Source organism: Esox lucius, chromosome 2, assembly GCF_011004845.1.
Source record: "Esox lucius isolate fEsoLuc1 chromosome 2, fEsoLuc1.pri, whole genome shotgun sequence".
NCBI classification, from domain to species: Eukaryota; Metazoa; Chordata; class Actinopteri; order Esociformes; family Esocidae; genus Esox; species Esox lucius.
The window spans coordinates 11,802,501-12,081,124 of record NC_047570.1 but is presented as its reverse complement, the minus strand read 5'-3'; the positions used below and the strand labels follow the sequence as shown (position 1 = coordinate 12,081,124).

The 278,624-nt window shown below is 44.1% G+C and overlaps 12 protein-coding genes across 29 annotated transcripts; 7 read left to right on the top strand and 5 right to left on the bottom strand.

Moving 5' to 3' along the window:
* The first annotated feature begins 65,886 nt into the window (after window positions 1–65,886).
* On the top strand, window positions 65,887–112,819 carry cbfa2t3 (CBFA2/RUNX1 partner transcriptional co-repressor 3). 10 transcript variants are annotated; one of them, XM_020052911.3, is made up of 12 exons: window positions 65,887–66,962; window positions 92,510–92,665; window positions 94,504–94,754; window positions 94,942–95,031; window positions 97,024–97,205; window positions 98,877–99,154; window positions 99,456–99,556; window positions 101,079–101,214; window positions 101,720–101,788; window positions 103,795–103,848; window positions 105,665–105,855; window positions 107,007–112,819. In XM_020052911.3, exons 1-12 carry the CDS (start codon window positions 66,758–66,760, stop codon window positions 107,364–107,366), a joined length of 2,073 nt encoding a protein of 690 aa, XP_019908470.2. In that variant the 5' UTR covers window positions 65,887–66,757; the 3' UTR covers window positions 107,367–112,819. The 10 variants fall into 10 exon arrangements, with proteins under 10 accessions (XP_019908470.2, XP_010879747.2, XP_010879763.2 ...); XM_010881445.4 differs by having other exon boundaries at window positions 65,888–66,962; window positions 92,510–92,656; window positions 101,079–101,313; XM_010881461.4 differs by having other exon boundaries at window positions 65,897–66,962; window positions 92,510–92,656; window positions 99,456–99,541; window positions 101,079–101,313.
* Window positions 112,820–113,219: 400 nt separating this feature from the next.
* On the top strand, window positions 113,220–116,193 carry pabpn1l (PABPN1 like, cytoplasmic). 2 transcript variants are annotated; one of them, XM_010881415.3, is made up of 7 exons: window positions 113,220–113,295; window positions 113,460–113,607; window positions 114,095–114,206; window positions 114,535–114,605; window positions 114,716–114,822; window positions 114,970–115,057; window positions 115,193–116,193. In XM_010881415.3, the coding sequence occupies exons 2-7, from the start codon at window positions 113,539–113,541 to the stop codon at window positions 115,514–115,516; spliced, it is 771 nt and encodes a 256-aa protein (XP_010879717.1). In that variant the 5' UTR covers window positions 113,220–113,295; window positions 113,460–113,538; the 3' UTR covers window positions 115,517–116,193. The 2 variants fall into 2 exon arrangements, with proteins under 2 accessions (XP_010879717.1, XP_019908520.1); XM_020052961.2 differs by lacking the exon at window positions 113,220–113,295 and having other exon boundaries at window positions 113,302–113,607.
* Window position 116,194: 1 nt separating this feature from the next.
* trappc2l (trafficking protein particle complex 2-like) lies at window positions 116,195–117,927 on the bottom strand. 2 transcript variants are annotated; one of them, XM_010881394.3, is made up of 5 exons: window positions 117,844–117,927; window positions 117,251–117,423; window positions 117,114–117,138; window positions 116,813–116,892; window positions 116,195–116,727 (listed from the first exon to the last, which is right to left on the bottom strand). In XM_010881394.3, the coding sequence occupies exons 1-5, from the start codon at window positions 117,874–117,876 to the stop codon at window positions 116,682–116,684; spliced, it is 357 nt and encodes a 118-aa protein (XP_010879696.1). In that variant the 5' UTR covers window positions 117,877–117,927; the 3' UTR covers window positions 116,195–116,681.
* Window positions 117,928–118,148: 221 nt separating this feature from the next.
* galns (galactosamine (N-acetyl)-6-sulfatase) lies at window positions 118,149–135,394 on the top strand. The gene is made up of 14 exons (XM_010881350.3): window positions 118,149–118,294; window positions 118,789–118,912; window positions 119,866–119,940; window positions 120,014–120,116; window positions 120,213–120,356; window positions 121,033–121,099; window positions 121,235–121,362; window positions 122,470–122,609; window positions 122,867–122,970; window positions 126,040–126,176; window positions 127,133–127,235; window positions 129,850–129,971; window positions 134,494–134,611; window positions 135,177–135,394. The coding sequence occupies exons 1-14, from the start codon at window positions 118,178–118,180 to the stop codon at window positions 135,261–135,263; spliced, it is 1,569 nt and encodes a 522-aa protein (XP_010879652.2). The 5' UTR covers window positions 118,149–118,177; the 3' UTR covers window positions 135,264–135,394.
* A 356-nt stretch (window positions 135,395–135,750) lies between these two features.
* aprt (adenine phosphoribosyltransferase) lies at window positions 135,751–138,248 on the top strand. The gene is given in 5 exon segments (NM_001304190.1): window positions 135,751–135,937; window positions 136,106–136,209; window positions 136,355–136,488; window positions 136,765–136,843; window positions 137,978–138,248. Coding segments are annotated over 5 exon segments (549 nt in total). The 5' UTR covers window positions 135,751–135,845; the 3' UTR covers window positions 138,118–138,248.
* A 316-nt stretch (window positions 138,249–138,564) lies between these two features.
* Window positions 138,565–142,079, bottom strand: cdt1 (chromatin licensing and DNA replication factor 1). The gene is made up of 10 exons (XM_010881340.4): window positions 141,396–142,079; window positions 140,950–141,093; window positions 140,570–140,805; window positions 140,278–140,472; window positions 139,953–140,098; window positions 139,770–139,870; window positions 139,495–139,686; window positions 139,277–139,420; window positions 138,974–139,175; window positions 138,565–138,880 (listed from the first exon to the last, which is right to left on the bottom strand). Exons 1-10 carry the CDS (start codon window positions 141,945–141,947, stop codon window positions 138,717–138,719), a joined length of 2,076 nt encoding a protein of 691 aa, XP_010879642.2. The 5' UTR covers window positions 141,948–142,079; the 3' UTR covers window positions 138,565–138,716.
* Window positions 142,080–145,665: 3,586 nt separating this feature from the next.
* piezo1 (piezo-type mechanosensitive ion channel component 1) lies at window positions 145,666–202,184 on the top strand. 2 transcript variants are annotated; one of them, XM_020052878.3, is made up of 50 exons: window positions 145,666–146,581; window positions 166,371–166,466; window positions 174,965–175,087; window positions 176,988–177,030; window positions 177,324–177,471; window positions 181,886–182,081; window positions 182,297–182,510; window positions 183,192–183,366; window positions 183,470–183,577; window positions 183,689–183,868; window positions 184,019–184,279; window positions 184,685–184,790; window positions 184,950–185,128; window positions 185,453–185,601; window positions 185,763–185,921; window positions 186,181–186,284; window positions 187,320–187,483; window positions 187,594–187,770; window positions 189,033–189,158; window positions 189,358–189,558; window positions 189,671–189,875; window positions 189,957–190,061; window positions 190,679–190,835; window positions 191,026–191,269; window positions 191,380–191,476; window positions 191,596–191,761; window positions 191,878–191,967; window positions 192,222–192,301; window positions 192,508–192,579; window positions 193,432–193,532; window positions 193,678–193,807; window positions 193,884–193,961; window positions 194,066–194,238; window positions 194,468–194,586; window positions 194,746–194,895; window positions 195,051–195,309; window positions 195,845–196,033; window positions 196,443–196,764; window positions 196,864–197,041; window positions 197,246–197,393; window positions 197,906–198,120; window positions 198,251–198,409; window positions 198,733–198,880; window positions 198,979–199,167; window positions 199,320–199,412; window positions 199,567–199,739; window positions 199,862–199,984; window positions 200,075–200,154; window positions 200,260–200,458; window positions 200,676–202,184. In XM_020052878.3, exons 1-50 carry the CDS (start codon window positions 146,518–146,520, stop codon window positions 200,938–200,940), a joined length of 7,680 nt encoding a protein of 2,559 aa, XP_019908437.2. In that variant the 5' UTR covers window positions 145,666–146,517; the 3' UTR covers window positions 200,941–202,184. The 2 variants fall into 2 exon arrangements, with proteins under 2 accessions (XP_019908437.2, XP_010879600.2); XM_010881298.5 differs by having other exon boundaries at window positions 184,947–185,128.
* On the bottom strand, window positions 202,069–208,494 carry ctu2 (cytosolic thiouridylase subunit 2 homolog (S. pombe)). 3 transcript variants are annotated; one of them, XM_010881312.4, is made up of 16 exons: window positions 208,321–208,494; window positions 208,180–208,226; window positions 207,911–207,985; window positions 207,629–207,707; window positions 207,494–207,553; window positions 207,237–207,297; window positions 207,024–207,133; window positions 206,544–206,833; window positions 206,261–206,396; window positions 205,962–206,093; window positions 205,775–205,866; window positions 205,526–205,626; window positions 205,173–205,377; window positions 204,938–205,004; window positions 204,804–204,862; window positions 202,069–202,552 (listed from the first exon to the last, which is right to left on the bottom strand). In XM_010881312.4, the coding sequence occupies exons 1-16, from the start codon at window positions 208,354–208,356 to the stop codon at window positions 202,486–202,488; spliced, it is 1,617 nt and encodes a 538-aa protein (XP_010879614.1). In that variant the 5' UTR covers window positions 208,357–208,494; the 3' UTR covers window positions 202,069–202,485. The 3 variants fall into 3 exon arrangements, with proteins under 3 accessions (XP_010879614.1, XP_010879623.1, XP_010879630.1); XM_010881321.5 differs by having other exon boundaries at window positions 208,180–208,481; XM_010881328.5 differs by lacking the exon at window positions 208,321–208,494 and having other exon boundaries at window positions 208,153–208,202.
* A 263-nt stretch (window positions 208,495–208,757) lies between these two features.
* LOC105017005 (E3 ubiquitin-protein ligase RNF166) lies at window positions 208,758–232,076 on the top strand. 3 transcript variants are annotated; one of them, XM_010881285.5, is made up of 6 exons: window positions 208,758–209,390; window positions 222,249–222,405; window positions 222,559–222,671; window positions 226,604–226,718; window positions 226,871–226,978; window positions 228,189–232,076. In XM_010881285.5, exons 1-6 carry the CDS (start codon window positions 209,221–209,223, stop codon window positions 228,252–228,254), a joined length of 729 nt encoding a protein of 242 aa, XP_010879587.1. In that variant the 5' UTR covers window positions 208,758–209,220; the 3' UTR covers window positions 228,255–232,076. The 3 variants fall into 3 exon arrangements, with proteins under 3 accessions (XP_010879587.1, XP_010879580.1, XP_012993652.1); XM_010881278.4 differs by having other exon boundaries at window positions 208,764–209,390; window positions 228,089–232,076; XM_013138198.4 differs by lacking the exon at window positions 208,758–209,390 and adding an exon at window positions 220,252–221,906 and having other exon boundaries at window positions 228,089–232,076.
* Window positions 232,077–242,639: 10,563 nt separating this feature from the next.
* snai3 (snail family zinc finger 3) lies at window positions 242,640–246,491 on the bottom strand. Its single transcript, XM_010881265.3, has 3 exons — window positions 246,223–246,491; window positions 243,220–243,795; window positions 242,640–243,097 (listed from the first exon to the last, which is right to left on the bottom strand). Exons 1-3 carry the CDS (start codon window positions 246,299–246,301, stop codon window positions 242,916–242,918), a joined length of 837 nt encoding a protein of 278 aa, XP_010879567.1. The 5' UTR covers window positions 246,302–246,491; the 3' UTR covers window positions 242,640–242,915.
* A 784-nt stretch (window positions 246,492–247,275) lies between these two features.
* cdh31 (cadherin 31) lies at window positions 247,276–259,054 on the bottom strand. The gene is made up of 16 exons (XM_010881254.4): window positions 258,870–259,054; window positions 258,268–258,376; window positions 255,894–256,126; window positions 253,037–253,177; window positions 251,513–251,665; window positions 251,283–251,430; window positions 250,801–250,973; window positions 250,556–250,684; window positions 250,274–250,459; window positions 249,737–249,981; window positions 249,444–249,586; window positions 249,119–249,343; window positions 248,812–249,030; window positions 248,551–248,681; window positions 248,212–248,352; window positions 247,276–248,071 (listed from the first exon to the last, which is right to left on the bottom strand). The coding sequence occupies exons 1-16, from the start codon at window positions 258,918–258,920 to the stop codon at window positions 247,865–247,867; spliced, it is 2,634 nt and encodes an 877-aa protein (XP_010879556.2). The 5' UTR covers window positions 258,921–259,054; the 3' UTR covers window positions 247,276–247,864.
* Window positions 259,055–269,771: 10,717 nt separating this feature from the next.
* On the top strand, window positions 269,772–278,085 carry ciao2b (cytosolic iron-sulfur assembly component 2B). Of its 2 annotated transcripts, XM_034295270.1 has the most exons (6): window positions 269,772–270,001; window positions 270,186–270,265; window positions 272,509–272,565; window positions 274,608–274,733; window positions 274,845–274,890; window positions 276,536–278,085. In XM_034295270.1, exons 1-6 carry the CDS (start codon window positions 269,875–269,877, stop codon window positions 276,640–276,642), a joined length of 543 nt encoding a protein of 180 aa, XP_034151161.1. In that variant the 5' UTR covers window positions 269,772–269,874; the 3' UTR covers window positions 276,643–278,085. The 2 variants fall into 2 exon arrangements, with proteins under 2 accessions (XP_034151161.1, XP_010879543.1); XM_010881241.4 differs by lacking the exon at window positions 272,509–272,565 and having other exon boundaries at window positions 269,773–270,001; window positions 276,536–278,082.
* Window positions 278,086–278,624: the final 539 nt, after the last annotated feature.

Sequence of the window (278,624 nt, the reverse complement as noted above, 5' to 3'; positions counted from 1 at the left end):
TTCTAAAAACAATGCGACTGGTGTCAAGTAAATTAGCCAAGCTTTCATGCTGAGATGTACAGTATATGTTTATAATATGTGGTTCTTAGTATTTGTGCCTTCCTCTCCATAGTAGGTACAATGCGTTCTGTGGTGATTGATAGCTGACCTTTTTACATATTACTTATGATGCGGAGTGACAGTTATATGGATATCTCTTAATACTGTCTATCACTGTGGTTCAGCTATTATTTATTTATACTCTCCAAAAGCACTGGGATGGTAAACAACAAGAAAACCTTTCGTTTTTATGTGACATGCTTTTGTCAGCCAGACATTGTTACACAACACAAAAAGACAGACACAAACCAATACACACACCGAAAGATATATGCTTCTTAGAATAAACATGACATTCCTAGGCCCAGTTCAAACACCACTCTCTATCACCTAATTAAAAAAGATGTCACTTTCTCTTTGGAAGAGCGGAGACAGAGTGCTGTCCAAAACCATTAAGTTCACCTCATCATCATTTTCACCAAGATTCATCAGGCTGTAGCGCTCTGTGAGAGCAGTTCGGGTGAATACATTTATTCTCATATATAAACATTACTGGTCAAAAGTTTAGACACACCTACTTATTGATGGGTATTTCATCAGTTGACCTGGCCTCTACAATCACCTGACCTTAAAGAAAAGCAGCCAACAATTACTCAGCATACTGTATGTGAAAACATCTTCAAGTTGGATAAGCATTCAAGGCGACAACTTCATGAAACTGTTTAAGCGAATGCTAAAAGTGTACAAAGCTGTCATCCACACAAAGGGTGGATATCTTTTATGGCTTCTACATGATTGAACGTGTGTTATTTCATAGCTTTGATGCATTCACTATTTATTCTGCAATGTGAAAAATAGTAGAACTAAATACCCTTGAATTAGTTGTTGCAACCAAACTTAAGACTTGTACTTTACGTATATATATATAACTGCTTATGTTGATTCTTTATTTGGTCATTCTCATCTCTCCATTGGTCTCAATTGGGCCCCCTATAATAAAGAAAAAGCATGCCTCTGCTTCTTGCAGAATGCCAGTTCAGTCCTTATACTGTTGGGGTAATGCATATTAATGTATGTCAATCAAATAAATGTTACTTTGCAATCCTACCACACTGGAAGACCAATCAAGGCCTGGGATTACTGGTAGGGGACTCCAGTGACTGGAGTATAACATACAGTGGCTATCTAAATCTATGGCAGTCTGTCTGGTTTTGGGAAGATATGTTTGGGGCGGTGAGGTGTTTGAAAGAGCCTAATGAAATTAATTGAACTTTGATGTGCTGGGTTAATGAGGCCACTGGCTTCATCTCGGCATCCGGCAGGCATCAGGGTCCTGTGGTAACAGCCTTGGTCACAGCACCGTGACAGCACCATGACACAGGCAGCAAATGGGGGTCAGAGGTCACTAATGTAGTCCTACTAGTCCTACTGAGCTCATAGGTGCCCATATACAGATTCATATTTTAACCTAATTATCCTCTTGTTTTCAGGTAATATCCAGCACAGCAGGAAATGCAAACTTGCATGCAGTAGTGTACTGTATTCCATGTTCCAAAGGACTTCTAAAGTTTCACATTATAATGTCAGAGTTGATTTTCACTAGAAATACATTAATCCAAACGCAGCAAAAAATATGTATTTTCAATTATATTCATCTTGTTTTCAAGTAAAAAATCTAACCGTCCCTAAAATAAGGTTCCTTTTTCTTAACAAGATAAATTTGTATTTGATAATACCGTTTAGTTTAAGAAAATATGCCTTGAATATCAATTAATTTGTCTTATTCCACTGGCAGATTATTTCACTTATTTCAAGCAAATATCTCCTCAAATATAGTTACATGTTCTTATTTTTTTAAAGATTGTTTTTCCCAGTGAACCAAAAGGCCCAGTATTAATTATCTGTTCTTGTTTTTCTGCTGTGTGAAACCGGCTCAAATTAGGATACAGGACCTGTAGGTGTACATAATGACACTGCAATTCAGTCTTGTAGCATGTAGCATCTAATATTGCCTGTGAGTTTGTAATCAATGTGTGCTGGATTGTGTGTTTTATTGAGTATATATTGTATGCATGTGTGGTGGTCTCTTAGTGGATAGGTTGCCTACCATATGATTCCTCTTTAAGAAGATTGGTTCCAGCACACTGCCTGGCTTTCATTATGCAATCACCGCTCTGTATTTCCTGCATATGTCTCCTACCCACAGACTGACTAACTGCCCTTTCGGGAATTCTACTTCCAGCCTCAGGATGCCTGCTGGACCCTGAGATGGACTGGCCACAGTCTGAACAACAATGATCTTTTCTGGGATACAAACTTGTTGGCCAAGGCCTGATAATGGATTATGCTCCAGACAAGCCCTCCCTCTATGAGGATGTAGAATGTCAAACACAAGAGGGTGTCGTTTCCATCTTTCTGTCTCCGTTCATTTGAAGTACTCGTGAGACAAGTACTTTCTATAGGAACGTGTGCCATTTATGTATTGGTAGTAATTTGACAACCCTTTACCGTTACAGACCCGTCAAAGTGTTGAACATGTCTGAGACAGGTGCTGCGATGAAGATTGGCCCAAAACAATCGCATGGCTACAGAACGCACATCTGCCTAATGGAGCTGTGTTTGTGTGTCAGGGTGCAGAACAATGGGTCATGGCAGGCACTGAACAATACCAGCTGAAGGACAATAGAGACTCAGTAAAGAGAAGGGAGTTGGTGGTAAATTAAGACATCATATGCAACCCAACAGGAGGAGATCCAACAGCACAGGAATGAAATGTCATTTTTAGACATCAACGACTGCCTCGTTTCCAGTCATGGCCCAAAAAAGCTAATCGACCAAATAGTACTGTCCATGCATCTCCATAAAGCATTGTGAAGATACTGCTATTCCGACGGTAGTTTCTGCCTGGTTCAAGGAACACCGTTCTGCTTGGGTACTAGCCGACTACAGGGGTTCGGGTTAGGGTACATGTTTTGTACTATCTGACCCCATTGCTGAAAGGTTATCTCCGCGGTGGAGCGATGAACTATAAGCACTTTGTTAGAACTCCACTCCCCGAGGTCAGCACTTACATCCCCCACGCCAACCTATTTTTTTCCCCCTAGCACGATATTGATTTGTGTGTATTTTAATGTTAGTCGTTATGGCGATTTGCGGTAAGGCAGGCTTCTGAAGGACTACTTACTTAGTCAAGTGCACTGCCATAACAACTGGATCAATCCATTACTTTACGGATGATGACTGAAACTGTGGTCTCTTGCCCCTAATGGTTATATATGACTGCAAATTGAACAATTTAATTTACATTGTAGTAAAAACCAGATAGTGATGAATGTCTTCTCCCCAAGTCGTAATACAATGCATCCATATGTTAACTTCAAAACGGGACCTGTGACATTGGTCTACGAGGCTCTGAAAGGCTGACACAAACAGCAAGGTGGGGGGTGTGTGTGTCCTCACACAGCGAGCTCAGAGCCTGGGAAAGAGTGGTGGTGTTTGGTTTGGCCGGCTGTCTTCAGTTCTGAGGGACTGTGAAATCTGAAATTAAACGCTTTGCCATCATGAAGCAATTCAGCATGATAAGTCATCCTCTCTGGTAATTGTTTGTTTATTGGAGCTTGTTCAAAAGCAATATTGTTGAGGGAGCCAGTGTGTCAGTGTGCTGGAGGGAGGTCACAGTGTTTCAGTACAAAAAGAAAAGGGTGGGATTGAGAGCATTGTAGAAGGGAGAGAGAGAGAGGATGTGATGTGTGGTCATGCATGAAGCAGGGGCTGATGGGAGATGGGGCATTGCCTGGTGGGGCTTAGAGGTCCAGGGTCAGCTGTGTGGTCAGACCTGACATTAGAGAGAGGAACAGAAAGAAGGTGCCTACACTGGGGGGCACATGACCTCACTGACCCTATGACCTCTCTCTATTATTCCTGGTCTGTCTTTTCATTCTGACCAATGCACCCTGGGAGACACAAAAAGCCCAGAACATGGACAGACTTAACGCCATGATAAATTAGTTGAAACGTTTTGTCTATTTCAATCAATAGATATTATTGCTGCCTACATGGACATCACAAAATGATTGCAAATTAAAATGCTAATATGAGCAGTAGTAACATGATATTATAGTTGCATTTAGCAATTTGTCCACTGCTTTCTTTACTTTTAATTATTTTAATGATTTAAAATAGGACATAAATTCCCCAGAGGCTGGACAAGGACACAGAGACCGATAGTGGTATGAAGATAGAGACAGGCGGTGGTATGAGGACACAGAGACAGATGGTGGTATGAGGACAGAGACAGGTGGTGATATGAGGACAGAGACAGGTGGTGGTAGGAGGACAGAGACAGGTGGTGGTGTGAGGACAGAGACAGGTGGTGATATGAGGACAGAGACAGGTGGTGATATGAGGACACAGAGACAGATGGTGGTATGAGGACAGAGACAGGTAGTGGTGTGAGGACAGAGACAGGTGGTGGTGTGAGGACAGAGACAGGTGGTGGTGTGAGGACAGAGACAGGTGGTGATATGAGGACAGAGTCAGGTGGTGATATGAGGACACAGAGACAGATGGTGGTATGAGGACAGAGACAGGTAGTGGTGTGAGGACAGAGACAGGTGGTGGTGTGAGGACAGAGACAGTTAGTGGGTATGAAGCTGGACAAGGACACAGAGACTGGTGGAGGTATGAAGCTGGACAAGGACACAGAGACAGGTGGTGGTACAAGGCTGGAGGGCTATTTATTCACACATAGCACATGAAAAATTAAGAAAAGAAACACAAAACCGTCACCAGCAGAACTCTGGATTGTTGTTCCTCTCGGGTTCGTCAGACTTCCAGAGCCTAGGTGTCATCGTCGTTGCAGTCTATGAGCGGAACCCACACAATAGGCCGTTAGTGTGTTCATAACTAAGCTTACCCTCTATGAGCTCCTGTCCCCTTATGTCCACCCAGACTGTCACTAATGGGAGGCAGGTGTGTAGAGGTGAGACTGGCCCTACTGACTGCCTCCAGAACGTTCCAGCATCTGCCAGAACCCTCTAGGTACCTGCTCTCCATGTCCCTAAGTCTCCGCTGGAGGTTGGCAGAGGCGCAATGCTGATAGGGCTGGCTTAAGGACGCCACAGTGGCCTTTAGTACTATGTGCCATGTAAGTGTGCTGTATTCTGAATGCTGGGAGGGTAATGTGGTAGAAGGAGCTGTAGGGGGCAGTAGTGGGAACCACAGCAGCTGAGGCATTGATATGGTTAATGTAATCTCAGTCAGTCAGACTGGCCAGGCCCGGCCCAGCTAGGGGTATGGTCTATTTAAAAGCATCCCTGTCTCTCTCTGAACTGACAGAACACCCTCCATATGCCATCTGTCAATCCCCCCCTCCTCCCCCTCAATCCCCCCCCCCCCCACCCCCCTCTTCACTACGCAGCTTGTGAAGCTCAGTAATAAGGGGATTAACCGTTTGTGTGCTCGAGGAGGAAACGGAGCAGCCCTGGTCGCAGTACAGCAGGTCAGGCTCTCGGAGAGACGGTGGATTGTGAGGAGCAGTGCTGGAGGCACAGAGCAGAGTGCTTCGGATGGAGTGGATCTTCTGTGCTGGAGCTCCATCGTCTTGCCGTGCCTGGCAGAGAGAGCGTGCACGTTGCCTGGGATGACTGACAGCTGCTGGGTTGGAGAGCAGGTGTGACAGCGGCACGGAGCAGAGTGAGGGCGACAACTATGCCCAATTTAGCCCCACACTTCTGGTGCTAACGAGGACGTGCCTGCTCCTTCTGGCCCTGCCCGCCCACCACTATCTCCTGGTTATCTGTGACCAAACCTCTGACCCCAGCCTGCGCTGTTAAACAAGGACACACCTAGAGAAGTACCAGCCAATGACATGGGAGGATGTCCTATGGACTGGCAACTGAAGAGTATTAAGAAAAACGTCACGAAACGACAGCGTCAATGCATCACGGAATAGAAACAATTATCACAATAAATTGAAAAGAATACCGGTTCAAACACGGACGTGGCAGCAATTAAACAGTCATACGCAACAATCTAGTTTGAATTGGTGTGTGTTAAGTCTAAATAAATGTTGTTTGCTCTTTAAAGGACTCTGTCTTTCATGATTAGAGAGGCATCGTGGAGAAATATGCACTGTTTAGAGAGACCAGCGGGCAATTTTCTTCTAATATTGCTTCATGCAGACATAAGGAAAACAATCTCTGTCCAACTACTTTAAGTTACCAATCAATGCTCAACGTAATTGGCAATAACATGACGAATTTGCTGTAATAGAAATAGGAAACCACTCGGCTTCATGATCGTTTCTTTTTCAATGAAGGTTTTCTCCTCAACAGCTCACTTGAATGTGCAATTAAGCAAGCGAACGGTGAACTAAAAAACAGAATGCACATTAACATAATACATAGTCCAAAATGAAACAATGCCTTCTAATTATCGTGCCGTTTTTAAAACCTGTGCCATGCATATTAAATCAGTGTCATTCATTACATCCAAGGCCACACGCGCGTTTATTTCTCGTTATGATCTAATGCTGCCGGAGCCCGTTGAGTGAAAACACACGGTGCCTCCGCTTCACGCCGGGTCCTACTGTAGAGCGCAGAGGAGACGGACACCTCCGTCTCCTCTTGCCCAACCTCGGGGCAATGATCTCGTAGAATATAAACAGCAACCAATGAGCAGGAAAGGTGTTACACAGTGAACGCCCGGGTGTGTGTCAGCGTGTGAAAATAGACTTGGGCCATATGCTTTCACCATAAGGCATCTGCTGGGTTTATTTATGTGTTGTTGTTGTTTTTGACAGTTGTGTGTGTTTGCTTGAATTCATTCAACGTGGGTTTGGGTGAATGTGTGCATGTGTCCAGAGGTCATATGAATGTGGAATGTGGATGGATGAAAATAGGCTGTCAGAATCAGAAACGGCTTTATTCACTGAGAACATTATTACATACCCAGATCGTACTTGGTGTGATGGTACTTCCAGTGACAGACAACATAGAGAGACATTGCACACAAAATCTATAGTGTCTCCCTGAGACACACTGCAGGTCACTGGCCCGTCCACCTCTCCCTGAGACACACTGCAGGTCACTGGCCCGTCCACCTCTCCCTGAGACACACTGCAGGTCACTGGCCCGTCCACCTCTCCCTGAGACACACTGCAGGTCACTGGCCCGTCCACCTCTCCCTGAGACACACTGCAGGTCACTGGCCTGTCCACCTCTCCCTGAGACACACTGCAGGTCACAGGCCTGTCCAGCTCTCCCTGAGATACAATGCAGGTCACTGGCCCGTCCACCTCTCCCTGAGACACACTGCAGGTCACTGGCCCGTCCACCTCTCCCTGAGACACACTGCAAGTCACTGGCCCGTCCACCTCTCCCTGAGATACAATGCAGGTCACTGGCCCGTCCACCTCTCCCTCAGACACACTGCAGGTCACTGGCCCGTCCACCTCTCCCTGAGATACAATGCAGGTCACTGGCCCGTCCACCTCTCCCTGAGACACACTGCAGGTCACTGGCTCGTCCACCTCTCCCTGAGACACACTGCAGGTCACTGGCCCGTCCACCTCTCCCTGAGATACAATGCAGGTCACTGGCCCGTCCACCTCTCCCTGAGACACACTGCAGGTCACTGGCTCATCCACCTCTCCCTGAGACACACTGCAGGTCACTGGCCCGTCCACCTCTCCCTGAGATACAATGCAGGTCACTGGCCCGTCCACCTCTCCCTCAGACACACTGCAGGAAAACCACTTGAGTTTGCTTGGCAGGGCTGGTTTCACAGCCACAGAGGGGGACCAAGGTTCATAGTGGGTATGGTATTCTGTTCACTATAGGCTTTGTTGACCCCTCTCCAAACCTAGCGCTTATGGTTGTGACCATAAAGCTCAATTCTGGTCTCACCACTCCAAATTACAGTGTGCCAGAAGCTGTGAGGCGTGTCAAGGAGTTGTCGGGCATATTGTAACCAAGCTTGCTTTGGCATTGGCGCTGTAAAGGCTTAAAGGATTTAAAAAGGTGCCAAACAACTATGTGAAAAATAAATGGCTTCATATGATCACTATCATTAAATAAGTTATCCTTAAATAAAATTTCACAATTTCTGCCAGGGTATGTAAACTTATCAACTGTACCTTGATGTAGAATGTGACCCTGTCAGTGTAGTTGTATATGTTGACATTGTTTTCTTTGAGTATCTGTAGTGTCAAGGCGGTACCTTATCTCCCTAATGGCCTTATCATCCATTTCTGCTATATGTTTTAAAGGCTTTGTAGTTTTACATCACTGTCTGTCTGCAGGGATGAGTTGGAGCATCACATGGAATGAGTTCCCCAGGGGGGTGTGGGTGGCACTATGGTAGGCCCCTTAAATAGAGCTGTAAACATTGTTCAAGATTTTATCATGTAGTGCAACAAGAGTATAATATTAACCTGGTGGTTCTAATCATGAATGCTGATTGGCTGAAAGTCATGATCTATAAGACCAGGGTTATTATATCACATCACTTCCCATGTTCTAATTATGTTTGTAAGGGTTTTATTGCAATTGGGAATCTTGGAGGTTTGTGAAATATTGTCAATATACCACGGCTAAGAGATGTTACCAGACTCTGCAATGCATCATGCCTATGAATAATAATTAGCTGGGGTATATTGGCCATATAGCGCACCCCATTGTGCGATATTGTGTACTATAATGTTGTATAGTACAGGATAGTATTGTGTAGTAAAAAGTGGCATAGTAGAGAGTAGTAGAGTGTAGCAAAATGTAGTGGTATTGTGCGGTATAATTTAATAAAGTATAATGTAGTGTAGAATAGTGTAGTATTGTGTAGTATAGTATATTGTAGTACAATGTAGTGTGGTATAGTACGGTGTAGTATAATGTGGTGTATTATTGTGTAGTGCAGTACAATATAGTTTAGTATCATCCAGTATTATCTAATAAAGAATAATGTACTGTAGCATAGTGTAGTATTGTATAGTGTGATATAATGTAGTGTACAGCAAATGTGGTCAATAGGAAGAAAATGGATAATCATGTTTGTAGTGACTGCAAAAAGTAATAGTAAAATCAATGAAAAAAGCAGTAACTGCCATCACTCAGCTCATTGACATTTTCCTTTTTACTGATGTTTGGGCAGCGGTCCTTACAGTTTACCTTAGTATTATTGACTCTTCATTGCTTAGATACTGATCAGCACATATAGATCTAATTGCAACATTGGAAAACATTTGTAAAAAAAAAGATGTACCAAGCAAGAAGGCAGTAATTGTTGTGCAGGGTAAAATGTCATGTCAAGTTCAATAGTTACATGAAATAACCTAATGGCAAGATAACATATGACCACATTTGCTGGATAGGACAATATAGTCTATTATTAGTGTATTAGTATGGTCTGGTGTAGTATAGTGTGGTGTAGTGTGGTCTGGTGTTGTGTAGTGTAGTTTAGCATAGTGGGGTTTAGTGTAGGGTGGTCTGAAGTAGTTTAGTGTTGTTTCGTATAGTGTGGTTGGGTGTAGTATAGTATAGTTTAGTTTAGTGTAGGGTGGCCTGGTATAATATAGTGTCGTATAATTTAGTTTAGTGTAGGGTGGTCTGGTGTAGTATAGTGTAGTGTGGTCGGATTTAGTATAGTTTAGTTTAGTGTAGTGTGGTCTGGTACAAAATAGTATAGTATAGTTTAGTGTAGGATGGTCTGGTGTAGTTTAGTGTTGTCTGTTATAAAATAGTGTTGTTTAGTGTAGGGTGGTCTGTTGTAGTATAGTGTAGTTTAGTTTAGGGTGGTCTAGTGTAGTATAGTACAGTTTAGTGTAGGGTTTTCTGGTGTAGTGTAGTGTGGTCTGGCATAGTATAGTGTAGTTTAGTGTAGGGTGGTCTAGTGTAGTATAGTACAGTTTAGTGTAGGGTGATCTGGTGCAGTATAGTGTAGGGTGGTCTGGTGTAGTATAGTGTAGTGTGGTCTGGTATAGTATAGTGTAGTTTAGCGATGGGTGGTCTGGTGTCGGATAATGTAGTTTAGTGTAGGGTGGTGTAGTTTAGTGTAGGGTGGTCTGGTGTAGTATAGTGTAGTATAGTGTAGTGTGTTCTAAAATAGTATTGTGTAGGGTGGTCTGGTGTACTATAGTGTAGTATAGTTTAGTGTGTTCTAATGTAATATAGTGTAGTTTAGTGTAGGGTGGTCTGGTCTGGTGTAGTATAGTGTAGTATAGTGTAGGGTGGTCTGGTGTAGTATAGTGTAGTATAGTGTAGGGTGGTCTGGTGTAGTATAGTGTAGTATAGTGTAGTGTGTTCTAAAATAGTATTGTGTAGTATAGTGTAAGGTGGTCTGGTGTACTATAGTGTAGTATAGTTTAGTGTGTTCTAATGTAGTATAGTGTAGTTTAGTGTAGGGTGGTCTGGTCTGGTCTGGTGTAGTATAGTGTAGTATAGTGTAGGGTGGTCTGGTGTAGTATAGTGTAGTGTGTTCTAATATAGTATAGTGTAGTTTAGTGTAGGGTGGTCTGGTCTGGTCTAGTAGAGGATAACAGAGTGTAGTGTAATATATTTAGTGTGAGCAGCAGATGTCAGGCCTCTCAGTCCTTCCTCGCCCAGGGAGCACCTGTTGGGCCAGACCATCTGGACAGTGAGAAACATTACTGTCTGTGCACGCATGCAAATGGGGGTGGGGCATTTTGTCCAGCCGGGCCAAACCTACACCACAACGATATACTGATCTGACTTGCATGACAATGCACTTATCAAGACCTTCACATCTGTTTCTTAATAACTCTTTCTATATCTATGCTCTTCTTTCTATCTCTATGTTTTAATACAATAGACATTTTTGGGATTGCCAAAGCAAGTGGAAAATAAAAAAGTTGTAATAAATAACAAAAGCAGAAACAAACAGAAAATCTCAAGTTGTGAGTAAACGCTACACAGAATTTCCAAAAGGATAAAGGCATTTCGATTTACATGAGCTATGTACTGTGTTTTAAACATGCAAATAGTAAAAATGACAAGAGGAAATAAATCATCATGCTGTTGTAATTGCACATTGGGGTATTTCGTGTAGCAGATACAGAATTTTTATTGTTTGCTTTGATTAAAAGAAATATCTAGGTCTGTACAATCTGAGTGAAATATGTGTCTCCAACATGGTCATACATTTGTCAGAAAAGTCTATTTCTCTTTCTCTCTCTTTATCGAATTTCCATCAACCCCACGCCGTGTCATTTTAAGTCAATCTTCCATTACATCCGGTCCAATCAGAAAGCTTGTGATGCTCCGATGTTCATAAACATCTCTGTATCCCTCTAACTGCCTGATGGGGAACAGAGGAAGATATACAGTCGAGATCAGGAATAGCATCAGTGCCCCCCCCCCCCCAGGTAGAGTGCAGCTGTATCTCTGCCACACCTTGGAGAGTGAGACTTCGTTGTGTGTCACGGCTGCATGTATCTACACTGTGTAGCGATTCTGCTGCTCCAAACCGTCTCCTCCCCTGCTCACAGCAGATGTGGATCCCCATGGTGACGGGCGAAAAACACCAGGGAGCAGTGCGGATGGATGACTTACACTTCGCAAAGAGGACGAGACAGAATGACGGAGTGTGTGTGCAAGCGTTGCCGTGCGTGTGGTGTGAATGCAAATGTGCGTTTGTATAGGCAGGTGTTGGAGAGCCCATACAGGCTGAATTTTTCCACGTATATAAGGGTGTGGATCTGGGTCTGTTTTCTGCTAATGACTTTTGTAGTGAGAGGCAGAGAGAGAAATCACTAAATTCAACTTATCTAAATTTTTGTGTTTTTGTGAGATAACTTAATGTGAATAACCTTTCTGAGTATTGCTACTAATGGAAACCAAAGGGTCAAAACTGAGTATATGTGAAGGGTGAGGTATGAGTTAGGGAGAGGGTGAGGTATGAGTTAGGGAGAGGGTGAGGTATGAGTTAGGGAGAGGGTGAGGTATGAGTTAGGGAGAGGGTGAGGTATGAGTTAGGGAGAGGGTGAGGAATGAGCTACAGAGACATTGTGGGTTGAGGTAAACTATGAGATGTGGAGACATTGTGAGTTGAGGAAAATCATGAGATGTGGAGACAAAGAGAGGTGAGCTGAACTATGAAATGTGGAGACAAAGAGAGGTAAGCTGAACTATGAAATGTGGAGACATAGAGAGGTGAGGTGAACTATGAAATGTGGAGACATAGAGAGGTGAGCTGAACTATGAAATGTGGAGACATAGAGAGGTGAGCTGAACTATGAAATGTGGAGACATAGAGAGGTGAGCTGAACTATGAAATGTGGAGACAAAAAGAGGTGAGATGAACTATGAAATGTGGAGACATAGAGAGGTGAGGTGAACTATGAAATGTGGAGACATAGAGAGGTGAGGTGAACTGTGAAATGTGGAGACATAGAGAGGTGAGGTGAACTGTGAAATGTGGAGACATAGAAAGGTGAGCTGAACTATGAAATGTGGAGACAAAGAGAGGTGAGCTGAACTATGAAATGTGGAGACATAGAGAGGTGAGGTGAACTATGAAATGTGGAGACATAGAGAGGTGAGGTGAACTATGAAATGTGGAGACATAGAGAGGTGAGGTGAACTGTGAGACAAAGGCAGTAACATGTTTATCCCTGAAGGGGGCGAAGTATTGTACGGTGGATTCACTACCAAGCAGATTACTGTCATATGTAGCCATTACGCATAAGCCCACAAAACACATTTCACAAATACACCTCTCCTTGCTTTACTTTCTCTATTTACCTCTTTCGTCTTGTTATCCGTACACAGCATGTGCAGATATCATAATGTCTGTAAACCATATGGTTTGAAAACACAACAATAGAAGATTATCATCATCGCTTTCGAGCCAGCGTGAGTGGTACAGAAATTAGACAGGCATGCCATTATGTGAGTGTTATCTAAGCGTGCACAGTAAAATGGAGAGTGAAGGGGCCTCATTCTCACTGGGGCTAATGCGTTTGGACTCTTGGCCCTGCGGAGTGATTCACAGAGCTCAGCGTAATGACAGCTCAGCGAGACAACACGGTCCTCCCGCCGCGCCACGCCTTCTAACACGACCCCGTCACGTGGCATCCCGGCAGCGCCCAGGGCCTGCGGACACCAGAGTCACAGGAGGCAGTCCTACCCAACCCGTGTCTGCAAACACCTCCTCAGAACCGGGGAGGGGGCTGCGAGGGCCAGGCGAGGGCAGGAGCCTGTCTATTTCGAGGTCATGTTTGATAAGCTCTCCTGTGATCTGTCTAGATGAAGTGACAGTTTGTCAAAAGCGGGTCACAGGTCAAAGGGCGTAGGCAGCCTAGCATGATTGTCTGAGGACATAATTAGGCATTCATCAGTTAATTACTGGACCACTGGGCGCTTTCTCTCAGGAAAGATCCCTTCTGGACACCAGCTCAATATATAGGGAACCCATCTCTGCTTCGTGCATGTTTTTTTTTTTGTCCATTTTCTCTAAGTGTAATGGTTGTGGTAGTAAAACAATGGCTTCTTTTAGCTGCAGGCACCATCTGGGGAGAGACAAGCAGCACAACAGCCTCCATATGGTCAGGGCATCGTGACATGGCTCATATCCCGTCAGCATTTCTTCTGCTGAGGTCCTCTCTCAAACCATCCGCGACGCACATTACTAACTGAAGGAGAAAGAAAACAAACTCCATGTGCATATGTGTTTTCGCAGAGATTGTGGATGTTTACGCATCAGTTGGTCTTGGATGAAGATGTATTCTCTCACGAGATTAGCCCGGTGTTTGCATTTGGAATGGAGGGACGCTACGTGTTTGGGAGTGTACTGTATATTGGTGCCGTTGGTTTTCCAGTTGTTTTTTCGTAGAGGATAGTTTTTCCATGTTTTTTTTTTCGTATGAAGTGTCTTCATCAGTCATAGGAGAAGTGTCTTAACACTATCTGATTCTAATGCATTTCCCCCTCCCTCGTCAATATTATTTGCCACCTAAAAAATCCTCCCCCACCCGGGTCGCTGTTCAGTGTCGGGGGCATGGTGGTGGAAGGGGGGTGGGGTGGGGTTTTAGACATCTGCCGTCTCGCACCTTCTAGTCTGCATCCTCTCCCCCAGAACCTTGATCACTGTGGTGAACCTCCCATTCTACTCAGTCATCACTCTCTGCATGATGTATCCTCCCGCTAACCAAACACCACAGCTCACATTGTGTCAAGCCACATTGCATATGCTTTTAACACACCGACACGCGGCCATGTTTACAGACCTGTCATCTCCAGTGTACTGTAGGCTACATGGAAGACAAGAGGCTCTATGGTTAGGGGAAAAAAAATGTGTTGATGTTACTAAATCCATTTGAACCTCTCATTTGTTAACTGATTATGAAAACCACATCACTTTGAATTCTACTCAAAAAACCTATTTGTCACCAGTGCTGTTGTTCCCATCTGCTGTTTTTTTTTTCTGTTTGCGAATGGAAAGCAGTCCAGTTGTACTTTTTCCTATGTATTTTTACTGAGGTGGGTTTATTTATTTCTGTTATTTCTAACAGCACTGATCAAATTAGTCAAACACTTCATAAAGAATCAGATTAATCCTTTTTTCCTCTTTTTGATGGATCAAGGCTAGGCATACTTACAGGAACTATAGTATGTGTTGATGTGGAGATGTAAAATGTAAAATGGTAATGAAATGCTAAGACAAAGAGACAGAGAGAAAGAGAATAATAGAGAGATACAATCAGATACATAGAAATATACATAGTGATATACGAAGAGAGACTGAGACATACAAAGCAATTCAAAGACACAAAAGACATCCAGAAAGATAGAGAGAGAGAGAGAGAGATACAATGAGAGATACAATGAGAGATACAATGAGTGATACAATGAGAGATACAATGAGAGATACAATGAGTGATACAATGAGTGATACAATGAGAGATACAATGAGAGATACAATGAGAGAAAGAGAGATATAGAAAGAGAGATACTTAGACACAGCACATTTTAGATTTGTTCATCATTTGTTTTCTTTATTGTTTACACTAGTTGTTTTCCTTTCATTTAAATATATATATTTTTTTGCTTTAATGTTATTGCTGCCTAAATATATTTGCTGTAACAATAATTGCAAACATTCATTCATGCCAATAAGGAACCTATTGAATTTAATTGATACAGAGAGAGAGAGACACAGACAGTGAGCTACAAAGTGAGATAAGGGATACAGTGAAAGATACAGAGAGAGATACAAAGAGAGACAGAAAGAGAGTTACAAAAGGATAAAGATACAAAGAGACACAAAAAGAGGTACAGAGAGATACTGTAAGATAGAAAGAGAGAGACGCAGAGACAGATATAAGCATATACAGAGAAAGATACAAAAAGATACAGAAATTCATCGAGATGTGAAGTAAAATACAAAAGACTCAGAGACACCAAGAGATACACGGCTAAGAAAAGGCAAAGAGCAACGAAACTGAGATGCCGTCCAGCACTGAAACTCCACCATGACTTTATAAATCAGACATTGAATCAGGCAATGTCCTCTTCCTGAGGCAGGAGGCGTTGAACAAAATAAAGAGGAGAGAGAGGACAAAAGAGAGGACGAAGTAAAGGAGACGATGATGGAAAGGAGAGTGTGAGATAGGGAGAGACAAGGGAGGGAAAGATGAAAGAAGGAGTGCAAAGATTCGGGGAGGAAGGTGCGATAAGGAGATTCAGGGTAGATGCAGAAACAGAGAAATACAAATATAGAAAGAGGATGCGAGGACAGCAAGAAGAAACTCTGATGGCTTGTGGGAGATAGAGAGCGAGGGGAAGAGCACAAAGCTGAAGGCTGTGTGAGATAGGCTGGTTATCCATCCATCTCCATCTCTCCTAATCTCCCTCTGCCTTCTCCATATCTCTCTCCATCTCTCCATCTTGCACAATAATGTTGGGAAATTCACCGCCAGTGTGATTGCGTTTTAATTGGCTTTCAGTATTCCTAATTAAAACAATGCCTGGACGTGCAGCTCCTACACTCTCATTCCTTAAATCCATTTCAGACTGGGCTTGTCGTTCACACGTTTACCCCATGCAAGAGCAAATTAGAGTGTTGCATTTTCTCCCCTTCATATTCAACGTGATCCTCATCAGCTCTCTCTGATTAGACTGCTATTTTCCAGACCGCTATCCCACAATTCCAGAGCAAATAAAGCATCCGCGGAGTAGGACCCAGGGGTTGCTGGGAATAAAGAAAACAAAGGACACTGGGATGTTCTGGGCAGTTAATGACACTTTCATGAGGAAATCAAAACAGCTCTTTAAATGTGGATGCTATTTATCCTGGCAGTGGATCCTATTGGCTGGTTGTTGATGGAACAGAACAGGAAAGAACAGAGTGGTCCCGGTCCATATGGGTAGACAAGTGCTCAGCAGGCCAAGAGGGACTCTGATTGTTTACAGGATCAGCTGAACAAAAGAGAGGGAATCATTCCCTTCCAGCCCCAGGCTGTTTGGAGGACCTTGGCCTCCTCCCTCCCCTCTCTTCAGTTCCCTCTCTACCTCCCCCCACCTCCTCTCCTTGGCCGGGTACAGTTTCAGTGAAGGCTGTCCTTGTTCCTTCCCCTAATGCCCTGCCCAATTAACCCTCTGGCTCCCAGCCTCCTGCCCCCCCCCCCCCCCCTCGCCGCCAGGGCTGAGGAGAGCAGAGGGGATTCTGGACTGACAGTACCCCCCAGGGCCGCTCCGTCCCAATCACAGAGTGACAGCTGGGTACTCTCTCACCTCCTGATCTGGTCGGGTCCTGCTTCATGGGTCAGCCTCAGCCAGGACCACAGGCCGGGAGGCTGGAGGACACCGCTGTCCTGTCTCAGCTGGGAGGTGGGGCCCTCCACTGATCCAGCTCCCCACACCGGAATGGAACAATTACCCTTTCCTCTGCTGGCTTTCTGATAGAGTTGACTTAAGAGTTCCAGCGGTGGCTGTACATCTTGTGCAGTTCCTGTTTTATCATACTAGCTGAAAGGTGTAATTATTTGCCCCCTAAATATCCCAGCGTGTTCACTAGGCCTGCCGCTCAGTATAATTTAATTTGAATTCATTACTCCTGTCAGTTAATATATTCATGACTTCCAATTCCCTGCACTGTCCTGCCACCTGGAGTGTCCTCTCTTATCTGTGTCACGCTCCCCCCTCCACCGCCCGCTGCCTCCCTGGGGGGCCATGAAGGAGTGTTAGGGCCAGGGTCAGAGAGGCCCCCGGTCCCCCCCGGTCCCCACCGGTCCCCACCGTCATTAGGCTGCAGCGGAATGTGTTAGAGCAACCAGCTGGGACCAGGCCGGCCCTCTCTGGGGGGAGTGTTGGAGCCAGAGGGGGCACCTGCACCGGAGCCTGACAGGATGGGCTGGCAGTGTGGAGGGGGGGGGGTATAAAACTGGCAGTGTGGAGGGGGGGGAGATATAAACCTGGCAGTGTTGGGAGAGAGCATGAAGAGTACAGGTTACAGTGATCAGACAGGCTGTGTTCTGAACCACAGTGTTTGGTTTTCGTCTCATGATGTTTAGCCATCGGTCCAGCCTCCACAGAGAGAACCAGGGCACATTCCTGACTGACTGATTGGCTGCTGGCTGACTGTCCAACTGTCTGGCTGACTGGCTGATTGCTGGTTGATTAGTTCTCTTTTTAATACAACTTCCATATTACCTTAAGCATCTAAGATACTCCCTGTGTAATATTGCTCTTTGACAGCTCTAAGTTTTTAAACCACATTATTTCTTAGTGCTTCATACCTTCATTAATAGGAACACTATTCCAACTTTTGAATCTCTTTTTCTTATTGATTACCATACAGAGTCATTTAACCAGACAGGAGTATTTTCCCACTTCAGATTGACAGTTTACCCTATATGTGTTATTATATGGTGGGCCCATGAAACATCTGACAGAGATCTAGATGTGTCCTTTTACTCTTTTTGCCAGGTTTGTCCATCCAGTTGATAACAAAGTTACCAAACATTTACAAAACATTTAAGTTGTTATTCTAAATGTGTATAATATGTAGGGGATAACATGCAGGGGGATTGTATATGTTTGTGAGATATTAGTTATTTTGTAATGACAAACCCATCTACACATATATATCATGGACATATCACTTCCCAGTTGTATTTATTATCCTTTAAATCCTTTATATACAGCAAAATGCTACCAACTTTCTTAGTGATTCCTCGTCTTCTAAATTGTATGTATGCAAGAACATCCATTAAATGTGTTAAAATATCACCATGGAGTTAGGATTCTGGAAAACATTTAAAGAAATCTGCATTCACCACAAAACAAACTGAGGTCCGTTGAGGTCACGTCGAGGAACGTAATTGACAATATCATTTTATGTAATCCTCATAACGTTACTTACAGTACCAATAGGGAACGTAATCATTTGCACATTCAGGCAACTTTTATAACGTTACTAAATAACGTCATTAGGCCTTTCAGAGGCCCCCACATTTCTACATCCTGAATAGACTTGGGACGTAACTTTCGTCAGCTAACACCACAGGTACGTACAGACGACGTTTCACAAGTACGTAACCGTGACTTTGTGGAGACTAAAATAACTTTGAGGTCACGTCCTGGAACGTAATTTTGTTAGCTGGAACGTCATTACACCTAGGTTTTGGTTTTATTCTGTGATCCCAGACCATAGAGCATGACTGATCATTTGGAGTAACTGAACTTTGTTTTAATACAGCAGTGTTCCGGAAGACTCATGGATGTTCTCCCTCATGAACATGAAAAATTAGCTTGCAGAACATTCATGTTTTCCTGTTATTTAGATGAGTGGAGTGTTACATGTTAGACTCTTCCTGTTTCCAATTGGTTATTACTTAAATCGTGTATCAATCCTGTCGTTTTCCGTTTATTGCACAATCACAATAAGTGGGGTAGAAAGGCACATATTTCATGTCTAAAACAAATGGCTGTATTATATTCTTTCAGCCATGTGGAAATCTGAAAGAAACTGTGAAGTTGTACAAGGACTAGGAATCCCCAAATCACTCACACTGGGTTCACTAACAGGGTCTCACACCCACAATTCCCTCTCACCCTTTCAGTACCGCCCTCTGTCTCTCTGACTACCACTCTCTTTCCCTCCCCATCTCTGTCTCTCCCTCTCTGACTACCACTCTCTTTCCCTCCCCATCTCTGTCTCTCCCTCTCTGACTACCACTCTCTTTCCCTCTCCATCTCTGTCTCTCCCTCTCTGACTACCACTCTCTTTCCCTCTCCATCTCTGTCTCTCCCTCTCTGACTACCACTCTCTTTCCCTCCCCATCTCTGTCTCTCCCTCTCTGACTACCACTCTCTTTCCCTCCCCATCTCTGTCTCTCCATCTCTGTTTCTCTTTACTTCACCGGCTTCTTCTTTTGTTTAGGGGCTGACTCCTGGCCGACACAGACTGCTGGAATAAGTCCCTTCTGTCTTTTTTTAATATTTCATATGAGGATCAGCTCCAACCTTGATCATTGCGGGGTGCCAGTGGAGGAGTTCAAAGGCAACGGAGGTCCCCTGACGACCGGCAGGAGCAAGAGTTGGGGGGTGGAGGAGGACCTGGGGAGGATGGAGGGTGATAGGGGGGTGTCTGTCATCAAACAGCCCAAGTCTGACAGAAGCTCAGCCCAGGCCAGCCCCACAATGCACCTGCTCTGGAACAGCAAGAAACAACTGGCTTATCATACACGGATGGATGAATGGATGGATTAGAGGACGGATGGATGACTGGATGGAATGATGAATGGGTGAAGAATAATAATAATAATACATTATATTTATATAGCGCTTTTCAGGGACCCAAAGACACAAAAATAATCAACTAATAGGAACAGAAACTAACATAAACAACACATTCAGTGAGAAAACAAAGAGTGAGAGAATGGAATTGGGCATGGCTAGGGATAGGCGATTTTGAACAGATGAGTCTTGAGGCATTGCTGGAAGATGGGGATAGTCTCAAAGTCACGGATGGTTTTCGGGAGAGAGTTCCAGATGAGTGGATGCGTATATAGAATGATGAATGGATGGATGGATGAGCGGATGGGTGGATGAGTGGATTAAATGATGGATGGGTGCGGGAAAGGAACGTCAACTCGCCTCAGAGGTGTGACTAGATCACACAAGGGAATCCTATTGAGAAAGGAACTTGGTCAAAATAAGGAAGACAAATAACTCTTGATAATGAATCATTTTGTGTTCAGTGTTCCTCCCTATCACTGATTGGATGAAATCAGGCAACTAAACAGGAAGTGGAAGACAAAGGATCCATTCCCCTAATTAGTCTGTAGGTCCTTATATCTGGTATCCCTGGACTTAAGAGTTGACTAGTTTGAATGTCAATGTGTTTTTGATATATTTTTGAGTATGTCTGCTCATGTGTGTTTATAGGGTGTGTGTGAGTGTGTGCGCGTGCCTATGTGTGTGTGTTGGACAGGAGGGGGCTTCATTATTAATCAGGGCCCTTCCCTGTGTGACTGCTGCTCACTCTCCATGGCTTAATGACTGAAAATGAGCCATAATTATGGGCTGTCAGTCCCATGCACGACTCCCCTCCGTTCTTCCATTTCAGGGGTCCATGTCATCTCCTCGGCTGGCTGTCTGCTCCACCACGCCCAGACCCCCCTACCAGCTCGGCTACACACCCTCTACTCATCAGCCATCACCTTGACTGTCCACCTCCACCGTGCCATTCTGTCACCGTCACCCTGTCTCCTCTTCGCCAACACACCGGAGTGAGTTCACCTGACAGTTCCCCCGTGTCGCAGTGTGGAGAGGGGCCGGGGCGGTGGGCGTGCTTAAAAATAACATAAAACAATCATACGCCAGTTTTACCATGGAAACCTGAATATCCCACTAATTATACTGCATGCAGGCCTTCTGCTATCAGAACAATCCGCACACCTTTCAGGGTTTCCTTTTCTTCTCCACCTTACATCCAACTCTCATTTTCTCTCTGTCTCCTGTTTCCTCAACCTCCCCCTCTTCCCGCCCTCCCCCTCTCTCTCTCTCTCTCTCTCGCTCTCTGTCTCTCCCTCCTTCTGCCCGCCCCCCCTCGCCTCCCTCCAACCTCTTTCAGTACTTTAGCTGGTCTTTATGCGGCGTGTGGCTTGTCGGGCCTGATGATGAATCTGTTTATGAGTGGAGAGGGCTGATTTCCCCTGAGTGGTCCCTCGCTCTTTGCTTCAGTTTTAACCCCAAGGAGGAGCAGCACTCTAGATCCGCAGCACGCTAGCTCCGCAGTCCGGGGTTGGCTGGCCGTGTGACCCTGCACGGGAGACCCCATGAATGCCACGCCATCGCCGTTGAAAACCAATCACAGTCTTAAGAGGTCAGCATCGACACATGGAGTGGCCGACCACTGACGTTGGCGGCGGGCTGGAGAAAACTCCGCCCCCGGAAAAAGCATTTGTTTATACCTCACCGACTACGCTGAGGTGGACTCCTTTACACCTCCACAACAGCCGGTCTGTAGTGACGTAGACCAAACACATACAGCACACATACATACAGCACACATACATACAGCACACATACATACAGCACACATACATACAGCACACATACATACAGCACACATACATACAGCACACATACATACAGCACACATACATACACCACACATACATACATACATCCCACATACATACATCCCACATACATACACCACACATACATACATCCCACATACATACATCCCACATACATACATCCCACATACATACAGCACACATACATACATCCCACATACATACAGCACACATACATGCAGCACACATACATACAGCACACATACAATACACCACACATACATACAGCACACATACATACAGCATACATACATACATCCCACATACATACAGCACACATACATACATCCCACATACATACAGCACACATACATACAGCACACATACATACAGCACACATACATACAGCACACATACATACATCCCACATACATACAGCACACATACAATACACCACACATACATACAGCACACATACATACAGCACACATACAATACAGCACACATACATACAGCATACATACATACACCACACATACATATACCACACATACATACAGCACACATACATACACCACACATACATATACCACACATACATATACCACACATACATACAGCACACATACATACACCACACATACATATTGCACACATACATACAGCACACATACATACAGCACACATACATACAGCACACATACATACAGCACACATACATACAGCACACATACATACAGCACACATACATACAGCACACATACATATTGCACACATACATACAGCACACATACATACAGCACACATACATACAGCACACATACATACACCACACATACATATACCACACATACATACAGCACACATACATACACCACACATACATACAGCACACATACATACAGCACACATACATACAGCACACATACATATTGCACACATACATACAGCACACATACATACACCACACATACATACAGCACACATACATACAGCACACATACATACACCACACATACATACAGCACACATACATACACCACACATACATATTGCACACATACATACAGCACACATACATACAGCACACATACATACAGCACACATACATACAGCACACATACATACAGCACACATACATACAGCACACATACATACAGCACACATACATATTGCACACATACATACAGCACACATACATACAGCACACATACATACAGCACACATACATACACCACACATACATATACCACACATACATACAGCACACATACATACACCACACATACATACAGCACACATACATACAGCACACATACATACAGCACACATACATACAGCACACATACATACAGCACACATACATACAGCACACATACATACAGCACACATACATACAGCACACATACATACAGCACACATACATACAGCACACATACATACACCACACATACATATACCACACATACATACAGCACACATACATACAGCACACATACATACACCACACATACATATACCACACATACATACAGCACACATACATACAGCACACATACATACACCACACATACATATACCACACATACATACAGCACACATACATACAGCACACATACATACAGCACACATACATACACCACACATACATACAGCACACATACATACAGCACACATACATACACCACACATACATACAGCACACATACATACACCACACATACATATTGCACACATACATACAGCACACATACATACAGCACACATACATACAGCACACATACATACAGCACACATACATACAGCACACATACATACAGCACACATACATACAGCACACATACATATTGCACACATACATACAGCACACATACATACAGCACACATACATACAGCACACATACATACACCACACATACATATACCACACATACATACAGCACACATACATACACCACACATACATACAGCACACATACATACAGCACACATACATACAGCACACATACATACAGCACACATACATACAGCACACATACATACAGCACACATACATACAGCACACATACATACAGCACACATACATACAGCACACATACATACAGCACACATACATACACCACACATACATATACCACACATACATACAGCACACATACATACAGCACACATACATACACCACACATACATATACCACACATACATACAGCACACATACATACAGCACACATACATACACCACACATACATATACCACACATACATACAGCACACATACATACAGCACACATACATACAGCACACATACATACAGCATGTGTTGACATTACCTGTCCTCCACTATGATGAATGCTGCAACATTGGCATTCACTGGAACGACATACATGTTGACAACAGATGTACTTCCCCTCTATTCTTTTCTGATCCCATCTATGAGTAATACTGTAGTTGTCTGTAGGTGTGGTGAAGTCTTTAGGCACAGATAAAGACATGTCTCACTGCACTCTGAGCATTCTCTCTCATATCTCTCTCATATATCTCTCTCTCTTTATCTATCTCTCTCACACACGAGGGATTTGCTGCTTGTTTTAGTCTTCAGCGTCACTTTCAATATGAGGGGCTTAAAAAATATAAGAATGCAACATTACCAACCTATCAACCATCTTGTCTGGGACTCACTGTTCCCTCCTGGGTTTTTGAATATGAGCTTGCTGTTAAAATTCTGCCAGCGTCTACAGCCCTCTGTTGGAGGTGGTGAAGGAGCCAGCTATTATCAATTAATCTTTGCTTTTTCCCCCTCTTGCAGAGACTTGTACCATATGGTTCTCTGTCAGCTCCTGCTTTTAATTTACTCGTTGTGTCTGCTGCGAAAACAGACCAACAATTTATCTGGATTGCTGATTTAATCAGAAGAGAGAGGAGTGGTGGAGGAGAGAGCTACACTCTAGCGAACACACACATATAACACACACACACACATATAACACTCTCACACACACACACACACACACACACACACACACACATATAACACTCTCACACACACACACACACACACACACATAACAATCACACACACACACATAAATACGGTCACACAGTAACACACAGCCCCCCATTCACAGGCAGATATACAGACAGACAAATAGATAGACAGACAGATTGCCAGACAGACTGACTGGTAGATAGACAGACAGATTGCCAGATAGACTGATAGGTGGAAAGACAGACAGACAGACAGACTGATGGATGGATAGACTGACAGACAGACAGACAGACAGATAGGTAGACAGACAGACAGACAGACGGATGGATAGACAGACAGACAGACAGACTGACGGATAGACAGACAGACAGACAGATATGTAGACGGGCACACAAGCATACCAATGCGTGCTGCAGACTAACACACACATCAACACAACAGAAAGCACTTTAGATTTGACATTGAAACTAGACTATAGTAAACACTCTGTGTTCACAGATTCCATAAAGGACATGTTATATACTAAGACACAGTCATGTCTTCTGAGCACAATATCCACTCTAATACTAAGACACACTGCCCAGAGGACAGTTCTATATGCACTGCCTTTAGTTGTGAATCTGAGCGGTACATTAACTACTCCCCAATAGGAGCTTACATATGCCTGTGTAACCTTCAGACAATGAATGTGATCAGTACAAGTCCACCATCCGGAGAACCTAGACGTTCCACCCACTCATACTTCCTCATTGTTCAGGCTTTTCTGGAAACAAAAAGGCAAGGTGCATATAACTCAAGCTTACTAAACGACTGTAGCGGACGAACATATGCTCCTTACATGGGTGTGAATCACCTTAGATTAACACGTCGTCAACAGAAGATGGAAGGGAAACACTGCACGGTATTTTTGTGGAGGCTTGCTACTCACTATTGTGCTCAAACAGAATGTTTACAACACAGCTCAGTGTGGAGTGGTTAAACGTGCACTGTGTATTTTGTATTATTTCAGCCAACAGTCATTAAAGGGGTTCACAAAACTCTAAACGGCCCCCGTTTTTTTGTGCTCTGTCATCTAATTCCACATTACAACCAAAAAAATAATAAAACATTTAAAATAGATTTTTATTACATACTTTTTTTTACGAATCCTATCATGCAATATCATACACAGTTGTTGTGCTTAAAATCCCAGAATGCATCTTTACTGGGCAAAGGTTGAGAAAGAGGGTCATGTACATAGTGTAGAAGGAGGGGTTATATGTGTATGGGTGGGGAGTGGAGGGAGATACGGGTGGTTTGGTTTGTCTGCTGTATCTGAAGGTCTCATGTAGAGAGAGAAGTGTGTGTGTTTTGGGGGATGGCGGGGAGGGGGGAAGTTGGATGATGGATGGAGTCAGCTCATGTGGTCTCTCGCCACAGATTCTCAAATACATTATCTATGTCTGCATTTACTGCAGGGGATTCTTACACGCCGATCAATTCTCCGTAAAGTACAACATTACACCAATCTGCATGCTGTACAGAGTGCTCTTACATAGACCCAATATCGAATCTACATCGAAATAACCAAATCACAGCTAATGCATTCAAACACCCGGCCATAAATTGTTTTCAGTGCTCACGAGCAGCTGTTTCTAGGGGACCCTGGGATGCTTGCTGCCGCCTGTATGATAAGGAGCTCTTAAAACATACACAGGTGTGAGCTCCTTATAGATGCTTGCCAATAAATTCACGCTGAGTCCCTGAAAAACCCTGACAATATTGTGACACTGGGAGAGATACCCGCACATTACATATCTTGTGTTGCAGCTGCGTCTGCTGAATTAGGTCTCCGCAGAGTCACATCCGTACACATCAACCAGCCCTGTGTTATCAGAGGGCCTGGTAACGTCCTTGTGACACAGACTGCAGAAAGGAGTGTTTGCGTTGGTGGGATGGGATTTGACATGAAAGTGAAATGGAAAAAGAAACGCTGTCCTAATACCAAACAGTGTGTTTGTCCATGTGTGTGTGTGTCGCTATATGATGTGCAGATTTAGAATCAGTATCGCCTATAGGGACCCATCCTACCTCCACACGTCCTGTTGGGTAGGTGCATGTGTTATGCTTTCAACTGGCTGTGTGTTTGTGTGATTTTATGTTTGTGCTTCTGTGTGTGTGTGTGTGTTTTTGTGTTCACGTTGCCTACACTGGAGCTGGGTGATGTGTTTCTGTGTACGAGGACTGGGCAGCAGCTGTTGAGAGAACAGGGAAAGGAGGAGAGGAGAGGAGAAGGGAGGTGAGGGGAGAAAAGGACAGGACAGGAGAGGAGATGAGAAGAGAGGAAAGGAGAAGGGAGGAGAAGAGAGGAGATAAGAATAGAAGAAAGGAGAAGAATGGAGAAGAGAAGAGAGCTCAGGTGGCGGGTAGTGCAGTCTCATCATCACACTGTTGGGTCTTCCTAATGAGGGGTCCTCCTTGAGCACACAACTAGGACAGGCTGCCCCAAGCCCCCATCCTCAGTGCACTCCCACCCCCAGGCTTTCAGCAGCAGCAAGGCCCTTCCAGCACAGGCACATGAATCCAGTCACTGATTGGCAATATCCCTCATGGATGTAGATGATCCCACTCAAAAGTATCCTCCAATACAGTTTTCCCAATATCCTTCATTGTCACTACGATATAATTACAAACAGGGGTCTGACACTAGATATGATTGTACTGAAAAATTTTATGTAAACAAATCTAAGTAAAAGCGTATTCCACTTTATTAAAGCATTCCATCAGGGAGCGAGGATTCCAACCTTGTTTGAACATGAATCATGACAGTGTTGTTGGATTTCTACGTTTCCAAGCTCTCTGACACCAGCGCCTCAGATATAACATCCATAATGATAGAACATTTTCAGAGTACTGAAATGGGATGAGACAAAGAAAGATAGGTCTTTGAAGAACAGAAGATTTCTTAATGACAGGGTGGGAAAAAAAACTCCTGCTAAAGCAAATCCAGCTTTTTAATGACAGCTATACAAAATATAAATAAATAGCCCCACAGCAATCCATTCTCCAATCCTCTAGCGGAAAACATTTCAAATAAACATTTCACCAAGTCAAACTAATTGCACATGCCCGCTGGCTTTATCTCAGTGTTGCACAGTAACCCAATGCAAAGCAGATCTCTCTCCTGCTCCTATGAACACTCTCTAAACTAACAAGCATCCCAACAACACAACACGTTGGCATAGGCTGTCCCAAGTCAATCACAGCGAAACAAAGAGAAACCTAATGAGGCCACAACTCCTCGAACTTAAGCCTTTATTGCCTCCCGTAAGTAATATTCTATTCACACTATAGGCCCAGCGTCTCAATCTATCAGAAATCTTTTGAGAGAGCGAGACGGGGAGATAGTGGGAGAGAAAAGAGCGAGGGAGAGGCAGGCACCGGCAGCTGTGTGATTCTCATCCCATGGCTTTGCAAACAGAAGGTCATAGATTGAGAAGTGGCCAGGGATTCCCACCACACGCCGTCTACGCACAAACAGGTATATGACAATATCCCACGCTCCACATCTGCGCTGCCACTGGTCAACCTCACGGGGGGGGGGGACGGACGGACCGGGGATCGGGGGTGGGGGCAGTGGTGCTGGAGGGAAGGCAATAGATGTGGACAGAAATAGACCAAACAGTCTGATTGATCGGAGCACAGTATGGGAGACTGAGAGACAGGGAGAATACACAATGCAGAGCTGTGGCGTCCTTCTACGCCGTTGACAGGGAACCTGAACTTAATCCTAACGCTGATGGAAGAACGGCTGCCTTTTTCTAATCATTACAGCTCCATCCATTTGCGTAACACACCAGTCACACCGGCTCTCATTGATCAAATCAAATGGAAATCAATGGCTTCAAAGACTGTGGTGCCCGGCGACTGAAGCCCTGTGTGCGACTGAAGCCCTGTGTACGACTGAAGCCCTGTGTACGACTGAAGCCCTGTGTACGACTGAAGCCCTGTGTACGACTGAAGCCCTGTGTACGACTGAAGCATCGGAAGACACTGTTCCCACATTCAACCTCGTCTTCTCCTCATATCCCTTCTCTTATCTTTCCAGAGACGAAAAATCCGGGAATCATGGGAACTTTGCATCTACCGATGGATGACCTTTCACTTCTGTCACCAATTGGCTGAGTTGCACTCTGCTCTGACCAGAACGCGTCCTCTGAAACAATAACCGAACCCCACACAATAGCCCGAACACGGGATCGTTGAGATGATTCTTAATGACCTACTGCCAATGAATATCCAGCCACCCTCAGATCCCAGTCTGACTGCACTCCCTACGATCAGTGATGGAAAGTTGTATTGACGGAAACAGAATTGACTGACATTGGAAAATGCAGAAATTTACTTTTCCCTTCCTGCATAAGACGTAAGTGCCTGAAATTGGAAAATAATAGCACCTTTTCATATAGCAACGCCTCAGCCCACTCAAGTATTTTGCCTCAAGTCATAAAAACGGGAAAGTTATTTCAGCTTTCCGTACAGGGTGCTGAAAGCAGTGTTGACTGATTGTAAAAATGAAGCAGGACAAGGACACATTTTCTTCACATGCACTCTGTCACACTGATGGATAGTCAGCTGAAAGATAAAAATGACCTAGAGAACCCCCGTTCAGCATTAGTCCGCGGATGAATGTGTCACTGTAGTGTTTTGTGTCTTTTGGTTCAATGAGCCCTGTGCTTTAAAGTGGCAGTGTTTGTATCTGGCCAGTTACAAAGGGACAGGTCCATCTTCACACAGGAGCCAAGCCGTTAGGCCACTGTTACTGTACAACGTTGAGCGTAGCCACATTCTGCTAGCAGCATGCAGCTGACAGTCCCTTTCTTCTGCTTGTCTGTATTTCTACCAATTCCTCTTCCCTTTCCATTTTTCTCTCTGTTCCTCTCCCTTTCTATCTATTTCTCTCTCTCTTCCTTTCTTTCTCTTTTCTCTCTCTTTTTTTGGTAACGTCGCTCTTCACACCTTAGTCAAGGCTATTGAGCTGCCTCATCACAGCTCCCCAGAGCGATATGTCTCTCCCACACACACTCTGTGGAGGTGGACAATAACCCATTCAATCGTGGACTCCCGTGACACACACACACACTCATTAAGCCTATTCAATATGGCCTCGAGAGAAAAGTGGCAAAAACTCAATAAACCTTTCAATACATCAGGACTCACTTAAAATATAAACAAAAACCTAATTCTCAAAAAACAACAAATACTATTACTATAATGAAAATAATGATAGTCACACTAAGAACAAAACATTAGTCACACTAAGAGGAAAATCTGTGTTATACTGCATTTAGCCAACAGCTAACATCCCTGTTAACATATAAGACTAGTCAAATAATAATTGTAGCATTATTACACCAACAGACATTAAGGGGTAAAATGTAGGCTTGCAGTTGGTAAGAGCATCTGACCAGTAACTGAAAGGTTGCTAGATTGAATCCCTGAGCCAGCAAGGTGAAAACATGTTCTCTTCCTGAGTAAGGCCGTTAACCTTAATTGCTCCCTTGTCGTTACTGTAAATGATGTATTCTCAGTCAACTTGTTATAATAATTAATGGAGAAAAAAATTATAAAAAAGATAATTACAAATATACTACAGTTCAAAAGCTTGGGGTCACTTAGAATTTTTTTCCTTGTGTTTGAAAGATAATATTTTTCAAGTTGTCTTTGAAAGAGAATATTTTTTTCCTTGTGTTTGAAAGAGAATATTTTTTCAAGTTGACCATAAATGCAATTAATGGAATATATACTATTATTAGCAACCACCACCACTGTGTTCCAATGGTGGGTCCGTTTCCAGCTCCTATAGTCTCCAACATTAACATTTTTACACTGTCTTTCAGATCAATTTGATATTATTTTTATGGACCAAAAATGTGTTATTCTTTCAAAAATAAGGAAATTCATATTGACCCCAAACTTTGAGAAATTAGTTTGAATAGGAAATATAGCATAATGAATAGGAAATATAATCATTGACAAGGTTAGAAATAATAATTTGTAATTGAAATAATAATTGTGTCCATCAAACTTTGATTTTGTCAAAGAATCTTCCATTTGCAGCAATTACAGCCTTGCAGACCTTTCTAGACCATTCTAGTTGTCAATTTGTTGAGGTAATCTGAAGAGATTTCCCCCATGCTTCCTGAAGCTCCTCCCACAAGTTGGATTGGCTTGATGGTCACTTCTTACGTATCATATGGTCAAGCTCCTCCCACAAGTTGGATTGGCTTGATGGTCACTTCTTACATATCATATGGTCAAGCTGCTCCCACAACAGCTAAATCGGTACGAGATCCGATGACCGTGCTGGCCATTCCATTATGGACAGAATATCAGCTGACTGCTTCTTCCCTAAATAATTCTTGCATAGTTTGGAGCTGTGCTTTGGGTCATTGTCCTGTTGTAGGAGGAAATTGGCTCCAATCAAGCATCGCCCACAGTATCAGCATAATAACCATTTTATTCTCTACGTAGTGCTTCTGTATGCCTATGTAGATATTCCATTGAAAATCAGCCGTTTCCAGCTATAATAGTCATTTACCACATTAACAATGTCCATACTGTATTTCTGATGAAATTGATGTTATTTTAATGGAAAACATAGACATTTTCTAAGTGACCCAAAACCTTTGAACAGTAGTGTACTTTCCCACAAAAAAGTCCAAAATGACACATAAAAATAAAAACTTTTTTCTAGATACGATGAAGCCCGTGCGGAACATAGGAATCTCATCCAGAATTTACTGACACAAGCCTAAAATAAAGAAGCTTCAGTTGCCTTGTATCGTTTTTATCAGCTTGCGTCGTGGCCACTGGTGTTAAAATCAAATTAGCAAAACAAATCAGCCATATGATGCGAAGGCCTGCTCATAGTTCTTTTTATTGGCATTTTTTTTCTCCCGAAGTTGCAGCTTTCTCGCCACAAGGGTCCCTGTGGACCGGACCAGATGTTCCAGGCAGCAAACTTCCCCACTCGGCTCCTAATGTAATATTCATGGGCAACCAGGCGCTGACTTATTTATTTATTTCGTCATCCTGCACAACAACAGGCCACGTACAAAGCCTCTTCTCTCCCTCCTCTCACTTCCTCATCTCTTGCTCCCTCTTTGCGTCTCCATTTATTTTTTTCCCTAGCCATTGTTCTTGCTTTTCTTTCTTCTGCATTACTATTTAATATTTTGTAGCCTTCTCTCTCTCTCTCTCTCTCTCTCTCCTCCTTTCTCGCTTGTCTGTCTGTTTTCCTCTCTGTGTGTTTTATTAGGCAGATGGGTGGGGTGTGAATGGGAGTGTTGACTAACTGATGTGTCTTTGTGAACCTTAATGGTGGCTCTTAAATACATCGAGGCATCATTTACTACCTCCTCTAATGCATTGGAACACTTCACATTCTTTGGTCTTGATAATAGGGCTGGATGTTGTAATGCATTTCTAGAAACATCCTGTTTGGGTTCCAGTGTTTCTGTGATCGATTAGTTTACTGTTTTATTTAGGCTTGAAGCCACTCAGAACCACATTCCCTGTTCCCTCTTCTGACCTGAACATCGGATCAAAGGAAAACAGGGCACCAGACCTTCCCGTTGGGTTCCAACTAGGTTACGGAGCCTCGAGACGAAAAGTGGTATGAAAATTGTCCTTTCTAAATGTAAACCTCATCAATGACAATCTACCCTGACAGCTCGGTGGGAAAATGTATAGCTTGTATGAGGTGCTGTATTTGCTGGCTGTATGTGTGGCCACGTCAGGCTGTGCAGACCCAAACCCTGCCTAGTCTCTTCTCCACAGCGAGGAAAAAAAGATGAGAGGGGAGATCAACACCCCGAACCACTCCCCCTCACACGCACACACACACACAAACACACACACACACGCTGCAGGGAGCTGGAACAAACAGTGTGGGCACTGAGGGGAGAACACAGGGAAACACTGAGACACGGAGCGGCGCTGCTCTCATGCTCCACTTGACTGCGGTCCAAGCCGACAGCTGATGGCGGTGGCACTGAGCTGACATCACGGAGGAGCAGATGTGGAGGCAGCTTTCCAAGTGTAGCAGCACAGCCATCCGCCACCACGCGCTTCCTCCCTCCCCTGTAAACCATCTCACCGCCACCTCCGCGCACCCTGTTCTCCCCCGTAATCTGACCAGGTTCTGTCCCGTTGTATTCTCCTCCCTCCAGCTCCGTTCGAGGGTTGGCGCTGACCTGCTCCCGACTTACCTCACGACCTCACACCTATTTCTTGACTTCCTCCTTTGCACTGCGCCTGTGTTACTTCCTGAACTCGATATGGCCCAGATAATTCTCCGTCCCCCCAGCTCCCTCTCCTCCACCTGCTGAAGTACAGCACCTCCTCTCATCTCTCCTCATCCAGCATTCCCCTGTCGTCCCACCTGAGAAGCACCTGATTACACTCTAGTCCACCTCCCAGCTTAATCCCCTCTAATCACATTTACTTTAAATTACCAGCTAATTAGAAACTAATAAGTAATTACTCCTCAGAAGGATTGGGAATTGTGGGGTCCTGGTTGTCTCATTTTTAATCTTGGCACCAACCTCATAACTGGATAGTTTATGGGTGTGACTGTATGTTAGGTCTATATACCTGAGGAAAATATATGTACGTTTCAAAATTATGCACACAATTTACAGTGTGCGTGTGTGTGCGTGTTTGTGTGTGTTTGTGTCCTTTGCTGTAACCAGTGTTTGTCCTTAGCGGTTACCCTGGAGACAGTAATCTCCATCCAGTGACAGGCAGGGAGGAGGGACTCTCAGTGGAACCAGTTTATCAGGTGTCAAGGTCAACTGGGCCAGTTAATACGGCTGTTATCTGAGCAGGAGGAAGGGGACATCAGCTGCCTGTACAAAAGGAGCTTAGCCCAGAGAAAGTGAGTCCAGTTGGGCCTGTGGGGGGGGGGGGGGGGGGGGGGGGGGTCAGGCAGGTGGTGCTGCCTCTGGAACACTCACTGGTGGAGGCGGGGGGTGGAGTGGATGGGGTGGTGGTATTTCTCCACAAACACCCACCTGCCCTAAAGAACAACACAGAGCTACGCCAGGCCTGGCATCTTTTACATTCCAGTCTGCCAACTGCCTGAATACAAAAACAACCTGTCTGGTTGCACATGCTCCATCCTGCCTTCTCACAGCGTTAAATCTCTCTCCTCTAGATGGAGGCTCCAGTGACTTTACTCCTATCCATTCCATCCCAAGACAAAACCAAAGATGAATGTGAATGGTTTGTAAAATATTGAGGCGGGAGGTTATGTTTTCATGCATGGTGCTCTGGTCATTGTGTGCTGTGGTTGAATAATCTGAGCACAGTCTTTAGTTCAATGCAAATTCAAGGATAATTTGAATCAGGTTTTTTAATGTAATTGAAAGGGGTTCAGTATAATAGCTTCAGCATTTGATTGTTCATAGGGGCATTGAGTAGGGAGATATGCATCATGATCCATATATACAGCAGCTAGCTACTGGCACAACCTTCACAAACAAAGGAAATAGGCACTGCACTGTTTAAAAAGGGAAGGTATTTAATTGCCAGACTCAGTTTGAAATATATTTTAATCTAGGGCTCAGATCTTGTGTTTAGCTTATAGGCTGTGGATAGAGCTCATGTCTTTTCATTTTCTGTGTTTTTTTCTTCCCTTTCTCACATTTAGACAAACATCAAGTCATAAGATATGCGTGTAGTGTTGAGAAGAAGGCATGCTCCGCAGAACAAATGGTGTTAATTTGCCGCGCGTCTCTGAAGCTGCACATTAGAGAGAGGCCTTCAGGGAGAGAGGGGGGAGGGGGGGGGAGAGTGATGGGGGACAGAGATGCAGGAAGGGAGAGTGATGGGGAGGCAGGGGGAGAATGGAGGGGAGAGAGAGGAGGTAGCAGCTGTGCTGGAATTAATGTCTGCATGCCAAATTAGAAACACCATGCGTCCCTGTCAGAACCACCAGGGGAAAAGATGGAGGAACAGGGGAAGGAGGGAGAGGCACAGACAGACAGACAGAGAGACAGACAGATGGAGAGACAGACAGGGAGGCATCCAGAGAGACAGACAGGCATGTAGACAGACAGAGGAAGACAGAGATAAGGTCAGAATGACAGATACATCGCTACATTCTATAGATACAGGGAGGTGGATAGAGATGAATGGTGTGTTGAACAATTTCTCTCTCATCTCTCTATCTCTTCTCTCTCTCCCTCTTTTTTCCTTCTCTCTCTTCCCCCTGCGCATTCGCTCTTCTTCCTCTCCCCCATTCTCCCCCTTCTCTCTCTTCCCTCCTACCCTTCCCCTTCCTTAACTCCCCTCTCCCTCTCTCTTTCTCTCTCTCTCCAAAACCCCAGGGAAAGGATGAGTGGGTTAAATCCGCTGTGTTCATCACCACGTCCCAGCATCACCACACTTGACCCCTAAACCCTGAGCACGCGCTGTTCCTTTAAGTGGTGAACATTCTGATAGACTCTGTCAACAAGCCGTGCCTCCCTGTCACCACCGTTCCACTGTTCATCCTAATTTGACTTTGGGAGGGGGGCTCCTCTGCCTGGTGGCTTCGGGTCTCAGTATGTGGGGCGGGGGCCCGGCTGTAATGGCCCATAGGGAGGCGTGGCCTGACACTTTGATGGAACACCCTTGGTGCAGAGGTGCATGGGCCACCAGCCTCAGCCCCGCCCCCTGGGGATGGCCACGCATAACATTATCAGGCAGGGGATCAATAATGACTTTACAGGCCCACTAATGATACCTGCAGGGCAGGAGGCCAGGGCCTGAGGGCATGGAGCCGGGAGTACTGCACTCATGAATACACCATAAGACACTGTAGTGTGCAGGGTGTGTGTAATTCAGTGTGTGTGTGTGTGTGTGTACGTGCAGGCGGTTCTGGCTGCATAAGTCTGTGTGTGTGTGTAACTTTGTATATAGGTATATGTGAGCATGTGTGGGTTTGTGTGGGTTTCTTTCTGTGTGAGTATGTGTGTGTGTGTGTGTGTGTGTGTATGTGTGTGCTGGGAGGACAGAGCCGAGCAGCGAGGAGGATGTCAGATGAAGGACACTCAGAACAGATGGTTGAGCAGGTTCATCTGAATGCCTTGCAGTGTTTCACATTCTCCAGACCTTCCAGTGCAGCAGGACCAGCCGGCCAGCCAGGCTCCCTGGACCCCATACAGCCCACAGGGGCAGACCTCCACGGGACTGCCAGCCTCAGACGGACCCTGTCGGGCATCGCCGTTGTGCCAGAAGTCTCTTTTAGTTAAGTTTATTCCTACAAATTACCTCCATGTTTTCACACGGAGATAAAAGCTATGAAGAAATCAAGGTGGCCACCATCGTGAGATCTGTAGCTGCAATCATTTATGCGGTGTAAACAGCTGTATATGAGCCATCATCGTTTATAACACTCATATAATAAGCATGCGTAAATCCACGGACGATCGAAAACCAATAGCGCACGTATACACCCACACACTCCTTGTGCACAAACGAGTGGCATTCTCTCTTGTGGTGCACTACGTCCATGAAGACATGAACAGCAGGCGTCTCCATGGCTGGTGTCTCCGGGTGGAGGGTGTTGCTCCTCTGGATGACTGGGGGCAGGTCACCGAGGTAGAATACCCATTGATTTCATCCAACAACAACAACAACAACAACAACAGAAATGTTCTGTTCATTAGCTGTTTCGTTTCTCTCTCTTTTCCCCCTGCAAAGCTAAATTAGGCGTGCCATTCTTTGTGTCCTCTGCAGAGACAAAGCCCTGTACCCCCCCCCCCCACACTCCTTTACCTCCCCCTCCTCCACCGGTCCTCCTTCCTGTCACTGCGAGGTGTACGTCTCCTATCTGACCAACGGACACCCTCCCTCGGCGTTCAACCACCACCGCCACCCCCTACTGGCCCGTCGCCGTGCCCCCTCCCCTACACCCCCCCCCCAGGAGGTGACATCTGCCGGGACGCGCTCGGCTAGTTCCAGATGCACTGCCGCCAACACCGGAGCGCTCATTTCAATTCCATCATCCTCTCCCAATCATCTCTACTCTCCCCTGTGCAACATTAACGAGCCTCTTTCATTTGAATACATAATTAGCCGCCCGAGCACTCTGCTTCACTAATTTTGAGACAAAAGGATCGAGGAGACGAGAGAGAGAGAGTGGGTGAAGGGGGGTGAGAGGAGGGTGAGGCAAAAAACAAAAAGCATTTTGCATTCTAATTTGGAAGAAAGGATGGAGGAAGAGGGGATGGAGGGAGGAAGAGGGGATGGAGGGAGGAAGAGAGGATGGAGGGAGGAAGAGGGGATGGAGGGAAGGATGGAGGGAGGGATGGAGGGAGGAAGAGGGGATGGAGGGAAGGATGGAGGGAGGGATGGAGGGAGGAAGAGGGGATGGAGGGGAAGGATGGAGGGAGGGATGGAGGGAGGAAGAGGGGATGGAGGGGAAGGATGGAGGGAGGGATGGAGGGAGGAAGAGGGGATGGAGGGAGTCTTTTTTTATATGTGCTGTTTGGTGTCTCCTGCTCTCTTCTTTGTCTGCTCTCCTCTGTTCTAATCACTGTGTGTTTGTCTGTCTTTATGTTTTTCTGTCTATCTGTCTCTCTGTCTGTCTGTCTGTGTCTGTTTCCAATTAAATACTGAAGCTAACTGTTAATCTGTTTTCAAATAAATACTGGAGCTAACTGTCTGTCTGTATCCAAATACCTACTGATGCTAACTGTCTGTTTCTCGATACGCACCAGAACTAACTGTCTGTCTGTCTGTCGGTTTTCTAATATTTATTTTATCTACCTGTCTGTATGTCTGTCTTTCTGTCTAACTATTTCTCTCACTGTCTCAGCATCTCACTGTCTGTCTGTCTTTTTGTCTGTCTGTCTGTTTGTGTGTGAGTGTGTCAGGAAGAGATGTGAGTGGGGTTGTATCCAGAACATTCTGGTCAGTCCACTGGGCCTCTCATCTCAAAGTGTTCCTTTAGTGGATCTCTGCAGCCCTTGGGGGCATTTGTGCACCCCAGCCAAAATAAAACACACTTACTCCAGGACAATAAATCACTGCTCTCAATGAGCTACAGCCAGCTGAGACACTGCACTTACTGCACACACAATGACATACACACACACACCAACACATGCACAGAAACACACACACCAACAGACGCACACTCTCACTCACACACATGGACACACACAGACAAAGCCATCCATTCTGTAATATCTACATATCAATTCTTCAATGTGACTTTGCCATTTCATATTGAAAAATGTCATATATCTGCATGATTTTGAATGATTATATGGTTGCAAATCACTTTAAATGTAATCATATTTTCTTTATTGTGTCCCTTTGGGGAAAAGTGTTTTGCATCTTAACAAACCCCCAGCAAAGCATTACCACATAAGTTTAAATATACTGTACATAAATTACAAGCGATACTGAATGCAGTTCCCAGTTCATAATTCAGTTGTTAGTGTTGGTTTGGGGGGACTGTATGTTCTGTAGTCATACAGGTGTGGACCAATGATTTGTGGGCTCTATCATTTTACTTTGGGGAAGGTTGAGAGGCTCTTTTTATTTCTAGAACATGAAAACAGGTCGTCATCATTGTGTTTATTTTTGTTCCACTGAATTTAAAATGAGTTGCAGGGATGACTGAGGCCAATCGCCATCACACAAAACTGTCACACAATGAATTATGTTCATATTTACAACCATCTATGGCTCTTTGATATGATACGATTTTCACGACTCTCATAGATGGACAAACATGTTAACAAAAAAAAAAGAATCCAGTAGTCTCATGTGTATTCATATTTCTGTGTCCTGAAACATACCGCACACGGCATGAAGGGCTTCCATGTGTAGTTTGACCAAACTGGGAACCTCTGCTGTCCCCAAACTGTGATTAAATCAGGATGAATTCACCAATAACAACATTTGTCCTGTCCCAGTTACAGCTGGGGTAAAAGCATACGTGCATGTATGTACAAATGTCTGTACATTTGTATGTGTGTGTGTGTGTGTGTGTGCATGTGTGTGTGTGTATGTGCGTGCTCCAGGAACATGGTGCGTCTCACTTCCTCCCTGGTCTCCTGCCAGCCCTACACCACTGTCAGTCAGCCGGGAGCCAAATAGGCGCTTTGATCCTATTAGGGCGCGTGCCAAATCAACACTTTCCTCATTAAGGACCGGCACGCGCCAGCTAACCACCCTCCCGCTCGCCCGCCTAGCTCAGAACTGTGCCAGTCAAGCTCCGCCGGTGCCCCCCACACCTGCCCCCCCCCCCCCCTCCCCCCGGAGGGCCACCTCTGGCCTCTGTGTGATCAGGGCAGCTCCAGGCCCAGCTCCTGGTCCTGCAGGGCCTCTGTGATAACAACAACACAACAACAACATAAGAACTAATCCCCCACCCCTGTGAAACGCGATTACACGTTCTAACGCAGCCCCCCACCCGCCCCCCAACTCAGGCCTTATCCCAGTTCGACTAACGGCTGCGACGGCAGCGTTGGGCACTCTGGCAACCTACGCCTGACCCCAATCACAGTGACACATGTTGATGGGCTGGCAACTGGAGCCTGCCGGAGGCCTTGTTCGGTGACCAGTCCAACATCAGAAGTGATACCATTGCTCAGTGGTACCTAACTTTTTGAAACCTTGGTGGAAGAGGATTCTGGGAAGACGGTGCTGCAGTGTTCCAGCTCCTGAATCGAATGGAGGGTCTCTTGAGGATTGTATTACTGTGACCGTTCTGACTGCGTTGTGCACCAACGTAACTGACCTGTTTTTTAACCCCGCCCCACTGCGTGTGCACAGCTCCAGGGGACTACAGTATTGACGCGGGCTATCGAGTACGTGGAGGTCGAGGGGGTCAGCAAGGGTCATGGGTCATGCAGGGCCCAGGTGTAAGGTTCTCTAGGGATTGGTCAACACAGAGAGGAGATAAAAGCTCAGCTCCATCTTATTTACTGCAACTACACACCACCTATGACCTCTGACCCCCACCTACTCGATGGCTATGGATCTACGGCTTGCCCACAGGAAGGCAGTTTGACTGTCTGGCTTATTGAGCTGTGGACATCACAGCCAACCAAGGAATCCTCTACACCAGAGTTTAGGTTAAACTATCCTGGAATCTCAACGCTTGAACCAGCATCCATTTTATTAGGTAATAATGCTACTTCATTTTATTAAGATAATTGCTACTAAGGTGTATTTACTATAACCAGGTTGTGTGGCGGTCCTGCCAGGCTGTCTTAAGATGAATACACTAACTGTGAGTGGATAAGAGGGTCTGCTGAATCACTACAATGTTTTTGCAAACACCCATCCGGACACCCATATTTTGAGTTATGTTTTAAAAGCTGCTAACTGGTTGATTGCATTCAATCAGTCTTAATCAGTATAGCATAAACTAATATGTTCTGCTCACTGGTTTGTTAGATTGGATCAGTCTGAATCAGTGTAGCATAAACTAATAAGTTATACTAACTGGTTGGTTAGATTGGATCAGTCTGAGTCGGTATAGCATAAACTAATAAGTTCTGCTAACTGGTTAGTTATTTTTAAACAGTCTGAGTCAGTATGGCATAAACTAATAAGTTCTGCTAACTGGTTAATTAGATTGGATCAGTCTGAATCAGTATAGCATAACGTATTAAGTTCTTCTAACCAGTTGGTTAGATTTCATCAGTCTGAATCAGTATTGCATAGACTAATAAGTTCTGTTGCCTGGTTGGTTACGTTGGATCAGTACAAATCTGTACAGTATAATAAGTGGCAAATACCAGTAAAATAATGTGGTGTGCTTCTCCAATTCAAAACAAAAGTGTGTTCTTCAAACGGTAAAGTAACAAACAAATTTCAGTCAGGTAAATTTCCACAGAGTTTCCAATGCATCATCTATTTTGGCAGTAGACGCAACCCTCTTAACAACAAACACGTACTCCATGTAGATTTGGCTTTCTTGTTCTGTCTAAATGATGACAGGCTTTGAGGTGTCAAGGTTCCTCCTAAGGCAGACACAACACAAAGTCACAGAGGTGGAAATTGATTTAGAATTTGACGCCAAATCAGCAGAGAGGCCTAGTGTTGGCATATCTGTTCCATCTCGCTGACTATATCCAAGCATGAACAGAGCAATGTGATTATATGAATTTATTGCTTATTTCTTTACCAAGCCACAAGGACACATGGACCATCAGTCAGACCTGTTCATTTACGCGGTTTGTTTTCCAGTCAGTCAGGATAGGGTTAAGTCCTCTTCCAATGTGTTGTCTCTGCATCAATGTACATTATGTACTCCTCATTTGCATACTGCAGCGCGAGCTCAATTAAAATGAACTTTTAATTTCTTACAAGTAAATTAGTTTTGCATGTGATGCGTGCAAATGTCGGGATAATGGGTGCTTTTTAATGAGCTCCGAAGCTGAGCGCATCCGATAAACTCCCGGGGAAGAGGAGGGCATGCTACATCACAGAGCGACCAGGGACAAAAGCACCCAGCCTCTCGCCTTCACTCTCCACCTCCCACCCTCCCTCCCTCCCTCCGCCTCTCTCTCCCTCTACCTCCATGGCTCCCTCCACCTCACCCCTTTTTTAAACTCTCCAGGTCTCTCTCCCCTAGATCTCTTTCTCACCTCTCTCGCCCACATCACCCCCTGTCTCTCCACCTCCCTCCTCCTGTCCTCCTGGCCCTCCGCCACCGGGGTCAGAGGTGATCTTTGTGTGGCGTGTCTGTCTGTATGTGCTGGTGATGTCAGGACTGGGAACAGGTGTGCTGACAGAAAGAGGTCCGTTGTTGTAAGGTAGCGGCTGTGTAAACAAACAAACCTGTGGATGGCCGCCCGCGCTACCATTGTCACCCCGACAAACATGGGTTACAGATGCTCAGCACTACATAGGCCAGATCACACACACGGGGGGGGGGCTTAGACTGAAAACACACACAGCTCGCTAATGTCTCCATCCTGAGTGTGCAGGGCAGAGAAGTGTGTTAGGTGGTAGGGGACATGGCATGCTGGACCCCTGTGACAAGCATGAAGTCAGACACACCCACGCACACACCACTGGAGCAGAAACCCACCGTGTAACGGTCACTGATGCAGGTGTTCCCAGCATGAGTCGCCATGGGCCAGGGAGCCAGTGGAGGATAATCTGAGGGAGAGCTGAGGCCACTGCTTCGACACACACACACACACACAAACACACACATACACACACACACACACACACACACTCTCACCCACATCCTTCCTGACAAACTATCTGCCAAAAAAAGCAAGAACATACAATACTCATTCTTCAGTTGTTTTTTCCTTCATGTTTTGCTCTCTTAGAGTACTGTGTGTGATTATATCACTTAAAGGGATAGTTCAGGATTTTGTTAATTAACTACTTCCCTTGAGTCAGATGAACTCATGAATACTAGTTGTATGTCTTTGTGTACAGTATGAACAAAAATATGAGCAGTTTTGTAAGCCTGTGCAAACTAGCATAAATGTGATGAATTTAAGTGTATGGTATCTGCTAGCTTGCTAGTACTAGTTAGCAACCTCCTTCAAAATGTACATTGTCTCCACAAGTTCACCTGACTGTGGGGAATTAGATAAAGTGCCTCCTTGCCAACATGCAGAAGTATCCCTTTAATGTAGTGCCATATGTTAGTGTTGTTATGGATATGTTTGCACAGGCACAGTTCTTGTTGTGTTGTGCTGCGCTGTGTGTGTGTGTGTGTGTGTGTGTGTGTGTGTACAGGAGTGGGGGGGGGGGGCATGGTGAAGGCCCTGTTTTTTCCCCATTTCTTACTCTCTCTCCAACATACACACATCAACTGTCACTTTACCTTCCTCTCCTCCCATCACTCTCTCATTCTCTCTCGCTCTCTTTAACCTCTCTTTTTCTGTCTCTCTGCCTCTCCTCCCACTATCGCTTTCTCTCTCTCTCCACCTCTCCCTCCATTCCTCTCCTAACACAGCTGCAGAGCTCCAGATTAGCGTGGCTGTACCTGAGAGGCAGAGAGAGCCATGCTGCATGCTAAAACCCAATCAGCTAATGTTGATAAAGGAGGCGGGGTGCGGACATCTGTTCACACAACACAAAACTCATTTGAATCACAAGATGAAATGACTCGCATCTGGTGAATTAGAAAATATATTTTTGCCCTCCTCATTTTAATTTGGGTGGTGGAGGTGGGCCGGCAGACTCCAGATGCAGGCCTCCTGAGTGGTGGGGGTCTTAACGGGGGTGGGGGGGGGGGAGCGGCAGGGTTGGCGGAGGTGGATGTGAAGGCTGATGTTAACCTGAAACGCTGTCTGGCTGCAGTCCTCCGTCATTAGTTAAACAGACGGAAGCAGGATCAACTGGGTTTAGCCCGAGCCATACCTGCTGTGGTTGAAATGAAACAGTCCTGGTTGTAACCCCTGGAGACACCTGCGTCCCCTCCCATGAACCCAAGCCCAGGGAATGATAGCAGCTGCTGGAAGCAGGGAAGCAGACAGACAGGCAGGCAGGCAGGCACTCTGATAAAGGTACCGGTGACTGCCGTGGCCAGGTTATAGTCCCATTAACACTAACACCACCATCCCCCACAGACTGACTGGACACTTAACCCACGACCTGAAAACCACTAGGACACATTTAACAGCAGTGATGTGCAGTTGAACATAAAGACATGGACAAAGAGAACCAGGAAGTGATGGAACGAATGACTACAGCTTGAACGAAATCGTAAAATGTCAATAAATAGGCTGGTAAAAATCTAATGAAACTCCATGGAGTGTCTTCAGTTGAAGACGTGATGGCGTACGTCATGTTCCGTCGAACTAAAAGAAAAGATACAACTGCAGAATAGAGGTGAGAAACTGGGCAGGAGGGGTCAAGGCGCTCGAGGCAAGAAGCTGACAAATTCTATTGTGCTGCCATTCTTTCCACGCACATACACACACGCCAAGCCCTCTGCTCTCTTTTGCTTGACTGAATTTGTGTCATTGTTGCTGGGTGGACTGTGGGAGACGAGGCAGCCGTGGCCAGGGCAGCAGAGGGCTTCGGCCACACTGAAGTAATCAACCGCTACACAGTTACTAGGCTACAGCAAGTACTACTATCAGGACTACTGTAGGACAGAAGATAATCACTGAACCGGACGCGCAACCAGGCTGCCCCAATGACCTCCCTCAGCAACACTCGTTCTACTCAGCGTAAACAAAGAGTGGTTCTTTAATTATCCTCTTTCTCCTTATGGCTATTTCTTTGTATAGGTTTAGCAGATAAACAGTGATCGTGAAGTGCCTTCCTCTCCTCTCGTATGGGAACATACATATAGGATGGTCTCCCGGGACTCCATATGTGCTGAGCCAGTGAAGTGGAAAGGAAATCAGGTAAGAGGACGGGTGTGTAGTGAGGTAGTGATGGGATGTTTCTACCTATTCCCAGGCTGTCTCAGTCTTCATCTCAGGGTGGACTTTCACTACTACTGGTGGCTATGTCTTTCCCCGTCTCCAGGTGGACTACTTCACAACTACTGCTCCTGTGAAGATCAGAGCTTCTGTGTGGAAGGATGCTGTATGAATTATGAATGGGCCAGGCAGTTTTATCCATACCCCCTCTTCTCTCATCTTCTCCACCTCCTCCTCCCCCCCCCCCCCCCCCCCCCCCCTTTCCTCCTCCACCTCTACTCCTTCTCTCCTCAGGCAGCAGTGCTGGGCGGCCTAGTATAATTGCATCCTGGACAGCTGGTGTGTGGAGCGGAGGGAGGGGCTTTGTCTCCATCTGTGACTATGGGACAACTGGATACGTGTGTGTGGATTCTCTGCTGAGAAGAGAGAAGATACACAGATACACAAACATGCACGTTGGCACAATATTATATGAACACGACCAGTGCATAATACCACCGCGTCAGGAAACAGCTCGTGGAAACTAGTTATTACAAGTTTGTCTGACTGGGATGGAAAAAAAAAACGAATCGGAAAAGAACACATAAATGGGTTCTTCACGACATAAATGATGTGAAAGCAACCTACTCTGCCGGCCGGTTTAAATAAGTGGAGTACTTACTCATGTTATCTAAAAATGGGCTTCATACTGGGTCTGTATGTTTTGTGCTGGTGTTAAAATAGCACTGTTTTACAAGTAGGTGTTTGTGGATGCGGCTATCAATGTCAGTGTTTCTGCTGTGTTTTTTATTTGACTGTGTATGTGTGTGCCTGGTGACTGTGTGTGTGTCACTGTGCGCCAGTGTATGTGTGTCATTGCGTGTGCGTCAGTGTGTGTTTGTGAGTGTGTGTGAGACAAAGTGTGTGTCTGCGTCAATGTGAGTGCATGTGGGGGAGTGCATTGGTGTGCATCAGTACACATGTGTGTGTGTGTCTGTGTGTGTGAGTGTCTGTGTGTTAGTGTGTACGAGGCTGTGTGTGTGTGTGTTTGTGTGTGTGTGTGTGCGTAAGGCAATGTGTGTGGGTGTGTTAGTGTGTGTATGCTCGGGGCGTGCATATTTTCTTTGTACATGAGTAGTGATTAGCACAGCTCTGCCAATCACTGAAATTTACATTAAACCTGAAATTAATTTCATACTTTTTTTCTCTCTTTAATTATGCCAACATCTGCTGCGAAGCCGAGCTGCACACATGAATTTTAATAACTCTGTTTTTTTTCTAATTCCCTCTGAACTTTAGGGGGAAAAAATGGCTTTGTGGAGATTTTTTTTCTTCCATGAACCACAAATAATTGTTGGTGGAAAGAATAGACTTGATCAATTAGTGTCCTCTAGCTCTATTTCACACTGCTGTTGTCGCAGCCCCTCAAAAATGAATGCATTAATGAATACATAACCCAGAAACACCGTGCCCTTCCTCTTTGTCAGAGAGCAGGCAGACATTCAGTTACTCTTATGTCTGGGAGGCCTTTACTTTATGATTATAAATTTGACATAAATCCCCAACAAAGCTAATAAAGCTAATAATGACTAAAGTACATGTGCCCAGAACACCCAGTTCAATAACAACCATTAGCATTGTTGAAGCAACTATCCCATTTAACATCACTGGAATTATAAGAACAGACTTTCCCATCTTTAGTTCTATTGTGAGTGCTCTTACATCGTTCCAAAGAGGCCGTGTTATCTAACTCATCATCACAGGGCATCAAGCAGAGAGCAGATGCTCTGCTGTCTGTAATGCTTTCCTCTTTATATCCATGTCATCTCCTAACAAGTGTTTAAAACGGGCACCTGCCAGTTCAGCCGCTGTAGTGTTTTAACCAACCTCCTCCAAACAGCCGTGGGCCTCCATGAGTCCTCCTCCCCCGCTGGGTAGTTAGTCATTCATCAAAGACCCAGGAAGGGGAGCAGGGCCCGGGGTCAGGGCCGGAGGACAGCACCCAGCAGGACACTGGGGGCCATCAGCCTTCACACACTGGAGCCCTGCTGTGACACACCCTTTACCACCATGCAATCCCACAGTCCCACAGACCCAACCCCGCTGTCATTACAGCCCACCAAATAGCAGACACTGCAGCTCGACAATGACAAACGATTCTTCCTATTCCATTTGAATATATACTGTTGTGTCACGCTCCGGACATTCCAGATGAATGGTACAATACAACGCAGGGCTGGTTTTGGAGAGACTCAAAGATAACTGCTGGGTGTAGTTCCAGCATGCTGCCTGAGGTGGCGCTGTGGGCTGAGGCGTGATGAGGGATGGGGACAGCCATGAAACAGCATTATGTCTCAAAACACAAGTTGCTGTCAAAAATTTGATTTCCCTATGTTATTGAGGATATTTATATGCTGTGAAGTCAAAGTAAAACACTGAAAGTGTAGAAATTATTATATTACCGTTAATATTAAACAGAAAAGGCTGTAAAATGGTTTGAATTTCAGGCTCTTCAGGTGGGAAGGAACTTTTGAACTTTTGGTCCACACCTGCGGATTACCTGGTTTGGGGGGACCGTTGCTGTTCCTGTCCTTGTCCACCTGGTCATACTTCTGACCTAGTCTAAAATCAAATATACTCTGGATTTAGCCAAGAGAAATTTATTTATTATTCCAATTGGACTCTTAATATCTCACCCGGCACAGCCAGAAGAGGACTGGTCACCCCTCTGAGCCTGGGTCCTCTCTAGGTTTCTTCCTAAAATTCGACCTTCTTAGGGAGTTTTTCCTAGCCACTGAAATTCAACACTACTGTTGTTTGCTCCTTGGGGTTTAAGGCCGGGTGTCTCTGTAAAGCACTTTGTGACAACTGCTGTTGTAAAAAGCGCTTTATAAATAAATTTTGATTGATTGATTGATTGATTTGACCAACTTCATAAAGTTGAACAGTTGCTCTGACAGTCGATCAATTACTGTTCAGCTGGCTCATAGACCATCCTGTCAGGCAATTAGTGCTGTGTTTATGAAGATCTTCAAAACGGTTTCCTAATGATCAAAATCAGACAGAGCAGGTTTTAGAGCTACAGGAACTCTTTAATATTTATTTTCATTCCAAAAAACGCAAACACAGTGATTTATTAGACATACTTTGATGGTTGCATGAAGAACATGACAAAACCTGCATGGGGGCTTTGAGAGGAGAGAAAAGGCTGCCCCCCCCCCCCCCCCAACACACTGGTCCTGCTATGTGAAGTCTTTGGGCTCTTCTGGATGTGTGTCCTGGGATGTAATGGGGGGGGTTGGGAAAATGGAGGGGAGAGAGGAGGAGGGAGGGGAGGCAGCAGTAATTGGGAGATGGGAGAGATGCAGTGGGAGTGTGTGTGTGTGTGTTGGGGGGGCTTGTGAGGTTGCTTGTCAGTGGGGGTCCTGTAAATACGTTTCTGTTCACGGTGGGGGGCTCTGGATGCGCTACCCCCCCCCCCCCCGTTCTCTGCTCCCCACCTCCAAACCCCGCCCCCCACCCCACCCAACCGACACCCCAAACCCTCCCGCCTCGCCACCAGTCAAACAACGCTGTCATTAATCCCCCTGAAGATGGATGAAAGGATCGACCGCGCGGAAGGAGAAGACAGCGGCACACGGCCCAAACAATGCCCTCCCACCTCGGGCGGGGCGGACGGAGAGGCACTAACTCCTCCCTCAGATCTCCTCTTTGCAGTGGGGGGCCCTGCGAGGAGGAGGATTCAGGGAGTTGGGGAGCAACCTGTCCTCGAAACAGAGGTGTGTGGTGCAAGCAGGTGATGGCGGGGGGGGGGGGGGGGGGGGGGGGTTGACAGCTCAATCGTATCCAGTCTCACAAAGGATCTATTGATTAGCTGGGTAAGAAGATGAGCCCTCCCCTGTGCAGGAACGGGCGCGGCAGGGGGCCTTGTGTGGACTAAGCCCAGGTGATAATGCACTCTCACTTTATTTAAATTTCATGGTGCATTTTGCCCCCCCTACCCCTCCACCCCTCCCAAACACAGCGGGCTCCCCGCCCCCCCCCTCCAAACCCCCATTAGTCACACTTATTTGCGCAGAAATAATGCATCAAGAACAATGATGCACTCCCTCTTATAGCAGGGGTGCTTGTTTTCTGACAATAGACAAATTGTGTTGGCAAGCCAGAGCAGGAGCAAGCTGGACTCTGAATAGCTGATCTCCGGGTGTGATTGATGCCTTATAAAGTGTGTCATTGAGGAGGGCAAGGGAAGTGAAAGGAACAGAGCCACAGGGATGATTCAATTCAAAGATGTTTATGGCGTGTCTAAAAGCACCTCTTAGTTAATTCTCCAAGGTTGATGTGCATTTGAATCAGACACTGTATATAAATACAAGGGCAATCTGACCAAAACCTTACCGACTCCATCAAGCAGAGACCTCTAACACGCTTTGCCCCTCCTAAGAAAAGGACCATGAAATTCTGCATCATAAAGACTGGTTAGACCTCATCAAAACAATACTGTGTAGCAAGAATACCATTTATTCAAAAACAATTAATCTAACCATCTAATCAAATAAACACCATCATTTATAGACTTTGTTATAGATTAAGAACAAAAATATGGATTTCATGGATTTCTGCTAATCTAAGCAGTATTATCACTGTAGATAAAGTATAACTGCAGACAGCAGTACTGTAGAGATGTTCACAGACAGGACACTGTCATTGTTCACACATTCAGTACAGCGGGTTTCCTTGGAGATGGGTTTCTTTAGCACTGTCATTGTGCATGACCTTATGTGCAACAAAAGCTTTTCCATGTAACTTCAAGTCCCTCCAAGATGTGAGCTTTTACATGGCTGGAAGTCATTATACCAGGTTAAAGGGGTTACTGGAGAGCTTTTTGAGATCCTTTTGGAGAGAGGTCAGGATATGGGTCTGGGTAGTGTTGGTTAAAAGCTCTTTGATGTAGGCAAGCACCTCACTCTCTGTGTGCTGCTCCGGATTAAATTATTTGGAAGAAAAAAACAACAACATAAATTCACACCTTGGACTGGGTATAAAAAGATTAATAGACACGTGGACTGACACCCACAGAGGGAGAGAGAAAGGGAGAGTTGGGGAGCGAGGGGGAGAGGGGGAGAGAATGAGGGAGCAATATGGAGAGAGAGAGGCATGATCTCCATTCTCTCATTAGCTCATTCAGGCGATATCCCTGGCTGCTCGCTGGCCTTTTAACATCCACCTGTCTCCATTGTGTCTCCCCCTCCTCCTCTTACCCAGAAGCCCCCAGACGCTCTGCAGGCCACCTGATCCTAAAAGTGTCAGCATTCCGCCACACACAATTAAACCCATTCCTGCTCTCCACACGCCGTCCCTACTCCCTATACACACAACGCACCCAGATGCAGCTCTTTCTCTCTCTCTCTCTCACACACACACACACAGACACACACACCTGCACAGACACACACACACACACACACAGACACACACACCTGCACAGACACACACACACACACATAGACAGCGTTTAGGCGGTGGGTGAGAAGTCATCTCTGCAGGTAGCCACATGAGGGGCATTCAAATACCACTCAACCTCACAGGGGAGCCTAATGACCTTTAGCATCACCGCTCCGCTCCCTCTTCACCTCCCTCTCGCCAGTCGGGCTGTCACACAAAGACAGCCTTTATCTGCCCATCAGTCCGTGTCTCTCCTTCAGATCATCAGGAGATTACGGGGTCTTGTCAGCAGGCCTGACGGCCTTCTCCAGCCCACAGCAGGGACCAGGTCTGTCCGTCTGTGGACAAGCGCAACCCCTCCTCACCCACACCAAACACATCATCACGGGCCGTTCAAGAGAGGCTTTTGTCTCCGACACTGCCGAACCAAAACACTGCAACCGAACAGCCCTGACATTATTAGGATTTATTCATAAAGATGACACAATGGAATCTTTTTCCCAAAGACCCACGGAGACCTGAAAGGAACAGAGGGATGAAGGACATACGGCAGTGCCTCACTGTGAGCTTCAGTCAGACAAAGGCTGAAACAGACACATGCAGACACACACACTCACACACACACACATATTAAGACACATTATTCATGAGCTGAAGAGGGGTAAAGCCAGGGGAGGTGAGAGAGGCAGAGTTCCACCTGGTGTACTTTACAACGAAGTAAGGGGGGGAAAAAATCCAAAATAATCCTAAAACCGGGAGTAGTCGCTCTGCCTTCTGTTGCTGACAGGAACTGTGTCTGCACCCTGCGTGTGCATGTGTCTGATGAATAATGCATGAATGTTCATTAAGCAGAGTGTGTGTGTGTGTGTGTGTGTACGCTGCGCCGTGTCGCCTGCCTTGCGGATGCCATCTGGATTCGCGCCATCGACTGCCAGCCTACAGAGTCCCTGCTCCAGAAAACATGGAGGAGAGCAGGAAAAGGAGGAAGGGAGAGAGAGAGAGACAAGAGTGAGACAGTTAGAGAGGAGGCGAGTATGAGCAGAGAGGGAGTCAATGAAGGGGGAAATGGCGTTAACTTAACCATGGACACGTGACGTGTTTCCGAGGCGTCCCTGGAGTTGTCTGGAGTTAAGAGGTGAAATGAGGAGACACTAAACCGGGTGCACAGAATAGTCCTCCAATAAAGCACATTTGGAATATTGCTGATATACCAGAGGAGTTGCCAGCCATCCCATATGTCAGGCGGAGCTTAGTTCTGAAGTACAAACTCCTCTTCAAATGAAGGAGTGATGTGACTGAGAACATCTGCTGTGTGTGTCCTTGTCAGTAGACGCTGTGATCTGTGTGAGTGCAGTGTGAACTCTTAGCCTGTGGTCCAGAGCGGAACGCACAGCCAATAGTAAAGCACAGCAACGAAATGGAGTTTACACTGTGGAGTGCAGAGCAAAAACCGTATGCCGGGCCGAGATCTATCAGGGTGGTTTTAGGTTTATGGCTTTAGCCTGAAGGCCTTTTACCACGCAACGTTGTGCGTTCTAAACCACGATGACACTATAAATGGACACAAACACCCATGCCCATACAGGGAAACACATTACAGCAAGTTACACAGACTTAAAACACAAGGTGGATGATGGACACACCAGCACATCTCACGTCAGCTCCACGGGGTCTACCGTGTCTCCACTGTAAACCGCATTGCTGTCCTGGTCCACTACTGTCAGAGCGCCACGGCGACCGCGCAGCCATCCCACAGCCATGCCGTCTACAACTAATCACGGTGGGGTACGGCTAGATATGGACACGCCATGGAACGCTGGGAAACAGATTTTATTCATTTTTTCGGACAAAAACATTCTAACTTAGGACACTCAGGATTTCACTTTCGCCACCGATTTGGGTTTCACCGAACCTTATTCGAGGCATTGATGTGTGTGTGTCGCTCTTCATTTTGAGTTTCCACACGTCGGGTTTAACCTTCTGAACAACAAAAACATGGCCGCTTGGTTCTGATTATGGAGCCCTTTGTATGAATCAACCATTGTTGTTGCTTCTTGACAGTGTGCTTGCCAGAGGGCACGTTCAGCCATTAAAACGAATCTGGCTGGAGCTCATAGCAGGGAGTGAGTCAGAGGGCCGCTGCTGCTTGGCAGGGTGGGGAAGGCAGTGGGTGGGTGGGTGGGTGGATGTGGGCTGCCACATTAACACTCCTGCTGTTGTAGGTGCAGCTTCACACACACACACATTCCTCTGGTGAAATGTTCACCTCCTGATCTTCCCTCCAGCTGTCGGCTGCTGCTGCATCTCCACACCCCCAGTCACAGTTCCACTTCTCCTCCTCTCCCTATTGCCTCCTCTGCGATGGCAAGGAGGTGGCCACAAAGAACAATACATGCCTGCCTGCCTCTGTGTGTGTATGTGCTTTAAAAAAGTCAGATGTGGCCTGCATTTCTTTTGTCCTGTTCCACACACATGCAATTGTCGTGAAAGTGTGTTGACGTAAGAAAGGAAGAATACCCCCTCCCCCGAGAGATGACTGTCAGTCAAGGCTCTGGGGGAATAAGGGCAAGTGCCTTGATCAAGGACAGCAGGAACGGATCACCTTGTCGGCTCCGGGATTCGAACCAGCAACCTTCCGATTACTGGCCCAATGCTCCAACTGCTGGGCATGTGTGCGTGTGTTCTGAGCTGTGTACATGCCTGTGTGTGTGTGTGTGTTTGTATGTGTTTGTGTGTGCGAATGTGTGTTTGTGCATGTGTGTGTTTGTGTGTGTGTGTCTTTGCATCGCTGCGTGTATGAACCGCCGCATGGTAATAATGGAGCACCTTAAAAGGAGTTTGCCATCTGGGATAGTGTGTCCATCTGGAAGGGGGGCGCAGGTCACTGTAATCTGGCACAGAACACTCCCACCATGACGATGGCAGCGTCAAGCAGGTGGGCTGCAGGGAGAAAAGTTTCCATACAGTTTTAGTTCAACTTGGCAGAAGACTACTGACCCCCCCCCAGAGTTGTACGAACAGTGTTGCCATGTTGATGGGAGAATTGATTCACGTTTCTCCACATTCGTACCACCTGGTCGACCCTCGTGCCTCAAACCGCTTTTACACACGACACAAATAACGGACTGAGCTCCTTTTGAAGAAGAAAAGAAACTTGGAAAAAGCAAAAATCACACCACAATGTCTTTTTGATTTGATTTTAAGATCATTAGAAACGCTGTTGATGTTAAATGATTAAATCAAACATATTCAACAAAGGGCAGTTACATTTGTATATTCAGCCAAATTAACATTTCTATCTGGTACATTTCTTATTGGCACTATAAGACAGATTTTTCCATACTTTGATTGTGGTATCATTTCTCTAAACAAATATTTTACAAAGTAAATATCATTAAATGTTGAAACTGACTCCAGTTGAAATGGGCCATGCACCAACATTTGAAATTTACTGGAATATAATTTACTGCCAAAAAGAGATTAATCCATTAAGCCTTTAAGAGACAGTGACCAAAAATATAACTGGCTTCTCTTTATTAACTCCTCCTACTGGTTGAGTGTTGCAGTTAGTAAAACTGTGGGAGTTGTTGAGCATGTGTTGGTCTGCTCAGAACACTTCAGACCAAATGGAATAGCAAACATAAAACTGTAAGATGCATATATGGAAGATTGAAGGGCACTAAAGGAATTCAAGTGTTTCTACAGTATAACATTTTCTTCTGAGAATGCAAAATTATGACAATTATTGTCTACATTCAGGTGGCAGCCGATTTCCGTTCAACATTTCTTCCAAATATTTGTATTATTGACAAACCTTTGTAAGTTATTTTGACTACAAACAAGCAAATATCTAAGTTAGTTGTTATATGTTATATACAATGGTGTCTAGTTATAACCGGTTAGCTGTCCATCAGGTCAAAGTCAATTCTATACTCTGAGGATGTATAACTTCATATTACGTATCTACTGATGCCTGGATTCAAATGCTTCTAGATTGTGGGTGGATCTGAGTTCTGATTTAAAATTCTATGAAGTTGTTATATCAATAGAACAATTTGTCATTTGTATGTTACATGGTATAGACAAATACAATCTTGATCTCTTCTGATGATCACAATGGTCAAAATCACTGATACAAAAATATCATATTATATCTCTAGATAAACGCCTGTGGAGTCAAAATGACCCAAGTTGACAGCTTGAGGGCTAAGGTTTGGTAAATAAACATGGCAGAGGTTATTTGACAGTGAATATAGGCATCAACCCCTAGGCAGGTAGTCAAAATGTACTCATGTCACTTCAGTCAGTGTTAGTACACAGAAGGCTTCAGAGTCGACATCTGGTTTAACTGAACGTATCATGAAGACTGACTGTAACAGTAACCTGTTCAGACCAGCACCAAAGACGGCCCTAAAATGTCTTGGTCCAGGTTTCTTTTTCTACAGGAAAGTTCTATCGAGAGCTCAGCGGCACGGCTATTTTAAGCGATCCTGCTCTTATCATTCCTCTGAAGGATAATTAACTTGTACACTGTGTGTGTGTGTGTGTGTGTGTGTGTGTGTGCGTGCGTGTGTGAGAGAGAGAGAGAGAGAATTCCTGTTTTTACTCAAGAGGACAGGCTGTATTTGGTGTCATAGTGATGAAGGGTGCTTGGTTATCTATACCTGGCATCCTTATCACATCAGCACATGTGACACCTTTCAGTAGCCCCCTCTCTCCTCCTCTACCCCCCCCCACCCCTCCCCCCACATTCTCCTCTGTTCCTCACCAGGGTTCACAGGTTCTGTGTGTGTTTTGTGCGTCTGACAGTGAAATAAGAGAACTGACAGAGAGCATTTTGACACTTTTACAGTACAATAGACGAACAAGACTTGTTGAATCGTTTGTGTTGGAGATCCATTTTTCCGCCATGACAGATGAACAAGACGTGCTGACTAAATTTGTGTCGAAGATGCACTTGTTTGTAGTGCAAACAGGAACGTGGGACACTTATTCAAGCGATATCCCCCGCAGCTACTGAGGTCTAAAGACAATGCCTCACCCAGTGTGCATTTAGAGTGCAATGAGAGATGATGTAGGAGGTGTGGTTCTTTGGGTTCTTCCAGCTCCATTAATAGAATTGGGGGGAAAAACACTGAGTTCTCTCACACAGGCACCTGAAAGGTTCTAACATCACCAGTAACAGCTGGTGTTCATTCCATGCTAGTAAGCAGGTAAACAACATTGTCAGTGAGTTTAAATGCCTTCAAGGTCAGGGGTATGGCCGTAGCGCTGCGCACGCTTGTGTTGCACTTTACGGCAGCTAGATGTTCACGTTGCTAGGGTGAATAGAACATTTTATTTACATATTATGTAAATTATATTTAAATTAAACTGTTGTCAAGACAATTGGTGTAGTCTGAATAGGCTCAGAGAAATGTAGAAAGACAAGTCTGAAGAGGAGAGAGAAGACACAGAAAAGCCTTAGATCATACAGACCCACAACATTTTTTAAAACAATTCACTGATAAATGATTACATCTGTTTGATGGAATACTACAGCAAAATTCACAGCAGCAAGATGTTTTACAACCAGTGGAGCAGAAACTATGCTGTGAAAATATCAATATGTATCTCTTTATTTTCCCACATTATTAATAGTTTTTTTTACCAGGTAAAAAATGAATTCTCCTCTACAGTTAAGATCTGGGAGTAATTCTGGTTAATTTCCCTGCTCAGGGAAAGAATGACAGATATGTCAACTTATTGGCTCAGGTTTTCGAACTGGCAATCTGTTGGAAAATGGTTACATGCTTTAACCCCTAAGATACTGACACTGTACATAGCTAATAATGTAACATTTCAAACGTCTTCATACTTTTAAACATTCATGTCTGCAACGTTGGCTTAGAATTGAACAATAACTTTTGTAATTCATTATGGTCTTTTTTTTCCCAATTGCTTGGCAATGTAAACAAATGTTTCTCGTGCCAACAAAGCCTTTGAATTGAATTGGAGGGAGAAAGAAAGAGAAAACGAGAGACAGAGAAAGACGGAGAGAGAGGTGTTATTCAGGTGGGAGCGACAGAGCATGAGAGAGAGGGAAACAGAAGTGTGAATGGGCACCAGGTCAGTCAGGCCTCCTGGCCAAGAGCCAGTGGGGGATTGTGGGTGTCCCTGTGCCAGCTGGCAGGCCCTTCCTCCCATCTGTGGAGGTGCGGAGAGTGTTCGGTAATCTCAGTAAGAACTCAGCTCAGCCTGGGCCAGATTTAAAGGGATACAGCCAGCTGGCCTGGGCCAGATTTAAAGGGATACGGCCAGCTGGCCTGGCAGGTCTGAGGCAGCAGAGCAGGACAGGGCCGGGCAGAGTGTGGTCAGGCTGCCAGCCGTGGTCTATCACCACCACTACCAACACAGAACCTCTCTCAGCCTCTGCCTACTGCTGCCTAACGAGATGCCAGCTACAGCTGGAGGCAGCTAATGCTGTGTCAACACTCTTATGGATCATGGTGAAATGAAAGCAGAGCTTGGGAGATTATGTGTTCAAGGTAAGGGGGAGAAGCAGAGCGGTTTGTAGTAGGCGCACAGCGTTCTATGATATTAAAATGATCCTGAACCATTTCAGATTTCTATCCTCTTCTCTCTCTATCTCTGTTTTTCTGTCAGTGTCTCCATCTCTCTCGGAGTGAGCCTGGGATTGGCAGAATCAGCACAACGAAAGGTCACTTCAGCTGGAGAGATGATCTGGCCTTTAGGCAGAGGTTAGGGATCTATCTGTCTGTCTGGCTGTCAATCTGTCTGTCTATCTGTCTGTCTGCCTGTCTCTCTGTCTCTCCGCCTGCCTGCCTGTCTGTCTGCCTGTCTATCAGTCTGTTTGCTTTTCTGTCTGTCCGTCTGTCTGTCTGTCTGTCTGCCTGTCCGCAGGGTGGCTCCTGCAGATGGCCAGTAATCAGAGGCCAGGCTGGCCCAGGCAGGCCACACACAGCTGGGCAGCAACACCATCATCAGTAGCCTGGAGACCCAGGGAGCCAGGTGAGAGGAGAGGATGTTGGAGTGGGAGAAAGACAGGGATTCAGGTTAACAGCTGCGGCCTGCCCCTGGCACATACACACACACGCACACACACAAACACACACACACGAAAACACACAAACACATATATTGAGACATACATAGATCCACACAGGCATCCCTCCCCTTGCCCCCAGCAGAGAGGAACCAGGAGTGATTTAAATCCACAGATGTGGAGGGGGGACAGGGGAAGAGGGGGACTGAAAGCTGGGGTGTATTAGGCTGAGGGGAGTGGGGGGGGGGCGCAGGAGGCAGGGAGACGGGGGAGGAGGAGGAGGAAGAAGAGGGAGTGTTTATCGCTGTTTAAAAGGCAGCGGATGCTGGGAGATTAATAAACAGGAGGTAATAGCAGAAGGACTCTATATTTATTTTTTTATCTTAAATGGTGCTTGTTTGTCAGGCTGGATGAATATTGAGTGTGAAATTGGGATCAGGGGCGACACATGCCAGTGCTCTGCGTTATCTGTGGGATGCAGGCGGCCAGAGGGGCGTTATCGCAGAGCCACAGGAGCGTGCCAGCACTCCAGCACTCTCAAAGCCCCAACATTCCCTTTGTATCAGCTTGGAGAACCCTGTTTACCTTTCAGTGGCTTGATATTCCTATTAGAGCTGCTTCTATTTACTTGTTTCCTCTCTGCCATGTGCAGTCTCTCATCTCTCCCTCTGTCATCTCTCTCTCGCCTTCTCTCTCATCTCTCTCTTTCTTTCTCTCTGTCTCTCTGTCTCTCTTGTCCTTCTCTTTCTCTATCTCTCCTTTCCTACCTCTCTTTTTGACCTTCTTTCGTACCTCAGGGTGGCGTATTTGGTTCTGGCTTTCAGGGGACAAATATAATTTTTCTCTCTCTCTCTGTGTTCCTTTGATGGTTGACAGATCAAACAGCGATGTGACTTTTAAAACTCACGGTCATAGCTGACCATCAACCTTGGCTGTGACCTCCTCCCTTTGTCAAAGACAAAACAACACAATTCACCACCTCTCTCTTTTGTAACGGTTGACAATGAGCTGTGGAGGACAGAGCAGCGCGTCCAGACCAAACCAACAAAAATCAGAGGTGACATTTTAAAGGGAAGCTTCCCTTCACAACAGATATGCAGATTTCAGCCCTATCAAAGGGATCTCAGGAGACTGGTGTGCAGGACATAATGAAGTGCCCTCTCTCAGGAGAACAGGCCGGGACCTAGAACCACTGTTCTCCCTCCCGAGGAGGAGGCTCTAATAAGGCCAAACCTGGACACCGGGACCCCAGACCCCCCCAGGACAGGCTCACCGGGTGACTTTAAACATCTCCCTCTATGTCTTACAAACACTAAATTCCTCTCTCCTTTCAACCAAAAGAGAGAGGAAGAGAGAAGGACACAGTGGCGAAGGGAAAAGCTAAGTGATTAATTCAAAGCCAGATAGACACAAGTATGAGAAAAATGAAATGAGTGAAAAACTAAATAAGTAGCTCTGGGTGAGATTTCCTGCTAAACTGTACATGTAAAAGGTGCAGGGAGGGTGAAAGAAGCCACATTAGAGTGTTTATTTTTTTTTGGGGGGGGGTGGCTGTAATTGAATAACTGTGTAATTGGGACTGTGACTGTGGTAAATGTGCTGCAAACAGTAGTGCGTTGCACTCTACCTCACCACACACTTCCACTTCAACTCCCCAGTGGCAAGGGCACTCAGATTCCTCCGGCGCGGTTTTCCTCTCCTCTCGCTGCCAAGCTGTAACCGTTGTTTTATCAGGCTGCCTCACGCGGGGTTTGGCTCAGGGCTCGCCGCGCACGGATAAGGCAAACAAACACATGGGCAGCGCTTAGCAACCCAGATCAGAGTGCCTGTGAGGGACCTGATAACAGGCGTCGGGGCGCCTTGCCCGCGGGCTCCGGAGGGGTAGAGAGGAGAGCCAGTACTGCAGGACGGAGCCCTGGAGGAACCGTGGAGACCTTATGTGACTGACAGGAAACACGCTGACCCAAAAAAACACACCACATCCGGGGTCACAGTCAATTCCGTTTAAACCCAGTTGGGTCAGGAACTGAAGTGGAGTTGACTAACGGCCTGCGTCTTAACACGCAGCAAACATCCTCAGTCCACATACGATCCTCCCCACACCCATCCGCACCTCAGTAGGTGGCAGCCAGACAGTCTGCAGCAGGACCCAACATTATCTGTTGAGGCTGCATTGTTGCTATGCAAAGTGTTCAGTAGAGACGGGCCATCTGATAGGCTTGTCCAGGGAACAGTGGAGGAGTGTTCCCCTGGAGAGGGGAACAGAAACACAATGAACAGATAAACCTTGAGAAGATAATAAAGGTCTATTAACCTTATTATGCCGTTATCCTCCTGTTGTTGACCATTCTGTATCACACTGAACAGTGTGATCTCAGCCTGTTTATGAAACCCATGCACTGCTGAAGAGAAATAAACCAGTCAGACTAAAGACTAGTAAAGAGAAATAAACCAGTCAGACTAAAGAATAGTGAGGAGAAATAAACCAGTCAGACTGAAGACTAGTAAAGAGAAATAAACCAGTCAGACTAAAGAATAGTGAGGAGAAATAAACCAGTCAGACTGAAGACTAGTAAAGAGAAATAAACCAGTCAGACTAAAGAATAGTGAGGAGAAATAAACCAGTCAGACTGAAGACTAGTGAGGAGAAATAAACCAGTCAGACTGAAGACTAGTGAAGAGAAATAAACCAGTCAGACTGAAGACTAGTGAGGAGAAATAATCCAGTCAGACTGAAGACTAGTGAAGAGAAATAAACCAGTCAGACTGAAGACTAGTGAGGAGAAATAAACCAGTCAGACTGAAGACTAGTGAAGAGAAATAAACCAGTCAGACTGAAGACTAGTGAGGAGAAATAATCCAGTCAGACTGAAGACTAGTGAAGAGAAATAAACCAGTCAGACTGAAGACTAGTGAGGAGAAATAAACCAGTCAGACTGAAGACTAGTGAAGAGAAATAAACCAGTCAGACTGAAGACTAGTGAAGAGAACTAAACCGGCTAGATCAAAACCCATTAGAATTGAACCACTAGAAGACACAACTTTGTCATCACTCACCATAGATAACATGTCTGAGGAGTCTGTCTGTGTTTGTGTCTGTTTGTCTGTCTGTGTCGGTTTCTGTGTGTGTGTATGTGTGTGCGTACTTGTGTGTGTGTATGTTTGTGTGTCTGATTGCCTCTGCCAGGCGTAGGGGGCATGTTGCCCCAGCTTGTGTCCTCTGCTGGGTAGGCAGAGCGGGGCGCGTGTTCCTGTCACAGCTGGTCCGGGCCAGGGGGATAGGGAGAGAGAGAGAGAGAGAGAGGAGGGAGAGGAGGGAGAGAAGACAGAGAGAAGGGAGAGCCCCCTGAACAGGTGGCCATCTCTATAAGAGAGGGCCTGGGAGAGGAGAGCAGCGTTACTTCCTGCATGGCGGCTCGCCTGGCCGTGGGGCTTCAGCAGACGGCCCTGTCTGAGGGCCAGAACCTCCACAGACCTCACGCCCTTCGAGTCCGTTTCCCTCTGTCTCTCCCAGTCTCACACAGTGTCTCTCGCCCTTCGAGTCCGTTTCTCTCTGTCTCTCCCAGTCTCACACAGTGTCTCTCGCCCTTCGAGTCCGTTTCTCTCTGTCTCTCCCAGTCTCACACAGTGTCTCTCGCCCTTCGAGTCCGTTTCTCTCTGTCTCTCCCAGTCTCACACAGTGTCTCTCGCCATTCGAGTCCGTTTCTCTCTGTCTCTCCCAGTCTCACACAGTGTCTCTCGCCCTTCCAGTCCGTTTCTCTCTGTCTCTCCCAGTCTCACACAGTGTCTCTCGCCCTTTCAGTCCGTTTCTCTCTGTCTCTCCCAGTCTCACACAGGGTCTCTCGCCCTTCCAGTCCGTTTCTCTCTGTCTCTCCCAGTCTCACACAGTGTCTCTCGCCCTTCCAGTCCGTTTCTCTCTGTCTCTCCCAGTCTCACACAGTGTCTCTCGCCCTTCCAGTCCGTTTCTCTCTGTCTCTCCCAGTCTCACACAGTGTCTCTCGCCCTTCAAGTCCGTTTCTCTCTGTCTCTCCCAGTCTCACACAGTGTCTCTCGCCCTTCGAGTCCGTTTCCCTCTGTCTCTCCCAGTCTCACACAGTGTCTCTCGCCCTTCAAGTCCGTTTCTCTCTGTCTCTCCCAGTCTCACACAGTGTCTCTCGCCCTTCGAGTCCGTTTCTCTCTGTCTCTCCCAGTCTCACACAGTGTCTCTCGCCCTGACAGCACACGTAACACGGGCACAGACAGAGGAAACCGTGGAAGACAAAGGAGGAGGGGTTCTCTTGACCCCACAGAACAGAAAACAAGAGGAGGTTAACTGGTATACCTTTGTGCAATGCCTTTCAGAAACAAAGACATTTGCAATAATTAATTTGCTCAGTGTTTCACCTAAAGCACTTTAACCCCTTCTTTATCTGAGCGTGGTTAATAAGATCAAGGTCTCAGCTTCCAGTCTTATAGTGTCTTTGTTTTCAGATACCTTCATTCTAATTGCCCTTGTCGGTTCAGTTTCAAGGCTCTCAGTGAAAGGAGATACAGTACGCACATTATGGACCTCATATTCCTACGCTGCAATATTTAGACCTCCTCTCCAAAAATCAATGGAATGAGATGGCCTTTGGCTCCATGTTCTCTCTACTTATTGATTAGGGTTACAGTTATGTGCACAATGTCAGGCCAATTAAGGAGAGTTAATAGATTTTTTTCACACACAGGATGGATTGAATTGGTTTATGCAAAGCGAATCAAATAAAAGGACTCCCTAGCCTCGCCTTGATGTCTAAAATACTATATTTAATGAGGAGGATTACAAAGTACTACAAAGAAAATATTATGCATCAGCTCTTGCTACTGTGGACTTGTTGCCTGTGGACTGAGGCCACGGTGTTCCTGGCCCTGTCAATGTCCTAATGTATTGGAACAACTGGCTTCCATGTGCAGTTACAATGTGAAGCCAAAAACACTAATTAATAAAGCATGTTGTAATAGAAATAGCAGCCTTAAGGTTATTTTTAATTTGAATGAAGCCGAGTAACTAGCTGGTGAATGTAATTTGTAAAAAAACAAATTTTAACACTTTAAGAGCCAAAGAAGCCTTTAAAGAAAGACTTTTATCGCAGTAACCTTAGTTTGAAAAGGATCACAAAAGGGTTATGAAAGAGAAGATAATTCATTCATCCTGTCTATAAAATAATATAAAAAACAGGTGTCTCTATGTTTGAAAATTCTACGATGACCTTTGTGGAGAGTCTCCTCTGATGAAATATTCATGGGGCGGCTACACAATCTGCCACAGAGGCTGGCCGTCTAATTGGTTGCAGTTACAGTATGACTGGAGGTGTCTCTGTTCTGAGTCTTTGTGTGCAGTCAGCTCTGAGCTGGGTCCTACTCTCCTGTCTGAGTGCTGGCTGTGAACAGAGCTTACAATTGCGTATGTCCTGCAGACAGACTGGTCCTCTATCTTCATGACCGTACAATATAAAAAGTCAGGAAGCTGGGAGGTATACCTTTAAGGGTCAGGTCATGTCATGGCTGCCAAGCCCAGGGGCTAAACAATGAGAAATGAATGCCCCACTGTAAGTATGCACATTGGTAACCATCATGCATTCACACCAAGTGGTTCATTCGTTTCATTTCTGGCGGCGGGGGAAATGTGTTGCGGCCAAACCTCCGTAACATGTAATGGCTTAAAATGGCTTCATGTGAGGGGTTAACTTCCCTCCATCCCTGCCAGTCAGTCCTGGCAGAGTGAGGGAGCATGATGGCACTCAGGACGTGTGTCTCTGTGCCCCTCGGTGGGCTGTCATCACTCCCTGGCATCGGGAACACAGCACAGCTGCAGGGGAACCGCTCAGCGGGGAACCTTCGTTTCCATCTGTCTCCTATTCAGGGTGGCACCTATTTAGAGCTGCTCAGTGTCGGTGCATGCTACAAGTCATGAGAGAGATAGGGGAGTGAGAGGGAGGGAGGGAAAAGGAGAGAGGGAGATGGGGAGAGATACCAGGCGAGGGAGAAGAGGTAGAATGCAGGAGAAAGGAGGGAGGAGTGTGAAGAATGATAACAGACGGCACCTTTTGCTATTTTCACCCCCACAGCTTGCTAGATATCAGGTTGTGTACAAAAGAAAGACTGGGAAGTTGTTTGCCAACTGAAGTCCTTGATTTACCGTAAACAGAACTAATTAGCTAAATAAGAAAAAAAAATGAATTAGAACGTTTCTTCTGCATGTTGCTCGGGAACAAGTAAATGTTAAAATGTCAGGTAGTCTGCCTTGGCAGAGTGAGAGGTCTATTTGTCTGTTGCTCTAGAACAAGTAAATGATCAAATTATTATTGCTTTGTGTTACTCTAGAAAAAGTCTAGAGTGCTAAAAAAGTGCTAGAATTATAATTTCTGTTTTGTCTTGAAGAAATTTGTATTTCAGAAAAGAGTGTGTTGAATAAACATCTGTTTTCTATAATGCGTTAACACAGACATACTGGCATGTTTGCATAGGATAACACGGTCCCTACAACTTTCTCCGCAAACAAACGCCGATGTCTATGCGCTTGTATGGTGAGTGGATGTGTGTATGAGAACGCGCTTAATTTAGCAGGTGTGCTTTGACAGTTCTTGAATGCTCGCCAAGTCTGCCGTAAAAAAAAACTTGCCTTGCATCTGTGTGGGTCTGCGCTGTGACAGATGGGGACGGTTTAACTTCTAGAGTTGGGTTAAGATCCGGAGGTTTCTGGGGCTCTCTGTGCCAAGCAGGTGCACACAAACAGACCACTGAGAGGATGGAAGAGCCTGGAGCAGCTGTCATATTTCTGAGGGGCTCTTTAGGAGATGTCCACAGACGGCTATACTCTGCAAAGGCCACAGGTCTTCCGCTGCTGTAGCTCTCTGCGTCCTCTACAAACACACTCACCTCATCCCCAGTAGTTACTGTACAGGACGGACAGAGAGGCCGTCACCGCTGTGTACTCACGCCTCCAAACTGACGGCCACTGTCAACAACTGCCATGCGCCATCTGTCAAACCACCAGGGGACGTTTACACTGTAAAACAGGAACGTGGGGAAAAAGTGGATTCGACATATCATTTATGATGACCAGCTGAAATTGGACTGTGGGTTTATTCAATATGTTTGGCGAACTCACGATTGTATCACAGCTGGTTGCCGTACAATTGTATGCGGAATACACCTCAATGCTGGTTGTAATGTGATGTTTCTACTGGAACTAAGGCAGAGGATGAACACTTAAGTACATAGTAGCAGAACGAGAATGGAGTGGTGCCTTCCAAAGTCAAACATGAATTATAAATTAACATTTAGCATTTAGTGTTAATGGCAAATTAAGGAAAGGAAGAGTATAGACTTCTGTATGCAACCCTTTTTCTACCATGAATGCAAATATGAATGTGTATTTGCACTCAAGAAGTTTTAAGTCCTAATTTCACTTTGACCAGTTGGAGTGAAAAAATGTCACGAGGCTCGGTCAGTGTGCGGTGTGAGTTTGGTTGGGCGTTTGCATTCTAAGGAGCGGGGGAAAAGCTTGGTTATCCCTAACATCCTACCAGCAGTGTCGCTGATGTGAGCAGGACGTAAATGAGCGTTGCCCGAGTCAGTGTTTCAAAGAGTCACACGCAGTGATGCGATGAAGGAAGTAGGAGGAGCCAAGATAAGTACTTCAACCGAGGTGAACAGATCAGCCATCAAGAGTCCAGGTGTCTGACAGGAAGATGACTCCACCATATGGTTGCCCCCCTGCCCCGATTCATTCTCCCTCTGTCCTTCTCTCTCCTTCCCCCTCTCTCCCTCCCTCCCTCCCTTCATCTCTCTCTCACAAGCTCATCCTCCCTCCACCTCAGGAGTTGTGAGGCTTGTGAGAATTTCTCACGCTGCAGAAAGGTGAAACCGTTTCTGCTCCTTTTTAAAGCGACCGACCACACGTTTGCGGATGACAGTGCAGTACCAAGGACGGGCCAATACCAATTTCAGACAGCGAGTAGGGAAAAAGTAAGAGACCGTCTTTCCTCACTTTAATGAGACTCATATAGCTCATATAACTTTTTTTTATACAAAGTTTTACTTTTCTGTCTCTTTGCTTGATTCCCGGGTGAAGTGATAATTAGGCCCCTGCTCGTCCTCCTGCAGTATATTTATTTGGCCAGAGAGGCCTGCGTGTGGCTGATAGAAGAATCCTCCTGACACGGGTGGTCTGGCATGGCGCATCTGTGAGCTGCGGAGGAGATAAGGCCGGGCTAGCCGCTCGCTCAGCAGCTCCGCACGCCACCCTCTTCTCCCCTGGCTCCGGTCTTCCGCCCCAGTCCCGTGACCTTATCTGTGAAGAGAAGCACCGCTAGGTCACGATAGTACCTGCCAGGGCCACAGCAGGGAGTCATTATCTCACTACCCCAAAAAACTCATTTTAGACTTGCCAACATCTGAGGGGAAAGGAGGGTTGGTACGGGTGAGAGCAGTCACACATAAACCTAAACACTAATCCAATGGAGCCATCCCCTCTCTGTCTCCACAGGCAATCGCAGGGCTGGATGTGGGAATGAGCTATGTCTCTGTGATCTCCTTTTATCGCCACACGTTATCTCGTCACGCTTATATGTAGATGGTCAACATGATGACCGCTTCATCCTGAACACAGACACCCACACAAACATGAACATTCAAACTGCTCTACATTACACTAAACTTTACATGGAGGTTTATCAGATTGGATGATGCTATTGAGTGTTGCTTGAGGATACTAACACATTTGATTCCTTCAGTCTTAGTGCACAGTCAAGCGAGAGAATGCTCTTTAAAAGCAACTAGAATACATGAAGGAAATGAAACAGAGCGTCAACCTACAGTATAGTCTAACACTGTGTAAAGTCCCAATTGTGTCACGTGTCAACATTGCCCTACCTCAACTGAACACACACACACACACACACACACACACAACCGTTTGTCTCACATCCACAATGTTGTCCGCCATCTGTGTTCTGGTTTCATTCTGACAGACAGAAGGACGCCACATCTGTGTGCTCACATCCCCTCTCACTTCCATCCAACCACACCACACCCCACCATGCCCTGCTCTGTTAGGTCAGAGGTCACAGCTGTGCCCTCACTGCTTTTCCCAGAGGAACCCCTGTTACCTCACCATTGCCTGGCTGGAGAAAACACACAGACGCACAGAGGGGTCACTGGGGCACTAGGGCCGGGGTCGGGGCAGGGTTCAGAGCAGAGGTTGGGGGCAGGGGGGCACATGGCGTCTGGACAGACCCATGGTGGAGACGTACCAAACCAGCGAAAGAAGGGGCAACGTTATCTGTGTAACCAGTGCCATGGGGGGGAGGGTTGGTGGCCGGGGGCGGCTGGCCAGTGGGGTCTTAGGGAGGAAGCGTTAGGAACAGGAGGAGCTCTGTCCGTGTCCGGAGGGAAAGGGAAGACTGGGTTGCCTGGCCCGGCCGCACACACAGCTGGTTCCTGCCAGAGGAAGCCCCGGCAGAGGCTGAAGCCTGCTGTCTGCTGCTATCACTACCCTGCAGCTCTGTTTACCTTCCCCTGGGGAACCACCCCTTTCGCACGGCGGGGACAGGACACACACACACACACACACACACTGTTACAGTCACAGCTCACAAACGCGCCACCGCTCTCCTTCACTGGAGGAGTGGAGGAGGGTTCAGGCCAGTGCACTGCCCCTCAGCCAGAACAGCGATGGAACGAGGAGCCACGAGGCCAGCTGACCTCTCCCTGCCACTCACACTCTGACAACACATGCTGTCAACTCCCACACTCCTGTTGACAGAGTCAGAGAACAGCGCGGCGACAGAGAAAGACCGCCGGTTGGGGAGAAAGAGCATCGTACGCGGGTAAATACCAAAGTCGGTGGTACAACAGGCTACTAAAGAGGCACATCGTGGTCCGGAGGACAGCATGAGGGAAGGAAGAGACCTTTGAAGACCGCGTCCAACGCAGAAAGGAAGTAGAAAAGAAGAGGAACTTTGAAGGCAGTCTTGTTAGAGCGGGAGGTAGAAGTAGAAAAAAGGTCCAGTTGTTTTCCATTTCTCTGTGTCTGGCAGCCATATGCTCTTGTTGTGCTGGGGTCATTTTCTAATCACCAAAGTCATAGGACTACCATTCTGTGATACCCCCAGGCCTGAAGGAGTCAGCCAGGCAACCGGTCAGTCAGTCAATCAGCCAGTAAGTAACCAGAGCGCCCAGCAGACTGACCAAACAGAGAGGAAGCTAGAACAGCCGATGTGTGTAGTCGAGTCTGTCCCTTGACACAGAGCAGAGGGCAATATTTGGACAGTGTTGTGGATTACTGCAGCGTGGGGGGATGCAGAGTGTGGCCGCCAAGGTACACCTGGAGCGCCAGAGGAGGTCTGACCCACGGAGAGCCTCCGCCTCTGCCAATCTGTCCGATCCACCCAGGGTTCCCACCGTGATGCTGACCAGTCACAGGGGGGCGATGGACAGATGGAACCATCACCTCAGCACTATTTCCAACCTGGGATCCAGGAGCCAGAGCAGAAGTAACGAAGGTGAGTGGTGAGCCTGTTCTGCGTTATGGGAGGTAGTTCAGTCTGTTCCTGTGCGAGTGAATATGGGGGAACTCCTGCCGTCATTCTTTTCTCATTACGCTGGATTGATTGATGTGTAATCAGACTGTGTTGAGGGAACACCACATGCTACACGCTAGACATGGAAAAAAAGCTTCCTGTTACTGTGAGAGATATCACTTGACGTCCAAGATCCAACAGACACCAGGTTGTTCCCATTACTGAGGGCATAGTTTGCTGTCAAATGACCATGATAAAGGCATATGAATGCAGAGGCAAGCACGTGTGGACGCGCACCGAAGGGGAAAGAGAAAGCTGTTGAGGCTGGTGAAGATGTGAGGATGAGGACTTCCCCTGGGCTCCCCTGGCAGCTGGAGAGCCCTGTACTGTAGATCTGAGGGGCTGCACACTCAAAACAAAAATGTTCAAATGGGTTTCTTGGCTGTCCCAGTGGGGGACCCCTTTGAATGAACCTTTCAGTTCCATGTCGAACTCCTTTGGTTCAAGGTAGAACCCATTTGTGTTTCACATAGAACCCTATTCAGGCGGGATTCTGACTGAAATAAAATGATTGTTCTAGGATCCCTCTAGAAACCTGGTTTCTTCAGAGTATATGGGGGCCTACGACTGACTACTGTGCCCATCAGGGCCCTCAACAGGCACCCTCCCATCTCATCTCTTCCCATCCCACTCCGCCTCGCCAGCCTGGCACTCAACAGTATCCATGACTAGGGAGAAGCAAGGTGTAACTGAAAAAATGGGAGAGTCTTTGTTATCGGGATCTAATACTTTCTCCCTTCTCAAATCCACTCTTTCAACACTCTAAAAGCAAAGGATCTCTTGACTGTTTTCAAAACGTTGTTCGACAAATTAAAAAAAATAATACAATCTGGTAATTGATTCTTTAAGTGGTGTAAAAAACTGGAGTAGGGCCTTTAGGTAAAAACTTCACAAATCAGTGAGGCCAGTAGCAGTGAAATGCATTAAAAGCAGCAGACATTAAAGCTCTACTTTATAGACTCTAAATAGAGTATGCAGAAGGGGGTGCTGATTTAGAGTAGGACTAATACCCAACATTGTGAATTACCTGCAGCAGCTCCCATTTCTTGGCAGTAATGAGCTTTGTGAACATTTCAGCGATAAGCACTCTATAATTAGGCTTAGTCATAAGCATCCCCTGTAATTCTCTGATAAAAATGCAGCAGAACTGTGGTAAATGCTGGCACCGTCCGTCAGGCTTGCCTCATGTTCCAGGGAGGAACTAATGTCCTTGTAAACAACACTCTTTGTCTCAGGTAGTTTACCTGTTTGTTTCTTTTGGGGGGGAGTGGGGGGGGTTGTTATGTGCCGGTGATATCGTTCAGACAGCATAATGGTAATGGTCTTGTAATATTTCCTATGTAGATGTTTGTGTGTGTGTGTGTGTGTGTGCGTGTGTCTGTGTGTGAGGCGTTATGAGACACGGCGCAGGGTTCCTGTGAGGGAGCAGATGTCGCAGAGCTCAGGCACAGCTGCGGCAGCCGATAACCGCGGTGGCAGGGATATGTCGGCACGCTGGCTCCTCTGCCTGTGTCTTATCACCGCGCACACAGCACACCACAATGAGGAACCGCCACCCGCCAACACCAGCACACCCTCACAGCGGGCCCAAAGAGAGGGGGAGGACAGGGGGGACGGAGGAGCGGGGAGGGTGGGTAGGAGGAGAGGAGGAATGGAGAAGACTGAATCTAGCGGGAGACTTTAAGGGAAAAGGTGGAATGAAATCACAACCAAGCTTTGGATTAGACCTATCACAGGCTTCAGAGAAAGCTCAGCTCTTCCTAATTCTCCATGGTTAAGGAAAGGCAGACACTTTATGCGCAGGAGAGACATGAATGTCTTTACGGTGAACATGCTTCAATGGCCATTCGGGTTTTGGGGACGTCTGGCTGTAAGGTTGACATGACTCCCCTCTACCTCTCTCTTCAACGACAACCTAATCATTCTCCATTACACAACTGGACAGTATTAACAGATACAGTATAAAATGGCTCTCTTAACAGAGATAGGTATAACTCAAGGATGATGGGTGATGAGTCCGTGACGGATATCACCATGAGACAAAGAGAAGGAGAGGGAGGCAGAGAATGGGTGTGTGTGTGTGAGAGAGAGAGAGATAGAGATAGGAGGGGGAGGATAGAGAGAGAGAGAGCAGTTATCCTCTCTATTTCCTCTGCACCAGCTTTGTGGTTTGTGTGAGGAACAGATGTTCACAACGTGATAGTGATTCATCCTCCTCTCCTTGCTATCTTCAGTCCCAGCACTACCAACTGTCTGCTCACACACACACGCACACACGCACACACACGCGCACGCGCACACACACACACACACGCACACACACACACGCACACGCACGCAAACACATGCAATCTCTTCTGCATGCCAATGTGGACACAATCGCTCAGTCTCAGGAACACACAGGAAAGGTAGTATGTGTGCTTCATGCGGATGTATTCAGGTGCAGAACAGAAACACAGCTAATTGGGAACTTTCCACTGCTGCTCACTTGACTTTCTCTGCTGGTCCTGCATCCTGGGCTTCAGTAAAGACACTTTACCGACCAGGTGCTGCTTCCTCATCCCCGAGCAGGACTGGCTACCAGCCCCACTAACTTCAGGGTCACCTCTTTCACACATATTGAGTAAACCAGAATACAATGTGTGAGTGTGTGTGTTTGTGAGTGTGTGTGTGTGTGTGTGTGTCTGCATGTACATGCCTGTGCGTGGCCCTCCCCTTTAAAATGTGTAGTTGATCCTTTAAGAAAATCGTGGTCCAGTCCTTAGGTCTCTGATATAATCCGTTAGAAGATTATTTTGATTGTTACCTATGATTGAGACTACATCAGTGGATGCTGGGGTAAAAGAGTGATCGATGAGGAAAAGATGATGAGGAAATTAGGAAAATCGCAACTGAAATGTCTACTATATTGAGTAGCCTGGTACAGATTTAGTACAGATCATGATTTTTTTTTTTTTTAAAGGGAATTCAGCCCATGTGTCAGCAAAAAATACACTAATTAATCTATTATTAATTGGAAATTCAGGTTACAAAATACAGACTTTGGATATCATTTCAATTATATGTTAGGGAGGAAACCCTGAACGATTCTGAAGATTTTATATACATTTTATAATATAGCGATGTGAAATTTCATCACCAAAGCACTATGTAAATAACAGAGTACAGTTTAGAAAAATAGACAACATCATTTCAGTTGAAATTCCCATCATGCTCTGATGGATTGAACGGCCACTTTACTGCACGATTGCAAATAGAATGTCAGAGGCACTCCGGATGCAATTTGTAAAACCAGCATCAAATATGTGCTTGAGTAAATGGAGCAATGATCCGTCGGTCCATAGTACATTACATCGGAGAGCTCTGTCTCTCTCATCCCCTGTGTTTTAGATTCCAAAGCATCGTCTGATGTCTAAAAGATTACTTTAAAATGTGAAAACTGCTGATATAAAAGCTGTCAGATAACACGACTTCCCCTGTCATATCATCCCCAAATCTCAAAGTTGAAAGTAAGGGTCAAAAACATCTGTGAGAGTACATTTGAATTGCGCAAAATCAAGGCTACTCTCACATTACTGCGCGCGTGTTCTGTCACAAAACGTAGTCACAGGCACCCAGTGTAATCCGGAGCGAGTTACGTTTTTCATTAGGAGAGAAACTTCTTTAGAAACTGTTTGTCCACAAAATAACCTACATATACATTGCTGCCGTTTAATGGTAACTCAATAACGGCATCCGCTGAATGTGGATCCAAGCAGCGGAGTACAATGGAGCGGCATTCCTTTCAGGCCTTATCTCTTGTCGGCACACCAGCCTGACTGTGACTGGAGCTATAGGGAAGGATTTACAATGACTGAGTGGAGGAAACTCTCCAGTCCAGACCTCTGTGAATCCTATCCCTGTAGAGCCGCCGCTGCCTGGCGTCCCCAGTTCCTCATTATCATACCGGGACAATGACCAGGCCCCAATCTACGCCGAGCATCTCGGACCAGTCCTCCACCACCATCAGATACAGTCAGTGGAGCCAGGTGTAGTGTAAAAGAGAACAACGGGGGTGGGGGGGGGGTGGGGGCGACAAAGCGGGGAGTTTGGGTTCATTAACGCCATCCAGAATAAGTCAGGGACTGAGGACCGATGTCAGGGATGGAGGGAGTTCAGTTCATTGAGGGTGATAAATGTAGTTCCCCCTAGTGTTTCTGGGGATGAGTTATCAGACGCACCACATGGAGGGTCATCCCCTCCAACGCATCATCCAACAAAAGAGGAAATTAAGAGAAGAATGAGGGGCTGTCTTTTGGGGAACTGACAAGCCGTCTGCCTGTGTTCCATGAGGAGAATAGCGGGCCGTCAATCATAAAGCTATCATGGTGACAGTAATCCTATTTGGCTGCACCCGTGCCCCACAAACTGTCACTCACCCTCCCCACACATACGCACACACCCCCCCACCCGGCCCATCCGTCAACTCTCCAACGTCCTACATCACTGCCTCAGATAAAACAAAAGGACCCAGGTAAACATAAAACATAAGTATATTCAGTCTAATACCTAGTTTTACTTTCGGTTGTAAACACACACACACACACACATACGTACATATCCACAGGGTGTGTGGTTTACAGTCGGACCTGAGTGGCCTAGACAGGAGAGCTATAACTCCCCAGCAGGAGAGACAGACAGAGAGACAGACAGGGAGAAAAACACTCCATCAAGTCCCCAGATGCTCCACCATCTATCTCCGTGACGTCCCAAATCCCACAATGCCACATGAAACCCCTGATAGGACTCTTTCAGGGTACTTGCATTGGGGAATGTGCGAGGGTGCGTATGCATTTCTGTGTGTGTGTGTGTGTGTGTGTGTGTGTGCACTTGTTTGTGATTATCCCAGATAAAGTGTTGGATAGGTGTGTGGATTCTTAAAACAGCTAGGGTAGATACTGAGAAATTGTTTGTCTTCAGTAATGCATGGATTGGTGGATTTTCAGTTTTGTAAAAATGCATCTCCCTGGAGAAACCCCATATCTTTCCGTGAGACCTGACCTGAATATGTTTCCAAATCTGAATGAGACAGAAAGAGCTGTAGGATCTCTTATTCATCTTAAGGCTGCTCTCTGAACGGATCAGGCTTTGATATGTGAGAGAGAATCACAGAAGTGGTGGTAGAAGGAGAGAAAAGTGCAGCGGCAGACAGGTACGGTACAATATACCTTATCAGTCCTCCCCTCAGCTGAGAGCAATCATGTTAGGGCGCAACACACTCAATTCAGTACCTTATGCTTGGTTGTATTGATGGATTGAAATCGCTTTCCCTACGGGATTGGCCAAGGGTCTTTGACCATACACACATCATATCCTGTTCATCCTTATAAGGATTTATATCATTGTGACGGATGACCGTACATCTATTTAAACAGTTTCATATCAGAAATGGTCAGTAATTCACAGACACCACCCCATTCCCCTGTAGACGTTTCCTTTTCCCTGTATCTAAGTGAGAGACCTCCCACAGTGGGCACCTGACAGACCGGTGAGATAGGACACCCTGGAGAGCAGCTGTCTCTGTGTGCTCTTCACTGACTGTTCTATAGACATAGTGGAGGTAAAGAGGTCTTCGGTGTCCCGCAGGTCAGTTTCAAAGGGAAGGGGAAACGTGGACAGGCAGGCGTAGAATTGTCACATAGCGAGACCAGATGAACCTGTTCCAAAAAACGTCATTGTTTTAGCACTAGGCTAATACACACACTTTTCAAACCCAGAGGAGCATGCGAAGAAGACTTGACAGCTCTGGGTTTTACAAGTCAATGGAATAAGCGTACATCCGTCATTGGTTTTAAATTAATTAGTATTAATTAAAACATTCCTTAATACAAATTGGTAAACAACTTTCCTACCGATGGAGGGAACACGCGGCGGTCGGCGCAACCAGTAGACACAATGGTGTGTTCTGCCCATGAACTGAGCTAGCTAATTTCACAAGGTCATCCTACAAGTGTGATTGAGGGTTTAGATTTACTTCAATATGTTTTCTTTAGAACCAAATACTTCAATTTCCAAATATACTGCGCAATGGCACAATGTCATGTGGGATATCAAAATGCAAAATACTTTATCTGAAATTATATAACGTTATATAACTGTTCAATACACAACTACCACCATTTATTTACTAGTTTTCAAAATGTCTGGCGTCTGAAAGTTAGAACTGGAATACTGTGCTAATCCAGAAACACAGTACGTTCAGGCAACTAAGCATTTCTGGGTAAGTGCAATGTCATCATATGCCGCCTCCATTATACAGTTATTAGTCATCAGATTCTCCATTACCAGCTAAAGGGTAATCTTATATACAATAAAACACAATCACAGAATATGGAATTCACCCCACATTTAGACTATTTACAATAACATACCCAGACTATGTAACCCAAAGAGGCATATTTAAATTTCTGTATCCAATTGCAGGTGTGTGTCTTATTTGGAAAAAGCTTTATAATTACAATAGGCATGTTTTCCATGAACTAATCCTAATGCAACTAAGGCTATGACCCCCATTCTGTCTATTTCAAAAATTATCTCAGTAACTAAGAAAGACGGGTCAAATTCACATGCAGAACTTATAAATTATCAGCAGCCCACCAATCCCTGTCTGTTAACATGACCCCAAAGGGATCTGTTACTGCAATGTGTATTCTATGACGCCTCAGATTCACAGTAGTTTAGAGGTATTGAACTAATTTTCAAAGTAATTTTAGTTCATTGTTATTTTTCCAAATAAGGTAGCTTATAACTTCTTTCAGTGGGATGTAATTGGTAGACTATCTTGTCTGTTGAACAAACTAAAGCAGAAATATTGCATTTGTGAAGTAAGAGAAGTATGTTCAATTGTTCATTGGTTATCAGTTGTCTGAAGAAGCTGCTCATGTCGTGGCCATTGATGGTTAGATGATGTTGAGGGCATTGCTTGAGATTGCCTAGGCGACTAGTGAGGTGGGAAGATCTGCTGTCTGCTGATGTGAGGAAATAGCGGCCCCCATGGGTAGACATGGGGAAAATGGATCTCTCGGTAAAATGTCAGACACAATATAGAATGCGGGGTATTATACTGTATTGACACTTTCGTCCAACCCCTCTGACCATATGACCAGCCCATATCATAAAGTAAAGTATGGGTTTAGGCCAATCTAACACTAGGCTGCAGTATTCATTTAGTTTTTTCTTTGCACAGTGTCTGTGAAAATAAACAGTGTTTAAAAATTCAGTGAGGTTGAATTATAAACCTCACATATGGAATACATTGTATTTCAATAATTTACAAGACAATTATTATGTTTTTTCCGGAGCTCAACCGTTTCAAGTCAATATAAAAAAAACTACACGGTAGGTGCAATGTGTGAGCGTGCTTGCGTGCTTGAGGTCATAGCTTTATTAGTATAATGCGCGAAAAATGTGGAGATATTGGCAATATGGAGATTAGACGCGTGATGTCAATTGTCAATGCTATTGCAGAATCAAGCAGTAAGGAGGCTGTCAACTCGTAGGTCTGATGAGACAGAGAGAGAGAGAGAGAGAGAGAGAGAGAGAGAGAGAGAGAAGGAGAGAGAGAGAGAGAACGAGCGAGAGAAAGAGAGAGGTTAGGAGCTCGGTACGCATCCTGCTCCAGATGGTGATTTAAACGCAGACAGAAGGCTACAGAGGGGATAGAGGAGAGAATCATAAGACTACACACTAGACCCGCGAGCTCAAAATAATCGAAAACTGCAAGACTAACCAAAACACGAAATGAGCGAAAACAAAGAGAAGCATTTATGCACTCGAAATATGGTTAACGCTTTGGACTGACTGGAGTTGACAATAGCATCTAAAGCCAATTGTTTCAGGGGAATGATCGGTCCTCGATGCATGAACAGTTGGAGGATTGGTTGGCAGTGACGGTCTCAGAAGCGTGGTGTACACTGAGCTAAATCAAGTGATTAATTCAACTTTGACATTATCAAACAAAAGGAGACTCATTTTACGGATATATAAAGACTTTACATTATGAACTAATGCCAAACAACGGTTTTAAACTCGTCAACTGAGGAGTAGCATTTGGAACAAGAGGATCCATGCCAAATTTTATTTCATCTTTTTACATTGGAGGTACCGCGCGCATCGGCAAAGGATTTGTTAAGTCTATTCTCTGACAATTTTAACATTTCACAGTATTGATATTTTGTATCCTATCACTTTGCCTGTGGTGAGCACAAATGTTGGTACAATAGCTGAATCAACAATCTTTGAAGGTTTCTTTACCGTGAGCCAATCCATTCTAACAGAAAATGAGATATAAAGTCACAGTTCACATTTAGATAACTGAGAGAAGTTGTGATTTTTTTCCTCTCAAAACTGTTGGTTTTTAGCATCGAAAACGGACAGCAAACCAAAGACTTCTATGTGCTAAAGGATCACAAAGCTATAGCTTTGCGAAATATTTTTCAATTTATAAAAGTGAATTACCTCATCATTTATTGAACCGAAAAGTCAACACCGCTTTGAATCCAAAGGAAACCAATATATTTTTCGGGTTTGACTGTAACTGTCGACCTGATATATTTTTCTCTCTTTCAATACTATCTTTAATTTACAAAGAGAAGGAATAACACCTTTATGAATGGTGTTCAATATCTTCGAAGGCTTTATCCTTTCTTCCAAATAATGAGGATCGGGGCATTATAATCGTGATTTTTTGGTCTGGATTATCTTCGCTGCAATTACCTCAGCCTGACCTCGACCTTTACAAAGTAAGTCATATTATGTATTATGTTTATTATGTATTATACTGATTGTGTGCTTGAAACGAGACAGCCGTTACGCCACGGATGCTTATGGCACGATCGACATAGGCATATCGCATTTTATTTTGTAGTCTATAGGCTATTTGTACGCTTTGGAACTGAACTTCGAAACCTATTTTATGAACGATAATTAGACATATTGGTTAGATGTCTTGGTGAGAATCACTTTTAGATAACATGGAACGATTTTGCATGTCCCACATTTGAATGTAACATAATGAGCGTTGGCCTTTTACCTGAAAGGTTGGTGGTTCGAAAATATGCTAATCTGTTGCTTTGCCCTTGACCAAGGTACTAACCCAAACCCGACTTCTGTAATTCAATCGGGCTTAGGGCCTTTGTTAAAAGACTAAAATGTAATGCTGCACTTCTTAAATTATAACCACTACTCTCCCTATTTTAATTTTTAAGTGTCAAAGTTTATTTGAAATTACTATTATAACCTAACTCTTTATGATATGGCAAAAAGCAGATAAACTCCTTTTAGGCTATTTGCTGTTTAAGTGTTCAATTTAGATTTTTTTTTATACAGGAACTTTCATTCATGGTATTCATGATGCGTATGCTTTTGAGTGTTCAGTTTAGTTTTCAGTGCTTCCTAATGTAAGGGCACTGAATCAAGTGTCTCCATTTGTTAATGATTTCATTTAGACACAAACACAGTTACACGTTCGGGGTTAGTGGATAAAGATGATCATAAAAAAATATGAAGTAAATAAACACTACAAAACATTTTTATTAATATATAATTTTGACGAAGAGGAAAAACACATTCATCCTTGACAGCACTGCAGATTTAATAATGCCTATTATCTTATCCAATTCTTAATAAAACAACTTTTGACTGGCCAATGAATAATGGTACAGACTATATGTGCATTAAAAGTTGCCCATGTTGGAACAATAACAACTATGGGGCCAGATGGTATCTGTCTTCCTCTGCATACAGGTGCACTTTGAATGTATATATTTCCAGAAATCTGACATAAAATTGTTTTCCTGTAGATATTATACATTCATTAAACCAGCCGCGCATTTTTTGGTGTCCCCGCTGGAGAGAAAAGCACGCAAAGGTTCTCTTGTAGTGATTCGTTGCGGTCGCAGTGAGACAGTTGTTGGGTCAGGTGGCGGTTTGTTGGGTTTTGTAGTTCTATTCTGTCATCTGTCATATCTTCTACCTGTGATGATAGACTACCTCACCAGAACTCAGCAGCTACCTTCTCCCACAGCTCCCACATCAAAGTCAGCCCTACCAACCTAAAGAAATATGTCATATCTCTACACGCCCCAGATTGGCTTTGATACATTGTAGCCTTTCTTTCTTGAGTGTCATAAGGTTTGCTTTAAAATGAATGAAGGAAAGACACATGTTCATGGTATTCAGACCGTGCCCTGTGTTGTCAGTTGAAGGTGTGTCAATAATATACAATATACAATAATGTAGAATATTGATATTAGCCGATGATAGATGCTGCTGTATGTCACGGAGGCACAGTACTTCACACACAAACTGAATGGGCCATTCACGAAACCCGGATCCACCTGATGTTCTCTCTTGTTGTGAACTTATGGAATAGGTGGCCTACAGTTGAGGTGCCTTTCATCTATTTTTCCCTTTTATGGCACAGGTTAAAGACACCTGGCCATGCACATACCCCCCTAAGACCTGACACTTACTGCTGTCTTAATGCGTGGGTTGATCACACACAACAGTAGCTACATTTATAGATAATTCACAAAGCTACCCCTCTTGGTTTCAAGGCCAGAAAATACAATATGGAGCTTGTGTGTGTGCCAGCCAGGATAAGGAGGAAGAGGAACTGTAGGCCGTCTGTAGCAGAAGAAGAGCGCTTTGCAGATTGACGCAGCCTACTGTCAATGTTGCCAGACAAAGTTGTTACAGCAATGCTCAAAATCTAGCGAAAGACAGAAGGATTGGAATTAATATTATTTAACAAAACATTCTAACCTAAATATAAATGGAGCTTACTAAAGTCGATAGATGAGAGAGTGATGAATAGAACTAGAAGATAGATGACTGTGGGTATGACTCATCTGGGCCAGAATCAGTGGACTCTTCTCTAAGTGCAACGGAGGACATTTTCTCTGCAGGACATCACATGAATTTACTATTTAATTGGTGCTGGTGGTAAAGATGTAGGCTGAATAATTGACGAGCTGATAATAGTCTGCACAGACAATAGATGGGGAGGTCCAGAGGTGAAACCGCACCACAACAGCTCAGCGTTACCGCACATCCCCAGCAAACAGCCCGGCTGCCCGCCACTGGCCTCCAAAGGCAGATGTCCCCACTTCATCATTAAGTACCTCTCTTATAGAAAACCATTCATTACCCTGGCGGAGTGTTTATACAGTCTCTGCTTCTACCACGGCCGTATGGATATCTCCCTCCCATTTAATGTGCAGATGGAAAAATACCACAAGGGAAAAAAACATCCTTTTAAAGTGATAGGTGCTCCCGTGCCAAAGCTACATGCCCATGGAGATGTTAAAGTACGGTGACGGAGTCTCACCGGCCTTGCCTGTGGAAAGAGGTAGCCGTGCTTTAGCTGTCCGCTCCGTGAGAAAGACCAGTCCTATATGAGCACAACGGCCCCACTAGTTAGCCCACATTGGTGGCAGGAGCATATTGGTGCTGGGGTCGTCCGTCCGACCGGTCAAGGGGAATGGCCAGGTAACTGCGTGCTAGTGATTTGACGTTCAATTAGTTCTACAGGAGAAGTTGCGCTGAGTTGTAGGCCAAGCTGCCTGTTGCCAGGTGATAGCTGCTGTCACCTGACCACCAACCCCCAGAAGTCGATCTGCCAGGTGACTACGTCACAGCGCAGTGACCCGCCGCCAGAGCGGGTGGCATGGCGGCGGGCGCGTGCATATCCGTTGTAATTATTGTAATTTGAGTGCGGCCGGTGCAGGTGAATTCGGTCGTCTTCTAATTAATGAGAGGAGCAGATGGTGGTGGGCGGGAGCTGGGCGCGCACAGCCGGCCGGCAGAGTGTGTGTGTGTGTGTGTGTGAGGGGAGGGGAGGGGCCGGGAGAGAGGGTCAGCTGGTCAACAGGACACACAGGCCAAACGGCTTGGCGGTGTACCGGGCTGTCCTTCCTGAATGCAGAACACTGACGCACCTCAGTGAAACTCACTGCCATGACAACGGGATGACTCCGTTCTCAGCGAGGTAAAGAAGAACACATTATTTCTTGCACGTGACATCAGTGCGAGCTAAAAGCGAGTGGGCTATCGATCAGCGTTAGCAAGGAAGTACGTCTCAGGGTACAGTAGCAAACTAAGATCACAGCGAACCTAGCTCTCGGCTGACTGGTCCAGTCAGTGCAAAGACACTGGTTGGTAAATGCCATCTGTCTGTGATGTGTTACAGTGGGCTTACAGTCAGTGTTCCACTGTCCTGGAATCCTAACCTGTAAGCAGCTAGCAGATTACCCTGTACATCTAATTCCCATAATGCATTAATACCATTGTGCAATGACATGAGCGGAGCATTGCCCGGAGAGGCTGGGCACCTGGAGACTAGACACAGACACCAACTGTCTGGGTTGGTCCATCTGCTGTCAGACACTCAACTACAAGGGTCCGTCCTCTGTCGTCATTTCAAATAGGAACAGCCAAAGAGAGCATTCTTGCGTCAGATGTTCCCAGGGAGAGGAAAATAATCTCAAAGAGGGAAATGCTTTCATTGGAGGAGCTAAATAAGAAGTAAAGGCCCTTTTTTCCCATTTTGTTTATCTGGCAGCGTCGTCTGAAGTGTCGTGATGAAAACCGGCACTGCTGAGGAACCCGTAATCTTAGGTAACGAAAGTGCTGCGTGCGCCCGCATGTGTGTCGGAGGAGATGGGGAGAGGGAGACAGTGAGGCTGGGATGGTGGGTTTTAGCCAGGATGGGGTCTCAGATCACTGGGTTCATAGATTGAGGGGCAGTGAGGTCTTGTTCTCTGGTAACAGGGGGTAATGGATCAGATCCCCACTTACTGGTTTTTCATCTCACGATCATTTTGGTATTTGAGCATTTATAGTCAGGACTTGGTTTATTTCCAGAAGCGATGGTGGCGTCTTAGGGCATGTTTGTGGGTCTCTTTGTGTGTCTGTGGGCATCTGTTATTGCCCATTGAAGTCTCCATCTTTGGGGACCCTAGGTGCCAGCCGAGGGACCAGGCTGCCTATGAGACCATGGAGGTGGGTTGAGGCTCCAGCGGACCAGCAGTCGATCGCTATGGTTTCTTCCCTGTTTATCCGTCCAAACAGTGGGAAAGGCTTTGGCGTTGGCAGCCTCGGTCCGCTCCACATGTGTTTGACATTACTGTGACATAGCGGCCTCCCAGTGGGGAAGGAGAATGTCAGAGAGCAGAGGAGCCGTCCAGCTCCCAAACATCTGGAGTAATGAGAAACACATTGACACCACAGTGTGGGAGCTGAGAGCTAAGTCCCAGCTAAACCGCACACACACACACACACACATACACACACACTATACACACACACACTATACATACACACAATATACACACTTTATAGGCATGCCATGTACACACTCATACGGTACCCAAACACACACACACACACACACACACACACTGCACCTACGCAGAAACACACTTACTTCTTACAGAATAAACATATAGTGTAGCCTACTGTACTTCACTTGAACCAGATCCTCTGTGTCTACACGTTCTTTTATTATTGGACCCATAAAGTGGCCTCTCTTATCTCCCGTGGAACAGAGGGTAGCGTTACAAGATCCATAGAGCCATTGTTGACTTTGAGAGAAGATGTAAATCTAATCTTACACGTATTATTTTAACTTGTCAGTTCTCTGCTGGATAAGTGCTTACAGTAAATTGCCCTCAAATAGTTTTGGTCGGATGTGGTGTGAGAGCTAAGCTTTCCAGTCTAAAGAAGAATCAATCTAACTGATTATTGTTGTGTTTTCTGTGAAATAGGCACTCAACAACACTAGTCAAATATAGACCACATTAGCAAACCGTTGATTTAAACCTTGCATCTCCGACACATTATTTTGTTAAGTGCCGTTGAATAACCGAGAGGTGTATTCACACCGATGCTGTCACATTACAGGCACCGACTTGAGACTTGAGCGAACTGGCGTGAACTGCAGCCAAACACTAACGACAAAGAGAGACCCACTGTTAACCAAGCCCCTTTCCTCTGAGTCCTCCGCCCTTCTCCCTAACTTCCCATAGGATAATGCACAACAGAGACAGAGGAAACAGCTGGAGTAATCTGCTACAACGCTGAGCACTTTTTAATCAATGGTATGGCGGGGAAGTTCATATCGCCGCTCTTCGCTCTGATATAATAACTTGCTTCCTTTTCTCCTGCTTCGCCCTCAGCCAGCCTCTTATCACAGAGAGGGAGAGAGAGAGAGAGAAAAGCACTGACTATAGATGGAGTTAAAGTTATTAAGCGTTCCCACACACTCCTCACCACAATGACTTTAAAGGCGTCCGAAGGGGGGGCTGTGGAGGGCTAGTGCTAAGGCTAGGATTGGGGAAGAGAGACGAACTGAAGGAACGGGGGGAGATGGACTCGCCTCATATTTTTTAAATTAAAAAGCTGTTATCTGGTGGAAACAGAAGCTGTGCCACAGATGGTTCCGTCATTCTACAAATGGGTTTGAGCTGAGTGCCGTTGTGTTCCCATATACTCCTACCAAGCTTAATCTTTGGCCTAGCCTCTCTCACTCACACCCTCAAACCACTCACTGATAACGTATTGTTCGTAAACTGTAACGTCACTGGGAGGACATTTAAGTTTCCACACGCACAATCAGGGGTTTAATTTGAAAAGTGTAAAGACTGGAGAGATGTTATAACGGAAGTAGTTTGAGGAGGGCTTTCATCCCAGGGAAACCGAAAGGTTGAGTCCATGAAGGGGGACGTGAGGAAGCAGAGCGGGGTGAATTTCTCCAGCAGTCTCTGAAATATCAGCGGAGAAAACAAGTTGGTAATATCAGTGAAGGGCTAGAGTGGATACATCGAACTCTGAAGTGATCGTCTAAGCGAGGGAGACATTTATTTCTAAGTTGGATTGAGGTAAATGTAGAAAGACAAACAAAGACATAAAAACTTTCACCAGAATGGAAGGGCAGGGATCTGTGGCAACCGAGGAACCTGGATACAGAGACATCCAGAAAGTCAGTCAGACAGTTAACCCTGGAGTTGTGCTCTGGGAGCTGGTCCTCCATAACCACCGTTTGAATGGCAGCAGATCACTTTAATTAGCCTATTAGCAAACAGTGTTACCCTGACAGTTACTGGGCAACCTAGATGACTGATCCCTCTCACTGTTTTGGGGGATCTGGTTGGGGCTGGGGCTTCCAGGCGGCAGTGCGTCCCAGAGGACTCAACGGTATTTGTTCCAGGAGTTTCTAGTGCTGCTGGCGTCGGGGGATGAATGGATATCTGCGGGGGGGGGGAGCTGTCAGAGCTTCTGTTTAACTCGTCACGTGACCTCCCCGTGGGGAGTCCCTGAGGAACAGAGGATGGTCCCTACCGACGGAGCGGCGTGGACGGAGAATAGCCGAGACACAGATCGCCCACCACGAGCCCGCCTCCTCCCTAATGTCATGAGCCGTTGTGGATGCGCCTGGCTGGGGCAAATGAAGTGGTTTGACACGGAGTCACTGACTGGGGAGCAATTAGAGGGATTCAGAGGGCGTCTGCGGTGACAGGCAGGGACGTTTACCACGGAATGAAGTGCAGACCCCCAGTGGTCACGTTTATCGCTGAATGAAGTGCAGACCCCCAGTGGTCACCCGCATTGACAGGATGTTGTTTATTCAGTACCTTGGGTGTAGGTGTCAGTCTGCTGTTAGCACTTGTTGCAGTCTGACACGGACGAAGAGAGAAGAGCAGCACAACACGTGTCTGCCACGCAAACCTCCATTTTGAAACGAGAAACGAGACTTGGTTGGTAAACGTGGGAGCCATCCGCAAGAGGTCTCTGATGAAAACAAGCGACAGCGGAGGTGTGGCCAACTAGTTGCACTCGCTGAATGTAACGTTGCCTTTCAAATGGGCAGGTGAGGACGTCTGACCAGAAGGCAGACACTGGACTGAGGGTTCCACAATCCACACGCCATGGAGTTTAGGGTGGATAGAACGCCGGTGAAAAGACAGGTTTTTAATCTGATTTTGTCCTTTTTTATGATGCTCATTCAACTCGCTCTTCATCTGTGTTTACCTACTGGGGTTTCACAACACAGCCTCGCTTTCATTTGCAAATGGAGTTAAGGCACATGAGCGTTCACACATCCGCATATTAACACACTGTAAAACAGAGAAACACATAAAAAACACACACACACAATGTAAGACATAGACGGACAGGTCGGGTGTGGTCAGGTGTGTGGGTGGTCAGGTGTGTGTGTGGTCAGGTGTGTGGGTGGTCAGGTGTGTGTGTGTGGTCAGGTGTGTGTGTGTGGTCAGGTGTGTGTGTGGGTGGTCAGGTGTGTATGTGGATGGTCAGGTGTGTGTGTGTGGGTGGTCAGGTGTGTGTGTGTGGATGGTCAGGTGTGTGTCTACGATGACGTTTGTGGCAGAGCAAACATGGCTGTCGCCCACGGGGAGGAGCAAAGCCGGCCAGGGAGACGAGAGAGACACACAAACATAGAGCAGGCAGCAGCTGTCAGACCCCCGTCCCCGACGCACACCTGTCACACAGGAAGTCAGGAACTACCGTCGTTTCCTGGATACGCCTCCTCAGCCAAACACTGATGCCTGCTGCCGCCTCGAACGTCCCAGATACGGGAGAGGAGATAGAGAGAGGAGGAACGAGAGGGAGAGAAAGCGAGGTTTAGACATCTGGTCGCTGGGGGAGGGAGAGACAGAGTGAGGGAGTGAGAGGTGGGGAGAGAGCGGGGACATCTGGGAGCTGAGGAAGAGTGAGAGATATGGAAGTGCTCTGAATGCATCATTCATGGCAGCCAAACAAAGTAAATAAGGCCCAGGGAAAATAAATAATATGTTTCTCAGGCAAATGTTTTCCCATGTTGTCCGACTGACATCACTGAGATCTGTGCACAGATATGACGATGTTTGTGTTAGTGCTCCATGACAGACACAGAGCAGTGTGGACGTCTTCTCTAACTCTCCCACAGCGACGGTGGCCCACATGCCCAAACTTATTACGTTACAGTCCAGTATGTGAGGAATAAAATATTCCCACGCTCGCGCACCCTCTATCTTCCTGTGACCAATGGGAACAGATCCAGATGTAAAGCTCACTACATGCCTGCTCTCTCCCTTTCTCTCTCTCTCTCTCTCTCTCTCTCTCCCCCATCTGCTTTCACAATTTGGTTCATTCAGAGAAGCAGGAAGTGTAAGGGTCCTGTACAGGAAATGATATCACGCAGCCCTTTTGCAGACAGTTTATGGGAGCAGCCTTAGCTTCAATGTTGTGGTTGGCAAAGCCTCTCTTTGTTTTTGTCAGGATTGTCAAGGTGGGTCCTCGGGAGGGCTCCCCGTCCTATTCCCAAGCTGCCCTTCATGCTGCCTGTATGCAATTAACAGAGTAATTAAAAGCCTGATGAGCTAATTGGTGTTCGGTGAAGCTGCAGGTGTTTTGATAGGGGAGCTTGTTTGTGTAAGTGCACAATATAAACATATTCCAAACGAGGGTAATTTTTGGCACAGTTTTCCTCCCATAATTTGAATAATATGGGTGTTTAGGGGAAAGAAAGGCCATTAGACTGTTAAATAAGTCAAAGATAGTCAACGTTAATCAAACAGCCATGCATCTAAATCATAAAGATAAATATACACTTTAATTCAAAGTTGTTTTCAAAAGGCATGGGAAATGGTACTGGGGAGAAACGACATCGGGTCAGTTCTGATGTAATCCTGTTCAACTGTGACATTGGGGTCCGGAGAGGTTGGCAGAGAGAAATTACTTTTATTTGAACTTTTTTTCTCAAACTCCAATTAAACGTTGTTAGACCCGGAGGCAGAGCTCTGAGGAGCAGGAGAGAAGACACCGGTTAAGGCTGACGCCGGAGAAGGAGCTAATAAGCAGAACTTCTCTGAGGAACTGGGCCAACAAGTCCCCCTCTCCCCCCACCACCCCTCCATCTCTCTCTGTCTGTCGCTCTTTCTCTCCCCAGCCGCCACGCTTTGGTGTTTTTCTCTGTTGCGTTCTGCCCCCCACCCCCTGGCAGTGGCAGATGTGCTGGTGACGGCTGTGTGCCCGTGGCACCGGCGGTCCCCAGGTGGCCAAGATGACAGTTACTGATGTTCAGGTGTGAGCTTTTCTACGGCGCCCCTAGCCAGCCTGCTCCGTGCGGTCTGAGCTCCGCCGTCCAACGGGCCTGATAGAACGCCGGCGCTGCCGAGCAACCCAAACAAAACTGCAACAAGTCCACGGGAGACTTAAGGACCAGCCCCTCGCCAGTGCACCCCCGCGGACCCGTCCGCTATGACAGGGCGCCCAGTGTTTCTTCCTTTCGGCTCTGAGCGCAAACTGCAGAGGGTGTGTTTTTTTTCAATCCGACGACGTGCGTGCGTGTTCGTGTGTGTGCGTGTGCGTGCGTGTGCGTGTGCGTGCGTGTGTGTTTTCCTTAGAGCGGGGGCACACTCTCCTCTGCGTCTCTCGCCCGGTGCTGGTGCCCAGTGCTGTCCTAACACGCTCCAGATGGGCCAGGCCGGGCCGGGGAGTTGTTCTTGGCATGGCCCGCCACAGCAGAATGTCACAAATACTTTCCTTTATTTAGGAATGGCTTGGGGTTAGCTGCTAGGGACGGAGAAGGAGGAGGAGAAGGAGTGAGGGGGAAGGGAGGCAGGCGAGGAGAAGCAGAGCTCTGGGAAACATCTGGATTGTATTAGCAGCCATTGGGAAAATGCGAAAAGGACGTTTTTTTTTTTTTTCGGGGAGTAGCGATATGCTTCACGTAACCACTTCACTGCCGAGCGACGCCCTCCCTGAAGAGAACAGATGGCCGCTAGACTTCAATACAATTACATCAATAACAGTCATCACAGCCGTCAGCGCCACATGACAAGCACACTGAAAGTAAAGAGAGGCAGGGAACCGAAACTTGTCTCACAAGAGCTGTTGGGTGTGGGCTGGGGAGGAAGCGCAGTGAGAAACACGGGTCCTTCATCAGGGTGCACTCGTCGCCCTTCCTCTCCCTCACACCCTGAGTCAAGAGCTGGCTCTTCCAACAGGCTGCCGATAACACAACACTACCCAGAAACATCCGACAGGACGAGGAAACTTACACAGTCGATAAATGAATTTAAACACGTAGAGGAATAAACACGAGTGGAGTCTGACTAAAAACAAAGACGTAAAGGAATAGGCACCGATTGACTAAACAGGGCTGAGTAGGGGAGTCCTGCTGAAACATGGACTTGCATAGCCGAGTGGGTTAGTATTAGTGCTTCCCTATGTAGAGGCTGCCTTTCTGGCCAGGCCTCAGTGTTAGTCATCTGATTTCAGTATCCAGGGCGTCTGACTAGGATGGAGGTGATGGATAGCTGCTAGAGTCCCCCTCTCCTGTTCGAGAGAGAGAGTTTTAGACTGACCCCGGTTGTGGTCAGACCCTGGTTGTGGTCAGCTCTTGTCCGCAGCACAGTAACTCAACGGTAACTAGGTCAGCCCAGCGCCCTAGTGTGTCTGGCCTCCTGCGTCCCTCCTCCTACAGCCTCTCCTCCCCCCACACAACTGGGGTCATGGCCGTTACCCAGCCGTTACCTCCCCACCCCCCCACGAGACACCCCCGCACAGTGTGGCCGCCACGCCCCAAATGGTTTCGACATATTTTCAGTGAGTTATAATGTGCTGCGAGGCTCCCGCTGAGCTCAGTCTGACTTTTCCTGTTATTGGCTGTCTGTCATACACACATCTATTATACACACTGAAACACACATACACGTTCTCTCCCTGGGCCTTTCGCTTCTTTATTATTAAACAGACGTGTATTCCCCACTGAATGTTTGTTTTCACTAAACATATTTGTTCAGCCGTGGCTGTATGTGGGATGTTGCTGATTCTCTGTTAAGAGGATGAAGTGGAATCCTGTGCTTGTTGCGTGCTCACTGTGCTCCTCTCTCCCAGCCTGTCATTAGTCCAGCCAAAGCCTCCGAACCCTAAATGAGCTAGAGATGATCAGGAGCCTGGAGTTTGACACACACAGAGAGTGGGGTGGGGGGGGAGTGGGTTGGGGGGGGAGAAAGATGGAGGAGAGCGTCCTACTTTTAGGAACCGAGTCCTTAAAGAGGGCCTTTCCGTCATCACCGTTAGCCATTTTCCTCGATCTTCACCTCCCTCGGCTCCTATTCTGTTCTGCGCGGAGCCTCCGCCCACTGCTGTGTGTTTAGGGTCCGCGCAGGCCCAGAGTCCCTGACGATCCCCCGGGTTAGGAGATGGGCAGTGGGGTGTTGGGTAGTCTCTGGAGAGGGTCCCAGGAGGTGGGTGCGGGGGTCCCGGGGCCGAGGCGCAAGGCTCTAATCCTGCTGTTTTGATGTGAGGCCTGTGTTTGCATGGACTCCTCGGCGGCCTGATGGGGAGCAGATGTGGGAAGGCAGGCGGGCGGGCGCGGAGCCAGAGCAGCTGGGAGAAATTAAAAACAACAGCATTCCTGGAGACTGGGGGAATTACAGAGAGAGGGAGGGAATGAGACGGGGGAGAGAGTTAAAGTTATGCGTTCACGGAGAGTAGCCCGTTTTGGAGAAGGGAGAGGCGGAGGAGGAAGAGGAGATCTCACTGGCCCTTCTGAAAATCTGTCTGAGTTTAGGGTTTGGGACGGGCAGTAGCTCCGTTCACATGGTCATTGTCAACCTAGACACACACATTACCAGCCTACGACTAGGCTTTTAATGGCTTGTCATTATGTGATGGTTTCTCCTGTGTTTGGTGGTTTTAGTGAAAGCATATGTCCCGAAATCTATAAAGAGACCCAGAAATAGCTACGGAATGACAAACTAGAGTGCACAGTGGTGCTTGCGGTGAATTCTTTGTCATCCAGTTTTTGCAGCACACAAAAGAGAAGACTTAACTGAAGATCATTTTTAGAAGCCAGATCACTGATTGTGATCTTTCCTGTTTCTAGGCTTGATTATGTGAAGTATACAGCTGTGTACAGGAGAGACGGACAGCAGTGTAATTATCAAAAGCTTTTGGCGGTCTACCCGTGGGCTGGAGTCAGAGCCGACGGCTGGCTCTTGTATCCTCAGGGAGCCTATGGAGAAGCATTGCACCCTGGGTAAAATCTATTCTCTGGATTGATTACCGTCTCGATCCACTTTAAGTTGGAGATAAAAGCACGGAAGGAAGAAGGGGTTGGACGAGTGGGTCCAGAACGGGTCCAGAATCTCTCCGGGACGCAGCCCAACGACGTGGGTCCAGCCCAAGGTTCTGTGTTCAGACAGAGGACGGACACACCGTGGTTAGATGGACAGGATGCCCTACCCAGGAAGACTGTCTCTCTCTGTCTCTGCACCAGCGTCTTTCCTTCTCTCGTTCTCCCTTGGCCCAAGTCTTCCTGTCCTTCAACACCATGTCGGCACAGATGGGGGGGCGGGGGGGGGGGGTTGTTCAAACGGAGCAAACTTTCTAATGTATTAAAAGTGAAATCCAGAGCTGAGTGTGTGTGTGAGTGTGTCCTTTAGCTGGTCAGATTAAACAGCGGTCTAATCCCGTGGCAGCTGCAGACAGACTGGTAGGACCTCTCGTCCGTGACTCTCCTCCAAGGAGTCTCAGCCCTGAAAGCCAGGTCACTCCCAGAATCCCTCGGGAGCTCTAGAACCGCGTCCCCCCCGAGCAGTGAATGAAAAGCCCTGATTAAGACATGCCGTCTGTCAAAAAACCCCCCAGAGTCAATCAAGTCACAGACGGGGTGGTTCCGGATTTCTTAATCATCTTAGAATTACGGTGCGTTTAAATGATAGGATAAGTGAGTCAGTGATTGACACGGAGTATAAATAAATCCAAGCATCCTTTAAAGCTAAACAAGTGACCAGGGTCTTAACGCTTCCATGTGACGTCCTTTGGCTTGGTTTCCGTGGAAGCCGGTCGGCGTGGTTACGACGGCCCCTGCGAACAGGAACACTGTGGAGAGCAGCGACAGATGGACGTGCCCTGCCTTCTCTTCCCTCTGACAGACAGACGGCGGGGCAGGCGGGAGGTGGCCGGCCAGGCAGCAGGACGGGGATACGGTTTACATTTGGCTCTGAGTTGGAGCGGGACACGGCTGCCACACGGGCAAGGAGCTACCAGCTCCAGAGCGCTGACCGGCGGTGGGGGGGGGCTATTTTTATCAGCACGGCTCTGAGGCTAACACTTTGTTGTGTTTACAGGATGTAGGAAACGGGAGCTATACAGGCGCATTATGGAACAGGACTGAAAAGAAATTAGAGTTATGCCAGGAAAACTCCTCAAGGAGACATCCACGCAAATGTCTCCAGCCAGGTTATTGTTTATCGACGTACGTATAGCGGCAAAAGTAGAGCACTTTGTTTATCCGGAAGAGCCCGAATAAAAGACAGTAGTATACAATATGATTTAAAGCCGTCAGGAACATTGACTTTGACACTGCTGCAATTGCACATATTCTGTTTTTGCTACATAAAGCAAAGGTTGGGTGAAACAGATAACCTAAAAGACCCGAATGACCTAATTGAACTAAATAGCTGTGACTTGGCGTTACAGTGTGACACCAAAGGTCAACCCCAGTGTCTGCAGTGTTGTTTAATGGGTCTTGTCGACTTGTTTGAAACTCAAGCCTGAATGGAGTTGTGAGTCTGTGGTGTGAAACCCAAAGCCTATTCAGTCCTGCAGCCAGCAGCCCCAGGTCAGAGTTTAGTAGCCAGAAGGAGAGGGGGACGAAGAGGGAGAGAGGGGTGTGGGGGAGGGGATGCAGCAAGGAGCAGCGCCAGTCAGTCCTGGCTGCCGAGGTGACCTCTCCCCGCTTGCCCAGAAACACTTAAACCCCACGGACCCGGCACCCGCCCGCAACCCCACCCCCACCCAGCACCCTCTACTGTCCCACAGCTGCTCTCCCTGGAGGTCGAGACCTAATTATCCTCCTGTTGCTCGTTTGGCAGTGACCCGATGTGTTTGGTTATTTTTGCACTTGACAGTGGAGGCGGCTCCAGCTTAGTGAGGAGGTGGGCCGGGTGGGGTGGAGGGGGGGGGTTCTACTCCAAACATGGCCAGGGTGCTGGGACTACATGCTAGCGGGGTGCCTATAGGTCTGTGGGGCGATGTGAGACGCGCCGTCCGCGGACAGTTGACATTGGAGTGAACACAGTGACAGCTGATCGAGTGACAGTACGACGGTCCGAGACGGCCGGCTCTAACCTTCCACTCCTCAGCGCATGCCTCAGTACTGGTCTAATTCAGACACGGGCCGCGGGGCTCTCTGGGTGTGTATACATAGCTTGGTCGGTACACGCGCGAACGCGCACCTGCACGCACGCCATCTGACACACTGTAAAGCTATCTTCTCCAGGGCTGTAAAAGCCATCACACTCGACAGCTCGTGTTTTTGTAGCACAAGGATCTTGTTCCATCGACTTCCCTCAGACGGGCGTTGCCTCCCCCTGTTTCATTCTGTGTTTATCACCGGGTAGACCTACGCTGTCTGGGCCTCAGAAGAGCTCAGTGGACAGGGCGTACGCATCGCTTTGTTCTCGCCAGTAGATATGCCATTTATCAACTGGTTGTGTATTTGACATTGCACTGATCAGACCATTTCATACATTCACAGAGAAAACATTTAAGGACGCCCTCCAGTTGTTGTGTTCATTTTACTGTTTAAATGCGACAAACCACAAAGTTGTGACTGCAATCATCAAGTAATAGAGAATTATCTGCGTTGTGTTGTTGTGTTAGGAGACAGTATCAGTGTGTTGTTTTGGTAGGAGACAGTATCAGTGTGTTTTTATGATAGGAGACAGTATCAGTGTGTTGTTTTGGTAGGAGACAGTATCAGTGTGTTGATTAGTTAGGAGACAGTGTCAGTGTGTTTTGGTGGTAGGAGACAGAATCAGTGTGTTGTTTTTGTAAGAGACAGTATCAGTATTTTGTTTTGATAGGAGACAGTATCAGTGTGTTGATTTGATAGGAGACAGTATCAGTGTGTTGTTTTGGTAGGAGACAGTATCAGTGTGTTGTTTTTGTAAGAGACAGTATCAGTATGTTGTTTTGATAGGAGACAGTATCAGTGTGTTGATTTGATAGGAGACAGTATCAGTGTGTTGTTTTGGTAGGAGACAGTATCAGTGTGTTGTTTTGGTAGGAGACAGTATCAGTGTGTTGTTTTGATAGGAGACAGTATCAGTGTGTTGTTTTGATAGGAGACAGTATTGGTGTGTTGTTTTTGTTGGAGACAGTATTAGTGTGTCGTTTTGGTAGGAGACAGTATCAGTGTGTTGTTTTGATAGGAGACAGTATCAGTGTGTTGTTTTTGTTGGAGACAGTATTAGTGTGTCTTTTTGGTAGGAGACAGTATCAGTGTGTTGTTTTGATAGGAGACAGTATCAGTGTGTTGTTTTTGTTGGAGACAGTATTAGTGTGTCTTTTTGGTAGGAGACAGTATCAGTGTGTTGTTTTGATAGGAGACAGTATCAGTGTGTTGTTTTAGTAGAAGTCAGTATCAGTATGTTGTTTTAGTAGAAGACAGTATCAGTGTGTTGTTTTAGTAGAAGACAGTATCAGTGTGTTGTTTTAGTAGAAGACAGTATCAGTGTGTTGTTTTGGTAGGAGACAGTATCATTGTGTCTTTTTGGTAGGAGACAGTATCAGTGTGTAGTTTTAGTAGAAGTCAGTATCAGTGTGTTGTTTTAGTAGAAGTCAGTATCAGTGTGTTGTTTTAGTAGAAGACAGTATCAGTGTGTTGTTTTGGTAGGAGACAGTATCACTGTGTTGTTTTAGTAGGAGACAATATCAGTGTGTTGTTTTGGTAGCAGACAGGCCAAGGGGAGTGCAGCCCTTGTCCTATCTCCTGGAAAAGGCGATGCCACCTGACCGCTCCCGGCCGTCCCGCTCCTCCTGTCCCCGACCGGAGCAGCCCTGCCTTGCCTTGTTTGGTCCCGGTCGTGGGCTTCGCTGCAGGATGGTGGATGGGGCTCCGTGACGGACGGCGGCAGATCCAGCTGCACTTGTCACTGACTGTCAAGCGCCTGTCAATACGGGGGACAGGAGGGGACAGCCGGGGAGTATCCACGGTGCTTTGGCTGAGGGGTGAGGAGGGGGAGGGATGTCAGGACAACGGCGCTGACGGGGTGTTGTTGGTGGTGGTGGTGGGGGGGGGTCCCGTCAGCCGCAGCGGACGAGCAGGTGTTACTTCATTTCGCCAAGAGTTCCAAGACCCCATCTCTCAGTCTCTCTGCTCATGGTCTCTGCACCAGAATCAGGACCTTACAACCAGGTCTGATGTACATTATCACTCATGTCAACGCTGTGGGTCATGAGTGGGTTCATGGTGGCAACACGTATCACTGAGCACAGACAGCTATCGATAATGTTTTGGGACAAAGAAATGGCTAATTTGTGCGTCTGTGATGCTAAGCCTGAAATGGCTGTTGGTGTGTTTATCTTGTTTTTGTCTTTGTGACCAACCCTCTCTCTCTCTGTTTCTCATGTAGGTAACACAGAACAGAAGGTTGGAACGATGCCCGATTCACCTGCTGATGTCAAAACCCAGCCCAGGTCGACTCCTCCCACCATGCCACCTCCACCCCCGGCCGTCAGCCAGGCAGCCAATCGCAACGCTTCATTTACACCCACCACCAGTAAGTCAAGTAAGTCGTTGTTTTCCTTCTTTTTTTTTTTTTTTTTATGTTTGCACTTTGCACCTCCTAGACGTGCATGCTGTCTTTCAGAGAAACATATAAACTAAGTCACATACTCTCTGCTACTACCACATCTGTGTTGTCCTTTGAATTGCTTTATCATCAGCCGGTGAACCTCTATCTCTGCGTTTCTACGGCTGTGAGCCTGGGTCATCTTTATCACCAGGTCTTAAACGTCTGGCTGGGCGTCTTTGTTTGCTGCCAGGAAGGAAGTCTGTCTAGGCTTGTGTTTGTGTGCCTGTGTGTTTCTGTCTGTGTGTGTTTGTGTGTTTCTGTTCGCGTGTACTGCAATACATGTCAGGTCCAGGTGTCCTCAGTAGAATAGTAAACCAGTGTTAAATCATTTCTAGTGAGGACATTTTGCCTCAGGTTTAAAATGCTTTCAAACTAGGGTTTTAGTGGTTGCGGTTAGGGTTAGGGTCAGAAAGGATAGGGTTAGGGTTAGGGTTAGTTTTGAACAGAAATCACGTTTGATCTTCAAAAAGGTCTCACAAATATAAACAAGCGTGTTTCAGTGTATGTGTGTGTGTGTGTCAGTGTGAGTATCAGTGTGTGCCAGTGTGTTTGTCAGTGTGTGAGCTACTTGTTTACCAGCTATAGTGATACAGGGGTCATCGCTGGGCTCGCCGGCAACACACTACTTTCTTCCCTATATAGCAATGATAGGCCATGTTGTTTCACCTGTTGTGACGGTCGCCAGTGTAGCTCTCACCCCCATCTAAAACCAGAACACAAGTGGCGGGTCACATGTCTAACCCACATATGTGCCGACCCACCAGGCTCCAGCAAAGAGATTAGAGGGCAGGAACGAAACACCCTGCAGACTGAACCGTCGTCAAATATTTCATAGGAAACCCTCTCGCACATGTATTCACTTCTTAACAAACCTCGGTAAGATCGCCAGGCACTCTCAAGACCGAGCGGAGACAAAGTCGGCCGAAGAGCTCGGCGAGAAAGTGCAGAGAGCTGAACGATACCCTGTGACAATAAACACTCTGTTACCGCTCTTGTTTAAAACAAATACAGGGTACTTCACTGTGTAAAGAAAAGTAAAGGCGTGACTTGATTAGGGGGTTAATTGTGAGTGAGACGTAACTGTGACAGAGTAACCGAAGACACAGGGATGGAGTGTGAGGACATGCCAGCAGTACTGGGCAATGTAGCACTCAGTAGGAGGAATGGGGAGAGCAGGACGGATGGACGGGGAGCAGGAACGAGGCGGCCGGGCAGGGTGGTGGAATTGGTGTGTGTGTGTGTGTGGGGGGGGGGGGTGCATAGAACCTGAAAGCTGCAAATCTACTTTCAGCTGGTGGACATGTGCGAGGCCTGATTTAGCAACACACCTGCTATTGGAATAGAAGCAACACAGGCCGCGGACCTATTTTTGGCAACTCTTTAACAAGTTCCTCTTATAGCTGTGTCCTAGTGAGCGAGTGGGTGAGCGTTGGAGAGAAACAGATTGGCCGCGTTGTAGAGGGGTTGTCAGAGAGAGAGAGAGAGAGTTGGGGAGAGTCTTACGGCCCCGCGTGTGACAGGAGCGGAGCCTACTGCACCGTCAGGCTTCGTTTAAACTGGTATGAACCACGTCGGCAGCATGAGCTGCAGTGTTCCGGGTGGCGGTCGAGAGTGGGTTCACCCAGCCTCGGAGTTCTCCGCCGCGCCCTCTGGGATGCGCGCGCCCTCCCCCCGCTCGTCTTCCCTGGCCGCCGGTACCCGGGAGGAGGAGGCTGGAGGAAGGCGGCGGGCTGGTACTGATGGAGGCCCCCTGTCCCTCTCTCCCCCCACAGTGCTGAACGGGAGCAGTCACTCGAGTCACTCGCCCACGTCGCTCAACGGCGCTCCCTCCACGCCCAACGGGTTCAGCAACGGCCCGGCCATGTCATCCACCGCCTCCCTGTCCAACCAGCAGCTGCCGCCGGCCTGCGGCGCCCGTCAGCTCTGCAAGCTCAAGCGCTTCCTCACCACGCTGCAGCAGTTCGGCAACGACATTTCACCCGAGATCGGAGAGCGAGTCCGTAGCCTGGTGCTGGGCCTGGTGGTGAGTTCTCCTCCCTGTCTTTTGTCCATCTCTCTCACTCATCCTCTTACTTGTCTGGAGCTGGTATGCTTTTTTTCATTGTGGTGTCCAGTATCTTTCCCTTTCTGTCTCAGCTGGTCTCCTAGTTTTATTGTAAAGCTCCTTCTACGAGTGTTTCAATCGCTCCTTTCCTCTTGTTGTCTGACAGAATTCAACCCTCACCATAGAGGAGTTCCACTCCAAACTCCAGGAGGCTACAAACTTCCCGCTGCGCCCCTTCGTCATTCCATTCCTCAAGGTAAGAACATCAATACACAGCACGGACACGCCCTCCCCATTTCTAATAGGCTTCCTTGGAATTCCCGAGTTACAACCCTTTGAGTGGCTTCCACTTTTGATATAAACTAGCATATGGTGACGGAAGTGAGATTTAGAACCAAACCAGAACGAACCAATAATATTCTCCGGACGGCTGGCCAGTGTAGAAAGCAACCTGGTTTCTGTGCCTGAGCAGTGTGTGATTTTTCCATTAGTGTGTAAGTGTGGAGTTGATTGAAGCTCACTAGATAAAGAGGGCAGCACTGATTTCCAGCTCAGTCTGCTGCCTGTCTGTCTGTCTGCCGATGGCTGATCTGCTGGTCCATATGGCCATCGTTTGCAATTCATTAAAGCTGGTACACAAGTGTTTACCCTGAGTGATACGACGTGGAGCGGAAGGAGCGAGGGATGTGGACGGGGGACGGGGGCGGGCAAAAAAGACTTCCTGGCAGATGTCGGCTCGGGTCCGGCCACGTCGCAGAGATTTTCACTGGGGCTGATTAATCAATCACATTTATTTTATAAAGCCCTTTTTTACATCAGCAGTTGTCACAAAGCGCTTATACAGATACCCGGGCTAAAACCCAGCGTTTCTTTGGCTTGATCCTATGTGCCGTTCGCAGCGTAGACCCACAGCCGCAGAGAGAGGGAGAGGGGAAAAAGTCCATCCTTCCGAACAACTGTCATTATGCAGAACACATTACTCTGCTGTGGTCCAGCTGTCCAATATGGAACACTGGGAATAAATGGGACAACAGAGAATATACACTGGGGCCTTAAGAGACATCGCCGAACGTTTGGAGAGAGGGAGGGCCAGGCCTGCAGACACCTTGGGTTTGTGTGTATCTGTGCTGTCAGTGCATAGATCGACGTCTGGCGCTCTTCTCTGTAGAGAGACTTATAGTGGACGAAAGGTCATGTCATGGTGATTTCCCTGATGGCTGGTGTTCTAGGGATGGTTTACGGTCATGGATGTTGTGTACACCAAGCAATAGCAACACGACGGATTCTCTATGGACACGACACATTCACTATGGACATAACACATTCACTGTGGACACGGCACATTCACTATGGACATAACACATTCACAATGGACATGACACATTCTCTATGGACACAACACACAAGACATTCACTATGGACACAAGACATTCACTATGGACATGACACATTCCCTATGGACACAACGCATTCACTGTGAGCACAACTCATTCCCTATGGACACGACACATTCACTAGGGACACGATACATTCACTAGGGACACGATACATTCACAATGGATGCAACCCATCCACTATCGACTCAACACATTCACTCTGGACATGACACACTCACTGTCGACTCAACACACTCACTCTGGACATGACACATTCACTCTGGACATGACACATTCACTCTGGACCCAACACACTCACTATCGTCTCAACACATTCACTCTGGACATGACACATTCACTCTGGACATGACACATTCACTCTGGACCCAACACACTCACTATCGTCTCAACACATTCACTCTGGACATGACACATTCACTCTGGACATGACACATTCACTCTGGACATGACACATTCACTATGGATACAATACATTCAACATGTTTCCGATTCTTACCATGGCCAGTTTAGCAGCTTTTGGTGGCTTGTGTTTAGGCGGCATCCAAGTGGTCGCTAAGGGCTTCGTATGGACAGGACTGTTTTCCAGACCGCCTGGTGTGCCGTGAGAGGTTCCACATCTGTGACATGGCAGCCAGCGCTGGGCTTTGTCAAAGTGACGGCCTGACTGAGCTCTCTGACAGCAACCCCCACCCCCCTCCCAGGAGACACAGACTTTGGCGAGGGAGGAATGTGTGATGATGGGTCTGTTTAATCTCACCCTCGCTGTCTCATCCTCTCTCCGCCTCTCTATCTCTCCCTCTTCTCCCACCTCCCACCTTGACACTCCACTCACCACTTGTTCTCTTTCCCAGGCCAACCTCCCCCTGCTGCAGAGGGAGCTGCTCCACTGTGCTCGGATGGCCAAGCAGACACCCGCTCAGTATCTGGCCCAGCACGAGCAGCTGCTGCTGGACGCCAATGCCAGCTCGCCCCTGGACTCCTCTGAGATCATGATGGAGATCAACGAGCATGGCAAGAGGAGAACCCCCGACAGGTACCGACTGACCACCGGTCCCCCCTCTAGGCCGACACATCGTAAAACAACCATCACTCCACTCCCATCATCTGGCTGTAGAAACAGAACAAACGCTCTCACACACACACACACACACACACACACACACACACAAACACACACACGTAATTGAATTATTTGCGGGGATTTGGAAATGCCAAGCCACAAGAGGGGTGTCATGAATCCTCCGTGTGGGAGGCGGATGTCTGGGCAGCCCCGATGCCAGGCGGGCAGGGAGGGAGACCGTGCCAGCTGTCGGAGAGGGGAGGAGAGAGGAGGACAAGTCCAGATGCTGTGGACGTCACGCTGTAACGCGGCAGCTCCAGTCCAAACCCGCGGACAATACCCTCAGTGTCCTGCTGCCCTAGCCGCCCCCCCACACCGGTCCGTACAGAGAGGGGTTGTGGGGGGCGGAACTGGGCTAGAATTTGTGAGAGATAAAAACAAAGCGCTGCCCCCCCCCCGCCCACCCTTCGACCATCTCTGACTATCTTCTCCCCCTGTAGCTGCCCATATGTCAGGGATGTGGCCAGATGGTGACCCCGCTGAACCCCTGCTTCCGCTAATCCGTGGGGCGGGGGGACGGTGGAGGAACGGGCAATCCCCCTGTAATCCGCACACCTCCGCCTCCCAACCCCTGGCTTACAGTGTCACGGCGGGCTAGTCCAGCTGTTGCTTTGATTTGTCAGATATCGGCGGCGGCCGTGGCGGCAACCGAGACGTCCCGCCTCACGGTCCGACCTACGACCCTGTCTGACAGAGAGGGGCTGGGGAGCGAGAGGGGTCGACAGTGAAGGGAGGAAGGGTTCCGCCGCTAATTACAGACAAGCACCAATTAACACACGCACTTACTTAGTCATGTACAGACGCATAGCATAGCATAATAAACAGAAAACATGCGCATCCACACAGCGATGAAATTCCTTTCATTTGCCTTTGATCCCAGGGATGATAGAAAGCGATTTACCTCCCAATGCCTGGCTGTTTCACCAAGCTAAACAGATTAATATCAACACTGGCGTTTAAACTGTCCAGATGGCTCCCAAAACAGGACCGTCACTGAACATCTGCCAAACACAGACACACAGACACACACTACAACCTCTTAGGTCTGTGGGAAGAGGGTGCAGTTGCAATCTAACAGAGTGACTTGAGGGATATTAAGATTAAGAGCTTGGATTGCACCCCGACACTGAATGTACAGCGTGTAGTTTCTTACATTTGGCGTACAGCTGTGCACACACTTTGGAGTGGATTCTGACTGTCTCCCATTGGGGGAGATTCCTGAAACGCCATCTGAGTTACCACTAATGTCCTCCAGGAACAACAGGTTAGCAGCTTTAAAACGTGTTAACGTTTCCCTTTAAGTCATTTAGCAGGCGCTCGTTTCCAGGCGACTCATTGCAGCGTTTTCATCCTTTTTTTGGCGTAAACCCCATGAATTGAGCTCACCACCCAGTGGGAATCGAACTCACGACCCCATGGGAATGGAACCCGTGATACTAATTAGAATCGCCGTACATCTCCTTCACGTTCGTTAGAATCTTCCTCAGTGTGGCGAGAGAGTCGACCCCGGCCTCTCCTTGCATTCTGCGAAGGGAACATTCTAGTAAGGCACAGAGGTGACGTAACCGTGTTGTGTGCCTTCAGGACCAAAGACTCAGACCGAGACGGCCACCACCCGGAGCACCTGGCCAAAAGGCCATGCACCATCAGCCCGAGTCAACGCTTCAGCCCCAGCACCGGCCTGCCGGCCCACCCGCCCCCCAACGGCCTGCCCACGCACCCGCCCAACGGCCTGCCTCACCCCAACCCCCCTGCCCCCCAGCACTACCGCCTGGAGGACATGGCCCTGGCCCACCACTACCGGGACGCCTACCGCCACACCGCGGAGCACCGCGAGGCCAGGGACCGGCATCGGCAGACAGGTGAGAGAGCCAGGGGGGGGAGGACGGAGGGCGAGGGAGGGAGAGAGAGGGCCATCTCTTGGGAACAGTGACAGGTTGTCACCGTGGGGCGTTTGACCCCCACGGCAGGGCTCCTATAAATAACCCCCGGTGACACATGCTTGGGTGTGCCTTCAGAGTCCAGATACAGTCCTCCCTCTGATTGAGCCAGAATGGCTGCTGTATGGAAGTCTCCGAGTGCCTAATGTCCCGTACGCGGGGGCGCCCGGAGCCCGAATGGTGCCTGAGTGACGAACGCGGGACTGTGTTGTTTGTGTTGCAGCTGTCCACGGAGCACGCCAGGAGGAAGTGATCGATCACCGCCTGACGGACCGGGAGTGGGCCGAGGAGTGGAAGCACCTGGATAATGTACGTGTCGCTGGGGTAGGGTTCCCCGGTTTTCTCCTAACCCTTCCGAGATGCGTCTGATGGAAGGCCCTGATCTGAAAGGGGGGAGGGGCAGGAGACAGGGCGCTGACAGATTTACCGACCCAAACTGCAGCTGAGGTTGCATTTGATTGACAGCTGACCTTAGGGGAGCCCGTGGAGGCTTGTGTCCACGTCAGGAATGGTCAGCCAAGGCCTCTCCGGCCAGCGTGTGAGCCTGGAGCGGGGGCACTCTACGCTCCCCTCACTTAAACCAAGACTCAGACACACACACGCGCTCACGTTAGAAATGCTTCATCTGAATCCACAAATCTCATTTAAATTCAAATAGGATTCAGACCCTACAAAGGTTGTTGTGTGCGTCGACACTCAAGGATACAAAAACACACACGTACAAACACACACACACACACAGACAGGCACTAAAAAGGGCCACAGATGGAGCGAGGGACCCAGTGGAGGACAGCTCCAGCTGGGGAGAGCAGCTGAGACAAGAGCTGCAGTCATGGAGGGAACCGGCCTGTGCTGGGCCACTGCCAAATTAGAAACACTCTACTGAAATAAATATAGCCAACGGAGAGAGGGAGGGGAGAGAGGCAGGGAGGGGAGAGAGGGAGGGTGAGTGGAGCGAGAGAGAGAGAGAGAGAGAGAGAGAGAAGCAGGAGGAGAAATAGAGGAACAGCATGAGAGAGAGTACATGGAAGGAGGGTGATTTTCAAAACCTTTTTGGGAAAAGACGCATCGGGCCAGGGGTGTAGAATTAGTGGGGGACGGGGTGGGGGTCATGACCCCCTCAATATTACAGACAGGTCAATTTGATCCCCCTGGAAAAGAGTGAAAATCCTGGGATCCATTCACCCTGACCAACCCTCAATAAACCATCCAAATCTGCACTGTTGCATCGTGCAGAAGGAGGACAGTGTTGGGAGAGTAGAGAAAGTCGAAAGAGTGGGGGGGGGGCAGTCTGGGGTAAAGTATTTCCGCAGACGTAGTCTTGGAAGAGCCCAGAGGTGGAATGAATCGTTTAGGCCTTTTCCATGGGCAGCCCAGCTGTTCCACTGCCATTGTTGCTTTACTGCTCTGTCTAACTCCTCAGCTCCCTCCTGCACACACACACACACACACACTCGCCCAAATACTCAGCGCCAATGGCTCTTGTTACAAAAAGGGTATAGGGTCGTAAGCGCTCCTTAAAAAAATTATTTCATTGCACCTAAACACCAAAAAAAAACGTTTCAAGAGACACTGCAGGCTGAACATGTTTTATACAAATGCTGTGATGAGGGTGGGGTCTGATTTGTATTCATAGACTACATTCAGAATGCATGTACATTCCTCCTTCGCTATGTGACACAGTGTAAAGTCATTTGGAATAAAACCACTTGACCCCGTTTTAACAGCGCAGTTTTGGGGGCAGAAGCTCTGCCACTCTTTAGTTCCAGAGAGCAGCTGGCAGTGCCTCTTGTCGGAGAGTAGAGTCTGATCATGCGACTCCCCCCCCCCCCTTCCCGTCCTGCAGCTGCTCAACTGCATCATGGACATGGTGGAGAAAACCCGACGCTCCCTCACCGTGCTGCGCCGCTGCCAGGAGGCCGACCGCGAGGAGATGAACCACTGGATCCGGCGCTATAGCGATGTGGAGGATATGAAAAAAGGTGGGAGCAACGGTCAGCCACGCCCTCCTCCTCCTCCTCCACCTCCTCACAACTCCTCCTCCAACACTCCCAACAACGTTGAGACACTGCAGTCCATAGGTACTTCCGCCGCTGCAGGGACTAGGCTCTCACCCCAGTACACACTGTCCGCTTGCCCCTCACCGGGCTCTGTCTCCAGGAGATCCGTGAATGCATGGCGGTATTGCATGGCGGCGGTGACATTGGGCTGGAATGAATGCAGGGGGTGGGTGGGGGTTGGGGGGGGGGGGGGTGGAGGAATGGCATGTCACAGAGAAGAAATGTGTGTTTGATGGGCCGAATCCTGACTGGTGACTTTGCTTGTAACTTGGACTTTTGGGTAAATCGTACACAGGCGTTAATGGGGAAAATCTTGGAAGATACAGTATTGAGTTGTTATTGGATTTGGCCTGTGGAGAGTGAGTGTGTGCGTGTGTGTGAGAAGAGCTTGCTAGACTGATGTTCCGCCATGGCGTATGTCTTTCAGAGATCCACAGGGACTTCCTGCACAGGCCTGCATCCGGCTACCTACCTGAGGAGATCTGGAGGAAGGCTGGTGAGTAGCTCCTCTGTCCCGCCCCCCTACTGAACCCCCCACCCCCGCGTGGAGCCCGGCCCGTCGCCGTAGTTACCTAACGACGGGGGCGGGCCTGGGCCTGTGACTGTCCTGTGTGTCATTAGTGCTAAGTGCCCTCCATCTGTCACCGCTATGAAAGGCGACTGCAGTTCAGCTGCAGTGAAAATGCAGTAACCAACCTGGCGCAGATCAGAGCAGCGCACGCAGCACAGGTGGGGTCTGCAGCTTAACTGAGCCCTGCCAGAGAGGGGAGGGGACTACCTTCTGCTTTGGGGGTCGTAAAATGTAGCTTAAATTGTTTGGTTCCTGAAATGCACATTTTTTTCAGTGGGACAGCTTTTAACTGACAGTTATGAGTGTTATGTATTCCTAATTCAACCCTGTTAACAAACAAGTTGGAACGCTGTGTGAAATGTCAATAAAAACAGAATGCAATGATGTGCAAGTAATTTAAACCCTATGTTCTATAGAAAATACAACAAAGACTACATACCAATGTTGAAACTGGGACATTTTATAGTTTTTTGAAAAATAAATGGCCACTTTGAATTTGACAAAAGACTGGAAAAGTTGTGTAATGCTAAAAAACTAAACCTGGTGGAATATCACACAACTAATTAGGTCAATTGGCAACAGGTCAGTAACATGATTGGGTATTAAAAGAGCATCCCAGAGAGGATGGGTCTGTCAGAAGTGAGGATGAGGAGGGGTTCACCACTCTGTGAAAGACTGAGCGGACAAATAGTGCAACAACAACGTTTCTCAACGTAAAATTGCAGAGTTTGGGGATCTCATCATCAACGGTACATAATATCATCAGAAGATTCAGAGAATCTGGAGAAATGTCTGTATGCAAGGGACAAGGCCGAAAACCAAAATTGGATGCCTGTGATCTTCAGGCCCTCAGGTGGCACTACATTATAAACAGACATGATTCTTTAGCAGAAATTACCACATGGGGTCAGGAACACTTCAGAAAACCATTGTCTGTAAACAAAGACCGGTCTCCTGAAGATGACACAGTACGTTTCTGCATCCACAAATGGAAGTTGAAACTCCACCATGCAATAAAGAAACCATACATAAACAAGATCCACAACTGCCGCTGGGCATGAGCTCATTTCAAATGGAATGAGGCAAAGTAGAAAACTGTCCTGTGGTCTGACAAATCAAAATGTGAAAATATTTTTGGGAATCATGGGCGCTGCGTCCTCCGGAATAAAGCGTAGAGGGACCATCCGGCTGCTTATGAGCGTACAGTTCAGAAATCTGCATCCGTGATGGTATGGGTGTGCATTAGTGCACATGGCATGAGTGACGGCACCATTAATGCTAGACAATACAGGTTTTGGAGCAATATATGCTGCAATCCAGACTAAGTCTTTTTCAGGGAAGTCCATGCTTATTTCAGCAACAGCTGAAATCCTATTTAAAGCAAGAATGGGAAAACATTTCCCTTTCAAAACTACAGCAATTGGTCTCCTCAGTTCTGAAATACTTACAGAGTGTTGTTAAAAGAAGAGGGGATGCAACATACATGTGCTGTCCCAACTTTTTTGAAACGTGTTTCTGGCATCAAATGGGCAAGTATTATTCCAAAACCAACAAAATGTCTCAGTTGTCTGTGAACTATTTTCAAATAAATATAGGGATTAAATAATTTGCACATCATTGCACTCTGTTTTCACTTACATTTCCCCCAACTTCTTTGGGGAAACGGGGTCATACAAGTAGTTGCCAAGCTGGTAGTTGATCCGGGCTGTCAGTGAAACTGACGACACGGTCTTGGACTTAGTTCTGTGAATCCGAGGGCCTCGCAGTGCCTGTGCCTTACACGGCCGATCCCAGAGTAATGATGTGGATCCAGCCATGGTTCCACTCAGGGCCTGTCTGGTTTGTATGCTGCCGCTGTCTCTGTCTCCTGATGCTGTGCTGCATTTTCACCCGCAGGATGGCTCCTTTAACTGCAGTTGTTTTTCATACAGGTACTACAAGTATCCCGCTCTCCCCAGCACTAAAACAGCTCCAAAACAAGCAGGGTGAGTAAAACTGCTCCCACCTCCCCTGGTGTGTGTGTGTGTGTGTGGGTGTGTTCGTGAGAGAGACAGAAAGCAAGAGAGATCCCTCCCACCTCTGACTTCAGTGCAGCAGTCCATCTCTGTCATTAAAGAAGTCACATACTCTCCGGTCTAGGGTTGAGAGACTATGAAAAAACAAGATGTGTTGTTTTTTTTTAAAACGAAACCTGCCAAATCCCTCCGGAATTAAAATGTTAATATTGCTGCCCCCGTGTTTTCCAGTAAGTGCTAATTGCTCCAGCATCTGCTCTGCAGTCTCCTTGATAAGAATTAATTAAATTTGCAAACTAATCTTAGTGGTGCATGCATTAAGCCTGATAATTGAGCAGCAGAGGATTGTATAGATAGGGAGGAAAAAGCATGCACCAGTAGGAAAGGAACATTTTTTAGAAATGAAATGAAGGATGAAGGTAGACAGGCAGGATTTTTAGTTATTTTTTAAAGTGGGGGGAGACGTGTGTGGGAGGTTTTGAGAGGACAGACTGAATACTAACTACTTCTGCAGTCTCTGAGCTGAGGAGCCAATGCTCGTCACACACACACACACACACACACATACACTCACACACAATTACCGAACGTACCCGCACACTTCCACGTACAGCCTCAGCTTCGGCACATACACACAGGACCAGCCGCCCAGGTCCTGTTCAGCACAGCAGCCCGAGACAGCTGGACGCGGGGTGGGGGGGGGGGTGGCTTTGCAGAAGGAGAAATGTGACAGTTATTTATGACCACTCTCCTTTACACCAACTGACTGGAAGAATTGGCGGGTGAGAATATCCCACGATGTCACTCTCACCTCCAGTCGGCCCAGAGGAGGCCCTCACACCTGGGGAACCACCTGGTTGTGGTGTGTGCGTGTGTGTGTGTGTGTGTGTGTGTGGGTGTGTATGTGGGAAGGGGACTATCATCTAGCAATACATTTCCCCTCCTGTTGGCTGTTGAAAACAGTTACTTAGCCCATATACACTGCCAGTTGGCAGTTTGATAGGTCTCTCATGTTTTTTTTTTGTGGCCATAAAATATCTTGGTACTGAACATGGAGGTTTTAATTAATCCCATTATTTGGGGTTGCTGTTTTCTCTAGACAGAATTCTGCCAGAGTTAAAACAAAACTGCTCCCTGATCTGTGAGGATCAGGGAGCAGTTCCTCCCTGCTCCTTTTTTTATTCATGCTGTCCTCAGGTTTGTGTCGCGAAATGACAAATAATGAAATAGATGGATTATAATTGCTTCACACACACTTGTCATCTTCAGAAGACCGGCCTTTGCTTCTATTTCGGGCTATTTTAGGTCCTGCTATTTTAGAGTCCACACACCTGCCTGTTCTAAAAACAATGCATATTCACTCACACGTGTTGGCATTTGAAGAACAAATGCCAGAGGATAAGACCTCCACCACTGTTAACCCCTGTTAGCCATTTTCACTCTTCCGTCTTTACGCCCGCTCCTTTCTCCTGTTCAGTCACTCTGAAACATTATGTTCAGAAGGCGTCAGTCACAGAGTACTGGGTTAGTTTCTGAACAAAGGTGAGAGACATCTGCTGTCGTCAGCGCTGGAAATGATTGTTACCAGACGTGTTGGAATGAATTATTAACAGCCTTCTTTTTCTGACAGAATGTTTTAAATCTTGGATGATGTACATCTGTTTGTCGAGATTAAACAAACGGAGAGCTTAGAGCGTCTCAATAAAGGATGACATAGCTGGCTATGGGCTGGCAGGACTGGTCACGGGGAAGACTGAGGTCTCTCTCTGTCCTTGTCTCTCCATAGAGGAGGCAGTGAATGAGGTGAAGAGACAGGCCATGTCGGAGCTGCAGAAGGCTGTGTCGGACGCAGAAAGGAAGGCCCATGAGATGATCTCTGCTGAGAGGTCCAAGATGGAGCGAGCGTTGGCTGAGGCAAGGAAACAGGCCTCCGAGGACGCACTGACTGTCATCAATCAGCAGGAGGACTCCAGCGAAGTGAGCATCACAGCCTTTTCAGCCCACCCCTGAAACAGAACCTGAGCACAGAGGACACAATTACTATGACGGGTTCTCCCCTGAGCCTAGTACTGGTCTCAGAGAAGAACCTTTTGTAAGCCATCGTCTCATCCTGTGCTCAGATCCTGGTTCAGCCCACCCCACACCTCGACACTATCCTGCCTCATGGCCTGGATGCTATACGTCTCAGCAGGGCAGTAGGGATGGGAAGAGATCTGGTCCTTAGGTGTTTACTGTCACTCAACAGAGACCCCAGACTGCCACATGGCGCCACAAAACACACTTTCAAATTCCAAAGCCCAAACTCACCAAACACTCGACCGTGTCACCTCAACCCACAAAAACCTCCTGCTTTTTACAGAACAAAACATCACACATTTAACCCACTTGTTGTAGTCCTCTCTGTGACACTTCCTTAAAATAGCCTTGTCACACAAACACTCACTTCACATGACTGTCGCGCACACGTCATAACATGCCCCCTCACCACCGCCGCCACCAGCTTCAGCTTCAGATCACTCACCAGTCTTATACAAGCGTGTGTGTGTCTGTGTGTCTGTGTGTGTGTGTGTGTGTGTCCAGCCATATACACAGATTCCTCACAGATCAGCAGATCTAACAGTGGTTGGAGAGGTGTAAACCAGTCCAAACCATGTTCTGCACAGTATGTCTTTAATAACCTGTTAATGTGAACCCAGCTGGCTGCACCTGGACTGAGTCAAGAGCATGTTGTCATGTCGTTATTACAGAGTCAAGTCTGAATGACAGCAGCCACAGACAGATGGTTGGAGCACAGTGGCAGGGGCAGGAAAGTGTCATGGCAGTGACAGGACAGGATAATGACAGGACAGGATAACGACAGAACAGAACAGTGACAGGAAAAGACAGTGATAGGACAGGAAAGGATAATGACAGGAAAGGACAGTGACGGGATATGACAGTGACAGGACAGGATAATGACAGGGCAGGAGAGTTACAGGACAGGATAATGACTGGACAGGAAAGTGACAAAGACCAGATAGTCTCAGGACAGGACAGTGGCAGAACAGCGAGCATATAGAGATATAGATGGATAATATAAATGGTGGCCCAGATATTTATTTTATCAACTCTATGCCTTCTTCCCACTGTCTCTCCAGAGCTGCTGGAACTGTGGACGCAAGGCCAGTGAGACGTGCAGCGGCTGCAACACGGCGCGCTACTGTGGCTCCTTCTGCCAGCACAAGGACTGGGAGAAGCACCACCATGTCTGCGGCCAGGGCCTGCAGGGCCTCCCCGGGGGCAGCAGCGTTCCTCTGGGGACCCCCTCCTCCGGCGCGCCCCCAACGCACTCAGAGAGCAGCCCACCCGGTCCCCTGTCCCAGGCTGGAGGCGGCGGCGGGGGAGGCAGTGTCTCAGGCAGTCCCAAGGAGGCTAGCTCCAGCTCCAGCAGTGCCTCGCGATCCACCACCCCGGCCACCCCTGCACTGTTGGACGCTACCTCCCGCTGACGCCGCCCCGCCCGGCCCCGCCCGGCCACGCCCAGTCACTCCCACTGATGCTACAGTACAGCCACCCTGCGTCCTAAACAAACTGAGGAATCTCCATTGATCGCACTGCGCCCCCCTGCTTCATCTGAACTGCACCTGTAGTGCTCCCGCCGTGAATACCGCGCCGTCGACTACTTCTTAGCTACCTGAAGGCCTCGTTTCTCAAACCCCTTCTCAACCCCCTCCCCCCAACCCCCAAAAGATACCGTTCTGACTGTCTCTCAGCCACACAGACTTGCTCGCTGTCATACTCAAAACAACTTAAGGGGTCCACACTAGTGTTTAGCATGGATAGGGCTTACTTTACTCAATGCTCAATTAAAACTGGCGCCGAAGCAGAACTTTCTGGTACAATTTCCTAGTACAAAAAAAGCGCAAGGGTTGATATTTAAACTTCAAGAATGTTGAGTGAAGATAAGCTTTGTTCTATGCCAGAATGTAGCCTCATTATCATCAGACCAGTCAATGCTGTGTATGTAGGGGGCTTTGCATTGCATGAGACCCATTGGGGTACCACACGTATTGGGGTAAAGCAACCGCGAAGAGGACATATCTACATTAAGCACTTGGAGAGGTTTTCCCTTTAACACAGCATTAGTGGGTGAATGCTTACACTTCAGCATGTGCACTAACAGCCCTGACCTCTGACCTGTGTCTGTAGAACAGGCTTCTCTGTGTACTGGGTCTGGACATGTCCTGATGGATGTCCCTGATCCAACAATCCAGACACCAGTTGGGGTGCCCCTCTTTTGATGGAGGAGAGGCAATATGATACACTCATGGTGCGATGTATTCCTCAGAAACTCTTCCACAATACGGCTAATTATTTATCTGACGTTTCATTTTTTGGCTTTAAGAAGACAAAGAAAGTAAAAATATTCTAAATAACTAATAATAATAGTGAGAGAACGAAACCTGTTAACTACCTTGCTAGCGAGCCAAGAAAACCTGCACCGGACTCACCTCTCCGATGTAAACCCAAATGAATTCAAAGAAGAAGAAAACACACATGATCCAAACCTTTTTATTACACTGCCAAAGTTACTAAGAGACAAGGAAGAAGCACTCATCTTGTAACCAAACGCAAGCAACTTCACCTCCTCAGCAGAAAAGCCAGTCCTGGGAGATATAGGCTGTAGAGTGGCAGCACCACTCACCCAGAAACTCAAACTGTAGCTGGCCTCTTTCAGCCTGGGAATACCCACAGTGATTCCACTGGATGACTGAGAGGGAATCCTGAGTGAACATTTGAAACAACTGCTACAAAGACAATGTAAAGGAAAGACGCTGATACTGTGCGTGTATGAATGGCAACAGAATGGACTAAGAAACAGCGACTCGGCCTCAAGAAGAAGATGAACGGCATTGGAACTGCCAAAAAGAACCTCAAAAGAACTGAAAACCCTGTCCAAGCAAGCGTTGTACAGTACGGATAAGACTTTTTGTTAGTAATTGTGCTTTTTAGCTCTAAGAAGAGGAGACGTTTCAGTTAGTCGTACCTTTTCATCCACCCTCCTCCTTTTCCAAAGCATGACAAACAGACTGACGAGCCTCATAAGTGGTGTAGGCTCGGTTCACTTCTCTCTCTTTCTACCTCCCCCCATCATCCTGTATGTTTCTCCCTCAGAAACCCCCCCGCCTCTCAGTCAACCCTGCCCCCATTTGGACACGACCTCTGAGCAGATATCTAGAAAGGGATCAAACCTGCTTGTAGATATTCCTTTGTTTTGTTTCTTGATATGTCTCTGTCTCTGGTGTCCACCTGTGCTGCCCTTGTTCCTTTTCAGAAAGAGTGACTTTGTTTTATCTTCTTTTTATGTTTGGGCTGAACATTGAAGCAGGAGCAAGGACTATAGGAGAGAAAGCCCCATATTGTACTTATTGTTCAATTTGTTGTATCTATATCAATGAAAAGAAAATCCTCTTGTAGAATATTTTATATTGCTCGCATTGTAAGACAGTGAGAGGACGGAGGTGCAATATGAAGAGAATTCAGCTACTGAATGGAACCTCAGCAACTGCCCATAGGGTGTCATATAATATAGATACATATAAATATATTTAAAATAACATCAGTAACTTAATGTGAATGTACATAGTATTTAAAGAGGTCCAAAAATGTGTTTGCCAAATAACAGAAACCTTTAAAGTACAATGTCCAGAATATGATTTCTTTCCAGTTCATTTTTTAATCAAAGGAATTGTCATTGCTCATAAATTCTTCTACCAGATTAGCCGTCTGTCGAGTGTGTAATCTCAGAAAGATGAGGAGGGATCTTGGCAGCGATAGTGGTTTTCTTCTGGAGTTACAGTTCTTATAGTTCCCTCTATGGTTAATACATTAGACTGCTGACTGACGCCCTTCAAGAGGAACCAGCTACGTGTTCAGCAGGGATATGAAAGACATCCGCGCCTTCAGTTCTCATGATCGGCCCAAGGTGGTTTTAAAGCGAAAGAGCGTCTTATCACACATTGATTCTAAACGTGTCCTAGTGTGAGGCCAGGTTACTCTCCCACTCTGGATGCTGGGTCCAGAAATGTCATTTGAATTTGTGTGAAACATTGCCATCCGTTGGGCTGAAGTGCCACTGCAGAGCTCCACCTTCCACACTAAAACCCTGTGGAAGGGTCCCTAAACAGATCCACGAGCCTGCACACGTGTCTGAAAGTCTGGCTTTACCGGGCCATGACAGTTCCAACTCTTTTTACTGGTTAACTGTTCTTATTCCATCCATGAAGTAGTTTCAGAAGGTGCGGTCTCAGTCCGTTCTCTTTATGAAGAGGTCAGGATCCTAATAGGCGAAAGGCACTCAGAATTTGGGAGAGTTGGCACAAAGTCTTCGCCATCACAGACCAATATGGAAGGCCATCTTAAAACACGTTACGTTTACAACCACCCTTCTGTACAGGTGCTGCAGTAATGTCCTAATGATCTCCATTCAAGTTCCAATATCAAGCTCAAAGAGCCTTCATTGCATTAAATAGTCTCTAGCTACCAAGTTCAAGTTAATTAGATAATAATCCCTAACCATTTGGTCACATACCACTAAAAAGGACCAAACTTGAAGGAGCTTTTGTGTTTTGTTTTATTTTTTACTGTTACAAGTGTGGTCTGCCAGGCTCTTTCACATTTAAAACCTAGAGTGGCATACTGACTCAGACACAATTAGATGTCTATTAACATTGAGTGTGTTTAATTTATCACATAATGTACATGATCTATTTTCCTATTATGTCAGTTTAAAAAAGTAATATATTCAACTTTGAAATGTGATAAGCTGCGAGGTACCCCGCATTCTGTGTCCTGAACTATATGTTAGCTGTGTGTTGACTTCAGCCTCTTGGTGTTACTAACCCTCGTCAGCCCTCCGCTCCTCTTCTTCCTCTAACACCCACTACAGTGTCCCTCCTGACCCACCCCACCCACCACTTCAAAAGCTACCTCCTGTTAAGCTCAAGCTACAGCACATGACTGGGAGAGGCCACTGGGCTTTGGAAGCAGGGCTGCTAGCAGACACGCAAACCCACACAAACCACAGAGCAAAATATCATCACCGGTTACTTTAATTCACAACATTATTCTCCAGTGCGCCACCCTAAGATGACTTTGCTGTTTTAGATTTTCATAAAGGTTTCACTGTCCGGCGTTCCGATGTGCAGTAATTTCTTAGTACCCAAGCTGAACGTAAAACCATGACATGCCATTTGTAGTCCAAAACGAATAAAAGCACAGACCAAAGTATTTCTGCATGGCTGTAGATTTTGAAATTGTGTGAAGTAAGAACTGATAAGAGGCTTGAGGCCAACTATACCTGTTAACCAAAGTGTCTGAAATGAACCATCCTCATAGCACAAGACAAAACAAACAACCAATGCATCTGTGAAGGTTGAGATTTGTAGATTATTCATTCAAGCAATCAAAGCGCTTGTTTCTACATATCTAATGCCTCAGGTAAGACTACAGAAACATCTCCTCCAGAATGCATAATGATTGCTTTGAGTGTTCTTACAAAAAAGCCTTGCTAACCGACAGAATAGATGCATGGTGTGTGTTTTTGTGTGCGTGTGTGTGTGTGTGTGTGTGTGCTAGTTCTTCTCATTTCACCGTTTATCTGTACAAACTACTTGAACTTTCAGAGCTTTAATCAAACATCACAGGCAGAATAATGACAGTAGCAGTGTGACCTCTTCACACTGAAAGGGTAAAGACAGATCGAACAGATTCTCCAGGACATTTCAATACACATCCTTTAACGCTCTCTGTGTGCTTTGCTTGTCTGCGACACAACCCCTGAAACACAACAACCCGTGCATTTGTCACAACATGAGGCGGATATAAAGTATATTTTTACTGACCAAAATTCAACCAAAAAAAAAAGTGTTTGTAACATGGATCACGCCATCTCTCATTGTTTGTGTCCTTTCTTTAGCCCAGGATTCAGGGCACTTGTTATCTGGGCTGGCCTGTGCAGGGCTTGACACTACAGGACATGGACATGTAAGCAGACCCTGAAGGACAGCTGAAGCGGGGTTAGCATGCTGAGTACCTGTTCTGTGTGAAAAAGTGTAATTTAAGAAGGTCGACCAGGTTCCTGGTTTGGTCTCCCAGGAAAGGTTTCAGATTCTGGACGTGGAATGATAGGAGATTAACTGTGTGCGCAGTCTTCTATTTCATTCATGCCCTGGGAAGACACATGTCAACATGGGGTATTATGAGCATGAGGACTGTTTCTGTCTCTGATGTGAAATCCACAAACCCTGGAGTTCTCCTAGGTGAAGACTGTCCTTTATCCACACATACAGATGACTTTCTTGTCTCTTTAGGTTTGTAATACGGCAAACGTAAGGAGGGCAAATTCTGTTTTCAAAGGCAAATAATAGCATGTTGGCATCAGCCTTTTTGAAACATTTACCCCCAATTTACCAATGGAGTTTCATGGCTCATCTGATTCAGTGACTGATTGCCCTGTGGAACCACACTGATATGAAGCTGAGGTGGCAAAAGAGGATGCAGCACTTAGTGGCCCCAAAGTCATGGTAGGCAATGGTGTTTTTTTTACATTATTACTTTGAGACAAAGGATTGATTTTATGTGTAGGGAAGCATTACTGTATTGTGCAATACATTATTACAGAAAAAATATATGTTTCTGTAGGAAAGGTTGGCGCTTCGAAGGACATGTTGTTCTTTTCCTCTTTAAGGGTCCTGTTACCATTCTTTAGATGAAGTGAACTGTGCCAGAAGAATTTAATTCTGTTTTTTATTTATTTCTTGCATGCTACCTTCCCTTTTTGCTATTCCCCTTCTTTAACTGTGCGCTATGTTGGACGTGTGAAGCTGTAAACATTCTAATTCAGGTTATTGTCTGTGTTAAGCTATGTAACTGTGTAATTAAAAAGGAAATGAAATATCAATCATTCTCACGTTTGCACATTTTCTTAAAACCTTTTCAGTCCATAATGAAATTGTGTTGCACTGTTGACTGTTAGGGGGCTTATAGACAATTTCCCAAAAACACAGAAATATGAAATTATTATGGTGATTGACCATAGGCCAACTTCTGACATCAATCTCAAAACGAAGATTTAACCCAGCAACAACTCTCAACTGTTATTTTCAATATATTTCGTACAGCCACTAAGGGATAATTCATAACGGGTTAGGGGCAGACAGCACATTATCCTGACCAAACTTTATAATAATAATAATCATTATAGTTCCCATTAAAAGGATTGGTTGACATTTTTTTGTAATAAAATGACACTTAACAGAAAATATTATTTGATAAAATACACATCAAACCAATGATAGGGCGAGCGCAAACCATGTGATGCACACATGCACAGGTGACAATTGATTGACATCCTTCGTCGTCATATTTGATAGACAGGTAAGAAACCCCTATTGACAAGGTGCGTGGGTTAATGCCGTCCGCGGGAACAGAAATTGATATTATATGTTGGCGTTTATTATACTTATTCAACGCGAACTAGTGAAAAAAAAAGAGATTGCAATAATCGATTTCATTGGAGTCTGCTTCACCGGAGTGCCTAGATTGAGCAGAGAGCGACGTCGCGGGGATTGAGGTGGCGTCCGCGGGCATGGGTTTGGTGTCTGCGGCTGAGCACTGAATATGGCGGAGCAAAGGCAAGATATGTACATAGAAGGCGAGCTGGCAGGAGATCATTACATGGAGGACCCGGTATGTAAGAAAACATGCGACATTTTCATTGGGCCTTGCGTGGTACCATTTGCAGGCTAGCATACTGTATGATTTGTCTGTAAATGCGCAAGTTGTTAAAGGCTGAATAACGTTATGCTTGAGGATATTTCAGGAAGGCTATTGTTAATATTGTAGCAAATATGCTGCTTCTACGTTACTCGTTTTAAATGATAGTTTCGTGTCCATATCTATTATCTTCTCTGACATCCATGCACTGAGGCACGTCTCGGCGCCTGCGTAATGTGGCAGCATGAATGTGTGGTTCGCAACTACGAAATTATTGCATCCTCAAACAAAAACTCTAGCAACTGTTCATATAGGCCACTTAGCTATGCAAATGTGGGCCTGCTTCCACTTCACTGTCAAAAACATTGATAGCATATCGTTATCTAGATTATATCAAAGCAATGAATGATCCCTCACCACCTCTGACTGCATATGTTCTGTCATTCGTCTTTCCATACAGGAGCTTGAAGCCATCAAGGCTAGAGTGCAAGAGATGGAGGAGGAGGAGGAGCGGCTGAGAGAGGTCCAGTACGAGGCAGCAGAGAGACAGATTCTCTGTAGCCCCCAGGCAGGTGAGCTCCTGTTCAGCCTAGCCAGCTGTCCCACACCTGAGCCCATCTGCTGGGCTGGCGCCGCCTGATCGCCACGGCACGGCTCACGTGAGCCTCATCACTGGCCAATGAGACGAGAAGTGAGCCACGGCGTTCCAGAAGGGTCCCCTCATTGCCCAAGGCCAGCTTCCAACTCAGGGCTTCCTCTCTTTAGTGTCTTTCAAAGAGCTCTTAAGGAAATACCAAACTAGGCCTGAGTCACTCTAGATGTTGTCATTAGTTGTTTCATGGTTTGTCTTTCTCTGTGTCATGTGTAATTTACTCTAGTGTTCTCTTCCTCTCATAACAGCAGGAATGTTCTACACAATGACTCATGAGGAAAGGATAGATGCTGACAACAGATCAGTCTATGTGGGGAATGTAAGGTTCATTTGATTATTCACAATTTACACATCATCCAAAATCCACAAAGTGATTAAGCATGGTCATGCACGGATTAATGACGTGATATTGTCTGGAAATGGCCACAGGTGGAGTATGGAGCCACAGCAGATGAGCTGGAGATCCATTTCAATGGCTGTGGTCCTGTCAACAGAGTGACCATACTCTGTGATAAATTCTCTGGCCATCCCAAGGGGTGAGGTTAACTATCAATCCCATGTGGAACATCACAATTTCAAAGCAACCATTTTTGTTTTCTTGGACATATTTTACATTCTTGTAAACAGTTTTTAGGAAAGTATTGTGAAAGTTGATAACTTTTTCCTTTCTGTCTCACTGCCAGTTTTGCATATATTGAGTTCCATGACCGGGACTCAGTGCAGACCGCCATGAGCCTGGATGAGACCGTCTTCAGAGGTCGAGTTATAAAGGTGGGTCACAGTGGGGAAACCTGAACGCAAACATTAGAATGAAATGTCCACACACATTGACCAACTGAGCCCATCTAAGCTGTTAATTCTTCTCCCAGGTCTTTTAGCAGCACATTTGTGATCTTCACCTTGCAGGTATTGCCTAAAAGGACCAACATGCCAGGAATCAGCACCACAGACCGAGGAATTCACAGAGGTGGTCGATCCAGGGGACGAGGTTTCCGACCGCCCAGGTACAACAACGGATATCAACAAGGCAGGTTCCGCTACAACACCGGCCCGGCCAGGTCAGTCCCACCGCACCCGTACGGACCCCCAGCTGGGAAGAGACACTGGGGAGTCCCTGAGCACCATGAGCAGGGCCCTAAACGGCACCCGTGTCTTCTCCTCATAACCCCGCCGACTGACAACTCCGGGCCAGGACACAGTGGACACATGCACCCACAACAGCACTACTGAGACCCCTCCGGACGCAGGGGCTTAGGGTTGATATCGACATGGAATGAGAGATTCAGGAAACCGTGACTGGCTCGCATCCGCTCTCAACTCTCCCTTCTGCTAGTTATTTTCTATGCATGTCAAAGGGCAGAACTAGACAGAAGCACAGGTTTCAACCTTGTTGTTTAATTGTTATGTTTTGTTAACAGCCTCCATTTAAAAAAAGATTCTGTTGCACCTTAACCCAGCAAGCTTTGCGATGGCCATTTTGGCTTGTTGTAGGGGAAAGAGGCCAGACTTTGGTTGACACTTCTTAAAAGGTGCCTATGGTGGGGGTTTTATTTTTATTTCTTGAACACTTGAGTTGTACTGTGACATTATTTACTCCAAGAACAAATTAAATGCTCAACTGATTTCCATGTCAAACACTTATCATGTTGCAATGTTTGGACCTGGTCATTGATTATGTTGGTGTTTTATTAAGCTTGTAAATAAATCGGTGTAAATGTAGATCACCAGACACATTTGGGTGCTATTGGCTTGGTTTTTGTATGTCTTTGGTTAATGTTCACATGCAAGTGGCAGTTTGAGTGATTTTGAGTTTTTGTTGCTGTGTACTTGAAGCAATGTTGGTATTGTTGTATATAATTTGTCAAACATCTTTGCTTTAAAAATAAATAATTACTCTTGACACCGTACTTCATTGAAACATTGCTCAAGGTTCTGATGGACACCATAGTTTATTTCACATTTCCATGGAGTGATTACTGAACCAATGTTTTCTGGAGATTCCAATGGCAGGTACTGGAAAATGTTATTACATTAATTCAAAACAACTCCTCAAATTTGAAACAACTGAATGTCAAAATGCTTATGTCCATGAATAGGACATTATTGACAAAATAGTTAGGCTACTATGTATGAAGTTGCATGGATGTCATGGCAGTAAAATGAGAACAAAAAAGCTTTTGTCATGCAGTAAAATTATACAACGCAATTGTTTGGTTCTGTTAGGCTTATGTACAATACTTAATGTTGAAGTATACCAGATCATTGAAATCTTCCAAAAGAACTCGATGGCTTAAAGATCCTGAAAAGGCTGGATCTGCAGCCACAACCTACATTATAAACAAAGGGCGTATGAAGGGTTTCAGGAAATTATGTACACATGTTCAGGATAAGGATATCAGCTAGCTTGCACCATCATTGCAGAAACCATGCCATCAAAGGCCCTGGAGAAGAGGGGAAAAAAATTAAGCCGCTAGTTAATATACTACTTTGAATATACCAAAAGCACATGAGGCAATATCAACTCACTTGGACTGAATGGTGTCTCCTGGATTGTAGAATGGGTTGCACATCACATCGGTAAATGAATTGTGTAGCTTTCTGAACATCTTTGGGGAGGGAACAGAAATGTAATCTGTCAAGTAGCTAAAATAAACTTGACAAAATAAAGCTATATTTTCCTCTAAGAGCCAGTCAGACAAAATACTTCTGAACAGTCTTCTTAACTGAATCAATAAGAGAATCATACAGTCAGGGGTAAACTTACACTTCTTATCTCATTGTCCCGTAGAGACGTGTTGGACGAGTCCACAACAATTACAAACTTTACCTTGGAGTTTGTCACGTAGCCATATCTGAGATTCCAGTAAAGGAGATCAGGCCTATGAGGTACATTTTCTTATAACTATGGATAAAATCAAAGCATGATGCAGATGGGAGAATAATACATATATTTGTGACGGATACACTTTGTAGTCCTCAGTTGGGTACAGTAGACCAAGATACAGCTCTCTCTGGTCGGCCATAGCTTTGCCGACTGCAGAAATCTTCTCTTCTACAACATCTAGCGATGTATGGACTGTATAATGGAATTTCAGCTCATTTTGTGTGGGTACACTTCGGATGTACAGAGGATAATTCTAGATATGGAACATATACTGCCAAAATTAGTGCTAAAATATAGTACACAGAAACAGTGCATACTCGATATTTCGGAGCCAGTGCTAGTAAAGCTAGGTCAAGCTACCTAGCTGGCATTTAGGTACTGATTTGCACATTTCACCTGAGGTCTAATTTAGCTATAGGCTACATATTATTATCATATGCGTTTTACATGAAATTAAATGAATGGTTCTTCAATATAAATCGTACTTCATTAGTTTTCTTCAGCTGTTTAGCTAGCCAGCATCTTTAGCCTCTGTGTTAAACAAGCAATTTTATTAGTTGCTCGATATTACACCAGTCTAAATATCACACAATTTTACTGCAGGACTTCAGATAACATATTTAAAAACTTGATGTAAAATAAAATATTAAATAGCGTCCATTAACCGCTTTACCTCTTTAGCGATGACAGCGATACACACCGCCATGTTGGATTGTGTTTTCAAAGGCGCATCATGTGACTGCGAGATAAAATTATTATTTTTCCAAGGCACCTTTTTAATGAGTTTCTCTTGTGGCTTATGAATTGTTTATACATGGATAAAATAATGGCACTATAATTATTTAAGATGTTTTTTTATTTTTGTATACATCGGGCAGTGAAGTCGGATTCGCCACTTAAAGATGCGTAACTGCAGCGCTAAAAACGCGCGTGAAAGCAAACATGAGAATTCTTTATGCACTTCCTGAATGTCTTATCATGTGACACTTCCTCGTCTGCAATGTGCAATGGATGTTTATCTCATTCAAACGTCTATATTGTTTTGTAGTTTAATATGTGGTTTGGGGGCACCGAATACAGCGGACAAATCGTCTCCGAACATTGTCATCATGCTTATGGATGACGTAAGATTATTTATGTCTGTTTAGTTTGCAAAGAGTAAGGCAACGTATATATAAAGGAAACTTGAACATTAGCTACCTTTGTCTCCATATAAAAACTCATATTACCTTTTTGACAATGATTGACAGTGTCCTCTCAAATTTTATGTCACGTATCTTTCCATGTCTTGACATACAATAGGCTAGCACAGAGCATGTCAATGTATGGTTTGAAATTGTCTCTGATGATTCCCATACGGGACAAGCTACATACACTATACAAAACAGTAAAATATGAGTGAATATTAGTGGAATTTTCGAATTGTAAAACAATTGGTCATAGTATTTATGCAACTGATTATGTCCCATATTTCTAATACATCTATACATCTAAAAATATATATATATATTCAGAATGGCATAACCCGTCCGCTACACTGTATGGGATGTTGTGTTCTGTTGATAAGTCTACTTATATAGTATTGCAATCCACTGACATTAGAGCTTGTTCCTACCAGATGGGCTGGGGAGATTTGGGGAGTTTTGGCCAGCCCTCCAAGGAGACCCCAAACCTTGACTCCATGGCTGCTCAGGGGATGCTGTTTCCCAACTTCTACACAGCCAACCCCCTCTGTTCTCCATGTGAGTGCTGCAGCTATATATCACATTGGATTGTAATCTCAAGTCCTCCTGGAAAAACTACTGATTATAGCGACAGAAGGAGTTCATAGCCTTGATACTCCGTAGAGTTGGAATTGGCTCCATATGCAAAAGAGCCTGACCGTGTGTGATCATCAGAGATGACAATCATCAGAGACGACAATCCAATCATTTGCAATTGTGGTTGTTGAGCAATAGTTGGAATGATGGTAACGTCACTGTGATTAAGTGTGGGACGTGGGTGTGAGATTTGGGCAAGGTACAGCCAGGAATCCTTCAAAAGCCTTTTCAAACAAAGTGATGCATAAATCAGAACCTTACACTGTGTGTGCCTGGGTGATAAAGGGGAGACGCCTAATTATACTAATAGGGATAATACACTATTGAAATATGCTAATTATACCTAATTTGGGAATATGAATAAACTTGTTATGCAAAAGAGATCTACCCTTTCTTTTTTTGTAATTAATATTAAAACTAAAATGAATAATGAATCAATTTCCTATATCATATTTAAACAGTGTGCGTGCGTGCGTGCATGCGTGCATGCATGCGTGCGCACACCTGCCAAGTATGATACCTGTCTCTTTTCATTAACACCATGAAGTGACTAAGTCACGTACCATTTTAGGGTTATGTCAGGGGATGCAGCCTCACCATTAATTAGAAAATCAATCAAATAATGAAATGGTACCTGATTTTTATAAAATACCCTAATGCGAAACACAAATGCAAAGCTCAACTCAATTAATGTATTTGTCTGTTTACATTTTGGTGTTTGCTTTTGTTTAATCTGTGTAATTTGACTAGTCAAACACAGTAGAACTTTGTCTGAAATGAAACACAGCCTCTCCAATATTAAGTACAGATTCAACAGATTATTTACATAGTTTATCAAAATCTGATGTTAAAGTCCTTATCCTATTACTCCTTAGCCAGAGCTTCTCTTCTGACAGGACGTTTACCAGTAAGAAATGGTTTCTATACCACCAACGCCCATGCCAGGAACGGTAAGCTCACTCTCTTGAATTATACATTCCTTGCTGTTTTGAGACACACTCATGTTACCCCTGATCTTTACAGCCTACACACCTCAGGAGATTGTAGGCGGAATCTCGAAGGATGAGATTCTATTACCCCAGGTGTTAAAGAAGAAGGGTTACGTCAACAAGATCATCGGCAAGTGGTGGGCACCATTCATTTGCTAGGGTGGTTTTAAGTGGTCGTAATGATGACTATCTAATCTTTGTTTCTTCCTCTCTGTTATTCCGCCTGACCTAAGGCACCTTGGTCACAGAACTCACCACCTTCCTCTGGAGCATGGTTTTGATGAATGGCTTGGTGCTCCCAACTGCCACTTTGGCCCCTACAACAACAGCGACAGGCCTAATATCCCGGTCTACAACAACTCTCAGATGGTGGGAAGGTATGCCACATATAAACAAACGCAACACGCATACAGTCCCACACTGACTCCAGAACACACACGGAACAGAATGCGTAGAAATCTCCTGACTCCCCGACTGTCTTAGTGTTAGCTTCGTCTGGCTGCTCCTCTGGATGAGTTGAGAGCTTTTTTCCTCTCCTCCTCTTGTATGTACCAGCTGCACTTGTGTATTCGATTTTCCGCCCATTTGTTTTCCCCAAAACAGCCATATGTGTATTCAGGGTCATTGGCGCTAGCAGGCGGGCGCTTTTTGCGCTTAGCAGTGGGTTTAATCAGCCTGGCGTACCTGAGCCTGGACAGACGCACGCGCATACACCCGGGAGGCAGCAGGTTGCGTTGGCGGCGTGTGAGGACACCTGGAACAGCCAGAGCATGAGAGACGGCGGACGCTGTTGCCTCTCCCGCGCCACGCTTCAGTGCTACCTCATAACAGTTCCCTGGCTCTTCAGAGACTCCACAAAGCTGCTTCTCTAAACTCCCCTCTAATCACAGCCTGGGAGGACATGCTTCTCGATTCTGCTGCCGCCGCTGCTAGGTTTTGGGAATAAAAGTCAAAGGGTCTTAAGTTGCAATTCTGTAAAGTGATATTTCTAACTAACTGCTGTTGTAATGATGTAGATTACATAGAAACTGATGGACTGTTTTTATTTTCCAGATACTATGAGGAGTTTGAGATCGATAAGAAAACTGGAGAATCAAACCTGACACAAATCTACTTGAAGGTGAATGACTTTCCAGCCCCAGTTCCATCATGACAAACACTTCTGTTCTCTGTCTGTTTTGTAATGACTCTACTGGAAGCCGTCTGTACTGATAGCAGAATATAATCTAATCCCACCCCCCCCCCCCTCTCAAAGGAAGGCCTTGACTTCATATTTCATCAAGCCAAGGCTCGGCGGCCATTTTTCCTGTACTGGGCAGCAGACGCCACGCATGCTCCGGTTTACGCTTCAAAGCGTTTCCTTGGGAAGAGTCAGAGGGGCCGGTAGGAACCGTTGATGCTACAGTAGTAACATGATAAAGAATGTGTCACCTAGAAACCATCAGTCAGCCACCCTAACATCTTACCAAGACACACATGAAATGTTGCTGACAGAACAGAGAGTTACTTACAGAGTGGAGAGTGGACACAGATCCCCGATTGGTCATAAATCTGTATCAATACCGGCTTAGTTGATCTGGCTGTTAGAGGACCTAATTATTCCAAGTCTCTTGATCATTTTTAACCCCTGTTACCGTATTTCAGTTTTTTGTACAATGTTTTCCAAACTGACTTGTTGTTTTAAAGCTCTGCTTGGATCTCTGGGTTTTGAGCCATTGATTTAGCGGCTTTGTAAGTTTTTGCAGTGGATGAGCAGTGCCTGCAGCATGTTTACTGGGAGGGGAAAGTCATTACATTAGCATGAGCCACTGGGTATACTACTAGGTGATCTATCTCACACCTGGAAACGTGAGCTGAATTAGATGCCATTTTGGAAAAAGAAAACAGGATTACAGTATCAACATGCATAATACAATTCAAAACAACACAAATATTATGTTAACGTATAGTAGTGGGGAAAAAGTATCCTGTTTTAAAGATATTTGCTGATAAAATTGGGATATTTTGCACCCCTTTGCCCATCTGGATGTGTGATGGACAGGGATGTGTTGCTTGTCTAGGCTCAGGTCACTTAGTATTCCTCTCAGTCTCTGTGAATACTCAGGCCTCACTAAGCAGACATTTCTTCAGAATGCCAAATGAGATTTTTGTTGACAGAGAAATGGATCAGAGCTGAGAGTATTAGCCAGGTGTCTGGGATAGGTGGCTCACACTGAGATGGAATACTTCTCCTCTTTCCCAACAGGCTTTTTGTCACTTTTTAGAGCTAAAATACCAAATGTGATTCATTTTTAAATATCTCATTTACCTCCATGTTTTCTTGGATAATGTAATCTTGTCCCTACTGTGAGACATCATGTAAATAAAGAGCTGGGTTGATGGGTTTATCTAATGCCAACACCTGCCTGTCTGGTGAACACCCTGAGTTGTAGTTAGACATTTCAAGTCCCGGGTGTGGTGTAGTTTGACTGGCTTGCACGTGTCCTGCAGATACGGCGATGCTGTGATGGAGCTGGATGATAGTGTTGGACAGATCCTGAACTCGCTGCGTGATCTGGGCATTGACAAGGACACCTTTGTGTTCTTTACCTCAGACAACGGCGCCGCGCTGATGTCCGGCCCGAAGCAAAGTAAGAGCTGCGCGTAATGATTTTGGCATCGCCACTCATCCCCTAATACCGACAAATGCATTCCCACGCTGCATGCTTCCAGTTGGTGTCCAAATGCTTGTATGGATGGAAGTGGGTTCTGTACCCTGTGTCTGAGTTGTATGTGTGGGTGTTATCTTTGTTTTGGGCCCCTCTTAGTCGTGGATGAAGTAAGTTGTTTTAGTAATCTCTTTATCATGGTACTCAGTGTCTGAGTGGTGTGTTTTCTGTCTCCTGAGGTGGAAGTAACGGCCCCTTCCTCTGCGGGAAAGAAACTACGTTTGAGGGGGGAATGAGGGAACCTGCCATTGCCTGGTGGCCCGGACATATCCCAGCAGGCACTGTGAGAACAGAGTTTTTTTTCTGTCTTTCTCTCTCTCACTCCCTCTCTCTCCTAACTGTCCGGACCAGTTAACATCTCCAGGTTCCAGGTGTTCTGGAGATGGCATGTCTTCAGTGTTTTACTTCCCTGAAGTGATGGAACATCTCCTGGTGTTTCCACACAGCGGAGTGACACACTGTGTTCCTGTCTCCCTGTGACCTGGTACCTAACTAGGAAGTAATTACACGTGGTCATTTCACTAATCCTCTCTGTCTTATCATTGAAGTCGTTTGTTCGCATTGGACGTCGATGCCTGTAACGTCGTTGCAACTCAACCTTCCTCAAGTGACGCCACTGCGAAACGCTCAGAAGCTCAATTCGAACGCTGAAGGGACGGAAAGCAAAGGCGCCGTTTTGTGCGGCTGCGCACGTCCGTCTGCAATCTGGGCTTTTTCCCAATAATGTTTAAGGTGGCGAGGTTCATCTCTTTAACACCCCCCCCCACCCCACCCCACCCCCCACTCCTCTGTGAGCCGGTGAGGAAGACTTTCCCCCCGATCCACTAAGCCTGTGCGTTCTGCAAATGACTTTTAATTGTATTAGGGGCAGCTGTGACACGGGGCTGTGGCGCAGAGGGATTTCTGGAGGAGTGAGCGGAGGAAGCAGTCTGTAGGCTGAAGTAAGCCCGGCCCCCGGCTCATATCTGAGGGGTGTGCTGTGGCCTGATAGCGCAGCAGAGTGGCGAGGGAGAGGGGGATTGGGAGCGTCTTAAGCGGCTAATCTGTTTGTGTGTTTGCTGAGGTCGGATTGAGCTGTAATGAGGGCTTCTGTATCTGAATATGCCAGGCGCACAGGATAAAGGACAGGGAAAAAAGAGGAGTAAAGGATTGGTTGGTGAAAGAGAGAGAGAGAGAGAGACGAAGAGAGAGGGGTTCAGTACTGTGGCTCAGTTCTGGAAAAGCCGGCAGTGCCACAGTGTTGTACGCACGGTCTTTGGTGTGTTGGTGCCAACTCAACCACAGTGCCTACGTGTGCCTGTAGTTCCTGTTGGCAGGTTAGCCAGAGAAATGGCTCCAGATGAAACGCCTCTGAGAACAGACCATTGTGAAGGAGGCACCACTGTTAGGCTGAAGACCATCTGTGGCTTTAGTCTGTGGATTGGGCTGGAAAACACGGTACCAGCTCCTCTGTGAGTCGTTGACAAAGCTGGTCTGGTTATATCTCTGTTCCGCTGGGGAGGAGGGCCAAATTGATGATTTCCCTTTCCATTGCTTTGCACGGTGCTGAAATCTCTCTGACGATCTGCACAAAATCCCTTAAAATAGAATGCCGCAGATGCTGAACAGCGACGCCCCAGACCACTTTTGTTAGGAGGTTTGTTGGTCTGCAATCTAAATTGTCTCAGGTAGTTTGAAAGCTGCGGCCATAGTGCCCATATAAGGCTGACACACTGATAAGTATCAAACCACTAGTTGGTCGGAGTAGCCTAGGTGATTATTTGTGGTTTTGCCTTCTGTCTTGTTCTAAATAAAAGTTTGACAAAGGAAGATGTGCCCGAAAAGTGCAAGTTGTCAATGTAGAGGGTGAGAGATTTGGGCGGTGTGTTGGAATTAGGGAGGAAGCGAGAACCAGGCACAGGTCCACATTCCCCCAGTGACTGAGGGGTCGCACTGTGGTGGCTGGGATGGAAGGGCAGAGGCAGGCCTGTGCCCCCCCCCCCCCCCCCCCCCCCAACGCAGCCGCTGCCGCTGTCACAATCCCTTTTGTTGTGTTTATCGTCTGGGAGACAGAGCTTGAGTGCATCGGGCTGGGATAGGTGTGCCACGTCAGATTACCACCACCAAGGTTTAGCCAGGAACCACACAGAGAGAAGGTGGACATACAGAGAAAAGTATAAAGACATTTACAGAGAGGAGAGAAAAAGCGTGAATGTAAATTACGGAGTGAGATATTTACAGAAAGGAGAGAGAAATGGAAACGAACCTGGGATCATGCAATGCTCCCTTAACTCTACGCGGACTTTCTTTATGGGTTATTCTTCCGCGGCGGGAGAATGAGGGTTGTCAGTGCCAGCTGTGGTAGTCAACTTTATTAATTGTCCTCTTTGATTTGTCCATTTATTTTATTTTTCTGCCGTGTGCGTGTGCGTGCGTGCGTGTGTGTTTTAAGCCTGAGAGTGCAGATAATGGAATGTGTTGCAGAGCCCTTTCTAGTTGGTGCAGTGGCTGCTGGAGAAAAAGGAATTAATTTTGGCGGTGCGGCCGGTGTGTGCAGGCGGCCGATAGGAGCATGGCGGCGCATGGCGGCGCAGCTGCTCTGGTGTGATAGCGCTATCTGATTGTGAGTGTGCCGTCTCCCTCAAAGGGCTGCTCAGGAGAGAATGGAATGGAAGATCAAGGATGACAGCGAAAAAATGGCATTTTATCTGAAAATAGTTCAAAGTTTATAAATAAAATAAAGCTTTTCACAGGGACTGTGGAAGGGAGATAAAACGGCGCTAGACTCGGCCTCATCGTCCCTGTTTTTCCTCAGTCCCCCTTTTTCTCCTAATTTACAGAGGCGTTTGTGAGGTTTCTAATAAACCTGCGAGCGCAGATTATGGAGGACACTGAAGAAATGCCTCATCAGGACTCCCTCCCCAGAACTCCCTCCCCGCTCCCTGACGCTCCACTCTCCACCCCACTTGCTGCAAAGGTGGGCTTTTATGAGGGGGGGGGGTGTCGGCCATTGTGCTGTCGTTTGGCTTTCATGCGTGGAGAGGGATCCCCTGGTGTCTGTGCTGCTGGTGTATCTCTACCTCCCACTAGTGAGTCCTGCTCCCCGTACCCTGCTCTGATCACCGCTTCACAACGTTGCCGCGATGCGCTGTCCGCCGCCACTTGGGAGGGTTCTGACAGGGTTCTCATTGCGGAGATCGTTGGAATTTGAGAACAAAGTTTTAGTATTTGTGAGGGTACAGCTACAGTGTCGCTGTGTTGAAAAAATTTACGTTACAACAACAAACTTTCATTTCGACGCACATTTGGAGATTGTGACTGTAGCTGTGTTTGATTTCCAGTTTAATAGCGGGACTCTTTCTCCCCTGTCTAGGTGAGCCAGCAGCTGGGATCAGTGATGGATCTGTTCAGCACCAGTCTGTCTCTGGCTGGCCTTAATGTTCCAGAAGACCGGGCCATCGATGGACTGGACCTCAGCCCTGTCCTTCTCAACAACACACATGTCAACAGGTTAGCCTTCTGCAGTTCTGAAACATCACAAAATGGCTTCTCAGGTGGCGCAGCCATGTAAGGCACACATCAATGAGGCATCCACCACAGTGTAGGTTTAAGACTTGACTTTGCCACTCACTGGTATCTCCTATGGTCAGGTGCATATTGGCCATTATCAACCAGAGTTGGGCTCTACTGACACCCTCAGGCGGGGTTGGGCACCCGCAAGCTAACTGAGGTTATTAGTCATAATTTGAAATGACCTCAGATGTACTGATCCCGGAAAACTTCCTGGTTAGATGAGCAGATGAAAAAAAAATCTCTGAGCACGTTTGGAGAAGTTTAAGACAGTTTTCAAGATTATGGACCACTCAATGAGAGTGTTTTATCACACGCTAGTCTGACATGTAGATTTGCCTAAGAGAGTTGAGAGGTCAGCTTTGCCCCTAGTTGCTGCTCATGTTGGTTTGTGAGTTGGCACCCCTAGTGAAAGACCAGATGTTGGCTTGGGCAGAGCAGCATTGGCGGTGGCCCCCTTATAGACAGGCTGCTTGGCTGGGACCCAGCACCCAATTATCTATCCGGATTTCAGCTATCGGATAGGATTATGTGCAAAGAAATAGAATGAATAGAATAGGAGTCTCCATTCAAGTCAATGATTCATCCCTTCTATTCATTCCATTTCTATACATTAATCCTATCTGATAGGCAAAATCCAGATAGATACGTTTTGGAAGGAAGAAAAAAACAGGCTCCGGGGAAAGGGACCACCCGGGTAGATAAGGTGTTCCACCAAGCACATAATGTGATGAGCCATGGCTGCTCGGTGGTGGTGGTGGTGGTGTGTGAGCCTTTGGGGGAGGCGATGGACGGCCAGTTTGGGGGGTGTGTTGGGTGGGGGGTCTGGAGCAGAGAGAGGGATGCTGCTTATCACCGGAATCCAGCAGCCACCAATCCCATTTCACACCCAACAGGCCCATCTTCTATTACCGGGGCAACGAGATGATGGCAGTCCGGCTTGGACCATACAAGGCCCACTATTGGACATGGAGCAACTCGTGGGAGGAGTTTAACCAGGTGAGTTACTCTCACTGAATGTATTCTCTATCACTGTATCTCACCCTATATCTCTCGTTCTCCTTTTCTCTGTATCTCAGAATGTACTTACTCTTTGTCTCTATTTCTCTATCTCTCTTCTCAACACCCTTGACGAGGCATCCCCTGTGTTTTCCAAAAAAACACATTTAGTAGTCAGTGTTATCTTGAAAACAGCTCATCAAGTGGCTGTTGTGTAAATCAGTGGCTAATGAATATTAATGAGAAGACCCCACTTCACCAAACTACTATCATTCATCAGCACTGCACGTTCTTCCCCTCCTGCAGAGTAACCCCCCTCCCTGGAGGGAGCGTGTTCAACGTGTTCTTCTCCTCTCCTCTTCTCCTCTCATCACCCTTTATGATATGTCCTCCTCCTTGCCCGCAGAAACCTCTGTTTCAAACATGCGAGTTTGTTTTATGCCCCATCGGTCGCTTAAATTGCTCTCTCCTAGAGGGCTGCTGAATCAATACAGCCTCCTTTATCAGCTCATGTGAACTGGAGTGGAACTTCACAAATAATGGCGTCTGATTGCCTGTGAGTTGCCTATCGATTGGCGTGTGGGTGCTGGTGTCTGTGAATGTGTGAGTGTCTGGGAGCAAAGGATGGTTTGATCGAGAGGATCTCTGTCTCCTAGGCTCAAAGAATTTAGTGTGTCAGGGCTTCACCATGATGGGCAACATCTATTCAGAGCTTTACAGTTGCCCCTGACCCTCACATTTCACACTAATAACCAAAACCATCTAGGTCCCTGTCGCTACGAAAGAAGAATTGTGTTCCAGCATTGAAGTTCGCAATTAAATTACCTGTTTTAAATTATTGAGTGTGTTTGTTAAAAATCTTGTTTCCAGTCTTGAAAGGGAATTAAATGTCTCATCTAGAGAACCCCCTGATGAAGGTGTAAAAGTAGATATTACACAAGGCTATGTTGGAATGCAGTGTGAAAGGGGGTGTGAGGTACAGTGTTCTATTGTGTGTGGAAAGAGTCCATTGGAGTGCTGGTATCTGTTTGGTCTGGTCTGTAGTGGTTAACAGACTTCTATCATGACTCATTTTTGCGAGTGCTACTATTTTCTTTGAGGGAGGAGAAAAGAAACACATTCAGCTTTTGCATTCTATTTGATGTCTCTTGATTATTCTTCTCGTCTTATAATGCAAACTTTGCTCGTTCTTTTAAAAGAGCGTTGCTGTGTTCTCAGTTATATTATTAATACAGAGGGAGATGTATGGTCCTGACTTGTCTTATTTTTCTCGGGGATAGATACTTCTCACAGTCCACAGGGATTTGGGCTCTTGTACATTTCTTACACCACAGCGCTGAGACTGCTTCAAAGGACAGAATGTGGGCAAGTGTGGCTCATTGCTGGTGTGCTGAAGAGCGAGCGCCTGTGCTCCTTTGAGCGTGGCTGTATGTGGTCCCAGAGGGGGGTAGGTGGAGTGCCTCGCAGATGACTGGTCTCGTGTTGTAGTGGTGCTGCTCACAAGTGCATCTCCGAGGGGGTCTGGAGAGGGCTGTGGCTCAATCAGCTTCTGAGGAGGTGGGAGTTGTAGGGGGAGATGGGGGGGGGGCTAACCTAACAAAGCAGGCGTTCAAAGGAACAAAGTAAGTTTGATAATCTGGGTGGTTTGTTAATGGAACGGTTGAGAGCTACATCCATCCCACTGGCAGTAGGACAGTAACCAGCACATTTGTTATATAAAAGGTATTATGTTTTTAATCCTCGCATGAATTAATGCAGTTCATCACAGTATTGTCATCCATACTATACAGCTCTACTATACCCATAACACTCCCTAAGACAGGTCCCTATACATCCCATAACACTCTCTAAGACAGGTCCCTATACATCCCATAACACTCTCTAAGACAGGTCCCTATACATCCCATAACACTCCCTAAGACAGGTCCCTATACATCCCATAACACTCCCTAAGACAGGTCCCTATACATCCCATAACACTCCCTAAGACAGGTCCCTATACATCCCATAACACTCTCTAAGACAGGTCCCTATACATCCCATAACGCCCCCTAAGACAGGTCCTTATACATCCCATAACACTCCCTAAGACAGGTCCCTATACATCCCATAACACTCTCTAAGACAGGTCCCTATACATCCCATAACACTCTCTAAGACAGGTCCCTATACATCCCATAACACTCCCTAAGACAGGTCCCTATACATCCCATAACGCCCCCTAAGACAGGTCCCTATACATCCCATAACACTCCCTAAGACAGGTCCCTATACATCCCATAACACTCCCTAAGACAGGTCCCTATACATCCCATAACACTCCCTAAGACAGGTCCCTATACATCCCATAACACTCCCTAAGACAGGTCCTCCAGGTCTTCCAACAGATGCAGCATCGCATGTTCCAATGCAGTGAGTGTTGCTCTGTACATAAAGAGGAACCTCATTGACACCACACCACAAAAATCTAGCCATCCATCTTTGTTTTTAAATTGACATGTATTTTCAAGGGCACTTTCTAACGGTCAGGTTACCACCAGTCTCCAGTGTCTGTGATGTGGATGTTAAAAGCTGAACTGTGTGCACGTGCTTGTCCGTGTGTCCGAACTTCCAGGGCATTGATTTCTGTCCAGGCCAAGAGGTGGCAGGTGTGACCACCCACACCCAACAGGAACACACTATGCAGCCAATCATCTTTCACCTGGGGCGGGACCCTGGGGAGAAATACCCAATCAGGTGAGTGCTCACTAAAAATTAACAAATATTCCCTGATGTACTGTTAGATATTTCAGGACATGAAGTGAAAAGGTGAGCAAATAGACCGGGCTTGGTATTGGTCAGTTAGACTCCACAAATATTCAACCAGCAGCAGACTTCTGGTTAAATAAAAAAGACAAGCGCAGAGGAGAGGAAGGAGGAGGGGGTTATGGGTTGTTGGTGGACAGAATCAATGGCATCAATTCTGATCCAGTTGTGTGAAAGAGGTGCGATGAGGAGTGAAGATTGATCTGTGCAGCCCCAGACCGGCTGATTAAACGCTACTCTTTGTGATTGCAAACAGCTCTCTGAAGATCGCTTCGTCTACTCAAACCCACTGCTGGAAGTTAAAATTGCATGACAAATTGTTCTCAAATAAATCGTTAAGGAGGGGTGTTTTTTTTTTTTTATGTCTGCAAAAATACATTCTTAGTAGAGTTTAAAGTCACTGAAGAATGGCAATGCTGTTTTAAAAAAACAATGTATGTTTTCTGGGATGTTGCGTTTAGATTTTGCTCTACACGTTATGTTAGATTGTGATTGTGTTAAAAAAAAATTGGGACAAAAATGGTAGTAACTGTATTTCACAATAGGGTCTTACAAAATAATAATTCATTTTGTATTATTTGTTTTTCTTTCACTTTTTATTGGCAAAGAACCTCAGATGAACAAAGCGTGACATACATTCATATAATTTTCGTAATGATTTGCTGAGGGAATACAATTTCCTATTATCAGGCGTTCTCTCTGATCGTCTTCATTCTCCTTAATGTTTTCTTCAGTCAGATTAGCTCCTTTCCCCTGGGCTGTTTCATGCCCTCTGGCTGACTCTCTCCGTCTCTTTCTTCCAATGTCTCTCTCTCTTTCTCCCCCTCTTTCTCACTCTCTCTCTCTCACTCTCTCTCTTTCTCCTGCTTTCTTCCTCTCACATTCATCCCTGCTCTCTGTTTCCCCACATCCTTTTTCTCTTATGAAGGAAGAGGCAATAATGAAACATGTTGTTTTTGGTCTGCCCATCTCTGCTGTCCTCCATTCAATCTGCGGAATTAAAAAAAAGATCAATAGTCGTGTTGGGTTGTATGTGCTGGAGTTTATTCGGGCGTGGAGGAGAGGAGATGCTTTGGCATGCCTGGAGAGGGATTATCCCCTCTCCAAGCGGCCGAGGGGGTTCACTAGGGTCGTCTGTGGGGTCACAACATTCCTGACCCATCTCTCCAGTCCGCACTCCCATCTCCTCCGTCTCCCTGCTCCCCTCTCTCCTGTCTGTGTGTCAGGCAGGCTGCTGACCGTGTGCTCCTTGGGCACCCTGCTGGACCGGCTGGCCGTCATTAATCTCTGTCTGCACCTAAAGAGCCACTTAAGATGATGTAGGGCCTGTCTGCAGACATACCTTCAGTTGTGTGGCAGGCTGGGACTACGGGAGCAGACCACACGGCCCGGGCTCTGTCCTTCCATACCTGGACTGTCTCACTGGAAATGCCTTTCTTTTAACAGAAGGAGCGAGCTCATCTGAGATGGGGCACGTTGTCGTTACGTTCGTCTCACTGATCAACAGCGTTTCCGCCACTGCACCGAGGAGTAAACGCGTCGATACGAACCGTCATCCACTTGTCAGAATGCACGTCCTGTTTGAGCACCTTAAATAGTTACTTGTATTGGTGTGGTAGGTGACTGCTCCGAACATCAATGTGGAGGTGTTAACTGTCTGATCCGCTGTGGTAAAACAGCCCAGTTCTCCCTGTGGTCCAGTGGAACCGGACTCAGCCCTGCCTCCTGCTGCTCTGGCTGACCTCCCCTGGGTCCTCGGGCCCCTGTCGCCCCGCGCTGAGCACTTAAGTCCCAACCCGCCTCAGGCTAATGCAGTAGGCAGCCCTGCACATTCTGGTCTCATCTGCTACCGACAAGCACTTCAGCCCCCAATCAATAGTCTTCACTGAATTGCTCAATTTCCACAGGAGGGGGAGAAAGGGCAGAGGTATTTGATTGTCTCTTCAGTTCCCTCTGGTTGTTGTTGACGCGTGTGGGTGGGTGGGTGGGTGTGTGTGAGTGTGTGTGCGCGTGCGCGCGTGCGTGTGTACACTCTGGCAGTGGGGTTATGAATCACTAATCAGAGTGGTGACACACCTGAGCAATGCCCCCTTCCCCGGGGTGTCATGCATTATAAATCAAAAGACTTCATTTGCATGCAGTGTTATTATTATTCCACTTTTTGCTTTTGCACAGTGAGCTAAGGTTATAAAAATGATAATGAGGCTATGCTGACTGTGGATTTTCTTTGTTTATCGAGAGGGGGAGAAAACATTTTTGGTCCCAGTTTTTTAGGGTTTGGGGGCTCAATTCGTACGACTTCTGTGCTTTCTGGAGTTTGTGTGGTAATTCAGAATGCAGAGAAGTATACCTACCGTTCTCTGGTGTGTCTTTGTAATATGTAGTAAGATAAAGCAGCTTCAGAGGTAATCTGAAAATGAATCAGAGCGATCAATACAGGGAAGAGAACAAATCAGATTGTAATGAAATCTTCATCATGTTGATCGAGATATTGTGCTTGGTCCATGAAGCGGAATTTGAGTATGATTTAGTCTGGGTGATTTAGTCGGAAATGGAACACTTGTTTCTATAGAAACCTTTACTCATTGAAGATATTATCAAGGCCGTGATACGTTTGATTGCGGGTCATTGCACGGCATTGCGTCACCTCGCAACCATAAGAAATAACCACGAAGCCAAGCCACGGAGCAGATGGTGGGTTTGGAGCGCCGTGGCCTTGTTAGGGACCTGAAGGAGAACTTGGGGTGTGGAGTGGGGAGGACACGAAGGCAGTGCTGATTATGTGAGACCAGAGGGTGTGAATGTAAAAGCAGTGCATGGCGGAGGGACGGAGGGAGGGAGGGAGGGAGGGAGGGAAGGAGAGAGGGAGAAGAGGAGCAGGTGCTGCCGTCTGGGAGGATCGAAGGTGAAGAGAAGGGGAGGTGTGAGCCGGACAGAGCCCGGGGTTATTAGACTAATTGACACTTCACCTCGCACACGCTCACGCCCTCCCCGGGGGCCAATCAGAACGCTGGCCTTGGGGAGGGGCGGGAGGGACGGAGCTGGCACAGGTGCTACTCGCGACTGTATTATGGGTGTAATTGCACTGGTGATATTTGTCTATCCGTGTGTCACACCACCAGACGCCCACTACAGCCCCCCCCCATCACACAGGGACCATTAACCCTACAGGTCCTATTGAGGGCAGACCTAGCAGCGTGCCTTTGAAACACTTCAGGGCCTCTGCGTTTAACACACTGAATATAATAATGCACAGAGGTGCTCTGCCGTGTCCAACAAGAATAATTGAGAGACAGGGGAGGGGGAACACGGCCAATCCTGCTGAGAGGGAGCCTCAAGGGGGGGGCCTGGGTCGTGTCCGTCTTTTTGCGTGCCCCGTCTTCATGTGTGCATGTGTCAGTGGGTGTGTCCGACTGTTGCTCATAAGAATTAAGCTTGTCAGCTTTAAACTAGTGTTTCAGTCATTAGCGTGCATTCTCTATGGATTATATCGCTCGTTTAAAAGCAGGTGGAAAACAATGGTTGCAGGGTGACATTTTAAGCTTGACGGCACATGCAACACTAACTTGCAGATTTCTTCAGGAGATTTTAAAATGAACGGCATACAGTCTCTGTGCTAAATTGTTTGATTTTATTTGCCAGGATCCTAGTGTGGCTCTGTGGTGCTGGTGCCTTTTTTGGCCTTTGATATCAAAATGATTTTTTGTGACCCATGTTAAAAAGATTTTCCACCAGTAATGTTTGCCCTCTTAAATTCAGCAATGGCAGTCCGTCAAATAGTGTTAGACTGAGGCGTAATATATTAAGCTAAAGGAAGTAAGGTTTAAAATGCATCAAGGAAAATCAGGCAATCATTTTGTCTGATCTTCTTCATAGAAAATGACATTATCAGTGATGTTATTTGACCCCACCTCTGACCTACTGCTTTTGTCCTGTCCACTTTTTTCTAAGGACTTCTGAAGGAAAAAGACATGTTCTTGAGGGCATAACATTTTGTAACTTAAACTGTTAAAAACCTAGAGCTACATTTACAGGGAAGGGAACAGCAGCCTCTCTGTTTAATATAACTGCATTTCCTGGCTCCTGGAGGTTACTCCTGTAACCCCGGTTCTATGTGAAAAGCACATAAAAAAATCTCCACTTTCTCTATGTGCTCGCTTCAAATCATGTGACCCCACATCAAGTTGCAACTCCTAACGCTGCTAGTGTGTGTGTGTCTGTTTGTGTGGAGGCCAAAACCTGAGGGTCTGTCCTTGACCACACTCTTGCGCCTCTGTTTTCCGACAGACACCATGAATCTGTAAGTCTGTGATAGTATGTGAAAACAAGGCGTGGTTGTATGACTTTATGGTGCTGTTGTAATTGCTAGTGCGGTGGCCATATGTCATGTTCTCAAATACATTGTGTGTGTGTGTGTGTGTGTGTGTGTGTGTGTGTGTGTGTGTGCACGCAGTGTTCTGACTAAGGAGTACCAGGATGCACTGAGTCGGATAACGCCAGTGGTGGTAAAGCATAAGAATGGTCTGGTACCAGGTCTGCCCCAGCTCAATATGTGTGACCTGGCTGTCATGGTAAGATCAATGCACTACAGATATTTTCATAGTTTTGTTAGGTAGCTTTTGTTTTTCAGTTTTAACATCTAGTGTGTGTTTTTCTCACTCTAAAAATCTAATAATGAAGCCTCCTGTAATGAGGCCTTTTTCTAATTGTCTCTATCTTTTACAATGACTGACTGCTTTCAGTAAACTATGTGGACACAGTCATTGTTCCACTCCAGCAATTTTTGCCTTTCAGTTTCAGATTTGTTGTCAGAGTAATTTCCCCCCCTTTGTTTGTCAAATAATAGGCTATCTTAGCTTTTGTCCTTGTTTTTGTGGTTTTAGCTGCTTTTGGCAGAATTAGGGAGGGTCTGTCTCATTGGTTTTGGTTTTTACAAAACCGCTAAATAGAAACATGGCTTTGTGTGTTCATTGCTCAAGCCTTGAATATGAAATGAATCCATTAAATCTGAAATCCAAGCATCACTAGTGTAGCAGCGGCTCCCCCATGTGGTGTCTTTGGAAAACAGTGTAAATCCTGTTCAGACTAGGCAAGCTAATTAATAGGGATGCTTTCTATGGCTTCTTTCATTAACAGAACTGGGCACCTCCAGGATGTGAAAAGTTAGGAAAATGCCTTAAAGCCCCCAAGTCCCAGCCCTGGAAATGTGACTGGCCGCACTAACTGTTTGTGTGCCAACCTGGAATGAAGAAAGATAAAAAAAAATTCTTTGGTTTAAATTGATTGTTCAAACTAATTAAGGACATTGTGAAAGCTGTCTGGGTATATATGATTAATAAAAAAGCTGATTTGCATTTGCACTTGTTTTTCATTAATGCTTGTCGTCTCAGTTGATTTAGAAAAATATATATCTGCACTATTCAACTGTAATAATATTATATATAACACTTTGTGTTATCTTTTCTTTCAATAGTGTTAAAGGTCGATGTCTTGAGGTAGGCAACCAAACTGTACACTGTTTGTGTCACATGACACCAACGAATGCATACCATTGGTTTATCTGGACAAGGACCCTCCACGTGCTATAGGATTGGTAAAAGTAATATGGCGGATTTTCTATTCGGGTCTATTACCAGATCGCTTATACCTGTCAAACAATCTGAGATCTCCACAAGTGCGAGGGTGTAACCGTCGATGTGCGATTGGACTTCTCTTTTTACAGTTAGCTTGCGGGAAAGAACTCTGTGGAGGGAGATAATTTAACCGTAACGCAAAGTAATAGCAGTACTGTAGTACAGTATAGACATGGCAGCAAACACTACAGAAGCGAAGTTAGATTTGGTGAAGAAACACATAAAAGCGTTTCCTGATTTTCCAATCAAGGGGATACTTTTCAGGTAGGTGTTGAATATATTATATAGCGAGGCTAGGAAACGTTAACTGCTAGTACAGTAGCCAACTATAGTACATCCCAATGCTGAGTTATCTAAGATATCATTTTCTACTAGCTAGATAGCTATATATTGACAGACTCGTTATCACGTCTCTGTTTGTTTTTCACGCAGAGATATATGTCCAATTCTGAAAGACCCGGGTGCACTGACAGCAGTCATTGATCTTTTTGAGGAACATGTGCGACAGACTCACCATCAAGTAGAACTGATTGCGGGTGAGTTCCCATCTTACCAAGATACAAGGTCAGGAGGAGCAATCAGAATTGTAGCACGTGTAACTGTTTTCCAACTCTGACTTGCTGCCATTTAACCAATATATTATTTAAATGCTGAATGGTCAGTGTGATCTATGTCCTGTAGGTCTAGATGCCCGGGGGTTTCTGTTCGGACCCCTTCTAGCCCAGAGGTTAGGAGTGGGATTTGTGCTGATCCGGAAGAAGGGAAAGCTTCCAGGACGCACAGTGTCGGTGCCGTATACACTTGAGTATGGACAGGTGAGTCTGCGAAGTGAGTCTACACACCCATTCACACCATTGCTCAATCCTCCAAAAGAACGTTCAAAGTTCAAGATCAAAAGGTTTATTTGTCATTTGCAATAACAACTTACTGCACTGAAATGCTTGGTTTTCCTACTCCCGACAGTACAGTTAAAAAGTAACAGTAATAAATAAAATAAAAACACAATCAGTAATAACACTATGCAAGCCTTAGAAGGCAACTTGCAGTGTTGGTTACATTTCTTTCCACTTTAATTCCTTTTCCTTCACCAGGCTGAGGTTGAGATGCAGGAGGATGCTGTGGCTCCAGGACAGAAGGTGCTTCTAATTGATGACCTGCTGGCAACTGGTGGTGAGGCATTTCAAGTTGCATTTGTCACATGAACAGGATACACAAACTATGGACTATTTAACAAAGTGCCTACCTCCTTCAGTATCACCAATACAAATATATGTAAATATACACTGATGAGCCAAAACATGACCACCTGTCTAATATGCTGTTAGTCCTTCACGTGCCGTGAAAACAGCGCTAACCTGCCCAGGCATGGACTCTACAAGGTCCCTGAAGGTGTCCTGTGGTATCTGGCTCCAAGACATTATCAGCAGATCCTTCAAGTCCTGTAAGCTGCGAGGTAGAGACGCTGTGGAGTGGACTTGTTGGTCTAGCACATCCCACAGATGCTCAATCGGAATGAGATCTGGGGAATTTAGAGGCCAGGGACACACCTTGAGCTCTTCATCATGTTCCTCAAATCATTCCTGAATAATGTGTGGCATAGGGCGCATTATCCTGCTGAAAGAGGCCACTGCCATCAGGGGTTCACCTGGTCTGCAACGATGTTTAGGTAGGTGGAACGTGTCAAACTGACATCCACATGAATGCCCAGACCCAGGGTTTCCCAGTAGAACAATGCCCAGAGCATCACACTCCCTCCACCGGCTTGTTGTCTTCCCACAGTGCATCCTGGTGACATCACTTCCCCAGGTTGACAGCAAACAGGTACACAGCCAGCCACGTAATATAAAAGAAAACAGGACTCATCGGACCAGGCGACCTTCTTCCACTGCTCCAAGGTGCTCGCTTGCCCAGTGTAGGCACCTTTGACTGCAGACAGGAGTCGTCAGGGGCTCTCAGACCAGTCTGTGGCTACCCAGCATGGTGCGACATGACACCTTCCACCCATAACATGTTCTGTGACTTGTGCCACAGTTGACCTGTTGGTATGGGCTTTCATGTTCTGATACAGGCTCCATATGTCCAATGGCAAGTGGATGAACCATGCATTGCTGGGTGTCTTTTAGCCTTGCTTTTAGTTAGTTCTGTATGGGTGGGACCTTCACCCCTGCTATGTACTGGGGTGTCCACTACCTGCTGTAGGGCATTGCGATACAAGTCCATGGTTCAGTTTACCTCAATAACTTGAAACCAATATGTACCACATTACTCAGTACGGTCTAATTTGAGATTTCTCCTTTTGGACAGGGACTCTGTCTGCTGCGTGTGAGCTCTTGAGAAAAAACAAGGCGGAGTTGCTAGGCTGCGTGGTGGTCATTGAAATGAAGGATCTCCATGGGTCTGAAAGAATCAAGCCAGCTACAGTCTTCTCTCTAATACAGTACTGAAGTCCAAAATAACTCCTTTCACACTATTGTTTAGCATTTCTGTTGTATACTACTGCAGTGGTTATCCTCATCAGGAATTTCACAGTACTTGTGTGACTGGTTCAATGTCTTTTGAATAAAAGATACCTTTCTATACTGGATGGACTTTGCACAGATGTTGGAGAAAGTGCTGATCTGATTAAACCCAAGTCAGTTTGATGAGAAATGTATTCCAGGCATGCTAGTTTTCCAAACAATAAATAAACATTAAGCAAATGTCAGTGAGAATAATGAGCCTGTCTAAAAACGGGATTAAGCTTTTATTGATGTAAATCTGTGGCTGTAGAATCAGTACATACCAGCCAATCAACCAGAAAGTCTAAGAATGTAAGACCACCCACAACAACCAGTATTGGAATTCACAAAAAAAACATATGCACTAAAAAAATTGAATACAAAAGCGTAATGAACTGGTAGAAGCAGTTTTACTGACTTCAAAATGTAAACCAACCAGTCAGGAATTGCACAATATCAAACTTGAAGCTACAAAAATTGCATTATATACACACAGGCTAACATTCCTATTGAAATCAGAGTTACACAATTAAAAAAATCTAACTTCAAAGCCTTTCTTCCTCCTTCATCTTCTGATTCAGCTTCTCTAATACCACATTCAGGTCCATGGTCTTGCTCAGCTTGAGATAGAAGTCCTTTCTAATTTTGTGAATTGTAAGCCATTCAGGTGTCAGTTCAGCCAGCAGGCGCAGGTGCTTCTCCATTTCACCTAACAATATCAATCACAACATCAAATTGAATGCACGGACTACCAATGAATGTTTGAAGTGTGTGAAATCCATAATTTCTTCAGTTGACCCACCTGTACTGAGGGCAGATCGATAACTAGAAACCATACGGTTACAGGCCACCTCCATTATGAGCGCAGGTTTCTTCTCTGACACAAAGACATTGCGCAGGATCCTAGCCAACTCCCCCAGCCGTGACATCATCACAAGGCGCTCCTCCTGCCGAGGGTTCCGTGTCATGGCAGCCTGGATTTTCTGAGCCTCTTTTACCCGGATCTGCAACAGAAGAGACGGGTCAGTCCCAGTCCTCACCGTGCACAGCGTAAAACAAGCTCACTTTTATCATGTGGTTTAATTTGAATGGCAACATGACCTACCCGCTCCAGCAGAGACTGGGACACCCCTTTGAGGGCAGTGGGAGTTTCAGCAGGAGCTACAGGAGTTGGCGGAACAGGATCTACCTCCTTTAAACAGGCCGTCTCAGCGGTCTTTAGGGCCATGTTTGCCAGCGCTTTCTCCATCTAGAAAAATAACATTGTTGAACACCAAACAGAATTCAACTAAAGCCCAATGCAAAATACATGTCAGAGAGTACCTTAGGGGTCATCATGGATCGGGCTTTGTCCAGAACCTCCTGGGCAGTGGTTAACTTCTCAGATCCCTTTGGTGGCTGGGGAAGCTCAGCAGACATGATGTTTGGCACCTCATCTACATTGAAGCGGGGATGCCAGCGGGTAAGCTTGTCATCTGGGATTGCAATAGGAGGATTCAACGTGGCAAGGAAAACCTAAAGACAACATGTTCAGATTAGTTCAAGTAATAATCTCACAGTACACCGTTACAACATGTCTTCTTGAATATGGTGACTACCTTGTGATGCTCTTTCACAATCTTGACTAGGTTTTGATGGAAGATGCGTCTCCTTTCTAGCAGGCGGGAAGCGGCCAACACTGGACGTGCCTTGCTCTGATCTGAAGAACAGATAGACAATGCACATTGCAAATCATCCAAATACAATCTTGAGTTTAAAAAATACAAAGTTATGAGACTCACCGGCTTCAATGACCGGCTCCACTGTCAGCTGGTGGCTAAACTTCTTCACCGCAGCACTGAAAGTAGGAATGTTCCTTTCCTGGCGGAAATTGTAAGCAGTGGGATAGACGGTCTTAATTTGGCCCACGTGAATCTCCTCAAAACACCTGTGAATTAAACACATTTTGTTTCATGCCACTGCATTTCCAAGTGGATTTCCTGTGTGCTTCAGTTGGTAAGAGCGTGGCAGTTGTAAATGCAGTGTTCAAACTCAAAACCCTAACGTTGAGATTCACTATGGATGACCATTGCTGCTAAATGACCTTAGTATAACATTTCTACATACTTGCGCATCATGTCCTGGACACCCTGCTTCACTTTGGTGAAGGTAACCGTCTCAGAGCGGTTGAAGAGTATTGCCACGATAGTGTCCATGCTACGGAACATCTCAGACAGCAGTTTGTACTTGTAGGGGAGGCTGAGGCCAGGGGGAACATCCTGGGCAAGAGTATGGTACCGCTGGTATCCTGGGAGTTTCTCTCTAAAACATTGAACAAAGGAACTGCTATAAGCCAAGAAAAATTCGCTAATACCACAATTGAGCTTTACAGTCAGTGTGTCTAATGTTTCATCCTCACCCATCTTCTGCTTGTGGTTGATGTTCCTCACTACATCTGGCCTCCTCTGACAACCTTTCCTGTTTCCTTTGTTGTGCTTTAGCAGTGAGCTCCTTGACACGAGCTAGCTTGGCCTTCAGGTCTGGGGAAGTAGCAGGTGAAGCTGGGGCTACCAAGGGCAGTCTCTCATTTTGTTTTTGTGTCTTAATCTTCTGAAGGCGGGACTTCAGCGCTGCGACATCCTCTTTGGAGAAAGTCTAATAAAGCAGAAAGACAACCAGGGTCATGTGTTTAAAAAAACATTCCCATTCTCACATAGATTGCAATTAGTGCCCATGTGTTAAGACAATACAAAAGCAGAGGAAAGAATTTGCCTACAACATTTATGTTACTGTACTAACCTTATTATCTGCTTTTGGCAAAACACACGGTTTGTTTGTTGGAGAACTGGTGGCACTGTGGTTAACCAGCTTCTTTGGTTCTTTATCAAAACCAACTAGTGGACTGGCCACCTGTGTGACATCTTCAGCGAGTGGGTTGGTTGCCTGCGAACACAATCATAAGTATGAGCGTTTCAGTCCCGATCACAAAATGATTTACTGCACTGTAGTTAGCGTTACTCGAGATAAATCTAGCATAACTTAACTAGCCAATAAAATAATAAAACATTAAAAAGCATATACAATGCTTTGTCGTGCACAATTCTGGTTGAGGCTACCTTACTGGCTGGTTCAGAATTAAACTTAAAGGTTGGATATAAATCATACGCTAATAACGCGCTTTGTATTGTACTAGTGCCTGATACGTAAATGAAGGTTAGCTAGCGTCATAACAGATAGACGGTTACCCTTTCGTGGTCTTTGGAGAGGATCAGCTTCTTCCTGGCCGTCTTTTTTACCCCTTTAACTACCATAGGACCTTTCTGAAGAGGAGCTGAAGTCGTTGCATCTTTATTTGTCTCGATCCGAAAACGCTTCTTCGCAGTACTGTGTTCAGCAGTAGTTGAAAACAAAGCGGATCCAAGATCGAACTCCGCGTCTCCAGAAGTCCTCTTGGGAGTTCGAGGGCTTGAGAGAAGTGTTTGTTTTCCCGATTCGAACCTTTCCACCCCGTCGCGCAAGTTCTCCACCTTATCGACCGAAGTCGCCTCGTCAATAACCCTCATAAACTCCTCTTGTACGCTATTTCCATAATCTGTGGATGTTGAAGCACGTATCGTAACATTTGTCTTAAATGTAGCGTTCTTGTTTTTCGACCGTGTTGATATTGTCCGGTGCCTACACGTATCAATCTCCACCCCGTTTCCCACAATTTGCGTTTTAGTTCCCTTTCCATTCGCAACCGCACTAACACTTTTCTTTTTCTGAACGAAAAAGTCGGTCACCCGCGCCTGAGACATAATAATGTCAAATGAACAGTTGCTGTTCTGAACCGGATAGAAGACCAATCAAACTAAATTCAACTCTATTCAAGCCGCACTCGTCTAGAACTACTTCACATGAACATTTTCGCGGGAAATGGTCATGTGACCATGATAAGCCACACCTCTCCCGCACTTCACAAAGAGTTTTGATTAACGATTAGTAGATCAACTTTAAACGAATCAGATGGTAGGGTGAAAAGGCTTGTAATTGGCCCAACATGTTGAAATCTTTATCTATACATAATGCCTTTAGTTTCATAATTTTTTATTATTATTGTTTTATTTTCCTACATTTGTTTAAATTATTTTAGGGTAGGCCTAGTTCAAAGCTGTGTTATATTTGTGTTGGTGGCTATTTACTATATCTGCAAAAAAAATTATAATTGAAGATACGTATTTTTAAAACCTACACGTTTATACGTGCAAAATCTTAAGTAGAACCAATTTCATACCTCAGATAGCCATTCAAATTTTGAATTCAAGTGGTTTTGATTAAATGGAGCACATGCTATACATTACATAGTACACAAATGTGGCATATATGGAATGCATCATTGTTGCATAACAGGAGGGTCAGGGTAAATGTTTCCTGGGATTTTCACTGTTATTTGCAAATGTCAAATTGACCTATCTGTAATATTGGAGTCACAACCCCACTGTCCCCGATCTATGCCCTTGACCCCAAAACAGTACACCTTATTATGGTAGCCCTGGACAAATGATCAGGTCATAAATTATTTTTATTGGTTGTGGTTCTCCAGGGTTAAAATATATATGTATGTTGTTGGGGACACTGGAGGAAATGTGGAAGAAGGATCTATGCATAATCTGATTCAATGCAGTTTTCTATATACTTGAGCTTTTGGTCAATCAACCTAAAAATATCAAAGCAGTACCTTCATATCAACATCATCATTCAATCCTAGTGGATATAATGTGTCAAGATTGAATAGCGAAATCAGTTCCCTTTGGCATAACCTTTTTTCTATGTCACCTCCTTTCTGTGAGAATGTATTGATGAAATGTTATAACAACATTTGTTGAAATTATAGGGGTAATTTACACAGGATACTGGAGGCACAAAAATATATACAATTTGCAGATGGTAACAACCTGTAGACCCCGTTGACTTACAGTAAACAAAGAATCACACTTACATCCATCTAAAAATCAACACCACTCGTAACTTAAATAACGTTGTGAATAATCGGAAACAACGCAACAAGAGCCTTTTGTGCCATAGAAATATATAAGACTTGACATGGCTGTGAGGTATGGGGTTCACTCATTTACAAACCAATGACTCAGAAAAAGTGACAGTATTAGGAAAATGCTGCTAATGATGAAAATCAAGAAAATAGCTGTGGTCCCTTGTAACTCAACACTTGCTTTGCCAGTGTGGGTTCGATTCTCAAAGGGTGCCAGGATCTAAATGTCAAATTTGACATCTACCTAAATGAAAGCGATTCTTCAAGTTTTCATAACAAAGTCCTCATCTAGAGATTAACCTAGAAATTAGCCTCCTAAGCCACCTGGTCTTGGGGCTTTTATCACAAACTGACAATACAGAACCCCAAGATCCAACCAACCACTCTTAGAAACCCTGGAAAGAATAAAACTATATATATTTGGTGAGCATGACATTGTTATCCAAAGCGGCCGCCATTGGCAAACCTTGCTCCCTAGATAGCTTATGCACACATGAAACTGATTTCAATGTGCTGCTATGGACAGTTTATCTTCCTCCGATGACACATTGGTTGAGAACCAATGGTCAATCAAACTTGTTACCCACTCCCCTTGATAACATTCCAACCAACTAAGCTATACAAACACTACTAACTGGACAGCCCCATTGGCAACATTTCAAATAACAATGGAGTGAGCCTATGGGTCGTCTTCACTCCGTTACATTCACCCTCTTTAGACTGGTTACTCACATACTGACATCAATGTGCTGCTGCCAACAGTTAGCTTCATCCACTGCCTGTTCTCCTATCCCAGACTGGACACAAACCACTGGTCATTTGCTTGGCTACACACATGAACACCTTTCATAACAATGTTCCAATGGATAGCCCCATCAACATTATGTCAAGCTAGCTTTAGAGTGAGATAATGGGACACTCTTAACTCCATTACACTCACCCCTTCCAAACTCGCTACACAGGTAACCTGGGCCATTACACTCACTGCTGAATACATTTGATGGAAATAGGGCTACCAGAATTATGAATGCATTAGAGGCACATACAGTCAGGTCCTGAAATAATTGGAAACTGGCACAATAATTGGAAACTGGCACAATATTGGTTGTTTGCCAAAATATATTCAAGGTACAGTTAAATTAGTATGAGCTTAAATTGCTGTCTCTGAGATTTAATTGAACAATTGACTCAAAAGCTGTTTTGACTTCTTCAAGTAATCAGGTGAAAGGTCTGGAGAATTCCAGGTGTGGCATTCACATTTGGAAACTGTTGCTGTGAAACCACAACATGCAGTCAAAGCAGCTCTCAATGCAAGTGAAACAGGCCATCCTTGGGCTGCAAAAATAAATCCATCAGAGAGATAGCAGGAACATTAGGGGTGGCCAAATCAACAGTTTGGTACATTCTGAGAAACAAGGAACACACTGGTGACCTCCGCAACACAAAAAGGCCTGGACGATCATGGAAGACAACAGTGGTGGATGATTGTAGGATCCTTTCCATGGTAAAGAAAAACCCCTTCACAACATCCAGCCAAGTGAAGAGCACACTCCAGGAGGTAGATATATCATTATCCAAGCCCACCATAAAGAGAAGACTTCACAAAAACCTCAAGAATAAAAAGTCCAGATTAGACTTGCCAAAAAATGCCATATATGCCAGTTCTGGAACAGCATTTTTTGTACAGGTGAAACTAAGATAATTAACCTGTACCAGAATTATGGCAAGAAAAAAGTACGGAAAAGGCTTGAAACGGCTAATGATCTGAAGCTAACCACATCATTGTAAAACACGGTGGAGGCAGTGTGAAGGCATGGGCATGCATGGCTTCCAATGGCACTGGGTCACTACTGTTTATTGGTGATGTGACAGAAAACAGAAGCAGCCGGGTGAATTCTGAAGTATATAGGGATATATGGTCTGCTCTGTCAAATTCATTGAAGTTGATTGGATGGTGTTTCACTTTACAGATGGACAATGACCCAAAACATAGTGTGAAAGCAACCCAGGAGTTTTCTAAGGCAAAGAAGTGGAATATTATGCAATGGCTGAGTTAATCACCTGATCTCAACCCGATCGAGCATGCATTTCACTTGCTGAAGACAAAACATAAGGCAGAAAGACCCACGAAGAAACAACAACTGAAGACAGCTGCAGTAAAGGCCTGGAAAAGCATCAGAAAGGAGGAAACCCAACATCTGGTGATGTACATGCGTTCCAGACTTCAAGATGATTTGAAACACCTTTTTACCACTGTATTGCTAAAAAATAGAACACTGGATATTTATATTTGTTATTAAGAATTTTTGATCATATTCGTTTACTTCCTCTTTTTCCTCTTTTTATTGAAATATTTTTTTCAGTTGCTTAGCCTTAGGGGATGACAGAGGGATGGGTTTAACAGGCCGCTAGAGGACGCCAATGACTTATCATTACAATATACTTTCGGAAGACGCAGTGTCAGTATGAAGACAGGTTACAGCAGTGTGAACTTAGGAAACTTTAGAAGCTGAGCACCGATACTTTTTCGTGGTAATATCAAAGTTGTTTTTATTGCGAATAACTTTTTTCTCATTTTGTTGATGCGACCAGGTCTCTTACAGATTCCAGAGTTTTAGTTTGTTAAATGTGTTCCTAAGCAGGGAGAACCGTTTTACATTATTTTATAGGTTCTTTATGTGCTGAGTGCGAGCTCTAAAACATGCGTAATGAATTATATAGAAAGCTGAATAGGCTAATTATTCATTCGTTTCTGTCGACATTAGCCTAAAGTAATTGGGTTGTATATAAAGAGTTTTCCTCGTATACGTGTTCAATTCGAAAAGACACCTTCACATAGCTATGTTAGGAAGAGAGAAAACTTCTGAGGAAGTGCAAACCCTAAGAGAGTGAATTGGATTTCTACAGCGACTGAAAGAACAGTTCATCTGCAGAGCTAGTGAATCACTTTTTCCATGAAGATATTGCTTAACGCGGAATAATCAGTCCAAGGTTCACGAAAGAATTGTTGTTTTAATTGAAGAAATGGTCGTTTGTTTTGTGTAGTTTGACTATCGTGTATTAACTTGGTGCAGGGGTGAATATGTCTCATGGATTTACAGCATTTCAATAGATTTCATTGGTCTGTGGAAACTTGGAAAAAGTTACTTTTGGAAGGCATGTCTGCCTAGTGGAATAACAGCGCCGCGTAATTTTCTCCATTGAAAATATCGTTTTGAAAACCATGAACAAATACTGCGGGGTGCGTTTATTAAAATTGATTCGGTGGAATTTAACGTTCGGTCGAGGAATGTCATCGGGATTGTAGTCTGGACCTGGTGCAATTTGAACGCGCGCTCATGGAACTTCAGGTGGTATGTGGACTGCTCTACTGCTTTCTGTTGCCGACGTTCTTGCTAGCAGGTAAGATTTCAGTGTTTATCACTTCAATCAAACCAGTTGTTTATTTACTTTAAAGGCCAATCGTGTTATTGGGCTACATATTTAATTTCCATTTCATGTAATTGATGTAGGCGATTGTAAATAAGGAATGTGGACAGGGGCACAAAACATTTAGGTGAAATATAAAATGTATACAAATAACAATCAGAATGTGTATACTTCCTGAGCAGGATTGTTATGGATTAGGTATTTAACGTCCCCCTTTTGCTTATATGCCCGAATGAACTACATTTATTAAACATGTTTCTCTGGTTCTTCTGTCCAGTCCTACAGTTAAGACTGAATTATAAATAAAATAGTTATTTTGTAGGCAATGTTTTAAGTCAAGCATTATTTGATAAATCGACTGAGGACATTTCCCCCCACATGTAGCCTCATAATGTAAGTGTAATATATAAAGAATGTTTCCATTTCAGAACGTTCCATTCCATCACCAGCGGCCACATTCAAGGCACTTAAATCCAGATATTCTCATATGGAGATTACTAGAAACTCTGTGGCAGGTAGATAAGGAGCAGCTACAACTGTTAACAGGATACTACTACATGTGGCATCTCCTGTAACATTGTCTGTGGCTCACAGGAAACAGAAAGTCTTATGAGCCTCCTCGCCTTAAACACGTGGTCGACCAATCACAACTCATTTCGACATTGGCTACAGATTGGCTAACCCTAACTATTACAATATAGTAGGGTAACATTTTTGGTGCATTTTTTTAAATAAAATATTGTAGGCTATTTAATGTGGTTTAGAAAATTGCAGGCTTCATCATACATGTGCTTTATTATTTTGTCACCCAAAAAACCTTTGCTCATCAATAAGCGTATATTACTGAGAGGAATGAGAACACTCCCCACAGAGGGTCATGCTGGCCACCAGTTAGCCACATTGGACCTATTTATACCTTACATGACCACATAACAGCCGCTTTGTCGAATATTACCAAAACTTGCAAGGGAGGACACTGCATTTACCCATCTTTGTGTTTCTATTCAGGATACATCACCATGAATACATTACACAGCCATAATTATACCTTCCGTTATAGCACAGGTCAGAGACCCGTGATCATTATATTACTGTCATTATGTTACCAAGTGTTGACCCAGTTAACTAACTATAGTACAATAACAATACCTCTTTGCATATTCATTCATATTGGACATTTAGACTTTAAAAAACGTATTCACAGTAAAAGAGAGGATGATTGTACAGTCTTTTTTTTTAAAACTTTGCATTTGCACTGTTCTTCAAGTACAGTGTTTGATACACTGCCAATTTTGCTGCTTTTCCTACTTACAAAGCATGTAGTAGTCTGTAATTTTTATCATAGGTACACTTCAACTGTGAGTGACGGAATCTAAAACAAAAATCACAAAAATCACATTGTATGATTTTTAAATAATTAATTTTATTGCATGACATAAGTATTTCATCACCTACCAACCAGTAAGAATTCCAGCTCTCACAGATCTGTTAGTTTTTCTTTAAGAAGCCCTCATGTTCTTCAATCATTACCTGTATTAACTGCACCTGTTTGAACTCGTTACCTGCATAAAAGACACCTGTCCACACACTCAATCAAACAGACTCCAAACTCTCCATGATGGCCAAGACCAGAGAGCTGTGTAAGGACATCAGGGATAGAATTGTAGACCTGCCCAAGGCTGGGATGGGCTACAGGACAATAGGCAAGCAGCTTGGTGAGAAGGCAACAACTGTTGGCGCAATTATTAGAAAATGGAAAAAGTTCAAGATCACGGTCAATCTCCCTCGGTCTGGGGCTCCATGCAAGATCTCACCTCGTGGGGCAAAAATGATCATGAAGAAGGTGAGGGATCAGCCCAGAACTACACTGCAGTACCTGGTCAATGACCTGAAAAGAGCTGGGACCACAGTCTCAAAGAAAACCATTAGTAACACACTACGCCGTCATGGATTAAAATCCTGCAGCGCACGCAAAGTCCCCCTGCTCAAGCCAGCGCATGTCCAGGCCCGTCTGAAGTTTGCCAATGACCATCTGAATGATCCAGAGGAGCAATGGGAGAAGGTCGTGTGGTCTGATGAGACAAAAATAGAGCTTTTTGGTCTAAACTCCACTTGTTGTGTTTGGAGGAAGAAGAAGGATGAGTACAACCCCAAGAACACCATCCCAACCGTGAAGCATGGAGGTGGAAACATCATTCTTTGGGGATGCTTTTCTGCAAAGGGGACAGGACGACTGCAACGTATTGAGGGGAGGATGGATGGGGCCATGTATCGTGAGATCTTGGCCAACAACCTCGTTCCCTCAGTAAGAGCTTTGAAGATGGGTCGTGGCTGGGTCTTCCAGCATGATGACGACCCGAAACACACAGCCAGGGCAACTTAGGAGTGGCTCTGTAAGAAGCATCTCAAGGTCCTGGAGTGGCCTAGCCAGTCTCCAGACCTGAACCCAATAGAAAATCTTTGGAGGGAGCTGAAAGTCTGTATTGCCCAGCAACTGCCCCGAAACCTGAAGGATCTGGAGAAGGTCTGTATGGAGGAGTGGGCCAAAATCCCTGCTGCCGTGTGTGCAAACCTGGTCAACAACTACAGGAAACGTATGATCTCTGTAATTGCAAACAAAGGTTTCTGTACCAAATATTAAGTTCTGATTTTCTGATGTATCAAATACTTATGTCATGCAATAAAATGCTTATTAATTACTTAAAAATCATACAATGTGATTTTCTGAAAATCTGCCAAATTGGCAGTGTATCAAATACTTGTTCTCCCCACTGTAAATGCTTTTTTATGTTTCCGTGGAAATTCTTAGTTGGTCCTTTTGGGGTTCAGTGGTTTATTTAACTTTGTGATCCATGGTTTTTATTTAGCACACTTTTTAGATGTGACAATTGTATTGTGTGGAATTGCCCTCCAGCTGTGCTACAGTTAAAACACCTGTAGCCTGTCAAATGCCTCACGCTCCAGCACAGCATTGTGACAGCCATTAACGAGAATGCTGCAAACACTGCTAAGATTACACAGACATGACAGCTAATGTTAGAGCCACAAATAGTGTTTTTCGCTGGATGGATTATCACTTTGTTTATTCAATTCAATTTCTACCATTTGATACAACAGGTGTATGTGTAATTTACACCCTTAAAGCAGCAGTCTCTTAAAGAGCTGTGATGAATGTGAAATAGTTATTTCCTCCAGTGCCAAAGGTAGCCTTGTCTGTTTTAGTTGCTCCACCAATTGCCATAAAGGTGAGGTATGGTCAGTGAAATGTAAACCTTAAGGAGGCCTTCTCTAAAGCAGTGTTTCCTTTTTATCTTCTGTACAACCAACACAATGTTGCTTTGCCATGAGTACCCATGTGTCTCATGCAATTTATTTTTTAATCTCATGTGGTCTTATGAGTCCTATTAAGTACCCCCCTGGATAGGCCAAGTAACCCCCAAGTCCTCGTACCCCTGGTTAGAAACCAGTGGTCTAGATCGTACTCTGTTACATAAGAGACAACATGAGGTACACAAGACTGGCAAAATGGGTGAGGAAAATATTTTCCCCTCAAGTCCTGGCATGCTGCTTATTACCTAATGTTCAAGGTCCTAAACATCATTGTAGACCTACTCACTGAGGTGTGTCCATATTGCCATTAATCACGTTTTTTAAAATATCTATAGAGAATAAAACGTCTATTCCCAAGACTTAATGGTGGTGGGCATACTGGGACGAACCAAATCACAGATGTGTGGTGTGTTTCAGATTAGAGATTCACAGTGGTCTCATAGCAAATTGCCGAATAGGTCTATCTGTGTCTTCGTCTGTCTATCTTTGTGTGTATGTGTCTGTCTGTCTGTCTGTGTGTGTGTCGAGGTGTTGTGGTGGTTGAATCAACTTTCTCAGTTGACTATAAAATGTGACACAGGCTTTGTGATCAAGGCGGGGCTCTATCACCAGTCCTTCTTGCCTCGCTTTAGCAATGGCCCACACATGTTTACATTAACCGACAGGCAGAATCACTCCCCGTAAATTACTTTTACCAGTGACACTGATTGGGTGGCTAATAGCTGGGTGTTTTTATGCCCTGGACATAGCCGTACCTAACCGGGCTGTGTCCGGTCAATGCTACCGCAGCCATTTTGTTCCACAAAAACAGGAAGGAGGCAGAGGTGGAGGTCAAACCGGGTGAGCACATCCACTAGCCCCCAACGTTCTACGGACGGAAATGCTTTGTTTTACATAGTCAGTTAACATGTTAGTGTATGGTTGTTTGGAGGTTTAATCCTAGCTTCTCGTAGTTTTCTATTACTCAGTGAGGTGAATTTTGTCATTGAACTGACAACATTGTTGTCATTTCCACTAGCTGTAGCTACGGCCTGCACTATGTCTTAACCACATGCAGATTAATCTGACTCTGCATATTAGGACTGTCCCAGAACCTAAAAACATTAGTTGACTTAATAGTCAACAATTCTCTTGACCAGTCAATTAGTCAACATTTTCGGATTCTTTTAAAATGCATTCAATTATGAAATATAACAAACGACCTGCAGAGTCGTATTATTATTATTTTAGGAGACAGATCAAAAAAAGACAGGTCTTGATTATTCTCAGGTTCTTCTGTTAAGCTAAATAAATGCGAGGGCAGTTCTCAATGTCATCTGTGTAGGTCTTTTTCAACGTGAATATTGTAAGAGATTATTTAAAATGTACCTTTTAATATTTAAGGCATGTATTAATAAATAAAAAAAATTGGCCATAGACATAGTATCATATTATTGTTCTTGTAAAGAAACCTCTGTAGTAGACTGTTCACGTCCACTGATACAGGTTTCTTGGAAGAACTCTGAAACCCGCTGGGAGTTGCTGTGATGATGTCCCTGATCACAACTTGAGCATCACCAAAACATGGGGATGGGAGAAAGTCAAGTCTGTCTGCTGCTAAGAGGAGGAACTGAAGTACCGTGCAGAAAAATCAAATGGGACCTTTCGAAAAGGCAAATCCTGCCCTCCTCCACTTGCACATGATTCCCAAATGCAGTAATGGGTTCCACACATGGTCAGATGTCTTTTCAATCCCCTGTGCGTTCATCAGGTGAAGAGTCCGCAACCGAGAAGACAATCCCTTCAGTGTGCATTGCACCGTGTCTGTTTGGCGCTGTGACAACAACATCAGATGGGCCTGAGTCACGCTTTAGCCTTGTCACGTGTAGTGCAGTGTTCCCGACAGGCTGTGGGAAAATCCCCGTGATGCATTAAAGAAGCATTGCGGGGAATCTTCAGCACTGTATATCTGGGACCTATAGATTCGTATAGTATCACAGCAATTTTTACGAGACCTGGTTTTGAATACTGCTCGCAGATTAGCCCAGTGGTCCCGCGGAGACAGGTGAAATTGGCCTGCACTGCCTGGGTTTCAAGGTAAATTTGGTACACAAGTCTTCCTGTTTCGGTGAGCAGTGCGACAAGAACCAGAATGGCGTCGGATGTGCTTCAGAGGACACGTATCTCGACTTCGACTGTCACAAGTCCACTCTGAGGTGCGGCAAATATACAGTGTACAAAATGACGCAGTACATCATTTGAGTCCCCTTCTTCTTGATCTTTCTTTTCCTAAGCAGTGTGTCACATCCTGTTTTTCTTTGTATGCTCAAGCTGCGGTTTTAGCATACATCACCTGTGTGTCACCCTGGGCCCAATGGACCTACGGAACTGCAGTGATCTTTAAAAATAAGCATTGGTGCACCACTGATGATCATTCTATTTGGCAGGAACTTCAGTTCTGTTATGCCAATGGGAGCACGATGTTTAGACATTGTATGGTCTCTGGCTAAGTAACGGTGTAGTTCTGATAGGGTCTGGAGACATTCATGGTGCTGCTGAAAGTACTCTTTAAAGGCTGTGACAGGGCCTGGGCAGACAAAGTGTTTATCGGTGCATGCCAGGACTGTGGGGGAGTCTGACAGATTGTCCTCTCAGTGCACATATGTATCTCCGACCATTGATCTCATGAAGGGGGTGGATACAGCTTCCCTCTGACTCAAATCCCGAAGACATATATACACGGGCCAACTCTAACTCTCAAATTCCTAGTCTCTTTACCGGGGACACATTCTTCACACAAACACCCTCACAAACTGACGGGCGAACTAAGAGAATATCACACATCCATTTGCACGTCCTGGCAAGTGCCCTTAACTGCTTGGCATGTTTCTCTGTGTCAGACTTTGACTGACATCCAAGTGCGTCCATAGAAGAAAATCAGGCCACAGCTCTTGTGTTGCCTTTAATTAAGGGCTGAGATGTTTGTGAACCTCTTTCCTTAAACGCATCAGCATTCTGGGAAGTCACCTGACTTTGGTCGCTTTGCTTTATGAAAATTAAATATAGACTAGGAAAATGATGTTTAGATGAAGACAGAACTCAAAAGGAAAGAGAGAGTAACTATGTATTATTTAAGTCTACCCTCCAATTCCATGGAGAAAATGCTGAATGTTGTCACCCCCTCCTGATGAATTGCCCCAGTAAAATAACTAAATCATGAGGGGGCCTGTTAGAATAGAATATCCAATTTATCATCTCTTTGCAGGTGACTGAAAGTCCTTGATCAAATCTTTCCCCAGTCTCAGGGCCATTAACACCTTCAGAACCCATGTGATCTGTAGTGTTGGAAGTCCTAAGGTGCCAATTATTCTGTGTTCCAAAACGTATTCAAACTGCGCCTCAGGTGCGTTAACACATCATTTCCCCAAACCTTTTAGGGAAACATTAGTATTTTTTACCCTGGGCTTTTGTCCTGACCCGGCAGTGATTAACCTGCCCAGTTCTCCTCAGACATCTGCTCTGACCTGAAAGAAGTTGTTGCTGTTGGCTTGGAGAAAGTTGAGATGAGGACCAAAACGTATTATGGGACACACACACAGCTGTGGAGCTGTGTGTATTAGTGTCCTTTGAATGAACTCCCATAATACATACTCTTCCATGTAGGTGCTGTATTTGTCAGTGTAATTGGATTGAGATGAGTGGGAGGAGGTTGAATGTTGAACTTCCACAAGACATACTTTAGCTCCATAATCATAAACGCACTGCTTGGTTGAGCACTCAGTTCAATGTTGACACATTTATCTACAATGCTGTTCTAGCACTGAGAGCAAACAAGCCCCTTTGCTGGGCCTAAATCCACTCTGTTTGCTTGCATGTTTTCCAGAACAGAATCTGAAGCCAGCCAGTACTGTCCAAAGTCATTATTATTGAATTAACAGTGTGCTGACAACCAGGCCAGTTTCAAAGCTTTGTCTCTCAGGCTGCATTAAAACACAGCCCAGATAGAAGACAGTTATTAAATGGGATTTGACTTCCTGCTGATGCCACTCTTTACCGGTAACAAGATAACTGACCGCAGTACTGGCCCTGTGTTGGCCTAGCAACCACATACACTGGAGTGCTTAAGCACTTTCTAATGACAGGCACGGAGGTCCCACCAACACCTGTTGCGGTCACGCAGACGCGTTTTTAGACGTGCTGAACCAGCTGGCTGCTTGTGGCTAAGGCTGTCTGACCGCACACAGAGAGAACCCTCTCGGATGTCATGAGCTCTGAAGCCAGGCCAGATACCCGTAAAGATCCAGCTCCTTTAAGCCAAAAGGATATGGCACTACATGAGTAATTAAGGAAGAGTTATTCTCGTCTAAACCCAGACAAAGAAATATCATGAAAATAGTGTGGTATCAGAAACATTTATATTTGGAAATATTGCATGAGCCAAATCACATCTCTTCCTGTATGCACTATGATACCAACATTAAGTGCGCTATGGCCGTATAGAAGACACTTTCAGAGGGTAATTGCAGTTAACTGGGCCTTCTGTTTCTGCTCCAAAGACATGAGTAATACTTTACGTCTTTACCCCTGTGGGGGTAAGCTCTGTTCGCACTCGCCCATCTTACCTCTACAAGTTGGCATAGTGACAAAAATATGTTGTTCTGTCCTTAAACACGATAGTTAATGTTATCTGCTCCTGTATGTCACTCTTGATAAGAGCGTGTGCTGACTGAAATGTAAAACCCCTTTTCATGCGAGCAAATGATGAGCATTTCAGCAGCTTTAATTGCCATTCACTATAAAGATACTGTAAAGTTCAAAATTCAGGGTTTAGGTTGTGTTGCAGTGGAAATGATCTGTCTCGTTTGCTCTCTGGAAATGCTAATCCCTCAAATCCATATTTATTTTGAAAATAATCCATTGATTTACCTCAGCTCCAAAGTTTAAGTTATGAGGTTACTAGTTCATACAATGTGTACATGCTCCGATGTGCAGGTTGTATGTGTTGTTTCATCATTCATGCTTATTCTGCACTCATGATGTTAAACCTAATGAACCAGTCTGAAATATTATAGTAAAGATTATTTCTTCCAAACTTCAAAAGAAGTACTAGAGTAGTTTAGATCCCATTTAGGTCTTACTGCATTCAAACAAACACCCTTAGAAGAAATAACAGCTGCATGAGCGCTAGAAGCTAAAACTCACACAATGCGACTTGTTAAATGTTGCCTCTGTATAAGCATTCCTCACACTTGCCCTGACAAGCTTTGTGTTTTTACCTTAGATTCCACAGAGTAAGGGAATTATAATGCCTCTAAATGTTTTGACCTTATCTCCCTGTTTGTAAGATTAGGGTCTTAAAACATTTCATAATTCTATTTTTTGGACAATTAAAAACACATTCTCCTCAGAATTTTGTGATGTCCATTGTATATTTTTGGGTATACCTTTTTGAATATCACACGTCCCATATAAACACCCTTGGCAGTAGTGGTGTGTATAAACTACACTGCTCAAAAACATTGAGGGAACACATAATCATCACAGTATAAGTCAATTCAACTTCAGGGATATCAATCTGTCCAGTTAGGAAGCATAAGTGATTGTGAATCAATGTCACCCGTTTTGGTTCAAATGAAAGGTGCAGGTGCACTGGAGAGGCAACAGCAAGACAACCCCCCAAAAAGGGAATGGTTTTGCAGGTGGTGGCCACTGACAATTGCTCTCTTCTTATCCTTCCTGAATGATTCTAGTTTTACATTTTGCTAGTGTTCTTGTCACTACTGGAAGCATGAGGCAGTACCTGCAGCCCATTCAGTTTGCACAGGTAGTCCAGCTCCATTAGGATGTGCAGTCGCAAGAAGGTTTGCTGTGTCTCCCAGCACAGTCCCAGTAGACAGGCTGTTACATGAGGAGAGCTGGACAGGGCAGTAGAACGGCATCAACCCAGCCGCAGGACCGGTATCTACTCCTTTGGGCAAAGAGGAACAGGAGGAGCAATTTAGAATTCACATCCACCAGTCAAACATGTTGAAGGAAATAATCATTGTTGCATTTTACGAAAGTGTCACTACTTCTCGCTTTGTAATTCCCAGCTGGTTGGTGACCTGGTAGTTCTGCTGATGATTTCTCTTTTGGATGGAACTTCCATCTGCAACCAGTGATTGTCCAGGTCTTCATCTTGGCTGTATGTGGGGGTTTCAGAGATTCCATTGACCTTCATGTCAGCAGTTGTCCTTAAATTAAGGGGCTTTATTACAAAGGGATCACAAAATCAGTAGGCCTAATATCTTTCAGTACAACATAGCAGAACATGATGTTACAAACCCATGATGAATTGAAAGCTATAACAAAGCGGAAGCCAAAAGCATAACAATGCATAGCAGGATACTAACTTTAATTGACTTTTTTGTTGTCGTTAGATTTAATTGATATTCCGAAGATATATTTTTTCCCTCTGTACCTTACTTACCAACCCCCCTTCATAATATACGCAATCTCGTTAATTTTCCTTGTTAAATGACCTCCCCCTCACATTCCTGACTGAGATAACTACATTAGATGAAGCGACAAGCACAGCCAAAGTAACAAAACAGGGAACGTTAACTACTTTTGTAAAACAATTTGTTTCTGATCCCTTCAACAAATACCTCTGACTGTATGATACAGCACTGCCTCTGTTCTTATTGCTTAATCAAATGTTGCAATGCAACACAAAATGAAACCATTCATTTCAACGGTAGCTAGAGACAAACAGTCTGCAAATATATATGCATCATCATATATTATACATCTTGAATATAGCTGACACTCAATCCAGCTACAGTACTAGACTTTTAGTTGGACAGCTTTTGGAACTGTTATATTTATCCGCTCATTTGTCTGTTAAAAGTCGACGTTATACTCGCCAAATAGTCCTTGCTTTTATTGTTTTTTGTACAGGTAAGAATGCGAATTGTTGATATCAAGAATATGAATTGCAACTAGTTAAAAATGTGAATATATGTTGAAACGCCTTGCCCATAGAGAGGGATAGTGGTCTGTGAAATGCTAAAGAGCGCATGATGCAGACCTAGAGAGCAGGTTATATTAAATCGCTGTTTGACTTTTCGCGGTCTGTTTTTCACTCTGAATGCTGCTTTTGTTATGGAACGTTTCATGGAAAATTGCTTAATCGAGCTGTTGTCTGACTACATCGCTTGAGTTCTGGGGCTGAACTGAAACCCTGGTGCAATATTCCACCTGCTGGTTCAAAGCCTCGACTGCCTTCACTGTCAAAGAGAGAAAGGAGGGAGTGGAAGGGTCTGTTATGGTTGCTTAACTGGCTCTTATCTGCTCAGGCCAGAAGTCTCCCACCAGTAGATAGACATTGGAGGCTTGCGGGTTTTACCCTTTAGAACAGGGCGTTATAAAGGTTTTTATGAATGCATATACCGTAATACCACCAACCACTCCATTCAAATAGAATTACAATGGGCAGACGTGACTTTTTGTCACAGAAATATTCCTATTGTTTGAAAGGGCTATTACATTTATTAAATACGTATTTTCTGTTTTAAGGGCAGAATATGATATTTTAGAGCTGTTTTGTCTCCCCTGGCATTGCAGTCAAACCAATTCTCACCAGTCATGTAGGGAAGGGGAAATCCAATGGAATGCTACTGTTTGGAGGGTAGAAGAATGACCATTGTTTTATAGAGCTGCAATTTACCCAACAAATTGAGATTGACTTCTTGCCATAATTTCTAAATGGATTACAACATTTTTCAGAAGGTCAGATGATTAATAAGCCTGCTTCATTTTGTATCTTTGTGGTGAGTTGGAGTTCTGCATCTCTCATTCACACACCCACACAAACTCAATGGTCCTTGACGCTTTCATTCCTGTGGAAAGGTGTCTTTCAGAGCACAATTATGTTGTGCAATTCTCCTGCCTTTTGTTCTGATTGGTTTGTTTTTGCTGGGGTGTTTCTGTTTAGGCCTGCTTTTGTACTGTGACTATCACATGAATTACTTTTAAATGACTACTCTTAAGGGCTTGAGGAGTTCTCTCTCGCTCTTGTTGACAGTAATAGCAGGCAGAATGGCAACATTTGAGAAAGGGTAAATCAACCGTCCCTGAAAAGAAATGTTTATTTTTCAGACCAATGAATTGACAGAGAACAGACGTCAGAGTTTCGGGTAGTGAACAGACATTGACAGGAAGGCTTTAGGTGCTTCCAGATTATTGGTTCTCCAAACTTTTTGACACAGCATATGATATGTTTAATGTCTTTCACAGCTGCCAGAATCTCCATATTTGAGCATTTGTGTGCGAAAGAGACTGAAAACATGTCAGGTTGTCGGTGTTACTGCAGAGCTCATGCAGGGCCTGCTAGAAAGAGTAGCAGTTGGCATGGGATTCACCGTCCTGGAAGCACATCACAGGCTTGCAGTCCAGAGAGGGCTTGTCTCTCTCCAGTCACCCCTAAAGCCCTACTCTGTGTCTGGCTAGGAGATCTGCCCTGGCTGGCTCTCCTCTCTCCATCAGTCCTGGAACAACCCCTTGCCCTGGTAGATAAGAATGGATATGATAGTTAGGCTATACCGAAATATTGCTGGAGCTAGAGATGAGCCTCTGATGAAAGACTGTGGACACGCATTCTCTCCATAATTTATGGTAGAGGTGCTGTAAAGCATGTTAAACTGTCAAAACTCTGTCACATCCAGACTGGCCATTTATTAAAATTTTCACTGTAAAGCTGCCTACATTATCCAATTGCCCCATTGTCCACATGGAGATGGGGTCCTATATGAACATGCAGTTAATCACGTAATGACTTCCATGAGCCATTGTTTCTCTCCCTGAGTTCAGCTGACATCATGGAACATGGTGGAACATTGGGAAGTGTGTGGAAAATTGCTCCCTACATTTCCCGTTAAACGTCTCTCCCCAGCCGGGCATACTCCAGCAGAATAATAGGGTCAGTGTGATGGACTGCTCTTGTGGTAATAGACTGCCTAGTTAGAGGGCTTTGTGGTGTGGTACCTGCCTTGCTAGTGTTCCTCTCTCCTAGTTGAATAAAGGGGTGACCAGCTGTGATGCTGACCCTGATATTGTTAGGGCTGGTGGATCTGGTCTAGGTTCAGTGCAAACGCAAGAAGACCTGGAGACTGGAGTCCTGGGTTCAATCTAAGGAATAAGCTCTCGGTGACTCATTCTGACCACATTCATTAAACCCACACAGCAGGGAGAGATGCATAATCCACTCAGATCGACGGTGAGTTACAGGCCAGTTCTGTGAGAAATACACATCTTAATTTGAGAGATCGGTACTTGTCTTGTGTAGCTCCAATTTTTAATGACTGCAATTTGGCCAAATAAGTGCCAGGTCACAGTGCTAATTTTAAAGAATATGATTGTATTCGTATTTAATGCTGTGGAATATCATTCTGCGGAATACAATTTAACATATAGACATGCTGTGTTATATTTTCCTCAGTGTTGCAGTTAGTCAAGTTATAGAACCAATTAGGCTTTCAATGCAGTATTACTCACACCCTCACATATAGCCACAGATGACAAGGACCGTTCCACACATTTACCAGTTTGGAGTTTTCCAGAGGCTTCTCCTGACAGCAGGACCCTTCTGTTTGTGTCACAGATGGAAGATGTTCCAGCACCAGCCCCCCCTTTCATTACCCTTAACCCACTTGGCTCATCCAAGATGCTTACTCACCCACTCTTTTCTCATATGATCTATCTCTTACTTCTCTCTCTTTCACTCTCTATTACACTCTCTATGTGTAGTCTCCTTTCCTCATCCTCCTTCACTCCATGACTTTATATGTATTTTCTGCAACCCTCCCCCAATCTCCCTGTCCAATACGTCTGCCTTCCTGTGTCTGTGACCCTTGCTGGACCGGGCTGCGTTCACAGCCACATAGCTGCGTAGTGAAGTCACTTTGAGGGCCAGCTGCGGGCCCCCCGGATTCCAATAGCTGTTGGCTTCACGGGGCCAGTCAGGCGCGCATGTTCACTCACAGACCCGACCGAGTGTTTACCAGTTGGCCTCGCATCCTTTATTTTCCCTCAAACTCCAGTTTCTGCTGCTAAAGGTTCTTTGTCATTTCCAATGGCCTTTGATGTGTGCTGTGTGTAGTGTTCCTGCGGTTGAGTTAACCCCATATTGACATGAGGGCTGAACATGTAGGTTAAGTCACGCCAGCCTTTCCGTGTACAGCGTCTCACGGTATTACGTGCCTTTGGTCTCTCACGTTTTCCTGCTCTCGTTTTACATTGGTGAAACCCGTAACATAGATTTTGCTGTTACTTAACCGGCTCCACATGGGAAAAAGTTAAGATGCCCATGTCTGACCAGAGCAAACAGTGCCCCTGCCCGTCTTATAAACAAACATTTGGCCTCTCTTTCAAGTGGGCTGCAGTGGAGTGCAGAGATAGGATCCACGCCACTGTCTCCTATTATTTCTCAAAGCACTGCTCTGTCTGGCTGAACGGAGCCTTAAAATGACTGGGTTAGGTTAGCTGCGGCTCTGCTTGTCACAGTCAGCGCCTTGCTGCATGTTCCCAGCCCCATCGCTATATGACGCTAATTCTGGTTTTACCGGGTGAGAAAGTACTGCCTGCCTTTAGCTCTGATGGTAGACAACACTGTTGTGAGTATATCTTTTCTCATGACCTGAGAAAACTGCCCGCATTTGAAACAGCTGTTTACTTTTGAAAGGATAGGGAGGCTATTTCCGTCAATTGATGCAGAAAGAGTCAGACAATGGATTTCTAGAGCAAGATTGTTTACTAATAAAGGTATCCGGGGGCAAATACTGAGAAATGTTGGATTTTTACCTAGGATTTGATACCTAAAATTATATCAGATTTGGCTTCATGCAGATTGGTTTTCACAGTAATATATATTATATATGAGAAGTTCACCTATTAGATATCAGTTTTTGACAACCTTTGGCTACAGGATCTGGGTCACAATTTATTTTTATATTTTTCCCTTGTTAAAAAAGCGCTACACCCTGATCCTTCACTATGTGTGGTTATAGGAAGTATTGAGCCTTTATGTCCTCTTGGTTCTCGTCTCCCAGTTTCCAATAACACTGAACCTGGCAACCAACAGGGACCTTCAGGCTGGGTTCACTGTAGGGGACATGACATATGAATGGAAGAGTCAGTTGTCTGTTACCAGTCTTGTTGGGCCTGGATAACAGTGAAAGAGGCTGTGTGAACAATTGTTAAGCAAAAGGCACTTGTGTATATGAGAATGACCTCCATTTTAAGGTGACCTTTGACCTTAACCCAAACCCATCAGTCTGATTTGGCCCTGGCAGCAACCATTTAATCTAGGATCTGAAGTAGTGATTCACTGCTGATGTGGGATAAACTGGTTATGCAGACCAGCCAATGTAGGGTAAGAGGCTTGAATGTGGATCAGCGTTCGAATAAACACTATTGACAGAAGCCGATGTTCAGAGATGCTGCCACTGAGTTTTTCCATCCAGAATATTTATCTCTGAGAATCTGCTTGGAATGTACCAATAGGCTTCTATTGACATTTAAGTATCATCATCTCCAAAATGATAACCACCTCTGTGTTAAGCTCAAGCTCCTGTGTGATCAGCGTTATTCCATTGCAGATTTCTGTTCTATCATCTTAGCCGTATTACTGCGGCTAAGACATATCTGCTGGCGGTCCAGTAAACAACCTGACATATAGGAAAAAGCTTTGGAAATATTAGGCTGAATATTTCCATACAGGAGTGGAAGTCTCTGTGCCTCCCTCAGTCAACACAAGAGCTGTAAAACAATAGTGTGCCAGATGGGAAACTGGCCATGGGTTGGACTAGGTGGAGTTGGTTTTAAATTTTTTATTAGATGTAAACAAACAAACAAAGAAACAGTCACAAACGTATACAGGCCGGAAGATAAATTAAAAAAAAACTCCCTGCTTCGCTGAAGTCTTCCCAAACACTCCAACGGTTGCATAAAGACTGGTGTATGAGTGTTTTAATTGCAGGCCGCAATCTTCTCTCTGCTTTCCTTTCAGTACATATAAATGTGAACTGTATCTGTTATGTAAATGATTATGTAAAATCAGTCTCTATCTTTCTCTTTCGTAGGGAACAAAGGAACTTAGTCTTGGAGTTGTGCATTCTTTGTAAGATCTTAAATTGAATGACGTAGTCTTGAGTTGATTGAGCAGGTATGAATTGGACTACGTGGAGTTGGACTGGGCCTTAAAGTGTCAGGGTCTCTCACCCATTTTGACTTAAATTAAGTTAAACTAAGTTATATTAAGATATTTGGCGGATTTCAAGTATAACGTGTTACTTGGTGTTTGTTTGCATTGAATAATCAAGCTCTTCAATATTCTTCATCTCTGTATGGGAACGTTAAATGTTTCTTGGTGGTGAGGAGTTCTCCACACACAGGTATACAGTTGTGAACAACTCCCAGAAACAACCCCTCGACTGTGCGGGAAAACATTGGTCAATTTATTAACGATAAATTAGAGGTTGAGACTTAATTCAGTCGGATGTCTGCTTACTATAAATGGCACCTCTAAATGAGCCAGATACATTGAAGGTAAACTGAATCCAGAGGTGTTTTACCATAGAGAATAAATTAGAAGGCTTTTCACTGTGTCTCACTCTGCGCAGACCAAGTTGGGACACACTGAATGTGTTCCTTGGAGGTGCGTCACGACCCCAGCGCTGCAGCAAGCTGTTGGTTTTTCCAATCCCCAATTTCCATATTTCACTGAAGCTGCCCAAAGAGACTATGGGCTTTGATATGGGAATTCGTTGGTGGTGGGACTCCAGAAGAGTGTTTCTCTTGGAGCACTGACCCCACTCCGGATCCACAGACGGTGTGTGTGTGTGTGTGTCTGTGTTTCAGACTTCTACTACTATAGATATTAACAAAGACAAAAATGTCACCAAACTGTGGTTAAAACGGAAGAAGTTACTGATGGAGATGATTTCCCACGGTTTGAAAATAGGCATTATTTTGGCTTGGGTGTATGGTCTAGGGCAAAGTTTACAATTGGGGTAAGGGTAAAGCATTGCTGGTTAGGGTTTGACATTATTAGAGTATTGTTAGGGTTTGTTAGGGGTTGTTAGGGGTTGACATTATTATATTATTGTTAGGGTCGATGTTAGGGGTTGACATTATTAGGGTATTGTTAGGGTTGATGTTAGGGGTTGACATTATTAGGGTATTGTTAGGGTCGATGTTAGGGGTTGACATTATTAGGGTATTGTTAGGGTCGATGTTAGGGGTTGACATTATTAGGGTATTGTTAGGGTCGATGTTAGGGGTTGACATTATTAGGGTATTGTTAGGGTCGATGTTAGGGGTTGACATTATTAGGGTATTGTTAGGGTCGATGTTAGGGGTTGACATTATTAGGGTATTGTTAGAGTTGATGTTAGGGGTTGACATTATTAGGGTATTGTTAGGGTCGATGTTAGGGGTTGACATTATTAGGGTATTGTTAGGGTTTGTTTGGGTTTGTTAGGGGTTGACATTATTATATTATTGTTAGGGTCGATGTTAGGGGTTGACATTATTAGGGTATTGTTTATAAATCACTTTTATTACAGCGCTAATGATATTAATTGTCATGCCTGTAACCAAAGTTGTAGTAGCCTACAATATGTCACAATTGCAATGATAGTTATGTGCGTTTCCTGTTAATTTGTGTAGCTTATTCCTCTTAACACGTTGTAGCCCATTAGAGCAAAAAGATCCTGGCAGTGGATAAAAATGAGATATATATGAAGGTCATACATAAAAAAAGTTAATGATTAGTTACAGAGTACACTTAGTTCGTAAAGGTAAAGCAAAACTGTGATGGTTTACAATGGACATGTACAGGTTGAGTGAATTGGCTGGATTAATGATTGACTGTGTGACAAAATTATAACGTTCAACCATAAATTCTTGTGAATGACCCAAACGATCTATTTAAGTTCCAGTTATTTGTTCCCTATGTAATGCATGGCACACAATGCTGGCTCTGATGTAAACATAATTTTCTGCAAAGGGACAGGCCGTAGTGATGGAACATAATCTGATAGATCCATGTGTTACTCACTAGGACAAGACAAGATCAACTTATCCTAGTGGGTCGCAAGTTTGATTCAGAGCATTTTTATCTACAGTCTCTGATCAGTCTATATTTGAAGCTCTCTTTTTGGAGATGAACATTTTTTGTTCAAGTTCTTGTTTGATGGATCTCACTAAGTTATTAATCCAGCAATTTTCAAATTATTAGGACATTTTAACACTGTGTGCCAGCTGCACTCATTTGCTCTTCAAACTAATCAGCAAAAGGCTCAGCAAATATTATGTGGTTTCTTCTGTATAATGTTTATTTTATTGCCAATTTTCTGCATTTATTAAACTTCCCTTAGGTAGCCTGATTTTAGAGGTTCATGTGAACAGGATTATTAAAGATTTATTTCTTTTTGTAAAGCATGTAAATGTTTTAATGAAACGATTGAGTGTGTAACCATGCCCACTGGGATCCAGTATAAAACTCCAAACTTGTAGCTTCTATGACTTTCTAATGCATTCAAATTTCCCAGCTGGCTGCATTGGGTTGTGTAGGAGAGCTGTTAAGGCAGGCGTGCAGGGCAGGGCAGTGAAAAACACTGGGGTCACTCCAGAGGAGATTTATAAGGCCAGCAAATCAGGGAGGCTGTTGAAAGGAAGAAGGAAAGAAGGAAAGGCAGAATAAACTCCTCACTCTCTCTTGAACTTCTCCTTCAGTTCCATTTTTCTACATTTTGTAGAAAATGCTTAGGATTCTGGATTGGGAAAAGGGATTCATGAGAAGACAAAAGCCTTTTTACTGTTCCTTCTAGCAGCACATATTTAGCAAGAGCGTGTTCTCTTTGTTGAAGCCTGTTGATCACGTGTTCACGTTATGATGAGTATCTGAGGACCTCACCTTCTGATACAGAACCTGGTTATACACAGACACAGCTCAGTTAACCATGGGGAATATGAACGGAACAGTGGCTCACCCCCAGCCATGTAGTCAGCCTAACCAGGGCATCCTCAAGATGACTTGACATGATCGCTGTTATTACACTCCAGATGACGCTTGCCATTGGCCACATAGATGGTGAAGATTTATTGTTTCCGTGGAACGCACACGAAAGGAGGACAGTAGAATTCAGTTGTAGCAGTGGGGTACTATTTCACTGCCAACTGAGTTTGAGTTAATAGACAGGCTCCCTAGCGGGCTTGTGAAACTTACAGTACGAACAACCCTGTGCGCCACTCTCTAGCTAGCTCATTGACTCTCACTCATACAGTAGGACAAAGGGTCTCTTTGTTCTCCCGTTCGGGTGGTGTTTATTATAGACCTGTGGCAGATTGTGGGCCGAGCGCCTGAGGAGCAGGGACACAATCATGGGACCGTGTCCAGTCCTGGGCTGCTGTAACACTGCTGGCCACTGTAATTGACTTATCATGGTGGTCATACGGTATGTTTAGATGTTTGCGGTGGGCCCTCAGCCTTGGACACGGCGCAGTGTTTCCCTGCTGGGTTTCTATGGGGAAGGCCTGTCGGATGTGGCAGGACTGTAAAGGCCTGGTTAGAATCCCGACCCTGGGGATCGGTGCACAGCAATCCCTGCTCCCCAAATTCTGAATCTCAGAGCCGGGGAGAATAGCTACAGAGATGGGGCCTGATAGCAGCTCTTCCTGGGCCCTCGAGGGGTTCTGAAATCCCCTTTGTTCTCTGACAGTTGCATAAAGGACCAGCAACTAGCTGAAGCCAGAGGTTCTGTGTACAGTAGCCGGGTGCATAATCATCCTCATCTTCAACACAGTCATCAATGGTACGGAGGGTTCTGAGGAGGTTGCGGTCAGGTGCCCTGCCTGTGTGCCGACTTATTACACTTTCCAGTGTTTTCCAGGAAGGGAGCATGTGGATATGTGGCACAGTGCGTTGACAGAGCAGGACAAGTTTCGGGAGGGTTTCGGGCAGACTTGTTGATGAAAGGCTGAGGCTGTCATCCTCTAGAGTCTTCCTTATCGCGTACTGCTCGTCTTCCCTTTGTTCTACAGTTCTTTTAACCAACATATCGGACAGTTTCACCCGACCTGGCTCGTTTTGGATCGCTAATCACACGTCGATGAATTGCGCTGCGTCAATGTGACCTTGTTTCAGAATTTTTTTATCGTATCTTTTTAATAAGATTGCTTTACCCCAGTAAAATGTATTGGTGTGCAGGGCCAGTTCTAGGCATAGGCGATATAAGCGGTCATTTAGGGGCCCCAACCTTTTGGGAGCCCCCGACTGGTAGGGGAGAGGGGGCCCTACATTTTTTTTGCTTAGGCCCCCCAAAGGCCTAGAGGTGGCACTGTTGGTGTGTGTGAGCTGTTGTCTGTAGCAGGTGTTGTCCTTTTTAACCACTGTCTCTGTCTGTCCCCCCAGCCTGCCTGTTTCGCTACAATGCCCTGTCCCTGATCTACCTGCTCTACCTGCTGTTACTGCCATGGTTCCTGTGGCCCAACAAGCACACGCTGCAAGGTAAGGAAACAACATGCCAGCCCTCCCCATTGTTTGGCAGTGCCCGGTAGGCAGTGCTGGTGTTTTCTGGGCTTCCGGGCATGGGTGGGAAAACCTTGTGCTGATCTGTGTTGGAGCACGAAGCTGTCTAACCGCAATGTTGAAATTTGCATTGATCAAGCGGTGCGATGCGGAATTTGAGCCAGACCAACTAGCACGTACTAGACTAATGATGTTGCTGTACTGTCTTGTGCCTCAACAGATATGTATTGGTAAAGAAATATGAATCAGGTTATCAGGGCATGACTCACAAATGCGTAGACTACAGTCAGTAATCCAGTTGCTTTCAGATGGACCACTACTGTAGGAACGCATATTAACCCAAAACTGTTGTCCATATTTCACCATCAAACCTATAATAACTTGGCTGCGGTGGTGATCAAATAATCCAGGATGATTGGGAATGTTTGGTTTCCTTTCTCCTTCAGCCGTTGTCAATTAGATGTTTGCGGGTGGTGTTTGTAGGTGTTGTATATTATTTAGCTAAGGATTAGATGGACTTTGCTCTCCACTATGTCATTTCCTGTCCGGGAGCTGACAGATTTGTGCCCACTGGGCTGGGATGTGCCTGGGTGATGGAAGGGTAGCCTGCCAGGTAGGCAAGCAGCAAGGGGCTTTACATCCGGCTTTGTCTGGGTCCTGGAGTGAGAGCCTGGAGCCCGGTTCTTCCAACCACATCCAGTGGCAAGATTGGGCACATCCAGTACATTGAAATAGCATGTCAAAAATGTGTCTATTAGTCATAAGAACAGACTTGAAAAGGCCTGTTACATAAAGTAAACAGCCATTTATTTATGAAGAACATTAAGTAAGTCATGAATGCCCCAAGAGCATAGTTCCACTGTCCTACTTATACAAAGCCCCACAAATGAGCTTACCAGAGTCAGTGTGCAGAGTCAGTGTACAATAAACAAGGGCTGTATATACTCAAAACATGGTTCAGACTTTCATTTGAGTCTAACAGACAGTCTGTCCTTTAATCTGAATTTACTCCCTCAAAACAAGTGGTGTGGTGACCAGCGATGTCCTGATTACCCTTTTAAAGATAGATAGAATTTGGGCCTCTTGACTATACTACCTGGACCACGCAGGGTCAAGTTATATTTCCTGGTTATTTTTATTTGGTAATAATGAGTGGTCTGCTTAATAATTCAGAGAAATGGCTGTAGTTCTCTGGTCCACCCTTGTAATGATGTTTATTTAGAATGTGGAAAAGCTAATGGCTAGTAATATGCCATGACAACAAGGCAAGAACTAATGTGAAACGTTCCCTTCCTGCTTCTCTGAAAGCCAAACTTAATTACCATCCTGTTGAGAGGAGGTATTACAGCAATTTCTGGTTTCATACATGGTCCTTTTATCTCTAGAATGATTCTATGGTATTTTCAGTCAGCATTCCTTCTAGGAGCATACAGCAAAGGTCAGTGGTGTCGTTTGGCCTGGACTTTTCGGGGTTTCAGCCCCGAGTGATTTAGGAAAAGCCCCTGGTCTTTTGATCCCATTCCAAAAAATGAAGATTTCTGCATGTTTTGTGTGCTGACATTAACACAGCTGGAACGAGAACTGATGTTTTCTTGTGTGCGCTGTTTCAACTGCACTGGGTTTTATCTTGGTTCCCCCTCAGACCCTCAGTCTTGGCCCTTACTAGGCACGGCTCTTACTAGGCCCTGAGAGTCTCGCAACCCTCAAATCACCCCAAGTTCACATTCCCATTATTTTCTTTTAATTTGTGATAATGTCTTGCGGACGTGATGGAGACTGCAGATATTGGTCAGCTGTACAGCTCAAACTGACCAGCTTATTGTTGTCTTTCACCTCGGTCTTATTCTGTGGGGAAAGAGGCAGAACAGAGCTGGAGTTCAGCCCGTTATGACAGCTTAATTCCTTTGTCACATCCGGTGCTCCTGCTCAGCAAACCTCACATGGTTTCATTGCTTTCATCTATGTAAATATTGTTCTAATTTAGACAGACATCTCCTGGTGTGCTCTTCATCTAATACCAATAAACAGTGAATATGATTTCAGGTCTGGAAAATATATATTTTTTGGCGTCGCAGTCTATGGCAACAGTCTATGGAAACAGTATATGGCAACAGTCTGTAGCAATGGAACAATAGAAAATAATGGCTCACATTTGTAACGGTGCAGATAAGTGGACACACACACACACGGACACACACGGACACACAAACCTTGCACCCAGCCTTCACCACAGGGGCTTGTTTGTCTAACTTATCAACTGGTTTGTCGATGGGCGCTATCTGGTCCTTTACTGGTGATAAGGCCTTCAATGAATCACCCTTTCCTGTCTCTTCTGTAAAATGAACACAGAACAGGAAGCACACTAATTTTAGGTCATTAAAGCTGTTGAATTCCACATTTTCTCTTGTTATTTTTTTCCATGAAGGGAAGGGAGGGGAAATTATGACAATAAGATGCCTTCAGTTACTATTCTGTCATGGTGATGTTGGAGTCAATATGCTCTGTTTCTTTTAAAAGGGAAAAGGGGAACATTTGACAATGTTAAGCTGTGCCAGGTCATATGGCTATATTCCTGGGTGAAATGAGTATGTGTAACTGGTGAGAGGGTTCTTTCAGGAGGAATTGCTGGCGGAAAGAATTCCCTGTAGGAAAATCCCAACCTGGCACCCTCTATTAAATGAACCCTGATGGAGGATTAACAGTTTTAAACAATACCATGTTGGACTGTTCACTACCTCAAATGATCAGCAATTTTCTTGGCTCGGGACTCCAGCGGAGACCAGATGCTTGTAATCTCCATGTGGAGGGTAGCCACGCTCGCCTTTTCCTCCGAGACTAAAACGAGTTGTTTCCTTCTGTCGTACTGCCCTGAGATCTGGTGGTGATGGACACACTCACCATTGATGGAGAAAAAGACTGATGAAGCTTATTCCGTACGAGTTCCAATGAGGCCAATACATGGACCCGAGCTCCAGTCCTCCCCCTCTGTCTTACTGCATGTTGTCATTCATTCAGTAACGTAATCTAGGACCCAGTTAAGTGGATCACACCAGCTGTATCGCTGTTAAGGGGGGTAACACTGGATTCAGGGAAGCCACTGAGAGGACGGCAATAAGACTCCTGAAGTCCCTATCAGCTCTTGGCCAGCCCAAATACACACTGCCTGATACACTGGGTTTCACATTCCCATTGACAATAGTATTTGCTGTTTCTCGCTCCGCATTATCTAAATCCCAGGTATTTTACAGTCAGAGCTGATAAGTAAAAGGACAAATATTAAGCACCTGTCTGGAGCCTTCTGGATTAAAGTGTTCCCAACACAGTTATGTTATTCAGGTTGTGTCAAATCTCTTCAGTGTATTCTGCTTAAACGTGCAAGGGCTGTTCAAAGTCCCTACCTGAGACAGCTTTGCATTCAAATTCACTGTTTTCCTTTTTCAGGTGAAACTGCAATTTAAGACGCGGACAATGAAATGCCTCCTCCGTTCTTTTGGTTTGGTGTATCTTTTGTTAGGGTTGAATCGTGAGTCTTTCAAAGGCCCCAGTAGTCAACTGTCACAGACTGTCACTTCTGATAAATGAGAGGGTGTGAGGGATATGCACAGCGGGCTGGGCCTCTCTGGGTGACGATTCAAGGCCAACCATAGTTTACACTGGCCACAGAATAGACTGGGAAGGGACCATACAGTCGATGACAAGTTAGCAGCTTGAGCTGAATGCAGAGGATGTCTGTTCCAATGCTGATACTGTAATAAATGAGACCACTCCATCTTTCTATGACCAGATCTCCCATTACTCCCATTCAATTTATATCTGATAGACCTGCCTCTAGTATGCTATCAAAACAGTGATCCAATTTACCACTTATCATGTAAGCCTGTAAAGATTTGAAGTAATGACATTACTATTGCTTATTAAAAGACACCAACAATCATATCTTATACAATTGTTCACATTTTTGCATACTGCCACAAGTCCCAGGCCGAGCCTTTCTTCCAACTTCCGCTGGAAGCTGTGTGGGAGGAGTGAGGGTCCGTGGCGTCCTGGTTGGTTGGCTGTATCTCCTGGTTGGATCGAGAGGCCACCGGGCCAGAGAGGAGCCGTTCCCAGAGGGGTGCCTGCTATGTGCCCTGTCCTCCGCCTCTCCCAACAGGAACTGGGATTCCACACGCCGCTGTTATTTCAGCAGTCTGGTCATGTAAACGGCTGCTTTTCTCACACCAACGTTGCAATGCGCTACAACAGGATGTCAGAAGACTGCGCCGACAAGGCGTAGTCCGCGGGACATCGTGTACACTCCGAACAAATTAAATAATATAATGAAACACAGTAAATCATGTCTGTCCATTGTTCAAATAGTTGTTTCTTTATCAGCTACAGGGTCACTCCATAATGTTTTGCTGATTGTTAGAAGTCTTACTTTGTTAGTTAAGAATGATTGAAAACAACAGTTTGGTTCCTTGAAAGCCACAGAAATTGAGAATATTCTAGTAAGTATGGCAAATGACAGCGTCAGAATGTCGTCTTACTGTCGTTTTGACCAGGGAGCCATACAGCGTAAGTCAGAAAGGCCTTGTTGACCTACCTCTGTGCCCTGGGATGATGTTTCCCTTTCCATAACAGCCCTGTTTACCCTAGCCAGTTAAACCAGCCTTTAACCACATGCTGGAAAAATAAGCTAGTTAGTCTGAGGTCCACTTTTAAATAAAAAGCCCCCCACCCTACAAATGAGGTAAATCCAAATCAGTAATTTGTTTGGATTTTTTCTGTGAAAGAAAATAAACACGGCACAGTATCGCCCAGAGAGCCGCAGGAGTCCACTCATCCTTCGGGGATGAAACTCAGTTAGATTTTTGAGTCGTGACAGACTATTTCTTCAACTTTATTATTCCAGTTCCCTTCAGTCAGAATAGTTTAAAAGAATAAATAAAGCCATCAACTGCAGGATAACCCCCAAACCAAACCGTAACATTTGTGTGGTTTTTCAGCGGCCTGAGTCTAAGACATAATGCCCTGGTCTCTCTACAGTGTTTGTCTTTCCACTAGAACCGAGCCGGCCACAGAAACCCTAACCCTCCACGTCAGGTGCACTAACGTCACCAGGCATGGTAAAAAACACTGCCCTCATAAAATGGAGAATTCCTCTAAACGATTCTATTTCATGGAAATGTAGTAATGTCACCCCAGGTTTCTGATGAGGTATTTAGGCACATACGATACAAGGAGGGCGGTTTACAGATGTCACCAGACTGTTCATGTCTCTATAATGACACACGGATAAAACAGACAAAGCCCAGAAAGGGTCCTCCTGTAGTTCACCGATTCCGGGTGTGGTCTCTGCAGTAGACTACACTTACCAGAGGCCTGTGTCCACCTCTGACATTCGTCTGGACCACCGCTACGGGGCTTCTGTTCGGGCTTCCCAAAGTGAAACCTACATTGTAATGGCTGTTAATGATTGTCATCCCTGTGAGAAGATTGATGTGATTTTATTACGACGTATGTTTTGATTTGCGAGAATTTGGCCTGTGTAACTAAGGTTGAGTTTGAGTATGTCTTTTCCTAGCCACTGAAATTCAACACTGCTGTTGTTTGATATTGGGGTTTTGTGACAACTCCTGATGTAAAAAGGGCTTTATTAACACATTTGATTGGGTAGTACCCATTTCGGTCAATGTGCCGGCCTCTCCTCAGTTATGTCTCCATCCCAGGAGTCCTGCTCTGGCATGAAAAGTCAGCCCCCCCCCCCCAACCCCCCTGCTTTCCATACACCCCAGGTCTTGTAAAGAGTCTTAGGGGCTCACTGACTGTATTCCATTACAACTTCGTCTTGGGCCATTTAGGGCCACGTTACGGAAGTGGAGTCCCTTTAGAGGAACAGTAATCCCAAGTGGAGAGAGTCTGAGAATGTTGTGTGTATTGTATACTTGCAACGTCAGTATATTAAATTAAGTTTTGGTATTCACTTCTGTTATTTCTCGTTTGCTGCTTCTTTTCTACTTGATGTGATAATGTGTATTTTCCTTGCCAATAATGCCTTTAAATTTAATAAAAAGAAACCAATTGAATTAGATAATCAATATGTGCAGTGGGAGGAGGCTTCTGAAACAGTCATATTCCAGTTCTGGGTGGATTGTCATTATTCTTTGGCTTGGCAGAAGTGCTAGAGTAATGTATCATAGGATGTATCCCAGAACATGGATGTTAAATATCCTTGCCAGGACCCTGCTAACATCATAGGAGGTTCTGTTTCCACCCCTGCTGGTCCTGTAGGACTGAGGTACACTTCATAGTTTGAACTACTGTATACTGCTGTGCATTATCATATTATTATAATCAAATCAATTATGACACTGAGTATCGTTTTTGTGATTCCCATTAATATTTAAACTTTATTAGCACTTATAATGTCTACATTTCGATCTCTCATTTCCTTGTCCCTCCTTTTTTTCTGGAGTATCTTTAGCTCGTTACGCAAGGTACATGCATTCGACATGAAGCCAGGCTTGATCCAGAAGCGGAAGCTTGAGATATTGCTCTCGAATAGAATATGTATTAGGCAGTATCCTATCAGTATTCATGTGGACACTGGCCTTGGTGTATGAGAGGTAGGGATGTGCTGTGTCTACAGCTTGGTGATGAATGACCCTGGACATGTTTTCAAGTACAATCGTAGAACGTTCCGACAGAAAGCGACTCCCTCTGACCAATCCGGTTACGTCCGGTTGTGGACATCCGGCTCCCGTGCTGCCAGAGTGTAAATACTTACAGAACGCAGCGACCCTTGACACTGGGTTACAGAACACACGCTGAAGATTCCAGGCACGACACACACGTGCACGCACACACACACACAGTGCATGAGCAGGGGACTGGCATCAGCAGCTTTGTGTACTGAGTCAGGGTGACTAGGTCCTGAACTATTATGTACAACACATCCCATATTATTCCTCTGTTGGGCGTTTGCCTTATTTTCCAAAAGACACACTGAGGAGTTACATTTACATTTTAGGCGTTCAGTCGATTTAGAGCCATTTACGGATAGTGACACAATGTTAACATAGCTAGGTGGGACAACCGCTCAGCCCAGTAATAGTAAATACACCTCACTCAATGAAGTAGGGGATACACAAAGTCTGCGCAAGAAGGTAGAACAATAAATATTAGCAGTGGGCTTGGGTAGGCCGGCTGTGTGTGTGCACAGGATGACATTTAAATCAGCCTCTCATGTCTCTTGTTTCTTTCCATCCCATTCGTGGAAAGGTAAACACGTCCCACCCCGAGGGAGGCTGTGATAGATCTGGGTCCTGTAAAGTCGGAGAGGGGGAGAAAGAACGAGCTTGATCTGATACACGAAGTTCATGTCGTCAAAGGTTCCGCATGAAATCCGATTGGAGTGGTTCACTGTGCGTGGAATTCTTTATGATACTGTTCAGAATGCAGGCTTCTGTCTGCCACTGCTCCGGTGTCCTTTCTAGAAATGCCACGTTGCATGCTATATTCATCAGTTTTTACGTACACCAGCATTAGTCATGACGGTAAATTGGGTTATGTGGTTAAATAGGTGATATAAACCTAAATCTGGGATCAGGAATAAGCCTAGCCTATAAAGGTTGTACATAACTCTCCTGTCTGCTATAATTGAGGGGGTGGTAGAGCAGAAAATAAGCTGTTAAACAAGCCGGGGCCCTGCCGGCCACAGAGAAAAACAGCCCTATAAAACGAAAAATCTTAATCTTAACACTGACTTGGTGTAGCTGCTAATTTTCCTGAGCCAGTCAACGCCTCTAAAAGAAAATCCCCCAGGATTCCACAGGGACCTACAGCGTTCACTATATTGGGAGTTTGTGCCTGTGTGTTAAGCTTCTGTCCGGTTTCATGCCTCCAATGGGAGCTGACAGCTTTATGGTGAGACCAATCAAAGCGGCCTCCCTTAAACCTGTGGCAAGTAGGAGGTGCTTCAGGGGTAGAGCTGGCAGGGGAGCATTTTATGGTCAGAAGCGCACATTGGCACAGGCAGTACCTCCATGCCCGTCCACAGCTTCGATAATGGTCTAATGTACCCACTCACTGTTCACAATAAACACCAGTGTTTTAACAGAGCAGTGTTCTTTCAGTAATCACCTTGCAAAATCCCGTTATTGTGACGATTGGAATTCCTGCTGGTTTAAAGGTACTGTGATTTAATGTCTCTGATCTCAGTATGTGTTCTGACTGGAGGGAAAGGAAGGAATAATTGAAAGGGAGAATGCTGTTGAAGAGTTCCAGTCAGACCATGACAGGTCCTTTTAAAACACTTATACCTGGACACCCCACAATGCATTGCAGTCTTGTTTACAGTTCACCAAATCTGTGCACCCTGACATTTCCTATTTCTGTGACACTTTAGTGAAGGGAGAAACACATGTCATCTTCCCTTTTATTTTCAACACCTCCCCCTTATTCCTGTCTAATCCATCTCTCTCTTTTATCTCTAGGTCATACTGGACGCTTAATCAAGGCTTTGTTTGGCACCAGTCTTCTCTTCCTACTGGCACATGTGTCCTTCCAGATCTGCCTGTACACCATCCCTGATCTGGACGATGCCCTGGGACACAACTGTGAGTAAATGAATTTCATCCACAGGCCACTTCATTGTCTTACTGTATACTGAACACACACACTACCGTTAAAGAGTTTGGGGTTACTAAGAAATGTCCTTGTTTTCAAAAGAAAACCACAGGGCTGATACATAGGCCCATTACAGAGACCCATTATCAGCAACCATCAAACCTGTGTTCCAATGGCACATTGTGTTTGCTAATCCAAGTTAATCAATTTAAAAGACTGTGATCATGAGAAAACACTTTTGCAATTATGTTAGCACAGCTGAAAACTGCGATGATTAAAGAAGCAATGAAACTGGCCTTCTTTTGACTATTTGAGTATCTGAAGCATCAGCAATTGAGGGTTGTGTTACAGGCTCAAAATGACAGAAACAAAGACCTTTCTGAAACTCATCAGTCTATTCTTGTTCTGAGAAATAAAGGTAATTCCACACGAGAGAATGCCAAGAAACTGAAGATCTCGTACAACATTGTGTACTACTCCCGTCATAGAACAGCACAAACTGTCTGTAACCAGAATGGAAAGAGGAGTGGGAGGCCCCGGTGCACAACTGATCAGGAGCACAAATACATTAGAGTTTCTAGTTCTAGTCTAATTCTAGTCCTTTCTCAACATTGTACAAGATGTTCAGTTTTTCTTCTATGGATTAGCCTTCATTACTCAGTAAAAGCATAGACTGACAGGTTTCAGAAGGAAGTTCTATGTTTCTGGACATTTTGAGCCTGTAATCAAACCAACAATTGCTGAGGCTTCAGATACTCAACTATTCTAACGAAAGGCCAATTGTATTGCTTTTTTAATCAGCACAACAGTTTTCAGCTGTGCTAACATAATTGCAAAAGTGTTTTCTAATGATCACATAGTCCTTGTTTAGCAATAAAAACCTATGGCACTGATGGTTGCTGATAATGGGCCTATGTAGGTATACCATTAAAAAGTCAGACGTTTTCAGCTACAATAGTCATTAACAACATTGACAATATCTACATGGTATTTCTGATCTATTTGATGTTATTTGAATGGACAGAAAATTTGCTTCTCTTTGGAAAACAAGGATAGGGTAACATGGGGTATATCTTACCTCAGTAGCTAGAAAAATTGCACCTTTCCTAAAAAAGACATTTTATTAAATACAAATGAATCTGTCAACTGTAGTCTTTTATTTTACTTTATAATCCATTACCCTAAGCATAGCCATCTTCAACATACAAAAAAATCACGTAACCTTTGTGTATTGCCCCATGTTACCCTATTTCTTAGTGACCCCAAACTTTTGAACGGTAATGTATATTAACTTATATTATATCGACGCTATATTTTCTGTCAGAGGCCTTGGTCCTAAATAAATTTTCTGTTTAGGCAAAATTATGAAATCATAGCATCTCCCTCTGATTTATTCTGACACGTTAAGTCCAGCTCTCTTCAGTCAGTCTAACACTCTGTCATTAGCCACCAGTATGGAATGCTATCAGGTCTGAATTCAGAGGCTCCCTGCCTACACAGTTACACTCTGGAATATGTGGATTTTGTTTTGTGGTCTAGATGTATTTTGTCCTTCCCCATTAAATGAATCCAAAAGGAGCTTTAAAAGCTAAAGCATTATTTCTTTGATGTCATGTTTTCTTCCCTGGACCATGTGAGCTAGTTCACCATGCTGACTCCAGCATCAGTCTTTCCATGCCGGGCTCCTCACCAACTCATTTAAACACTGATCCAGTGGCTTCCTCCCAGAGTTACCTGAGGCTTATGGTGACATCTGTGGTAGCTGCAGCTGTACTCCACGTTGTTGTTGTGGTGGTAGACCTGGCGTGACCATCCCGGAACCACACTCCAGGGCAGGAATACAGGGGTCTGGGAGTGCTGATTGTCCTAACAGGCTGTCTGTCGTTCCAGGTAGCTCGTGGGAGACGTTATCGAGGCATATTGGTGTATCCAGGTATGTGAGGAATGTCTGGGGACTGAGTCAAAACAGGTTCTGGAGACAGATCTGCCCTGAAAGAAGACATTTGTGTGATTGGTTGATTCAGCAGAGAGGCCAGAGCTTACAGAGCATCTCTGAAGTCACTCATTTGAAGTTTAAAACGGATATGGGTTATAGTTAGGGCTTTCCTGGACAATTTGAAAATGCAAGCTCAACCCTCTCCAATTGTCAACCAATTGTATTTATTTCTGCCTTCTGGTCAGCTCTGCCTCCAGTAGATGTGTAGATTTTTATTTTCTGACCTGTAGGCTGCCCCTGGATGACGTGTGGAATGTGGTGCGTCTGCTGACCCCTGACCTGGGCGTGTTTGTGATCTCCCTAATAACCCTGGTGGCCTGCAACAGGCTGCTGAAGAAGGGAGAAGACCTGCCGGTACTGTTGGACTCTCAATGGGGGGTGAGTGGTTTCCTGTACAGTTCTTAAGTGTGGGTATGGAATGAAAGGCAATGAAAAGGTTAGAGCTTTTCAAAACATTTGGTAAAGGATTATGGCTTTCCTCCAGCAGGATAGTTCTCCCACTCAACTGAATTCTCCCACTCAACTGTCATTAAACCCCTTCTAAACACACACACACCTGTCCTAATGGAGGCCCAAGGTACAACATTCCAGAAACACATTAAAAACAAAGGCTGTACATGGTTCTACTTGGTAATGATATGAGCCATGAAGAGCAATAAAAATTGCCTTGTTCTGGGAATCAAAGTGAGGACAGCAACAGGTTGTGATCTCATACATTGGCTTTCAGCCAACTGGCATTCAGTAGTCAAACCACTCTGTTCAGAAAATGGGACATTCAATGCTCTAGCACCCCATGTCTTGTCTCTGATTAAAGAGGAGGGATACGGCTGAGCTATCCCTGATCACAGCCTTTAGTGCTGGATTGAATGTCTGAGCTGAGTAGGCCATCTGTGCCTCACCCATGCTCTGGTCTCCAGCCCTTCCACAACGTTTTGAAGTTAACAAATTCTAAATTAACCAAACACAACTGTATATAATTGAATTGCTTCAATCGTATTACAAACTGCAGTGAGACATAACTGTTGACATTACTTAATAATTGTGTGGATATTCTAAATTGTATTTATTACATTACATTCAGGATCTTCACGATTGGATCTCACAAGACTTGCAGCCCCATGCTTCCATAAAAGGAAGTCTGGGTTTTAAAACCGACAGATTACTATTGGTTGTACTGAAATTAGTTTACGTTTGGTGAAAACAGATTCACTGAATGTCAGCTTATGAGCAACATGTTTTCATTTGAGTCATTTATCAGATGTATCCAGGGCCACTTACAGTCAGAAGAGGACAGGCATAAGAAACTGTTGTTCTCTGTAGAGCTTTGTCTTTAATATGAAACAGCATTGTAGTCTGTAGAGCTTTGTCTTTAATATGAAACAGCATTGTAGTCTGTAGAGCTTTGTCTTTAATATGAAACAGCATTGTAGTCTGTAGAGCTTTGTCTTTAATATGAAACAGCATTGTAGTCTGTAGAGCTTTGTCTTTAATATGAAACAGCATTGTTTCTTTTAAGCAAACCAGTCTTGTGGTGATGCGGCATTAGTTACAGTACACGTTTCACCCATGGCCAGTGTGTCAGTGTTTGTTTGTTCTACTGTTACTGAGGCAGACAGTGAGCTAATGGGGAGGTTACTTGTGGCCTGTTCTGATGACAGAGGTAGCTGTTGTTTCAGTTGGGCTTCGTTCCGCAGTGTGGGAGACCAGGGAAGCCTCCGCCTGCCTGGAGGACCAAGAGGTCGCCAGACTTAATGCTGCCACCTACCCCTCGGCTATCTCCAACTCACTCACTCATTCACACAGGAAGTGCTTTTTTACCCCTTTTTATTGTCGTTGACAGTCCCAAGCGTCCTTCTCTCTTCAGCCTACAGTCATTCTTGCTCAACTTGTGCTTTTTTTCCCTTCCATTTTTGTTCTTTCTTTTGCCTCGTGCCATCTGAGCACTCTTCCTGTACAGCTGCCCACAGCGCTACAGCTTTCTACTCCCGTCGCAGCCAGGGCAACCACCCAAACAAACACAGCCAGCCCAAATCTGTGTCAGAAAGGGAAAAAAGCCCCATAGCTCAATCAGTGAACAAACAGCGTAGCTGCTCTGATACCTCTCGTGTCCATGACTTCAGCCCACTACTTAGCTACATGAAGAGAACAGAATTCTGCTGCCTCTGTCTGTTATAACGGTTGGTGTCAGTGAGAGGAAATCCATATTTCTGGTTTGTCTGACTGAGTCCTCTTTCCATTGTGCTGGCTGTTGAATGGGTGCCAGGGTTCAGCCTCCAGTCCGCTCAGACCACACGTCATTCAGACAGACGCCTACTTAGAGCGAGCCCCGCCTTTAAGCCCTGCATTTGGGTGCCATGGCGTTCTCCCTGCTGGGATAGTTCACCCAAAAGCACCGAACAGTAGTTCTCTCCCTCACTCCCGATGCTGCGCTGTCCAGACCTGGGATGTGTTGGAGAGAATTAGGACTGTGAGAAAAGGAGAGGAAATTGCAAGATGGGGGAAGAGAGTACTGAATGCAGGCCAGTAAGGTTGACAGTCTTTTGGAAAGAAGCGTAAAGAAATTTTACCCTAGCATAAAGGAATTTTCTGGGTGCTTGACTTTGTTGCCTCAAATGGCACTTATCTGTTTTTAGACAATAATAGACCTTAAAGGGAAGCGTGGCGCCAGAAACAAAAGAGAAGTTGAGAGTCAAGCATGTGCCTAGACTAGAGAGGTAATGCTCTGTGGGGGTGTCTGCTTCTACCCCAGAGCAGACAGAGCAGCACACATACAAAACCAAATATTCCAACACTCACAGACAAAAACGTCACACTGTCCCTCCTGTACTGTACTACATCGTTAGGAGTTCTGTGCTTACCGCTGATGGTTTAGCTAAGGAAAGGGATGAACTGATCATGGCCACTGATCGATGAATGGAGGAGGATATGGTCTGGTAATACATTGGGTATCTGATTTTTCCTAAGACAACGGTCTTCTTTCTCTTCCCAGACGAGCGGACACTTGAAACAGCATTATAACCCGACCTGCTATGACCAGCAGTAATTTGAATGGAAACAAATCCTTAATTCTCCTCCAGCATTACAACTTAAAATGCAGAACGCAAATTAGGATCTGAAACTTTACTTCATGGAAAATCCTCTATTTTTAAATCGTCTTCTCAGAATTTTTAACAGACAGATTATCGTCCATGCCACGCTACCCAAACATCTTGAGACCTATTATCTGTAACCAGATATCCTGAGCTGTATTCAATCACACTATCTGGAGAGTATTAGCTAGGACTGGTTGGTTGATTCATTCCAGTATTGTGTCTGTTCACGACCCTTATTTGGGTCATGACAATCCATATCAATGTCCCACATACAGTTCTAGAACAGCCATGCACAAATACAGCCATGCGCAATGAGGTTAGTGGCTGTGGACAGAACGTATGCCATGTACAGTGTATTTACAACAGGAGACACAGTAGAATGAGTCAGACTGCATAAAAAGCAGGATGTGACTCATCGGGCAGATGGCACTGTGGTGTTGTGGCAACCGATGCCACCACTTGTTGGCCCGTCACAGTGATTTGACAGATGATGATTTTGAGTCTTTTGAAACCAAGAATAGTGGTGGTATTCCCTGGTCATCAGGGACAGTTGTTAATTAATTCTGTGGTGGTAGAATCATGTGGTTGAATACCCAATCTAGTCAGGGAGGTCAGTACAGTTTTACAGCAATACAGAACAGTGATTCTCAGCCTGGTTACCCTTAACCTTACCTAATCCTAACCTTACCCTAACCACCGTAACCTAAACTTGTGGGGACCAAACTGTAAGGTTTTACTGTATTTTTAGGGACTTCTGGTCCCTTTACGTATAGGAAAACCAGGATTTCACACAAACACAAACAGTCCCTTTATCGCTCTCACGTTGGTACAGTGCCAAGCTAACAGCTGTGAGTGACAGATGGTTTTCTATGCCTCATTACTGTCTCACCTGATAACCCGGGGTTAGAGTGACAGAATGGCCCAGTGTGCTCGGGACTGTCGTCCTGGTTGTCTACTCAGTCTCTCAGTGGGAACATTCTCCATCACGGTAGCGGCCGACGCCACAGGCCCAGAGGCCGTCGGTATGTCTCCTGAGAAAAGTACTGCCAAAAAGACTCTCCATGGTAACAGTTGAGAACTTGATAAACAGCCTCACATGAATTTAGGACTTCCATGACACCTGACGGTTGGTGTCTTCAAGAGGTTTGCCTAACACTGTTACAAGCTTGTGCACGAATCAAGTCTGTAACTAAGTTCTAAGATTGATATGTTTTATAGTCCCTCTGTTATCATTTCGTTAATCCTGTTTATTATCCTTTTCAACAAGCTGGAGGCAGACACCATAGCCTGCATTGTTTTGGCCAACTCTGGGACCCTAGTGTGTGATGAATAGGAATGAACATACAGTAGTGCCTGGTCTAAAAAACAAATAAGAATGAATGTGCATTATTATTGTAATGTATTTGTTAATTTACCAGGTAGCCCTGTAATGTTAACAAGCTCAGTATTGTTCAGGTATGGTTGATACATGCTTAGCTCACGATTCTCCTCATAAACGTGAATTGTTGTTGATAACAGGATATACAGTAGCTGGCACTGAATGATAATTGTCTCTTAAGTATTTATGTCTAACTGCACTGTCAAAGGGCTTTTCTGCAGCAAAGACCTTGGTCTCAATAGGACTTCCTGCTTAAACAAAAACAAAAAAAATTATTGTCTGGTCATGAAATGACATATGCCTCATATTTTGTTCTTTACAGAGAGAGGATGAGGAGGGAGAGGAGGAGGGAGAAGAAGGAGACGAGGAAGGCAGGTTGTCTCCCAGTGACCCTGGGGATGATGTGGTTTCTGCAACGACCCGTGCAAAGCAGCTGGCAGCCCGGCTTCGAGCCACAGCCCAGAAGGTCCTGCGGGACCTGGGCCGGATCCTGGCTATCACTCTGCTGGCCCTGGCTGGTGAGAGCAGGAGGGATTAACCCTGTATTGCCACTTGATTATATAAGGAAATGTACATACTGGTAGTCAACTATGTACAGGTGAAATAAGTCATATGTGTCTTTCTTTCTTAAATGAATACACTGCGAAATATGGGCCTGAGATGATGGGGGAACTGCTTTGAGTACAATGTGTTGTTGTTCTGAGAAACAATGTGCGCTACTGTTCTTCTCCAGGCATCACGTTGCCCTCTGCCTTCTCCTCAATGTACTTCCTGCTTTTCATCTGTGTGTGCACGTGGTGGGCCTGCCACTTTCCCATCAGCCACCTGGGCTTCAACACGTTGTGTGTGATGGTGGGCTTCTTCACGGCGGGCCACCTGGTGGTCCTCTACATGTACCAGTGCCCCATTGCCCAGGGGATTTTCCCACCAGCCAGCTTATGGGCCAGGTCAGTTTGCCTCACCTGTGAGAATTCATTCTGCATTAGTCATTTTGGAGTATCTTCCTAGTTTCCTGGGTTGGGATTTGTTGCAATAGTTCTTACCTGCCAGCACATTGAATTGGCTGAGGCTCAGTCTTGGGGGAGGAGTCAAGTGAGGCCCAAAGCTATGTGAGGAATTACTGGCAAGTTGTTTTGGAGCATGAGCAAATTCCAGAGAGCTGTCTTACTCCTTGGGATCTGATAGCGCGAGGGGGGTGGGGGGTTGCAGTCGTAAAGCCGTCCTGTAGCATTCCGTGACAGGGCCTTAGGGGTTATGGCCTAAGGTACTGGAGAGAGGGGTGGGGCTGTTGTTATTCAGCCCTCCAAGGAGGGAGACATCTGTGATCTACCTGGCTGTTAGTCACTGTCAGCTCCCAGTGTACCTCTCCACCCAATACCTTAACCTGACCTTCCTTCTGCCACAGCAGCTATGATATATGGTATCAGTGCATGAGCCGTCCATAATCTGTTATGAGCCCTCCATCATCATTTATGAGCCCTCCATCATCTGTTATGAGCCCTCCATCATCTGTTATGAGCCCTCCATCATCTGATGATGGTTCACAGGAGAAACCATTGCTTCAGAAATGTACCCCCAGTATACAGGCTTCTGTGACACATGTCCTGTCGCCCCCTCTCGAACCCCAGACTATTTGGCCTTAAGGATATCATCAAACCCGGCAACTGCTCCGCCTCCTACGACCTTAACCTCAACACGGAGCATGATTGGCCTGTTTACGTCAACCCGGGCATCCTGCTTCTCCTGTACGTCACCGTGGCGACGGTCCTGAAGATCGGGGGCCACCAAGGATCGGCCGACAAGGTGCTGGCGTCAACGCTCGGCTAAACTTAACTGACCCGGAAGTGAAACATACCTGTGTGTTGACTGACGTGTTCTGCTTACCGATTATGTATCTACACGACAGGGTGAGAAGGAGGCCCGGGTGGACCGTGTGACAGAGCCTGGTGGAGGAGAGGAGGTGGAGCTCCGGCCCTGGTCCTCTCAGCGACAACCCAGCCAGGACGACACCGAGGTGGGCACTATATAACCCGTGGCACCCATGCCCTATTCCAAGCAGCCATTACATGACCGATCTTAGTGTGTATCGGGGGTTTTGTAAAGGCACGTTCTCTATGTATTCCAGCACATGCTCCTCTCTATGGCGGAGCCCATCGAGCACACGGTCACCAACGGCTCCAGTCATCAGGACTTGGGCCCAGGGCTCAGTAGTGCCCCTGGTGGACAGCGCGAGGACCATCCTCTGCAGCTGCTGGGTAGAGTGGTCATGCAGCAGAGCTACGTGTGTGCTCTTATCGCCATGATGGTAACATGGAAATCCTGTCTCTACTGATTACAACTCCTCTGATGCCTGTCTTGATAGTGCTACTCACACTTGTGCCTTGTGACTGAAGATCTTAGTCAGGTTGTGTCACGTCTAACCTGAACTCCATCTCCCATGATGCTCCCCTGGCAGGTGTGGAGCATCACCTACCACAGCTGGCTGACCTTTGTTCTGCTGCTGTGGGCGTGTCTGATCTGGATGCTGCGTGCGAGGCGCCATTTCGCCACGCTGTGCTCTCCCTTCATCCTGCTGTACGGCCTGGCCCTGTGCTTCCTGCAGTACGTCTGGGCTATGGAGCTGCAGCCGGAGCTGCCTCGCACCGTGGGCACCATGAGCCTTAAGCAGCTGGGCCTGGATCGAGCCCAGTACCCCTGCCTCCGCCTGGGGGCCATGGTGAGGAGAGAGAGGGGTTGTGGTGGTAGAGAGTCCAGGCTCAGCAGGGGTTCAGAGGATCTGGGAAATGACACCCACTGTGGCCTGTTACGCACTGGTCTGAAAACGATAGTGCTGTGCTTTGTGTTCTGTTGAAACGGTCAGCAAACGTGTTGCAGAGGTCTTATTTAGTTCCTACCGGGAAAATTCACCCACTCATTAAATCTCTTCTATTAAACATGCAGTGCAGTGCAAAGCCCATACTCTCCTCCGTATGATGTCGAGCTTTGAGAAAGGCGTTTTGTTAAAGGTTCAAAACAAGTGTGGCCATCTAGCCTGTCTCCCAAACAGTGTCTAGACTGTAGACCAATGGTGGCTCATCTTTTAGCTTTTCTCACGTTCTGTGTGTTTTGTCAATACTTTCAGCTGCTATACACGCTGACGTTCTGGCTGCTCCTGCGCCAGTCAGTGAAGGACAACTTCAGTAAGAAAAAAAGCAAGTCTACCCCGCTACAAGAGGTCACCACCGGAGGTAGGTTGGACTACACCCTCTTAGATATTACCTAATGGCAGTCCTCTTGTCAAGTCAACCATCTATCGGATCTCAGTAAGGATTTTATGAAAGTGTGTTTTAAAATTCACGTTCCCGCCTGATAAACAAGGTGCTTTTTTTCCTATGGGTCAAAAGAAGAGAGCGGGCGGAACGAGTCTGTTCTAAAGGTGGTGGGCAGACTGGTGATGAGCTGCTATGCCAAGTACTGGATCTATGTATGTGGAGGCATGTTCATCATGGTCAGCTTTGCGGGCAAGCTTGTAGGCTACAAGATCATCTACATGCTGCTCTTCCTGCTATGTCTCTGCCTCTACCAGGTATATACGGATCATCATTCCAAATGTAACATGGCCAAGTCTTTTACACTGTGATCCGGTCACAAACTCCATTCTCACTTCATTTCCTACATTGTATTTATTTTGATTTATTGTGTAATTATATTTGGTCTGCTGTGCTCTACTCTCAACCACACTACACATCTCAAACTAAAAGGAAAGGAACACAGGCTCAACCACATTTTTTCTAAGGCCATATTCCCCATGGTCAGTTGAGAAAAGGACCTCTTTAACCTGTGCTTAAACTGACTATTCTGTGACATGTTAACAGCGGTTGCTGTTGTCCGGTGCTCGCTTTACCCTCAGGTCTACTACTCTCTGTGGAGAAGGCTGCTCAAGGTTTTCTGGTGGCTGGTGGTGGCCTACACCATGCTGGTACTTATCACCATATACACCTTCCAGTTTGAGGACTTTCCTGCCTACTGGAAGAACTTCACTGGCTTTACAGAAGAGCAGTATGTATACCCCGCCCCCCTTAAAAAAAAGTGTATTTCTTAAATATCAACCTCAGTTCTCATCCACTTCACCATATTATATCCTGGGTCTGGGTGTGACATCCATCCAAGTATTTTAGAAACCTCTGTAACTCGGTTCTGCTGCTCTGTCTCCCCTGCAGGCTGGCTGACATCGGGCTGGAGACCTTTAAGCTGTCAGAGCTGTTCACCAGCATCCTAATCCCAGGCTTCTTCCTGCTGGCCTGCATCCTGCAGCTTCACTACTTCCACAAACCCTTCATGAAGATCACAGACTTGGACCACGTCACGCCCATTCATAGGCACGCTCCCTTCAGGCTCCTCCCAAAGCAGTGTGACTCCGAGCCAGACATGGGATGATGGATGATGTGCTCTCTCTTAGAACATTAATTCAAAATATTCCTAATGAAGTACCTAATGAGGGTTCCTAATGAGGGTTCCGTCAGGTGCTGTTCATCAGTTTTTAATACTACTGCCAGACAGAGCCACGGTCCCCCATTGAAATTCCCCTCTGTAGGAAAAAAAAGGCCCATAAACTGATGTTATGATTTGATCCCTCAGGAAGAGGAACCGCCACAGACCAGAGGTTGTCCACTCTACTGATGGGGCAGTGTTTGAGGAGGAGGAAATGGTGATGGATCTGGATGATGAATCGGAGGATTATGGTGAGCACAGACATTGTGGTTGCGCTGAGACTCTTGTAGCCCTTTAATACTGTATATTATATTTCTACAGTGCTTGACATGTCGTACAAACAAAACCGGTGTAGGACAGAGTTTGGGAACAGGGAAGTGGATTTTGTGTAAATTGGCTCAACAAGCCCGGCGTTGCCCTGTTGCGCTCTGCTGCTCTTTGCGAGTCTTGGCGAACATCCCCACTATCAGCTTCCTCAGGACGGAGTGGTTGTCTCCTGACCAGGCTGCCTACTCTCACCTGGTCCTTTTGCAGTAGTGCCAGTGTACATTTTTATCTAGGCTGATGTGCCAAAATCAGGCTCTGACAGGATGTGGAGTGTGTCAAGTGCTTATAGCCACTATATTATGGACACCTTATGGTTGGGGAAACGTATACATTCTTGGTTGTGGTTCCCACTAGAGTGAATGATGACGGCCATGTCACCTTGTTGTCTATTGCTATTGTTTGTTGGCTGGTGATGGAGTCTTTCATCTCTTTTACCTTCACTGTCTCTCTCGTCATGGTGGTCTTTATCTCTTCAGTGCTGTGATAATGCTGTCTCAGCTCCTGTAGCAGAGTCCTGTAGATGCTTTGTGTATGTGTGGAGCTGCTCCCTTAGCTCAGTAACCTGTGCCACTGAGAGCTAACAGCAGGTTCATGGTGGTGTGGTCGTAGGCAGTCAGGGAAGGATAGAACTGTTGTGTGGAGCTGGGCTGACTGCTGCTCTTGGTCTTGGCCTTCATTGCTATGATTACCACCAGTAAACAGTTAGTTAGCTAGCTAGTAAGCTGACATTTCTTTAAACTTAGCTAGCAGTTACAATTAAGATTGTCCTTTTACTCTGTCTTTATACTCATTTCCCAAGTATTTCCTGTTTCAGTTGTGCAATTTGTTTTGCTAATTATTTATTTTACCTCACACTACCTTTTTTACCAAAAAGTTGTAAGAAGTTGTGAGCTTTTGTTCTGCATTCTTATCATTGCACCATTTGCACTTTTTTTCCTTTGTCTCTCTATGACATGCAGAGATGATGCCCAGTAAGTGGGGTTTAGTGGTGAACAGGCTGATAGTTCTGTTCAGAAAGTTCTCTGACACGCTCACTCAGATCCAGGTGTTCATTTGGAGGGTTCTGGAGCAACACATCCTCAAGATAGTGGCCTTCTTCGTGGTCTGGGTGGCTCTGGGAGAGGTCAGTAGTCCACAGCCTGGACACACCAACACGACTCTTTAGTTGTCTGTTGTGAGAAGGGAACCAGAATCCCTTACACTTTCTAATGTCTCATTCATTCTTTCTCTCAGCCGTCGGTGATGAATCTGGTTCTAGTGGTTCTCTGGGCTTTTGCCATGCCCTTCATCCGCTTCCGTCACATGGCCTCCTGTCTGTCCACTGTCTGGGTCTGTGTCATCATCGTCTGCAAGATGCTCTACCAGCTCAGCGTTGTCAACCCCGCAGAATACTCCAACAACTGCACTGTGGTGAGACAACAGTCTGGAATTACACAAACACTTTCAAGGGCACATATCTGTTCTCTCTGTTTATTGATAGCATTCTCACACACTCCTGCTGCCAGCGTTCTGCTGAGTACACACTGTGCTAGCATTCACCCCTCGGTGCTAATTACAGGACGTTTCATGGGTGAATACTGTTAACGTGTTTAGTCTGACGGCTCTACGGCTGTTTATAGGAGTGTTTAGTTTGTTTAGTTTTTCCATTATTTCTAGTGAGACATTCTGACTGTAGCCCATTTGTTTTTATGATACATTAAGTCTGATGGCTTATACCCATATGGCAAATAATTTCTGTGAATAATTAATAATTAATAATAATAATAAAAATTAATATTATTACATCATTAATAATTAATAATACATTATTAATGGACCCTCAAGATTGCCTCAAATTTGTACCAGAATTCTCTATACAGTATATCTTTTAGCTCCTGTAAACCACATATGTTGTGTGGCCTGTGGCAGTGCAGTGGTCTTATCCTCTTTCTCCAGTGCACATCTACTGCTGCAGCGGGAGTTAGAATCCCCATGTTTTACCACTGTCTGTATCAGGTGAAGCTTAAAATGCCCAGTCTTGAACAAAATACATATTTTCTTCATTGTAAAGGACTAACCATGAACACAAAGCCATACTCTTTTCGTGTGGCAAATGTTTTGGTATAGCAAAGCCAAAACATATTTGACAGCTTTTATGGAAAATTATACAAATTATTTTGCTTGTGATGTGCAACACATCACTAGTGAGACTGATTCAGGTAACCATGTGCCATTCAAATGTACTATCTCAGAGACACTGGTGTTCCAATGCCAGTATTCCATGTGCATTCCATATGTCACATTTGTTTTCCAAAAATGACTTTGCTCATATTGGTTACCCCTCCATTGATACAACAGCCTGGATTGTTATAATGAGTCCCTTACAGGGAAGGTGTGACAGCAACACTGTGGATGTATGATTGAAGAGACTAAGAAAGATAACTGCAATTCAAATGCGTGTGGTTCTGGTGCTGACAATGCCTTGTTCATTCCACAGGTCACATCAAAGTGTTCCAAAATTAAAGATTTAGAAAACGTCTGCGGCAAACCTCAGTGTTTCTCAAGCCAACACCGGTTTTATAAACAACAGTTCTTTGAGTTTCAATAACACACCTAATTTCCTTTTTTATGTCCCTCTCTTTACTTTCTCCCTCACTTTCCTATCCCTTGTAATTTCTCTTTCTATGTCACAGCCCTTGGCCAATGAAACCAACCTGAATGATCGGGAGGTCCTGAACTCCACACTGTACAGAGAGCCCGTGGACCCAGCCAACTGGTTTGGATTCAGGAAAGATGCCACAGTACTGGGCTATACCAAGGTGACATACGTTTTCTTCCATTTTTAACTCTCTAAGGGGCAGTGCTTTGACTGTGGTTCTAATATCATGTCACTGAGAAAATGTGGAATTCAACTGACTTTCTGAATTGACTGTGATTAATAAGGAATTTACCCCAACCCTGATTCTGGGTCAAAGTGCACTGGGCCTGGCTCATGCAGTCTTGTCTGTGACCTTCCAGAACCACCTGCTGGTGTTGATGCTGCTAGTGTTTGAGGCCACAGTGTACCGCCACCAGGCTCACCACTACAAGCAGCAGCAGAAGTCCGCTCCCATCATCCCAGCCATCTTCCCTCAGGCGACCAGAGACACACTGGATCAGGATCTGCTGGCCTGCATAAAGTACCTGCTCAACTACAGCTTCTATAAGTTTGGTCTGGAGGTAGGCCTCTCGCTGAGAGTAAAAATTCAGAAGTGTTTTCATGAATTTTGGTGTACTTCCCCATGCTTTTGTATTCATAATGTTTCATGTTTTTTTCTGTCCCTGTGTTAAGATCTGCTTCCTGATGACTGTGAATGTTATTGGCCAGCGGATGAACTTCCTGGTCATAAGCCATGGCTGTTGGCTGGTGGCCATCATGGTACAGCGTCGTCGGGCAGCCATCGCTCAGATCTGGCCCAAGTACTGCCTGTTCCTCAGCATCTTCATGATCTACCAGTATATACTGTGTGTGGGCATTCCCCCAGCTCTATGTATGGGTGAGTGGGCTACCTCAATGGGTCACCTTTGTAGCCAGTCAACCACATCACCAACCTGACTGTCTCTCTCTTCCTCTACAGACTACCCCTGGCGTTGGAAAACCCCAGTTATGATCAACTCGGCACTCATTAAATGGATCTACCTTCCTGACTTCTACACCATCCCCAACTCCAAGAACCTCATTGGTGAGTGTTATGTGTCTGACCCTTGACCTCAGTGAGCTCTTCACCTACTAATGCTATGACCTGGTCCTCCTGGTTGATGTTGATGGTAGTCCGGTCCACATCATAGGTGTTGATGGATGTGCCTGGTCCTCCTATTGGTTGTTGATGGATGTGCCTGGTCCTCCTATTGGTGTTGATGGATGTGCCTGGTCCTCATTGTTGTTGATGGATGTGCCTGGTCCTCCTATTGGTTGTTGATGGATGTGCCTGGTCCTCGTTGTTGTTGTTGATGGATGTGCCTGGTCCTTGTTGTTGTTGTTGATGGATGTGCCTGGTCCTCCTATTTGTTGTTGATGGATGTGCCTGGTCCTCCTATTTGTTGTTGATGGATGTACCTGGTCCTCCTATTTGTTGTTGATGGATGTACCTGGTCCTCCTATTTGTTGTTGATGGATGTACCTGGTCCTCCTATTTGTTGTTGATGGATGTACCTGGTCCTCCTATTTGTTGTTGATGGATGTACCTGGTCCTCCTATTTGTTGTTGATGGATGTGCCTGGTCCTCCTATTTGTTGTTGATGGATGTGCCTGGTCCTCCAGGTTGATTTTGATAGCTGTGTCTGTTTCTGGTCCTTCCAGCGGACTTTGTTCTCCTGATGTGTGCCTCACAGCAGTGGAAAGTGTTTGAGCATGAGAAGAAGGAAGAGTGGATGGTTCTGGCTGGGGAGAACACAGATGATCCTGACCCCATGGAGGGACGACTTTTCAACCCCGCCCCCAACTTCATCAACTGCAGGTAGGGTTGGAGTAGACACCTACACAACTGACCTGATCAACGGCAGTTTGAACCATCCTCACAGCCTTCAGGTATCATTGTGGGGTCCAGGAGTTGTCCTTGACCAAGGGAAAACTCTGGGCACTAATCATTCTACATCCTAGACAGTATATTTACTGTATGTGTTTCTCTCTCTGCCACTCTTCTCCAGGTGTTACCTTGACATGGCCAAAGTGCTGGTGTTCCGTCACATGTTTTGGTTCGTCTTGTCTGTGGTGTTTGTCACCGGTGCTACCAGGATCAGTGTGTTTGGCCTGGGCTACCTGCTGGCCTGCTTCTTCTTCCTGCTGTTTGGCAAGCGGCTGCTCCGGAAGCCCTCTCGCACGCGTCTTGTCATGTGGGACTGTCTTATTATCTACAACGTGGCGGTCATCATCGCCAAGAACATGCTGTCTGTGAGTGACCCATCTCAGTGCGGACAACTACACTGCCGATGCAGGACAGTAATCCACATTGTTAGGTAAAAGGTCACGTTTGTGTTTGCTAAAGTGTGTCGTGTCCCCAGATTTTGGCCTGTGTATTTGTGATGGAGATGCAGAAAGGTTTCTGCTGGGTGATCCAGCTCTTCAGTCTGGTCTGCACGGTCAAGGGCTACTACGACCGTGAGTATCCAGCACATTAGCATAGATGCAGATGTCTCGTGAACACACGTCTCCCTTCAGATCAGTAGCGAGGCATGTATTCTCCGGTGTTCGATCCCGTTCTTGTGTGTCTCCTAAAGCTAACGATTTGAGTGATAAGACCTGTACGCTGCCAGTGGAAGAGGCAGGGATCATCTGGGACAGTATCTGCTTCTTCTTCCTCCTGCTGCAGAGGAGAGTCTTTCTGAGCTGTTACTTCCTGCATGTGACAGCTGACCTGAAGGCCTCGGCCCAGCAAGCCTCCCGGTGAGCTCCTGACTGGTCTCCATAGCACCCCCTGGAGGTCACAGGGATACCACACTTTTAGTGGGTACGCATTGTATGGACGTGTGTTCTGATCACCTGCTGTTTGACTGTGACAGGGGCTTCGAGCTGTTCAGGGCCAGCATTGTAAAGGACATGATCTTCCACCAGGAGGTTGAGAAGAAGTCCCTCTCGCAGCTGAAGAGATCGTGAGTAAATGTAGAAGCGAGTGTTTTACATCCCAAAACAATGATATCCTCCCCAAACCGGATAATGAGACAGCCAAACCTCATAACCTGACCATGAGAATAGCCACCTATTCTGTACCATGTACAAAACCAAGATTGGAGAGTGGTTAAATGTTATGTTTGACTGATTAGTCAGAACTAATGGAGCAAAAAAGGAATGAGAGAATAAGATATCTGGGTAGTCATGATGACAAAATGTCTTCCCTATCCCTCAGGATGGAACGGATCCGCTCAAAACAGGAAAAGTGCAAAGAGGGCCGTCGGAAGTCAGATGCCAAGGACGATTCGGCCTCAGGTAATCAACACTACTCTATTCTGATTGGGCATGCATGAAATGAGGTTTGGACTTGTGCCTCCATTACCACACATCATCCTATTAACCATTAATACACTTAATAGAAAAAATTCAACAACACATCTCTTAAGATAATGACGGGGGGGGGGGTTGTTATGGTGTGTGTTTGCCGTGGTAAAGCCTGAAGCCCTTCATCTCCCCCACAGAGACACAGAAGGAAAAGAAGAGTCACAAACGTGGCAAGAAGTGGCACGAGCCCTGGCTGGACCATGCCAAAGGTTCGCTCCATACCCAGCTCTATATACCCCTGTATCTTTATTTGTCAGCACCACAAAGAGTCTCTCTCCAGCGTTTTACACTAAGTTAAAATTAAATGTGGATGTTTTTCATGTAATGTTTGCTCTTCAGTCTGTTTTGACATGTGCAGTGCTGTTTGTCGTCTGCCTGCCTTTTCCAGATGTGCATATCAGACTCTGTGTATATGATATTGTATGTTGATTTGCTTGTGTAATCTGTAATGCAGTTGAGTGCCTATGCTGTACTGTTTACATCTGGATGACGTTCATTCCACCTTACAAAATGTTATATTAAGGCATTACGGCAAGTGTTTCTATTGGATAAGTTCAGAGGACAAAAAAACATTTTTCTGGTCAAATGTTTTGTTTGGGCAGAATGAATACACCCTTGATGTCTTCGGTGAATGATGAACAAACCTTTGGCTGAGTGGGATGTTTACATGCACTGTCAGAAATCTGGAAGTCTATCTCAGGACAGAACCAATCAGAGGTTGTCAAACGATTTATTAGTATACCTGTAATGTTTTCATTTGGAATAGGTCTTACATATAAATTGGCATTTGGGGGGATTGCAGCTGCAGTCCAGTAGAGGATCGTAATCTCCAGGTCTTTTTGGCCTGTCTTTCCCACATCTGTTTTCGTTATTTCCCTCCTTATGCTGAACGGCATAGTATAATCCTGCGATTTAGTCTTCTCAGTTTCTGTTTTGTTAGAAAATCCAAAACTAAACAGTCCTGATTTTGAAGTGGTCTTGACTAGTAGTGGCCTTCACTCCATGTCCTGTCCCCATGGATTACTTATGGATTATCTATTTGGTTTGTGTTAATCCTGCAGTGTTGCATTCTGGGGAGTATTACCTGTTTGAGTCGGACAGTGAAGAAGAAGAAGAACTGTTCTCAGAGGAACAGAAGCCTCAGAAACCAACTGCCTTTCAGGTGATTTTATGTTGCAAACAAAGCCTTTGCCAACTTATACAGTGTTAAAATGCACACAAATGTGAAAGAAATGTTAATTCCAATGCCTGTTTTTTATAATGGTGGTATTTTAGTATGTATTCCTCCTGCTGCCATGTGCCCACAGCTGGCGTACCAGGCATGGGTGACCAGTGCCAAGGCAACACTGAGAGAACGCCAGAAGAGACAGAAAGAACAGAGGAGGCTGGAGAGAGAGGAGAAACATCAGAGAGAACAGGAGGGCTGTCCAGCATCAGGTCAGAGATCTCACGTACACACACACACACACAAAAAACCCAATAAAATATACGTTAGTAATTGGGTTTGTTTCAGGTCATGAAGGGAATGTGGAGTTTGAAGAAGGTATCTCGCATGACGACCCAGAAAACGAGGAGCTAGGAGATGGCTCAGGTATTTGGTCATTATTCTCAGTGTTTCATGAACCTCAGTTTACTTAAGACATTTAAAACATTATGCCGTCTGAATAACCTAAACAATGTGGTGCTGTTCTCCAGGGAAGGCAGACATTGTGCAGAGGATCCTGGACATCCTCATGTTGCTGTGGGTTGTGTTCCTGGCCATGGTCGACGGTCTGACTGAGTGGCTCAACCTCATCACCAAGCAGTACGTGGACACTTCAACAGTGCTGTGCAACGAACGCTACCTTCTCATCCACAACATCAGCCAGGTCAGTTAAACCTCCCTTCACCTAGCAGCCCACTAACACCAGGGAGCACTGACCCAGGGTGGCCAGTCATGGACCCCTAAGTACGTATGTTACAAGCTGTATTAATAAATAATTTCGGTTGCAACTTGTATGATGTATACTATCAATGCAGTTCAAAAGCAGAAAATGCAGTGCTTTTGCGCCAACCACTCTGCTTATTTCAAGTGAATTTCGGTTTCCTGTTATACAGAAGCCTCTGACAGATCCAATGGATGACCGGTTGTCCCAGGGCAGTGAAAGCCCCACCCTGGAGACCTGTCTTGGGGACACAGAGGGTGACACCGACCATAATACCAGCGGTGCCGCCAGGTAGGTATAGATGAATACCCCTTCAACATGTTGGACACATTTTGAACCTGAATAGCAGAAACGTACATGTAAATTGGTCTGTTCATGCCGGTTTGTAATCATCTATATTTTCCTTCTGAGGGTTAGCTGGTTACTGACCCGTGTGTTGTTATTTGCTAGTGGCTTGGAGCTGGACGAGCCCGAGTGTCAAAGTAGCACCAACTTGTGTTGTTCGGAGCCCACCTTGGAGCTGCTGGGGGTGGAGCCGGAGCCATCGCACAAACGCCACCTACGCCACTCCAGGACGGCCAGCGAGATGCTCTCTGACGGGTACCGACATGCACTTCAGAACCTTCCTAGAAAATCAATTCAGTTGATCTGCTACAAATCGATGTTCCTCTCATGTGTCAGAACCCTAACTGTCTCCAGCTTGTTGGGCCAGGGGAACCCTACTGACCGCCCCCATGTCATCTACCTTATCGCAGGCAGTTCTTTGTAGAGGAGCTGGTCCAGTCTAGAGAGTTCTACTCGTCTCAGAACCGCATGCTGAAGCTGATGTTGGCCCTCTACAACCTGCTGGCAGCCCACTCTGAGCTGGTGTGCTACTTCATCATCGTGCTCAACAACGTGGTGACGGCGTCCGTCATCTCCGTGGTGTTGCCAATCCTCGTCTTCCTCTGGGCCATGCTGGCCGTGCCGCGCCCAACCAAGAGGTTCTGGATGACCGCTATCATCTACACCGAGGTAGGTGGTAGTTGGGTAGTTGGAACCAAGACCGAGCTGCTTGCTGTTTTTGTGTTGGCGGTGTGGTTGTTTATACCTGCACAAGCATGTTGAGACTAAGCACAGATGCAAAGCCTTACTAGGCTTTACTGTATTATCCGTCTTTACTGTTGTAAACATTGAGTAAGATGTGAAATATGAACTGTCTACGATGACGTTTACTTTTGAACTTCTGGTTTAAACCAACTAAGGAAACACTATGGCATTCCTCATTGCCAGGCCTAATTTAGCATTTAGTTTCAAACTATTCAAAATATTTCCTGTTCTCTCAACTGTTCCAACCGGTTGGCTTTCAGGCATGTGCAAAACAAACCTAAACATTGAATTGCACTTAATGTTTCTGTAATGTAGGTACATGGTGTTTCTCTATGTTTCTGTAATATTATCACATTGTTTCTCACTTATATGTTTTGGTTGATTCCGGTTCTGCTCAGGTCATGGTACTGGTAAAGTACCTGTTCACTGATATGTTTTGGTTGTTTCCGGATCTACATAGGTCATGGTACTGGTAAAGTACCTGTTCCAGTTCGGTTTCTTCCCTTGGAACAGTGGGATTGAACTCACGCTGAACGAGGACAAGCCTTTTTTCCCCCCTCGGATTCTGGGTCTGGAGAAAACAGATAACTACATTCGCTATGACCTGCTGCAACTGCTGGCTCTCTTCTTCCATCGCTCACTGCTGCAGGTACTGTCTATCAGTCCCCCAACCAACTGTCTTGACCCATGATGTTTTATCATACATTGACACGTCCTCATTTAGATTTTTGTGGCCAAGGGGTGTTGAAGCCCCTGTCTCTGGAGAGAGACTGATACATCTGGTTGGTACTGGTACTTCAAGTAGCTTGCCGGGCATTTATTAGTAGCTTGCAGTAGTGTTCTGAAGGTACATCCACAAATCGTCACGAACCAAACGTCCAATCACCAGACACCACTGGCTCCCAGCTTATATCTAATAAATGCAACATTGCTGCAACCCTATCCCTGTTTAGTTAGTATCGGCAGGTGGCCCCATCTGTGTGTTTGGAGTGCATCTTTCTTTACTCCATGCGTAGCCAGTTGCTAATGAAAAGTGTTCCTACATTGTCTGTCTTCAGCGGTATGGTCTGTGGGACCAGGAGGGTGCTCTAGAAGAGAAGCCCTTTAGGCCTTCAAAGAAGGCCAAAAAGCAGGAGGGAGCTGAGGTAGAGGAGGTCCATGTCTATCCCAGCCCTGGGCCCAGCCTAGTAGACCTGGAGGAACTCAGACTGGATCAGGACCAGAAAACCGAACTTGATTCCCAACCAAAGCCTGAAGCAACTGAACCAGAGCCCAGCACAAGCTCAGCACACACCCCAGAGCCCCCTGGCCCCCCTGAGGAGGGAACCAAGAAGAAGGGCAGCATCATGCGCTTCCGCAAGAAAAATCCACTGAGCAAAGGTCCACTGAACTATAGTGGAGAAAATTAAAACATCAATTAATGAATGGCTTGGGGAGTTCAGAAGTATGTTCTTGATTTGTATTCTGTTTATACCCTAGAAGCCTTAGATGTCAAGGCTGAGAAGAAGGAGCAGAAGGAGCAGAAGAAGGATCAGAAGGAGCAGAAGAAGGAGCAGAAAAGGCAGCAGAAGGAGCAGCAGAAGGGTAAACGCAGAGAGGCAGCCAGTAAGAAGCTTGTAGCGGTGGGAGACAAGATCAAGCACCTCACCATCACTGCGTACGTACTGGAGTCAGCCTTTGCAGAGCTCTTTGGTCCAAACAGATGTCATTTCGTAGTGTTATTATGATTAATAAAAGGTTCTGTTGGTTTTAAATTGTGTTTAGTAGTTGATTATGACATGTTCGCTGTGCTGTAGGTCTTCTTAAATCTTGCCATATTTGGGCAAGAGACATTGTTTTGATTGTCCATTCCTCCTTGTAGTCTGCGGAATGTCTACAAGCCCTGTCACTCGTTCTTCAGCGACATCTTACGTGCACCGTACCGCGCTGCTACAGATGTCTACGCCCTCATGTTCCTCACTGACGTGGTGAATTTCATCATCATCGTCTTTGGTTTCTGGGCCTTTGGAGTGAGTGACACATACCAAACTGCAATGAATGTACCAGGCCACACTTGCCCAACCAACCCAGAGGTGTCAAACTGGTTCCACGGAGGGCCAAGTGTCTGGAGGTTTTTGGTTTTTCCTATAGGTTGGTTCCCAGTTCAGACCTTAACAACCAGATGAGGGTAGAACTAACCACTTAGTGACTTAATTAATCAATCAAGTACAAGGTGAGAGCAAAAATCTGCAAACACTAGGCCCTCCGTGGAACCAGTTTGACACCCCTAAACTTCATTGACACTTTAGTCATTTTAGAGACGCTTATATCCGGTGTGACTAAGTGCCTCTCTTCTTACACCTGTGCAATTTCTGAAATGTTTCCATTTACACTTTTAAATCCACAGTTAAAATTGTGTTTTCATATTGTATCACTCCGGAGTGTATCACCATATGGATGTTGTATCTCCAGACATCGTGTACTTGGTCACAATATACAGTGAGCATTTCCGTGGACTAATCGAATGCCCTCTGTCCCACAGAAACACTCAGCAGCAGCAGACATTGCCTCCACGCTGTCCGATGACCAGGTTCCCGAGGCCTTCCTGGTGATGCTGCTCATCCAGTTCAGCACCATGATCATCGACCGGGCACTCTACCTTCGCAAGACCGTCCTTGGGAAGCTCATCTTCCAGATCATTTTGGTGTTTGGCATACACATCTGGATGTTCTTCATCCTGCCTGCGGTCACTGAAAGGTGAGGATGAGGAGGGTTTGAAGGGTAGTGCCTTTCATTGGATCTTGATTGTGGGTATCTCTTAAATATGTCCTACAATGGGCTTTCATCATTGCTCTAGTGTGTACTGAATTTGTCTATGTCCCCTCAGGATGTTCAATCAAAACTCGGTGGCTCAACTCTGGTACTTCTTCAAATGTATCTACTTTGCCCTGTCGGCATACCAGATCCGCTGTGGCTACCCCACCCGAATCCTGGGCAACTTCCTCACAAAAAAGTTCAACCACCTGAACCTCTTCCTCTTTCAGGGGTAAGTCAGTACATTTATACTGTATCCCTTTGGCCAAACTATATCATATGGTTTGGTCTTCGTGTTTGGGTATGGGATGAGATGAGGTTGTCATCAGATGGGTGAGGGGATGAGCCTGTTGTCAGGTGGGTCATGGGATGAGCTTGTCATCAGGTGGGTGATGGGATCAGGTTGGGTACAGTATCATCAGGTGGATGAGGGATGAGGTTGGGTACAGGTACCATGTCATCTGGTGGATGATGGGATGAGGTTGGGTACGGTGTCGTCAGGTGGATAATGGTTGAGGTTGGGTACAAGTACAGTGTAATTGTGTGTGCTGTCAGGTTCCGCTTGGTGCCCTTCCTGGTGGAGCTGCGGGCTGTGATGGACTGGGTGTGGACTGACACCACACTGTCCCTTTCCAACTGGATGTGTGTGGAAGACATCTACGCCAACATTTTCATCATCAAGTGCAGCCGGGAGACAGAGAAGGTACAAGACCTCTGGGTTAAAAATGCAGTTGATAATGTCAGCTGTCTGTAGTGTGTTTCTGTCAGCGGTTCTTACACCTGATCCCTCCTGTTCTGCAGAAATACCCTCAGCCTAAGGGCCAGAAGAAGAAGAAGATTGTAAAGTATGGTATGGGAGGACTGATCATCTTCTTCCTAATCTGCATCATCTGGTTTCCACTGCTCTTCATATCATTGGTCAGATCGGTGGTGGGTGTGGTCAATCACCCAGTGGATGTCACTGTGACAGTCAATCTGGGAGGATATGAGGTAAAAAAAACAAAAAAAACATTGTACTGGTTTGAGACCTATGCAGTCCATGCTCACCATCTAGTTCAGTCAAGCATATAAAAGCATGCTATTGAAAATCTATAACTGTAGTCAGTTTGCGTGGTACTAATACTAGTAATCCCTATTCATAGCCCCTGTTCACCATGAGCGTCCAACAGCAGTCCATTCAGCCATTCACTGAAGAGGAATACAACCGTCTGAACACTGACTTCTATGACAATGCTGTATGTAACACCTCCCCCACTCCAGAGAGCATAATTCATGCCCTTGACCTGTTCTAAAAAGACAATAGCCCCAGTATATTACTCATCAACACCGTGAATAAATGTGTAAATGTCAGGTATTGATAAAAGTCCCATCTGTGTGTGTTCCCTACAGGTGGCTATGCAGTTTATCACCCTGTATAGTTACGAGGACTTAGTGACCGCTAAGATTGAGGGCAGCTCAGGGTCAGTGTGGAGGATCAGCCCACCTAGCAGACAGGAGGTGGTCAAGGAGCTGCTGGGCAGCCCCATGGATGTGACGTTGAGGCTGGCCTGGACCTTCCAGAGGTCAGCTGTGTGTGTGCGTGTGTGCATGGGAAGACATTTCTTTTATTTAGCCATTATCTGCCAGTGGAATTGGAGAATATTTGTGGGTTAGAATGTGTGTTATTGTTTCTGTATATATTCAGGGACCTTGGCAAGGGTGGCACTGTGGAGAACACGTCTGGCAAACTCTCCATCAACCTGGAACCGGGCAACCGAGTTAGAGCAGACCTGGCTTCACTGCTACTGGGGAACCGCACTGAACCTGTGTATGTTCTGCTCCACACAGTCGTGTAGCACACTGTTGTATGTGTGTCAAATGATGTCCTGAATTCTGTGTTGTTCTGTTTTCTTCTCAGACGTGTACCTCACATGTTCCCCAACTACATCCGAGCCCCGAATGGAGCAGAGGCCAAGCCGGTTAGCCAGCTGTATCAAGGTTGAGGGGCTTTTATGTATCAGCGTCCTTCTTGCTGTTTTTGTACCAAGGCAGCCTGTGTTTCCGCATTGCTGCGTTTGTGCCTGACACCGTGTCATGTTGCAGGTGGTGAAGAGGGCTACCAGGATGTGACTCTGTCTCTGATGAGGGACCGCTCTTTGAACAGCAGCAGTGGGGCCCAGGAGTGGTGGGACATCAGCATTGCAGACTGTCCTCCTACCTCAGAGGCCTGTGGTGTGCTGCCCATGGTGATCTTCAATGACAAAGTCAGCCCCCCAAGCCTGGGTTTCCTCGCAGGATACGGGTAAGGAGCTGTGGCCATCCCTAACTGCTTCCCAGGCACACATTTTTTGAGCGTTGGTTAAAAGTGGAAATCAAACGTCGATTGGACCTTCCAATCAGTTGACGAATAAACAAACTAAGACCTTCTACTGAATGTTCTGGAAAATGTTTCTGAGTTTTTTGTTTTCTCACTGAGTTCTGTTCTTTTCTGCCCACTCTAAACATGCCGTCCATTGCAGGATCATGGGGCTGTATGTCTCTGTGGTGCTGGTGATTGGGAAGTTTGTGAGGGGCTTCTTCAGCGAGATCTCTCACTCCATCATGTTTGAGGAGCTGCCGTGTGTCAACCGCATTCTCAAGCTGTGCACAGACATTTTCCTGGTCAGGGAGACGGGAGAACTGGAGCTAGAAGAGGAGCTCTACTCTAAACTCATCTTCCTCTACCGCTCACCAGAGACTATGATCAAGTGGACAAGGGACAAGCTGTCCAGGGACAATCGCTAGTCTTTACCTGGACCATTTCCAACTGACCTAACGCTGGCACCAGTGACTCTGTCTTCACTGTGAATCTAAGCCCTTAGCTGGGAGGGGAAAGGGATATTTTGTCTGTTTCTGTACAGTGCTATTTCCCTCTGCTGCAGGGCTGTGCTGACACTGGGCCTGGGGTTGCGTGGGGCAGGGGGGGGTTCTAGAGATTTTGCTAAGCCTCTCCAGTCACCAGGGTGGGTTAGGTGTCTTACACTTTTACCAGACTAAAAGAAGTCAGGCTGCTCATGTCTTAATGCCTGGTTTACGACAGAGGATGGTCTCTAAATGAGATGTGATGGCCGGGTTGACCTACAGAGCTTAAAAGCCACCTGACTGCTGACAGATCATGGGCTGGATCCTTTTACTACACTGATGAGCTCAGTGGGAACTAATGCTGCCCACAAGGGGACAATTTGAAAGAAAAAGGACCTAAAGTATGATGTTTTCCCCCCAATCGAAACACAGTGATATCTTATTCAGCCAATTCTCTGAATCTTGAAACTGTTTACAAACGGAAATGCTTAAGATGGGAAGAAAAGCTAACTATGTACGTTGTAATTGATCATAGTAACACTCGACTTGTCTTCTTGTTGTACTGCAAATACATTGTGGTTAAATTACAACTGTAACACTAATTTCAAGACTGAGGTGTTACAACTTGCGCAATAGAAACTTTGTAATTTCCGAGTGAGCCTACATATGCATGTTTACCGTGAACGGGGTCCCTACTAACAAGGGAACATTGTCTTTTCATTTAAATCGTGCTGAACTGAACTACCATTTTAGACTAAATAAAACCATATATTTCTTATTTATAGCAAACTTTACAAAATGTCAACATACTGGAATACCACATAAGGCAATATAATCTCTGGTAAATATCATGCTGGAACAGATTATTATGAATTCTGACATTACTTAGACCTCTGACAAAAAAGACACTGCTATCATTGTGCCTTGATATTTTTCAGAATTGTTTTAGTATGGTTAAACTATTTCTTCAGCAGTTGCCAATATGCACAAACGCTGAAGCAAAACATTTCCCAACTTTGTAGAAAGTAATACTTTGTGCCATACGTTAGCGCTCATTCTCTGAGAACCAAGTTTTGTTATTGTGAGATTTATTGTAAAAGATACCTTATTTTTTATTTCCAATACAATGTGATTCAGCTCCTAAATCAATGAAAAATAAAATAATTTTTATTCCTGTCATGGAAACACTTCTGTATTCAACTCAGTCATTGTAGCAATACCTCAGTTAATGGTAGATTCACCATACAAACAGTGCCATACATACATTTATTTTGGGTGCAGTTAAAAGACAATATAACAGAATAACTGACTGAAAAACAATTAAATGTTATCAAGGCTAACGGCCTTGGCTGTATAGTTGCCATAGGCGCTAATGCTAAATCTATAACAGAGCAGCCAGTTTCATCAATAAACAATGCAGTCTCCATCTGTGTGCCATCGGCGTTGTCTGGTAACACTGGGATTTGTCTGTCACAGGGAATGTGACCCTCAAGATGTCTTGGCTTCATCCTCTTCCTCTAGCAGGAACTCACTAATCTCCTTCCTCATATGAGACCTAGACACAATGACCAAGTCCATTTAAGTATCACAGTAAATATACAGTACCAGTCAAAAAGTTGGACACTTATTCACAGGAATTTCTGTAATTTTACTATTTTTCATATTGTAGAACAATAGTGAACATCAAAACTATAAAATAACACATTGGAATCATGTAGCAACAAAGAAAGTGTTAAACAGAAGAAAATGTGTTTGATATTGAAGTATCTAAAAGTAGCAGTCACCCTTTGATGACAGCTTTGCACACTTAGCATTCTCTCAACCAGCTTTATGAGGTAGTCACCAGGAATGCATTTTAATTAGCAGTTGTGCTCTCTTTATGTACAAATGACAAGAACAGTTAAAATAAGAAAAGCGAAACAACAGTCGTTCATTACTTTAAGACATGAAGATCAGTCAATCTGGAAGACTTCAAGCACTGTCGCACAAACCATCAAGCGCTATGATGAAACTGGCTAGGATGAGGACCGCCACAGGAAAGGAAGACCTCGAGTTATCCTCTGCAGCAGAGGTTAAGTTCATTAGAGTCACCAACCTCAGAAATCTGCAATTAACTGCACCTCAAACTGCAGCCCAAATAAGTGCTTCAGAGTTTAAATAACAAACATCTGTTCAGAGGCCATGGTCCTCAGTCGGAAAAGGGTGGCTTGCCCACTTCAGGTTGGTGGAGAGTGCCTGCCTCAACTGGAGGAGTATAAGTATCTAGGGGTCTTGTTCACAAGTGAGGGAAGGATGAAACGGGAGATTGACAGACGGATCGGTGCAGCTTCTGCAGTAATGCGGTCAATGTATCGACCTGTCGTGGTGAAGAAAGAGCTGAGCCGCAAGGCGAAGCTCTCGATATACCGGTCAATCTACGTTCCTACTCTCACCTATGGTCATGAGCTTTGGGTCATGACCGAAAGGACAAGATCCCGGATACAGGCGGCCAAAATGAGCTTTCTCCGCAGGGTGGCTGGGCGATCCCTTAGAGATAGGGTGAGAAGCTCGGTCACCCGGGAGGAGCTCAGAGTAGAGCCGCTGCTCCTCCACATCGAGAGGGGTCAGCTGAGGTGGCTTGAGCATCTGTTCCGGATACCTCCTGAACGCCTTCCCGGGAAGTTGTTCCGGGCCCGTCCCACCGGGAGGAGACCCCGGGGAAGACCTAGGACACGCTGGAGGGACTATGTATCCCGGCTGGCCTGGGAACGCCTCGGTATCCCCCCGGAAGAGCTAGAGGAAGTGTCTAGGGAGAGGGAAGTCTGGGCATCTCTGCTTAGACTGCTGCCCCCGCGACCCGGCCCCGGATAAGCGGAAGAAGATGAATGAATGTTCAGAGGTGACTGTGAATTAGGCCATTATGTTTGAATTGCTACAAAGAAACCACTACTGAAGGTACCAATAAGATAAGACTTGTTTGGGCCAAGAAACATTAGACCGGTGGCAATCTGTCCTTTTGGTCTGATGAGTCAACATTTTAGATTTTTAGTTCCAACTGCCATGTCTTTGTGAGGCGCAGAGTGAGTGAAAGGATGATCTCTCTATGTGTGATTAGCATCGTGAAGCATGGTTTAGGTGTGATGATGTGAGGGTGCTTTGCTGGTGTGACTGTCAGTGATCCATTTAGAATTAAAGGCACACTCAACAAGCAGGGCAATCACAGCATTCTGCAGCGATACGCCATCCCATCTTGTTTGCGCTTAGTGGGACTATCATTTGTTTTTTAACAGGACATTCATTCCAAAACGACCTCCAAGCAGTGCAAGAGCTATTTGACCAAGAAAGAGAGTGATGGGGTGCTGCAACAGATGAGCTGGCCTCCACAATCAACTGACCTCAACCCAGTTGAAATGTTTTGGAACCCAGTTGAAATGTTTCACTGTCATCCACTGTTGGATGACAGTGAAGGAAAAGCAGCCAACAAGTGCTCATTATATGTGGTAACGCCAAGACTTTTGGAAAAGCATTCCAGGTGACTACCTCATGAAGCTGGGTGACAGAATGCCAAGATGTCTTAAAGGCAAAGGGTGGCTACTTTAAAGAACCTAAAATAACTATTTTCATTTGTGTAATCCTTTTTTGGTTACTAAATGATTCCATGTGTCATTTTAAAGTTTTGATGTCTCCACTGTTATTCTACAATGTGGAAAATCTTAAAAAATATATACCCTTGAATGAGTAGTTGTCCAAATCTTTGACTGCTACTGTAAGTCAATGCTAAAATAATATTTTGTTAAAGTATTCCTTGTAGCTGATGGAAACCTTACCTTCTCTTCTTCCTCTCAGCTTCTGCCAGGATGTACTGGGGAAGGATGTCCACTGCGGTCTATAGGACAGAAGGTTATGACTAATAAAGAACTGTTGTGTATGTACAGTAATTGCCTGAAGTGAATACACTCACCATGTCCTTGATGGTCAGCCTACAACTGTAACACAAGAGGCTTTTAAGATCCAGTGTCGCTGGCATCCTGAAAGAACATACACGTCAAGTCTTGAACACATTCAATAGGATCCTGTTGTGCACACAACCTCACGTTGCACTTCACCCTCAATGTAAACCGGTGTGAATGTACCCAATCCAGATGTACTGTGTGCACACATTGGAGATGTTTACACTGGTAGACATAAGCACTCACTCAGCCGAGAGGCAGCAGCCAGGCTCTCTGGACCCACAGCCCTGCCTCTGCCCCTCATCAGAGGAACGGCACTGTCCCTGTCCTGTGAAGGAGGCTGGAGGAGGTCCTGGGGCTCCTGCTGTACCAAGGCTCAAACCAGGGCCCGGGCCCCGTCTCTGAGACAGCTGCTCTGAGATCAGTGTGGCCTTGAAGGCAGAGAACTCCTCTACACAACGGGGAGGAAGCCAGTAAGGGAAAAGATAGAAGGGAGACTTACTTGTACGTGTATACAGCAGGCAACCATAATTTGTATAAATCTGACATTCTTATTTGGAGATTTTAATACATTTTAGCTCACTGGCAATGTGACTCACCAGCGTTGGTGTCCAGGGAACACGCGCACATCAGGCATTTATCAAAGGTTGGGCTATTGGTGTTCTGTGGGGGACACGCTGTGTGGAGCTTCTCACTGGTTCTGGACAACAACCAACACAGGTGTTCAATAACATTTTCAATTATTTGTTATAATATCCTTTCAACTAACATTCATTTCCACTTTTACTTTCTTTACAAACAGTGCACCATGTTAAAGTTTGGTGCATCTTTGTGTTACCCATCTTCACCTATAGATGGTGCTGACAGTAGCGGGGAAGTCCGTCTGGAGTTTGTTGACAAAGCTCTCTGTCAGCCGCTGGATGCTGGCCTTGTCTTGTGCCTGGAGGGAGGAAACTTAATTCAATTGCTTAAGAAAATAGTCACTTGGCACACAGCAACACACTATATAACAATGAGAGTTGGTCAGTCTCTCACCTTAGTGTCCAGGCCAGGGATGAAGACTGAGGGGACATCAAACATCCTGTTGTAATATGCTATCTCTTTAGAGGAGTAGTCCCTCATGGGTCTGACAATGACCACGTCTCCGTAGCGAGAGTCTGAGAAGCCCTGTGAAAAACGGTAACATTTTAAATGAAGACGGTACAGTTATCGGAGCTCAGCACATTATCATATTATCTGAGAGATAATATGGAGTTACATACAGTCGTTCAATTATTGAAAGAAGGGCTTAAACAATGTCCACTATTCCACTGAGCTGAAAGAGATATTTTTACTGTGTCCATAGCCAGTGAAGCCCCTCGGCCCAGGGAGATGTTGCTCAGCAGTTTGATGGCCAGACGGGAGCAGCTGTCTCCCATCATCACCTTGGTGTAGCCCTCTGTCCTCGCAGTGTGGAGAATCAAGTGCTGCCTGGATAATAGCAATGCATTTCATCTCATTAGTCTTTAACAGCCTTTACACAAATTTGAAAGACAGATGAATTTCACAAATATGAATCCCCTATATGCTACGTGTGATACGTGAATGGTATGTCTGGAAAATGTAGTCTAATCTCACCTCAGTGTCTGCAGCAAATCCTCTTTGGCTGTCAGTGTTCTCACAGAGGCAAACAGTCTTTGAAGGGCCTGGGTGTTTTCAGGAGTGATGGGGTTGCTTAGTCCATTCTGGACCTCCTGCATGCTGAGAGAGGACAGATGACTCCAGGCATTCTCCAAAAAGAGGTCTGGGTGCAGGTTTTGATTGGTCTGGATGAATTGGTCCACAGCAGCTTTATAACTTGGCCCAGTCTGAAGTTTCTCTGTAGCCGAGGAGCCCACCTCTAGCACTGAGCTGGGGAGATTAAGTGCCTGGACCACCGTGGGAAGACAACAGACACAATGTTACTATCTAGAGAAGATGCAATTATATGTATTATAGCTTGGCAAAAACAATGCCAAGCCATAATACAGTAAATTCCAATGATCAAAGTTCAGTCTCAGATCCCCAGAGTCCTAGACAGATGTATCAACAACACTGTGACCTAGCTATGCAGCTCACCTGCTCCAGATAGACTATGTGGTAAGGATAATTAGAGGATCTGAGAACAGACTCCACCTGAGCCACTGCCCTCCTCCGATCTTCCATGCTTTGACCACTGGCACCTCCCTCTTTCAAGACAAAGATTTGGACAATCATCACATGATCTAGTCTGAGACTGCAAGCTTGGAAGTGACTGAATAAAAAAAGAAGGTATGATCTTCTGTGTCTTACCATCTATGTGGATGATTCCAGGGACAAATCTCAATTTTTTGGGTGCGTCTCGACTCAGACCCTGTGTCAAAGACAAAGTTTTTTTTTTAAACAAACAACAATACTGGAATTTGAAGAATGTGTGTGCCTCATATACTGTCAGACAATCAGGACAAGAATGTCTGCTAAACGACTGAAATGTAAACATCAGCCTTGTAATTTCAGTACTGTAACATACAGTCTGGCCAAACGGGAAGGAATGCATTGACCACAACTACCTCTTTAACCTGTGACAACATGGAACTAGATGCTGGCCCTCCAGACACAGCAAGAAGAACCTACAAGAGAGAGAGTAACAACTTATTTGTTTGATTTTGCGAGATGTAACAATGCTAGAGTTTAATATTCAGTACCTTCTCTCCAGGAAATATGATCCGGTTCTTTCCCAGCATGGCCCGGAACTTGTGTATGAAGTACTCCTTGAAACAGCACCTGGTCAGAGGACATCCAAATAAATATACTGTACATTACTCATCTTTTCACTAACAGTAAAATATGCACACTTTGTGTAAATATAGCCTAAATGAATCTAATTCATTGAGTTTGTTTTAAGTTTTTTGCCTCAGTAATTTATAGAAATTATTGGAATATGTCAACCCTATCCAGAAAAGGTTACTACCAGTTGTTTCACTTACCTGCAAAATGCATCTACAGCTCGTATGATCAAAACAGCTGTACTTTCTTTGCATTTGACACATTTCTTGGAGACACTACGAATAAAAGTACATTGTGAGTGGTTGGAAGCAGTTTGCTACAGCTTAGGACAAAACAGCGTAGGAAACAAAATTGCACGTTAGCTAATGATTGGTAGTATAGCTCAGCCTAGGTGGACATTATAGTTAGTTATGCTAAAGTCCATTGCTACGCAATGTAATACCTGTTACAAGGTGAGTAAATCTCTCACCTTGGGGTTGCTACGTGTTCCAGTTGCCCATTGTATTCTTCGTCGACCTGGCACATGTTGTCTAATTAGTTAGCCAGCTAGCTAAGTGTTAAATTGTTGGAATTTCGTGTAGCTACATTCAAATAAGAATTGAATGCTTACGTAAAAACTGTCTTTTCCAGCTTGCCAGCCAACCATTTATCACTATGCGAACATATACGAAATTGTATTTAGGTCGTTACATTAAGCTATTTCGAGACTGAATTCGCTAATTAGACTAATGTGTCAAAAAGCTCGTGGTGGAATAACAACATGGCGCGTTTTGATGACGTAATTTAAATCAACAATAAGTGTTTTGTTGTTGTGTCAATGAAAATTACATATCACATTATACGGTACAACTGATATTACAACATCAAAAGTTGTATAAAAGGAGAACATTATATCTGCTATTACGTTATATATATATATAACTGTGTGTGTATGTATATGTGTGTGTGTGTGGTTTTATATAAATATATATAAAAAAACAACGCGCAGAAGCAATGGATTCTGGGAGTGTAGTTTGAAGTAGCTGTAGACTGAGATGGATACTTTTTACAGTATAAGGTGGATACCGCAAACGAGACTTCAATACCCAGACAAATAGCCTTTTTTTTTTTTTTTGCTGTAAGGCTTGTTATAGAGATATGTCGTGAACTATCCTTTGCTACAATTCGCGGATCTTTAAATCATCTTAATGTATCTGTTCAGTTGTTTGTATAACACGAGTATTTCTAGATCTAATAATCTGCGCAGCGACCTGCTAGTCTTTTGGAGTCTCGTCAACCAGCACTCTCTTGTAATGTTTACTTCTTTCGTTCTTCGGGCCGGCGTGTCCTCTCGAGCTCTAGTGTGTCGGACTGATGTAGCTAAGGTTGGCTAATGTATACGTATTTTTGGCTTAATTCATAAACTCTGCTCATGTGACCGATGTCGATTCGTTAGGAGCGTATTTGATGTACTAGCAGTAAATACTCCCAGGTACAGTTGAGAACGAAGTGCGAGCAGAGATCAGCGTTCATGATGGCGATGTTTCGCAGCTTTGTGTCGGCTACTCACCTCAGGCATCATCAGCAGCAGAATGGGGCAGCCGCGGCAGCCACTGGTGAGAGTCTCGAGAGCCAGTTTTCATGCCCAATTTGCCTGGAGGTGTATCATAAACCTGTCAGCATAGCAAGCTGTGCACACACGTAAGTTGACGGATTTGTGATCTCTTGCTTCTCATACAAATGTCTCGTACTTACAAAAACAAATTTTGACACTTACAGCTGTCAAGCATTTTTTGGTGGGTAAATGCTTGACAAAAGGAAAGGATTAGAAATACAATTATCTCAGCAAACAACCACAGAAAAACCGGTTATAAACCACCCTTCTAGTCCCATACTTGGATAGGGGATGGTATTTTCTAAGGATTCCTACATGCAAAATTCAAGGGAGTTCAGTGGAACAAAGCGAAACGCAATACTGACATGAAATAGATTATCGTCAAGACGGATTTGATGAGAAATTTGGGGAAACCGCTTGTTAATTAATAGTAGACACAAATCACAGAGAAAATGCGTGTCCATCGTGCCTAACGCGCTATAAATTATGTTACCGAAATCAAAAATAACTACACAAGGATACTCTTGCATTGTTTAATGTCTCGGATTTCCTTAGCAGTTTAGCACTCTTAGAATCCGAATAATTTATGTTGTTTGTTTTCTCACCACAGCATCCGACCAAGCTTGCCACTATCCAAGCTTGCAAGTTCCACTTTTTGTTATTTGTATACACGTCTCAAACCAAGGTTGGTGGGGTGTATTATGCATTTGCGTACAGGCTCTCTCTTCAGTATGTATAAATTGGCATCCGTTTTAAAGATATTACAAGTGAAAAACCTATCACGTAGCCTACTCACTCATTTTCATTTAAATGATCTATTATTTTTGTCCGAAAATGTATTTTCCTCTACATTTTATGTGCTTGGAGCTCAACATAATAACTTAACGGCTGAACTAATTTCGTAAATCGTTGAGTTTTGTTTAGTCAGCCATCGGTAATGCATCACCAATGTGTCACTTGCTGTATGTCTTTGAGGATCTGCCTCTGCAATTGAGCATACTGTAGCTTGCATCCGATGTCTGCGCCATATCTCTCACTTTGATCTTATCACATGGATTCACATTGTTATTATTTTTTTCTATCTAGTTGTGTCTTTCTAGCGTTATCGAATAGGAACTTGCGAATAAGAATTTTGTTGTCCATTCTAATGTGTATTCTTGTTATACGATTAATGCACAGGGGAACTTGAACATCCCATGAATAGAATACTACTGATTGAGGATTGCTGAGTAGTGGTTGTAAAATGAGATCAAAATCGTGTTATGGACATGTGCATACGTGTATAATATGTCTGGAACAAGTAGTCTAATCTCACCTTAGTATTTTTACAAACTATCCACACTTTTTAAGAACATACTCACTATAAGGATTATTATTTGAAACCAAGGAGTCTACATCTCTTTTTTTTTTTTTATATTATTTGGAATTATATTTGAAAAGGTTCAGGAACCACATCACAAGTTATTTACTAAAAATACCTAGTTTCCCAAAATTGTGTCTTACTAGCAGTTACACTGAAACTAAAAAATGTACATGTTGTCGATTCTAAATTGTACTTTTTAAGGGTGACCTGATGTACTTTCTTCACCTGTCAATGCTGAAGATGACTGGTATTTAGAAAGCCCCTCTCTTTTAATCATCTTTTTGGAGAGTGTGTGTACAGGAATGAATGTGTTGACAGTATTGGAACCGGCCAAACAAACATTTCCTCTTGCCCTGTTGGGACAATGCTTTATTATGACAATGACAATAGGAACGTAATATGGCTGCTCATTCAAAGATGGATTTCTAGGGTAGGTCTGACTCAAATATATATTTCTTGTCTTTATTGTGTTGTTAGACTGGTGGGTGGATTGGATTGTCTGCTCTCAGGATGTGCCTCTTTCCCTTTGAAGATGATCCGATACTTATCTAGATACATAAGCCCCGTTACAATACAGAAATGCACAGCTTTAGTGTGCAGCGATTTGATTTGATTAGACGAACAAATTGGTAGGATACAGTTAGATATCATTAGATGCAGTAAGATTTATTTTCCCTATTAGTTTCTGATGGAGCTCACGAGTTGGGCCTCTTCAAAACTGATCTTTCTGGGCTGACATTTGTGTGTAGGATGTGGTGTGTTTAAAAATCTTATTGGTCTCATACACTATAGCATTTGTTTTTCATGTAGCAAAAATCTTTTGTCTTGGCATATAGAGAATACACTGGTTTAAGTAAGTCAATGTAAAATAAGAACGATGAAGTGCAGTTATGTACAATTACTATTTACAAATACAATAAAACATAAGAAATCAACTAATAAGGTAAAAATACATTGAAAATGTACAGTGAGGGAAAAAATTATTTGATCCCCTGCTGAATTTTGTACGTTTGCCCACTGACAAAGAAATGATCAGTCTATAATTTTAATGGTAGGTTTATTTGAACAGTGATAGACAGAATAACAACAACAAAAAATCCAGAAAAAAACCTGACCTACCCCAGTAAAATGAATCCCATGCAAATTGGAAAGTTGTTGTTAGGACAAGCAATTTTGGCCATCCTCTTTATGAAATTATAAGCATTGTCAGTATATCTATAATATAACCATATACACTGAATAAAATCAAAACCACTTAAACGATTGCTACTTCCTAACCTGAACAATTAAAATCAAATCAAAGCACTTATCAACAGGTAGCCCTGTAGACTGATTCTTTGGGAGCTTTCATCTAGTTGCCTGGTCAATGCTCAAACTTACACTGTAGCAGTCCATTTGTCACAAAAGGCAAGGCTTATTTTCAGAAGGTAGAAAAAATAATAGGCTAATGTGAGCAGAAAGGTTTGAGGTCTTGTTGGATAAACTACTCATCTTCAACATTTAAACCATCCCTGACCAAGCCAATTCACCATAACTGACCACCCCTGCACCTTTTGAATTTGAAGTGTCAGGTTAAGCATAAGTTACATATCAGTTGAACCTTGTGTGGGAATACAAGGTCATCCTTTGTTCATTGAGCCTTTTAATCCTTAAATGACATTCAGCTTCTCTGTGTCTCTCTTAACTGACATGAATTCAGGCCAATCCAATTGGTGTGATCTGCTCCCTGGATGTCAACAGCTCACATCAAACAATGTTTCACCATCGCTGAGGTTAACATTTACACAACCCATCCTCTTCCTCATAGAGTGCCCAAGTAGATAACAGAACTAGTAGGCTGTTCTGCTGACCCACGTCCTGGCATCTATCAGTGAGGACATTTTTGCCAATTGGTTATATGCCCTTTATTTTTAAATTGTATTACCTTGTGATGGCACGACTCTTCTACTAGGGATGTGCATGACAAATATTTTCACTATCGATAATTCCTCAGTTTTTGTCGTCGCATAGTCGACCCCATCCACTCGTGCCAAAAAGACAGGTACTAAATGAAAAAAAAAGAGAAAGTAAATTGTAATTTGTTATGCAATAAATTCAAAAATGTAGTTAACCTCAATAACATTTTAGTATAAACAATAAGGGTAGATATACTTTTACTCCGGACACATTCTGATTCAGAAATACCATAACAGCAGCTAATAACTTGCATTGGCCTGTCAAGTCGTTAGTAAGTGATTTATTTCTAATTATTGTTACAAGCTTTCCCATTAATTACAATTGGAAATGGACTATAAACTTTGTCAAAAAACTTGCATAGTCTCCCATGAATCAGTGCAGAGATATGAGGAAATTGCCATACAGTAGCTAACTCCTGGCCATAACAACAAAATACAAAATGTATTAGACCATCTAGCCAGATATTTCTATATACAGTCCCTTAAAACTATACATATCAAACGAAACTACACTTAATATAAAGTCAGAGTTACAACAAAAAAGAAACAAAATCTGGCTAGTGCAACCATATATGCAAGCTCTTAACTAAAATGTAAAGAATCATTAGGCCATGTCCATATTATTATGATCATTTACACTCACCTAAAGGATTATTAGGAAAACCATACTAATACTGTGTTTGACCCCCTTTCGCCTTCAGAACTGCCTTAATTCTATGTGGCATTTATTCAACAAGGTGCTGAAAGCATTCTTTAGAAAAGTTGGCCCAAATTGATAGGATAGCATCTTGCAGTTGATGGAGATTTGTGGGATGCACATCCAGGGCACGAAGCTCCCGTTCCACCACATCCCAAAGATGCTCTATTGGGTTGAGATCTGGTGACTGTGGGGGCCATTTCAGTACACTGAACTCATTGTCATGTTCAAGAAACCAATTTGAAATGATTCAAGCTTTGTGACATGGTGCATTATCCTGCTGGAAGTAGCCATCAGAGGATGGGTACATGGTGGTCATAAAGGGATGGACATGGTCAGAAACAATACTCAGGTAGGCTGTGGCATTTAAACGATGCCCCATTGGCACTAAGGGGCCTAAAGTGTGCCAAGAAAACATCCCCCACACCAATACACCACCACCAGCAGCCTGCACAGTGGTAACAAGGCATGATGGATCCATGTTCTCATTCTGTTTAGGCCAAATTCTGACTCTACCATCTGAATGTCTCAACAGAAATCGAGACTCATCAGACCAGGCAACATTCTTCCTGTCTTCAACTGTCCAATTTTGGTGAGCTTGTGCAAATTGTAGCCTCTTTTTCCCATTTGTAGTGGAGATGAGTGGTACCCGGTGGGGTCTTCTGCTGTTGTAGCCCATCCGCCTCAAGGTTGTGCGTGTTGTGACTTCACAAATGCTTTGCTGCATACTTCGGTTGTAACGAGTGATTATTTGAGTCAAAGTTGCTCTTCTATCAGCTTGAATCAGTCGGTCCATTCTCCTCTGACCTCTAGCATCAACAAGGCATTTTCGCCCACAGGACTGCCGCATACTGGATGTTTTTCCCTTTTCACACCATACTTTGTAATCCCTAGAAATGGTTGTGGGTGAAAATCCCAGTAACTGAGCAGATTGTGAAATGCTCAGACCGGACCGTCTGGCACCAGCAACCATGCCATGCTCAAAATTGCTTAAATCACCTTTCTTTCCCATTCTGACATTCAGTTTGGAGTTCAGGAGATTGTCTTGACCAGGACCAAACCCCTAAATGCATTGAAGCAACTGCCATGTGATTGGTTGATTAGATAATTGTATTAATAAGAAATTGAACAGGTGTCCCTAATAATCCTTTAGGTGAGTGTATTCTCGTTTAGTAAAATTACCATGTTCACATGCTCCGAGAGTAGACGAGTAGGCTTACGTAGTCTGTTGACTATCAGGCCAGTACGAATGCACAGGTATGCTTTCGCTAGCCATGATTATTTACTGTACTTGGCCTTTAGCCAGATGTGTTTAATCTATTAAAAAAATAATTATTATTATTACTGCTGCCAAGTGAGTTAATCGGTGCGATTTTTGTTTGTAACTTTCGAAAAATAGATTAACTTCTCGATAACTTCAATCCTTGTCGAAATGTTGACAGTTCGACTATTTGTTCTCACCCCTATCTTCTACCATATAGATGTATTTATTATTTAATTTGGAAGCAAATATCTGCGAGTACATTTCAAGTCCCACACCCACAAGGACTATTCAATAATAATCCTCATCGTATTTTATTCCAAACCTCTGTAAAACTCTGTCTCCAGAGCATCCAAGTTTGTCTTGTTCTCACACCCCAATCTGGACTAAGGTTTAAGCCAGCCCTAACCCTTATTCCTTGCCAGTGGCAAGGTCTCCTGCTGGCTCCTTTAACCCGTCCCCATTCTTATCTAGAACATAGACAAAAATCTCAATGACAAATTGCCTTGTCTTACAGCATAGCACACATAAGCATAACCCATTCCAATAACACACCTGCTCAAAACCATTCAAATCCTCTCTCTTTTTCTTTATCTCTCTATCTCTCGCCATCTAACCCAATCTTCCTCACCTGCTGTGAGTAAGCTAAACACAAGTACTCCTCCTGACCCACCCTTGACCAAGCAGCGTGTCGGCACACCTTTCACTGTCTCTGGTTCCTATTCACTGTCTTCGCTGCTCGGCAGAGCTGCTGCCAGGGAGATTGAACACAGGTCTCCCAGAAGAGCCTATTACAGCTCTCTCTGGCCATGGGGTGATCATTTACTCCACAGTCATTCACCACGTTCTTCCAAAACAAATGTATGTTTTGCTTACGCATGCAGTCTCTCTCACACACGTCTGCACACACACACACACACACACACACACACACACACACACACAGACAGACTCGTGCACCTGGTTTGCCTCCCGGGGTATTGGCATAGAGCTCACTCCCACACAGTGTCTTTGAGTGACCGATGCTCAGGTTGAATTTCAGGCCTGTCGTCTATGGCCAAACGGTTGAGCCCCTCTCCATTAACAGGACAGTATTCTGTATTGCTATTCTAGCTACAACAGCAAAAACAATCAAATAAGTTGCTAAGTGCAATTGCAGCCTGGCAGAAAATGAATCATCTGTGTGGTCTGTGATGTTGGGCTATGCTACATCTAGGTGGGCTGTCACTGGTAGAGGGTAGCCTCAAAGTCTGACTGTCCCGAGAAACTTTGTTACATTTCATTGGTTTAATATGCTGTCTGAATTAAGGGAGTTGTTTCAATACAGTGTCACTACCAACAGAGTTTAATTGTACTGAAGGAGAACTGAACTGAAGCAGTTTTTCCAGCCATGTAGGCGAACTAAAGTAGTTGTTTCAGTACAGAGCCAATACTAATGGAGGTTGTTCTAGTAGTGTCTGTATTAACGGGTTGTGTCAGTAGTGTCAGTACTAACAAGGGTTGTTTCACTATTGTATCTGTAATAAAGAGGGTTGTTTCAGTGAGGTGTCAGAACTAATGGGAGTTGTTTTAATTTACCAGTCATGCAGACAGTTATTTCCTAAATTTCCTAAGATCTATTGGGCTTCTTTTACAAAGAGTAGTTAGCTATTTTTAAGCCAGAGCTGAGTGATGAGATGGTTCTTCTTTGCTTCTTCTGTGTGAAACTGTAGTTTCACATTCTAGCCTACTGTTTGATTGTCATGTCTAAAGCTTAGAATTTGATAAAGAGCTGTGTTGTATACATAAAATAATAAATATAGGAACTGTATAGCGGCCTTCCGTGGCTTGTTTCACTGGGGTATAAAAATCTGTCAGCATGGAAATTCAAACAACTTACAAATGAAACATGACAAATTGTTGTTGACTTGAAAACATTTGTATGTTTTGTACACTTAATATTAAAAGGGCAGTAGTTTAGATGTTGAAAGCCAGTGGTAAACCTGCCTAGTGGAGCAAGCAAGTGCATCTTGCCACAATACACAGTGAGGAAGATTTTGGGAAGTTCGGCAGGCAAAGAAATTCCAAGGGCCACATATTGATTGTTTCAGTCAGTGACAGAAAAATGAAGCAGCACATGTAAACACCTGGAGTTTGCTAAAAGGTGTTACATTTGAATGGTAAGCGTGTGCTACGATCAGATGAACTGAAAACAGAGCGATTTGGAACACAAACTCCAGCAGTGGGTATGGCGTTAAAAGAACGATGTATATGCAAACAATAACCTTGTACCTATGGAGGGGGATGTTTCGTGTTATGGAGGTTTTTGCTTCAACTGGCCCTGGGCCCTAGTTATGGTCAACAGCCTCATAACCTACCGGCACACAGATATTTTAAAACCTGGTTGCCTCTGCTAGGAGGCTGAAAACTTGGCTGCAAGACAATGACCCAAAAGTACATGTCGATGTCCAGAAAGTATCGGTTAATTGACCTTAAAATCAACATTTTGCAATGGCGTTCTCAGTCTCAGGACATGAATGAAAACCTGTGGTTTGAATTACAATGATTTTAACTCAAGGACCTATTTTGTGAACTCACACAATTGAAATGCTAGCCTGGGTTTTTTTAAGCTGTCCAGCTGGAAAATTGGAAACTTGCTGCTGCTCAGTATGGCTCGCTAGCAGATGCTGTGTTTGTACACAGAAAGTGACATGGTTGGAAATGAAAATGTTCTTTCGTGAGGCTCATTGTCATGCAAGTTGCGATTTTGAGACATCTAACCGTCTGCTGCTGGAGTTCTGTGATGTCAAGCCTTTATTTCTGTCCTCTGACGCTACAGCGACGAGCCCATCTGACAGCCTGTGAAAAGAGACTTGTTTTTGCTGAGGATGATGCTTCCCGAAAGTCATGGGCAAACTCTGCTAACAAAGATTGCGTGAAATACCCTGGTGAACTCAGACCTTCTCTGCCCTTTTCCTACACTGTGTGTTTGCTCATGGAAAACACAGCTTTATTAGATTGTAGCCTAAACTGTGAGGTGCAGGAGCATATTTACTGTATTGTATCTATGAGGAGTACATCGAGCTGAGTTGCAGAAGGTGAGGAGAGAACTCCCAGGTTTCCCGGCTGTACTAACACCTGGCTTAATTTGCTCTCATTACCTCTGCTGAAGTAGCAGCAAATATCTCTCTCAGAGCATCCCTCTCCATTCCCTCTCCCTTCCTCGAACAGGAAACAAGAGCAGCTTGCTCCATTTCTTCAGGGAGAGGGAGGTGGGAAGGTCAGATAAAATCTACAAGATTACGGTTCTCTCCTTATTTCACCACCTTGTCCCTGTTTCCTTGGGATAGGGGTTTGCTGTCTGGTGTGGCAGACGAGGCCAGTGTCTCTTTGTGTAATGGGGAGAGATGTGTGAGGATATCTCTTCCCTTTGGTGAGGCTGTCTTACTTCTGTAATATTTTGAGCACCTACAGGATGTAACGATCACATTACTGCTGTAATGCAACCGCTACCCAACTGCCTGTCTTGTATCCATTGGTGAGCATTTCATGTAAAGACTCAGCAAAGCTCTTGGTGAAAGTCTTCTTAACTAGGAAGTACAGTGTTTCAACATCCCTATGCTCATATTTGACTGTTTAACCCACTACTATGTCAGCGCCACACAACAATTTATTTATTTATCATTTTTCTCGTCTGTCTGTTTGTCGGTAGGACATGCAAGAGGGATGTTGTTTCAGCACTGTTGTCCAGTGCATTAGTGCCCTTATAATAAGTGTGTTTGGTTCCATGCTATTCCTTAAGATGGTTATTCTATGAAACACTTTCCACTGCCGACAGTCCTTCATCACTGCCCAGACACAGGGCTTCACCACATCGCAGCTGATTAAAAGCTCCCAAAATAATATATTTTGGAACGGCAAATATGTTTGAGTCCCTCTCTCTTATCTTTTTTTATTGATCTATAAATAGGAGTTTGGAATAGTTCTCCCACATCCCTGCAGATTGTGTTTGTGATCGTAACTCTGAATGAGGAAGAAATGTAAACTTCTCTTTTCATCTAACCTGCTAAACACCAACATTTGCAAAAGGTCAGACTGACTGACCAACTTGTACTTCAAACAACAAGCAACTGACTCAGGCTTGTGACAAATGTACACACACAGTCACACACACCAACATTTTAGGTTGTTAGATCTCAGTCTCATCCTTGCATCAATTATTTTGCCAACATGCAGGTTTTCCCACTTACAAAGCATGTAGAAGTCTGTAATTTTTATCATAGGTACTCTTCAACTGTGAGTGACGGAATCTATGATTTATAAGTAATGAATTAGCATTTTATTGCATGACATAAGTATTTGATACATCAGAAAAGCAGAACTTAATATTTGGTACAGAAAACTTTGTTTTCAATTACAGAGATCATATGTTTCCTGTAGTTCTTGATCAGGTTTGCACACACTGCAGCAGGGATTTTGGCCCACTTCTCCATACAGACCTTCTCCAGATCCTTCAGGTTTCGGGGCTGTCGCTGGGCAATACAGACTTTCAGCTCCCTCCAAAGATTTTCTATTGGGTTCAGGTCTAGAGACTGGCTAGGCCACTCCAGGACCTTGAGATGCTTCTTACGGAGCCACTCCTTAGTTGCCCTGGCTGTTTGTTTCGGGTCGTTGTCATGCTGGAAGACACAGCCACGACCCATCTTCAATGCTCTTACTGAGGGAAGGAGGTTGCTGGCCAAGATCTCGTAATACACGGCCCCATCCATCATCCCCTCAATACTGTGCAGTCGTCCTGTGCCCTTTGCAGAAAAGCATCCCCAAAGAATGATGTTTCCACCTCCATGCTTCACATGTTCTTGGGGTTGTACTCATCCTTCTTCTTCCTCCAAACACATCGAGTGGAGTTGAGACCAAAAAGCCCATCCCAGCCTTGTGCAGGTCTACAATTTTATCCCTGATGTCCTTACACAGCTCTCTGGTCTTGGCCATTGTGGAGAGGTTGGAGTCTGTTTGTATGATTTCAATAATACCCACACACTCAATCAATGTGATTTTCTGGATTTTTGTTTTAGATTCCGTCTCTCACAGTTGAAGTGTACCTATGATTAAAAATTACAGACCTCTACATGCTTTGTAAGTAGGAAAATCTGCAAAATCGGCAGTGTATGTGTTATTTCATAGTTCTGATGTCTTCATTATTATGCTACAATGTGGAAAATATAAAAAAATACCCTTGAATGAGTTGGTGTGTCCAAACATTTGCTACTCTACCTTCTTTGCGCCCAACGGACAGCTACTTTCAACCTGTATTTATTGGCTTATTAAAGTTGTTAAACATTAGCGGTGTCGTATAGTAGTGAAATAATAATAATAGCGTACCCGGTTGAGTCTAGGGAGACATTCAATTAATTCTCGAAAATTGCAGCACAGTTGTCTGTAGATCGTTGTTCTCACTGTTATATACATAATGTGCATGTCTATTTAGAACAGTGGTCAGTCACACACTTTCTTGAGATTGATAGTACGTGACTTCCTGGAAGAGAATCTAAACACAGAGGTTCTCTTGTCAACAACGTATCTAGATGAGCTTAATTGCAATTAAACATTCATTCATACAACAATAAAACATCAGAATACTACATTTAATAGAAAAAACAAGGTAAATAGATTTGTACCAATGTTAAAATAACTTTGAACCTGTATTTAATTGAAAAAAATCCTAAAATATAACTGATTTAATTAGTTTAGCGGATAACCCTACTTGCCCCTGTAAGTGGATCTAAGTGCCTTGCTTCGGGGCCCAGTGACACTTTCACTTTGTCTGTCTGGATATTTTAACCAGCAACCTAACAGTTACTTCAACAAACATCTGACGCCCCCTCTTGTATCATTCAATTATTTAATATGTAATTACCAGCTTCTACACTCATTTCTCCAACCAAATGTTTTCCAGGTATTGTGGGCTCTCTTCACAATAGGCCCTAGGCCTACTCACTTGGCCTAATTAATGCCTATTCATCATTTCATCTTAACGTAGGCATAGGCTGTACTTCATCCGCTTCTAAGCTCAGCAGTGGGTGGATAGAAACAGAAACAGATCTACTACTGCTTCAAATGTAACCATGTTTTGACTAGACAGAATTTGACTGAAATGTCTTGTATAAGAATTTGGCCCTGTGTTTTGACTGAAAGATGTCTTGTATAAGAATTTTACCGTGTTTTGGGGTTTCCTAGTTATCTGTGCAGTAACAGATACATTGGTCATGTATCTGGATGAATATGGAAGGACTTGGGTTAGATGTGTTTTGCTATTAAAACTAATCACATGCTAATGTGATCAAATGGTGCTCCAAACACAGTGCCATTACCTTAATAGGCTCTCTGCTGTGTTGTGAAGAGTTTATTACCCACTTGATTAGCCTGCCTGACCCCAGACCGCATGGCTCAGACAACCACAAATGACAGAAGCTCTGATGGAACTGGTAAGGCCCCCTGGTTGTGGCTATTTATGGAGGTTTGAATTCTGAAGTGCAGCTTCGCTCCTTTCATATAATTTTGTTCACTATGAAATAAGGGGCGCTTCATGGGGTGCTGTCTGGACAGTGTTGTATTGGTGTCCGTGGCTGCTCAGGCCAGAACTCGGAGGAGATCATGTTAAACGGAACCATCGACAGATGAGTTAACCCTGAGCCAGTTCAGTGTAGACCCCCAGGTAGAAGGGGGTCCTGAGGAGGTAGGAGGGGCTTTTGGTGTAAGTCCCTCCCCAGTAGCCTCCTCCCACACCATATCCCCACTCTGTCTTCACACCTGTCTTTTCTCTAATGGGAGAGTAGTTGCTGAACAGGAGGGTTTTTTTACGAGGCAAAGAGTTGTGCTGTCAAATCAACAAATGAAGTAGCAGGTGTGCTTAGCAGTTGTTCTTGGCACGTTAGTAGCTACTCTCAAAGATGGTTACTAATAGGCTAGACAGTGAAATGGGTAAGTGTGGGTCGAGTAATGATTTAGATGAACAGAACAATGGTGTTTTTCTAAATCTGAACATTTAGATGAATAGAAGAATGATGTGTTGGTTCTGTGCTGAAAGATGTTGCATAGGGCAGGCTTCATTGTCCAAATGTTTTATTTTTATGTGCTGAATCAATCGAGCTTTGTCCTCTGCCCTTCCCTGACCTCTGCAGCTCTGAGCCATGAGAAACCGAGAAGTCCATCCTCACCCTGTCATTCTGTGCTGCCTTGGCAACTGAAGGCGGTGTGGCCGCCGCTCGACATCGGGGCAATAATGCATCCGGCAGCACTGTAAAAAAATGACATGATTCAGTGCTCCGACGGTACCATGAACTCCTGGTTCGTTTGTCAAGGGAGATGTCACCTCCTTCCTAAGCCCGGCCTGCAATAGGCTAGCCCTCCTCCCCCTGCCATAGACTAGACCCCTCCCCCGTGTTAGGATAGCCCCCTTCCCTCACTGTGATAGGCTAGCCCCCTGCCCCCCACAATAGGCTTTACCGACCACTGACTGGTTTATTCAGCCGTGACCATGCACAACCATTCTCTCTAAACAATCGCTCTTATTCACTTTGCATTTAGACTTCTAGGTTTCATTCGTCATCAGCTCAGTCTCTTCCTGACATCGGTTGTATGAGTTGGCCCCATGTGCTCTGACTGACTGACTGTCTGTTTTCTGCACAGGTTCTGTGGGGAATGTCTGCAGCCCTGCCTCCAGGTCCCCTCCCCCCTCTGCCCTCTTTGCCGCATGCCTTTCGACCCAAAGAAGGTGGACAAGTCTTCCAGTGTGGAAAAACAGCTGTCCAACTACAAAGCCCCCTGTAGGGGCTGCAATAAGAAGGTCGACTGGACTGCTTCAAACTTATCAATCCACAACACATACTGTACAGACTCAGAACCATAAACACATGCCCAGACGTTCTCTCTGCTCATTTATTTACTTAGTTCTCTCTGTCTCCTGTCTCACTCCTTTCTCTCCACTGGCGGGCCCCAGGTGTCTCTGGTCAAAATGAGGTCACACATCTCCTCTTGCACAAAGGTCCAGGAACAGATGGCCAACTGCCCAAAGTTTGTGCCTGTGGTCCCCACTTCACAGCCAATCCCCAGGTAAGCTCTCTGGGGAGTTGTCCGTCGCTCCTGGAAGCCATGTCAGACACTAACATCTCTGTCCATTTTAACAGACTGAAGAGATTACAGTCAAAACTTCAGTCCCAGTATTGATCTGAGGAGCCACACTCCCTGAACATTTCAGCCCAACTACTATGTCTTATGAGTCATGCTGTCCTGTGGTGTTTCTGTCTCTCTAGGAGGTTGCAAATACCTTTTAAGGTACAAGGATTAGGGAGAGTTGTTTTTCTGCTGATGCATGAACACTTTCCAATGAAGTTCCCTTAAAAACACTCAGACTCTTCCAGATGCAAATACCGGTTCCGTAATCAGCCTCCATTCTGTTTCACAGAGTGCCACCTTATAATAATGCACAAGGGAGAGATGGTCCCTGATGCCAAAACATTTTTTTTTTTGGAAAGGTGGTGCCAAAAGCAGCAGGCGTGATGGCAACAGACCATTCCCTAATGTGAATGCTCATTTATTCAGTTGTGACCAGGTGAGCTCAGATTCACATTAATAGATGCAGCCCCATGTTAAGTGGTCAGCCTACCCAGTGTTGAGCCTATTCCGCACTGTCCGAGAATCAACATCGCAGAACGCACACCGCTGCCTTGTCTCTACGCCAGTGTTTCCCAATCCTGGTCCTCGGGACCCAAAGGGGTGCATGTTTTTGTTTTTGCCCAAGCACTCACACACCTGTTTTAAATGTTGCTCTACCACTTACACACTTGAATGACGTATTCAACCTATCATGAGGTCCTTAAATTGAATCAGGTGTTGCTAGGGAAAAAACAAAAACATGCACCCCTTTGGGTCCCCAGGACCAGGATTGGGAAACACTGCTCTAAGCACCAACAGAATAAGCAATGTCCCCACATTTATATGCATTGAGTGGACCAGCAAATTAGTGAAAAACAAGCTGATTTTCAATCCGACTAATACAAGTTCATTATTCAGGTGACAGACACTGTCTGAGTTAAACGGTACGACAGCTAACCACTAGGTGACTAGTTTTCAGACTCATTAGGTCTGGTCTTAGACTGAGAAGCTTTTTAAATGTAACATTTCTACTGAGATTTCATCATTGCCTACAACTTCATTAGTGTCAGGGAAATCAGCCCTTAGTGGCGTGACAAGAAAATACAATCCACTCACTCATTTCATGGGCTCCTCGCATTCTGCAGTATCGTTGACAATGACCTTTAAATAATTGTTTAAAGACTGATATTTCCAGTCTCTCCTGGCCCTTGCCTCTCCTACCCTGGTGTGTTGTTATACTTTTTAAATTGGAAAATTTGATTGGATAAAAAAAAATTATCAGCGAGAGATATCTAGTTTTAGCTCACACGAACGAACAGAGTTAAACGGTTCTGTGAGGTTTGTTGTGCAAACCAAATCCACTTCTCATCAGTATGATCAAATATTTCCTCGACTTTTATGAAGTGGAAACATCAGTAGTTTTTATTATGTAACCAACCACGCCTTGTGTTGTCATGTAAACCACTTGACATCCATAGGAAGAGCCATGTATTTGTCCCCCACAACAGGGCATTTCAAATTCTTGCTGTGATGTGAAAAGGGACTATTTCCCCGGGGAATAAAGGGCTGGTTCACGTGCCCCCCATGCGTACCGCCCACCTGATCTTCCACCCCTGTGGAGAGAGGTATAGAGGCAGAGAGATGGAAGGTTGATGAGAGGCAGTTAATTAGCTCTTCAAAGACAAGGATGTTGATTCCCTCCCTCAGAGTTTCTGTCTGGAAGTCATGTATCGGTCTTTCTCTCTGAAGGGTCCATCTGTTTCTGTCTGTTTGTGTTTCTGCCTGCCTGTCTTTGTTTGTCTGAGGATCTGTCTGTCTGTCTGAAGGGTCCATTTGTCCATCTCTGTCTGTCCCTGTCTTTGTGTTCTGTCTAACGGGTCTGTCAAAAGGCTCTGTCTTAAGGCCCTGTTTCTCAGAAGGGTCTGTCTGGAGGGTGTGTGGGTCTGGATGGTCTACCTATCTGTTTGTTGGAGTGGTCTGTCTGTCTAAAGGGTCGCTACCTGGAGTCTGTCAGAAGGTTCTGTTTGTCTGAAGGATCCACCCTGTCTGTCTGTGTATTTGAAGGTTCTGTCAGTCTTTCTGTGTGAAGGGTCTCTGTCCAAAGGGTCTGTAAAAGGGGGGTCTGTCCGAAGAGTCTGTCTGACTGAAGTGTCTGTCTTTTTGTCTGAAGGGTGTGTCTGTCTGTCTGTCTGTCTGAAGGGCCTGTCCAAAAGGTTGGTCTGTCTGAAGTGTCTGTGACCAACTCAGCCAGAGGAGGTCTTATTCTCAGCTAGTCCTTTTTTGTTGACAGATTTTATATTTTCTCTTTTAAGATTTAAAAATGTCAACACAAAGGATATTGGGTCAACTATAATATGACTTCCTAACTATTTTTGTTTTTGCACTACACTACACTAGCCTGGCCGATGAAACTTACAGCGCAGAGAAAGCTGTTCTGGTCAGGAGCTTATTGTAACCACAATATATGCTCTGAAAATGTGTGACAGTTTGGATAGGTTCTTATTTACTAGCTATTTGCATGCACAACAGTGTGATCTTCCTCATCAGTTCATGATGGCAGAGATTTTGCAAATAGACATGACAGTTTAGATTCTGTTTGCGGCTATGCTTTAGTAAAACAGATTAGGATTTGTTCAGTTTGAAATGGATATATATATAACCAACGATGCATCCTCTTCATTATCATCACATCTTGCGTATAATATCAAAAAACGAAGTCAGGAGGGTTGTGAGTCCGGTTTCAGCCAGACCAGTGGATAACATCCTAATATTAGAATAATGGTAAATGGATCCATGATTTTGGTGTTTGTCTACTCATTGGCCTTGTTGCTAAGCTCTAGGGCATGGCACTTGTAATGCCAGGGTCGGGGGTTCAATTTCCACTGATGGCCAGTACAAGAAAGTATGAAAACATATGCACACACAAGTGTGGCTTTGAATGAGACGGTCTGCTAAATGGTTTAGCGCCGGTTTCACAGACACAGATTAGGCCTAGTCTAGGACCAAAAAATCAAGCTCAATTGAGTTTTCTATTGAACTAGATTTTTTTTGTCCTAAGCTAGGCTTTAATTCATGTCTGTAAAACCGGCCCTTAATGTTCAATATAAACATTATTCTTTTTAAACAAGACTAAATCTGGTAGCGATTAACCGGACTCAATCTGAACCAATCATCTATTTTTGGACAACAGTAGACAGTACATTAATTTGTACTGTACTAAAATCCTCTGTACTATACTATACAAACTTGAACTACCTTTCAGCTTCAGTGGACGTCTGGTGTCAGCCTGTGCTCAGTGTTTGAGGAGGCTGGTTACAGTAAATAGGAAGTAAGAGGGCTAGTGAATAATGGTTAAGTGTTGGGCAAGGTGAATTGCAGTCATTCTGTTGCACTCATTCTGTTGCACAATACCTTGTTTATTTTCACGAGCTAAATTATGTATCAGTTAAAACATCCTTGTTACCTCTGTGAACCTTTATTACAAACTTCACATTTCTGTTGTCCGTAGTCCTTTTACATGAAAATGGCCCTAAACTGTAATTTTTATGCCCAAGGATGCATTTCTGTTATCTTGAATTCAGTTTAATTAGTATATTTTTGGGAGTTTGTCCAAGGACATGTTTTATTACCATACAATATACTTCTTTAAAGTCATTGTCTGCCATGGAGGATGATACGTTAGTGTGAGAATAGGCCCAGTTGCCTTGCAGTATGCTGATAATATAGCGAATATGTTCACATTGTTAAAACCCTGTTGTAATGTTGGCATCTTCCCTTTTGTTGGAATAGTGCTACACTGGAACACTTACCCACCACCAATAGGAACGCTGCATACCTACATGGTTTCCAATCCGGCTCCTACTGAAAACCTTTTGTCTTTTTGCCTGCAGCAATATTCCGAACCGCTCCACCTTTTTATGCCCATTCTGCGGAGCTCGCAACCTCGACCAGCAAGAACTACTGAAACACTGCATGGAGAACCACCGCAACGATCCCAACAGAGTGGTCAGTCTCCTCTTATAGCCTGAATATACCTGGTCCACTCCGGTCTTAGTCAAGCATTTATGTTTTCATGTGGAGTGTTACTCTAAACCCACATAGATGCATTCTGGTTTGGGGTAGAGGTGGCGGTTATTGATTGGTTGGTTTGTCTCCAGGTGTGTCCTGTATGTTCATCCATGCCCTGGGGAGACCCTAGCTACAAGAGCTCCAACTTCCTCCAGCACCTTCTCCACCGGCACAAGTTCTCTTACGACACGTTTGTGGTGAGGATAAGGGATGGGATCCGGACATGCCGTTAACTGCTCTGTAGATGGGACGAGAACAGATTTCTGTTGTCTGCTCTGTAGATGGCACGAGAACAGATTTCTGTTGTCTGCTCTGTAGATGGGACGAGAACAGATTTCTGTTGTCTGCTCTGTAGATGGGACGAGAACAGATTTCTGTTGTCTGCTCTGTAGATGGGACGAGAACAGATTTCTGTTGTCTGCTCTGTAGATGGGACGAGAACAGATTTCTGTTGTCTGCTCTGTAGATGGGACGAGAACAGATTTCTGTTGTCTGCTCTGTAGATGGGACGAGAACAGATTTCTGTTGTGTGCTCTGTAGATGGGACGAGAACAGATTTCTGTTGTCTGCTCTGTAGATGGGACGAGAACAGATTTCTGTTGTCTGCTCTGTAGATGGGACGAGAACAGATTTCTGTTGTCTGCTCTGTAGATGGGATGAGAACAGATTTCTGTTGTCTGCTCTGTAGATGGGACGAGAACAGATTTCTGTTGTCTGCTCTGTAGATGGGACGAGAACAGATTTCTGTTGTCTGCTCTGTAGATGGCACGAGAACAGATTTCTGTTGTCTGCTCTGTAGATGGGACGAGAACAGATTTCTGTTGTCTGCTCTGTAGATGGGACGAGAACAGATTTCTGTTGTCTGCTCTGTAGATGGGACGAGAACAGATTTCTGTTGTCTGCTCTGTAGATGGGACGAGAACAGATTTCTGTTGTCTGCTCTGTAGATGGGACGAGAACAGATTTCTGTTGTCTGCTCTGTAGATGGGACGAGAACAGATTTCTGTTGTGTGCTCTGTAGATGGGACGAGAACAGATTTCTGTTGTCTGCTCTGTAGATGGGACGAGAACAGATTTCTGTTGTCTGCTCTGTAGATGGGACGAGAACAGATTTCTGTTGTCTGCTCTGTAGATGGGACGAGAACAGATTTCCATTGTCTGCTCTGTAGATGGGATGAGAACAGATCTGTTGACTGTGCTGGAACTATGTGTAATGGAACTGTGATATTCTAGGACTGAGTCTGCTTAGTTGATTTGGTGTCCAGGATTGTTTGCTGATTAAGTGACTGTTTACTTTGTGTTCGCAGGACTACAGCATTGACGAGGAGGCATCTCTGCAGGCAGCCCTGGCCATGTCCTGTAAAATCAAATGTTAAACTGAGTGACCGTGTGACTCTGTGTTTGCAGGACTACAGTATTGATGAAGAGGCGGCGCTACAGGCAGCCCTGGCCCTCTCCCTGGCAGAGAACTGAGAGCCTCCTGTGACTCATCCACCCCCACTCTGCTGTCTGGGGGAGGTGCTTCCACCCTGGCACCCTCCACTAGCTCTGTCTCCTTCTCTGGATCCACCCCCTGCCCAGCCGCCTCCCAGGGAGAGCTTGGAGGGACCTGCCCTAGACTCACATTCTGAGCGGTCCAGAGGGATTCTCTCCCTGTCCCTGTCTGGCTACCTGGCCCATCATCGACTCTGCACAGCTGCTTAGCTTCACAAGGCCCAATTACATAATTTCCTCTCGGCTAGCAGCATCCTGTTTATTTTCCTGGCCACCAATCAGCATCGTCAGGGGCGGGGTCAACAGCTGCAATTTAGCAGCCACAATGCAACTTGTACTTCATGGGCATTTGTATTACTTTTGGCAATATTTATGTTTCAAAAAAATTATAATTTAAGGCATTTTAATACTGTATTTCTTGTTTTGTTTATCACTGTTCAAATTATGACAATATTTGGGTAAAATATATTATTTCCTTTTACAATTTATGATAATTTGATGATTTTTTTGGAATGACAGAGTCAGTGTGCTAAGCTTTCCAAGGTGACATCTAGAGTCCCAGACTGAGAAGAGCATTCTCACATTATCACAGCTACAATAAATGGCTTTAACATTTGCAATGCAAATCAAAACTCGCTAGCAAACTATCCCCTTTTTTTATTCAGAGTTCTTGTTAATACTTCATTCAGAGTTCTTGTAAAACCTGCACTTGTTACCATTTTCTACATAACTAGACTGTAGATTGTTCTTATTTCATAGTTAAGAATAATTATATTACTGCATTATTTCTCCACTCTGCTGTTACTCTAATATTTTTATGAAGCACCAGTCAAAATGAAATATATATTTTTTAAACAAGAAAGTAAAACTTTCATTGGGAATGTGTTAGTTGTTTTACCTTATCTTACAAAGGAATCCTTGGTAGCCCACTGTTACTGCTGGAATCAAAGTTGTTAGCGGGAGATTAAGGCCTGTGTGTAATGTATAAGACCAAACACAAGAGGGCAGCCCTGTCTCAAAGACCAATACAAATAGAGCCACAACCATTGTCATGCAATGTCTAGTGTTACTCAGTCAGTGTTAACTCAAGTTATGTTTATTACCATGCACAGTATTGTAAAGCATGACCATGCCTTGCCTAAATGTATGACCTGTTTAGTGGCCACTAAGAAGAAGGGAAATTGACATTTTAAAGGGCAAGACAGAGAATGCGATAACATTAGGGAAGTTGGATTAGTCGTGGTTGATTTTGTTGTTGCCCTATAGGAGTGTTATTGTTTTTGTAAAAGGTTTGAACACATTTTGTTCTGATACTGAAATGTATATGTAACCGTGTACTTTGCTGCACCGTACAGAATATGAGAAGTAGTCCATTTACCTCTGTGCATCCACACTGTCCCCTACCTCTCCAAAACCCACAGTCACAGCTGTGAAAATCTGTTGGAATATACCATGCATATTCCTGGCATGTTACAGTGAGTTGTTGAAGACACCCACTTTTCTGATAGCACAATAGTCATTTAAGTCTTTTCAGAATAGCTGCATATTGAATAATTATTTTAACTCTGTGATTCAAAAGAATATAATGATGAAAGTGTTGGCCTAAAGTAAATTTCTGAGGGCGAACTATATTTTTCAGGAGTAGGAAACCCTTTGAGTTAGCGCTGAAACTGATTATGGACGTGTTTTTGAGATACTGTTAGGTTGTTCTCACCATCGGAGGAGGATGTGAATGGTGATTACTTGTTACTTAATTGACTAGTAACAATATAATGGCCCTTTTATTTGTTTGTTGAGATTTTACATTAGAAAACGCAACATTTAGGTTCAGGTCCCGGTTGAAGGGTAACTCGGAATGAGATGTTTTATATCTTAATCATGTTATATTTTATTCCACACAGAGGAATGCATTAAAACATTGCACTTTAATTAATCTAAAATATATTTTGTAGAAGGGTATTTGTTCTTTTTTTAAATTACCTTTATTTCACTGTGTACATTCCATGATGGATAATAAATTGTGCCTGTTTTTCTGTGAAAAGGAGGAAGGGTTTGGTTTAATCTCAGTCATAACACGGATGTTTTGGAGAACAGGGATTGTACAAAATGTACAGTCAGTTCATCTGTTGTATCATAAATATTGTATTAATGAATATAGATTGCAAAACCAATGAGAAAACAAACCCAGAAATACAGTAAGTAATTGTGGCAAACAGAAATTGTCTTGTCAAGTTATTCCTGGAGAGAATTCATTCTTGTTTGAAGAACTTTGACATTATATTTTTGGTGTTCAAGTCTGTCATACATGTTAATAGTACCATATTGGCACATGGTAGCTATTTAAGAAAAATATTAATATCACATGACATCAAGGAATTATTATGCATCTTACATTTTAGCATTCACTTGGCCTTTTTCAGTACTTAATGATGCTTTTTATAAATGTTTGTATGGTAAAAGTGTTGTATGTTTAGAGCAGCATTTGTGTGTACACTGTAGCCTAACATGCTGATTTTTAGAGAGACTTGATGTTGTATTTCATATTCCTTTGGTTTTGACCTGACCTTAAGTATCCCTGAAATGTATATTTTTCACTTGTTTTGTATTGTTCCATTCAGGCATAATGCCACTACTGTCAGCATCCCAGAAGTAATGCCACTACTGCTTTTGGCCAAAACGCCAGGCCAAAATGAGGTCTCCTTAAAGAAAACTCCACTTTGCAGTCAGGTCACACCTTGATTGACCAAATGCAATAAAAACTCCTTTATTACCATTGTTGGGCCATATTTGGTCAATGGTTTCACTGAGACTTTGTCTTTTTCGGGACTTGGTTAGGCTGACGGGAAAAAGACTGTCTGAGAAGACCGGCTGTCCCTAGACAGAGCCTTTGTCTCTTTGACCTCCACCCTCAGTTTTCCTGGGAGTGCCATATGTAATGTCATATGTCACTTAGTCTACCATGAGACTTCTGCAAAACAGTGTCAGGCTGATGTTGTCCTCCCCTGTGGGACAGAGCTGTAGTCACTTTGATAAGGTTTCCTTTGCCTAGTGGTCCCTAGACCTACTCTAGGGCTTTGTCATAGCACGTGTGTTAAATGTGATTTTTGCATTGTAGAAATATTAAAAGGGGAGTTTTTACATGTTGCCTTATTGTCACTTATTATTGTCACTCTGGGGTAGGTGATCCCCAAAGGTGTAGGAAATTGCTACGGTCAACAAGGCTTTATGAAAAGTGTTTAAGCACATAATAAAAATCTAAACATTTCCTCCAAACCAACTCTCATCTCCAACTAATCAACTAATCATTATTTCTGAATAATGCCTCTGCAAATAAATATTTCCATTACACCATGTTTGCATGATACAAAGATGCAAATATGGTTTTATGGAATAGTGTTTTTTTTTCTGCAAAGAATTCAGAGGGATATTATCCAGAATAAGATTTGAATGTACTTAGGGTTTGTTTGGAGCACTTTAGAGCATTTTACAACATGTTTAGACACGTTTTTACATTTCAGTCAATGGAAAGTGATGACTCCATGATACAACCATTTCTCTGTAACGAAACAATTTATGTAGAAAACTATTTTGGGGATCAACTTCAAGCCCACGAAGAGTGACAAGGCCTTGTAAAAATGGGTGGAGATCCCTTTTATTTGTAACAGTACTAACACTGGCTGATTATGACGTTGACAATGCTAACAGTGTGGATATTCAAGTTGTAAACACTGAAGTTTTAATAAGGTACTTATTAGTGTATTTGTAGCAGGCTTTTCCCCTCAATAAAAAACACTGACCCATCCCATATTTTTGTTGCCGCTATTTTCGCTTCATACCTAGATGGGGTCCTAACTTATTTACTCCTTTGTGACATTATTTCACATAGTTGACTCAAAGCTCGACACAGTGACTTTGATCAGGAGAAGACCCCTGTTTTCTTCTGGTATGTAACAAGTGCCATATAGGGAGGTGTAAGACATTGTGTACAGCGCATAATTACTGGAAGTGAATAGACGCCTGACAATCTCCTCTAGTGGGGGCCTTTTTCAACAGGAGAATGGGGGCATCCAGAGCTTACTGTGGACCCAAGAGGCCAGTAAACAATCACTGGTTGCCAGGGAGATCCTTGTCTTTGGAGGTGCTGTTGCTGGAAGGCGACAGAGGCGGTCTGTTACAACACTACGGCACCCGGGTGACAGCAGATGGGCAGCAAGCATGCAGAGCTTCCAAACCTACGTGGCCGTCAGGAGGCCGCGGCGCCGCCTATAGCGCAACTTCCCTCACACTCCAGACTTACTTTTTTTTGGCAGAGCTCAGACTGGCATCCAAACTGAAGCCCTCACCCAATAATAATGTATCTACTTTGCCCGGGATTAGAACCTCCCCCGACCCTATTGACAGTGGTAATGGGATTGTCTGCCTTTCTAAATGGGACAGAAGCTGGTTGCCAGGTGAATAGATATGGCATTGTCGAGCTGTTGAGTTCAGACACTTATGTTTTGAGTGAGAGTGAGGGTGTTGCTATAGTCTGGGGTAGTCCATAAGGGGGTACTAAGGTTCCTAACTGTAGCTCCTCAAGGTGAAGTGGCCCAATTAACCACGGTCTAAACACAGCCCAGGGCAGCCACAGTGACCTGGGCTGCACCGGAGGAGGCCTTTGATTGGGCTGCAGTCTGGTGGCATTCGTTGTGTTATGTTAATATAACTGAGAATTGGTTAAAGACCTTTCAAACTCCACACAAACACTATTCAAACCTGTTGAAAACATTTTCCTCATTACCGCTCGTCATCCCTTAAGATCCTCTGGTTGGTTTCCTCAATGCATGTTTTAATGAAGACTGTTGCAAGGAAAACCGTCAGAGAAGAGAAAACACTCCACTCAGCCGAAAATACAGAAATGACACTACAATGACCATTTCACAATGAAGAGAAAATGCTTTGGTGTATTTTGCATTTTCAAGATGATTGTCTAATAATTTTAAATCAAAATGATGTGATGTTTCCTCATCTGCACTTCAGATAAATATGGGATTATTTATTTTAAGCGCTGCGGATGATGTAAGCTTCCTCTTTTGAGTACCTTCCACTATGGTAGTCAAGCACTCTATGTTCACAGCGTCTTCTGTCCCAAGAACACCTGGCCTTTGAACCGCCTGTCCATATCAATCCCCTTCTAGGGCCTGGGAACCAGGCATGGGTCACCCACAGATGAGCTGCCTTTACATGCAGGGCATGCATACTGTACAGGCAAGAAGACAGAAAAAAGGGGATGGTCTGTAAATAGAAATGTATGTTGAGCTTTCATTTCCACGTTTGATGATTATCAAAAGCACACATGTAGGCCTACTGATCTTTGACATTGTTAATGGAGGGTATTTCACATCATGTTGACATCACTTTCTTGTATTTCTACTAATCAGACATTCATTTTCATCGTCAGGACCAATATTGTTGGCAGGTCATTAATCAAATGTTGAAAAGGATATTCCGTTTCTGTCACTATGCACACTGAAGAGGGACTACTCTAAGTAATTGGACAACTTTAACTATGGGGTTAAACGTCAGGCCATGGAAAGTGAATACGGTGAGCAAGCAGGAGTCAGCTTGGACAAAAACAACCTAAGATATCAGATGGAAAATAGGGTGGGAGCTTTGGCTGATTTAAACAGGCCTCTAAATGTTACCAAGCTGCACCTGTTCGGGCTTGTGGAGCTTTTTTCCACAACAAGTGGACAGATTTAATTACCCGCCCTGAATCCCCCCACCCCCAGTCAACAGCAGCATAGTGCCGGGTAACAAGTGCAACACATAGCATTCATACGTAGTGTGTCACGGAGTTACAGGAGAAAGATATATTTATATATGCCCAACACACACCGTGGAAAATATTCCACAAATCTGAATCGGTGCAAGGCTGTGCGGAGGTCGTTTACAAAAATATCCCCCCAGGCCAGATAGCATCCGCTGGATAGACTAAAAATAGTGCCATTTTGTCTTCACGGGGGCTATAAGTGGCAACTGGGTTTGTATTACTATGCTGCTACGCAATGGAGTAGTGGCATGCTTATTATAAACAGGTTATCTCCAGTATTTATAGACCTGAACATTTGTATTAATAACCATATAGAAATTACCTGGCCAGATAACCCGGCTTTACTCTAACTGAGCCGTAATCAATTTATGATTTGATGGCGTTGCCATGCCAATGGTTGGGCGTGGATAGCAAGGGTATGTCCATGATGTGCTCATAGGACAGCACCCACTGGGAAAATGTATATGACCGCCTTCCTGTACCACAAACGTTAAACCTCAAGTTGAAACCAGTTTCAACATGTGTGTCTATAGGGCATTTAGTTACAAACCATATAGGTCATTTAGTTACAAACCAGCTATAGAACGTGATTGCATAGCTTTTGGCAAAGATGCTGTTTTTGTTGGTTGTTGCACCATTCTGTTGGCCATTTTGCCTACTGTTCAAGAATTGACTGCTCAAATTCTTCAAATGTTTGTGAGGTGCACTGCCACTGCTGGCTACACCAGAACAGTCCAGCGTTAGTTTTCATAATGGATGAAGTATCATTCTGACAGACTTTTTATGTCTGTTTGACGTTTTTGTGTTTGGACACTGGTTTGAACACTACACTCCAAAATGCCTGCTAATTTCATGAATACCTAATTTGTTCATTGATGAACATAATGCAACTGCTAAAGGAGACAGAAGTCAATGTAATAACTAATCAAAAGGTATTTCAGAGGAGTCCAGTAAAGAGTCCAGACCTGAATCAAACTCAAACCTTATTGTGTGTGCTGGAAACAGGTGTTGGTGGAAGGAACTAGAAATAGAGCAGTTTGCTGCTGGAACGTGGGCTAATTTCATTGTGGAAAGTTACATTTAACTCATTAATGGACACAAGGGTTTGAATGCAGTTTTGAGTAAAATAATGTAATTCATAAATAAAGAAATTATATAATATTCTAAATACATTTTGTACACTTTGTAGACCAATTAATTATTTAAATATAATTAATATGTGAAGAAATATGGAATTATTTAGGAAAGGTGCAAGGTTGTGTACATAGTGTCATACTCAGTTGTATCTGTAATATAGATGACTGATGTTGAAACTAATATACACATGTACTGTGGATATAAAAAGTCTACACACCCCTGTTATAATGCCAGGTTGTTGTGATGTAAAAGAATGAGACAAAGTTAAATCATGTCAGAATTTTCTCCACTTTTAATGTGACCTATAATGTGAACAATTCAATTGAAAAACAAACTGAAATCTCAGAGGGGGAAAAGTGAAAAATAAAAACCTTACAATAACTTGGTTGCATAAATGTGGGGATGTGGCTGTGTTCAGAATTAACCAATCACATTCAAACTCATGTTAAATAGAAGTCATTACACACTTGCCATAATTTATAGTGTTCTAGTAGGATTTTCCTGACATTTTCTTAGTTGCATCTCAGAGCAAAAGCCATGGTCCGCAGAGAGCTTCCAAAGCATCAGAGGGATCTGAGAAAAATGTCAGACTAAATCGCTATGTCAGACTGAAACCTCAAATGGTCAAATGTGAGGATGACCTATCTAGTTATGTTTGGCAAGTTGTGGATAAGTCATTGGGTACTCCACAAGTCTGACCTCTATGGGAGGGTGGCAAGAAGAAGAACTACTACTTAAAAAAGGCAACATCAAGTATCGTGGGAGCTTTGCAAAAAAGCACATTGTAGATTCCGAAGCCACGTCGCCTGATTGCAAAACGGTATCTCTGGCAAAAACCCAATACATATTTCCTCCCTAAGAACACCATGCCTAAAGCATGGCGGTGGCAGCATCCTGTTGTGGTAGTGTTTTTCTTCAGCAGGGACTGGAAAAGGGATAGTGCAAAATACAGACCGATTCTTGAGGAGAACATGCAGGCCTCTGCCAGGAAGTTGAAAATGTGAGGATGGTTCACATTTCATCATGGCAATGACCCAAAGCACACTGCCAAAGCATCCATACAGTATCTGAAGGACAAGAATGTGAATGTCCTTGAGTGGGATTGTCAGAGCTCCAACCTAAATCCCATTTAGAATCTGTGGAAGGACTTGAAGAGTTTAATACATGATCACAATACGTGGTCACAATTTAATTAGACTGAGCTTAAAATTTTGCATGGAGGAATGGGCAAATATTGCAGTCTAGAGTGTACAAAGTTAGTAGACAGTGGCATGTAATGTCAGTAATTCAAGCAAAAGGTGGTTCCGCCAAATATTAACTGAGGGAGGTGTTCACTTATCCAAATAGGGTATTTTAATGTGTTAATTAAAAAATAAAATCTGATTTTGTGGTAAATAAATCCAGAAAAAGTATGATTTTTCAAACATTTTGAAAAGGGTGTGGTGACTTTCTATACCCATTGTTTATTATAGAAAAATAGTTGATTCGTCTTCCTTCACTCTCTTTGCTAGAGTTGGCCCTTAAAGATTTCTGTGATGCTTTGGATCTTCGAGTTTAACCTGAGATAGTTGTAACTAGTTTTCTATCATGACATTGAAAACATGTCACAATAGACATGTTCATTACTACCAACAAACGTATCAAGATAAATGCTCTGCACAAACATATACACACAACCTCAATTGGACAAATCTATAACCCCTCCCCAAATACACACACAACTTTCAACTGGACAAATCTTGCACCCTACATATTTTTTTGAAGATTCTTTGGTAATTTATTGATACTCAGTCTACTGTCTTTATGCTCAGTCCACTGTTCTTATTTTCTTTTGTTCAAAATTGCTGCACCAATGGACCAGAACAAATTCCTAGTTTGTTGTGAATCTTACTTGGCGGTAAAACTCTTTCTGATTCTAATTAAAATGCCTTGTTTACCTCCATGGAGGGGCACTTGTTAACCTTTAGTCTAAAAGCTATCAACCTATCCTGGGACCTGAGACAGGGGCTGTATCCAGCAGACTAGCCGGGCAGAGATGGAGGAGAAATCCCCAGCAGCTGAGAGACAGTTGGGGGGCGGGGGAGAGGGATCAGTCCCAGGGATTGTTCCAAAGGGAAAAAGCGAGGCATAGCTCTATGGAATTGGAGAAAGCTCCCAAACTTGCAGGGGGTGTAGGAAACTCTCTAGGTTCCACCCATTAGTGCCAGGGACCTGAGAGGGACTAAGAGGCTCAGCCTTGGAACTAGAGTTTGGCCAGGGCCAATTCACACAGTATCAGGAATAGCCCCACAGCCTCTATTTTTGACCTGTCTGCTGCTGTGTATGTTGTAGGTTCATGCTTCTCTTGCCCTGGCTACAGGGTATTTATAGGGTGAGAGTGGTCTTTTGTGGAGTCACAGGGGCTATAGTTAGGAGCTGCTGCTGCACTGTCAGCTGACGCACGCGTCATGGAGAACAGACAGAGGTCAAGATCACGTCTGGAGCCTGAGCCTTGTCTCTGTCTACGGCCCTCATCCTCTGGATGGGCCCTGTAAAGCCAGCCAACGCTTCCATCAAACCTCCGACACATACACTTCACAGTGGAAGTGGACGTTGACCATGGTGGACTGCTACTAAAGAATTCTGACGTGAAAAAGGTGAAGCATAGGCTGAGACGGCTCCAGCCAGGATATGGTAAGGAATGTGTCTACCATGTGTCTGCCATGTCAGTCCCCACTTAAATCCCCCAAAAGCTCCCCGGAGAGCGGTGACGGCGGTGCCAGAGCCCTGCCCCGTGGGACCTGGACTCCTGAAGACACCGGCTTCGGTAGATAAGCTCTGCAGTGGCCTCCGGCTAACTTTGGGCCTTTATGACCCAAGATACCATTCCTGTCCTAATCTAAACTCCCAGGCGTCTATTTGGTCTCACAACCATTTTACCTCCTCTGTAAATACACATTGTAGTCATTTAACATGCAATGTCCATATATATATATATATATATATATATATATATATATATATATATATATATATATATATATATATATATATATATATATGTATACATACAGTTAGGTCCGGAAAGACATTGACACAAATTTTATTTTGGCAGTTTACCGAAATATATTCAAGTTACAGTTAAATAACAAATATGGTCTGAAGGGCAGTCTCTCAGCTTAAATGTGAGAGTATTCACATCCAAGTTGGAGAAAGGGTTTAGGAATTACAGCTCCTTAATATGTAGCCCCCTCTCTTCCAAGGGACCAAAAGTAATTGAACAATTGATTCAAAAGCTGTTTCATGGACAGGTGTGGGCTATTCCTTCATTATTTCTTCATTAGTTAAGCAAGTAAAAGCTCTGGAGTTGTTTCCAGGTGTGGCATCGTGGAAACAACAGTGGTGGATGCTCGTAGGATTCTTTCCATGGTAAAGAAATACCCCTTCACAACATCCAGCCAAGTGAAGAACACTCTCCAGGAGGTAGGCATATCATTATCCAAGTCTACCATAAAGAGAAGACTTCACAAGAGCAAATACAGAGGTTTCACCAGAAGGTGCAAATCATTCATAAGCCTCAAAAATTGAAAAGCCAGATTAGACTAAAGTAAACAAAGTTCAACCTGCACTAGAATGATGGGAAGAAAAAATGGGCCTGGGTGCAAGCGGTCCTTACACGCACGCAGCCCACCGGGACAAAAAATTACGATGCGGTATATGCGCATGTGAAGCAGATCATGGCTTAGATTTATCTCACAGCCGACATCTCACTAATATAACCACATAGAAAAACACAACATATAATAAAAATGCTAAAAAATATTTATTAGGTCAGAAGTCACCCACCGCGGGCCCTGGTGCAGCCACACCCCCTGCACCCCTAATAGCTACACTGGTGATCCGAAGCATACCACATCATCTGTAAAACACGGAGGGGGCAATGTGATGGCATGGGCATGCATGGCTTCCACTGGGTCACTAGTGTTTATTGATGATGTGACAGCAGACAGAAGCAGCCTGATGAATTGTGTATAGGGAAAAGTGTATAGGGATAAATTGTCTTCTCAGATTAAGCCAAATTCAGCGAAGTTGATTGGACAGCGCTTCACTTTACAGATGGTCAATGAACCTAAACATACTGTGAAAGCAACCAAGGAGTTTCTTCAGGCAAAGAAGTGGAAAATTCTGCAATGGCCGAGTCAATCACCTGATCTTAACCCGATAGAGCATGCATTTCACTTGCTGAAGACAAAACCTAAGGCAGAAAGACCCATGAACAAACAACAACTGAAGACAGCTGCAGTAAATGCCTGGCAAAGCATCACAAAGGAGGAAACCCAGCATTTGTTTATGTCCGACTTCAAGCAGTCATTGCCTGCAAATAATTATCCGCCAAGTATTAAAAATTTACATATTATTTATGATTGTGTTAATTTGTCCAATAATATTTGAGCCAATAATATAAGGTAATAAGGGAAATGGTTGCAATTCTTAAACGTTTCATAGGATATTTTTGTTCAACCCCTTGAATTAAAGCTGAAAGTCTGCCCTTCAATTGCATCTTAGTTGTTTTATTTCAATTCCATTGTGGGGGCGCACAAGATTATGAAAATTGTGTTAGTTTCCAAATATTTCCAGACCTAACTGTATCTCATAACATCATGGTGTATTTTTAGGGTGACCAGAGTCATGGAGCAAAACAATCTAAAATGAACAATGTACATGCTGATGTAGGACCAACAGTTATTGTTTAATAACCCACAAATGTTGTTGAGTTAAAGCAGCTTTGCATGAACGAGTGGGCCAAAATGTCTTCACAGTAATGTGAAAGACAGATTAGCACCTAAAGGAAGCATTTAGTTCTTGTCATTGCAGCTAGTTCATTAAAAAAGTAAGCGTTTTTAAGATTCTCTTTTAAATGAAAAGAACTGATGAATGTAGTTTGATTATGTTTACTGGTACTGCTGTGAATGGGAAACACTGTACAAGTAAACAGTTTTCTGCTGGCCAGCAAGCACCAAGACAGAAACAAATCCTCATTCCCACTTCCACTCTACCAATCATCCAATAGACAGACAAGTGGCTCCAACCTGCGCGTTTGGAGTGCCTTGTGAGGTGCCTGGCATGTTTGGGATTCTGCTGTAGAAAAGCAGCATTTCTCCTGACGGGCACTGAGCGGCTGTATTCAGGAAGCACTCTCAGCTCAGCTGTTCCACTTGTGCTGAGCAACTGGAAAGAATCAACATCTCCCTCCACACTAACCTCACCTCTCCCGCCATGCCCTGGCACAGTGCCACCATGGCCTGCAGCTGGCGTCTCTCCACCTGCCCACAATCAAATATATTGTGTGAATTTTCCATGCACCATAAAAAATGAGAAACATTACCGTTCTTAGACTTGTAAAACATCCACCATCACCAGCCCTCCAGAAAGACATAGATTAGCTGAGGAAAAATGGGGTTCTGTGATTTAGAGGCTCCAGTCATATGAGATCCTGAGGGATCTTGCTTGGGGATCGGGGTGTTCAGAAGACTACTGTCAGAAAGTCACCCACACACATGATGTAACTCATGCAGCATTTGTCTTGATTTTAGAAGGATGTTTCTTCAATATTTATTGATTAAGAATACAGTTTGTACTTGTCTCTGAGGTTCATGTCTTTCATTATGCACATTTTTACATTTAGGCTAAAAACAAAGCAGTTGTACAAAAATAGGCATTTATTGTTTTTAAACAAAGTTCATATAAAATTGTATACTCCAGCTATACATTTTTCCAAAAAGCCACAGGTACATTGGGGAGAACAAGTATTTGATTACCTGCAAAGTCGGCAGTGTTTCCTACTTTCAAACCATGTAGATGTCTGTAATTTATATCATAGGTACACTTCAACTGTGAGAGACGGAATCTAAAACAGTTGCATGATTTTTAAATAATAAATTAGCATTTTATTGCATGACATAAGTATTTGATCACCTACCAACCAGTAAGAATTCCGGCTCTCGCAGACCTGTTAATTTTTCTTTAAGAAGCCCTCCAGTTCTCCACTCATTAACTGTATTAACTACACCTGATTTATACAGGTAACGAGTTCAAAGACACCTGTCCACACACTCAATCAAACAGACTCCAACCTCTCCACAATGGCCAAGACCAGAGAGCTGTGTAAGGACATCAGGGATAAAATTGTGGACCTGCACATGCTGGGATGGGCTACAGGACAATAGGCAAGAAGCTTGGTGAGAAGGCAACAACTGTTGGTGCAATTATTAGAAAATGGAAGAAGTTCAAGATGACGGTCAATCTCCCTCAATCTGGGGCTCCATGCAAGATCTCACCTTGTGGGGCATCAATGATCATTAGGAAGGTGAGGGATCAGCCCAGAACTACACGGCAGGACCTGGTCAATGACCTGAAGAGAGCTGGGACCACAGTCTCAAAGAAAACCATTAGTAACACACTACGCCGTCATGGATTAAAATCCTGCAACGCACACAAGGTCCCCCTGCTCAAGAAAGCGCATGTCCAGGCCCGTCTGAATTTTGCCAATGACCATCTGGATGATCCAGAGGAGGAATGGGAGAAGGTCATGTGGTCTGATGAGACAAAAAGAGCTTTTTGGTCTAAACGCCACTCGCCGTGTTTAGAGGAAGAAGAAGGATGAGTACAACCCCAAGAACACCATCCCAACCGTGAAGCATGGAGGTGGAAACATAATTCTTTGGGGATGCTTTTCTGCAAAGGGGACAGGACAACTGCACCGTATTGAGGGGAGGATGGATGGGGCCATGTATCGCGAGATCTTGGCCAACAACCTCCTTCCCTCAGTAAGAGCATTGAAGATGGGTCGTGGCTGTGTCTTCCAGCATGACAACGACCTGAAACACATAGCCAGGGCAACTAAGGAGTGGCTCCGTAAGAAGCATCTCAAGGTCCTGGAGTGGCCAAGCCAGTCTCCAGACCTGAACCCAACAGAAAATCTTTGGAGGGAGCTGAAAGTCTGTATTGCCCAACAACAGCCCCGAAACCTGAAGGATCTAGAGAAGGTCTGTATGGAGGAGTGGGCCAAAATCCCTGCTGCAGTGTGTGCAAATCTGGTCAAGAACTACAGGAAACGTATGATCTCTGTAATTGCAAACAAAGGTTTCTGTACCAAATATTAAGTTCTGCTTTTCTGATGTATCAAATACTTATGTCATGCAATCAAATGCAAATTAAAGACTTAAAATCATACAATGTGATTTTCTGGATTGTTGTTTTAGATTCCGTCACTCACAGTTGAAGAGTACCTATGATAAAAATGACAGACTTCCATATGCTTTAAGTGGGAAAACCTGCAAAATCGGCAGTGTATCAAATACTTGTTCTCACCACTGTACTTATCAATTTCAAAATCAAAAACATCAACAATTTTACATTTCAAGTATTTTTGGCAGCATGCGATAACCTCTTAAAAAATGTGTTCTTGTTGTCAAACACCTACTTAAACCCAATATATGACATAAGGAAGTATTTGGACACCATCCGTTGTGCTTATTTCATAAACTAGAAAATGTCAGAGAGCAAAAAGTAATCAGTCAAACTCCACATCATTAGTTGTAAGTCTTTGTCCAGTGCTTTGTGAGGTTAAGGCAGTCTGTCTGTTAGTAGAACCAGACATAGCCTAAGCAAAAAGACAAGTGGGCAGGAAACAGCTCTGGCAACCTGTGGCATCAGGACAGTGGGCAGCAACCAGTCTCTTCATGTTTTGAGAGCAGAGATATCCTGGAGAAGGTTTTTGAGCAGCTCTTGCACTGGTATTTCTTGATGTCAGAGTGTGTCTGTAGGTGTGCTCGGAGGTTGGAGCGGTCAGCAAACGCCCGGCTGCAGTGTGGGCAGGAAAAGGGCTTCTCACCTGGAAAAAAAATAAAATTAAACTAGTTGGGAACATAATGTGATGACCTGAAGCAAATATTATACAAAAACAAATGAATAAAAGTGTAAAGTCTAGTAAGATGGATTGGAATCTAGGCATACCTGTATGTGTCCGAATGTGTCCCTGGAGTAGCCAGGGCCTGGAGAACGCCTTCCCACAGAGCTTGCAGACGCAGGGCAGAGTGTGTGTTCGGATGTGCATCTTCAGGGCGCCCAGACTCACATACTCCTTGTCACAGTACTTGCAGCTGAAATATTTGTGACACTGCCACTGACAGTGCAACTGCCTGTGCTTGGCAAGCCCAGAGAAGGTGAAGTAGGCTTTGTGGCAATCAAAGCATTCAAAACGTTCCTGAATAACACCAGTGGGAACAAGGCCCAGGAGGGGATTACGCATGTTGCCTCTCTCCTCCAGGTATCTAAAGTCCTGTGAGGGCAGGATGGTCTGGGGTCCCAGGGGTTCAGTTCCAGAGTGTGAGTCTCTTAGAGGAATGTTGTGAGACACTGACAGGGAGTAGGTGCTTTCCTGTCTGGGGCTATGCATGGACAGGCTGATGTCCCCGTCCACCCCTGGAAAGTGCATGGAGGCTGGGGTGGGGATTAGACTTGGCCCTGGCAGCCAAGGAGTACTAGAGATGTAACAAAGTAACTCAGGTTGGACCAGGCTAGTGTGGAGCTCTGTAATGACACAAACACCATAATGTCAAAGCTGTTTAACACATGTTTTGAACATGCTCTTTGAGAATACACTGCGTGCACAATTATTAGGCAAATCATATTCCTCAATATTCATTTTATTTTTGAACAAACATAATGCTCTCAATCAATCCAAAATATAATTGAAACTCAAACCTGAATGTTTAACAAAGGAAAAATTAGTTTTGTTTCTTTTTCAGGGGAATACACAAGGGTGCACAATTATTAGGCAACTAAATTACAAAAATAAATGTGTTCAACTCATTTGTTTATTCTCAATTTTTAGAGCAAGGGCAACAAATAACACAAAATGAAAATTAAATAACATTTCTGGCCTTTCAAAAATATTCAGTGACCGATATAGCCACTCTTCTTTTCAATAACTGCCATGAGCCTTCCATGGAGTCTGTCAGTTTCTTGATCTGTTCACGATCAACATTCACTGATACAGCAACCACAGCCTCCCAAATGCTGTTCAATGAGTTGTATTGTCTTCCCTGACTGTAAAGTTCTCCACAAGTTCTCAATAGGATTTATGTCAGGTAAGGAAGGGGGCCAGGTCCTTATTCTGGCATATTTTGAGGCCCTTGCTTGCCAGACAAGCAGTGGAGTACTTGGATGCATGTGATGGAGCATTGTCCTGCATAAAGAACATGGCCTTCTTGAATGCTGAGGGCTTCTTCCTGTACCACTGCTTGAAGAAAGTATCTTCCAGAAACTGGCAGTAGGTATGGTAGTTGAGTTTCAGTCGAACTACCTCATCCTTAATGACAGCAGCCAATACGAGTACCCCTCCTCCACCTTGCTGACGCCTGACTCAAAGCGGTGCCCTGTATCCATTAGTGATGGCCACAGGCCCATCTATCTGGTCCATCAAGAGTCACTCTCATTTCATCTCTCCATAAAACCTTTCAAAAATCAGTCTTCAGGTATTTCTTTGCCCAATCTATACACTTCAACGTGTGAATCTTATTCAGTGGTGGTCGTGTTTCAGCCTTCTTGACCTTGGCCATGTCTCTGAACACTTGACACCTTGTACTTCTGGACACTTCAGGTAGGTTGCAGTTCTGGAAAATGATGGTACCGGAGGATAATGTGTTCCTGGTAGCTTCACCTTTAATTCTTCTTTTGCAGTTCATTTGCACCTTTTTTCTCCATGCATTTTTGCACCCCATTTGACTATTTGCAACAAAACGTTTGATTGTCCAGCGGTCATGCCTCAGTAGTTTGCTACTTCAAGACTGTTGCATCCGTCTGAAAGGCATTTTACAATTAATGACTTTTCAGTCTCAGTTAAATCTCTTTTTGGCCCATTTTACCTGAGGTCATGAAGCTGCCTAATAATTACACGCACCTTGATATAAGGTGTTATTCACTGTGGCCACACCCTCCCTCATTACACCAATACATATCACCTGAAAATGATTCAATCCAATGAGCATTCAAATGTATATGGTCTGGAGTTTGAAAATGTGCATAGAAATAATAATACAATCAGAATACTCACTTGCCTAATAATTGTGCACGTAGTATAATTAGGTAGGTAGGTTAACAGTGAAGTACATAGTTAACGTTCAACATTCATTAACATTTTTATTACCAGTCTCAAAATGAGTGCATATTGATGTACCTAGCCAGACATCCAAAGTTTTAACTGATTCTATTACACATTGTGTTCCCAACTGGAACTACAGTATTTTCATTATGCATTCCCATTTCTCTTCAAATTTTTTTAAAGGTTATCTTGACACTTCATCAACACAGGCCAGTGGTAAGCTAGCTTGTGTTAAGAGGCGAATTGGAACAAAAACCCAGATTTAAAGCGGATTTCTGGTTAAAAAGGCACTGCATTAGCCTCTTCAATGTGTTTAATAGAAACCTTCAGATCCCAGGAGTGAATAACAATAAGCTCTTCTTTTGTGTGACAGATTTTGCACCTGCTAGACTCTAGAACCACATATGGTGTATCCACAAGAAGTTTCTATATTAACCAAGTTAGACTATTCCGTAATCTTATTGTTAGGTTTTATACGTAAGGCTTAATTCAATCAAAGCCACATATTCATGCAGTACCTCTTTTTTTAAATGGTCAAATCAATTGATTGACTGATCTTTTCGATTGTATTTAAAAATCTACTTTAATTATTAAGAATTAAGAGGGTGTGAGGGTATGGGATAAAAATGGTCATGACACTGCTGTTAACATTGTTGGAGCGGGTTTGGATGAATCCAAGCCATATAGCATCCAATCACGCAAGGCTATGAATGGAATAAAATCAATGAAACTTTTTTTAAACAATGAAAGTTAATTGGCGACAGAAAAAAGTAGGAAACGTTATATTCACGTTCGTAATTTTTATAGAAATAATAAAAATCTGACATAATACAAAATATAAAGGTTTACTATACCGTCAACTTTTGAATCCAGTATTCCATAGTTTGGCTTCTTATTAGTGAGTTGTTTTTTTACCAGAAAGGAACGTGGCATTGTTATTGTATTTTATTGCTGAGTCCGCAAGTGCCAGTTACAGCGTCGCTGAGTAGATTGAGTAGGATGACCTGTTAAATAAATAGCTGTTACTTGGAGGCTGTCTTCTACTTCGCATTCTTCTATGGAGTGGGGAGTCAGGTGCAGTGTCGCGGTAAATTAGCTTGCACACACTGTCGGACCAATTATAATGAAAGGACAAGTGCATAGGGCGGAACCTCTACGTCGATCAGCATACCCCAACTAAACAGGTGCATCGCGATATACACTGTACACGTCTTGAAGCAAGTAGAATTGGTTTAACTAGAACTGAAATAGCTTTTACACAGAAAGCACATTTCTTGTATTTTCCCCGACACTAATTGGATATAATCTGATCATTACCAGAACGGATGTGATTGGTCAAGACGAACAACAAAAAATATTAGAATTGGTCTGCTTGTGTAAAGGCAGCCTTATTAATCCATTTAAAACTTTCAGTTAATCAACATCAGATGCTAGCCGATAGAAAGTCAACCCAGTTTTTTACTTCAAAAACACCGCACATTTTAAAATTCGTTTCTAGTCCAGCTAGGCCAACCAGGACAGTGTTCATATGTATACATTAATTGGCACTGTGAATAAATCAACTTTTCCTAGGCCTTTTCTCCATTCTATGGTTTCGTTTCACAAGCGTCATTTGAAAACAGAATAATCGAGATATCTGGGGCATAAAGACCCTGAAACACTATGGTAACAATTTCACTAAGCTTTTTCTAAAGAATACTTAAACTTTAGCGTTGAATATATTTTAAGTACACTTAACATTGCGTCCTCAATATTTCATTACATGTACAACAATATTTGTCAACAGTCTAATAACTTCTCCAACCTTTTCTGTTGAAGCGTCACGGAAATACCATCTCTCATTAACCCAGACCACATTCATCCAATTATCGCCATCTAGCGTCTTAGATTAAGAAACAAAGACTGCATTTTTTGGTTGATTTATTTAATAAAACTATTCACATACATTGTTATTGTACCAATAAGATATCCATTATAAAAAGAAAATTCACAAATATGCTTCTTTAGAACCAAAAATAATAAAACGGTTAAAAAGGTTGTTTTGATACTTAAAATTCAACTCAAACTTAGATGTTTACACATTTAAAAGCATTTATTGAGCATGAAAAAAAATCATTGGAATATCAAAGCAAAACTTAATTTCATGCTATAGTTTGAAAGAAATTACGTTCATGACATGGCTCAAACAGAAGCAAAAACAAATCAAAATAATATTACACTCAAGTACAATATGTAAGTTGTTTGAGTCCATTAGGCAGCAGGAGTAACCATGTAAAGTCCATGTTAGCCTCCTGCTAAAGCAAGGCCAAGTGCCACCGACCCCATGCTAAAGACAATGAACACATTTTTCTAAAATTTTACGTCTGCACAAATCAAATTTCCAAACCGGATGTGCCAAAAACACTTCAAAAAGGGAAATAGAAAGCGTTCATTCCAGACATCCAACTGTTGAAAGCCGGATACTTGCAGAGCAAAAAAGGTTTTGAGACCGACTTCTCAATCCTCTCCTCCTCCGTACATGTCAGCCAGCTTTTTAAAGCGCGGGCCCCAGTCTTGAAAGACATCATAGTCCTGGTCGTCTCCTGAGCTGGAGGAGTTGAGAGAGCTCAGGGAGCCAGCCTCAGAGCCACCACCTTCATAGTCAAAAACCAGGAGGGAGTCATAGGGAGGAGCTGTGGGGTCGTTATCAGCCGCCTTTAGGTTCTGGTCAACAGAAAAAAATACATGTAAACATCTTGGATGTACAGTAGAAGTGGAATGACAGAATCAATGTCCTGTTAGTCCACTGACAAATTCAGATCTGGATTCCTCAACCTTATACCCACAGTACAAGTTCAACTTACATCTTCAATGAAATTTCCAATCTCAGCTGGGTTGGCTGGCCGGGGGCGATACGCGGGTCGGGGCATAGTCGGGGCAATGTCATTCCGGTAAACATCAGGGCGGTTATCCAGTCCTCTGTGCAGAACGCTCAAGTCATAGTCCTGAAGGTGGAAAGATGTACAACAAAAATAACAATCTTGTGTTCAGAAGATACAAATCTATTAACTTCAGGAGACTTAAGTTACAAAGATCGAAATAGTTATCAAATTCATGTTATGGCAAAAGTAGCCACTGGTTATCCCAATAATGAATTGACCTCTGGGAGAACCCTTTGGTATGGTCTGAGGTATTCTTCTCACCTGGTCATCCTCTCCACCTCCCTCTTCATCATAGTAGTAGATGTTGTCCCTGACATCATCCTCTGGTAGCAGAGGCTCCTTCTTCTCCCCACCTCTTCGCCTCATGAACATGAGCAGGAGAAGAGCCAACACTGGAGCACCACAAAGAGAGCAATAACTCACTAGCACCCCATTCAATACAAACAATTACACACGTAGGCTTTGAGGATTGCAATAACCAAATTTGGAAGTGACGTTTTACACCTCAAATTAAAAACTTACGTAGGAGTAGCAGGACAGCTCCTAGAATTCCCAGAATGGCAGAAAGGCCGACGCCAGCCACAGCTTTATCGTTGCACTGGACGTCATCTCCTGTGCAATCACACACCGTCGCCTGGATGATGCTGTCCTGATACATGCCAAGGTTGTCGGTCACTCTCAGGACAACATTGTAAACTCCACTGTCCAATAAGGTCCTCAGTTTCAAGATAATACCAGTCTCTAAAACAAAGAACGAGTCAATTAAACTCAAGACCAACCCGAACGGGGGGGGGGTGTTACTAATTTGCCAAATACTGCACTGTCTTACTTGTTGCATTCATTTTGGCAGTCCAGTTGGAATTGGACTGCCCCTGAAGCTGTACAGAGAATGGGGCACCATTGCTCCCTTCGTCTTGATCTGTGACTGCCAGGTGTTTTTCGGAGGACTCCCTGTTGCAGACACTGATCTCACGTTCGTAGATGACTGGGGCGTTGTCATTCACATCTTCCAGCTGAATAATCAGGGTGCCAGTGCCTGTTGCAGGGGTGTCATCTGCAAATCCACCATAGAGTATTGTTACACACGGTAAAGAAAAGGGCGCAGACTAACTTGTAATATTAACTTACAAGTGAGAAAGGGGAACATGACATACCATTGTCAATACCCAGTACAGTAACAGTGTACTTGTTGTCTACAACAAAATTAGATTCTCTGTCCATGGTGCTCTTCACTCTAATCATTCCAGTGTCTTTGTTGATACTGAACCATCCAGCATCATCTTTACGGATCTTGTACCTAAGGAAGGTGTGGAAAGATGGGTGAGCTTTTTTGCTGAAAGAGCAAAGGTCTGGATGCTTACACTGCAGAACAGACCACAGGACACCCTGGGTCACAAAAAAACTTGGACAAAACTTAAACAATTGTCAAGTAGCATTCTGATCTTACGTGACTGTCTGTTTCCTTGCCGTGTCTGGGTCCGTGGCGGTGTACACAACCACAGTACTGTTCAGAGGGAGATCCTCTGGTTTGGTAATGGTCTTCGTCACCGGGCTGAAAATTGGAGCTTCATTCACATCCTCCACATTCACTGTAACGGTAGCGGTGGAGGTGCGCAGGATGCCGACAAAAGGGATTTCATTCTCCACAGTCACCAACAGGTTATACTTGCTCTTCTTCTCAAAATCAAGGGGCTGTATTAATAAAAGAGTAACTCATCAGCAAAGGAATCCTTCAGACATCGAATCAGGCAATGGCATTTAAATTTAAATTTTGAATTTTCAGCCCACATCCAAATTCCATCATATGCACATTCAAAAGCCATGTCCAACTACAGTAGGCTTGTTTTTCAGTGTTCAAGACAATAGTTACAAATTATCTACTGTCCAGAACAACAACAAGTATATAACTAAAATACCTGCCAAAATTAACACTAGTACGAGGGGGTATTAGCTCAGTTGCATTTCCAGGATAATTTCAACATACCTTGGCAGTGTAAATGATACCCTCCTGCTTGCTAGGGCCTGCGCGTACAGCAAAAGCCTTATCAGGGTCCCCCTCAATTATCTTGTAGACGGTGGCCCAGGCAGAAGTGTCTGGATCATCTGCGTCAGTCGCTGTCATGGTCACAACTTCGACGTCAGCTTGGTTCTCTGGAACGGACGCAGTGTACTGCAGAAACAGAAAGCATCATTCTAAAGAACCAATAAAAGGTTTCAAAACCATTGTATGGCTTTAATACAGCATTCTGTTCAGTAATGTGCTTACCGAAGGCTCTGTGAACTGTGGAGCATTGTCATTGCTGTCTGCTATCGTAATAATTACTGTGGAGGTGGTAGTGTATCCATCTCCATTTAGATCAGCAGCTTGGATTTCCAAAGTATATTTGGGATTTTTCTAGTGTAACAGACAAACGTATGCAATGGGAAATTAAATACCAGGTCAAACATGTGACACGCAGGATGTAAACAAAAACATAATGAATCGACAAGACAATTTATTTGGAGACCAACCTCTCGGTCCAACCCAGCTCTGGCAACCTGAATCCCTCCAGTTACAGAGTTGATGAAAAACATGTTGGGTCCTGGCAGTTCAGGATCCTGACGAATAATGCTGTACTTGAGATCAGAATTGGCATTGCCCAGCTCATCATCATCCGTGGCATTTACTGTCATGAACACCTCACCTGAACAGTGGAACATTTAAATCAATCTTCCCAGCAACAAATACACAACAGGAACTTACACAACACTTGCAAACCTCTAAAAACACAACATCCAAAACAAGAGATATAGTAACAGGGATGTATAATTTGTACACACAAAGAACAAGCCTTTTGTGCATATCACATTGGGATAATTATAGTTAATCTGAGCCTAGGACAAAGAATGTCTTGCTGACAAGCAGAAAAGACAAGGATATAATATTAGAAGTGTATTGAATAAAAATCCATAAACAACTTCAAAGACAGCAGGCCCCAAGTGTGTAAACATACCTATTGGTGAAGACTCCGTAACTTCTCCCATAAATGGATTTTTGATAAACACAGGTTTGTTGTCGTTCTGGTCAATGACTTTTACAATGATCTCCATAGGGTCCTCAGCCTTAAGTTCTGAATCTGCTACTAGAGCTTCTGCAAAGAGCTTGAAAATGCACAAATAACATGTTAGCATGACACTAAAGTCCTGAATTAAGAAAGTCTTGAATTAACAAATAAACACCTACCACATACTGGTCTTGTTTCTCCCTGTCCAAAGGCGCATTCACATAGAGGGTCCCAGAATTCTTGTCCACAGTGAAGAGCCCCTTAGGGGGTGCATCTGCCCCTGGGCCAGTGATCAAGTAAGTGATCTTCACCTCTTTATTATTAGACTTGATCTGGTAAGACAAAAATCACGTGTTAATAAGACAATGCCCAACACTGTGTCTTAACCATCCATGGTCCGAGGGAATTTCACTACTTGGACATTTTGGGTCATAGATTCATTTCTGTAACAGATACAACCTATTTTGATGTATCCTTGTAATCACAACCCCTTGGCTACAATAAAAACACAAAACAGACTTCAGGGTCACCATTTAGAAAACTAATCTATTGGAAAGGCAAAAAAATTTTTTTCGGAAAACACTTCTGCCATTCAGCATAATGTTTATTTCTTTTTAGCATCATAAAGTTCTATGTCAATGGTATTCCCTGATATTTTCATGCTTTTACTGTCAAATTTACACAATGGGGTTGAAACAAATGACATAATAGTAAGTATAAAATATAGGCACCCCTAGAAATAAAACACTAAAAGAAATAATACTGAATGTATCACTTTTTACGTGTCAAGACGCAGAACGGCCACCAGATGGCAGCACAGGATCACTAGTGCAGTTTGGACTTCTATAATTTATAAACGAAGAAAAATTACCAACTTCTTCCCAAAAACTTAAGAACATTCCCATACTATGTTGACAGAAGAAAATGTTTATATCATATTTATGTATGTGTATTATGGTTCAATACATCAGATAGTGATGTACACCCTTAATCCCTATAGTTGTCTACACATTAGCCTTTCTAAGATGCGTGGTCAATGTCGTTGCCTGGTGAAAAGTTTTCCTGCAGGCTGTGGTTCCCATATCAACCCAAACTATACAGACAACCCAAACTATAGACGAACGCTTCACGAAGGTGGCTACATAAAATATACCATTGAAACCGGATGATTACGGCAATTCGATTTTCATTAATATTTATGCAAATGAGCGCAGAGGGCTCTATCTGCGGATCCGCGGATTGAAACCTGGGTGGGTTAAAAAATTAATAAAAAGGGATAATGCAACCTAGATTCATATTCGGGTAACATTTTGCTTTCCCCAAGGCCTTTAAGTTTCATTAAAACTGTCTTAATCTGGAACAATGACTTGGCATTTTCTAGCTATCAACGACATTGTTGCCAAAGAACAGAGACTCTGTAGTATCTTCAGAAAATAGTTTGCATAGTGCCTGTTTGAATGCTTGCATGACAGATTACTGAATTTAGCTTGAAGTGTCTGAGTTTGTTAGTGCAATGCAGCTTTTGTGGCTCAGGACAGTATCAATTAATGAATTTGGACAACGCTAACTCCAGGCTGGGACAGAAGTGAATAATAGCTTGGGAAAAATGACTCCATGGGCCTTCAAGAACCACTCTGGGTAAGCATAATTTCACCCAAATATGAATCTTGGTCAACCTTCTGATTTAACTACAGGACACTTACCTGCACCACCTTTTTGGGGAAAGGGCCTTTATCGTTCTCTGGGAAGTTAATTGGGGGAATAACCCAGTCCCTCTTCCTTCTTCTCAAACCCCCTGAAGAATTGGGAAACTCTAGCACAGGTACAGATCCACTGTATCCTAACTGTGGAATGAAAACAAGAACCTTGGAAGATCAATTCAGTTTTAAAAAGACATTTAAAAAGTAGTGACTTCTGCAATGGATAACAACAATGCAGTCATTCATGTGTCTAAGCATTTTTTGGATAATGTCTCTGCACTAAAATTGGTACTAAATTAATTGTTTGAATGGTTATGAGAATATGCATGTCTCCCCTAAACATGTCCGCAGAGAGAAAAATACTTCAGGATTAACAGAGACCTTGTCACAATTAGACCTTGGTGTTTGGCTAACCTCGCTAATTTGTATTGTGCGGTTTCAATGACTACTCCCGGTTATAGTCTAATGCTTAGTATTTTGTCTTGTTGAAAATCGCTAGACGGCAGCTCTAAGCCAATCAGAAAATGGGAGAAGAAATCACTAGTAAAAATCTACGAGAATATACAATTTCTTGCGCAAAACCTATCGTCTACACAGTGTTCTCTACCGATAAGCAGCCAGTGTGAATGTGACAAACGCTAATGGGGATGAGGGGCTAATTACTCTGCTGTCTATTATGCCTATAGAACTAGATTACCATTGATCTCAATCAGTTTCGCAGTGAGTTGTACAGTGGTGCTGACCACTGGGCTACACAGCGGCTTAGCACAAAATTGCCATTTACAAACATGCAAGCACAAATGGTCTTGGAGTTATTTTTTAAAATAACCACCCTCAACAGCAAGACACTTTCCCCTGTTATTACAATGTGTTCCATTACAGAACCAAATGAACGGATTACTATAACAGAACATCACTGCAGTTGACTATAAACAACAATTCACCCTAGTAGCCTATAGAGATGACCCAATTCAGGCAATTGTTTGATCAGGCCGTCAGTCAACTAAGATTTTGTATCCAATTGTATCCAAACTGGCAGTTATGGTACAGAGGCGTATTCCAACATGTTGAACAATTAAGAGCATTTTCCAGCAATGGAAATGTCACAACGAAAATACAAAGTTGCTGACACCCAAATGAATTGCAGTACACACCATATACATTGTGTGTGATAAATGCCAGTCACTGGTTTTGAAGTTCATATACCCTAACATGACCTCAGACAGATCAGTCGAACCAGCCAACAAAGTGTTCCTGGACAAGGCTAATATCCAAGTATACATTTAATCAGGGCCAGCAAGGTGGCCTACTGGTTAAGCCATCTGTCTTGTGACTGAAAGGTCCCTGGTTGTAAAATAAACAAGAAACCAGGCAAGTCTAGTTCAGCTGGCCCGCAACAGAAATGTTGCCACCTTGAGATTCGAACCCGGGTCGCCCGCATGAAAGGCTGTGTCGTTAACCACGACACCAAACAAAACCTTAGCCACAGGCCGTTTTAAAAGTTAATTGGCCATTGGTGAATGAAATTGATAGTTAAACTAACTAACGTTTCTTACTAAGTTTACCTCCACCACAACTAGCGGCCTATGTATTGCGTTTGCCACTAGCTGTTTTAACAGTGTATTAGCCAGTAATAAGCTTTACCGGTATCTACTAACTTACTGAAATAGTCACAAGAATTGATAAATTGGTAGGGAGTCTGCCAAAGCTTTTTCATTTCATGGCATTAGAACTTATTTTCTTAATTAATTTGTGAATGACATTTATACAATAACTATCAATAAAAGCAAGGATAACTAACTCATCATGTGAAAAGACAAGAGAATCGTGGAATATACCAGATATAATGTCTTTGCTCTCAATAGATTCAAACTTAGGTCTTCCACATGAGAGGCACAGTCTTTAACCAGTACGCCACGGCATTACACGTTTCAGCAGTCGCTAGACTCCACTGAGGATTGTGTTTAACTAACTAACGTTTCTTAAGTTTACCTCCACCACAAATAGCGTAAATTAACTGTATTGCTTTTGCCACTGGCAATTTTAACTGCTTATTAGCCAGTAATAGGCTTACTAGTATCTTCTAATTTCCGATGAATAATCATAAGAATTGAGCAATTGCTAGCGAGAATGAAGATGAACGTTTCCATGGCTGAAACAGTCGCAATATAACTGTATACAGTTTCAGTTAAGGCTCACTATAACGTAAATACTGTATGTTGTAGCTAGCAAATGTGTTTGTCAATCCTGACCCAAAATGCATGCACGGATGCATACTTAAAAAATCCACCAGAAACAGTCGCAATATAACCCTATACAGTTTCAGGTTCAGCCAGCAAAGTGTTCGTCAATGCGGAATAATTCACAATGCGTACTTCGCTTCGCCTGTGAGGAGATATGAACTCGGGGCCTATAGTTAACAAGTCTGCTTCTCTAACCACTACGCTATTTAACAAGGGCCAGTCATTCAATCAGTCACTCGCTCAGTAAGAGACATTCGCTCTTCTTAGCTGGCTCCACTTACATGGCCCGGCAAAAATATAAACCAGATACAAGTGGAAATGCATTTAGATCTTGTTATACCAAGCTGTTAAGACAAACAGGTGTTGAAAGTTGATGTTAATGGACTTCAGGTCTCTGTGCTAAAGGTAGTTTTAAAAATAGCATTTCTCAAGAGTAAGACAATACACCTACATTTTCAAAATATGCATTGTAAGATCAGAGAAATTGTCAATGACATGTGAAAAAAAAAAAGTATGAACAGAACCTATTACATTAGAAGCCTTACAACTTTTTTTGCAGGGGGGGGGGCAGTTTCCCCATCTATCCACTTGAGAGCAGAGTTTAATTTCAAAGATACCTGTGGCTGGGTGGTCATCTCGTCATGGTGGTGGCGTTTGGCCTCATGCAACACTCTCACTGGAACTGTGACCTTCTTGCCCATGGAGTGGACAGAGACATGTAACAGCTTATATCCATTATGAAGAGTCACTCCCCTCTTCAGTTTCAGGGTCCCGTCTCCATCTACTTTGAAGCGTGAGTCGTCGGAATGAAAGAGAAAACTGGTTCGGCTGGTGCAGTCATCAAAAACCACTGAAATATTTAAGAAAGGTGGTCAGACTACATGCAAAAATATTTTCACCCTATAAAGTAACAATTACAATCACTTAAACAGGAGCAGACTTAAAACACAGCATCTCATACGCATTGCAAGAACCACATTCCATTAGTGTTATCTTTTGAAAAGCTAAACGCCAGACAGAAAAAGATTCTGTGGTACAGTAACTGAAAAAGGTTGGGAACCACTGGACACTGGAATAAAGCATGACTTGACTAATAACATTAACAGAGTAGCAAATAGCTTGGACGAAACCATCTTCATGATCTCAATTTAGATCATGAATGACTTGCAAACTAATCGATGTACCCATATCAACCAATTACATTAAATTGTAATAATTGTAATGTAGGACAATATACATTTCACCAGCTGGAGAATAAGCTGCCATGGAATGCTACTACAGCCTACCAGAATCATTGCAGTCCACAATCCTGTGTGGACAGACAAAACCCAAAGGGGCCTGAAGCCGTGAAGGAAGAGCTTTAAACTGGTCAACCCCTAATTTAAGACTAGGACAGGTGGGCAACAAGCCCTGGTTTCACCTTACACAAAAGGCACAAGCCTCTCTCTACAACGGTCTGAACCACTCAGGTGTGAGTGTCTCATGTTGACAAAATACCTTGATTCACTACTTTTTTTCTTAAAATGCCTCAGCATTGCTTAGAAAGATGTTAGAAAAAAATTCAGAACACGATCCCCTAAAACATCCTCATGGAGGATCTTGCATGAATTCAGTTTGATAAACTGAGGTTCAATACAATTAGCCTACTACAGTAACGTACCAAGATAATTGTTACATACCAAGGTAAACCCTGAATTATTGTTGTTGGCAATTCCAGTCTCTTATATAAAGATCTACAATTTAGTTCAGGAAAAATACAGCAGATCATGTGTGATAGGGGTTGTCACAATGAACCTGTGCAGTAGTTTTAAGACTGGCTTATGATGAGTCACAAAGCTGCGTTTACAGTTGGTCCAATTCTTTTCTTGATTTTCTTTTTAATCAAGTGATAATGTAATTAGTGAAAAAGAAATGTTATAACTCAATTTGAAAAAATAAACAAATAGCCGACTAAAATTATACATATTTTTGACTTCGCAACAGAGAAAATTACCAATTTCCCTCTATCATAAAAGGACAGGGTGTAGGTTGTGGAAGTCTATAGATGTCTTCCAGTAACTTATCTCAAAGGGAGAATGAGAACAATAACAATGACACAGACTAGCTCCGTATCACTAGATTAGTTAATATCCGACACTGAAACTTGATGAGGCAAATGTTTTCTCCAATGGGATTGAGGTAGCATTTCTTAGACCTATACCTACAGAAAATACTTTTTCCATTTAAAATAACCAATCAGTTGAGGTGCAATGTCAAAATAATCACAGCAGATTTCACTGAGGAATCTAAGCCATCTTAGTGGTTGTTCCAGGAAGTCTAACCAGTTTTACTGTATACCGGTCAGATCACCGAACTTGCACCTACATGAACACGCCCAGTGAAACTACCAGGAAATCAGCAATGGAAAAAATGTGCTCACTCACAACGAAATTCAACCACAACCTATTTACGAAGTCAATTAATTGATCACAACCTGAAATCATAAGATGGTCATAACTAAAGTCCTAATTCAAGAAAAGGTGTAAAATAACCCTCCAATAGCCCCTATCCCAGAAAGACAATTTAAAACAAAGACTTGGAAAACAGGGAAGGCCAATGCAGTGCCATGTTTGCCAAGTAATGGGCAGCCACACATTTACAAACAGATACAAGGCTTATCAAAGGGTGTTACTGAACGTCCAAGAGATGAGTCTATGCTTTACATCAAACAAACAAAACATCAGTTTGAAAACAAATCAGGCTTGAAAGAGATTGCTAGCAACACAATTACAAGGAACGTTCAGGGTATTTGCAAATTAACTTCAGCAATTAAGCAATTTTAAAGCGTAGAGTATGGTAAAATTATGAGGAATAACAAAGTCTATTCTATTGCATAAGATCACAACTAGTAAGATATTAAACATTTACAAAATGATCTCCTATAAACAAAACAAAGCTGGGGTTAATGGGTGCTATGACATTTTTAGTGACAGGGAGTTAGTAAATTCTTACCTTTCCCTAGTCTCCGGCCACTTTGTAAGTGGTTTCTTTCCACTTTGAAAATGTACAGGTCTGAGTCGAAGCCAGGTAGACATGTTGACTCTTCAAATGACCATGAGGTCTTTCAAAAGGAAAACCAAAAGCAGTAAGTCAGAAGTAGAAATCATAATCAACTCCATAAAGTCATGAAAAATAATGTACCTTAAAAACGTAATTAAAAATCATATCAATGGATTTTCATTTCGACTGAACTCAACTGTGTACAGTACTGTAGCAGTTTAAGATTCCACAAAAACTAAACCTAATAAGATTACAGTAGTCTGTACTGTGAAGTGAAATATCACTATACCAATTTTAAAAAGATATTCACAGAACCACAATATACCCAGCTGCATTACAAATCCTACTTATTGTTGATTCTCGGTGTTAGAACCTGATTGAGCAAAGTTTAAAAACCGAAAAGCTGACAAAAATCCAGACATCATTAAAAAGTATTTTTCATTCGACCAACCCAACATTAACAATGGGTGAGCCGAAAAAATTCAGTTAAATTGCGTAGACTAATGTATTTACGTAGCTACATGGCGTGTAAAAAGCACAGACAAAAATGTTACCTGGAGAAAAAATATTAAAACGCCCAACTCAACGAACCAAAAGGGCCCCATTTGTTGTGAATCCTCTCTGGATATTCTTTTCACACAGGTTTTCTAAAAAGTTGTCCGATAACGTGTAGAGTGAAAAGCTTTCTAGTTTAAAGGTGCGCTTTCGATGCCGTCGGTTAAATTAGTGAAACAAGCTCCAGCAGGTAGTGATGACGTTGCAAGCAGGTGACCTCGCCCATCCGCTCGCTCCAAGTTTGGGCATGGAGAGCCACTCATGAAACCTTTGTGATCGCTCCTTCTACCAGCACCTGTGAAAGACAGGTACATTGTCATACTCCAGAAACCCAGAACAGGGTCATGAGTGCCACATCATTAAGGGAGAATGTGAAATTTCTCATCCAGAGAACTGAAAATAAGTTGTAATTAATTTCATGATCAAAATAATTTGTAATAAAACAGTGAGCTTAATTGACAATGAATCAACTAAACTGCAATTTCTCTAAATAATATTTTCATTTGAATGACCAGTTTAGATCATAAAAAAAACTTAAATAAATAAAAAATAAAAAATCTGTAGATATTCTTCACCTTATGCTTTCCTCAGCATGTAGTAAAGTCTACATGTTAATGTGAGAGACCAAGCACTATCCTACCACAATCACTTCTTTCAAAGGAACCATTCATCCTACTAGTTTGACCACGTCGTACTTCATGATCCTAAAGCCTGTCCAGTTGAGGAATGAAACTGTGTTAGTTAACAAAATAATTAAAATAATCCTATTTCAGAAAACCATTGTAATTTTATATTTATGTCAATCAGTGTTTATATGGCTGCCCCATGCAAGTGAGCCACACATAATCATGAGTTCCATAAACATCTCCAGTCAGCATAACACATCAATACTAAACTAATGTGTAGATGTGTTTTACTCTAGTTTCCTGTGGACCTAATTGGTTACAAAGACATCAATAATGCAGCACAAAGAGTCCACCATGCATCCTCTTTATCATGCCTCAATCATTCTTACTTCAGCCATGGTAGCAGAGAAACATTACATTCCCTGCCTCTACCAAACTGTTCCTCTGTGGTAGTAACATTGTATCATAACATAGTAGCTATACTGCAATTCATTCAAATTCAGATATGGTGAGACTGGTCAGTTGGAGAGAGTAAAAGTGCCCATAGAATGCTAGAGAATATTGTTGATCATGAGTTGTAAAGGTAATTAGTTAATCAAACCACATCATAGTTCTTGGTTCAGTGTTCAAATATAAATAAGAGGTATTTTCAGATAGAAATATGCTATTTTGAAGAAATATGCATATCTGACATTTAGAATAATACATTATGTCTGCTCTGTTTGTGGTACTTCTATCTAAAAGGTTCAATATTGTACTGAACATGGCCAATCATAATTTAATGCATTCTTTATGGCAAAAATGGATGGGGTGGGAGAAAAATCGCCTTACCACTCTCATATTTAAGGATAGTAGTTATGATACAAGGCCTCCGTGACATCAAATTCATAGTTAATCAAATACAGTTTTAACCAAATTTTGTGTCTTTTGTTTGCATTTACTTTATTTGCAGCATTGGGGTTAGTATTTAATAAGCTTGAGGCATTCATATAGCCTACCTAATATTGTTGAATTATTAGTCCAACTGATGCAGCAGCTGCTGATTGACCATATACTACGTTTTGATCCTTACAATATAGCTAGCTATGCATTCATATCTAGCATAACCAATCTAGTCAACTTCAGGTATGTTCCTCAGTATATTTATTATCATCATCGCAGTATAAACAATTACGATTGTGTGTGTGTGTACTGTAGGTATTGATTGAAATGTATAGGCCCAAGTTATATTGCCTGTACGCAATAGCCCAATCTCACGTTAAGTAGCTACAATACAATTAAACGGCAGCTTTTAACTGTATAGCTAGCATACATGAAACTGCAATCCAATTGTCCAACAATTAGCCAGCTATTATTGAACATTGGGCAAGTTAGCTGGCATACCTTTATCATTGTAATATTTCGTTTATGCATTGTCCATTTATAAAGTTAAGACAACAATGAATAATATAGTTGTTGTTTGAAATTAACTTACCACTTGCTAGTTATCTGGTATACATGTGTTTTACTAGTTAATTATGGGTAATATCAAGAAACACCTCCACGGATATACTGGGGGGGGGGGGGGGGTCTCTCTTCTGTACATTGTAGCTAGCGTCTCCCTACCATGTGCCACCCCCATTATTGGACGTTTCTAGAGGTCACGGAAGCAAAACCCCTTAAGGTCAAAATGTTAATACACTGGAAAGCAACGGTACGTTTTGCTAATAAAAATTTGCTAGCCCGCCATAATTTTTTATCGAAATGTATAGAGGTTAAAAATACATTTTGAGCTCTTAAAAATGTCATGTATGGAAACTGTTTAGACAAGTTGCAGTTCGTGAAATTCGACTGGCGCGACAGACCAGGGGTCATGTAATAATATCAAAATGATATGTATGTATATGTTCATTTACTATAAACTATGGTTGACAATGGTAATTTGGCTACATACAGCCGTTTTTGGACTAATTTCTTTATTTCTCGTATTAGATCAGTGTCTAACTAACTATGAGACAGATATATTTTTAGCCAACCTTGACCAAAAGTAACCTTATCTTGATAGATTTTACACCCGTTGTTACTCTACAAATACATGATGAAAATATGTTTTGGGGAGTAGACCCAGACCCCCCAAAACGAGGCTTAGCCCCCCCCGTCCATTAATTTTCTAGTGATGTCCCTGGTGTGAATTTGTGTCATAGAAATGTTGCCCTTTACCAGCACTGTACATAAAAGTGCAATTGAGTATGTAGCTCCAAGCCGTACACCCTGGTTTTTTATTTTTCAAATACTTATTTCAACTGTTTATTAATTTGTTATTATAACTATACAGTATTACAAAAATCATGTTTAAAGTTTGTAATCGTTTTTGAATAGGAAATTATCTTCACACAAAGTGGATTTAAAGTGGAAATAACACAGAGTGAAATATAATCTAGTTCCCTCCACTTCAACCATTTGAAAATGATCAGAGCCTCCATTTGCTATTAATCTGATGCTCACAGCCCTACAGTCACTTTACATGAAAGTGGACAATTCTGAGTGAGGCAATTTTATGATCCTATCTTATTCTCTCTTCCAGTCCTCTTTCTGTTATACAGATTGCAATCCAAGTGAACAGCAGCTAGTATTATATGATTAGTCACATAATATGCGTGAACGGTGGAGGCCAATTAGAAATTGCATGGTATGTAGTCCACATCTAACAACTGACTTAATCACATGCTTCACTTCATGACCCAGCAGATAGAAACAGTAGCTTGTTGTTTAATGGGATATATTTGTAGGTTTTAAATCCCATTTCTGCCTCAAAACAAATAGTACTGTATGAACTTTTTGTTCATATTATAACTACAGACTGAGATAGCCCTATCGTGCACTTTAAAACCTTTGTGTGAGACTTGTGTCTCGTCATTTTCGTCCTTGTCGATGTTACCATATCATGGCCTACCCTGAAGGACAGTATTTACTTCATTTTCCTCTAATCTCTGCAGGAATGTTAAACAGATTCTCCGGCACTGCACCACCCAGCTGGACTTGACTTTGCACTAATTAGGAGGAAGAATCTCTTCAGTCAAAAAAGAGTCTATGGCCATCTTGTTAATAATTATTTGGTTGTGTGCCTATCTGTGTTTGTAGATTAACTCCAAAGGACAAATACTCCAGTGTGGTAAAGTAAACTGTTCTAACACGTGACTATGAGGAGGAAGCTTTAGGAAAGAGTTCCCAGTCTCAACCTGGGGCAAGCTGTTGCTGTACTCAGTACTGTATATGTGTGTGAGAGGGCTCAATATCATCATCAGCAGTACAGTGGACTTTAATATTCCCCTTAATTTGATTGGTCATCCATGTTGTGAAAACTGTTGCTCGATTAATAGATTATAGAAAAGTTTGTGGTCAAATAAACGTCTTAGAAAAGGTTGGTACTTGGCTAAGGAATTGCTTGAAATGAATAAAAAGACCTGCACACTGAATTTGCTCTGCAACCGGGTCTGATGATGGCCTGTGTTGGATCAAAACAATTTCAATAAAGGTGTTAATAAGAAGCATACTCACTATTCAGGCATTTGTGTTCATTTCAATTCACAGATATACTTCAGATGCTGTCTTACATTTAAAATATAGTTTACATTTATGTCGTTATTTTGCCATTCTGTTTCATGACTGGGAGATTGACTGTGCGCTGAATTGTTAATGTAGTCATTATTGTTAATAGGATTTAACCAAGATGAATTGTCAAAGAAATTCTGAGGAAATAGTTACATGGTAACTTTTTTTTTCCTCTCCCTTGAGGTTGAGCTAGGGTTCAGATGGTAGTTTGTCTGAACCATGCAAATTCCTTGGAACCATGATCTTCCAACTGAAGTGGGAGGACCATATCACAGTGATCACCTAAAAATCCTACACTGGCACATGGAGGGCCTGCAGGCAGCACTGGTCAATCAGGATTTAGGGTATTCTGTTCTCATATGTTGTTTATCATTAGCAACAACATTGCATCTAGTAGAATTCTGAGTATGTGTACATTTATTTAGAGTTTATTAGTGATTCTTAAGATTATACAATGAATTACCATTGTGCAAATTCTTTATTATTAATAAACAAATATTACTATTTCAAAATGTCTTGGTATTTTTTTATTCATTATTATTTAATAATACTCTAAACAAAAAATACAAACGCAACATACAACAATTTTAAAGATTTTCTTGTGATACAGTTCAGGGTATGAGAGGCTTTTTTTACAATGACAAGAGCTGACATTCCAGATGTCCAAGTAAGCAAACAAGACAATGTAGGATTGTTCCATAATTTTTCCAAAATCGTACTTCGTTGTACATCTCCATTCATACATTTTATTTTGCAATACAATGTGCCTTGGTTAAAACAATCACATTGTGCATATTAAAACAGCTCAAACTCAAAGTTTCAGGAGACATACCATGTTTTGCTAAACTTCCAGATGAAGAACTTAACCAGTGTTGCTGACATAAGAACACAAAATAGGCCATCATTCTCAACCTTGGAAGGAACATACTCCCTTGATAAGACTCAGTGGTTTCTCACAAACATTAATAATCTCAGAACCACCTGCAGAATGGCTTCATCCTATGATAAAAGTCAAAGAAAGTTACTGTCCATTTCAGCTTGCAAAACAATATAAATTAATAGCTCAGAATAAAAACATTGAACCATAAAATATACTTACAATTATACAGGCACATTCATATACCAGATGGGATAAATAATTATAAATACATTTGTTTTTTTGCTATATCTCTAACGAGATTAAGAAAATCACTAGACCTGCCTCTAGCTCTAATAAATTATTTCATTATATGTCAGAAGGAGTACAAAACTCTTTAAGTGTCCTATGACTGCTGTTGCCCCAACACCCAAAAAAATCAAGTAAGCTGGCCCTACTATAAGGTTTTCTCATCACAATGAAAAGCCTCCTATGTGTACTGGACATTTCTGGCATATTTGATCATGAAACATGGGACTAACTCTATACAAGTTCTATATATGTTCGTGTTTAGTATGATAGTGGAAATAAGAACACATTTTATTTGGATATTCAGGGATCTTCCATTCAATTTAATTTAGGCCTAAATATAATCAGGTTCAGTACATAGGATCATAAAATTAAGTGAATCAAAAAGGATAATTAAGGATCTGTACAAATCATTTTCTCCTCATCAATTCATGGATTCCCTGAAGATGCTCCCTCAGGAGTGAAAGTGAAAGCCTATAGACCTATTTGAGCAAGATAAAACATGTATGTCTTTATTTTTCATTCAGCTTTATTTTTCCTTTCACAGTCCTGATGATGTGATCTTATCTGTTGCCTGGCTGGAAGACTGACTATGCACTGACTTGTTAATGTGGTCATCAATACTGTTAGCCGGGAAATTTCTTCGGGGAATTCTCTCCTGAAAGAGACAATTACTAATAGTTAGAATAGAACAGAAAGAAAAAGTCACAGTTATTTTGTAATAAAATCATTGAATTACCACGTATGATTCTTTAGTTATTCATAGAAAATCTTTACTCCCTTATTCTACAAATGAGTATTTAATCAAAAATAATATTCTTATTTATGTTTTATATAAATAAATGGTATTTTTGTCCTCAGATGTGTCATCACTTCAACAAGTCTAGTTGATTTCTCACAGTGTTCTGTCAAGGCCGTTGGTGCGGGGTGGTGTAGGGGCAGTCTGTCATTTATTAACTACTGTCAATGTTTAATGAATCCCTTCGGTTTCTGTCTCATTGTTCCTATTAATACAGTATGATTTACGCTGAACCCTATGGAAAACAATTGATTGTGACTAAAGCATTTGTTTATTACAGTACACCTATTGTCAACGATTATCCGTCAGATAGGATATGTTTGGTATCCGCCTGCCAATTTCACATCTGTAAGATAGATAGCAAACAAACAAGTATGTTGATCAAGCGTTATATGTCACAAGTTGTTGTCTTTTGTGCTTTTTGAAAGAGAGCTGGTGTCTGTAGGGCGACAGCAGTTAACAGGGTTTTGCTCAGGGCGGTGGAGGAGGGGTAGTTATGTGTTCATAGAGACTGGTTCTGTATGACATGCCTGTTCCTGTTTTTGTCTCCACATGCTGTAGCGGCGAGACTCACTCATCCACCTCTGTGCTAATTCACATCAAAGATAAAAGCTCCTTTTTCACCCCCCCCCCTCCCCCCCAAGACACACAGCAAGATTAAGGCATCCGGATTGAAGGGAAATTCTCTACACAGACATTAATCTTATTCAGCATAGGCCTGTGTTCAGTACTTGGGAAATGGTATAGACACCGAGTAAGCTCACCCATTTGACCTAAAGTGGTCAGTGGACACCAGCCTAAATGCTGCCATCAGCCAATATCCTTCTGTTGTCCAGTGATTGACTTCCTCTGTCCACCACCGTCCCTTAAAAGCCCATCAATGCAGAGTGAGGCTTTTAGACTCTATAAAATGTTTATGCATGCATAACCTCCACTGTGTTATTAGATTATAGAATTATATTCCGAAATAGCCAGCCATCCTTTTCTTTTCCGGATTTACCCCAAGCATTACACCATGCTCAGATTTTTCTGAAACAACAGCCAGGTCCTGGGTTACAACGTGAATAGACAAGACCTATTTTGTGTTGTGGCTGTTTTTTTTGTTTTCCTGGAATGTGTGGTGATAGGACCTCACATCTCCTGGAAAGCTACATTAAGCTGCCTGGCCTGAGGCATGGGTAACATTTACGGCTCCCGTGCTCTCCTTGCTCTAAGGATCGAGCATGGATCCCTGCAACAGTGCTCCCAGAGAGGACCTACCCCATCACAATGGCAAGGCTCCAGACTCAATGGAGTCTTAGCAAACCGTGTGTGGCCTGAGGTACCCTCAGCCGGTTCTCAAAGCTGTTGTGATGTCACGGTAGGGTGTCATGAAGAAACTGCATTAAAAGTCTCTCTTCACCTTCAGAGAAAGGAGGGGGTGACTTCACATTCCTTAGCTAAATAAGGATTCTATGGCAGTAGTTGGCACTGAAATGTCCTTCTCATCTGTGGCTCCTCCTTGTGTTTCATCACCTGTAGAGAAATGCTATGCTGCCAGTAACTCACCTTGTTGACAGTCAGTAGGTCTCTTGACTCATCTAGTACTTTGATTAAGGTGAAAGATGACTTGCCTAGGTTAGTGAAGACTAGGAAATTACAGCATACTAGTAAGTATCCTGGGAAAACGGCCAGCAGCCTAGCACTTAGCCTAGAGAAAACCAACCACACCCTACACTCCTGCTGCCTGCCTTTAACTTAACTGTTGTTGTTGAGACAGGAGGGTGTGCCATTTTAAGTTGCATTCATTCAGCTTACTCCCCCACTAAACATATCCCTCTGACAACAATGATGAATGGGCAACTTAATAGAAACGAAGTGAGGATGAATAGCTTAAGAATTTTATATGGTACACACTTGTTACTTCACAGTTATTTTAATTGGATTAGTATACAAGCTGATCATTTACAGGGGTTGAAAAAGGTTCAACAAGATACAGCTGCTGGCACAAAATACAGCCAAGCTGGGCTCATGCAAACAGGATGAGGAAGGTGTGTTATCAGGCTCTATCTAAACAGGTATTTCAGGCTGGGACCGGCTTTAAGGTACAATGGAGGCTCATTGTGTTTTGGAGTGAACAGACCAGAAGGGTTCTTCAACAACTGTTGACAAGTCAGACAGAGAGAGGAGCCATTTGCATAAAGATAAAAGGAAATCCTTATTAGTGTAATACTACCAAGGGTTTTTAATATTTTATTTTCAAAATGATTGTTTGTATTGGAGACGCTCATATGGTTTTGAGGCTATTTCAATAGGCTGCCTGATATCCAACAATATGTCCAGAGCTCACTTCATATTCGGCAGAGTAAAACATATCTCCCAAGACTGCAACAAATGTGATAATGTAAGGCATGTCCAAATGGTGAGATCACAATAAGTACTTTGTCTATTGCTACTGATACACAAAAACATATAAATTATAAGTATAGATAACAACAAGCATGTTCCAATAGGCCATTAATTGTACACATACGTCTTTGAAAAAGAGCAATTACAGAGGTTATTAGACGTTGTTTATACTGTTAAATTCATTACTGCTTAATATGCATAAATCCTACTACAGAATTCCTAAAGAAATGTAAGCTATGAAAAATGCAAAAATGCAAAAAGTAACTTAATCTAGTATACTACATTTTTGCTTGTATTTTGAACATATTCACCACAAATTCTCATTACAAATATGCAGCTCAATTTACAATCCCATAAACCTTGTTATGAACTAGAGAGTACGCTGCCACCTGCTGGATAGACCTGGGAGGACAATCTGACAAGATCCCCTGGACTGCGTACTTGAAGTCGTTCTGTGCTGTTTCCGGAAGAAAGTCGTTTATTTTGTCTGTCAGTCGTAATAGTTGTCAGTGTTCTGAGAGTTATATTTTATACAATTTTCTTAAACAATCAATACATTCAATGTATGTCCGTTATGAAGTAATACGTTGCCCTCATTTATTTAAAATGTTACCACATTTTCGTGACCCGGAAGTGTTTCTTTAATGTTGCTCACAAGACGCAGTAGCGTTTATTTTGTGCACATAATCACTCTGTAGAGTCTCCTGAACATTTCCTACAATAGATTCACTAAGGCGTATGGAATAGTTTTTTCTGTATGAGTCAATATGTATTTCATATCCATTGAGTTACATTGTGGAAAAACAGGGTGTGGACATATTGTGTTGCTAGATTTAGCACACCATTCCATCTGCGTCTTGTGAGCAACATTAAAGAAACACTTCCGGGTCACGAAAATCTGGAATTTTTCTAAATAAAAGGGACCAACGAATTACTTAAAAACGGAGATAAATTGAGTTTATTAATTGTTTGAGAACATGTACCTCTCAAAACATTGACAACAATTCAAATATGATCATATTTAAGAGTAATTTCGATAAAAAGTGGGTGTTAAAACACGTTCCAAGGGTAAAATTCAGACAATGCCAATGACAGAATATGGAATACATATTGCCTCATAACTAATAAACTATTGAATATTCCACAGAGAAAGCAGTGTAGGAAATGTCCAGGAGAATGTGTAGAGTAAGACAAACCTGTCTAATCATGGGGAACAGTGTGCTACATCTAGCAACACAATATTTCCACACCCTCTTTTTCCACAATGTAACTTAATGGATATGAAATACATATTGGCCTATAGAAAAAAACTATTATATACACCGCAGTGAATGTTTTTTTTTCCCATTCCATCATCTTCCGCTTATCCGGGGCCGGGTCGCGGGGGCAGCAGTCTAAGCAGGGATGCCCAGACTTCCCTCTCCCCAGACACTTCCTCTAGCTCTTCTGGGGGGACACTGAGGCGTTCCCAGGCCAGCCGGGAGACATAGTCCCTCCAGCGTGTCCTAGGTCTTCCCCCGGGGTTTTTTTAATAGGCGAATATATATTTCATATGCATTGAGTTACATTATGGCCAATGGGGTGGGCGGAGTAAAACACCAGCAACAATTGCAAATACAGAGTGCCCCTTGATTTCTTTGCATATAATTACTCTATCCACCTTCCTTTACATTTCCTACAATACATTCACCGCGGCGTATAGAACAGTTTTTTTTTAATAGGCCAATATATATTTCATATGCATTGAGTTACATTATGGCCAATGGGGTGGGCGGAGTAAAACACCAGCAACAATTGCAAATACAGAGTGCCCCTTGATTTCTTTGCATATAATCATTCTATAGAGTCTCCTGAACATTTCCTACAATACATTCACTGCGGCGTATAGAATCGTTTTTTTTCTATAGGCCAATATGTATTTCATATCCATTAAGTTACATTGTGGAAAAAGAGGGTTTGGAAATATTGTGTTGCTAGATGTAGCACACTGTTCCCCATGCTTAGACAGGTTTGTCTTACTCTACACATTCTCCTGGACATTTCCTACACTGCTTTCTCTATGGAATATTCAATAGTTTATGAGCCATGAGGCAATATGTTTTCCATATTCAGTCATTGGCATTGTCAGAATGTTGCCCTTGGAACGTGTTGTAATACTCACTTTTTATCGGAATTACTCTTAAATGTGATCATATTTGAATTGTTGTCAATGTTTTGAGAGCTACATTTTTTAAAACAATTAATAATAACTCAACTTATCTCAGTTTTGAAGTAATACATTAGTCTCTTTTATTCTGAAAATTCCTAATTTTCGTGACCCGGAAATGTTTCTTTAATGTTGCTCACAAGACGCTGATGACGTTGATTGCTGATTCATACAGGATAATAAAACAAATCGAATACATTTATTTCCCACAGTCTTAATCTGTTTTCAAATGGCAGGAGGGACCCGTTTGGAAAACGCAAATCCTTTGATTTTTCAACGATCTGGCGAGCGACTTCATACAGCAAATGACGAGGACGAAGATGTGCTTGATCCCATCGACGACAGGGAAATATTTGATATCCTTCATGTGCAGTGTGGAGCTAGATTTAGATAGTCATAACAAACTAGCTAACGTTGGCAAGTTAAATGTAATATGCTTTAATGATGTGCTCTGAATACATGTTGTTTTATCCTACGGTAAGAAAGCCAATTGATGCTACTGAAACATTGTGTTGTCAATTTAACCTTAACCGGTGTTACATCTCATCAGATCGATTAATGATCCAGAACACCCACTGTCCCTAGAGGAGTTGAATGTCGTTGAACAAATGCGAGTGCGCGTGAGTTACACATATGTGATAACTTCGTTCCCATTTCAGAAAAATTATGAAGCACAAACGTTTACGTATATACATCTTAATCATAGCGGACACAGTCACCAGCGACTGACTGTGACATACAGGCCAACTGAAAGTATAAACATGAAAACTCAAAACACCTGAAATATATCAGTCTGAGTGTAATGAATGAATATAAAATACAAGTTTCACTTTTTGAATGGAATTACTGACATAAATCAACTTTTTAATGATATTCTAATTATATGACCAGCACCTGTACATTCAGCAATGGCACTTAAGCCTCACCCGTTCACATCACTGATCCACATGCGTGTTTGCCATCTACACTTAGATGGTAGTGTCATACGCGTTTATAGGACTTAAAGACACTGGGGGACCAAACCCTGGTGAACTTCAAAATGAAGATTGATGTAGTAAACCACTGAGATATTCAATTGTTTTAGGTACATATTTTTTCTGTTTTTATTGGGGCCAATTACTAATTTATATAGGTATAGTTTGTTCAGATGTCAAGGGTTATTATTATTATAAAACACAACACATTACAATAAAAGACATATCGGTAGCTTGCACCTTCTGTCTGTCACAGCAGACAAGGCCAGTGCTCAGTTACAGTAGCTATGGGTCACCTAAATCCACCTGTTTCTTACCAGTGTCCACTGCATTACTTACCAAGTGCTCCACTAGCCTGCTTTTCTCATCTGTCCTCATCCTGGATTGTCTGCAAAATAGAGGTACAACATGTAGGGTAATTAATTAGTTGAAACGTTACTATTTACTGATATAAACCCTATTTCTGGCATGTCCCTTTTAAAAAGATAATTTTGGTTTGTCATATACAGCTCTGGAAATAATGAAGAGCCTACTGCACCTTTTTCTTTCCTTTCCCAAAAAGTTGAAAAGGAAAGTTTTGAGTGAGGAACAAAAGCATTCAATTTGCAGTGTTCTCTTAATTTTAACCCTTCTGTACATGGAGCAGGGGAGACTGGGGGAAAAGTAAAACCGAATAAGTTGCTCTGATTTTAAATGGATCTTTGGATAAAAATTTACATTTTGACCACAAAATCTGTGTGTGATCTTTCAGGCATGTCATACTGACCAAAACAAAGTAGCCAAACTATGTATTGTATATACACAGACAATGGCTTCTTCTAAATCCTACAACGAATGGGCTTAGTTTTACATTTGTTTTATTACTACATGACTATACTATGCAATTTAAATATGTATACGTGATTCACATTGACATGTAGCATCAGCAACTATTCAGTCATTTCTTATTAGGAATTTAATAATATCTTCAATACATAGATGTTTCTCAAATACATATATATGCGGTATATACACATGTAAAGCCGATCCTGTTGTAGATTAACCGCACAGCTGACGTCTTACTGTGATACTGTGATAACGGTATTAAATAAAAATACAAAAAAAGTAGATTATAGAGGCCGAGCACGGCCCCCCACCCACTCTGTGCCCGTGTGTAGCCACCCTCCCACCCCCCTGTCAATTAAAAACTGCAGTGGGTCATTGAGGTAAAACTAACAACCACAAATAAAAGCAAAAAGATATGACATTTTTAATTGTTTTAGCCTTTTCTATAGATTTTTAATGTGGCCTATACACTCACCTAAAGGATTATTAGGAACACCATACTAATACTGTGTTTGACCCCCTTTCGCCTTCAGAACTGCCTTAATTCTACGTGGCATTTATTCAACAAGGTGCTGAAAGCATTCTCTAGAAATGTTGGCCCATATTGATAGGATAGCATCTTGCAGTTGATGGAGATTTGGGGGATGCACATCCAGGGCACGAAGCTCTCGTTCCACCACATCCCAAAGATGCTCTATTGGGTTGAGATCTGGTGACTGTGGGGGCCATTTCAGTACAGTGAACTCATTGCCATGTTCAAGAAACCAATTTGAAATGATTCGAGCTTTGTGACATGGTGCATTATCCTGCTGGAAGTAGCCATCAGAGGATGGGTACATGGTGGTCATAAAGGGATGGACACGGTCAGAAACTATGCTCATTTAGGCCGTGGCATTTAAACAATGCCCAATTGGCACTAAGGGGCCTAAAGTGTGCCAAGAAAACATCCCCCACACCATTACACCCCCACCACCAGCCTGCACAGTGGTAACAAGGCATGATGGATCCATGTTCTCATTCTGTTTACGCCAAATTCTGACTCTACCATCTGAATGTCTCAACAGAAATCGAGACTCATCAGACCAGGCAACATTCTTCCAGTCTTCAACTGTCCAATTTTGGTGAGCTCGTGTAAATTGTAGCCTCTTTTTCCTATTTGTAGTGGAGATGAGTGGTACCCGGTAGGGTCTTCTGCTGTTGTAGCCCATCCGTCTCAAGGTTGTGCGTGTTGTGGCTTCACAAATGCTTTGCTGCATACCTCGGTTGTAACGAGTGATTATTTGAGTCAAAGTTGCTCTTCTATCAGCTTGAATCAGTCGGCCCATTCTCCTCTGACCTCTAGCATCAACAAGGCATTTTCGCCCACAGGACTGCCGCATACTGGATGTTTTTCTCTTTTCACACCATTCTTTGTAAACCCCAGAAATGGTTGTGCGTGAAAATCCCAGTAACTGAGCAGATTGTGAAATACTCAGACCGGCCCGCCTGGCACCAACAACCATGCCACACTCAAAATTGCTTAAATCACCTTTCTTTCCCATTCTGACATTCAGTTTGGAATTCAGGAAATTGTCTTGACCAGGACCACACCCCTAAATGCATTGATGCAACTGCCTTGTGATTGGTTGATTAGATAATTGCATTAATGAGAAATTGAACAGGTGTTCCTAATAATCCTTTAGGTGAGTGTATCTTAGATGTGCCCCAAACGTACACATTTTTAAATCTGGGTTAAAACACTTCTCTTTTCACATGCCTATGACTGAGCGCTTTAACTTAACCTCACTGTTTAACCTTACAGCTTTTATAGCATCCTATGTTTTTTATCCAGTTTTTATTCTATTTCTGTTTTCCTACTCTGTTTTATTATTATGATGTTGTTTTGATGTTTTCATTATTATGATGTTTTCCACAAACTGTAGTTTACAAGTACAAATCATTTTTGTACCAGGTCTAGTGACATTTGATTGAAAAATCTATACATGCCTATTTTTACATTGGTAGATGTAGTTAATGATTTGCATGATTTCAAATATCAAGCTAGTTACAAGTAGGCAAATCTATTTTAACACTACAAAATTATGTTTGCAAAATGTTTTTACAAGTTTGCTATTTTTTTCTCCATCTACAAAACTAATTACAAGGCTGCAAAACATTTCTACAACAACAAAACTAAATACGAATTTGCCAATATTTTTGCACCTACACAAATTATGTCGCTTTATTTATACCACAATGATTGACATTTACAGTGGGGAGAACAAGTATTTGATACACTGCCGATTTTGCAGGTTTTCCTATTTACAAAGCATGTAGAGGTCTGTAAATTGAAGGTACACTTCAACTGTGAGAGACGGAATCTAAAACAAAAATCCAGAAAATCACATTGTATGATTTTTAAATAATGCCCACACACTCAATCAAACAGACTCCAACCTCTCCACAATGGCCAAGACCAGAGAGCTGTGTAAAGACATCAGGGATAAAATTGTAGACCTGCACAAGGCTGGGATGGGCTACAGGACAATAGGGATGCTTTTCTGCAAAGGGGACAGGACAACTGCACTGTATTGAGGGGAGGATGGACGGGGCCATGTATCGCGAGATCTTGGGCAACAACCTCCTTCCCTCAGTAAGAGCATTGAATATGGGTTGTGGCTGGGTCTTCCAGCAATCTTTGGAGGGAGCTGAAAGTCCGAATTATCCAGCGACCTGAAGGATCTGGAGAAGGTCAAAATCCCTGCTGCAGTGTGTGTAAACCTGGTCAAGAACTACAGGAAACGTATGATCTCTGTAATCGCAAGTAAAGGTTTCTGTACCAAATATTAAGTTCTGCTTTTCTGATGTATCAAGTACTTATGTCATGCAATAAAATGCAAATTAATTACTTAAAAATCATACAATGTGATTTTCCGGATTTTCTTTTTAGATTCCGTCACTCACAGTTGAAGAGTACCTATGATAAAAATTACAGACTTCTACATGCTTTCTAAGTGGGAAAACATGCTAAATCGGCAGTGTATCTAATACTTGTTCACCCCACTGTATGAACAAGATTATTTTTGCTCTTCTTTGTTAAGGTTGTCAATCATTATGGAGGTGACTCTATACTGTAGACTTGTTGAAACCAATATAGTGTTAAATACCTTTTCAATTTGTAAAGGTGAATGACCAACAGAACACTGTGGGTGTGGAGTTCACGCCGACCATACCCCACTGCAGCATGGCAACTCTCATTGGACTGTCCATCAAAGTGAAGCTGCTGCGGTCACTGCCAGAAAGATTTAAGGTGGGTCCATTATATTCCGTAAGTTGAGAGAGCTAGCTATTATTTATGTTTTTTTTTTACCTTTTTCAGTTAACATAATGTGTTATGTCTGTCTGTCTATTCCTATCTCAGATTGATGTGCGTATCACTCCAGGGACGCATGCCTCAGAAGATGCAGGTAAATTAATATTGACACAGAGACCACCAAGCACATGTCTTGAAGGATTGCCTTATTTATACTTGCCTCATACAGTGGATATAAAGTCTACACACCCCTGTGAAAATGCCAGGATTTTGTGATGTGAAAGGAGACAAAGATAAATCATTTCAGAAATGTTTCCACTTTTAATGTGACCTATAATATGAACAATTCAATTAAAAACAAACTTAAATCTTCGAGGGGGAGAAATGAAAAATAAAAACCTTACAATAACCTGGTTGCATTGGATGTGGCTGTGTTCAGAATTAACCAATCACATTCAAACTCATGTTAAATAGAAGTCACTACACACCTGCCATCATTAAAAGTGACTCTGATTAATCACAAATAAAGTTCAGCTGTTCTAGTAGGATTTTCCTCACATTTTCTTAGTTGCATCTCAGAGCAAAAGTTTTGGTCTGCAGAGAGCTTCCAAAGCATCCGAGGGATCTCATTGTTGAAAAATGTCAGTCAGGAGAAGGGTACAAAATAATTTCCAAAGCTTTAGATATTCCATGAGACACAGTGAAAACAGTCATCATCAAGTGGAGAAAATATGGCCCAGCAGAGACGTTACCAAGAACTGGACATCCCTCCAAAATTGATGAAACGACTAGAAGGAAACGGGTCAGGGAGGCTTCCAAGTGGCCTACAGCAACATTAAAGGAAATGCAGGAATTTCTGGCAAGTACTGGCTGTGTGCTACATGTGGCAACAATCTTCCGTATTCTTCATACGAATGGGCTGTGGGGTGGGGTGGCAAGCCAGAGGTTTTTTCTTACAAAGATAAACATCCAAGCCCAGCTGAAGTTTGCAAAAACAAACATCAAGTCCCCCAAAGGCACGTGGGAAAATGTGTTATGGTCTGATGAAACCAAGGTTTGCCGCAAAAACAACAGTGCACATCATCCAAAGAACACCATACACCCGGTGAAGCATGGTGGTGGCAGCATCATGCTTTTGGGCTGTTTTTCCTCAGCTGGAACCGAGGGTGGAGGGAATTACAGTTCCAAATACCAGGCTATTTTGGCACAAAACCTTCAAGCGTCCGTTAGAAAGCTGACGATGAAGTTCACCTTTCAGCACGACAACGTCCCAAAGCATACATTTAAATCCTCAAAAGCATTGCTTCACCAGAAGAAGATAAACATTTTGGAATGTCCCAGACTTGAATCCAGATCTGTGTGCATATCTGAAGAGGGCTGGGCCCAGGAGATGTCCTCACAATCTGACAGATTTGGAGCGCTTTTACAAAGAAGAGTTAGCAAATATTGCCACGTCAAGATGTCCCATGCTAATAGACTCCTGCCCAAAAAGCCTGAGTGCTGTAATAAAACTACAAGGTGCTTCAACAAAGTATTAGTTAAAGGGTGTGCACAATTATGCAGCCAGGTTATTGTGAGTTTTAAATTTTTCCCCCTCAAAGATTTCATTTAGTTTTTCAATTGAATTTTTCACTTTATAGGTCACATTAAAGGTGGAAAAAGTTCTGACATGATATGATCTTTGTCTCATTCTTATACATCAGAAGAACCTGGCATTTTAACAGGGGTGTATAGACTTTTTATATCCACTGTACATACTTTTGTTTGAGAACTAAACCCTCCATATTTCTTTGTTCCAGTCAACAAACAGCTGGCCGATAAAGAGAGAGTAGCTGCAGCACTGGAAAACTCCCAGCTTCTTGAGGTGGTCAACCAGTGTCTGACGTCCAATGCAAGGACAGTTTGATGAATAACCTTTGCTCACTGAGATGGATTGTGTCTTGCTTTAGCGTTTAGGATCTGGTTACAGAATACGCTTATTCATGGACAAAGAATATATTTTAATAGAGATTCTCAATTATGGAAGTCCTTAGACCAGGAGTATGCTTAATCTAACATGCTAAGTTGATTAGTTGTAAGCTATTTGAAACTATACATTGGCTAATTATATCACCTGTGCTGCAATTGTATTCTTGTCATCTGTCATAGAATTCCATTGTATCATATGTGAGTACAAGCTTTTAAAAAATTCTATGCACACTTTAGATATACAGTGCAGTCAAGAAGTATTTGGACAGTGAAATGTTTTGTTGTTTTGGCTCTGTTCTCCAGCTCTTCGGATTTAATATATGATATAAGTACGTTGGGGATAAATTATGGACTGCCATCATATTTGAAGAACCATTTGGAAATAACAGCACGGTCTTTGCATAGACACTCATTTAATGGGACTAAAATAAACTTTGAACTGAACTAAAAGGATGTAGTCGATTGGCTTCATAGCGCTCTCTTAATAAGACAGGTATGTTTGCATCGTTAGTGCATACAAAAGTGTTATCAGTCTTGTCTTGATTTTAGGTTTTACATTTGGATGTCTGACAACACAAGAACAAAAATGTCAATTTAAGTCAAGTTGGCCATAATACTACAGATCAATCAGAATGAATTGATCAGCGGCATAGCCAAAACAGTAAGTGTGCTAGAATCAACTGTTTGATACATCATAGAAACCGGTGAGCTCTGCAATGGCAAATAAATGGCTAGACCAGTCAAGACCATTGCACCGAATGACCATAATTATGAAAATAAAGTACTCTCTGATAGGTCAAGAACACTCCAGGAGGTAGGTCTGGATATGTCAACTAGTATCATTTGCAAACCTCATCAGATAAATCAGGGGTGGATTGTAATGTTGGATTGTAAACTAAAACGCAGGCTATAACACTAGTTAATCTCTAAAACAGTCCTGACAGAGCATTACCAGGCATCGGGTGATATCTATAGGTTTACGATTTGATAAATGTGGGTGTAAAACATTAAAATGGACTATAATTTGTTCACGGTTCATCTATGTACCCTAAAATTTTATCTGACAGTCTGCACTTACTGTGGTGTAGTACAGAGTCAAAACAACAAAACTTTCTACATAGTTAAATTAAAATGATAGCATTTGCAAAGAGTAATGCATACATAATCTCTCTTGATTGTTTTTTTTCTATTAATAATTTGAATAAGCACCTTATTTTGACCACAAGAAATTCAGCATTTTAGGAAGCACTTTTGTATGTATGCAAAATTATTTCTGGTGATTAAATGTCCTGAAACGGTCATTCTGTCTTCATTATATATTATTAAAATTTTCCTGTATTGAAAAAAAAAAAAGCATAACCTTGGCACTGAATAAATTTTTTTCATACATAATACTAATGGCATTGAATTTGCATCTGATGTTTTTTTTCATATTAGTTTAAATATTACAAAATGTTTTAAATCGAATTGGTATTGTTGCTTGTTTTTTCTGCTTTCATTAGGTTGTAGATATACATTTGAATTATATACATTTTAGACTGTAATATACAGAAAATATTTGATATACAGTGAGGGGGAAAAGTATTTGATCCCCTGCTGATTTTGTACATTTCCCACTGACAAAGAAAGAGAAAGTATGTTGGGGTGTGAGATAATTTGACTAAAAAGAAAGTTGTCCTTTGAGATTTATGTGATAGTGTTAATACAATCCACATATCCAGAGAATTGGCGTACCAGAAAGGTGTCGGTCCTCTGTATAGTGCAACACGAGGAACCATATGGTCTTTTAAAAGCTCAGTAAGGAGAGCGTTAAAGCAAAACTGCAAATGCAGCAGAAATAGCCCTTCTGGAAGTGTGTTAGACTCAAGATCTGAAGGTACTTCATTCGTTCTCGTGTTCTAGTAGTCTTTACAATTGATT

Coding starts and splice junctions, on each gene's coding strand:
- cbfa2t3 (XM_010881429.4), top strand. CDS start 66,758: ATGCAGAGTGTGGCCGCCAAGGTACACCTGGAGCGCCAGAGGAGGTCT. Junction 99,155..99,455: donor GGACCGGCATCGGCAGACAG/GTGAGAGAGCCA, acceptor TTTGTGTTGCAG/CTGTCCACGGAGCACGCCAG. Junction 103,849..105,664: donor ACAGCTCCAAAACAAGCAGG/GTGAGTAAAACT, acceptor GTCTCTCCATAG/AGGAGGCAGTGAATGAGGTG.
- pabpn1l (XM_010881415.3), top strand. CDS start 113,539: ATGGCGGAGCAAAGGCAAGATATGTACATAGAAGGCGAGCTGGCAGGA. Junction 114,207..114,534: donor TCTCTGTAGCCCCCAGGCAG/GTGAGCTCCTGT, acceptor CTCTCATAACAG/CAGGAATGTTCTACACAATG. Junction 114,823..114,969: donor TTCTCTGGCCATCCCAAGGG/GTGAGGTTAACT, acceptor TCTCACTGCCAG/TTTTGCATATATTGAGTTCC.
- trappc2l (XM_010881394.3), bottom strand. CDS start 117,876: ATGGCGGTGTGTATCGCTGTCATCGCTAAAGAG. Junction 117,424..117,843: donor TCGCTGTCATCGCTAAAGAG/GTAAAGCGGTTA, acceptor TTCCATATCTAG/AATTATCCTCTGTACATCCG. Junction 117,139..117,250: donor CCAACTGAGGACTACAAAGT/GTATCCGTCACA, acceptor CTGGAATCTCAG/ATATGGCTACGTGACAAACT.
- galns (XM_010881350.3), top strand. CDS start 118,178: ATGGATGTTTATCTCATTCAAACGTCTATATTGTTTTGTAGTTTAATA. Junction 120,357..121,032: donor AACTCTCAGATGGTGGGAAG/GTATGCCACATA, acceptor TTTATTTTCCAG/ATACTATGAGGAGTTTGAGA. Junction 127,236..129,849: donor CGTGGGAGGAGTTTAACCAG/GTGAGTTACTCT, acceptor CCGAACTTCCAG/GGCATTGATTTCTGTCCAGG.
- cdt1 (XM_010881340.4), bottom strand. CDS start 141,947: ATGTCTCAGGCGCGGGTGACCGACTTTTTCGTTCAGAAAAAGAAAAGT. Junction 141,094..141,395: donor TCTCCAAAGACCACGAAAGG/GTAACCGTCTAT, acceptor TTGTGTTCGCAG/GCAACCAACCCACTCGCTGA. Junction 140,099..140,277: donor GTCCAGGACATGATGCGCAA/GTATGTAGAAAT, acceptor TTTAATTCACAG/GTGTTTTGAGGAGATTCACG.
- piezo1 (XM_010881298.5), top strand. CDS start 146,518: ATGGAACTTCAGGTGGTATGTGGACTGCTCTACTGCTTTCTGTTGCCG. Junction 177,472..181,885: donor TGTTGGACTCTCAATGGGGG/GTGAGTGGTTTC, acceptor TGTTCTTTACAG/AGAGAGGATGAGGAGGGAGA. Junction 197,394..197,905: donor TTGGTTTCTGGGCCTTTGGA/GTGAGTGACACA, acceptor TCTGTCCCACAG/AAACACTCAGCAGCAGCAGA.
- ctu2 (XM_010881312.4), bottom strand. CDS start 208,356: ATGGTTGGCTGGCAAGCTGGAAAAGACAGTTTTTAC. Junction 207,708..207,910: donor GCTGTAGATGCATTTTGCAG/GTAAGTGAAACA, acceptor TCCTCTGACCAG/GTGCTGTTTCAAGGAGTACT. Junction 202,553..204,803: donor GCTGAGAGGAAGAAGAGAAG/GTAAGGTTTCCA, acceptor CATTGTGTCTAG/GTCTCATATGAGGAAGGAGA.
- LOC105017005 (XM_010881278.4), top strand. CDS start 209,221: ATGATGGCGATGTTTCGCAGCTTTGTGTCGGCTACTCACCTCAGGCAT. Junction 222,406..222,558: donor GTAGGGGCTGCAATAAGAAG/GTCGACTGGACT, acceptor GGCGGGCCCCAG/GTGTCTCTGGTCAAAATGAG. Junction 226,979..228,088: donor TCTCTTACGACACGTTTGTG/GTGAGGATAAGG, acceptor TTGTGTTCGCAG/GACTACAGCATTGACGAGGA.
- snai3 (XM_010881265.3), bottom strand. CDS start 246,301: ATGCCACGTTCCTTTCTGGTAAAAAAACAACTCACTAATAAGAAGCCA. Junction 243,796..246,222: donor ACTGGATTCAAAAGTTGACG/GTATAGTAAACC, acceptor GTGTCATTACAG/AGCTCCACACTAGCCTGGTC. Junction 243,098..243,219: donor ACACATTCGGACACATACAG/GTATGCCTAGAT, acceptor TTTTTTTTCCAG/GTGAGAAGCCCTTTTCCTGC.
- cdh31 (XM_010881254.4), bottom strand. CDS start 258,920: ATGGGGCCCTTTTGGTTCGTTGAGTTGGGCGTTTTAATATTTTTTCTC. Junction 251,431..251,512: donor AGAAACAAGACCAGTATGTG/GTAGGTGTTTAT, acceptor TGCATTTTCAAG/CTCTTTGCAGAAGCTCTAGT. Junction 249,982..250,273: donor GTATCATTTACACTGCCAAG/GTATGTTGAAAT, acceptor TTATTAATACAG/CCCCTTGATTTTGAGAAGAA.
- ciao2b (XM_034295270.1), top strand. CDS start 269,875: ATGGCAGGAGGGACCCGTTTGGAAAACGCAAATCCTTTGATTTTTCAA. Junction 270,266..272,508: donor TTGAACAAATGCGAGTGCGC/GTGAGTTACACA, acceptor ATGTCTCAACAG/AAATCGAGACTCATCAGACC. Junction 272,566..274,607: donor TCTTCAACTGTCCAATTTTG/GTGAGCTCGTGT, acceptor CAATTTGTAAAG/GTGAATGACCAACAGAACAC.